This window comes from Peromyscus eremicus, chromosome 15 (assembly GCF_949786415.1).
Source record: "Peromyscus eremicus chromosome 15, PerEre_H2_v1, whole genome shotgun sequence".
Taxonomy (NCBI): Eukaryota; Metazoa; Chordata; class Mammalia; order Rodentia; family Cricetidae; genus Peromyscus; species Peromyscus eremicus.
The window spans coordinates 6,149,627-6,437,984 of NC_081431.1; the positions used below are offsets into that span (position 1 = coordinate 6,149,627).

At 42.6% G+C, this 288,358-nt stretch overlaps 1 protein-coding gene across 1 annotated transcript; it reads left to right on the top strand.

Moving 5' to 3' along the window:
- The first annotated feature begins 38,701 nt into the window (after positions 1 to 38,701).
- Kcnk2 (potassium two pore domain channel subfamily K member 2) lies at positions 38,702 to 173,281 on the top strand. The gene is made up of 7 exons (XM_059281032.1): positions 38,702 to 39,154; positions 42,499 to 42,837; positions 80,038 to 80,155; positions 116,094 to 116,254; positions 119,469 to 119,655; positions 132,942 to 133,081; positions 171,122 to 173,281. Exons 1-7 carry the CDS (start codon positions 38,702 to 38,704, stop codon positions 171,437 to 171,439), a joined length of 1,716 nt encoding a protein of 571 aa, XP_059137015.1. The 3' UTR covers positions 171,440 to 173,281.
- Positions 173,282 to 288,358: the final 115,077 nt, after the last annotated feature.

The following is a 288,358-nucleotide window of genomic DNA, read 5'->3' on the forward strand; positions in this document are numbered from 1 at the left end:
CAAGGTGAGGTTCTTTAACATCTTTTGTGGAAGAACTTTCCATTGATATCTTTTAACAGGGTGGGAAATAAAAGTAGACACTGTGAAGGCAAATTTTTCTTTATCCTCTTTTTGAAAAAGTATAGTAAAAAAAACCACAGTCTTTAAAATGAATCACTATAATAGACCATCCTTTAGATAATACAGAAGGCAAGGGAATTCCAGGCTATAAAGAGCCAATTGGCTAAATCACATCATTAATAACAATTGATCTGTTAACATTCTCCATTTCTGGATTTCCTTTTAATGACAAATATGGGAGAATTCCAAGGACTAGTCCATTCTTCAGTATGCTGAGCATCTAGCTGCTCCTGTACCAGCTGTTCTAATGCCTGTAAATTTTCTGATGTTAAAGGCCATTGTTCCACTCATACAGGTTTGTCAGTTAACCAATTTAAAGATAGGGCTGCCAGGATCCTTGAAAGACCACCAGCTGTTGTGCCCTGCTTATGTACAACCTGAGCAGTCTATGACTGTTCTTAATAATACCTTTTAATATTTCTCTCAGAATCATTCTTTATTTTAGAGTTTATTTCTGAGATTAGTCAACTTCTGCATAGCCTTGGGGGTGCCTATCATCAGTTGGTCATTCTTATATAGTAACTGTATAAACTAAAGTTAGTTTTCTAATATCATTGGTATGCTCTTCAATTTCATAATGCAGTGGTCCAGTAGGTTCTACTTTGAATTCCTCTGTCTGTGTCTGCATATTTTTCTTAGTTTCATTAATAGGTCTTGCTAAGGCTTGTATCTTACCAGTCAAATTTTCATTAATAAGTCTTATCCATCAAATTATCATATTTGGCATAGTTATCAAACCATTTTTAAGGATAAAATATGAAATACTAAACTGATAGTAATTAAAATTGGTATAATGTCAATCCCAGCTAAATGGTTTAATCCCCTCATTTAATTTTTCCATTTGCAAGCCATCCATAGTAGCACTAAACAGGGTCTTAACTCTCTGCATTGTGATATTTATGATTCTTAACATGGGAAAAATCCCCTCCCTCTTTTAAAACCTAATTTCCTCTTTAAAACTTTCCAAGTGTTTTACCAGTTCTGGTGATGCCAACAACATTGCAGTGGAGTGCCCCAAGACTGCATGCCTGGGCCGGGGGCCACTGTGATTGCTTATGTTCCATGCAGAGAGGGAGAGCTGAGCTGTCTGAAGAGCTAATGTAAGGAAACTGGTAGAAGAATCCTGTGCAGCTAGGACACAGCATGGGAGGAGGTTGAGCCACCTGCCTTGAGTAGCAGAAGGCAGCTGCCCAAGGTGTCTATTGCTGTACCTGGGCAGAGAGCACAGGATGAAGCATTGGGGAGAACTGAACCACCTGCCATGAGTGGCAGAGGCTCTGCACCACTTTGGTGTGATCTAAGGCCCCATGTTGGGTGCCTGATATTGCTACTTCTTTTATTGCTTATTAAAAAAATACAACTTGGAAGTTTAATATTAGGGAAATAAACCTGAGAGAGCCATGGAGAAATGATTTCCCCATTCTCCACCTCCCCTGCTCAAAAAAGACCATGCATCTCCTTAGATCCCCCCTCCTTTCTTGTGTATCCCTCTAGCTTCCTCTCAGTCAGTCAGATAACTCTATGGTCCACTCTAGCTAGTTTAGTGTGTACTATGCCATTTGAACCAAGGTCTGACTCCATTGGTAGTCTCAGGGCAGCAGCATAAACAAATCTCCCACAACAAATAATTACCAATAACTCCCTGGATAGGGGTAGAACTTTACATATAACTCCCCACTCCATGCTGGGATTTTGTCTGGCTTGGGGCTGAACAGATCTTCTGTATGCTGTGCCAACCACTATGAGTTCACAGATGTAGCTGCCCTGCTGTATCCAGAGGACATAGTTGAATTGTAATCATCCACCACCTCATGCTCTTACACTCTTTCTACACCTTTTTCTACGGTGATCCCTAAAGCTTTAGAGAGGGGAGTGTTCCATTTAGGGATGGACATTTTTGAAGTCCTTTGTCCTCTGAACTTTGACCCATTGTCTGTGTTGGTCAGCAGATACTGCAAACAGAAGCTTCTCTGATGAAGATTGAAAGGTGCCTTCATCTACAGGTATAATGATGTCATTATGAGTTTTTTTTAGTAGGATGTCCATTCAGCTGAATAATAGTAGTAGGTTCTCTCCTAGGGTCTTGATCTGTCTGACCATAGGTATTTGCTCAATAATGATACCAGGAGTGGGTTTCATCTTATGGAGCAAGACTTAAGTCCAACAGAAAGTGGTTATTCCCATGACATTTATGCCACCATTGCACCAGTGGACCTATTTTTGCCAGGCCGGTTTTTACTGTAGCTCACAGGGTTCACAGGTAGGATTGATGATTACATTTCTCCTCCAGCAGCTTATACCACACTTTCCATCACTATTGATAACCGGTAGGGATGAAGTTTCCAGGTCAGGCACAACCTGATTTCTCCATGTTCTATGAGAAGAGTTTTTTTTTATTTAATTTTTTGCTTTTTAAGAAACTTTGTTATTGAATTTTTGTGAGAACATTGGTGCATGTATGCCATGTTGCCTTTATGGAGGTCAGAGGATAACTTCAAGGGATCATTCTTTCCTGCTACCTTGTTACCTTGAGGCAGAGTATTCTACCTCTCTGTCCCATGACTTTCCAATGCTGGTATAACAGATGCATGTCACTGTATCTGCCTTTTATGGGCTCCAAGAATTTAACTCATGTTGTCAGGCTTGCATAGTAAACACTGACCCGTCCCACCAGCTCAAGAACTTGAGTTTTAAACTAACTTATATAGGTACTTAGAAATGGGATTGCTGGGTTTCTACAGTAAGTATATCCTTTACTTTCTTTGTAGAGCTATATTATTTTCTATCATGATTGTATACTTTGCATTCCTCCTGCTCTATATCCTCATCTGTTTTTGGTATGATGGTTTTGATTGGTCTTCAGGACTCTCTGTGGGTTCCTATGTGTTAACCTTGGTTAGATACGTGTATAGTGAATATTTTCTCCCACATCTACTGATCATCTATTCATTATTTTACCAGTATTACTTAGTAAGTGTTCATCTTCACAAATTCCAATTTATCTACTTTTTATAGTTAATATTCTGTGCATTGTATAAGAGACCTGTCTGCTTCAAGTTTGTGATGGTATTCTTGAAAGTTTTTTTCTACAAAAATATATCGTTTTAGCTTTAGTCTTTAAGTCTGTTTTCAACTTTAAATTGATTTTGGATATCTAGATTTGTTTTCCTGTGGATACCCTGTCCCAGAAGCATTGGCTGAAAAGGTACCCTTCCTCACTGAGATGGTTTGGTTGACTGGTTGGCCATCTATGTGTGTGTAGGATTAAAGGTGGACTTTCTCTTTTGCTCCATTGATCTAGTTTCCACTTTGCATCAGTCTTTCAACTTTGTCCTTCTTTTTTCAAGGTCTTTTCAAATGCATTTTAGAACCAGCTTGTCTGTTTCTTCAAAATGCCCACTTAGATTTTTAACTTTATTGTCATAGCTAAAGATCAATTGGGGGAGAACTTTGTTCTAATAGGATTGACTCCTGTCATGATTGAACATGCTGCAGATCTCTACTTACCAAATCTTCAACTGTGCTCTAAATATTCAATACACAAAGTTGGTAAGCATCTTTATTCAAATGTATCTCATAGCATTTAGTGTGGTTTGATGTAATTGGATGCAGCACAGCTTCCTTAATTTTATTTCCTAGTCATTCGTTGCTAGTACGTAAGAACCAACCTGACTTTGAGCATCAACTCCGTGTCCTGCAGCTTTGGTGAGTTCACTTCTTTGCTTTAATATTTACTTCTGTGCACACCTTGTGATCTTCTGAAAGACCATCTGGAATAAAGAGCTGCTTGCATCTTCTTGTCCTTGATTCCTTACATTATTGTTTCTTGTTTTATTGCCTTTACCAGGTCTTAGGCTTAATATAAAATAATTAATATTATATTAATGAGAATGGATGTCCTGACTTCAGGTGGCAAAGCAGGCTTGAGAGTCAGATTAGCAGGAAAGAATTTCTGTGAAAGGTGTGAGGCCCCAGGTTTAATGCCCAGGACCCCAATGGGCAAAGGCAGCATAGTTAATGCTCACTATTTCAGCATTATTAATTGTGCTAGCCACAGAGTTTTGGTGTTTATTATTTTAATTTTTGTTGGCCAACTTTCATCAGGTCTATAAAGCCATCAGAAGGTTTTCTTCTTAATTATGAATGAACATAGAGTTTTATTAGATGAATCTTCTGTGTCCCAGTAATAATCATGTGGTTTGCATTTTGTCCTTTACTGTTTTAATATAGAGAACATGCTGATCGATTTTCAAATGGGAAGCCCATGTTATGGTTTTGATATCTTTTCCTATACTTCTGCATGTGAATTATTGCTTTAAAGATTTGTATGTCAAAGTTCATGTAGCATATGTTTTCTTTCTTCCTTGTCCCTCCTTCCTTTCCTCCCTCCGTCCTTCCCCCTCCTCCTGTCCTCTTTTTCTCTCTCATTTCTCTCCCTCCTTTCTTCCCTGACTTATTCCTCCCTTCTTTTTGCTTTTTTGTCACACCACTGCCAGGTCTGTGTGTGTGTGTGTGTGTGTGTGTGTGTGTGTGTGTGTGTGTGTGTGTGTTGTACATATACATACACAGGCCAGAGGCCAGCATCACATCTGGTGCCTTTATCAGTTTTCCCTACTTTACCTTTTAGAGACTGAGCCTCTCTTTAATGCTGGAGTTTATCGAGTCATTTAGGCTGGCTGGCCGGTTCGCCCTGAGGACCTCTGTGTCTCTGCCTCACTAGCACTGCATTCATAAGCTCTGGCTGGCACACCTGACTTTCCATGTGTTTTGGTGAGCTGAACTCAGGTTCTTATGCTTGTGGCAAGCCCCTTACTGACTGAGACATCATCTTGACCTTAGACTGACTTCTTCAAATGTATGTTAAACAGTCCTCTTTTCATTATTTCCTCTTATTTAAATCTTTGCTAGACTTTGTCAACAGTATTACTAGCTGAGCTTAAATCTTTTGGTGTATGGGAAAGTTAGGAATTAAAAGTTTAGTTATGTAACAATTAATGTTAATATACTAATGCAATGAACGTAGTAATGCAGTTGTTAAGGTGCACTATTTCCATGATAGTTTTAATAATTTATGTTATTCATGGAATTTATCAGTTTCATCTACATCATTAAACTTATTGACATAACTTCTTAAAAATATGCCCTTGCTATATTTTTACTTGTCGTAGAATCTAAAGTGATCTCTTCTATTACTGATAATGACCATGTTTTTTTTTCTCTTGTCTGCCTGCCTACCTGTCTAACTCAAGGTTCTAAAAGGTAACTGTGTGCTCAGGGATGTAGATTTTTCTTCTTCTAAGATGATCCCAGTTTCCCATCTCCTTATGTTCCCTCAACATGGTGGGACTCCATCTGCTCATCTCCTTGGACCTTCTAAGAGACCATGTCTCCCTGCAGTGACATTAGACATCCACTGACCACACTTGGGATCTAAGTGTCTTGGGAGCCAGTCTTTTCTAGACTCCTTCTCATTCAATCCCTTGCCCTGAGGTTGACAGTGCTGTCCTCTGAGCTTGGGGACGCCAGGGATTGGAGGTTCACAGTCTCATTCTTGTCTCCTCCACATGCCTTACCCACTGCCCCATCAGTCATGGGCCTTCAGATGGATTGTTGTAGTAAGAGCAGAACATGGGTGCAAGTCCCAGCGTTAAGGAGACAACTCTTTCCATGTCAGGACTCAAACTTTATTCTTTTTACTTTATAATATTGCAGGAAAGCTTTGGGATCATTTAACCTATTACAGCTCCTTTGTCTCCAGTGATTTGTGAAGAGACATAAAAACTAAACCAATTGACTGGATCTCTAATACAAGGGACCCTAGACTTAAAACATTGGTTGCTGGCAACAGTTACCAGTCCAAAGGTAAGACCATCTGAAGTTGTCTCCTTATCGTGACCCCTTTAAAACTATCACTGAAAATGATGAGAAACATTTATTCCCACACATCTGCTTCCTCTTATTCTTCTTTCTCTCCTCTTCAAGGTGATTGTTATGGGAATTATATCTAGAGATGCCTTATCAATATGTTATGATCATTCACCAGCACCTTTTGTTGTTGCCATGGGAACAATTATGCTTTCAAAAGAAATGAGTAAGACTTTAGTTAGGGTTGAAATTGGGTTGGGTAGATAATGCTGATGAAATAAAAAGATGCAGGATGTTTGTGCCTGAAGGAGAATGAGACATAAATCAGCATTAGGTGTTTTGTCTTACTACTGTCTATGAGGACATGACATCTAATCTGGACTCGTTTGTGTGAGCTGCTGACACATTGAAGCCAACAAGAGTGTCATTTTGTGTCCTGATTGGTCTTTAATCTTTCTCAACCACATCAGATTTCTCACTCACCCGATTCTAACCTGAAGATACTCATGTTTAACAAATTAGCAAATGACCAGGCTGCAGCCCCTCCAGCAAATATAGACAGTTTCATCTTCCAAATGCTCATCACGGGCTCTGCTGGGTTATATGTCAGTTCCATGAGTTTGGGGAGGTTGCATTGTTCAAGGTTTCCAGGGAGAGATGCTCTACTGTAGGGTATCATGTCATGCCCCCAAGGTGCTGTGTTACTCAGCTCTGCAAGAATGTGACAAAATCCTCAGAAAGGCAACTTGGAAGGAGAAAAAGCACATTAGCCTGTAGTTGCTTTGACCCAAAACTTTGGACCTGTGGTAGCATCAGGATATGTATGCAGGTTGGAGGAGATCTGTTCATCTCATGATTGCTTGAAGGAGGGAGAGAGGAGGAAAGAGAGGGAAGAGAGAGAGAGAGAGAGAGAGAGAGAGAGAGAGAGAGAGAGAGAGAGATTGACCAAGCAGCATAAGGCCAATAGCCCTTCAGCTACGATGTCCTTTTATCTGGGCTCCACCAGAAGATGCTGCCCACATTTGGGGTGGGTCTTCCCACATACATTGAGGCAGTCAAGACAGTTCTTCAATGGATGCTCACTCGTCAGGTGACTCTAAGTATCTCTAAGTTGACATTTAAAACCAACCATCACAGATTATTTGATGAAGTGGCTGATATGTTGATTTAATTAATTGAGTAATCTATTACCATAGGTTGTCAAACTCAGAAAATAAAAAAAAATAATAAACCTTGAAAGAGGAGTACTACAAACAAATGCAATTTGTTGGAGAGATTCAAAAATTAGGCAGTAATTTGGGGTCCCAATTAGTCATAGTGATGTTGTGTTACTTGATATCTGGGCAAGGAATGTGTGTGTGTGTGTGTGTGTGTGTGTGTGTGTGTGTGTGTGTGTGTATTTACATTTACATGCATGTTTCTTGTGAATTGACAAGAATTTCTGTTGTACGTATATGTATGTGGTGTGCATGTTATCCCATCTGTGGGCACAGTATACATTTACTTGTGTGTGTAGATGTGTACATATGCACACAGAAGCAAGTCATTGACAGTAGGTATCTTCTTTGACCTCTCTCCAGTTTGTATATGAACAGTGTCTCTCTGCTTCTGGAACTTCCTGTCTCTGCATCCCTCATGCTGGGAATAGAGGTGCGCTGCCATGCTCACCCAGCTGTGATGTGGGTCTTAAGGACCCACGTCTAAACCCCAGTCCTTACAAGCCACACAGTTTGACTGCTGAGCCACCTCCCGAGGATCAAGAATTTCTTTTTAAAAGATGACATTGAATACAAATTTGGAATCTGCTAAACATGGAGGTAGTAACTTTTTTCTATCAGTAAAACAGCTTTACTGGTCTCATACAAACCCCTGTGCTGGACTGGATGAATTATCTGTCTTGGCCTTTGTATCATTATTAGTGCCCATGTGGGATGCTAAAGTGATCTGATCTCTCTTCTGAACAATACGATTTTCTGTTGCAACCTGAACTTCAAAGATGGCGTTCCTGTTGTTGTTTTTGAGACGGTAGCCTTGAGAGGAACCTGAGATACAGACTTTCAAAGGACGTGTCTCCAATGCTTCCTAAATGAGTGTTAAAACAGCTCAAATTACCCATTTTTTTTTCCTTCCTCAGGTTAGTGGACTGCACCTGAAAGTTCTGTCCTTGGACCCTTTCTGAAAAAACCTCATTTTTGATCTTAATATAGTTTGGCCCTGAATAAAAGGCAAAACAGTGTCCTTGGATAGTTACTCAAAATGATCTGTGTGTTTGCAATAATTCTGGGCTCTTACCTATAAATGAGAATTTCTCTTCAATTGCCCCGATTGTGTCCTGGTGTTGAGTGAATGCTGCTTTAAGAGTGCTGGTGTGATGCCAGGCGGTGGTGGCACACGCCTTTAATCCCAGCACTCGGGAGGCAGAGCCAGGCGGATCTCCGTGAGTTCAAGGCCAGCCTGGGCTACCAAGTGAGTTCCAGGAAAGGCGCAAAGCTACACAGGGAAACCCTGTCTCAAAAAAAAAAAAAAAAAAAAAAAGAGTGCTGGTGTGTGCATGCTGTGGATTCATCTCCTGGTGGACAGTCAATTGTAGTAATCACTCAGTTGAAGGACTTGCTACTAACAGAACACAAACATTCATTATACTGTGAAAGCAACTCTAGAATGCACTTCGAATTCTACAGCTTTCTGTGGAATGAAAATATATATTTAATAATTTAAGCAATCATGTAGAAGCCTTGTCTATCATGAACTGGTTACAATAGAGGAGTAATTCTCCCAGATTCAATTCCCTAACTCCAGTTCCAGGGAATCTGACACACATGCAGACATCAATGCACATAAAAAAAATATTTAAGAAGTTATTAACAGTGATTAAGTGCACTGGCTGATCTTGCAGAGGACCTGGGTTCAATTCTCTAACTCCAGTTCCAGGGAATCTGGTATCCTCACTCTGACACACATGCAGACAAAACACCAATGCACATAAAAAAATAAAAAAGATATTTAAAAATTAAGAGGAGTAATTCACAAATATCAAGCTATACCCCTACTTGTCAATCCAGATCACAGCCAGGAAAATGGAGCCCAATGGAGCTTTCCTCTGCAGTGCCTATAAATGTCTGTTAACAGATACAGATGGTATGAGAAATATAGTTTGAGAACTAGAAAAGCTTTTCATTTTGTAGAAATGAGTCAAGGCATTAAAAAAGCATGTAATGGGGCTGGAGAGATGGCTTGGAAATGAAGAGCACTGGCTACTCTTGCAGAGGACCTGAGGTCAGTTCCTAGCACCACATGGCAGCCCAGAATGATCTGTAACTCCAGTTTCAGGAGGTTAGGTGCCCTCTTCTGGCCCCATGGTACCAGGTGCACATGTGGCACATTTATATACATGCACGCAAACACCCATACACAGGAAATACAAATAAATAAATCTTTTTTTTTAAAAAGAGCATGTGTCATAGTAAAAAAAATCTTTAAAGAGTGAAATATAGATATTATAAATTCATGCATTTAAATTTTAGTGCAATCTCAGTTTAACATTTCCAGGTGTTATGTGAATGTATAAGAATATGGAGCTAGGAGAGACTTTATTTTCTGATATAAATTACTCATCTGATGCTTACGGTTCCAACTTTGAAACCTCATGGACAAATGGTTATTGTAGCCTAGCAAGAAAAAGGCTGCTGTCTGGATAAAGAAATACAGGTCTTGTTAAACGTGACCATAGTCATAGGTTTAGACAAGATTTTTGAGTCTTTTAAAGTCCAGATCAATTTTCTAAAGATCGGGCATGATGTCCTGTTTTATATTATAACATTTAGAAACATATACCTTGTGAAGTAAAATTAAGGTAGTGATATTTACATAAGATACATTTGTAAATTTTAGAAAATTTAAGGAACTCTCAAAGTAGCCAATTTCCTCACTGAATTTTCACAGGTACTTGGTTTTGGTTGCCCCCCTCCATCTCCTCCTCTCCCTGGCTCTCTCCCCTTCCCACTCATGAGCCTTACATTTGTCCCCTCAGTCTCAGTCCCTGAAGTGTTTCTGTAGCTAGAGTTTTCCTGCCTTGCCCACAGTCAGGACAAATCTTTGTCACCCGCCAGTCCCACAGCCGCTCAGACCCAATCAAGTAAACACAGAGACTTATATTGGTTACAAACTGTATGGCCATGGCAGGCTATTTCCTAACTGTTCTTACAGCTTAAATTAATCCATTTCCATAAATCTATACCTTGCCACGTGGCTCGTGGCTTACCAGCGTCTTTACATGCTGCTTGTCATGGCGGTGGCTGACAGTGTCTCCCTCAGCCTTCCGCTTCCCAGAATTCTCCTCTCTCCTTGTCCCACCTATACTTCCTGCCTGGCCACTGGCCAATCAGTGTTTTATTTATACAGAACAATATCCATAGCATGTTTTCTCTCTCCACTTTATGTCGCTTGCATTCCATGGCCCACCCCATCCCCTTTCACCCTGTCATGGACCCCTTTCTAATTTCCCTCTTGCTACACATTTATGTAAAATATGGTTTTGGCTTTATCATATGCCATAAATACAACTGTTAGTATTCTAGCTGCGCCACTCAGCTCCCTATACAGACACCAAAAGCACTCTTGGGGTGGTTGACACCTGTGCAGGCTGATTTGCACACCCACAATTGTCTGTGGCTCTGCCCAGGACAGGAAGGCACTATTATCATAACAGGGAGAAGGACAGAGTCAAGGTAGCCCATGCATCTTCCTGTAAATATCAATGATACCGAAACCCTAAAAACCAGGGGAAGACACGGATATCACCTGGCAGGGGAAACTTCCTGCGCCATCAGAGAGGGGCTTTTGGCTTTTTCCAAAAGTCAACCAAGAGCTATTCTCAGTATGTTGTACTTGAAGATTTTCTTTTTCTAGTATGTTCTTCTCAAATACTTCATTCTTAATTGTCTGTACCAAACATCACATACTTCAAAAAGTACAACACCCTTGAAAACCTGTCTTTAAATCACAAATTTGAATGTGGAACACAGAATTCAAATGTTAGATCACTAATTTGAAAGTAGTGAACATAAAATTAAAATTTGATTTAAACTGAATTGGATAAAATGTTTATTTAAGCTCACCATGTAGCCATCTTAATTTATCATTAATCATGAGGACTCTGAACATTGGCCTTGAATAATAAGTTCATGTAATTTCAGAAATATCTACAACATTGTCCATTTGTTTTATATGTATATATAATTATATAAATATATAGTATTTTGATAGTATATATGTTTTGTGCCATGTGTGTGCCTGATGCCTTTGGAAGCCAGAAGAGGGGATCAGATCCCCTGAAACTAGAATTAAAGATGGTTACCAGCTGCCATGTAGGTGCTGTGAACTGAACTTGGGTTCTCTGCAAAAGCAGCCAGTGCTTTTAACCTCTGAGCCATCTCTCATCCCCAAGAACTTTGTCTCTTAAATTCTTGAACACTGGCAGTACCTAACACTTGACCATACACCTAAGATTCAACGGTATACAGGTGTGCACCACTGTCACTTGGGTGTTTGAAATCTTGCAGTTACTATCTGAGATCAGATCACTCTATATTCTCTCAGTGTTTGGGTTTCAGAGATAAAAGGGCATGTATTAATTTCTTACAAATATAAAATGAGTGGTCTGAGTAGATGGCTCAGTGGGTAAGATTGTTTGCTACATGAAGACTTGAGTTTTAATTACCAATATCAACCTAAAACATCTGGGCATGGCTGTACGTGCCTATATTGCAGGACTGAGTGGGATGTTTGGGGAGCAGGGAGTGAAGACAGGCCGATCTCCAGGAGCTTGCCAGCATCACCCGAATGACAAGCTTTAGGTTAAGTGAGAGACCCTGTCTGAAGGGAAAAAGGCAGCACATGACAGAGGCATGATCCACAGGCATGCTCACACATGCACATGGAACACCAAACAAAGCCTTATAAAAAAAACTATCAAGTTAACATTGTACTGTTCCTTAATTTTAAATAGGATACAATAAAGCATCCTCAAAGCATTGTTCATGTTGGCAGGTGAATTCTTAGGAGCTTGAGTGGGAGCAGAAGACGGGGACACACTCTTGGTGAGTCCTGGGTGAAGAACTTCCCATTTATTGTGTGAAAGTGAAATGTTTGCCTTATTTTCCTAAGAACCTACCTGAGTTCAGTCCCCAGAATCCAGGGAAAGACAAAGTAGAAAGAACTATGACCCCAGCTCTGGGGAGACAGAGACAAATGGACAGACACTTGGGAGTCAATAACCAGCCAGTCTGGTCTAGTTGACAAGCTCCACGCCAAAGACCCTGCCTCAAAGGAGGTGGGTAGTGTTTCTGAGGAAAATACTTGATGTTGTCCTCTGGTCTGCATATGTACATGTACATATGGTCACATACACACGCACACCTGCACACACGTGCACCTGCAGACATATACACAACTGTATCTATTATTAGTGTTACCAGAAACTATGAATAATGATGAAATTCTAGTTTAATGATCTTCCCAAAGTTCATTTAGAAAATGAAAAATGGATTGAAACAATAATGTGATGGTTACCTGTGCTAATGTATGAGAAATCTGTTAACAAGTAGTATCCATGCCATGTTTTCAAGTCAGGGGATGCCGGAGGGGGAACTTCATGACACGATGGAGACAGAAATCAAGTCAGTTGCTGGAAATTGATTACCGTCCCAGAGACTTAACTGCCCATCGGCGGAAGAAGAAGAGCACGTGCCTGAGCTGTTATAAGGACCACGTGTAACACCTCGTGCTGTCCAGTGAGCGCCCATGGGTTTCAACAAGCCCCTGCTGTTGTTACACCTGCCCCCTGGCCATTCCCATCCATATTCATGACATCATTGGATTAAGTCCCATGCTTGAGGCAACCACAAGTAGAGGTTGGAATACTGTTCAGGGAATGAAGTCAGGACATGTCTGTGGTAGCTAATCTTGACTATCAACTGTATCAGATTGAGAAATGCCTAAAAACTAGGGATGCGTACCTCTGGGCATTTCTGGAGAGAATTCATTAAAGAGGTAAAGCCTGTCTTGAATGTGGGTGCCAAGAGCCCACAGGCAGGAGTCAGAATGGAATACAGGGGAGCGGAGAGAAGACGCTTTGGTATAGAATCTCTCTCTCTCTCTCTCTCTCTCTCTCTCTCTCTCTCTCTCTCTCTCTCTCTCTCTCTCCCTTTCTCTTTCTCCCTCTCCCTCCTTCTCATCTCCTCTCCCTCTCTGCTTGCTGGCTTCTGTGAGAAGATGGACTGAAATGTTCAGAACCATGGTTCACTTAGGTTGCTCTCTCAAGGAGATGGAAGGCTGACACAATGTGTGTTTAAGCAGAGAAGAGTTATGAGAAAATCTGTCATATTTTAAAACTGTTCTTGCTTTTACTTTTGGCTCACTGTTACCTTTATTTGAATTATACCTGGGGGTGAGTTTGGAAGATGCAAGATGATCTTGTAAGTACACAGAACCCTTGTTGGGCAGTTGGCAAAGGCTCCACGTACAGAGGAACTAGGTTGGTGGTCAGAGCAGACCTACACCATCTTGACTGTGTAGAATCCATGGGATACTAATGGAAACAAACTCCTTTCCTCGACAGCCTATGGTTATGTGCTAGGAGTGGTGATTTTTGCACAGTGGACCTGGTTTTACATCTTGTTCTGCCACTGAACCCTCCCCCCGCATAATAGTCCACGGGGTCTACTCCCTATTTCTCATAACACAAAATTTCAAATTAATCAAGGCAAACTGGATAGATGGACCAGGAAGGAGCAATCTGCACAAGGTAGAACAGAGAAAAGGGGGCAAAAGGCTGGAGAAGGGAAGCCGAGAGGGAGGCGAGGAGAGGAGGGAGGTGAGTCTGAGGGCGAGTGGGGGAGGGTGATGGAGCCGTGGTGGACGGGTGGAAACAGGAGCTCAGGAAGCAGACAAGCTTGTTCTCACATCTTGGCTCTGGTCCTGCCTGGCCTGGCCTGGACAAGCTGCTTCATCTCTCCAATCTCACAGCTCCCTACTGAGAGAGCTAATCATAGCTTTGGCCCTAGAAAGTTGTAAGATAGTAGTCAGACTGTAAACACCAGGTAAGTACTCTGCAAATGGTTAATGTAATCAGAGCATTCTAGCCAAGGACCTGCACTGCTAAAAGGCTTGGGCTGAGACAGCCTCCCTGTACACCAGTGAAAGAGACAAGGTAGACTGAAAAGCAGAGGGGATTTAATAGACATATTGGAAAGGAGAACTCATAAAGGATCCAGTGAATACCGATGTGAGATCCTGGTATAAAGCGGAAGAACTGGGGTGAGTGACCGGAGCTGGTCACAATCATACAGTTCCTGTCAGCACGTGCTCTCACCCATTGCTGTATTGTGAGATGGTGCAATGAGTCATTAGCCCCTTATCACCTCCCAGGGGACCATTCTGGCTCCTGTAATAGGAACTGCTCCAGACTGCTGCCTCTCCATCATGGATAGCTGGATTCATCTCGGGGTAGTCTCTCTTGACCATGCTGTTCCTAGAATCCAAGGTGACCACAGGTTTAGGACGATGATTCTGTGTCGTTAGGCTTTAAAGAGGGGATCAGAGAGGTTAAGGGTCACCATGTTCTTAGGCAGACACACCTCATGAATCAACATGCTTATGTGCAGAGTCAAAGTAGGACCCTCAAACCCCAGCGCAGGCAGACGTGCCAGGCATCCATCCTGCTTTTGGTTTTCTTGTTGCCCAAATGAAAGGTCAGTGCTTTTGGCAGAACCTGCTTCTAAGAATCTATGCCAGTAGCAAAGAGGGCACCAAGGAAGAAGATGATGATATTGATAAGGGTAAATATAGAAAGATAGCTGTCATAGTTTTTAGCTTGACACAAACCTAGACACACCTTGGAAGAGAGAGTCTTGACTGAGGAATTGCTACCATCATATTAGCCCATCACCACGTTTGTGGGGCATTTTATTAATTGCTAGTTGATGCTAGACCACTGTGGGCAGTGCCATCCCTAGACAAGCAAGACTGGGATGTACAAGAAAGCATAAGCCAAGACAAACCTGTGAGCAACATTCCCCCATGGTCTCTGCTTCAGTTCCTGCCTCCAGGTCCCTGCTTGAATTCCTGCCTTGGTTTTCCTCAGTGATTCACTGTAACTTGTGAGCCAAATAAAACGTTTCTTCCCAGGTTAGTTTTGGTTAGTTTTTTATCACAGCAACAGATCTCCAACTAGGACAATGATGGTGAAAGTCTAAATTAAAATGGTTAAAGAAATAAAAGGAGATTGGGGCTGGGGGATAGTAGAGTAGAATGTGGAGAATAAGGAAGGAAAGGGAGGGCTGGAGAGATGGCTTAGTGGTTAAGAACACTGGCCACTGTTGCAGAAGACCTGTGTTCAATTCCCAGCACCCACATGGCAGCTCTTAACCATTGGTAAAGCCAGTTCCAGGAGATCCAGTGCCTCCATGGGAACCAGGTTCACACGTGGCACACATACATACGTGCAGGCAAAACACTAATACACATGAAACAAAAATTATAAAAAATACGTAATTTTTCCTAAAGGCCGGAAAGGGTTACCTAGAAACATTTGAACACCAAAGCCCCTTGACTGTGGCTTTATCCTCAGCCTCTTCCACAGTCCATCCCTTTCTCTTACCTGTGGCCACACCCATCCACCAGACAAGAATTTGCCATTTACCCACTTACTGTTTTGTCTGGGAGCTTTGTGCCATTCTCTTGATTCCTTCTCCCTTGCAGGAGGGGCAGCTGCACCTCACACTTGGGTCTTTTGTCAGTGGGAACTAAGAGTTCATTGAAGACAAAGTAGAACCATCAGCTCTGAGAATGGAAGGGGATCTAAGCCTACCCCAGTCAAGTACAATGTCCCTGATTCTTCTTTCTCACCCATCAATACGTTCTGTTCTCTTTACCTCCAAAACGTGCATCCGATTCTGCTTGTCACCTGCCCTCTTACTGTCACCTCAGTTTTACCTGCATTCCCATCTCTGCTCCATTGTAGCCCCTTTGAATCTTTCTCCAGAGACAAAGCCACCATCCTCCTGCCTCCGCCCAGCGAACCTCTGCCACCGCCTCCCCATCGCACAGTGGATAAAGTCCAGACGTTCCTCTTGCTCATAAAGCCCCGGATCCCCTCCCCACAGTCTAGCCTTTCCCTCCTCCCTCTGCTTTTCTCTTGCAATCTGCCCTCCAGCCACACTGAATCTGCTTGCTTTTCTCCAAGTTCCTTGCACATCCAAGCTTTGTTCCTTCCCCCTTTAGGACCATTTCTTTCTTTCTTTGTCTGATGATTGTCATCTTTGCCTTGAGTGGTTTCAGCTTAAAAGCTATGCTCAGAGGGGCTTCACATCACTACTCCGTGTAAGAGTCACCCAACATCTTGGATCACACAGCATGTTCTTGTTTCTTTACACAGACATTTGCACTCTTTGTGTGGGGGGAGTATAGGTAAGTGTGCATGTCTATCCATTCCTAGACTATAGTCTCCAGGGGGAGCAGAGATTTTACTCATACTGTTCATAAAATCTTTCCTCATTGGTCAGAAATATGTCCAACACATAATAGGGACTCAGTAATTATTTCAGTGAATGCTGCTAAATAGATGATTCAACCTCTGAAAACAGAATCCTCACCAGCATATATATATATATATATATATATATATATATATATATATATATATATACACACACACACACACACACACACGTACATATATATGTACAAATACTCATGCACATAAAATAGAAATAGAAATTTTAAAGAAGATTGATAGGTAAATACAAAGTATCCGTTTTATTATGGCTGCAAAACTAGGTCATGAAACAGATTAGTGGCACTAAGTGGCAGAAAGACTTGAGAGAGAAAATACTTTCAGAGTCTTTGTAGCTCTCACTGAATAGTTGGAAATGTCAGGTCTGGCCAAACCTCGTCATGGAAGTTAACTAACAGATAATCTGTGACAGAGAAAAAAGATAAGAGACAAATCTGTAGTTTTCAGCTTGAGATAGAGGGAAGAGAGATGGAAGAGGGGGGCAGAGTGCTCTACTCTCTCTGTTCTGAACTCCAACAGTTGATGGGTGGTACCCAAGGTGTGACACCTGCCTTCTCTGCAGCAAGTCCCCTCATACAGAGAGGGTCAAGTCATCATGGCAGCTGGGCTTGAGACCTCCAACAAGATTGACACAGAAGTCAGTGTGGCCAGGCATTCAGTGTCTAAATTAACCCTAGAACTTCACCTCAGCTTCCCGTGACACGATCTCTTAGAAAGAGCCAGCAGGTCTGCCAACTGGGCAGAGACCCTAGGAACCTACAGGAGCAGCCAATAGAAGTAATCGGGCAGGGCCTGGGCTTAGCTCAACACGGAGAAGAGCGTGGGAGAAATGACCAAAGAAGCCAAAAACACTTGCCAGCAGAGTGCTCCAGGATGCTCACCCCTGAGTGTCATCATTCGTGGCTAACAGAGGAAGAGTCTGCCCCCAGCAGGTCCTGTCTTCTACCAGTGCCAAGAGATGCTGCGAACATCCCCTTCCCCTAGGTGCTATCTGAAGGGATCCAGGAAAGACAAGAATGAGAAATGAAGCGTAAATGTTTCCAAAGTACAGTTAACACCAAGGTGTCTGGTATGAATTAGTGGCTTAGACAGACTTTTAAATTCATTAGACTCAATTTCCTTAAAAATAAGAAGGACTATGTCATGTAGCAGGAGAGCTACAAGGAAGACCAGTTTTAGCCAAATCATGAATCTGTATTTATCTACATAGCCGAGGTTTGCTTTGTATCCTATTCTATGGTGTTAAACTGAAAGATATTCTTTCCAACACCTTGGGTATTAAATGAATCACAATTGCTGTCTCTAGAGAACGTGAAATTAATTGTCCTAGCACTTGGGGCTGGGGACACAGCTTGGTGGTTAAAGTGCTGGCTGCATAAATGTAAATGCTGAATGCACAGCACAGATACCCTTGACCTGAGCACTCCTGTGGGACAAGGGAGGTAGGAAGGAGGATTCCTGCAGCTGAGAACAGCACAAGAGACCCTGTCTCAGATGAGGTGTGACTCAAGGTGCTCTCCAACCTCATACACATGGATGCTCAAACACTACACACACACACACACACACACACACACACCACTTCAAATTCCTAAATAGATTGTCTAGTTAAAAAAGATATGACCATTAGGAAAATTTGAATCCATCACTGTGCATTAATAAAAGTAGATACTTCTAGAAACAGTACTAATGTACGTATAATACACAAAATGCATGTGCAGTATCACTTTGTGGCTCTAATAATAGATATAAACTTAGAACTTTGTCTGTGGAAATACTTTTGTTTATACATAAAACTTTGCGTGTTACCCAGCCAGTCAAGAAAAGGTAATATGTTGTCTAGATTACAAGATAATGGAATTTTACTATGGTTAGATTTGTCATAACCACTAATTAAAATATCTCTATTACATTTATTTGTTGAGTGGGATAAGCGCATGCCACAGCACACAAGTGAAAGTCACAGGATGGCCTAGAGTTGACTTTCTGACCCACTCTGTGGGTCCCAGGGATTGAACTCAGGTCCTCAGACTTGGCTCCAAGATACCTTTGCTGAGATATCTCATTGTATCCTTACCACCCATGATCTGCCTCAGATAATATTACTTCTGCTGTCCCCCAAATATTTTTAAGCACTTGCTTTCAGCTTCCATGTAAAAGGATGGAAATGTGGCCTCCTTTAAAATGTGAAATTCATTTTGTATTTTATGAATTTTATGAAATTCAGTGTGAGACATTCTAGAATGTGCACAGCTTATTTTTCCAGATTGAGCTTATGCATACCTGTGAAAAGGTTTCGGCTCTTTTTTGCCTTTGTTTTTGTTCAGAAATAAAGCACAGTGAATGTTTCTATATTTAAAAGTTAAATTTCTTAACCTACAAACAAAGAATGGTTCTAATTGCTTTATTGGTGTGAAGAGTTTGTGGTTCAAAAGTATTTCATACAGCTTTAAGAAAAAAAAACAACTCTAAAACTGTAGTCTTATCCAATGTACGAATAGTCTTAGGGGGTAAAGCCAATCAATGCATCAGCACTCATACTTGGAGCCTTTCTATAAAAATACTTTAAAAGTTCCTGTGGCTCATAGAATAGATTTAAAAAGGAAGTGAGTTCCTTCAAAAGTATTCCAGAGGTATGATTTTTTGCTAATAAAAACAGTTGTCCTTGGAATAAGTTTTAATGACTAAAAATCAGCTGGAACCACTGTGCCTCAGGTTCTGGAGATGATTTGGGAGCTGGTCAAGGGGGATAAAGAATTGTTAGAAGGTGGGGATGTGGCTTGATTGGTACAAAAAACTTGCACAAAGACCTGAATTTAAGTTCCCAGTATCCACAGAAAAAGCTGTGTGTCACCTCAGCACTGAGGAGGAGGACATTGGAGGATCCCTGGAGATTGCTGGCCAGTGTAGCCAGACCAGAGGGTTCCAGGTTTTACAAAAGACGCTTCTCAGTAAGGTAAAGAATGACCGAGGGACACCTGACTTTTACTCCTGTTCTGTGTATATATGCACTCACACATACATGTACAGCCCACATACATGTGCAAGCACACACACTTGCACTCTTGTACACACACACACACACACACACACACACACACACACACACACACCCCAGTAGGAAATAGAAGAATTATTAGTGAATTTAATTTGTTTTATTTTTAAAAGGAACACATCTTGGGGTTGTAGACATTTTAATTAAACACTGACTTCATATAGATTATTAATAAATTATAACATAGTTTTTGAAGAATTGTGCAACCTAATAGTTCATGCCAACAGTCTTCCACACAGTGTGATAATAATAGTAATGTGCTCCCTTCACGAGCTGGCCAGTGCATGGCTTTCATTAAATCCTATACAGGTCTCTGACAGAGTTAATTGCCTAAGTCTGTTCAAAAGGCCAAATTACTCTCTGGGAATAAAAACATTATGCTGGAGACCAGAGATGCAGATAAGCGTCTGGGCTTTAATTTAAAGAGAAGAGATGAGTTCTGTGCAGGAAACAAAGACAGCCAGTCTGAGTTTGAATGGTTACAACTGTTTTTTAAGTGTGCAATGCTGGATCAATTTAAACTCCTTACGATATGAATAAAGCATTGTGAGCTCAGAAGACAGTCCCTGAGCCATTGTACAACACCGGGTGTTGACATGTAGGTGGCACACACTGGAGACTCACATGGTGTCAGTCTCTGAGTTGGTAAAGCTGTCAGCTGGGTACCCATAATAAATAGATAGCATCCTGATATGCATTCATGAGAGTGGTGGACTAAGTTTATCACCACATAAAGGAAGGTGCTTAGGCCATTGTGCAAAAAGTATCAGAGGTCAAAAGTCAACTCCCAAAATATTTCATGTTCTTTTAAACAATTTTATCTCCAATTCATATTCGTCTTTTAAATAATTATCACAATACTCATTTCTAGATTTATTAAGTTATTTTTGTAATTATGTGTATGTGTGCGCACACACACGTTTGTGTCTGGGTGAGTGCAGTTGCCTACAGAAGCCAGAAGAGGGTGTCAGATCCCCCGAGCTGGAGTTATAGGCAGTTGTGAGGCCCAAAGACAGGTCGTCTGCAAGAAAGCAGTATGTATTCTTAACTGCTGTGACTTCCTGCCCCCGCCCCTCCCTGCTCCCCACTCTCACCCACCCCTCACAGTCCTGTGTGTGTGTGTGTGTGTGTGTGTGTGTGTGTGTGTGTGTGGGCTGGCGGTCAGAAGGTTAAAGCTATGAAGTGAAGCATAAAAGGCTCTGACTATAAAGGAGGGTACACGTACTTATTTAAAGAGACAAATGGCAGGTGGCTCAGTAGAGAGAGCACTTGCCACACAGCGTGAAGACCAGAGTCCGGAGAACCCAGGCAAAGGCTGGGTAGGCATGGCAGCCACTGTAGTCCCAGTGCTTGGGAGGAAGAGATGGGATCCACAAGGTAAGCTGGCTCTCTAGCTGAAACCAGCAAGCTCTGGATTCAGAGAGAGGTCCTACCTCAGTGAAATGTGGAGCACAATTTGGAGGACACCAGTGTCAGCACTGGCTCTTCAAATGCATACACATGTGTGAGCAGTCTCCATCTTCCACACGTGAACCTACACACATTCACACGTGCATGCATGTGTGTGCACACACCACAGGCACATGGGCGTGCAGTAAAGAAAAAAGACCAATGCCACGTAGACCAAAGTAAGAATGAAAGCGGATGAAATTGATGGTAGACAGAGTCCAGCAAATTCCTGACCAAAGAGGAGAGATGGGCTACAGCAGGCAGAGCAGGAGAGAGGTTTGAAATGGTGAAGTGTACTCAGACAGGTAGATGTGGGTCAGGACCAGAGCAGAGCTTAGGGAAGGGGCCTGAAGCATCAGCAAGCTACCACCTGGGGAATAGTATATTATTTATTACAAGGCTGGAAACACTGGTCACGTGATAGTGAGATAGACTGTGATGCTCAGGAAATCTTCAAGTCAAGGCTTTCTTGCTAGTAGCTTCTGTTTTCTCCCAAAGCTGTGCAAAGCCACCTAGACGCTATTATCAGATTCATAGTCTGACCACAGCAGGGAGAAAACAGATGTGGTAGAGACAAGGGTCAGTCAGGGGCTGGGTGAAAAATGATAAGATCATCTTGCCTCCCCAGCCCACCTGCATCTCCACGGCTGCCTGTTCAGATAATACTTCTACATTCTCTGCAGAAGGCCTCCTTCAGATGCACCTGCGCTGTGTGAAAGAAACAGCCACCACCAGGAAACCTTTCGTGGCAGCTGGAAGAGTGGTGCGTGGGCCTGCGTACTTCCCAAGGGGTGGAGAATAGCTGAGAAAGACGAGGTGTGGTTTGCTAGCTGGCTCCTCCCAGAGGAAGCCCCATAACCGAGGGAACCGATTGTTAGAACCCCAGAGAGGGGAAGCCAAGTGGACATGGAGAAAGAATACGAAGAGACAGTGCAGGTAGAGTGTGGTGGTGGTGTGTTCCCTAAAATATTGTGCACCCTAATAAGCTTATCTGGGGTCAGAGAACAGACAGCCACTAGATACAAAGGCTAGAAAATGGTGGCACTCACCCCTTTAATCCTAGCACTCCAGAGGTAGAAATCCCTCTGGATCTCTGTGAGTTCAAGGCCACATTGGAAATGGCCAGGCATGGTGACTCAAGCCTTTAATCCCAGAAAGCAAGCCTTTAATCCCAGGGAGTGGTGGTAGAAAGCAGAAAGGTATATAAGGCGTGAGGACCAGGAACTAGAAGCATTTGGCTGGTTAAGCTTTTAGGCTTTGAGCAGCAGTTCAGCTGAGAGCCATTGGGATGAGGACACAGAAGCTTCCAGTCTGAGGAAACAAGATCAGCTGAGGAACTGGCCAGGTGAGGTTAGCTGTGGCTTGTTCTGTCTCTCTGATCTTCCAGCATTCACCCCAATAACTGGCCTCAGGTTTGATTTTATTAATAAGAACTGTTAAGATTTGTGCTACAGTAGAGACGCTTCCCTTCACGGTATCTTCAAAGGAGACTCCAAAGCTCACAGCTGGTTAGTTGTGTAAATGTCAGGCAAGGGCAGTAGGTGCTGGAGTGTCTGCGAAGGTTTGATGGATGGATTTGCTTGAGTAGAGGTTTAAAGCATGAGAAGTAATTTGATGTGTGTATGTGGGGCAAGTGGCGGCCATGCAGGGCAAGACTGAGGAAAGTATCAATCCTGAAAATTTTTGGCCTTTTTCATTTGTGATTGACTTAAGCCATATAGATTAATCTGTGGTCATAGACTGAAAATTAGAGGAATAAGAGGAACCATTCAAACTAAAATATCATTTTTACCTGATTGAGATGATACTGGGTTAATTTTACATTTGTAAAGGCTTATCTGCTGTGAAGAAGAGCTGCTGCAATCAATGTATGAGTGTGTGTACACATGGGTACATGTACATGTGTGTGAAAGTGTGTGTATATGTGTGCATGTGTGAATAGAAGCATGTGTCTGTGAGTGTGTTTGTGAGTATGCATGTGTGGCTGCGTATGTGTATCTATGTGTGTGTATGTGAGTGTGCATATGTGTGTGTGTGTGTACTCAATTTGGATCCAACCAATGACAATAGGTGATTGACTCTCACATGGTTCAGGAACATGAAACTGTTGAAGGCTGGGGCAGAGGGTATGGATGCATTACCTTGGAGCTGAGGCTGCAGAATCCATGTCTAGAACACTGTTTGCCTCCTTGACTGATTGCAGCAGGTTTGGACTTGTTCACGATTCCCTGAGGAGTCAGCACTCAAGCACAGACCTGCTCTAGAGCGGGAGGCAGAAACCCAGTAGTCCCTGACCAGCTGTGGCACAGCTGGAACCCGGCGGGGAAGAAAAGGTCAGTACTACTCAAGAGGACAGACTTCACGGGCTTGAGATAGAGATACTGGGCTTCACCCTCAAGGCCATGCTCCTTGGAGGGCAGTGCTGTTCAATAGTCAAGTCCTGGGACCCCCATTTTGTGTGATGATATCATTTATATTTAAATCCCTCTGTACCTTCAGATGTATAGCATTTCCTCTTCCCGCCCATACCCTTGAAGCACCTCTTTATTTCTGGTTTCTGTGAGATGTTAAGTTTCAAACAACATGATGACTAATCTTGATTGACAACTTGATTGGATTAAAAAACATCCCCCTCTGCTGGGCAGTGGTGGCGCACACCTTTAATCCCAGCACTCAGGAGGCAGAGACAGGCAGATCTCTGTGAGTTCGAGGCCAGCCTGATCTACAGATCGAGATCCAGGACAGGCATCAAAACTACATAGAGAAACCCTGTCTCAAAAACAACAACAACAACAAAAAAAACCCAAACAAAAAAAAGAAACATCCTGAAGATTGATGATGTACACCCCTGCATGTGTCTGATGGGGTTTCCAGGGCCCTTACATATAATAACTCTGACATAGTAATATTAACCCCTTCATGGAGTCACTTTATTGGCTTTATTGGGAGGTGTAGAAAGGGAGATATGGGGTCTATCAGGATAAAATATGTATTTGGGGCATGTCTTTGGGGCTGTACCTTGCCTTGGTTTCTACCTGTTTTCACCATTCTCCATTTCCTGCCTATGTGAGATAAAGAAAGTCCTTGTGTCCCTCTCCACTCACCATGGTATTCTGCCTCTCATGGGCCCAGAAACCTGGAGCCAAGTAGCCACAGACAGAACCCTTCGAAACTATGGCCCACACGGAGACTTCCTCCTCAGGTTGTTCAGGCATTTGTTCACAGAGATAACACAAGTGATTAATAAGGACAGACAAGGTTATTATTTAGTCTGAGGAGTCATTAGAAAGTAAAAATGATACAGGATGTAAAGTTTATGTATTCTAACATACTACTTATTTAAAGGAGATTTAAATTGGGTAATTAGGAGTTACATAATTGGAGCGTTGTTTTCTTGCTCCCACATACTTTACTATTTCCAGCAAGTATTTACATTTTTTTTCTGTAAAGAGAACTTTCAAAACATGTCATGAATTTTTAAGAGCAGTTCTAACCTGTGAAAGTCCTAAGATAGATTCTCTTATTCCTTGAATGGTTTCCATTCATTGTTCTCTCGCTTTAAGCTTGGGTCCTGTTACATCGGAATCTTCAAGTCCACACACTTGTAACCCAGAGGTACAGAAGAACTTGTCCTTTCATTCATTTATTTCAAAGAACCTTTGATTTATATTTAGCTTTAGCCACATTTTTGGGAAGAAAAAAGAAAATCAAGAAAGGAACATCACATAAACCAAGTAATATAAAATGTTATCACTGAATTATTTAAGATCTTAGAGCCAATATTACTTTCTTCATAGTGACCATCTAGTAACTTAGTAGAAGTAAATTATGGCTTGGTGGTTTTTGTTTTTTGTTTGTTTGTTTTGTCAACTTGGCACAAGCTACAGTCATCTGGAGAGAGGAACCTCAAGTGAGAACCTCCTTTGATCAGATTCCCTGAAGGGAAGTCTGGAGTACATTTATTTGACCAATGATTGCTGTGGAGGGACCTGGCCTTCTGAGGGTAGTTCCTCCACTGAGCAAATGGTCCTAAGTTCTATAAGAAAGCAGGCAGAGCCTGCCATGTAGGGCAAATTAGTATACAGCACCCCTCCATGGCCTCTGTGCCAGTTCTTGTCTCAAGGCTCCCGCCCTGCTTGAGTTCCCACCCCAACCCTCAGTAATGGAACGTGACCTGAGAGCTGTGAGCTGAAACAAACCCTTTCCTTCCCAAGCTGCTTTTGGTCATGGTGTTTCATCACAGCAGTAGAAACCCCAACTAAGACATTTGGTAATGTTTTAATTTCACATTCAATGTATATTAATCACCCAAGAGCAAAATAGTAAAAGGAAATTTGTCTAGACAAGTGATTTTTGGAACCTGCTCATAAAACAAATTATCAAGCTTTCCTTTCTAAGCCACTGTCTTGCCTTTATGTTGATGAAGTCTGAACATGTTGTTCCAGCCATCTTTGCATGGTTCAGTCCGCTGTGAACAATGTCAATGCTTTTGCAAGAAAAGTTGAGGAAAAAAAGGAGGGAGAATATCTCCTTGAAATTCTGAAAAGGATTCATCTACCTCTTCTTGCCAGTGCCCAGAGCAAGTACAGATGCTGTTGACTTGGGGCTCCTTAAGATGAAATTCCATGGACCACTGTGGACAGCTCAAGCCTTTCTCTCATTGCCAGCTCTAACCCTAGGTCTCTGGCTTCTGTAGAGAAGTTAGTCTAGAGAGCTCACCAACAGGACCTGATGGCATGTGTCCAGAGACCCTTGATCCCTCTCTTTGCCTTGTGTTCCTACAGATATACTTTATTTTTGTAACTTTAGGGCAAGTTATAGTGTGGGGATTGAATATGAAATGTCCCCCACAGGCTCATGGGTTTGGAAACTTAGTTCCCAGTTGGTGGCATTGCTTGGGGAGGATATGGGAGGGACCATGTCACTCAAGGGATGAGGAAGACATTTGTTTTCTCTCTGCTTCCTGAGCACAGATTTGATGGGCTAGTGTCCTGCTCTTGTGGCCATGTCTTCCCGGGCTCCTATAGTGTCTTTTTGGCCATGGTGAACTCTATCCTTCTGGAACTTCAAACTTAAAGAAACCTGTTCTCCAAGTTGCTTTCTGTCTGTCTGTTTTATCACAATAATGTAAAGAAATTAATAGAAGTAGCTTATAGAAAATAATTTTGCTTCAGTGTTGAACAGGGGAAACTGTATTGTTCTAAGAAAGTTCCATATTCCATAACATGGGTGAATCTTGATGACATAAATGTTTTAATGAGATAGCAAGTTGAAGAGAATTCCTATATTAGAGTGCAATTTATATAAATGTAAAAATACAACTCCATGAGAGGGGTGAGAAAGAAGGGAGGAGCAGGGGAGCTGGGATGAACTGAGACTCTGGTTGTATTTTTTTCCTGCAAGTAAAAACAATCAAACAAACAACAAAACAACAACCACAACAAAACAAAACAAAGAAAATCTGAGACAAATCTGGAAAATGTCTGCAACTTTAAAATCCAAATTTATGGTTACATTCTAGCTCCTTTCTACTTCTGAAATATGAAACAACTAACAACTTGCAAAATTATGTGCTGTTTTCCAATTTCATCCATGCTGCTTCAAACAACTGAACATCATTACTTTTGTATCTGAATAATATTCCATTGTGTCTGGTTGCCACATTTTTTCACCCATTGATTGATATCCCAGTCTTTGGGACTCTTAAAATAGTTGAGTTCATTTCAACAAGAATTTACTGAGATTTTATCACAAGTTAGACACTGAGGATAAAATGTGGGGTACAAGGTCCCTACCCTAAGCAACTCACTCTCCAGAAGGGAAGAGGTTGTGAACAGACCCTCAGTGCATCATGGTAGTGGCAGTCATGTTCTATATGATATTCTCTAAACAGAATAATTGAAGCCATTCTGATGTTTTTCTAGAAGATTTTGAATAAATGTAAGCCAAATCAATGGCTAACATATCATAGTTGTTGATTTAAAAACATAATTTATAGGTGCTGGCAAGATGTCTCTTAGGTAAGGGTGCTTCCCACTGTCTGATGACCTGAGTTTGGGTCCTAGAACCCACATGTTAAGAGGAAAGGACAGGCTCCCACAATTGTCCTCTGACCTCTGTATGTGTAACACACACACACACACACACACACACACACACACACAATTTTTAAATTTACTTTTATATTTAGTCTTTCAACTAACTGCAAACAAAGTAATTTTTAAAGACAGTTCTCCAAAATACAACTGGCTGATGTCCTGTGCCATTTATTTGAATAAAAAAATGTACACTTTAGTAGGCATTTTTTTCATGGTCCCTTCCAAATCCATCCTTGGGTTTCATTATGGGTTTTTCATGGAACTTAGAATGCTCAACTTTGTTGTGGTAGCTGTCTGATTTTGTGAGTTTATTATCCATTCCCTGAAGCATTTAAGATCATGTTACGTAAAAGAAACAATGGTTACATTTTTATCAAATGCCTAAAATGTGCTATGAGATATACTCAAGGCCTTCTGTGGTTGTTTGAGTAAAAATGGCCCCCATAGGCTCATATATTTAAATGCTTAGTCATCAGGGTGTTGCGCTACTTGAGAAGGATTAGGAGGTGTGGTCTTATTGGAGGAAGTGTGTCACTGGGGGTGGACTTTGAGGTTTCAAAAACCAGGCCCCGTGGCTTTCACTTCCTGCTGCCTGTGGATCTGGATGTAGAACTCTCAGCTGCTTCTCCAGCACCATGTCCGCTTGTGTGCTGCTATGCTCCCTGCCATGATGATAATGGATCAAACCTTTGAAACTGTAAGCCAGCCCCAAGTAAATGCTTTCTTTTGTAAGAGTTGATGTGGTCATGGTGTCTCTTCACAGCAAGAGAACACTGACTTACACAGTTTCTTAACTCCAAATGCAATGTTCAGGTCCAGAGAGACCAGGAAAGCTCACTGCCATTAAGATCAATGCTATCTGACATTCAGTTAGTACATGTGCAGAATATAAGGGTATATCCAAAAATGACAACCATGACTCTAGTAAAAAAAAAAAAATCAAAAACAAAAACAGGACAGTTAATTACCAAGAACATTAGGAGTCAGTTTGGAATCTGAGCAATGTGGCATTGGCACCACTTCCTGAGAAAATATCAATGGCAAACGCCAAACAAATTTTTTTTTTTCCACCCAATTTTTATTCAAAGAAAAACCACCACAGAATTTAGCATTCCACTGCTGGTAGTAAATATACAAAAACAGGAAGAAAAAGAAAAAGATCATGAAATTGTACTCATAGCTACCCTTAGTGGCTAACAGATTTCTACCAATTGTTAAAAATAGTTTGGTAAATATTTGGCAACTCTGCATTAATTAAAATGAGCCCAGTGTGGTCCTGTGGTGATAGGGACAGGAGCAATCCCTGGTGAGCCTGTGCAGGGAACTAACACACTGCATGAGTCACAGTGATCCATGCATGGCGCACCTGCTGGCTTGGAGCCCACACCCTCTCCAGGGCTCTTATTGTGTTTACATCTTTTCACATACATTGGTTCTCTTAGCAACCAGCAAACTATAGTTAGAAAAAAATTATTTTAACTAAAACCCCACTTGTGGAAAATATTTTTACCTGTGTCCAGAGGACAACTTTAATAGGAAAAAAATAAAGAGACCATTTGCCCAAGCCAGAGGATGGCAAGCAGCTGTGACCGCCAAGGGGACTGAAGACATGCTGAACACAGTGCAAGGGGCACCTCAGAGAGCTACGGCTCGTTCCCTGGGGCACACAGCCAAGAGAAACTTGACTACGTGCCTGGTAGATGGTAGGGTGGCCATTTCTAGGTCGGTTATGTCAGGTTCTGGGAGCCCCCTGCAGCCCACTCTCACCCTTTCTGACAGTACTGACTGATACCCACCTCCCCTTTGCTGTCTCCTGGGAAGGACTTCATCCCAGGGAGTCTATGAAAGGCTCCCTGCCCAAAGAGGGGACTGCTTAATGGTCCTCTTTTCTCTAGAACAGGGATGGGTTTTGACTTCCTTCCTCCTTTGGGCTATCTGATTACACCCCGACTCAAAATCCCCATTTGGTTCCTAAAAGGCAGCTTCCATGTGTTTTCTGGAGCCTTCTGGAACAGGAGTGGCCTCTTCCTTTCTGTCTCCCCTCTTGTCTCCCAAGTCTCTCTTCTTTCTTGGACCATGGCTGCCAATGACAGTGACAGCAATGGCTAGTGATCACCGAGTTCTTTCAGTGGTTCAGTCACTCTTGGAAACACATTTTCAAGTGTTTCCTCCCTGGGGTTGTGTTGACACACTGGAGATGACAGAATTTTCACCTCCCTTTCTCAGATGGGAAAACTAAGGCACAGGTGACAATTGTCTGGGCCGGGATTGAAATCTAAACATCTCACCGGTGGGCTGTGCTGGTTCACGTGAATCTGTTATCACACTCCCTTGTGATAATGAAGAAAACAGGAGAAACACATAGACACCCCATCTCTCAAAAGAAACGCTTTAAATGTTTGTTGATGATAAACACAGTCATGATGGACTGCATCATTTGGACATTGTAAGAACTGATTTTTGCATATGTCCAGGGTAGTGATGATGTTATCGTTCATTCCATAAATAAAGCATAGGGGCTTGTGGCTAAAAGCAGTGACTGTTCTTGCAGAGGACCCAGGTTCAATTTCTAGCACCCACATAACAGCTCACTACCACCCATAATTCCAGTTTCAGGGGATCTAATACCCTTTTGTGGCCTCTGGACACCACATGCATGTGGTACACGGACATATATGCAGGCAAAATGCCCATACATATACAATAAAATAATAAAAACACAAAAAAAACCAGTTCAAATATCAACTAGGTGTACTTAGAACTAAAAAAGAACTCAGGTGAGGTACTGGCCCTTAGCTGTCCCATTAGCACTTATTTGGGCAGAGGAAGGCAAACATAAAAACGAGTCCCCACAAGGTAAAGTATTCCATAAGTGTGTATCAGCATATAATAAATAGGGTCGAGTTCACTAGAGATGAAGCTTATCGATAACTTCACAGAACAGTTTATTCACAATGTATAGTGAGTTGGATGTCTCAAGAAATCTAAATAACTATTAATCTAACTTAAAGTTTTAAAATGGATTTTTCATCTCTTAACATATAAAGAAGAATATGTCACAGGAACTTGAGGGGTCGAACTAAACTTTCTTCATCAGGGTTGACTCTTGCTTCCATCATGGGTCTGGGATTTTATAATATAGAAATTACTGTGTTGGTCCAAGTAGCTTTTCAATGGGTGTTCTGACACTCCATAAACACATTTGCATAATTAGCTGTGTTAGTTGGAGTGTGGTGTTGACATGTCTTGTGATTCTCACAGAGACTGAGAGAAGCTTATGACTACTACCCAGAATCAACACTCTTGCCTGCTCATTACCAAATTATGCCCATTGTCCCATGGAGGCAAACTGTGTTTTGGACCAATGAGAAGCTTTACATTTTGATTGGCTGCTTAGGAAAGGCCAGAGTGCCCTCTGTATCACGAATACCATTTCCCTCCAGATTGTAGAACGTTCCAGGGTAACCACCCTTCTTTCGGGGGGCTCCTGTGCAGGCTGCTGTAGGGCTGGCTACAGAGCTGCATCACAAACATCAGTGTGGTGGAAGTTCCACAGGCATTAAGAAGGAATTGGGGAGAAAAATTATAATGGAGGCAGTTTCATCAGCCAAGCATCAGCAGCTTCTAGAGGAAGGACTTTTCCTTTCTGAGAGGGGATGAGTGAGGGAATCCACGGAAATGCTAAGTTGGTTCATGACCTTGGCCCTGGAAAGAATACTTAGGCACGTGGTTTCTGGTGGCTTGCTGCTTCTGTTAATTCTGCTCAGTTGGTAGAGTTTCAAGAAGGGGAAACTGATGGGCTAGAAGAAGATTGGTCTCATAGACAATGACTGCTAGTGTTTGGATCTGGAAATTTAAAATTAGATTAATAGCTATTTATACCAGTCCCTCGTCCCACCACGCTCTTGAATAAAAGCCTGGCTCCCTGCTATTTGGAGAGGGTAGAATCTTCATAGGAGGTCTTCTGTCCTTAGGGGATTGCAACACTGCAACCTTCAAGGCTGGTTCTGTCTTCTCACCCCACTGAGAGGTGAATGGCTTTGACCTGCATGTGGTGATACTACAGTGCACTCTCACTAGCCCACAGTTAAAGAGCCCATCTGTAATGGATGGAAACCTCCCCGTGCTGTGAGCCAAAAGTAAACCTTATCTCTTTGTAAGTTGACTTATCTCTGGCATTTGTCACAATCAGAGAAGGCTCCTGACCTCATGACCTAACTGGAAAGGTAACAATGGAAAAGGAGTCAATCAGGGCTAAATGTGAGGTAACAAGAGGGTGGGCTGTCTGTGTTTATTAGGAATTTCTGGATTTAATGTTGATTTTTCTCAAACATTATAATAAAGTATTACTTATTCTGAAGACTTTGTGTTTTACTTGACAATCCTTCAATTTTATGCTAGAGAAGGGAGAGCCTTTTTAGTACTAGCCCCATGTCTCTGAGACACTTCAACACAGACTGTAACTCGGTGAAGAAATCACATTATAACCGTCCCTCCCAGGGTCTCTGAGGCTGTGCTGACATAGCCGTGGTCACGTGGCCTCACAGTCACGTTTAACCTGTGGGGACTTTTGTTGTCGGTCATTCTTCATCTGATTTGACTCAATTTGAAAATTAGAAAATCTCTTCTAAAAATCATCTGAAACTCTGGCTTCTCAGACTCTGGGTCAGTTTCCCTTCTGGAAGGAAGCTGCCTGAAATATTTGTGTCGTTTCTGATACATACTTTATATGCAAATGGGACTTCTGTGAGGCTGTAGGCTTTGAGATTTGGACCCCTGCTTGATGGCCAAGCTCTCAGTCAGGCTATTTCTGGGCTTTGACTCATGGAATAAGCATCGATTTTTGGAATTTTGAACTTACTATATGTTAGCTATTGTGCAGAGGAACAAGATGTCAAGGTCTCTTTGGATTGATTGGAGTCTTACAGGCAATGTTACAGGCTGAATTGTATTTCCCCACAATCAATATTTTAGGGGAAATAAATAAAATCTTAATCCCAGCACCTTAGGATGTGAGCTTACTGAGCAATAAGGTCTTTGCAGAAGCAATGAAGATGAGATCCTTAGAGTGGCCTGGGCAATACTACTGGTCTCTTAAAAAAGGGCAAGTGTGGATATGGAAACTGACCACTCAAAGGGCACACATGCTATGAGGAAAGACAAGGATACAGTGCCCAGGGCACGGGAGAGCTGTCTCCAGGCCAAGACATACCATGGATTTCCAGCCAACTCCAGGAGCTGCCAGTCAACAGAATTGGTCCTGGGGAGTTGTGAGGGAGCATGGCCTTGGGACACATTGATTTCTGACCTTTGGTCTGCAGAATGCAGACCACACATTTCTGTTGTTTTTAGCCACCCACATTTTTTGCTCCATTAGTAATAAAAGACAGTCTGAATAAATATTTAATGACAGCAAAGCTGTAAGGACGCTACACAGGCTGTGCTGTAAGAGCATGTGTGGGGGCAATGGGCTGAACTTGCTTGGGAGGGAGTGGGCTTTTTGGAAGAGGGGTGTTTTAGCTGAGGTCTGATAGGGGAATGTAGCTTATATTCTCCTCAGAAAGGGGGCAGGCACAGTCCAGGATGGAAAAACTGGCAGGCATGAAGGTTCTTAGGGGAGAAGTGGTAAAATGAATCCAGAAACCTGGAATCCAGCTGATGGCTGAACAGCAAACGCAGAGACGTTGAAGCTCTTGGTGAAAGGCCTCTGTCCTCGCAGTACACTCACCGGCCCGCATTGTGCAGGGGCCCGCATTGTGCAGGGGAAGTGAGTTGACTTCGATAAGGCTAAGAACCATGTTGTCTGTCTCATATGGTCCTGACAAGGATCAAACCACAAATGAAGGGTCTTCAATACATCTGGCTCATGGTAAACCTTTGGTACAGGTTGTCTATATTATTCTTCCTCTCCATCTCCTCTCTCCTCTCCTCTCCTCTTCCCCATCTCCCTCTTCCCCCACTCTGTTCCTTCCTTCTCCCTCTTTCCCATGGCCCCTCTTCCCTTTCCTCCTCCTTCATTTTGATAAAGCAAGGAGCTGCTTGGCCCTGGGCCACCTTTCACACTGTGGCCTGAATTCTGAAGGCACCAGGAAAGAAGAGGGTGCACAGGGTTTCAACAACACATTTTACATTCAAAAGTTCTGTGCTGTTGCAGTGTAGAAAGGGGTCGATTCTCAGTGGAGAGGAGGCCATTGGTGAAAAGCCCTGGGGAGAAGTAACCAGGAGGACTTGGGATAGACTACTCAGGGAGTCAAAGTGCCTGGGTCATATTTTAGGAAATGTTGAAAGTCCTTTACCAAATTTTGAATCTAATAGAAAGTCGTTGTCTATATTTTAGGATTTTCATGTAGGGGAAATATGGCCTGGGGTAATCCATGGAGAGTCAATGTTAAATCTTCCATAAGTCTAGCTTATGGCCTTGGGCAGGTTTGACATGCGCTCGCTCAGTCACAGACACAAAAAGTTGTAAGGGGAGGGAAGACCATGGATGGGGACATCAGAAGCTTTGCTTTCTGAGCACAGTAGAACACGTCTTCAGGGAGTCACTCTTCATGTTCTCTGTTTGCCTGTGACAATCTCAGAGGAGATGTTGGGTTGATTGTCTCTTCCCAGCACCAGCAGAAACTGTGCTATCAAGCAAAGGTAAACTTCTGCACAGGCAGAGGTCCTTGATTCCAAGCGTGGGTTTTACCTGAAGCATTGCCTGGGTTGAACAGCCATCAGCTAATGAGAGCCATCAGGGACCAGGCGCAAAGGCTGCTGCGTTTTGAATGGGAGACGTTCCCTATAGATTTGGGTATCTGAACACTAGGTCCCCAATTGGTGGCACTGTTTGAAGAGGTTTAGGTGTGGCTTTGCTGGAGGAAGCATGTCACAGGGGCAGGCTTTGAGAGTCTAGACTCATCAACTACCCTTAGTTCACTCTCTCTACTTGCCCCTGTGGTTGAGGATGTGAGCTCTCAGCTTCCTGCTCCAGCTGCTGTGTCGGCCACTTGCCAGTGTGTTTCCCTGCCTCGGTGAGTGGACTCTAACCCTCTGGAACTTTAAGTGTGAAGAAACTCTTCCTTCTGTAAGTTACGTCTGGTCATGGTGTTTCATCGCAGCAACAGAAAAGTGATCGATACAGAAGTGCTGTGTTGGAAATGGAATAACCAAGTCTTTCAGGTCACACTTTGAAGCTGAGATGTGATATGGACATATGTGGGTATCTACCCTGATCTGCCAATGATTACACTGCTGAAAATTGCCCCAGTGGTCATGCACTATCATGGCAGACTAGGCCTGGATCCCATCCCTTGTCAAATGGTTCCCAGAGTGTAGTCCTTGACCAATAGCATTAGTGTCTCCTTGAGACTTGTTGTGGGTTCCAGTTCTCAAATCTCACCGAAGACAAAAATACCAGAACTCTGGGTGTGGGAGAAGCCTGTGGGTTCTACCGGCCCCTTCAGATGACTCTAACTCAAGTTGCAGACACCCCATCCTACACACAGCTTTCATGGACATCTGGCCTTGAAGGGTTGCCTTCTTAAAGGCATCACACAGCTCAGGTCTTACTGACACTTGATGCATGCTTCTTAGGAGCCTCATCTACTCTCTCCTGCTGCAGAACAAATCCCTCCATCTGTCCCAGCTCCCTAAGTTCCCTGCGTTCTCCCAGCTGTCTCCCACCACAGGCCTTCGGCAAGCCCTTCTGTTGGGGACGATCTTTCCTTACATTTGTTACTTCCTCATACGTATGCTCACTTCCTCAGAGGCCTTTTCTGAGCTTTCAACATAAAATACTGCCACAGTGCCCTGTAACTTTCTCAGTGATGTGTACTGAAATGTTACAGGTGTGTTCACTTATACCTACCCTCTTTAGACCAAATCATTCTGGAGGCAGTGTGCTTGCTATGTCTACAGAACTGCTCAGGGTGAAGTAGCCACTCAGGGAATATTTGACCAGTGTGCTTTATTCCCCCTCATATCTGTAGAATGGTGTTTCCTGGAAGATTAAATACATTACAAAATACATAAGGAGTTGGAATTTGTTGGTGGTCTGGCTTCAGCAGTAGCTTCTGTTTTCATGAGTTTAGGCTAATGGGTAAATTGTCATATTAAACATGTAAATGGTGCCAGTGTTTGGATCTAGAATGTCTCCCAAAGGCTCCAGTGGGGGAGGCTAAGACCTCAGTGTGGCAGTATCTGGAAGTGCCGTGGACTTGTAGGTAGTGGAGCCTGGAGGGAGGTCTTTAGGTCATTGGAGGCTTGGCTTAAAAGAGGATTGTGAGATGCAGGCTGCCCAGGCTTCTCTTTGGCTTCTTTGTTTGTGGTGTAAGTCACGTGGCTATGGCAGCTCTGTCTTCATGATACAGGTCCTATAAAATGGGACCGTGTGATTTTGTACTGGAACCTTCAGGATTATAGGACAATACAAACTTTTTCTCTTTCTAGGTTAGTCACCTCAAGTATTCCATTTTAGTAACATGAAGATGACATTACAAATGATGTCTCACCCTGGCTCTTCCATCCATTTCTTGTGAGCACAGTGAGCACTCCCTGTTTAGTAGATCAAGAACTGACCATCAGATGATTCTATTCACAACTCAGAAGCAGCAGGGAGGTAGGATGCTCACAGAATTCTTTTGATGTATTCAAAATAATGAAAAAAAAAAAGAGGCATGCTCATTTCTTATTTTTTTTTCCTCCACTAGGGCATTTTGAGTAGGCCAGGATAAAAAAAAAAAAAAAAAAAAAAAGCAAAATTAACATGAGAATGAAGTTCTGAGTTCAGGCTGCAAGTTGAATCTCTGTACATATTCTGAAAGGACCAGAAGGAGGCTTTTCTGGAGCCCAATCTTTTCACCATGTATTTTGGATTTTTCTTGTGGATTAAAACATGAGCAAAGCAATTCTCTTTCTCTGCCCTCCCATTACACTTCTGATGAGGTTGGTGTGTACAGAGTAAGTTGTGAACATTGTTAATAGGACAATCCAACCTATTTCTCTCGTTTCAGTGACACACAATCTGGTCTTCCTCTTATTTCAAACACTCTTAGGCATGCCTTTGTCATACAAGTCGCTTAAAGGGGCAGGGATGCTGAAGGAAGGACTGTGGGGCTGCTGTGGAAAGGAGGCTAGAGTCAGCCAGGGCTTTGGGCACTTTCGTGGTCCCTACAGATTATTTGGGGAGATTAGCTTTTAGCTTGTTGGATTAAATCTCCCCGATATGGTTTAGAATCTTCCCTTTTTGACTTTCTTCCTTGTTTTTAGAGATTCATCTTTATTATGTGTGTGAGTGTTTGCATGTATTTGCGTATACCCGGTTTGTACAGTGCTCTTGAAGGTCAGAAGGCGGCGTTGGGAATCCTGGAACTGGAGTTACAGATGGTTGTGAGCCACCGTGTCGGTGCTGGGACCTGAACTTGGGTCCGCTCCTGAAACACCAAATGCTCTTAACTGTTGAGCTAGCTTTCCTGCCCCGACCCCGCTACCCCCACCCTGCACACCAACCACAGCACCCTGCACACATAGGTCGCCAGTGAGCTGACAGGGATTGGTGCTGAGGCTTAAAGCCTGCAAGTGTGGGAGAGCAGAGCCATGGAGGCACGTGTACAGAAATACACAGGGTGCCAACGTCCCAGGGGACTGGGCAGCACTCAGTGGACAGACCAGTCAAGGCAAGGCATGGGTAGATCCAGAGAGGGAAGGTTTGGAATAAATTAGGGAAAGCAAAGACAGAAAGGAAGGGACAAGAGAGAAGTGTAGTGAAAGGAAGGATAGCCTGGGGTTATTTTTTCCTGGGCAGCAAAATGGCTTTGTAGGGCAAAAATGATTTCAAGTTGGAGAGTTTGCCCCATCCCCTATAAAAGTTGGGTATCCTTGCTCTGGCTGCTTGGAGTGAGACCAGGAGAATGATAATGTGTGTGCTTATCAGCACTCCTGAACTCAGCACCCCCCACTAGTCCTGTGTGTTAGGGGACATGGCCAGCCCTCCCAGAGCCCACAAGATAGTGCTGTGACAAACTGACCAGAAAAAAACAAATGGTAAGCCAGCGGACTCTCCGGAAACCGCACCCAGCATGGAAGTTCTTACTGAATGCTAATCTGGAATCTAAGGGCCACTGTGAAGACATTTTATCCCCGGAGTTAGCTCAAGATTATTGTATTCCTATAGGTGGGTGTCACCCATTCAGGAACAAAAGAGACTTCCTGGTGTAGATGAAACTGTGCCTCAAGCTTCCAGTGTGCTGTAGCTGCTCTGGGATTCCAGAGGGATTTGCAAGATTCAGGAATTGTGTGAACTAAGCCCCTAAAAGGAATCCCCTGGGCAAGCACTTTTGCACACAGGAATATTCTGTGTACAGAACTCAGCTGATGCATTCCCTTAGTCCTGTAAGGTGTGAGGAGGGAGTGTGTTGGGAGAAACCGTGAGAGAAGGCCATGGGGCCCAGAAAGGCCTGCAGTGAAGTGAGGAGACAGCATGAGCTATGATGACGTAGCCACTCTGGGAGGGTCCAAGTCTGCTGGTGAGATCAGACTCACTCTCTTTTTAATGACTTCTGTTACTTTTGAGACCAGAAGTCAAGAAAAAGGTGTTTAAATTGAAGCAAGATGGACGCTTTATTATGGTCGAAGAAACAGGTGCTGGGATTATTCTTGAATAAAAAATAAATAAAACAAAAAACCATTGATGTTGGAGAGAGTCTTGTAAACGATTTATGAGGTTCATGTTACAGCCATGGCTGTGTCTGTGACTTGCTACGTGTCCCGGGGAAAACACTGGCTTTGCGTAGCACAGTGACGGGGCCAGAAGGCCAGAAGGTGGTGGCCAGCTGGGAGTTCCTGACGGCAAAGTGAAGTGCCTTTCAGGAGCGCAGTTTTAAAGAACTGAAATTCTTCCACATAGAGTAAAGGCAGCATCCAGTCTCCTTCCCTTCCTTGGCCAGTTCTGTTCCAAATCAATCCTTGTGTTCAAGAGTTCAGCAGCTCAGGCGATGCACTCCAGGAGTCTGGGTAGAACGGCTGCCTACCAGTCTAGGGTTTCCATGGGTGTTGGGGAGGGGGCAGTGAACAAGTTCAGCATCTTGGCGCCCCGCAGCATCCGCCCACACTCAACAACATTCAGCATCCTTGGTCCCAGCCTTGGGGTGGGGGTGGGGTGGCGGGTTGTCCCAGAGAAAGCAGTCCGTTTTTCTCCATTCCCCCTTGACTCTGGCATCCAGTTCCTTTCTGATTCAGGAACCTCAGGCCCAAATAAAAGAAAGTAGCCCTGAGACCTCAATGCTTATTCCTTAACCCTTCCCCTGTGTAGCCTGGAAGACCCCGCGTCCTCATGCAGCCCTCACTCGGAGGCTCCCAGGGCACCAGCGAGATGGTGTCTCTGTGCCACCCTGGTTGGAGGGGCGCTAGTGAGGAAGATACTCACCTGTAGGGATCTGGGGTCTCTTGCGACACCCGGACTCGGGAAGGTATGGCTTGGAGCCCTGTGGAAGACGCATGCTTGACAGCTAGAGCAGGAGGTGGCGGTGGGACGCTGGGTGATGGGTGCAGGTGAGGCTCATGCTGCTCCCGGGCGGGAGGCGGGCCGAGGGCGCCACAGGGAGGACGCATTGGCAGCTGGGGCGACGCATAGGGCTGAGGGGGGGGGGGTGCGGGGAGGCGAGCCCAGGCGGGGACACCGCAGGGGCAGGAGGAGGGAGTTCGGAAAGGAGGGAAGAGCGGCGAGGCGACGGGAGAGTGGAGCTGCGGGGCCGGGCGGGCCACCACGGGCCACACCCCCCCTTGCGGGCGCCCGGCGGGGCTCGGGCCAGGCGGGGCGCCGCACAAAGACATGCGGAGAGGGGCTGCGCGGGGCCGCGGCACAAAGACACCCGGGCGCTCGGCCGCGCGGGCTGCAGTAATCACCCCCACTCCGAGCCCCGGGGCAGCGCGGAGCCACCGGCCGAGCGCGCGGAGCCACGGGCCGAGCGCACTCAGGGCCCGCGCGGGACCCCAGGCGGCAGCGCAGTCGGGGTGACCCAACGCGCGCGGGGGCAGCCGCGTCCGAGCCCAACTTGGCCTCGGCCTCGCCCTCTGCCCAGCCTGCCGCCGCTGGTGTCCCCTCCTTCCCGCGATTTCGTTTCTTCTCACGCTCCCCCTACACCCCTCCCGCCTCCAGCACCGCTCTCCCCACCTTGTAAAACAAAGCCGGGGAAAATGCCTGCCCGTGCAGCTCGGAGTGCGCAGCCCATCTTGGAATAAGGAGTGAGTACAATGGCGTGTTGGTAAAAAAAAAAAAAAAAGAAAAGAAAGAAAGAAAGAAAAAGAAAGAAAAGAAAAAGGAGAGAGAAGGAAAGAAAAAAAATAAAAGCATCAAGTCTGTGTTAAAAAAAAAAAAAACATTTTGAATGCTGCATGCCTCATGCTTGCCAGCGCCTCGCGGGAGAGACCCGGCTATACCGCAGGAGGTGAGACCCCCGGGCACCCACCCCGGCCGCGCGCTCTCTGGGGAGGGCGGCGCAGGTCCCATGGCTCATTTTCCTTTCCATTCCGTGGGTTGGATGTGATCCGGGCTTGGCTACCTAACCCCAGCCGGGATCCTCTCTTGGCGGTGTCTTCTGCTCTTCCGCTGGTGCCTGGGGTTTTTGCATTTGCCTCCCTCGGGTGTGGGTTTGGCGCATCTTAAGACAGTTTCTAGAGAGGAGGGTCAGCCCTGGAGAGTAGCCCGCAGGCAGGTTGCACGGTGGCCTTCATCACACTTGTTGCCCATAGCATGGAGGACACGCAAGGGGGCTGGGGAAATAAAATAAAAAGCTCGCTTCTGCTGCTGTTTCGGGGGGCACCTGAGGCCCGCGCGAGAGACCAGGAGTGCACTGAGGAGGACGCTGGGGGAGGGGAGAGGTAGTGATGGTGTGGAGGGTGTGTGAACAGCCAGCTTCTTGGCCTCTCTGCTATCACCAGTGGAGGCTGGGAATCCACAGCGCCCTGATTAGATTGGGAGGAAAGGCTGCCTTTTGCTTTTTGTTTGTTTTAAATATTTATTTTGTATTCCACCAGCTTCTGTCCATTCTAGTCTGCCAATTGTGCATTATATATTTCTGCTAATTAAATATAAGGCCACAGCTTAAAGGAATTAAACTCCTTCAGGAAATTTATCAGCCTAACACACACACACACACACACACACACACACACACACACACACACACACACGAGAGAGAGAGAGAGAGAGAGAGAGAGAGAGAGAGAGAGAGAGAATAAAATATCTAATATTACCGTATCTGCTCTCTCTCTCTCTCTCTCTCTCTCTCTCTCTCTCTCTCTCTCTCTCTCTCTGTCTCTCTCTGTCTCTCTCTGTCTCTCTGTCTCTGTCTCTGTCTCTCTCTCTGTCTCTCTGTCTCTCTGTCTCTCTGTGCATCATGACAATATTTTGATGGGCTTCCACGCTGGGGCTGGGTAAATGATAGTCGTTTATAATTCTCTCGACAAGAAAGCAGCCCTAGGGTGAAAGTCAGTACCCTGGGGTGGGGGTGGGGGACCTGACTTTATGATTAGATGCCAGGACTCCTCTGTTGTGTTCTGTTTTTTAAGTCAGAAGATGGCTCAATTTTAGATTATTTTATTTTTCAGTCAGATTCTGAGCAGCAGGGAGGGGGTGGGGAGTGCCATAGGCTACAGGTGATAGTGATCACTAACTGTAGTAAGCACACGTCTATTAGATTGTAAAAATCCAAACAGTTAACACCCGCTGAAAGTGCTTATTTTGAGTGGCATCACCCTTGCCAGTATGGTGACGGTGCCTTCTAGTTGGTGACTTGATTCAAAACAGGTGGATGGGTGGAGAAGGAGGCATCCCCACTTGTAGTGGGGGGCTGAGCCTTACTTAGGAAGCTGCTGAAGCTGACCCTGGGGAGTCTCCACGGAAAGCTGCTGCTGCTGCTGGTGGGGGTGGGGGTGGGGAGGGGCTGTATCCTCAGGTCTGCTCTGATGATTTCATCTCTTCAAAGTCAGAACTTCCCGTGAGCTCGGCTGCTCAGGGAGATCCTGTCATCCACCTTCATTTCACAACCCCCTTCGTCTGGTGCATCACATAGCTTTGTTTCGAGAGTGCCTTTTTTTGATGGGCAACTGGAGATGTACTTTATGAACTCACTGTGGTAGCCTACATTTACACCCAGCATTAGGCAAGAGGGCAGGATAGGTAGCTGTGTGTAAATGGATGCTCTTTACAAGTGTCTTCTTGAGTAATTTCTGAGGCTGTAGGGTGCAGTTCCATGGGGATTTGCTACGTGAATATTGAAAAGTAAATTTTAGGTTATGTTACCATTTTTATGAAACCTATATTATACACATGGCAGTAATCTGGCTTGTTTTTGTAAGTGGTGAGCTTTAAACTAATGATTTGTGTTGGTTTTTAAGTCTCCATCTTGACCATCCTGTTAACCCATATCAGTTCGCTCTTGCCTCTCCAATCAAGTGTTCTGTGGCGAATGGCTTGTTTTCCCCTCCACAAGTGGCCATCGAATAGCTTTTCTGTTTTCTAAAATGAAACCCATTAATGATGATTTTGAAGAGTTTGGATAAATAATAGATGGACTTGGAGTCACCCCACAGAATCAGGGAGCTCTAATGGAGCAATTAGCCTTGTGCAGGGCATGGAGGGTCTAAGGTGTAAGCCAATGTGCTGGGTTTCTTTCTTGCTTTTGCTGGAGAAATAGAGGGACTTGGTCCTGTCTTGGCTGGTGTGGTTCAAGAGTTAGCAATAACTTTTGTGTTTTAAGCATGCGAGCGATGGCAGAACCATGTTTCATAATGTGCTTACTTTGGAAGACGGGCTCTAGATAGGACTGCGCTAAGTGGTGTGTTCCCACCAGAAACTAGGAAGCATATCTTGAACTGCACTGATCGCCATCCCTTCGCTGTAAGAATTTGAAAACCCAGACAGCAAACCTTCTTTACTCTGATTGCTTACAGTGTAAAGATCTGATATACAGGAGTCAGCCACGAGCCTTCCTCGTGAGCAGATATCTTGTTTAGTACCATCAGCCCTTGGGAGCTCACAGCATCTTCATTGACACATACATAATCACGAGCAGAAACAAAAATCTAGAAATGAATGAGGAACTCCTCAGGCATTCTTTTGTTTAGTGTTTAACTTCTTGGTCTGACCCCTGTTTTTTTCCATCCACCTGGCACTCCATTGGCAGCAAAGAGCAGAAGCCCAGCCCCCTCCCTTGAGCCTATGTATGGTTCTGGAAATGATTAGAGAAGCTGCGGGGTGAGGTTCCTCAGCTCCCACTAGGAGAGTGCCTGAGTTCAGCCAGCCCTGGCTGACCCCCTAAAGAATCAGCTAGCCCCTTGCTTCCAGACTCCTCTAGCCTAACCCAAATTCTCTGTTGTTGTCAGTGGCGGCCCCTGACTTGCTGGATCCCAAGTCTGCCGCGCAGAACTCCAAACCGAGGCTCTCCTTCTCCGCAAAACCCACCGTGCTTGCTTCCCGGGTGGAGACTGACACGGCCATTAATGTTATGAAATGGAAGACGGTCTCCACGATTTTCCTGGTGGTCGTCCTCTACCTGATCATTGGAGCCACTGTGTTCAAGGCATTGGAGCAGCCTCAGGAGATTTCCCAGAGGACCACCATCGTGATCCAGAAACAGACCTTCATAGCCCAGCACGCCTGCGTCAACTCCACCGAGCTGGACGATCTCATTCAGGTAACAACCCCCAGACGAGCTGGGCTCCATTTCTCCCTAAGGGCACCAGGGTGGACCTCACGGTCCCTGAGAGCATGGACCTCCTTCCCTGGTGTGTTCCTTTCCTCCACTCTTTCCCTCCTACCATCATATCTCTTACTTCTCCTGCTCATTCTCCTCTTTCCTACTCTTTTATACTTCTTCCTCCTCTGTTCTTATTGTCCCTGTCTTAGAACTGAGAGGGCTTTACTTGGCTGCAGGCCCTCATGACTGAGGAGGCCATTGCCCACAGAGAAGTCTTTTAACTGGGCTATGGCCATCACCACTTAGGGAGTCTGGCTTGTACACTCTTGGGATGCACCTTCCACCTTGTGAACAAGTTGTCACCCAGTTCTTTAATCTCCTTGGAGTATAGCTTCATTAAATGGTCGTTTCTTCTTTGAATTCTAACGAAGATCAGCTTACTACTACACAGAAAAATGAAGTTTTTGCGAAAGAAGCACACCAGTTTTAATTTAAAACAGTGGAGCACCATCCTCATGGTGAGCCATGCTTTAAGTATTAACCCCCAAATGATTTCTGAGTTTGGCCTCTTAGACATGACCATATTTTGGTTGTGGGTTTCTTTGGTGTAAAACGTCATAGGTGACAAGAAAAACCTTCAAATTTCCCTACAAGGGGATTTGTTGGCTGTTGAAAACATTCTCATCGTGTACACATCTATTTTCCTAGACAGCTTGCTTTTTCTTGCTTGGTTTAATTCAAATTGGACGGAAAGTGATCCGTGAGTCATCATTTGAGTGTGCTTTTCCTCATTTTGTGTCTGGGTTTTTATATCATTTGAATGAGTTGGGATAACAGATTTAGAGATTTATAATTGGATTAATCCCATGTTTTTGTAGGACCTTTGCCCTGGTTCCATCTCATGATGACTCCCCCTGTTATTCCCAGCCAGCGGAGGAGACATGCCCTTATTCACACACGGCTGACAGTTGTTCAGAGCTGGTGTTATCTGCTCCTGATCCCCACTGGGGTCCTGCCACATTCAGGCATTTCTGTGTCTCTCCCATTTAACTTAAATTTTGTTCAGTTTTGTTTCAGTTTTAAACTAACACAGTCTTGAGTTTTGAAAACGTTCTTCGCATGCTCACACACCAAGCTCTCTGTTGCTGTTAGATAATGGTGGCATGTTCTACAGCGGCAGACAGACAAACATCCAACTAACTAATCCTTTGTGTCAGCTACCCCTTTCCCTGAGCCTATGCAAGCTCATCTTCATTTCATTCTTTCTCCATACCACATAAGCCCACCAGGGAGATGCCTCGGATCTTTAAAGCATCCCTGCCTATTTTGCTTTCTGAAGCACAGCTTCTGGTCATGTCAATGGAGGCCAACTGGAGTGGGGTGCTCAGAGCCTCAGCTCTGGGCTCAGATAGGGTATGTGTGAGCCCTTCACCAAATCTTCATGAGTAAACAACTTTTCCCTGTAAGCCCCAAATGATCTCTCTGGAATGGCAAGAGACTTCCCATCCAGTAGGTGTGAAGAGAGTCAAGGATAACCCACCTGTAGGAGTGAGGGGTAGGAAAAGCATGGGGCTTGTTTGTAGCTCTTATTTCCCTTCCCCATCCTTTTATTGGGCCGTAGTTGTTGATTCAGGTAACTACACCCTCATAGCTGGCGTGAAGTATGATTGGTCTTGGGCAGGAAAAGGAAAATAATCCTTCAGGCTGGAGGAATCTCAGTGTGAATTGGAGAATGATCTCACTGTCTGACTCTACCCAGAACTCTCAAAATAACTTAAAGGCCATGGCAGATGGGGCAGTCTAGTGGTGAATGCAGATTATTTTTTTACACATTGTTTTTTTTTTTTCTGGAATAGACAGAGCTCAAAATATGACCTACTTTTCTCATTTCTCTTCTGCAAGCTCCATCCGTTTTAGCTTTATTACTAAGCACAGCTGGTTGAGTGTCATTGGTCTTTAAACATAATTTTATGTTCCATCATCATTTTCAGTGCAGAAGTTGCCTGTTATTTATTATATCTTATGTTTATTACTCAGTGTTAGTACATTTTCCCCCTTGAATATGTATATGTATATACAAAAAAAGTGTTCAGACTTCAAGGATCAAGAATAGAAAAAGGCAAATGCGCCTGTGGTCATTTATGAGAACAGCATCTCTCCCCTAGAGCTCCAGTGTCTAGTGTCTCCCCGCTCTCATTCCTCCATTACTTTAACCCTTAAAACCCTGCCAGTGGGTCTACTGGACAGCAATATCATAGCGGTACGGATCGAGAAACCAGACAGAGCCAGTCCAGGTGATTTGACCAGTGACATCAGCAGGGTCCAGTCTACAGTCTGGTCTGGCATCAATACTCAGAGGCTCTGCTGTCTAGGGAGCTTTATCTTCCTGCAGTGTGGGAGGCAGAAAGGGTGGGAGTGGGTACTACTGGGTAACAACCTGCTGTTAATGAGAAGGAAGCAGTCAAACAGGACAGTGTCCCATACGATGAAACTGTCCTGGTCCCCAGATTATCACCAGCCACCTGATTCCATGCAGTGTTTATCCGGGTAGGATGAGGGAGATGGAGGAACAGCATGTGACAGCCTCCTCCAGAACTTCTGTGCTGGATACCTGTGCCTCTGTGCAATTCCCGTTAATTTCATAATGATGCATTCAGTCAATCACCACAGCTTTTCAACAAGATTGGTAGAGGTGCTAAAGACAGATTTTTGGGACAAATGTCTTTTCTGGGTCAGGATTTGAAGGCAAAGCAGGTATCTGCTTCTATGGCACTTCAGTTAATGGTGTCACTACAAAAACACACAGGAAAACACTCCTGAGGTTTAGACTCACAAAACCTGTCACCAGACAGAATTCAATGACTAACCACTAAGGGTGTACATTACTCTAACCCTTTGCATTCTCTAGCTTATATAATTTTCATAACTGTTTAACCTAATCATCTATAAATAACTTCTGTACAAACTGAGGCAGGAGAGTGCTAAGTGGGAGAGTGTTAATTGAAACCCAAGTGGGCAGACTCAAGAATGTGTGCACTCACTACCTGTGTTTACTACTCTTTAAAACCCATTAATAAACATTTTCCTGGAAATGCTCTGGTAATCTGTGCATTAGGGTGTAATAAATGTGGAATTGTCATCTCCATGCACAGTGAGGTGTGTTGCATGTCTGTGTTTCTAACCTGATGAGTGCATTGGCGACATTCCAATGTTCTTCCCAGGCAACAGAACTCTTATCCGTGTTCTCTTTGATTGGCATAGACCAGGAGAAGCATGGTTGTGTTAGCACAGCTTACCTTCAGTCTAGCTATTCCCATGCTGATTCATCAGTTTGGGGATTTAAAATATGTTGCAAATATTTAAAATATTTAGTAGCAAAGATATCTTACAGGTGTTTGTCCTCTGTAAAGTGAAAGTCCCCCTGCCTGAGAGCTAGATGGGGAGATATCCTTCTCTGTTATGGGGTAAAGAATCGTCGGATTTCTATGATAGTATCTAGTGACCTCAGTCTAGAATTTTGGTATCTTCATTGGGGCAGTACTGAATTATTTTTTGCATAATTCCTTCCTTGCTGTTTGGTCCTTTCATGGGTATTTATGGAGGATCTTCAGTGGGTTCACTTCTCTGCTCGGTATTTAGCCAAATAAAATGACAGGGGAAAAGCATGGCTTCTCTTAAGGTACTCCTTCCTACATAGTCAAACGGGGGGCGAGGCGGGGGGAGTCACTTTAAATATAGTCACATTAGAAATGCTTGCAGATTGGAGTTAGGAGTGCTTAAAATTGGAATACTACAGAAGAAATTAACCGCTTAATGATGATGGGAGAGACACAGAAGAGGTCAAGAGAGGGTACATGAGGAAGAAAGGAGATCGGAGGGGTAACAGGCAGATATGCTCTAGAAGAAGAGTTATCTAGACTTGAGGCACTGAGTCATGAGCAGGCTCTGGAGCATTGACCAGGCCCTATCATTCCACAGCAGGGAGGTTGGTTCCAGCCTAGGCCTGGCCTCCATCTCTAGTGGATGAGCCCTGCTGGGTACTTGGCTACGTGTGGAAGGATACTAGGAGCTACAGGGTCCCAATGTACTACCCCAAGATACAGCTAAGTCTGGACTTTTTAAATAAGGAAATATTATTTTTTTAATTTGTTGTGTTAAGATTATATGAACTATATATTATCCATCCATTTACAAATACTTTTTGAATGCCTACCATGTAAGGCAAGCTCTGAAATGTAGGGAGATTGGAGCATGAAGATTCTTGCCCCCTCTGAGCCTGTATTTTATTGGGAAGTGGGGTGCTCATCCATAGTGATAGGTTCCAGAAGATTCAAGCAGTGAAGCTCCGCATGGGGGGTTGTTAGAAAATGTTGAGGGTGGGCTGTAAATAAGGTTACTAGTGAACTGTCACTGATATGGTAATTTTTGGATGAAGAGACAAACCAGTGTCAGGTGTGGAGCAGCACTTAGTCAGGGGCCTGAACACATGCACAGGCCCTGGCTGAGGTGGGGGCTTCTGCCAGGGGGCTGAGGGGAACTGGAGAAGATGATGTGGGGCAGGGTATGGGGACTGCCCTAGTTCCATTTCTGTAGTTGTGATAAATTATTCCAACAGTAAGCAAATTAGAGGGGAATGGTTTGTATTTTAGCTGATGACTCCAGATTGCAGTCCATCACTGTGGAGAGGTCACAGTGGCAGAGGCTGAGGTAGCTCCTCACAGCGTGTCTGTGGTCAAGGGCAGAATGCAATAAAGGCACTCGCGCTTTGCACTCAGCCGGCTTTTTCATTCTTACACAGTCTGGGCATTGTGTCTCCCACCTTCAGTCTTCTCACATCAGTTACGCAGGCAGTCTCCTGTAGACGTGCCATAGGCTCATCTGACCTTGATAGTCTCTCACTTAGCCTCTCTTTCCTGGTGACTCTCTGTTGTGCGATGTTGGCAATTAGAACTCACCATCACAGGGACCGTGCCATGTCCCGCTTCCTAAGTTTAAAAATATGGAGTCTGCGTCTTGCTCTGGCTTGTGTTCCAACAGCCCCTCCCCAGCCTTTGCCTTCACACAACTGTACAGTCAGCAGGGGCAGAATAACTAACTCTGCATGGAGATGTTTGCAGGAGGCACCATAAGACATGGTCAGATTCTGGGTAGATTTGGGAGGAGAATGAGGTAGAGCTTACCCATGGACCAGTTAAGTATGCCATGGGCAAGAGACAACCATACCTTGACTAAATTTTTTTTCCCAAGGAATTAAAAGATGATGGGTCCTTTTTATTCAAATGGGGAAGCGTGTGGGATTGCCAGGATGGGGGATATTGTCCTGATAGTGTCAGGCAGGTTTCAGTTATTGAAGGTCTCTGAGGCACCAGATTGCAGCATTTACAGAGCCAGTTTCTTGGAGGAAAACAATGTAATACAGTACAGCACTCAAATAAAACAAAACCCCACATTCTGGAGCTGCTGGCTGCCAGCAACAGTTATCCTCCTATGAGGCCCTGTACCAGACACTTCTGTCATGGATCCTGAGCACTAATGTGCATATGAGCATTTTTGTCAGCTAGAGTTCCTACACACTACTGGCCACATTTTCTTTTATATCACCAGCCACAGAAGCCAAGCCCTCTGTGAGTCTCACTGAGACCAAGTGTGTATCTATGAGAAAAGATGAGAAGGGGATGCCAACCTCCCCGAAAGTTCTCATACCATGGTGTGTTGCTGGTTCCTTTTAATTGTTGACTTGATCCCATACAGAATCACCTTTAGATTAGCTACATTGGGTTGGCCTGTGGGTGTGTCTGTGGGTGATTGTCTCAGTGGCCTTGATTGATGTAGGAAGACCCAGCCCACCATGGGTGGCAACATTCTCTAGAACGGGAGTCCTGAGATGTATTAGTGGAGAAATTAAGCTAAGCACTAGACATGTTGTAACTTACCCTCTCAGTTCTTGGTGGTGGATGTAATTAGAAACTTTCACCCTCTTGTTATTGTGATTTCCCCACAATGACAGACTGTATCCTGGGATTTATTGTAAGCTGACTACAATACTACTACTTTGCCCTCTAAGTTATTATTTATTTATGAATTGTTTTTACTTTATATATGAGTGTTTTGCCTGCATGTATGGATGTCTACTCTCTGTACAGTACCCATGGAGGCCAGAGGGGGGTGTCAGAGCCCATGAAACTGGAGTTACAGATGGTTGTGAGCTGCCCTGTGAGTGCCAGGAACTGAACCTGGGTCCTCTGCAAGAGTAGTCAATGCTCTTAACCACTGAGGCATCTCTCAGCCCGGCTCCCCATGTTCTTTTTGTCCGGGTGTTTTATCACAGCAACAGAAATGACGCTAGATCATTCTCAAGGACAGCTCTTGATGAGCATGTCATCTGACCAGGGGACAGTACCGCAGTGGAACTTCAGTAAACAAGCCCAGGTTGACCACAGGTCAACGTGGCCATGGTGAGTTTGAGAGACCCATTAGGATGCCCATGTAAGGAGTGAAGTAAGAGGTTGAAAACATGAGTTGGAGTGTAGAGAATGGGGTGGTCTGAAGAAGCACATTTGCCAGTCATCATACAGAAAGGATTTAAACCCTGATGCTGGAGGAGACCTCAACAGGATGAGTGAAGGTTGAGGTGAGCAGAGATACAAGAGCCAAGAGGCTTCAAGATCTAGAGGTTGCTGAGGAATATGATTCACAAGGCAAGAGAAATGATCTGCAACAAGAGATCGCAAGAATCTCTGTGTCATTGTAGGAGATCCATATCACCCTAAGTCTCCAGAGCCCTGGTCATTTCATTTGTCATATACGTCCCCAAGGTCCTTTAAATGAAGCCGTTAAGCACACCCCTAATCAAGGGAGTCTTGGGAGGTGTGTGAGTAAGATAGTCACTTTGCTTTGGCTCATGACTAGAAAAGGGGATGGCTGGGTGTGTAAAAAGCAGAGGAAGAGCTAATTGAATGTAGCAGAAAATGTTGCTAACGGATGATGCATAGTGGCTTTACAACAGGCAGCCCATTGCATGTGAGTACCCTGGTAAAAGAACTGCTTGGATTCATTCTTACAGTATAGACGTCTTCTTCTTCTTCTTTTTTTTTTTTATTATTTTACCTCCAGACAAAATAACACACTGTTCCGAAAACTATCTAGATGTCTTCTCTTTTCTTACTGATGGCTTTATTCATTTTGTTTAATGTTTTGGACAAAAGTGTAGGTTTTAATAACATAAAACATGGTCTATAGTGTCTCTAACAGCTGTAAGTCCCTTCTGCTCTTTGGATTGACTTCCAGAAAACCATATCCAACCTCTGCTGTGTGTAAGCCTTCCTGGAAGCAGAAAACCTAGGAGCTCGGGTGGGCTTGCCTGCCTGACAGCTACCACATGAGTATCTGTGCTTCAAAGAGAGGCAATGGAGCACAGAGTCGGAAAGACCACCTCCAGCTTCCACTTTCCCCTGGACTTCATCATGGTCTCTGTTCTTAGTGGAAAACCCCTTCTTGCATCCACTCCTAGCCCATATGTTCATGCTGCCTCAATGTAGAGGACGAAAAGATTCAAACAGAAACAATGTTTTCCTTAGTATCTAAGAACAATTGAGATAGTCCCATGTCTTGTTTCCTAATAGTACTTAAGTTTTGCATATCAAACAGGAAAGTAGTTTGTCAGAAAATGATTTTACCTTTACAGAATTTAAAATGATGGTTCCTTAGGTAATAAGGTTGAAGAGTTGGAAATGTACTATATAAATGTTAGACATTGATAAATTATCATGGAAACAGATGTGGTTAAGAAGACTGTCATCATCAAATAACATTTTAGGAAGTAATTTGATGGGTGGAATAGTTGTTTGGGAATGGAGAAAATGATTCTGCATGTATATTGTAACATATAGTTTTGGTTAACCTTAAAGACACTTGCAAAGTTTAGACACTCTCAGTGATGGCTTTCCAGCGTGGGTCTTTCATGATAATTATGTCAAGAAATCTAGAATTTATAGTTGTACCTTCTACGTTTGCATTCTGTCACCTCCTTACACACCATTTGACACTTGTTCTGGTTAGATTTTTGTCAGCGTGGCACAAGCTTGGGTCATCTGGGTATAGGGAACCTCAGCTGAAAAAATGCCTCCATCATTTTAGCCTTTAGGCAAGTCTGTGGGGCATTTTCTTGATTAGTGATTGGTGTGGGAAGAGCCCAGCTCACCATGGGTAATACCATCCTTGGGAAGGTGATCTAGTGTGGTATAAGCCGTGGAGAGCAAGCCAGTAAGCCGTGTCCCTCCATGGCCTTTGCTTCAGCTCTGCACCCAGCTCCTCCATGAGTTCCTGTCCCCACTTTCCTTCATGATGGACAATAAACTGTAAGCTAAAGAAACCCTTTCTTCTCCATGTTGCTTTTGGTCATGGTTTTTATCACAGCACTGGATGCCACTTTAAGTACATTCTTAGTAATTCCCTTATCCATAGTCATGCACATTGTAAGTCGTGTTTATAAAATGGAGAAATGGAGACAGTGTGCCTTCTATCTCTGAAAGAGGCAAACTGGTCCCTGGGTCAGATTCTCCTTGTGAGCTGTCCCTGGGCTTACCCTCTTAGACAGCGATACTGGGGTGTGGGCTACCCTATGCCTGCTGCATGGGGACCTGTGTTGGTGATTCTCAATGCAAGTCACTCAGAGTCACTCACAGAGGCTGAGTTGCACAGAGCTCTGGAGGCTCAAGACAGCATCTCAGTTCTGGTGAGGCCCTTCCGGGCTGCCTTGCACATTGGCAGAGAGCAGTGATAGGCACATGTGTGTAAGGGAGGGAGGGAGAGGGGGGAAGAAGTGAGGGAGAGAGGGAAGAAGTGAGGGAGAGAGGGAAGAAGTGAGGGAGAGAGGGAAGAAGTGAGGGAGAGAGGGAAGAAGTGAGGGAGAGAGGGAGGGAAGAGACTGAAAGGTAGAAGAAAGCCAGAGAGAAACAGGAAGGGTTAGACTTTTCTTGGGTAACTCCAAAGAGGTCTGTGTGAACTCCGTCAGTCTCTCCCACAGGCAGTGTCCTCAGCCCTAGGTGCTATCCACTGCTCCCTTACCTTCTCAACAGTGAAAATGCAACCTCTCATACAAGGACTCTGGGGCAGAGGGAGAGGGGACCCAAATCCGAACCACAGCAGACTCCACAACTGTTCATCCCAAGACTGCTTCTTTTAAAACATATTTTCAGGTATATTCCTGTAGTATGTCCATCAAATAGGAAGCTTTCCATCATTGTCTTTCCATTTCGGATAAGTAAACTGAGGCACAGAGTGTTTAACGCTAACCCTCCTCCCCGCCACCGCCGCCCTTAGCCCTTTTCATCTGGAGATGTTGCTAGGAAACACTGACCTGCCATTCTGGAGATTGGGAGGCTCCTTCCCCTAGCGGGTACTGTTCATCATTGTCTCGGCTTCTCTTACTGAACCCTGCAGAATAAAGCAGGTTTGTGAGCTGTGTATTTAGGACACGGGCCCTTCACACCAAGTCCTTGGAGGACTGTAAACCCAGAACACAATGCACAAGGCAGCAGCTAATGTAAACTCATGAAATACTGGGCAAGGAGTAAGGCCACAGAAGGGCATGGGGTATTCTCAGAAAGCTTGTAGTTGGGCCCTGGACATGTGGAGGCAGAGCCAAAGGAGGGATCTACAACAGGGAGTGCCCACAAATATATGTGCATACATGCTCTGTGATCTTGTGCATCGCTCTATACAGATGCATTCCATTTTCCTGTCTCCTTTGTCCTTTTTCTATCATAAGGGGGATGATTGTGGGATATTGTAAGTCCTACTCTATTGATCCATTGATGTGCTTCGTATTGGACCTTTGCACATGACGAACACCGGTTTTTCCACTGAGCTACATTCCCAGAAATCACATAGCGGTTGCTTCTAGCAGAGGCCCTCTAAGAAGCCTCGCAGTGGGAACCATTTCCCTGACATGTGTCATGTGTGTGAACACAGAGACCACCTTGGATGTAATTCCTAAGGAGCTGTCCACCTTGTGGTTTGAAACAGGGCCTCTCATTAGCCTGCAACTGTTCACACAGGCCAGCTAGGCTGGCCAGCTAGCCCGGGAAATGCATCCATCTCTGCCACTCCAGCACTGGAATCCCAAGCACTTGCAGCTCTCTGGCTTTTGATGTGTGCTCTGGTGACCAAACCCAGGTCATCACGACTTCTAAGGCAAGCAATTTACCGACTGAGCCATCTCCTCAGCTCCTAAAGTCACGCGCTTTAAGATGTGACATGGTCATCAACAGCATGCTATGTTTCTCAGGATCTATTTGAGCATCAGGACAAAGCAAAGTAGGGATGCAGGGTTTCTTCAAATAGGAAGGAGCTTCCTAGGTCTCCAAGGCTTCGCCTTTGGTTTCACACGGCCCAGTGCCACGTAGGTGGGGCTTATCAGAGCTATCCCAGGTCGTGTTCCTTGTCTGAACACTTAATCTTTGAAGTTTCATCAACACAGCAGTGTGCAGTTACTAAGAATTAGTTACCTCAGCCCATGGGTAATGATGCAGTTTGACCCATTACACATTCATGTACAAGCTGGAGATGTGATTTCACAGAAGAAACTCATGGAAAGGTAGAGAAGGCATCTCCACAGCTTCCTCAGCACCGAGAGCCATTGGCTTTTTTCTCTTGTTAGAAGTTATGGACATGTTCTTTCTCCCTTCCATGCCCTCCTGCCCCCTGCTCCCTTCTCTCCCTTCCCCCTCCCCTTACCTCTCCTGCTCCCTTCCCTTCTCTTACCCCTCCCCTCAGTCTCTTTCAACATTTTAGCAGTTAATTTGCTGGTGGTTATTGCTGTTTTGTAGATGTTTATCAAGAAAACTGTGTGTTTGTATCTGTGATTATGTGTGTGTGCCTGTGTGTGTACATTCCTGTGTGTGTGAGTATATGTGTGTGTGAGTATGTGTGTGTGTGTGTTGCTGTGTGCCTGTGTGTGTACATTCCTGTGTGTGTGTGTGTGTGTGTGTGTGTGTGTGTGTGTGTGTGTGTACATGAGTATGTGTTGGCAGCACCTGGGATAGTGTATCCTTTTTTTCTGATGCCTTGCTGAATTCTTTGCTCTGGTTTCATTGCTGAATGGATTTAAGATCAAGACTGGCTTTGTGTTCATGCCTGACAGTGTTAGCTTATAGATGCTGCCACAGGAACTTAAACATTCCGTGAGAATATTGATTTCTGTGTGAACGTGGCTGGGATTGCGGGGTTACTATTGGAGAACTTAGGTTATCAGGCCTGGTGATGCCGAGCCATCTCTCCAGCTTTCCTTCTTTTTCCAAAACAGTTTTTCTTTCTGTTGTTTCTCTGGTCTCACCTTGTATGTTGCCTATTGGCATTGCTGAATGCTGTCTTCGGGCATTCATGGGGTCTAGATCATTCTTCTAAGGTGGTCAAATGATTTTTCTCTAGGGTAGATGTCTCTCAAGTCTGCAGTTTTCACCCAAGCAGGATGAAGCCTGCTGTCATTTATGTTCCCTTTCCCTTGGCTTGTGAGAGTTTAAAAATTTAACGTAATGTTGGGCACTCCACTGTCTTACAGACCACAGAGGTATCTGTAGACTTCGGTGTTTCTCTTCTCAATTTTAATTGAAAGCATCAAGAGCAGGTGTTCAGACATGCCTCTCCCCTCACATACATGTTTATTATCTCTATTGCATCTCCCTCTGTTGCTTTTTTCCTTTCCTGGGGCTGGACATGGGACTCAGGTTTCATGTAAACTAAGTGTGCCGCCGACCATTGAGCCACACGTTCAGCTCTCCCTTATCTTAACCCGTTTTTGTCAGTTCATAGCCACATGTTCTCATTAGATGCGATCACTCCTGGGATAGGAGGTTGTCTCCCTATGGCCACTCATACTCTGCAGATTGAGCGCTCTCCGTTTCCCAGGTTACCATCTCTTGTCATCCCCTTGGTTGGTGGATGGACTTTTTCCATGCAGAGCTGTCAATCAGATAGACTTCCACGTGTTTGAAGTGTTTGTGATTTCACTGGGTTTAAATTTTCTCAGGAAAGCCCAATTTCCTTATACAATTCGAGTTCCCAACCTAGACAGGTATAGACTGAGGCCAGCACTTACACCCTGCCAGGTGAAAAAGTTCATATTTCTGATTTTTTGAGATACATCTAAGGAGGCAGAATTTACTAGAAGTTTGTATATGTATACCATACGGTGTGTTCTCTGGTGACAAAGTAGTGTGAGAAAGCCATAGGAAGTAGGTAGATACTTGTAACCTCAGTAGATGCCTCTCTCCATGACCACGTGGATTATGTCAGAATACATTGTAGGGGAAAGCATCTTCAATTCTCACACTGTCTGTTTTTAAGTTCCCAATATGGTTTCTTGGCCGCTTTAAACTTCTTTGGTGATGCATCTGTTCTCTCTATTTTGCTGAAGCTCTTGTGGAGGACACAGTGGGATTCATCAATAACTCATAACTGCTAAAACAGGTCGTGTTCCTTTTGGCAGATGAAAACTTCTTTCCTGTTCCCTTTGTTGAGGGACTGGAAGGAGTGATTTGAGAGAGTTGGTGTCACTAACAGTAAAGAGCTTGTCCTTCCCTGGATGTTGTATGGCTTCAGTACCACGTAACCTAGTGGTGCCAGGGAAATGGGTTCTGATTGACAAGTAAAGATGAAGCCAGCTCTCTTCTCCTCCATACTTGTAGCCTGTCCTTCAGGAGCGACAGTCCTGTTAACTCAGGAGTCCCTAGCCAAGATTCAGTCAGAGTATCCCCAGTATAGTGGCATGTTTGGGGTACCCAAATAGATTCCCAGCCCTACCCCCAAATGGACAAGAAAGGAAAACTGTAGTTGTTAGATGCTGTAGCATTCCTGTATTCTTATTTCCCATCAGTAGTAAAAGAAAGATCTTGCCTTCCTCAAACTAAGCCAGGGAGAAGCTTGAAAAACTTGTTCAGGGATGGCAGCAGGTGTCCTTACAGTGGCACTTCAGGTGGCCTTGACTGGGTTGCTTGTTGGAGCCCACCTAGGTTTCCTAGTGGCTTCACCCAACAGGACTGCATAAGTGGATGATTGGACCACCGGCCTGAGTACCAGGTGTTTGAAAGGGTCTACACTTGGCTGTTTCTAGCAAGGGGGAGGTCCTTTGCCCCTCCCCTTGGCATTGTTATAAATAACCCTTTGGAATAATGTTCTGGGCCACTGTGGAGAAGGATCCAGGCCCACCTGAGGCTATCCTGCATTTCTATTTGTTTCTCTCCTCTCTATTTCTATCTAAGTCTCTTATTCCTCACTCCTCAAGAGTCCCTGGGTTAAATAAATGTGGGGGCTGGTCTCCCACAGTTGCTGGTTTTGGAGATTCTCCTTTTTCATGGAAAATAAAAGCTCACATGTGAACTGTAAGGATTCACATGGAAATATAAAGGCTTTAGGGTACAATCCCAACTTCCTGTTCCACTGGAGGCCAGTGATATTTTCTTAGGACATCTGTTTATTCCACCTCTCAGAATGTCAGTGAATGACTGCTGTTTGCAATTTCTCCCAACCAATTCTTAAGCTATCATGTGCACAAGTTAGAGGTAAGTATTTCTGGTTATTGCTAAATAAAATTGTGTAGGCCAAAGTTATAATGAATCATTGCTTAGAAAAACATTCATATGAGATTGAGCATGTCCTCAGTGGCCTGGCTGGCCACAGGTAGACCTTTGGTCTTGTATGAACATCATTCATACAAGAAAGAAGGGGAGTAATTTGTACCATTTTTTTCAAATCTAAATTATTTGGACATTTAAAGACATGTTGAGCATTCTCAATTCTCTTCCTAAACCCTTGTTTCACAACAACTTTGAATTTATGTATCATGTTCAGACAGCAGATTAGCTGTGATGGAGAAACAAGGTAAGATGTTTGCTGTGACCATCTGCTCATAGAAAGCAAGAGGGATACACATTCTTTCATCCATTCATGGAACAGTTCTGAGTTTTCAAAAACTGTCTTCCAGCCATGGAGTGTAATAGCTCAGAGTCAAAACAAAGCAGCCTTTGTGGCTGCTATGCCAGAGAAGAGCTACTAAAAGGCAGCACGTTACCACCCAGATGAGATAATTTCATGACCTGATAGTGTCATGAAGACTAGACAACTGCCTGAAGGGACAGAATGATGGAGGTGGGCTTCATCAGGATAGGTCATCCTCTGAAAACTTCCCTCCAAGGCAGCATTTGAGAAGAAACATGGCTGAGAAAGAGTGAGGTGTGTGAACAGCTGGCGGAGAGGGGCTCAGGAAGGGAGGGTAGCCAGGCTGAATCTGGAGCATCTTTGTCTTGTTCTGGGACCTGGACACATACACTGCTAATGTGGTCAGGCCACCACGGCAACCAGGACAGCCTAGCAAAGGAGAGGAGGGAAGGCAGGCCACATGTCTGTAGACCTTGGTAACATTGGCCCAGGCTTAATGACAATGGGAAGTAAATATAGAGTTACTGTCAGAAAGGAACAGACAATTACATCACAATTGCCCAGTGAGCAAGACGCGGCCCACTGTGGATTGGGTGGAACTAAACTAGAAATATAGCTAAAGGAATTGTAATGAGAGTTGGTTTTGTGGAGAATTTTGAAGGTCTGGGCACGAGAGGGGGACAGATTTTAGTTTAACAGGTAAACAAATTTTCTGGAAGAGATCCTGAGGTAATGGGGATATTTCTGGGGAAAGAATCAGGGAGACAGGCTACACCTGGCTGAAGGGTTTGGAAACTGGTAGGAAATGTTGAGTTTAATATGTCCAGGATTCCTTAAGAACAAGAGCAATGTTTGTGTGTATGATTGCTAGAAATTCTTCTGCTGAGTTCTGTTGGTAGAGTCCTCTCTTCCATTTTTATTTTCTCAGACTAAATTCCAACATCTGTTTGAGATAAAAGATCTATATAGATTTCACTTTTAAAATATTATTGTTTAAATATTCATACAGGATGGATTTTTCTGGGCTTGTTACAGTTGACATGCCACCAAAAAGATTATGTTTAATAGATAGAGATGTGTTTTCTCTGTTGAGCACATTCCAAGGTTTCAGACACCTTGATGTTCATTTCTGGAAGGTGATGTATCAGACAGTAACATTTGGCTCTTGATTTGAGCAGGCCTAAAAATCCATTTCATGAGGGTAATTTTAAATAATTTTGTCTAATTAATGTTGTAAAGGATGTTATTTTGTAATAATGCTATCATTCCCCAGGCCCGTTTTTCTGGGGCAGCTGTTCTACGCCATTATGCTAATCAGTATTTTTCAACAGGACAGGAACTCAGCTGTGTTACCATGTTACTTGGGACTCCTGAATCACCGGCAGCTGCTGTGTGTGTTCCTGTAGGCATGTATGTCTCTTAGTGGCTGCGGTCCTTCCCTGATGTAATGTTAAACGCTTCAGACAGGCTTTACACCAGGAAGGTAATGAGGACTGATCTTACATAGGAGCCACACCGAGACGTGTGCCATTGAGTTGGAAAGAAAATGCAGAATACAAGCAAAAATAGCAGCTGGATCCAAAAGGTAGAGTGTCTAAGGAAAACAGAAAATTTGCCAGCAGACTTTGTTGGAGTCCCTCTTAGGTTAGCTGGATATGACATTTAGGAGGAGTTTTGGGGTTCAGGATCTAAAGAAGCGTTTGTCTTACAAATCCGTCCTTTCAGAATTGAGAAAATGAGCAGTTTGCATTTTCTAAGAGCACACTACCTCAAAATAGATACTGTGTCTGGAACTTTGGGTTTCTCCAACCCCAACCCCACCACTGTCTTCATCCCTCTTTTATAAATAGCACCAGCTCTCTAAACCCAGAGGTGGCCATCCTGACACACACATTGCTTTGAAGAAAGGAATCTATAGATTGTATTCTCCATCCTGAGAGGCAGTCTGCCCTGACCTCTCTTGCTCCTCACTCATTGTTCTGAATTACTCATCCCAGTCTGTTCAGCAGAGTGGCTTACTGTCTTCGAGCCATCACTGAGTAAGAAAAATTCTAAGCATGTAGTATTCTGGGAAAACCTGAACCCAGAGGAGAGTAGCAGAGGGAGTATCTTTGTTAAGGCTCTCATCCCCTCCACCCCCATCACCAAATGAAGTTATAAATAGAATTTTAATCACAAAGATTTAACAAATTAAGCATGGTAAATCCAACTCACATCAGTAGTGAGAAAACTTATACTTTTTTTTGTGTGTTAACATGAGTGAGTCTCCCATGAAGTTAAAAATATTGCTAGCATAGTGGTGCATACTTGTTATCCCAGCGCTTGGGAGGCTGAGGCAGGAGGACAGTCTGGGCTGCACAGAGAGGTCAGGGCAACCTGAGATACACGCTGAGCCCATGTATAAAGATATACAAGATATATATATATATATATATATATATATATATATACACACACCTATATTACACACAATATATAAATATATTATATATAAATATATAGTTAGACATATAAACCTTATATATAGAAAACTTGTATATTGTAAAATATATATATATATATATATATATATATATATATATACACACTTGTATAATGTGCTCAAAGCCTTGGGTTCAGTCAATTCCTAGCACTAGAAGGAAAATTGGTATATATTTATTGACTGCCTACTATGTTCTTAGCTCTGCTTTGTATAGGACAATAAAATTTTCCATTTTTATAAATTATTTTTATTATACATATTATTTCATAACATGATTGGCTCAGCTTGCAATGTTATTGTGAATGTACACCAAATCTTTACCATAGAATTATAGAAATGTTTTAGATGGCTTTGCTATATATCATTTAATAGAGGTACCATAATTTTTTAAATGATTGTCTTGTTTAGACATTTAATGTATTTATAACTTGTGAACCATGTAGGTTTTTCCTGGTTTTACAGAACTCTGCAGGTGGTAACCTGCAGCTTTAAGCACCCGCCAGCCCAGCCAGGGAGGAAGCTGAGGGTGGGAACCACCCAGGCCTTTGGAATTTGCCCCATGTGAGCGCCAGATATTGGTGAAATTATTAAGGCCACTCCACGTAGTTAAAAGGGAGGTTTATTTAGTGGTATAGCTTACAAATGAAGGGATAGGTAGGTTGCAGGGTCTGGGAAAGACATAGCGCAGTCTGGTGGTGTTCTCTGGAGAACTCTGCTCGGTCTACCTCCAGCATCCAGGGGCCAGGAACCAAGAGATCAGGTGCATCTGGATCTCAGGTCTTCAGTGTCCTTTCCTGGCCCTGCCTTGTAGGCGTGACAGTTACCAAAGCCTCAATGGGGGTTGGAACTTCCAGATCAAAGCTGGAATGGCTACCCACTACAATGAAGTCTAACCTGTTCATTGTTGAGTGTATGGTTCAATAGTGTTGATTATGTGGACATTGTTATGTGGGCATTGTTCCATGGCAGATCTCTAGAAATTTCTCATCTCTCATGACTGGAAGTCAGTACTTACCAGTCAGCATGTACTCCACTTTCTCCATGACCTCAGACCCGTGATATTACCACTCAGCTTTCTGCTTGTATGCATTTGACCACGTTAAATGTCTCCTGTATAGAAACACACTTGTCCTGTGTGGCATCCTCCAAGGTCACCCATAGGGTAGCGTATGACAGGCTTTTCTTTTTGTAAAGCTCAGTAAATACTCTCTTTCATGTGTATGCCCCATTTTCTTAATCGGTTTATTAGTGGACGTTTTTGTTTTTTCCACCTAATTGGACAGTTGTGAGTAATGCTGCCATGACCACAATAGTGTATGTAATTCTTGCTTCTTTGAGATTCTAAGTTTTCCAAATCAATGTACAGAGGTGAAGTTGCTCTATCATGTCATTCTCTTTTCCATAGAAGCTGTGCCGTTTATACTCCTACACAGGCTCGGATCCCTTGTCCTCATCAATACTCATATCTGCTTTGATGGCGGCTTTCCCAAGGGGAGTCTGTGAAACAGTCTCATTGTGATTTCCGTTTGTGATTTCCTGAGAGTGACGGTGAACATGTCCATTTTAGCTGGCTTATAGCTCTTGGTACAGTGTTTGCGAAGCATGACAAAGCCCTAGGTTTGAGCCCCAGCATTATATAAAGAGGCTAGCCTGGCCTACATATACAAGATCCTGTCTTAAAATACATAAACAAAACAAAACATCTTGTTCACTTTCGTGTCTGCTCTTGAGTTGTATGAGTTTCTTATCTAGACTGGATATTAACTGTTTATCAAACACATGGTTTGAGAATATTTTCTTTTCTGCTGTAGATTGGTTTTCATTTTGTTGGCTGTTTCCCTCATGGAGAGAGCCCCCTCCTGCTGTGTGTGTGTGTGTGTGTGTGTGTGTGTGTGTGTGTGTGTGTGTGTGTGAGATGTGTATGTGTGGGTACATACATGTACCTGTGCATATGAGTAGAGGCCAGAGGAAAATTTCAAGGGTCCTCTGCCTCCCTCCCTTGAGACAGAGTCTCTGCCTGTACCTGGACCTAGGTTGGCACCAGCAAGCCCCCAAAGATCTCCTGTCTTCATCCCACACTGCACTGGAGTAACAGGCTGGAGCATGGCTGGGCCCAGCTTTTTACTTGGGTACTTGGTTCTGAACTCAGGTCCTCAAACTTGGGCAGCAAACATTCTACCCACTGAACCATCTCTCCAGCTTCTAGAAATAACTTTAATTTGATATTGTCCAATTGTCCAACTTTGATTTGTGTGTGTGTGGGGGGTTCTGCAGATATATATATTAAACTTGTCAAGACTACGTTTTCTTCTAGGAGTGTTATAGTTTCTGGGTTAACTCTTCTGACCAGAGTTGCTGTTTGGGTATAGTGTAGCTTCATTCTGAGCATGTGGACATCTGGTTTTACAAACGCTATTTGTTGAAGAGACTGGCTTCTCCTTTGACAGACATCCTTGTCAAAGATCATTTAACTACATAAGTGTGGGACTATGAGGAGCGTTGGGTCCTGTTTCATTGGTCCATATGTCTGTCTGCCAGTACCATGTGGTATGTTTTATTTAGAAAATGCCTTTTCTGTTTTCTTATTCCCAAATTCTTCTATACTTAACTGTATAATAGACCTGGGCACTTTATTATAAGTTATAAGGCACTTTAGGTTTACAGCAAAACAGAGCAGGAGGCAGAATGTTTCCTCTGTATCCCAGGTTCCTATGTGTAGCTCTCTTCACTGACTGTCTTCTACTTATGTGACACATCCATTAACTGTAGATGAACCTACATCAATACATTCTCATGGTTTATATTAGGGCTGACTCTGGTCTACACATGTACGGCGCCATTTGTGAACCATGGCCATATTAGACAGAGTAGGATCACTACCCTGGAGGTCCTCCATGTTCTGTAGAATCCTCACCTTCTCTGTGTCCCAGAACCCCTGGCAGCCACTGGGATTTGCTGTCACTGTTGTTGCTTGTTTGTTTGGTGTGTGTGTGTGTGTGTGTGTGTGTGTGTGCGCGCGCACGTGTGTGTGCGTATGTACACGTGTGTGCGCGTGTGCGCATGTGTACGTACATGTGCATGTGTGTGTGTCTGGTGGGAGAGGGAGGTCAGAGGTTAACATTCATAGCCTTTTCTATGGCTGCCCACCTTACTTGTGGAGAAAGGTCTCTGACTGAAATGAGTGCTCACCAACTGCCTAGACTGGCTGATGGGCAAGTCCTGTGATGAGGCTGTCTCCACCTCCCGGCTTTTCTGAGGGTGCCTGCAATATGAACGCAGGTCCCCATACTTTCGTGGTCAGCATGGTACCCATTGAACCATCTTTCCCGGCCCTGTTTTAAGGTTTTCAACATCAGAGATAACACGTAACCATGAACAGAGCTGACTTCACCACTTCCTTTCTGAATCGGATGTTTTATTTCTCTTTCTCCCTAATTTCTGTAGCTATTTGAGTACCGTTGGTGAGCATGGGTCTCCTCACCCTGTTCCTTACTTTAGCAGGAAAGCTTTTTTCTATTTTTACTCTTGACTGTATTGTCACATGGTCACATTTTATTGAAGCCCTTTTCTGTTGCATCAGTTCATCCAGTTGATGGTGTCTCACCGAGCTTTGAGCGTTTTGCTTTCTCTCTTCCTCCTCTGGCTGGATAACTGCAGACACACTGTTGTGAGCTCACCCTTGCCCAGCCTCGACCAAGTCTGCCATGGCACATCTCCAGTGAACTTTCTGACTCAATTGTAGTCTAGCCTCTTCCTGTTTATATAGTTTTAAATCTTTTTGTTGATGTCTTCATTTAATTCACATTTTTCTAATCCCATTAAACAGCTTTCTGTCGATGATGATTTTGTATCTTTGTCAAGTGGCTGATATCCCTCTGTTCTTTGAGTATCCATGTCTGATTATTTATATACCCATCGATTTTGATTGGGTCATGTTTTCCACTTTCTTTGTGTAGTTTATAACTTTCATGATGACCCCTACACACTTGAAAAACATAGCCCATGCCCCCACCTCCCAGAGGGGTTTAAAGGCTCAGTTCTTACACACGAAGACTTTCTCTACTGAGCCAGAGCTCCTGAGATCATAGTGGATGCTCTTCACTGGAAGGCTGTAAATTGTTAGCTAGACATGGACCCATCCCCCCAACCCAAGTGTCTAGTCTCTTCCTCCCTCTAGTGTCTGTCTATAGGATCACAAGAGCCTCCTGGGCCAGCAAATGTCAAGAGTTTCCCAGGCCTTTGGACTTATTGCTCTGTATTAGATGTGACAGAAGCCAGCTCTTTGGTTAGGCCCTGGGAAAATCACCAATTCAACATACACATGAATCCCCTCTCTTTCTTCCCATGGAGCAGAAGAGAAATGGGAGTTTTTCTCGTAGGCCAGAACTGGACTAGGGCTTGTGTTTGGTGGGCCATGACAACCAAGCACTGTGAATTTTCTTGCTTTCTTTGGTTTATCAGGTTCCATGGTTTCCCAGGATGCAGGAGACTCTTACATGGCTCCTATTTCCTCACAAAGGGAGTGCATATGTTTGTTAAATCCAGAATCCGTGAGAGGATGAAGAGGCAAATGCTTCCTGTCCCATCGTCTTGCTGGCATCATCTTCCTTGAAGTTTAGGGTTATAAAGGCATGAGCTACTCAGGTCACAATTGTTATTGTTACAGAAAACAGTAAACAAGTACATTTATGAGTAGAAATACATAAACCAATTTCAAATTATTTTAGGTGTCTTAGAAAAATTAATCTGTGATAGTCACTGTCTGTGGTAATTAAAATGACAGGTCAGAAGATCAGGGAATTTAAATATTCTGACACAGACTGACGCCACAGTGGACCCAACCTTCTGTGGTCAGCTCTTGAAGCTCTTGAAACCCAAGCTTTGGGTTTCTGGGTGCAAAGAACTGGAGATAAAGCAGGGCTGTTAAAGGTCACCAAAGTTGTAGATTCTGGAAATTGAAAGGAGAACAGAAAAAGCCAGTCCTTAGCACTTTACCCTCTTAGGAGGGTTTCCATCTATAACTTAGCACCCTGGAGAAATGGTATGCTAAGGGATCCGTTAGGGGCCACAGCCTTGTGATTAGACCAGGGGGTAACTGCTGAGAACCACGGCGAAGCGGAGACAGGTTTGGGCCTCCATGGTTCTCTCATGCAGTTTTAACATCTTCTACTTGTCTCCCATCTCACCAGCAGGAACAGACAGCTAGGTTGTGGGGTGAGTGGGCAGGAAAGGCCAGGGCTGCTGAGACGCCTGCCTGGGGCAGCTGGTGCATCTGGGCTCCGTCAGTGGCTTTAGCAGAGGGATTTCCCATCTCTGCTGCAGAGGGGACTGTCCACCCCCTGCCTGTCATCTTCCCTTCACTGGGTCACTGAGATGCTCTTGAACTTGGCGTCCTTCTGTGAATGAGGATGGACAGTCAGGCAGATGGGAGTGACCTAAGTACCCTGCATGAGCAAAGATGTCAGGCTTATTTGCTGCCCTGGTGGCTGTGGGGTGACATTCCCCTGTCAGCCTGAGTGCTGCCTGAGGGAAGAGTTTAATTGCATGTTTGTGTGACAACTCCTGGACAGGTGACATGGGCAGCTCTGTGACAGTGGCCTTGAGAAAGTGGGAGGAGCTCTGTTCAGTCCTTGTCTCTCCACAAAATAGAGTTCTTATTTTAAAAAAATGTCTTACATTAGCATATGTTAATTATGATAACGACAGGCCTCTTGTAATCCTTTTGTGCATGTGTGTAGTGTGTGTTGGTCATGTTCACCCCTCCCCACCATTGCCTCTCTTGTTCCCTTCCTTCTGCTGATCCTTATCTCAGCGAGGCCCCCTCTACTTTCATACCATGTGTGTGCAGCGTGTGTGTGTGTGTGTGTGTGTGTGTGTGTGTGTGTGTGTGTATGACACACCTATGAGTTTCACTGGGGTCGCTTCAACCAGTGAAGTATTTTCCATGATTGTGGGTGGCTGGGTAAGTCTGGAGAGAAGCTAAGAAGCCGAGATGAGTATGAATTACAATGTTAGAGGATGTTACTTGTGTATTATTTTTGCTGTCTCAATTTTATGACACCGAGCCAGGAAACATAAGCGTAAGAGTTTTCAAGGCTCCCTGTTCTCTGCAGTGTTAGGGGGTTGCTGGGAAAGTCCTCTGCAGTGTGTTAAAGCCGTACCTGGGATCTGAAAGAACCGAGGCTTAGTAACAGAAGTGAGTCAGCCCAGGGTTGGGGACACACAGACATTCTCCCTGGCCTAAAATAAGAGCTGCCAATCAGTACTGGAGTGCTTTTCTTCTTTCTAGGGCAGGGTTGGGCTTTTGCTGATGACTAATTTGGCTTGTAGGAATTTTGTTGATTCAAATATAGATTTTGCTAACAGGTCCCCTGGCTATTTGTCACGTGTGAATATACACACAGCCTGGATTCTCCACCTCTGCTGTGATTTCTTTAGTTATGTGTTCAAGAAGGAGAGGGGGAAAGCCATTTGTTTATGAATTGCAAAAGGTCGCTGTTTAGGCAAAACTTGAATACATTCTTTAAGTATTTTCCCATGATGACCTTTATATGGCCGGAGGACACCCTGTTTGTATAAGCATGGGTCTGTTGTAGATATGCAGGCTAGAAGGTATTTGGAAGTCAAGTGAGTAGGGATCAGTGACTTTCTACTGGAAAAAGCAAATATAATTTTCCTAATTTGAGAAAGGTTGTGCATGTAGTTAGCTGGCTAAGTAAAGCTTCCTTTGGCATATCTCAGATTAATAATTAATCCTCCTCTTTATTTTCTTTTGAGACAGGGGCTCATGGAGCCCAGCAAGTCTGGAATTTACTATGTCGCTGATGTTGGCCTTGAACTGAGAATCCTCCTGTCTCCATTCACTACGCTCTGGGGTTGCAGGCATAGCTTATTTCTTCTCATCAGTTTGGAGAGAAGTTTGGAGCTGTAATGTGAACATCGATGCTGGTTGTTGTGGCACCCTGTAGACAAAATATTGTAAAAATACGTTCTTACCCGCTGTCACCCAGCGTCGCTCTCCGGCCTGCCCAAATCCTGTGCTGCAGGCAGTGTCTCTGAAGGGATCTCCCAGAGCAGCAATGACTGCAGCTTCCCTGTGCCCTCTTCTAGAACCCTTTCCTCCTGGCTGTTCAAGCGGCCTCCGCTGCTTTCCTTCTGCGTGTTCTTCAGTTTTCCATCCCCTTCCTCTGCCTCCTCCTCTCTCCCTCTTTTCTCTTTCCTTGATTAACCCCACCACACACAGAGACAGGGTTGGAAGGAAGGTAAAGTTTAATATTCCATAAGTATTGTTAATCTGCACAGCGCTCTGGCATCTGGGCAGAGTGGAGGAGTGCACATCTGGGCACCTCTGCTTCGTCTGTGTTTCATGTGTGCTCTTCCGGCTCCTTCAGCTTTGCGGAGACTCCTGCGTCTTTATCTCCTTGCTTTATCTTCTCTGGTTACTTTGTGTTCAATTTGTTGAGTGGCTCAAGTTCAGCCCTTGATTTATATACAGCATCTTTTCCATCAACCCCTGGCACTCAGATGCCAATCGCATACATGTATCTGAATATATCCAGTGCAGATATATTTCCTGCAGCTAATTGGGAGATACCAACATTATTAAAAGGAATGGCACACCCTGAGAATCCCAGCTATCCAGAGGCAGAGGCATGTAGAACTCTGTGAGTCAGAGGCCACCCTGGTCTATATAGTGAGTTCCAGGGCAGCCAGAGCTACATAGTGAGATCCTGTCTCAACAAGAGGGCTGGGGGCTGGTGAGAGGATTCAGAGGTTAAGACAAAGACCACTGGCTGCTCTTCCAGAAGATCTGACTTCTGTTCATAGCTCTGCATGGTGATGTGCAACTGTCTCTAACTCCAGTTTTAGGGGATCTGATGTCCCATTCTGGCCTCTCTGGGCATCAAGTACACACGTGTGTGTGGTACACTAATATACATGCAGGCAAATCACTTCTAAAAAGAGAGTAGCTCTGAAGACCTTCAAATGCTTGAGACCATGCTTATGCTGTGTGAGGACAGGCAAAGGGAGATGCAAGGGCTGCAGATGCAAAAAGGCAAATATGTGTATGTTGCAAAAACCATTGTGGTTCAGGGATGAGGAGTTGTCTCTCCTTTCAGCATTCCGTTTCTGAGCATCCAGTCAACTCAATACTATTTCTGTCATTAAAAATCTTAAGTGCACATGCCCAGAGAAGTCAGCTCGAATCCCCAGCAGCGGAACTGTTCTTTTCTGGCCCTTTGATGGCACCCACCCCCAGCCCTGTTGTCTCTGCCTTGGATTTTAAAGTTTTGTTTCTACTAATAGCAACTCAGCTTACACTTCAAAGAGAGCAATACACAAGCTGCGTACCTCACTAGCCTGCATAAAAATAGTTTTGACCTGCAAATGCACGATCCCTAAATAGAGGGGAAGATGTGAGGAGCTGGCCTGAGTGCAGCTTCTGAGTCTGCTGGGCAGAATCTTCCTGTAGCAAAGGCTGTTCTTCTCCAGTTAGAAGAACTAGGCTACATTTTATATACAATGGTGAAATTTGGGTCATTTCTTCCTGAAAAGCCCCTTTTAAAAACAAAATGTGAAATATATTTCAACTCAAATTGTTTCTAATAATGATCAATAAATTAAAAGGCTGTTTATGTTACCCTTCTTACAAAATACGCTCTGGGAAAATCTTAATGCACATTGTTCTAATATCTAAATATAGTATGATTTAATCAACCACGTTTTGTATTTGATTATGGAACATAACACTGGCATTTTTATTTCCTTTTTAAAACTGTGTATATACCTCATCTCGCCCTGGGACTTGAGGTGAGATAGACAGACCAGTGCTAGGCCCCACATGGCTATACAACTTCTAAAAAGCAAAGTTTCAGATGGTGAGCTACAAACCCACTTTTATCATTAGGAGCTAGAATATATATGAATTGGAATGGAATGTTTGATGTCAAGTCATAAACATACAGTTTTAAGACAGGTAATTGTCTTAAATGTCTAATGTATCAAGATTTATCAGATATGTGCAAAAATTGGACACAATTTGAATTTTCAACCAGAATTCAGTGGTCCATCAGAATTTTCAGAAGATAGCTTTCCTAGTGACATGAGATTTAACTTGAATTAGTGTTAATTCTGCAGTAATGGGCATCACACTGCAGTGAAAAAGTATTACGTTACTACACTCTGTCTTGAAACATTGTTCCGTTCTTTGGCATGCCAGTATTAAGTTGCCATCTTGCATGCCACAAATTTTCAGATATTGTATTATATTTTATATCTTTCAACCCAATTATTGTTGTATCAATGCAAAGCTCAGCTCTCACCTCAAAGGGAATGAGAGAGAGCTTATTCTAGAATCATATATGAGTGATCACTGACAGGAACCCAGTTCAGGTTCCTCAGATAACATATTCTAAAGTGGAAGTGGTTTCGTGATTTTTTAAATAGTTATAGATAAAGGAAAGTCATGGGACCACCAGGTAGGCAGTTTAAAACAAAGCAGGAACATTAAGTTCGAGGTCTCGGGTATTGTCTGAGGGTTTTTAGGTTTTGGGTTGGTGGGAGGGAACTAGAGCTCTGATAAATGAATATTCATAGGCTTTTGATCAGAAATGTTGTGGGATCAGACACAGAGGTTAGCAATGAATGGCTGTCAAAGGGACCAAAGGCACCAGGTGGTGGTGGCACACGCCTTTAATCCCAGCACTCGGGAGGCAGAACCAGGCAGATCTCTGTGAGTTCGAGGCCAGCCTGGTCTACAGAGCGAGATCCAGGACAGGCACCAAAACTATTCAGAGAAACCCTCTCTTGAAAAAAAAGGGACCAAAGGTTGATTCTAGACCTGCAACATTCTAACTGTTCATGGTCCAGAACTCTAATCCACTAGTCAGAATCTTTTGCACAGATGTAGCTTCATTTCTGGGACCTTCAGTTCACAGCTAAGCTATTTTAAAGAGCGTGTTGCTGGTGCCGTGTGGTGTCAAGTGGCTGTCTGCTCCCCGATGGATCTTCAGGGTGCTCAGGACTTGGGTGCTGTCAAGATCACCCCACTCAGGGACACCATGCTTTACATGAAGTATCAGACTATCATGAAAGGACAAAAGAGGACTATAGGTCTGGCTCCTGAGCTGATTCTCAGTGGTGTGATGGGTGTGGCTTTGCCAGCAGCAATGGGATGGAGCCTTGGCTCCACCAGGAGTTCCCTGGCTCTTTAGGGACCTCAGCGCTAGTAAAACCTGATCTTTGGCTTTCACGTACAGAGGAATCAGGATGAGCCAGTGTGAGGAAGAGATGATGGGGTCTATTAAAGACATTTTGATATGTGGGGCTGAGAGATGGCTCAGTGGTTAAGATCGCTTGCTCCTTTTGCAGAGGACCCAGGTTTAGTGTTCAGCACCCACCTATGGTGGCTTACAACCTTCCTTAATTCCAGTTCTAGGAGGTCCTCTTCTGGTCCCCGTGGGCACCAGAGCTCCATACGATACACTTGAATATAAACAGGCAAAAAGACTCATACTCATAAAAAATAAATCTTAAAGAAGGTATTTGATATAAATTTTAAGCATGACAGTTAGCAGAAAGGGACACGCAGGGAAGGCTGGACATGCTCAGGCGTGGGTGTGGACTCTCCCCAAGGGAGAGTTGCAGATTGTGTTAATGTTTACATCTCAAAGGTTCTTACTTCTAAGAACCCCTTCTTTCTCCACATGTCTGTCTTTTGCTGAGTTGAGATTACCACATGGCTCTGAGATGCCTTGGGTGGGATTACCATCTGATAAAGTAAAACCGGTACCCACTAGGGATGCATGGGGGATTCCGGTGAGAGTCCTAGAGATTGCAGATTTTAATCTGGGAAGGGAGAAAGGCTTTGAGCCTTGTTGACTGCTCTGGAGTTCTTGCTGCTCATCTGTCAAGGGGCGAGGGGCTCCCTTCCATTCCTGTCTCCGTAGTTTTCCCCACCTTTCTATTCCATCTGAGTTCTGTAAAGTGACTGTAAAACCATATACTGCTGCCCACTGGAGGAATCTCACTCCGATCTGTATGTAACGGCCAGAGAAGTAGCTGCTGTGATGGAGATTGCCACTGACATCGGAGGAGGTACTTCCTCCATCACTGTGATCTATAAATAACATTCTAGACAAGTCCATTTAGCAAACTTAGGAAGTGGATAATCCAATGAAGCAGTTCTTCAATGATTCAGACACGCCGTTCAGGACGCGCTGTTCAGGGTTTCCCAGGGCCCATCAGAGCTGTGGGAGTCCAAGCCTGCAAGAGCAAGGCCCATCCTGAGATACTCTCTTGTGATGCAGGACCTTTCCAAGTCATTCCCTTTTTGATAATAGTAATTCACACAGAGACCTGCAACTGGACAGTGTGCAGAGGTTAGAGATTTGGGAGCACTCAGCCCTAAGTGAGATGGCTTTACCAACCTCCCCTCAAGGCTCAGAGGTCTTTGAGGAAGAGGAGGCAGAAATAGGGGAAGAGCCAGGGGTGGAGGATGACTCCAAGGAAATAGTGTCTTCCAGGCACACCAGAACTCAGACTGTGACATCATGCACAAGGCCTTCACAGGTTCAAAACAGACACAGTGCCAGCATGGGGAAGGCAGAAGGGAATGCATGAGGCCACACCCCTAATCAAGAAGTTATTCGCAATTGATACCTGCTGGGAAAGGGAAAACCACTCTCTCCAATGGAGTGTCACTGGGTACATAAATCACTCTCCAAGGCAGACCCCACCCAGTGATAGCCACCAACACAAACAGACTCCATGTTGCTCTGTTGTTTTTTGTGTGGTTTTTGTTTCATCTTGTTTTGTTATTTTCTTTTTGTCTTATTGGGGTTTTTTGTTTTGTTTTGTTCATTTGTTTTTCTTTTCCTTTTTTAAGGGAGGGAAAAAACCCATGAAGTTGAGTGGATAGGGAGTCGGGGAAGGTCTGAGGGGAGTCGGAAAAGGAGAGAGAATATGATCGAAATATGTTGTATGAAATAACTTCTTTAATGAAAAACTTAGAAATCATCTAGAATCAGGCTATCATTATGTTGACTTGTAGCCAGAGGTGAAGGACTCGGTCCTTAAGCCTGCAGCCTCCGACTGTAGCGTCTCCATGTGACTGTGTGGCGCTGAGGAATTGTGATTGTTTTTATGCTGCAACAAAGAAAAATCACAGTGGCACCCACTGTTACCTTCTCGCTAAGTCATGGACAATGCAGGTGTCATTATTTTGGTTTCCTTCAAGGTTTGCAATGGAGCCTTGCTTGTGTGGCTGAAGTGGTCATATGTGGAACTCTAAGTGTGTAACTTGATTCCTTTTTTTAACCTCTAAGGTAGAAATGGTTTCCCTAAGAGCAGCTGGCTGCAGATAAAATCCTATCATCATGCATCACAGAAATCTGGCAGCAGAATGCTTGTGTTCAAGGAAATGTATAACCATGCACTTGCCAGTATAAATGACTTTACCATTGTTAGCAATTTATTAGAAATACTATCCTTTTTAAAAAGGAGCAAAGAGACCATTCCTGAATTCTCAGTTAAGAGAAGTTTCTGTTGAACCTATTCTCTGTGCATCATTGAGGCAATCTAAGAAATAGTTACCATCTTACTAACAAACAACTAGGGTACAGACTTTTTCATTAAAGAGTCCCAAATCGGGGTTAGAGAGATGGCTCAGTAGTTAACTGTGCTTACAGCTCTTGCAGAGGACCTGGGTTCTCAGCACCCACATTAGGTGGCTCACAACTGCTTGTGATTCCAGTTCCAGGAGATCCAACACTTTCTTCTGGCCTCTGTGGGCACCAGCACACAAATGACCTACATAGACTTACACAAGCACACATATATGTAAATAAAACTTTAAAAAAAGTCTTTTAAAATATTAATACAGGCCTGCTTTTAAGATTTTAGGTGTTGTTCTATTTAAGTGAAATACTAGTTATGATGCTTACAGGAGGAATTTGTAGAAAGCATTCAGGACATTCTGTATTGTTCTGAGGGATATGAGCACCTGTGTGTTGGAAGAAAAGGTGAAATTGGGGAAATGGCTCAGTGGGTAAGAACACCTGTTGAGCGAGCATGTGAACTTGAGTTTGGATCCCCAGTACTCATGTAAAAGCTGAGTCCAGCTATGCAGCCTGAAACCCCAGAGCTGTTCGGGGCAGAGATGGGAGGATCACTGGGTCTAGCCAAACAGTGATGAGCTCCAGGTTCAGTGAGAGGCCCCGTCTCAAGAGAAAGAGGCGAAAAATGATGGGGCAGGACCCCCAGGCCCTTCTCTGACCCAGCATGTGTAAGCATAGTGGGGCACACCTACAACACAGAAAAGTATAACCAGATTTGGGGAGCACTTTCATTTTTAAATTTATAGTAAGACTAATTTAAAGGCAATACATTCTTCCGGTCTTTTCAAAGAGTAGCCACTTGAGGAACTCGTGACATGGAAGTCTCTGCTTGCCATTGCCCTAGGGGAAACACACTTCTGACTTCCAGTTCCCCCTGGATTCTAAGGATGTGTCAACCTGTGGGCACAGAGCAGAGATGTGTCTCTCACCAGTGTCTGATGCCAAAGCCAGGCAGAGTTCTGATATGGCAGATGGCATTGCCCATTAATTTTTCACAGCTCAAGAGTGGATACATCACAGTCTAACTCGGGCACGTTGATTCTAAAGCTAGCATTGGCCCAGAGACCCAGCTTTCCTGTCATTGCCTCTATGACCCTCGTCATTCCTTAAACTAAGTGAAATGTTCTACTTCATCTTCATGGAATACACTCAGTTTTTTTCTTATTATTTGTTTTGTTGAGTTAATCTCATGTATAGCAGCTAGTTGAGGTTAGCCTTGAATTTCTGATCCTCGTGCCTCTACCTCCTCAGTGTTGTGATAACAGGTGCACACCACCATACCCCAGTCCTCACACTCCATTCATGAGGTGTCAGGGATGGAATCCTGAGCTTCATGCATGCTAGGCAGTTGCTCTGCCAGCTGACCCACATCCCTATCTTCCTTGGTGCCCATTCTGGCTGTGAACTGAGTAGCAAATATAAGTATAAATTCATGGTGATGATCATTGTTTTGTTTGTGCGGCTTAAACTTGGAAGCCTGTTCTTAATTAACATTGCACAGAATTGTTTTAGGGTAGATATGTGTGATGTTATGTTCTCTTCATCTTAATCCAGACAGTTCAGTGTGGTGATACTTTCTTTGTGTACCTCAATAAAGCTTATCTGAGGATCAGAGGAAAAAGCCAGCCACTATATTAAACATAGAAGTTAGGCAAAGGTAGTACATGCCTTTAATCCTAGCATTCGGAGGCAGAGATGCACTCAGATCTCTGTGAGTTCAAGGCCACACTGGGGAACAGAGCCAGGCATGGTGGCACATGTCTTTAATCCCAGCAGTAACCATGGAGGTCTCAGGTGTGTACAGACAGACAGGAAGTGATGTAGCTGGGTGGAGCGAGGAAGTGAGATTGCAGGGATAGAAAGGCATGAGTATACAGGAAGAAGGTCTTTCTTTGGAGGCTGAGGAGTCAGTAAGGTGAGGTTGGCTGTGGCTTGTCCTATTCCTCAGATCTCTCAGTTTTCACCCCAACATCTGGCTCCGGGTTTTTTATTAATAAGACTGTTTAGCAATTCGTCTTACAGTTCAGCCCACTTATAAATTACCCATGTAATGTCATTTGTTCTTTGTGACTTAGTCTTGGTAGAAAAGTGAGAGTTTTTAACTTATATGTTCATTTGTGTGTACATATGTGTGTGTGAATGTATGCACACGTGTGTGTGTGTGTGTGTGTGTGTGTGTGTGTGTGTGTATGCATGCATGTGGAGACTAGAGGTCAACATTGGTGTCTGGCCTTCGTCACTGTTCATCTTGTGTTTTGCAACAGAGTCTCTCAGTGAACCTGGAGTTCACTAATTCAGCAGAACAGCAGGGCAGTGAGTCCCTGGGATCTTTCTGTCTCCCCAGATCTGAGATTAAGGGAGTCTGCTGCCATGCCTAGCTGTCTATGTGAGTGCTGGGATCTAAACTCCTGTTCCTCTTATGTTCACTCCACAAGCTCTTTAACTACTGAGCCTTCACTCCAGCACCTGGAAAGGGAATTTTTGTCATCCATCAAGCAATCCTATCACTTTAGTCACGTACATGCACAACTAGAGAGCTCTTCTGAAGGTATTTATTGAGGATCTTTTGACCTAAGCTGAGAATGTAGTCACAGGCCCAGAGATTTGCGTTGGTGCCTAGGAGAGGGCACCAGCCTCCTGGGGCTGTTGGCCAAGAGGCTTGTAGCCCTCATGTAGAGTACGTTTACAGAGCTGTGGGGAAGTCTTCCTGGTAAACTCATCTGCTGGGTTTTTAGTTTGCTCATGAGCCTCTACTTCAGATCACAGCCCTGTGGTGCCTAGTTACAGTCCCCCCACTACACACACACACACACACACACACACACACACACACACACACACACACGCTGCTGGCTATAGCTCCACCTTTGACTCTTTGAATTTAAATGATCTGTGGCCTTCCTCCAAGAGTCAGACTGACATTTCACCTCATCATAGGCACCGAACAGAACAAGAAGAAATAGTAGGGTGGGCTCCAGAGCCTCTGCTCAGTCAACCACTGCAGGGATTGGCTTGCCATGGTCTCCTGGTGAAGTCTAAAGTTGCTTGGCCTTCCTCACCTCTGTTGTCTTGTGTGTGTTTACATGGCTGATGCTTCCTCGTTGATTTGCATGGCAAACTGACACTTGTTCTCGGAATAAAAGGACATGTTGAAGAAATGTCTATAAAATATAAAAAATATAACTTGGTCTCAGCTGTATTCTTTTTAAATCTTCTTTCCTGAGTTCTCACTGGAAGTGTTTTTTTTGCGGGGAGGTGAGGGTGCAGGGCACACAGTTCCTGTGCCTGTGCCTACAGTGCTGTGAGCTCAGGAATCAGTGTGGCCCCCATGGTAAATAACAGTGAAGTTGTTCCCTCCCGGGTAACCTGCTAGGAGCTGGGACATCCTGAAATGCCACTGTACTATAATCCCAGAACTTGGGGGTGGGGGAGGTGGGAGAATCAAAGGTTCAAGGCCAGTCTCACCTGCATAGGGAGTGCCCTCTGGGCTAAAGAGACCTGTCACAAAACAACAGTAGCAGCAACAATCTGTTCATATCTATGATGCCTTGATGTTTTAAAAATTATTGTATTTTATGTGTTTGGGTATTTGTTTTCATGTTTATCTGTGTACCACATGTGTGCCCAGTGCTGGGGGAGGCCAGAAGAGGGTGTTGGGTACACTGGGGCTGGAATGACAGATTGTTGTGAGACATCATGTGGGTGCTGGGAATTGAAACCAGGTCCTCTGGAAGAGCAGCCAGTGCCCTTAACCACTGAGTCAACTCTTCAGTTTAGTGTCTTGGTATTTTGAAGCCATATGGCCTATGAATTCACTAGAATCAAGGGCATAGGAAGTAACAACTTTTTGTTTGATTTGTGTTTAATTGGACTCATATCTCTTTACTTATACACACCTTCTGTTGTTATTCCTGTCTGAAACATTTTCAAAGACCTGTTTAGCTCAGCTGAGGAGGAAATGGTATCCCCAGAGGAGGATCCGTGACAAGTGTCGGTTGCCACCATGGGTTCAGATTCTGAAAATGACTCCCAGGATTGGTGCAGAGCAGGGTCACCTATGTTTCACCCCATTTGTAGCGCCTGAGAGATATGCCTGAAATGTCCTGGGACAGGCACATTTGTGACATTAATTGACTTGATCAGCAGGAGCTTTATGTCTGCTATTAAGATTTGTTTACAAAACACTTTCTCTTATTTTTACTTTTTGGGTGTGTGTGTATATGTGAGTGCAGGTGCCTGTGAAATCCAGAAGAGGGCATCAGATGGCCTGGAACTGGAGTTACAGACAGTTGGGAGCCACTGGACCTGGGTGCTGGGAACTGAACCAGTATCTTCGGGAAGAGTAGCAAATACTCAAAACCACTGGGTCATCTCTCCAGTCCTTGTTTACCAAAAAAAAATATTCTTTAAAGTTTTATTTAAGTTTTTTTAACCTGCTCTCATAAAATATTTAAATGAAATTTGCTTACCAATATTCAATACATTTAATGACACAATACTCTATTTGTTAAGAATTTTAGGTGAGAGAAACACTGCTTTCATTGTTCTTATTCAGCCTTGTTGTGGAAATTCTGATGAAAAGATGAAAAGCAATAAAGCATGGCTATGGAAAAACATGAGATAAAAGGCCATAATATAGAAGCAAGCTTTTCACCAGATAGAAAACAAATTTGAACAAACAAAGAAATACTGAGTTCAAGCAATGGTCCTCCAACTTGGTCCCCAGAAGCTTCTTGTTCATTTTTAAAGGATTTATTTGATTGTATGTCTTGTGTGGGTATGTGCATGTGAGTGTAGGTGTCTGAGGAGGCCAGAAGGGGGTGCTGGATCCCCTGGACAGGAGTAACAGGAAGTTGTGAGCCCTCCACCCTATGTGGCTCAAACCAAACCCAGTCCTCTGCAAGAGACTTACATGCTCTTAACTGCTGGGCCATCTCTCCAGTCCCCAAAGCAGTTTTCTTAGTATCGTGAAGGTGCTTTTGTCTTTTATGCTCTGCTTTATTCGTGTGCACTACGGTTTCCTGGAGATTATGGGATGGGTTGCCCCAGCAGATTGACCGCAAAAGTGTGTACTAGGATACATCTGTCCTTTATTAGGCCAAGCATTAAAAATATTTATAAAATCGTAAAGCTGCCTCGCTTCTCACTGCATATTTCAGTAAACATCAATATTTATAATTTAAACATACAAAATAAAAACATTGATTTCTTCAGTGAGTAATGAGGCTATAAAATGGTTCTAAGACTAAAACTTCCAAGCACTGAAAAACTCAAAAGATGAGAAATATGCTTTTGTGTATTCAACATTAGTAAATAAATTTTAATTTAAAACAGAAAAAAAGTAAATTCTTTAAAAGTAATCATATAGGTCTGTATGGCATATGGAACAACATCCCAGCTATGTTGCCTGGGATGAAGTAAAGATTTAAGCTGTGGCCTTGGTAGGAAGTTTAGACTGCTATGGGGCTGTTCATTTTCCTTTTTATAGATTTCATGTATTTTAAATATGCAAATGTTTGGTTTGTGTGTGCTGAGAGTCTGTGCAAAAGAGAGGGAGAGGGGAAAGGGAGGGAGGGAGGGAGGGAGAGAGAGAGAAAGAGAGAGAGAGAGAGAGAGAGAGAGAGAGAGAGAGAGAGAGAGAGAGAGAGAGAGGAGAGAGAGAGGCATACTGCAGCATGAACGACTATGCATAGAGGTCTTTCTATATAGCCTAGCCTTGAGTTCGCAATCCTCCTGCTTCTGCTTGGAGTTACAGATGTGCATCACTGTGCCTGGCTAGCATTTAAAGTATGCTGGATCTGTGGAAGCAAAATTTGCATAGAACTACACAGAGCATGATTTTTATTTTTAATTTTGCCTGTGCTTGCTGCTGGGGCTAGAACCCAGGCTTAGTGTATGCCTCGTAAGTGCTGTATTACCAAGCTACAGCCCTCGTCTGTCTCCCTCCCTCCCTGCCCTCCTTCTCTGCCTTCTTTCTTTTAGTTTTGAGACAATGTCTTGCTAATTTACCCAGGCTGGCTTTGAACTCACTCTGTAGCTAAGGCAAGCCTTGAATTCCACAACCCTCCGGGTTTAGCCCTTGGAGTAGCCAGGATTATAGGCCTGCTCCACCAGGCTCAACAGAGTGCATTTCAAAAGATGGACAGTGAAGGGAAACCTTCATTATCTGGAACTAAGAACACAGAGTCAGAGAAGCAGAGTTAACTTTTTCAGAACTAGCTTCATTGCATGCTGGGCACATGTTTGCATGTGAACATTTGTTCATTCATGAAATGTAATATAAAACACTAGTATCCAGTATTACTTACAATAAAGAATATATAATCTAAACATTTGTTATCAGTCCAGTGAAGATAAAGTGTTATTAGTATTAGAATGATTGCTAAGCCTTTGTCTATTGTTGGGAGACAGTTGTAAACAGAGTTTTCTGGGTAGATAATGTCTATTTTCCCATCCAGCATTATAAAATATTAATAGTCTTTAATGTGGCTAATTGATTTCTAGCAATGTCTCCAAGGAAATGTTAAGACATAGGGGAATATTTATACACAAATATATTTACGAAAGAGTATTTTATGATACAGTACATTTTATAACAGCACATAAATGATGTTTATATGCTTTGACAAATGTGTGAATAGCAAATAGAAACAATTGGAATAATATTACTAGTCAGGACACTATTAAATAAGTTATTGAAAGTTAGCATTAGTCAATACACAGTTCTTTCTTGGTCATTAGCAAGTTATTATAATTAAATAAGAATGGATAATTCAGCATTTAACATAGTTTATGAATCTAACTATATAAAACATATATTGAACCAGATGTGGTGGTACATGTCTGTAATGACAACAGCTTGAGAGGCTGAGACAGAAAGACTGAAAGTGTAAGGCCAGCCTGGGCTACATAGCAAAATCCCATCTCAAAGAAAATATAATGAAAAGGCTATCAGGAGTATTCACCTTACTACGTTAACAGTAGTTGTGTCTATGCTCTGGAATGGTAAATGTTTTTATCTTTTTATCGTCTTTCCTCTCTTCCTTATTTTGTTTTTACAGTGAACATGCCCTGTGAAATAAAGAAAAGCAATATGCTTCTGCTGACTTTGCACACCAGTAATGTCGTTTTAGTCTGTAGACTGGCTGTGAGCCGCTGTGAAATGAGATTTGAAACCTCACAGTCTTGGCTGCTTGCTCTCTCCATCAGCCAGTGGCCAGGGGAATGAGCGCCCTCACATTTCTAGAGCATGCTTCGTTCTGCCTTTGCTGGTAACCACGGTGCCACTGTAAACAAGCCCTGCTGTCTTGACCTTTTCCTCCTCATCAAATGATACTCTTCCAAATTCTAAAGTCTGAAAGTGAAGTGATAAAGCTTTCTCTAAGTGCAGCAGAAACATGTCCTCTGGCCATTGTAGTGCTTCTCTTTGACTACACATTGTCTTCTGATGTAATCCACACCCATCATTTACACTTCCAGAGGGGATTGTCTTGTTGTCTTCCAGTGTACCTCTCATGGGGCATACACAAGGAGCATTCAGATCCCGTGGTACCCATGAGCACTGCTTATGATGACCATGGGTGATTCTCCTTGAAGAATTTACTAGAATCTGCAGAAATTCAAGGCATCTAGATCTAACCAGATGGACATAATTTACTCACAGGTCACATGGTCTTCTTGTTCTCACCTCGGTGTCTCATTAGATCTTTGGAAATATGCTTTTAGCTCTTATAGACAGGCCAGTCTTGGTATGACCATAAACATCTGAAGTCATGAACATGTTAATGAAGACTTATGCATTATTTAAATGTAGTATGCAATCTGATATTTAAATATATAACCAATCCGTGTTGCTTACTAGAGAACACTGATATACTTAGGTGTTGATTCAAATGTTACCGAACATACCAATGGAGATGCTATAAATGTCCACTATTAGACGCTCCATGTCAATCCATTCACTTGCTATAAAATGTAAAATTTTCATGATTTAAGTGATATTACATTTTCAGAATAAAGTTTCAATCCTTTAACACTTTTCATATAGAAAAATCAAAAGTTGATCCCTTTTGTGTAATTTGTCATTACCTGGGGTGGGAGTTGAGATGTTTGATGCCTCTGTATGATTGACATGTACTGATAAGTTTCTTTTTAAACTTGCAGCAAATAGTGGCAGCAATAAATGCAGGGATTATCCCCTTAGGAAACAGCTCCAATCAAGTTAGTCACTGGGACCTCGGAAGCTCTTTCTTCTTTGCTGGTACTGTTATCACAACCATAGGTAGGAGACGACTCGCTTTCTGTTTTCTGTTTTGGTATAGTGTGTGATCTGACGTTCATCTGTTAAATTTCCTTTATATAGTTGGTCAAAGTAGTCTGAGATAGAAAACTAGGTTATAATACATAGAATTTTGAATTAAGAGTTTGAATTAAAGGAATTAGCAAACTATTCATCAGTTCAGAATGTAAAGTTAAGTTTAAAATATATACTGTAAAACTCGGGAGCAATATGGTGGAGACATTTGATAAGGGATAATATATTGTACTATATCAAGATTGGTTTGAGATGATGGTTTGTTTGTTTGTTTGTTTGTTTGTTTTGTATAAGCAGTTTTTTTCCCACGGCCTCTTGTCTTCAGTGTAATAGACAGGATTTGAATCTGACTTAAGCTTCATGTGTTTATTAGATGTTACCTGTCTCAGTTTATAAATCTCAACCTTCTTTTGACTGGTTACCTGTTGTTATATTGATTGCTCCTGTATTAGGATTACTTCAGGGTTGTCTACATGTTGTATTTTGACAATAGCATAGACATATAATGCGTTAACTGTGACAGGAGGATGGACTCTGGATGTCTTGGCTAATCTCACTTTTTTGCCGTGACATTGGAAATGTCATTGCAATGGAAATTCATGCTGCTTTTGAGCTTGCCTTATGTGCGTTGAGCACTTTTGTGACAGCCGAGTGAACGCACACGGAAGCCCTCTCTCTAGTATCCAGACCTTCAGTGCTGCAGAACTTTCCAGAAGATTTCTGTGTGTATCCCATAGTGGGGGCCACCTTCCCCATTCTTGCTTTCTGGTTTATTAACGGAAGTGCGTTTAAACCATGATTTTTTGAGAATAAGAAGGACATGGATTCATCACAGTCATGAATGCATTTCAAAAGGAGATAATACACATGTGAGTTTGTCTCCCATGGGGCAGGATCTCTGCTTATGGGATGGTCAGAGACTGTGAAGGTTTCAGTTTTATTGTTTATTGCCATCAGCAAATTATAATAATTCATGTGAAAATTTCACATCAGCATGTTATACTAAAGTTCTTGGTAAGACAGCATGAAAGTTTGTGGATGAACATTTCCTTGAAATCCTTTCTTTGCCCGGAGTGGGTGGTGCCTGCTGCACGGTTGCAGTGTAGAGGTTATACCTTGGGGGTCACTTTCCTCCGAGATGACTACCTTTCCATGCTGATGCGCCTTTGTCAGGAAGTCCAGAAGTGATGCTGATGCTGACATTTCCATCAGTGGGGTCAAAAGTTGTGGCTGTGAAAATCTGGAGGAATGGCAACCCTCATTGCTAACCATAATAACAGGTTCTGTTGGAGACTTAGACATGTTGGCCATTTCTACTGTGGAAATAACTATTTATTGTGTAAACTACTTAGAGTCTGTGAGCAAGGGCAGAAGAAAAAAAGAGACTCACAGACTGAGTGAGAATGGTTTGTTCCTGTCCAAGGATAACTCTGAAGCTCACATTACAACTCCCTGGGACTGCCACTAAATTATTTTGCAAGAGACACAGTCATTATATGCCCTTAGTGTGTGCTGTATGTTTATGAACAGTCTCATTTTTTTCTGAATCCCCAAATTCAGTAAGTTTCACAGACATATACTTCAGTGCATGAAAAGAAACAAACCATTGTTACCAGCTTTACCCCCAAATTATAGCCATTAAGCGCAGTGGCTGCTTATTTGGCCTACTTAGGGAGCTGCCCAGAAGCCTCACCTCTAACTCATCTTCTCAGTTTGTAGCCTTAGGTGCTTCAAGTCATTCTGAGTCAGCTCTCTGGGATCTTTCACTCCAGGGCCTTTCTTATTCCTGTGGCTAGGCCATTTCCCCTGACCTTGGACTAGATTATGAGTTAGAATGGGGTAAAAACACTGTTTTCGTTTTTTTTTTTATGTGTCCATATGACACTTGATTGGCACAGACTTTGAATCTGTGCAATTAGAAGCCTGTCAGCATTGCTAATGCAACTGCTCTTGTGGCCATGATGTTTTTCCCCACTGCGTGGCCTGTACCAGACTGCACAGTGCACTGGTCCTTCTGCAACTCGAACTTGAGAGTTTGGGCAGGTAGCTTGCAGTATCTTTTGTAGAGTGTCATGTGACTGTGGTGCTTCATGGAGTCATGTGGGCTGCAGATGTCCACAGCTTTTCTATTTCGCTTTATCAGTTTAAGATGTGAACATGAGCTAGGCAGCTTATACATTGGAACCGTGTTCAAGGGAAGGTTAATTATACACAGTGCCGTATTAAACTTTAAGATCCAAATTTAAGGAATTGCTTCCAAATTACTCACCCTTTCTAAAATCGGATCCTTCCACCACCTTCCCCAAATTCCACTCCACAGCTGCACCCATTGAAGTCTCCGATAATTCTCCCTCCACCCCAGACCCTCCTTCTAGTGCATCAACCCACAGAGTTGGCTCTGCTTTTAAAACAAACCCAGCCTTGGCTGCTCACCTTTCTAGCTGCTACTTATTTGGTCCAAACAGGATCTCTCCACATCCCTTTCACTGAAGAGGCCTGACTCATCACTTTGTTTCCAACCCAAAAACCAAAACAACAACAACAAACAAACAAACGAAAATAAACAAAAGAAACCTGCCGCAGCCCCTGTACCTATCTCTGCCTGTTTTGTTTTTTTCCCCAAGAATCTCCCAATTTCTGAGATATAGTAGTAGGTGCTTAAGGAATAATTTTGGGGAGTCTGGGAAGATGGCTCAGTGGCTCAGGACACTTGCTTCTCTTGCCAGAGGATGCAGGTCAGCAAAGATTGGACACCTCACAACTCCTGTAACTGGTTTCAGGAGATCCACGGCCTTCTTCTGGACTCCACAGGCACCTACACACATGTGCTGCATATAAAATCCCACAGACATACTCATGTACACATAAATTACAAAATCTTTTAAAAGAATCTTAAAGTTGAAAACAAATAGGCATATAGGTGGTGTGAGCTGTAGATGTTACTAGATACTAAATTGATAGCTTTTATACTAAATTCTGAGCTTGTTTAACACATCTCATCAACAGTTTGCTTGTTTGTGCATTTATTTATTTAATAGGTGGTGTACACTCTTTCCCTGCTGACATAAATATAAGAGTCAAAGTCTTTGACCCTGACTTGCGCAGCAGTGAGTCAGGGAGGGTGGTGGGTAGATAAACACAATAGGCAGACACAAGGTGCCATGTGTAGACACTAAGAGCATTTAATGGGAACCCTTGGTGTACGTTACAGGAGATTAAGGTAAGTGGGTGGGGAAGAGGGGGCAAAGGATGATTGCCTCTGGTTATTAGAGGCAAGACTGTCTGTCCCAAGACTGGAAAAAGAGTTAGTGGTTTTCAAGGCAAACTCATATGGATGAGAGAATTCCAGACACAGCGAGCTGGGGAAGAGATGAAGGTGAAATCCACAGGGGCCTGCAGGTCATCTGGAATGGTTGCTGATGTTAGAGAGCCTCATCCTGAGGCTCCTGGGACTTGGTGCCAGTCTACGTGGCTCGGATTGGATCATTGCCACTTTTGCCTCCCTTGGGCAAGAAGCAAGGACACAGTCTTACTGTGGAGACACCATTTGCATATAAAAAGCAGCTGCAGGTGTCACGTGATGAAATGTGCCCTGGAACTGGGGTTGCAATGTGGTTGGAAGTGGGAATGGAGAGAGTGTGGGTCAGAGCTTAAGGCACATGAACCCAAGTTGGATGTGAACTGTGAACTGGAGCTGTGTCTTGAAGAAAACATGCTGTTTCTGTCTGTGGGAGGGAAAAGCTGGGCAGTCTGTGGTAGGAACAAGCCAAAGCCCAGACAGAGCATGAACTTGACTTGGTTTGGGGATGGACAGGTAAACATTTGTGTAGACCAGAGGCTCATGTAAGGGGGTATCAGGAAATGCTGCCTGCTGGAAGTCGGGGGAAAAGCAGTTCAATTGAAATTGATAGTCAGGGGTTTTGTACTTATTAAATAAGATAAAACATTGATTTTTTTTTAAAGTAAAATGAGAGATAACAGTGACATTGGGATGTATCTTTCAAGAAGAGGGTAAGTGGAAACAGCTCAGTGGATGGAACGATTAGGAAGTTCGGGTAGTGACCCACAGAAGCCACGTGAGCATGGCCTGGGATGGCAGGAGTTGGTGTGGAAGGAAGAGACGGAGACAGGGTATTGGCAGAATGAGATAAGGGAGGCCGGCAGTCTTGGTGACTAACAGATGAGGAGAAGATCATGCCGAAAGTGAAGTGAGTATTAGACAGTAGACTTGTAATTCATCGAGAGCTTGCGTTGATCCTATTCAGAAAACCGAGTTAAAAAATAGCCAAGGTTTTAAATGCTGTGTTATTTTAGGAAGCTTCATTTTAGTACTTTATCCCCACCCCTGCCCCTCCATCGGCTTTTATTTCTTTATTTTGTCTATTCTATAATTGTACTGGCTCAGTTATGTTACTTCCTGGTCATTGCCTTGGGGTCAAAAAGACTGGTGACCAATCATCAGGACATTAGTAAACAAGACGGGAAATGCTGCAAGGGACCCGATGTGCAATAACAGAGAGAAACCAGAGCCGGGAGTGGGAGGCTTTCCCAAAGAGGCTGCCTGCCGCAGGAACTCTGAGGGGGCGACATCCATCTGAAACCTGAGGGATGAAAAGAAGTCAGCTGTGGAAAGACAAGTGGAAAGACGAGTTCAGTCAGAGGGCACAAGCCACAGCCCAGATCCTGAGTAGGACGGGGTCTGGCACATTCAAGGAACTCAGATGAGCCATGGAGCAGACCCTGGAGGTCTAGAAGGAGGGATAGCAAGGGGAAGCCATGGGGGCAGAGGTCACAAATTAGCAGGAGTCAAAGCATGAAGGACTCAGAGTCATGGTGAGGATGTCTGTGGAGTGGGGAGCCACTGTTAGATGTCATCAGAAGATTAGGGGTGGAGCTGAGGAGATAACTCGGTCGGTAAAGTGCTTCCTCTGCTAACATGAGTCCAGGTCCTCTTTAGTTTGCCATCCCGGGCATTCCTTTAGGTCTGAACAGAGAACCTTTCCTTTTTAGAGACACTGTTCCCCTTCACAGAGAACACTCAACTTCTACCATCAGAGTGTTGAGCTTGAGTCCTATGGTTTGTATGGTTTCTGTATGTTTGAACCAATTAATTAGAATAACACTTCAATTTTACATGGCTGGAATTGCTAAAGATATTATGATATTGATGCCTGGCTTCCTGCAAACCTGCATTCCATCAGACATCACACCTGATGAGAAAAAAATTATGACAAAAAAAAAAGAAGAAAATGAAAGAAAAGTTTGGAGTAATTTTACCAAGCAGTCCTAGATTTAAAAAAAAAAAAAAAGAAAAGAAAGAAAGAAAAAGAAGAAAAGGAGGAGGAAAAACATGTTTTGGAAAGAGAGTGTGTGTTGGAAACTGTAAAACCCTGTGCTGGCTTTTGGCTGATTACCTTCTCCTGCATGGAGTGGACAAATATAAACTTGTAACTCTGAGGAAAAATTCCCATCATTCTGTGTTCCCTGTGGTGAAGACAGAAGTCTTATGTGCACATGGAGACGAAGGGTCCTGAAGCAGTGGTGTAGAATTTGCCACAAAGCCTCCCCAGGAGATGAGGTCCCTGCAGCTCTGAGTGGTGAGTGCTAATTTACTCTTTGAGCACAGGCGTGTATCTGTGGCATTTCACCAGCCTCTGAGAGAGCCGCCTGCTGGATTCTGAAAGTCCATTTTAAATGAAAGTTAAGGTTCTTTCAGGCAACTTAAAGATGAGTCATTTTGCAAAGTGACTTTTAACTTGGACTCATTATATTTAAAAAAAGCTTATTAAAGAAGATGATTATTAAAAAAACAAACAAACCTGAAATTCTAGTATTGTCCTACTGAAATTCAGAAGTACAAATGAAATGGTTTTGTGTCTTTGACTCTGTGGCTCTTCCCTACACTAAATTAATGAAAGTAAAACTCATACCAAGATGTTAACATATGTTCTTTATATTCAAAAACTGCATGCAAGCTTATGTATAATTTAAGCAAGAAAAAGAAGAGGAGGAGGAAGAGGAGGAAGAAGGAGAAGCAGCAGCAGCTGTCAGAGATGATGCCCAGTGGGTAGAGCTTGGTTTGCAGAGTCCAAAGCTGTGCTGGATTCCAGTGACCAGTGCTGCAGACTCCTAAGTAGATGAGCTAATTAGTCATGCTGTGTCCTCATTGCATATGTATGCAGGCAAGAGGAGGCCTGCAGAGGAACACCAAGTACCTCATGCAGCTTGAAAAGGGATTTGGAACCCTCTGGGAGGTAGTTTTCCTAAGCATTCGCCTTTTTCTTCAGTCACAGGAGAATGCAGAGTGGTCTAGTCCAGCTCTGGTTTCAGTGTACACAGTAGGAAGAGAGGTCTCCACTGGGTGTCAAGGTTACTTATCAGAACAAAAACATAGTCTCTTGTTTTGTAATAATTTGAACAGTTTTCAGTAATGCACTTTTAATCTTCTGGAAATAAATGGCAGTTGGCTTCTATGACCTTGAAATTGCTCCAGAAAGGGGCTGAAGAGAAGACTCATCAATTAAAGGCACTGGCTGCCCTTCCAGAGGACCAAGGTTCAGTTCCTAGCACCAACATGGTGGCTTATAACTCCAGTTCCAGGGGATCCAACACTGGCCTTAGTGAGCACCAGGCATGCACACAGTAGGTACACACGTATTCATGGAAAACATTCATACATACAAAATAAAATAAATAAGCCATAAAAGGAAAAAATTACCCCCTAAGTGCCCTGAATTAGCACCTCACCTGCTTCTTCTCATCACTGCCCTCCTCACTCTGGTCCACAGTGCTGTTGGTCCTGGGGTTAAATTGTATAGTGCATAGCCAGGCTTGGCTCTGAGTGTGATTAAAGCAGGACCGGACACTTAGAACACTGGTCTCGCAAGTGTCTCATTTAATAAGGAAGGTCTGGGGTAATGTCTGGTCAGGCTTCTCTACTTTCAGCTGGTAATTATGCTACACCTTTGCTTCCATCCATCTTTTTACTTGTGGTTTTTTTCTTGAGGTTTTTAGAATAGTGCAGTCTGACTCTCAGAAAGCTAGCGTGGTTGTGTCATTCTTAAGTCATGGCCTGATGTTGACAGAGGAACTCCTGCCAGGTGACGCTCATGCTTAGCCATTGTGGCTTACGTGCAGCAGCTTGGACTCATTGTAGAAGAAAGGAATTCTGGGGAACTCTTGGTTCTAAACCACGGTCAGGAGAAATACTGCCAGTGAGAACAGTTGAAAGCTCAGGTCATCAGAAATGCCCTTTACCTCCTGGCCCTAAGTTACTCTCACCTCCAATACTCCTTTGAAATAAAAAACAAGAGTGTCCAGGGTTGGTGGATGCATCTATCATACTGTCTGAAGATGCTAACAAGGAAAACAATTGCTGGGCTCCAGAGATGGCTCGGTGGGTAAAAGTGCTGTCATGGGAGCCTGAGGACCCAAGTTCAAGTCCTTTGAACCCACAAAAACTACACTCAGCATTAGTAACCATCTGTAGCTCTAGTCCTCCTATGGGGGATGGGAGGCAGAGGCAGGGGAGTTCCCAGCCTGGTGTACCCAGCAAAAACAAAAAACAACAAACGAAAAACTAAAAACAGAGACCCACATTGTCTCAAACAAAGTGGAAGGCAAGAACTGAGGCCTGAGATTGTCTTTTGACCTCTATGCACATGCCTCTGCATACATGTGTCTGCATCCACATGATCAAATATGCACACCATGCATACATTGTACACACACAGAGAGAGAGAGAGAGAGAGAGAGAGAGAGAGAGAGAGAGAGAGAGAGAGAGAGAGAGAGAATTGCCAAAGGCTAGCAGCAAGGTAGGACAAAGGACAGAAGGGTATAAAGAAAAACTGAACAAACTCTCTCCCCTGAGCTCTCACTCCAACACCACACATTCCCTCCTCCCCCATACTAAGCAATCTCCAGCAGACACCAATTCAGTCTAGTTCTGATGCCGTCTACCTGGGTTAGCATCAGAATCTGCAGGTGAAGGACTCAGACCCACAATTGTCCCCGTTCGAGTCCAGACTCCTATACTGTTGGCTCTGAACTCAGGCCCCTCCCTGGGTTTGATCTGGAGCTTCTCACTAACTCAGGGAAACAATTTATATTTTTCAGCTTGTCATAAAGGGCAATATAAAAGATAACATCTGCATTCAGATATACACAGGGCAAGCTGTTTGAGAAGAGGCCTGAAGCCTCCATATCCTGTGTGGAGTCACATCTTCCAGGCATATGCGGAAGTGGAAGCCACCTGAAGCTTCCTGAGCCCTCCTCACCCACGTGTTTCGGGGATTTCTACAGTGGCGTCTTTAGATATGCATTGGCCATGCCAGTTTCTGGTTCCTCCCACCTTCCTAGAGGATGGGAGAGATGGCTCCTAGAGTTTCCTGTCCATCCATGATGGGGAGCTGTGGTGGAAGCTGAGGCAGTTGGCCACATTACATCACATCCAGTCAAGAGCTAAGTGAAGAATGTGTGTCTGCCTGCTAGTGCTCAACAGAGTTCTCCTTTACATCTTGTCCAGGGCCCAGTCTATGATATGGTGCCATTCACATTCAGGGTGTGTTTTCCCAATTTAATGGCTATAATCAAGATAATTCCCCACAAACCTTCTCAAAGGCCCTCCTCCAAGGTCATCCTAGACTATGTCAAGTTGACAGTTAAAACTAGCCACCATACTGGCCAAAGTCATTTAATAGAATCACAGATTCTTCTGGACACCTCTATGGTTCAAGAAGTTACAGAGGTCTTTAGAAGGGTTACATGGGTGGAGACCTAAGTCAACATGTATTGGTTATAACTCACAGTGCTGTGAAAGTCAGGAAATAAGTTGTAATCAATTAAGTAGGTACTATACAAAGAGCGGGTGTTTAAAAATATTTACGTGTGTGAGTGCTTTGCTTGCATGTATGTTTGCATGATGTGCATGCAGTGCCTATAGAGGCCGGAAGAGGGTGGCAGGTGCCCTGGAACTGGAATTACAGATGGTTATGAGCTACTCTGTGGATGCTGGGAATCTTGCAGTTCTTCTGCAAGAGCAGTAAGTACTCTTAACTGCTGAGCCATCTCTCCATACAGCCATTCCTAAAGAGCAAATGTTTTAAGTGGAAACTTAGATGGGCAACTTAATGAATCTATACTTTAACATTATTTGATTCCACAGAAAGTTGGAAACGTGAGCTTCTAAGTAACAACAACCAAAGAATGTGTTGTACATACTCATAGACTAGTCTGTGCTTCTGCATTAGTTAACATTAGCTAAGTTACTTCCAGGGCCAATCTGGTGGCTTTTCGTAATAAAAGTGCATTGCTGCTTCACAGTGTGGGTCCAGGATGTGTAGGCAGGAGGCGTCTTCTCGCCACACTTGAGACCTTTGCAAATCACGTTCTTCACCTCCAGATCCTTCTGCTGTCCCCCTACACTCTGGCTACTAGGCTTCACATGTGCACACATGTTATTTTCACTGGCAGAACACTGGCGTAGATAAGTTCAAGAATGTACTGTGTGCCAGAAGATCCAAATATTTGGTGACAGCTCCGGTCGCTATGATAATTTCTTGTAAGATAAATCCACTAGGGTAGACCTGGCATAATGACACATTTCTTTAATCTCAGTGCTCAGGAAGCTGGGGCATTCAGGATTGCTATATGCACTGTGTACATAACAAGTTCCATGCTAGCCAATCTCAATAAAACCAAAATAATGAAAAGAAAGTAGAATAATGCCACCAGAGACTGAGTGGAAATTGCCCATTTTGGAAGGTGCCATTTTTAGAAGCCAATAATTTGGTATTTAAAGCTTGTCTTGAGAGAATAACATGTAATATAATTTGAAATAAAGGTATAGTAACCTTGAGAACATTATAGCAAAAACATGGATGGGTGGGGTGAATTTGTAAAATGAATGACTTTGATAAAGTTTTATGCACAGGCAAATGTATTCATTAGATTCTGTGTAGTGATCTGCTTTTTCTGTGTAATTTGTAGTCCTAAATTTTTTTAAAAAAAAATAAAGTCCATTCTTACAAAAAAAACCAAAATAATGAATAAATTAATAAGTAAGTAAATAAATAGTTCTCACTAGGGAACCATGCAACTGAGTTAAAAAAAAAATCATGAAAGAAGTCTCATAATATTTTAAGTAGATAAACACCCAAAGTCCCAGTGTCCAAAGGTTGGACATGCCCATTTGAGTGACATCATGGTGTCAGATGTTTTGTCTCTCCAACACCAAGATTCTGAGTTGAATTCTTTAAACATGATTAGCAATGTTATGCTTCAGAAAGTCAGAGTTCTACCAATATCAAGCCATGACATTCTGGGTTTAAAATAAAATAGGAATTTGAGAGGGGAAAAATGAAATCTAATTGCCAGAAAAAGAAGCCAATATATTTCTTTGGAGTTATGTAGGCTTATCATCATAAAAAAAAAAAAAAAAAAAAAAAAAGATTGGTATGAAAAGGTGTTAAGTTATAGAAAGGAAAAGTCTCCTGGGCCCAATGATCATAAATCACACATTGTCTTTTTACAGAGTCTTTTAGTTGACTTTCATAAATGTTTGTGAAGGTTTGAAAATGGGCTGTGTTAATTGCTTTTTAAAATTCACAGAAATGCTAAGAAGCATAAATCAAGGCAGCTAAGATAAATGTTTGCCTCTGTCAGTACAGAGAGGGGGTCGTTTGTGCGACAGCTCTGGGAAAATAGTGAGAAATAAATGGTGTACTCACTTTAAATGAAATTCTTTGTGTTTACAAATGCATGAACACTTCCCTGTGTTGGCCCTGCCATAGTTACCGACACTCCATAACCATTGAATTACTGATGAATCGTATGATGGCTTTTGTCCTTTGAGTATGAAATGTCCCCTGGAGACTAATGTGGTTGGGCAGTTGGTTCTAGGCTGGTGGTGGTGTTGGAGAAGGTTGTGGAGGTGGGGCCTTGTTGGAGGAAGTGCCTTACTGAGAACAAGGCTTAGTAGCTGGTACCCACTTCCTGCTTGCTCTCTGCTTCCTGAAGGAAGCTGCAGTGAGATCAGCAGCTGTCTTCTGCTGCCCAGCCTCCTCCTCCTGCTGCTCTGGTTCCCTGCCATGATGGAGTGTGTCCCTTTAAACCATAAGCCAGGACACACCCTTCTTCCTTTAAATTGCTTCTTTTTAGGTCAAAGACGTGGGACAAGTAATGAATATAGCCCTACATAGTCTTTAGGGATGTTGTGTAAACTTGATCTGGTTGACATATCTGTCCTAGAATGACTAGTGGTCTTTCAATTAGAAAATAAAACAATGACTTAATTTTTTCAATGTGAGTTTCCAAGATACAAAAAGCCATACTTGATTGTTTTTTTTTTTTTAATTTTTAAATTTATTCTTCTCTCATGTATTAAATCCCTATGGCAGTTTCCCCTCCTCCACTCCCCGTCCCTCCCTCCCATTCCCCTGCCCCATCCACTCCTCCTTTGTTTCCCTTCAGAAAAGGGCAGGCCTCCCAGAGATAGCAAACAAACGTGTCATATCAAGTTTCAGTAAGACTAGGCGACTCTGCTTGTATTAAGACTGGACGAAGCAACCCAGTAGGAGGAAAAGGGTCCCCAAAGTAGGCAAAAGAGTCAGAGACAGTCTCTGCTCCCACTCTTAGGAGTCTCACAAGAAGACCAGGCTATACAACCATAATATATATGCAGAGATCCAAGGTCAGACCCATGAAGGCTCCCAGATTGCTGGTTCAGTCTCTGTGAGCCCCTATGAGCTCCGGTTAGTTGATTCTGTGGATCATTGTCTTGCAGTGTCCTTGACCCCTTTGGCTCCACTAATCATTCCTCCCTCTCTTTTACCTAATGTTTGGCCCTAGACATCTGCACCTGTTACTATCAGTTGTTGGAAGAAGCCTCTCTGATAACGGTTATGCTAGGCTCCTGTCTAGAGTACAGCAGAATATCATTAGGAATCATTTCAATGACTTTTTTTTTTATCCAGTTGTATTTGATTCTATCCTAAGTCTCTCTCTGGGCTATGCAGCCTCTGGGTCCTGGTGCTCCAGTCACTGTCAGGGGTGGGCTCCGTCTCATGGCATGGGTCTCAAGCTGGATCAAACATTGGTTGGACACTCCCACAATTTCTGTACCACCTTTACCCAAGCACATCTTGCAGGCAGGACAAATTGTGGACTGAAGGTTTTGTGGCTGGTTTGGTGTCCCAATCCCTGCACTGGAAGTCTTGCCTGATTGGAGGAGATGGCCTGTTCAGGCTCCATATCCCCCATTACTAGGAGTCTTAGCTAGGATCACCCTTGTGGATTCCTGGGAGTTTCCATTGCACTAGATTTCTAGCTCATCCCCAAAATACGCACCCCCTCCCAAATTCCAGTTGTCTTTCCCAGTACTTTCTCCCTCCATCCTCCCCCAACCTGATCCCATCTGCCCCCAGTCTATTCTTGATATTTATTCTATTTCTCCTTCCCAGGCAGATTCATTACTATGCACCCTCCCCCGCACCCTGCTTGAGACCTCCTTGTTACTTAGCTTCTCTGGGTCTGTGGATTGTAGTGTGATTATCATTTATTTTACAGCTAATATCTGTTTATAATTGAGTACATACCATGTTTGTCTTTCTGTGTCTGGGTTGCCTCATTCAGTATGATTTTTTTCTAGTTCCATCCATTTGCCTGCAAATTTCATGATGTTATTAATTTTTTTAACAGCTGAGTAATACTCCATTGTGTAAATGGAGCACATTTTCTTTATCCATTCTTCTGTTGAGGGGCCTCTAGATTGTTTCCAGTTTCTGGTTATTATGAATAAAGCTGCTATGAACATAGTGAAGCAAGTGTTCTTGTGGTAGAATGGAGCCTCCTTTGGGTATAATGCCCAGGAGTGGTATAGCTGTGTCTTGAGGTAGGTAAATTGTTGATTTTCTGAGAAGCCACCATATTGATTTCCAAAGTGGCTGTACAAGTTTGCACCCCCACCAGCAATGGAGGAGTGTTCCCCTTGCTCTACATTCTCACCAGCACTTGTGGTTTTGATCTTAGCCATTCTGACAGGTGTAAGAGGGAATCTCAGAGTCATTTTAATGTGTATTTCCCTGATGGCTAAGGATATTGAACATTTCTTTAGGTGCTACTCAGCCATTTGAGATTCTTCTGTTGAAAATTCTCTGTTTAGATCAGCACCCCATTTTTAAATTGGATTATTTGGTTTTTGTGTCTAGTTTCTTTTCTTATATGTAGATTAAGTTGTGGGGTGTGTGTGTGTGTGTGTGTGTGTGTGTGTGTGTAGGTGCACTTGTGGGTATGCATGTATATATATGTATATGCATGCAGGCTGACCAGCAAGCCCCAGGGATCCTCTTGTTTCTGCCTACCCAATGATGGGATTATAGGTGTAGACAGTCACACCCAGGTTTTACATGGTTCCTGGGGGTTAACTCACATCTCCCTACTTTAAGACAAGCCCCTTGCTGAAACAACCATCTCCCCAGCCCTGATATTTTTCTGAAAATTCACCTTTTCATATTCTGCTTTACAGATTTCCTTTTAATCTTTCACTTGCTTCATTTATTTAGTTATTTTTTAGGAAAAGAAATCTTAATTGTAGCTTCGTTGATTCTGTTCTGATTTTGATTTTCTATACTCAGTGCCATTGGCAATTTTTATGTTTCTTTTCTAGTCTCTGTTCTCTCATTTGCTTCTTAAAATTCTTTCCGTATTTATTTTCCTATAATTCTGGGGAACCTTTTGTGTCTATGCATTGATTAGAATTTCTGCTGTTTCTGGTCTGCCCTCTTAACTTTTTATTATCTAAAATGCCGATTTTAATTTTTACATTTGCACACTAAGTTTCCTATTGGCTTTGAACTCATGATCTTTCTGCATCAGCCTCCAGCCATGGTGAGAGGAGAAATGGTTTTTTTTTGGTTTTTTTTTTTTTTGGTTTTTCGAGACAGGGTTTCTCTGTGTAGCTTTGTGCCTTTCCTGGAACTCACTTGGTAGCCCAGGCTGGCCTCGAACTCACAGAGATCCGCCTGGCTCTGCCTTCCAAGTGCTGGGATTAAAGGCGTGCACCACCACCGCCCGGCGAGAAATGGTTTTAATAGAATCCGACACTTGATGTTTCTTTTCCAGTTTTCTATAGCAGCCATTTTTATCTTTGATTGTTTGTTTCTAAACTGTGTACCCAGACAAGGATGAGGGTCTCCAAAATCTCCTACTTTCTGTAGTTTGAACGTGCTAGCTGATGGAATAGCATAGGTTAATTGGTTCCTGACTGGTGCATATGCCAGCCCAACACCTTCTGTTGAGTGGGAAATCTTCCTGCATTCTTTCCCTATAGGCTCCAAATGGTTGTGGAAACAAGCAAATGGTGTTTTCTGGCCATTGTTCTGTACATTCTTTGGGATCTCTCTCTCTCTCTCTCTCTCTCTCTCTCTCTCTCTCTCTCTCTCTCTCTCTCTGATTTTTTCTCTGAAGTCCTTGGTGTCAGGATTTGGCTTTTGAAGAGAATAAATTTAGGGTAAAGCATTTAATCTGAGCAGCCTCCCCCATTGTGGGTGTGTTACAGTCAGAGTTGGAGTGCACATTCAATGTAAACGGAGTCTACATTCTCCGTTTTGTGCATGTACTTTAGGGCTGAGTGAGAAGTGTGCAAGGGATCACAGTGTGGAAACGTGGTGTGACAGAGCAGTCTTGATGCTCCTCCCAGTCTCTATCTCTCCAGGATATTTCCAGAAATTAAAACTTCCAAGTTTCTAATACATTTTAAAAAGTGGAGGAGTGGACATTTGTATATGCTTACACAGTCCCTTCTCCACATGTGTGTAGGATTGTATGTGAGTATGTGGTATGAGTGAGTGTGTTTGTGTGAGTGTGTATGCATGTGTGTGTGATAGGTGCAGATGGGTGGACTCTGTTCCCACAGGTCACACTTTGTTCTCAGGCAGGGCTGCTGTTAGACACTGGCTGTCCCTGAGCATTGGTAGACTTATGTTATGACATACTTTCTTCTGTACTTTGACAAGTAACTGGGAAAATACACTCAAGAAGTGCAGCAGATCACCATGCCCTGTTCACAGGAGGTTCTCAGTTCAGTGCTGAGTTCCTTCTACACGTTTCTCCAAATTAGAATTTTTCCTGAAAGAGAGTATGGGGTGGATTTGCCTCCCCTCATCTCTTAACCCCAATGCTTAGAGCATGCTCTCTACCCTCTTTTGGAAATTGAGGCAAATCAACTCTAGATGAAAACAAATCCATCACATGGAAATTATATCACTTAGAATAGGCAGAACTAATCAAAAGAGTAATGACACATGGTCACCAGTAGTCACCAACAGCTATCGGATAATTTGTGCTTTTTGATAGCTCTTTGCTTAGAAAAGACAAATATAGTACGCAGATTTCTTTGTAGCCCACAGAATCCAGGAGACTCTGAAAGGACAGGAAAGTCACAGCAGACTGAGAGTTCCTTTTGCTGTGGCTTTTATAATGATATGTAATGTGACAGGGAATGTGTCTAGTATGTAGTGTATACCATGTTCCCTCTTTATATATAATTTTGCTTTCTGCAGCCTCTACAGTCAACTGTGATATAAAAAATGAAATGGAACCTTCCAGATAGTAGACATAAGTTTTGCACAGCTGTTATCACAGCACATTGTTAAAAATAGTTGGGTTTTGTTATTAGTTACTGTTGTTAATGCCTTATTATACCCAACATAAAATTCAACTAGCACAGTTCTGTCTGAATGCATCAAGATCTAATCTCATAGCAGAGATGCCTCTTAAAGGTGCCATAGGCTACCACACTTAATCTGGGTATAGAGTTTACCCTTTATGGCTTTAGTGGTGCATACTTTCACCTGAACAACCCAACTGCTATCACTTCAAGTCAGTGTCTGGTTAGTTATCAATACAGGTAGGTTCCTTTGCCATTGTGATCACATTCCTCACAGAAGCATCTTAATGGAGGCAAGGTGTATTTTGGCTCTCAACTTCGGTCTTCCTGGTAGGAAGCCATGGTGGCTGGGGTGACTCTGTCTATGGTGAGAGATTTTAAGGTGCCTTCGATTCACATTTTGTTAGATTAAGAAGCAGGACCAGGACCAGAAGCAGGGTTCAGCTCTAACCCTCAAGGCCTGTCCCCAGTGACTGGTGTCACCCAACCAAACCCTATGTTCCCAATTTCTCAAAACAGCCCTACTGGCTGGGGCCGAATATTCTAACAGGAGCCTGTAGGGGACATTTCAACACCTTTCATCCCTTTGTCTGAGACTGACAGGAGTTGATAAGATCAGAATTATTGCCCAAAAATAATAGCTATGGCAAGGACTGATGCTCACACCTGGATTTCAAGTGAAATTGTTTCAAATGTCAGCAATCAGTACTTGAAAGTTTGCATTTTACCTCTTCAAGCCGTGATATCTAACTACCATCTGTACTTCAATTTTCTTAAGTCTGACTTTGGTATTTATGCAGTGATGGGGTTAAAACTCTACTGGCCATCTCAGTGGTTATGTTTTATGATGTAAAACTTTTAATTTTTTTTATTTAATGCTTTCCACCTTGGCTTGTACTTTCTTCTGTGGAGAAATGTAGCAATGTAATAAGGCATCTCACACAAGAGTCTACCTGGCTATCCTATGTTTGTGAGAGATGCCAGTTAGAGTGGCCCTATCAACATAGCAGTTACGTTTACCACTTGGCTAATGATGAGATGTTCTGGAAGCTGATATTGCTTATTGGTCTCTGGAATGAAATTTGAACCACACTTACTTGATTATTTGACTTAGTCTGCAAGAATATAGAAAGAGAATGTTTCCTCAAGTCTCAAACATCCTTACGGAGGAAAGCTCTGCTGTCACTAACATCTCCGTTGTCCCCATTGTTATTTTCATCCATAGTTAACATATGCTCTGAGTGTTGGGGAAGGACTTGAGTCAAGACAAGAACTCAAGCAACTTCATGCCACATCCATAGTCAAGTGCGGAGAGAAACAAGCAAACCTACTCTGTCAGCTTGATGCCACAGCTAGCTCTCTGTACTCTTAGGCAGCTCAGGGTACAGCCTAGGGATAGTGCTGCCCTCAGCAGGGGTGAGAGGGGAGAGCAGGAAAAGGGTAGAGGGACTGGGTCAATTAGCAATCAAGATAAGTTCCCAAATACCCACAGTCCAGCCTGATCTAGATTATTCTTTAAGTGATAGCTCTCTTCTTAGATATGTTTCTAGGATGAGGCAAACTGCATTTAAAACTAATCATATTAGATACTCTCTGCCATGCTCCTTGCAAATCTCTTCATGCATGCTGTTTCTGCAATGCATAGGGTTCTTTTAAAGCAACTTTCTCAGTGATAACCATCTCGTAAAATAGCAAGGCAGCCAACCTGTGAAATAGCAAGGAGGTCATCTTGTGAAATACTGTTCCAACTGCAGACATCTGGCTCCTGGACTAAGAGGAAGTTTGCTGATGATGGAGTTCACACATGGTATAAATCAGGTTCTGAGTTTGTTACTATGATCCACAAATTTTGACATGTTTATATTCCTTTCCATTTGGAAAGGTTTGTTGTATGGCATGTCTTGGTATGGATCTAAATCCAGTCATTATGTAAGTGAAGAAAACCTCTACAGTAGCTTTGATTCCAAACCCTTGCTCTAGGCAGATGGGTGAGTAGTTTAATAAATCTGAGCCTTAATGTTTAGTAACTAATCTTCAGTATGCTATTGGGCATCAGCAAACCTCAGTTTCCATATTCAGAAAATGGGGGTAATTCATTGTAAAACTTCATAAGGTCATCTTAAAAGTTAAGGCTATAGATGAATTAGCACCACGAGTGTTACACAAGAGGGAGTACATATTCGATAAGTAATGCCGTTTTTCCATGACTTCTCTTTGGGGGATGGAATTATTTTATTATTTTATCATGGGGAATGAGCATATAGCTAGCATAGTGATGGCTTTGATGGGGTACTATCATTCAGATAATTCAGGGACCAGAGATCCCCACCAATGAGAATTTGCCTTGAGGTTAAGGGTAAAGGTAAAAGTCAGACTTAGGACCTAGACCTCCTCTCATCTCTTCCAAAGGCCTCTTCCGTCATGTTTTACAAACCCTGAGCCTGTAATAAGACCATAACCAACCTCACTTGTGAGATACTAAGAATGCACAGTACAGTAATTTAGCTGTTGTGGGGTAGATAGTTTAAGGTCTCATGTGTGATTCTTGGCTGAAAATCAGCAATATGAGAACAGCGGTCAAAAAGTGAAGAAATAAGTGCATTCTTTTATGAAAACATGATTTCTTATTTTGAATCATATATCCTACAACTGCGTTTGTTCTTTGGTGTTTGGTTGAGTTCTTTCCTCATTTGGTACAATTCTGGATTTAACTAGCTTTTTTGTTTTTGTTTTTGTTTTTGCTTTTCAGAAAGACGAGATGTAGGTGGGCTTGGAGGCACATACTTATAATTCCAGCACTTGTGAGGCAGAGAGGGGAGGGGCTTGAGTTCAAGGTCAGCCTGGGTCACACAGTGAGATCCTGTCCCTGAAGAATATACACACACACACACACACACACACACACACACATACATACATACATACATACATACATACGACAGCTGCGTTTCACTTGGATGCCCAAGAGGCTGGCTTTTCCTACACTGCTTACGAAGCATCTTTTGGATTTTTCTGACCTCTCACTTCACTGCCAAATTGTCACAATTTTTGCTCTATAATATCAAAATTGACTTTCTGTATCTAGAATTACTTACATTGCTGAGTGTTAGAATAGTGTTTTGATTATTACATTTGGGGTGATATCTATAATTTAGATTTACCAAAATTGCCTTTTCTGTGAAAAAGCAATTCTTTTATTCTCTTGAATAAAATTAAAAGCAACATAAACAACTAGAGCAGCAGAACTATCTGGATGTAAGCATGTCCATGTGATCAAAGCATGTAACAGGAATTTCTGTAGATGGGTCAATCCAACTCAGTGTTTTCTTGAAACTCTGCAATGAGTTCATACTCACACAGACATGGAAAAGTGAATGAATGCAGCAGGGTTCCTACTCCCAGGAAGTATGTGAACTAGAAGAAAGCCAAGAACTTATACTAAAACCACAAGAATCCACACTGAATTAAACAAACAGTTCCTTGAGGAATTAGATAAAAGTCTGTGTTACAGCTTGCATGTGAAATGCTCCCATAGGCCCAAGTGTATGAACACATGACTTGAACATTTGCTGGCATGGTTTTGGGAGATCATGGAACCTTTAAGAGGTAGAGTCCCACAGGAGCAGGTGGATCCCCGAGGGGGTGGCCTTGAAGGTTATATCCTGGCCTGGGTGACAGCTTGATCTCTTTCTGACTGCAGAGGTCATGTACTCAGCCACCTCCTACTTCCATGGCCAGAGCCATGAGCCCTTCTCATGGCCCGGCCTTTCTTGAGATTATGGATTATATTCCTTCAAACTGTGAGCCCAAATAAACCTTGCCAGGTGTTTGCCTACAGTGATAAGGAAAATGAATGATACAGTGTGTTTATTGAAAGAATCTAAGGGCCCAGCTGGTTAAAAGGGGGAGCATAGCTGTGCATTGGAAGTTACTGTGTGTGAGGAAGGCAGAAAGGACAGAGGACACTTCATCACAATAGAAAGGCCACTGGGAGAAGCGAATGCCGTAAAAGACTAAGGAACTGGGAGAGTTCAGTGTATTTCTCCCAGGGAATAATGGTGGCTTAGTGTTACTGAAAAGCAGAATAATTACCCATCTGGAAACGCTGGGATGTAAAGAGTGGGAATTTGTACTAAAAGATCTTGGGATATTTCGGGGCTTTAAAAACTCCAAACTAACAAAACAGAAGCTGTGCTTTCAAGAGTGTTAGCTCTTGTGAGATGGACTCAAGGAGAGAGGACCAAGGCAGCCTGTTCTGGTACCTTGCAGTATGGGAACAGGGAGGTGAGTTGTGAAGCTGGGATGGAAGGTTGTGATGGAAAGGGTCCAGCCATGCTGCCTACAAAGCCACTGTGGCTTGTGACTTGGGGGATGGAAGAGTTAGATGATCCTGGTCACTGGAGACTAGTTTGACTGTGTCACAGTCATGTTGGTGAGCATGTGAGGGACATGTAGGGTGTTGTCTAGCATGTCATAGAATTTGGGGTCTGCTTTCCATGAATGTCAGGTTGGAGAAGAGGAAGTCTCTATGAAAGAGTGAGCTATACAAATGTGCTTGTAGTGGAATCTATGGGGCTTTAATGAAGGCCACTGCAGAGAAATATCAAGATAAAGTAAACTACGGTACTTCCTGCTGTCACTGAGGACAAACCACTGAAAGCTGAAGAGAAGAGGAGAAAATAAGCCAGTTGGACTTTTCAGATTTTCGTTTTCTTGAGACCAGTCCCCATTTAGTCCAGACTGGCCTTGAAATTGCTGTGTGGGCGAGGACGATGCTGAACTCCTGATCCTTCTGCCCCTACCTCCCAAATCTGTGATTACGGGCCTGAATCCTCACTGCCACACCCAGCTGTAGTCTAGTTATTGTTAAAGGAGAAGCAGAAGTCTGAAGCACGAATCTTAGAAGGTCTTATTAATAAAAAACAAACCTGGAGCCAGGTATTGGGGTGAATGCTGGAAGATTAGAGAAGCAGAACAAGCCACAGCTTCCTCACCTCACCAGTTCCTCAGCTGATCCTGTTTCCTCAAACTGGATGCCTCTGTGTCCTCATCCAGAATGAATCTCAGCTGAACTGCTGCTAAAAGCCTAAAAGCTTAACCAGACTCTAGTTCCTGGTCCTCATGCCTTATATACCTTTCTGCTTTCTGCCATCACTTCCTAGGATTAAAGGCATGAGTCACCATGCCTGGCTCTTTCCAGTGTGGCTTTAAACTCACAGAGACACAGACGGATTTCTGCCTCTGGAATGCTAGGATTAAAGGCCATGTGCTATCATGGCCTAACATCTGTGTTTAATATTGTGGCTTTTCTGTTCTCTGACCCCAGGTAAGTTTATTAGGGTGCACAATATTTTGAGGAACACAATACCACCACAGAAGTCAAGAAGTTCAGACAATAAACTGGAAGTGCAAGTAAAACCTGTGCGCAGAGTAGATGTTGAGAGTCATAAACACGTGATGGTGGTGAGGTAGCTTCGTGTGACATCTTTCCCCACGTCCACTATTTCCCTGGCAGGACGGCTGTGCAGCAGCTATGGCAGGATGGCTGTGTGACAACATTTTGGGTCAAAGTTCTCTTGAAAATATCACACTCAGAAGGGAGGCCAGTAGAAGGAAGAGAGCGTGCCAGTGAGGCAGAGATGACAGCCGGTAGCTGTGAGAAGTAGGGAGTGTGTTTTGTTAGGGCCAGAGTGGTAGCCAAAACGGGGCCCTTGTCCGCACACAACTTCTAATTCTTCTAGTGAGAAGGATCTTAGAGAGGAGATAGTGAGCTCAGTCTGGTCTTGGGAGTGTGTGTAGCATGATTTATAGAGAAATTGATGTCAAACACAATAATGGGTGATTCTCAGTCACAAGCCCGGTGAGGAGCAGTAGGGTGGTGTGCATCTAAGGCAAACAGGGGAAACCAGGAGGGGACCAGTATGGAAAATTGGATTTGTTAATGGTTTTTCACCCTGGTACTGTGAAGATACACAGGTTGAGTATTTTTTCTCTGGAATTGTAACCAATTGCCCCAGGATTACTAATGAATAATTATGCAATTTCCAACTGATGTGTCCTGCTTGTTTTAATGATACCTTTAGAAACTGATGACTGCCACCCCAGCCTTGTTCTGTTCTTTTCCCTTCTGTTCCCTCCCAGCCTCCCCTAGATCAAGCTGTGCCCTGAAGTTCTTGTACAAGTCTTCATAGGCATTTGATGCTTCTTTTCATTTTAAAGAAGTATTTTTCCATCTTACTTCATGTATAAGAAAATGTTCAAATATTAAAATGCTGTTGGTTCATCTTGTGTTTTTCATATACTCAGCTTTTCACCAAGTTTTTCTAATTTAACAATTTTGAATATTCTCCTTTATTTACAGGATATTTAATTCCACCCATAACTAATCTGGTTGTCATCTTTTTTATAACAATTATTCCTCTTAATATTTTTTGTCACTATATCTGCTAGAACATTCAGCCTAATAAATAATTGTTGGGAAATGGCTATTGTTTTCCCAGACTTTAAGGGAATTCCTCAAGTTACACTTTAATCTTCTATATAATATTAAGTGTTTTGATATGGATAGCCCTTGTCATGATAAGGCAATCATTTTCTATTTCTAGTTTTTATTTATTTATTTGTTTTTAGGAATTCATATGTGAGTACTGTATTTACACCATAACCACCCCTCCCTCTTCCTCCTCCAACTGCTCTCATGCCCCCTCTCAAATTCACGACCTCTTCTTTAACTGTTATTATTTAATATATGCATACATATACATATATGTGTATATGTATATGCACACATATGCCTGATAAATCCACTTAGTGTCAGTCATTATGTATATGTGTTTAGAGCTGACCACTTAGGATTATAGTCTACCAGGAAGCTTGTCTCTGGATAAAACTGATTCTCCCTCTCTCAGCACCCATTGACTGTCTGTAGCTCTCTCTTTGGGAGTGGGACCTTGTGAGATTCCCCCCCACCCCCATCATGTTGTCAACTCAACTGGTGTTGTCACTGTGCAGGTCTTACTTAGTGACCCCGGTGTTGAGATTTCATGAGTGTGATGTTCCTTGTCACGCCGTCCCTTACAGCATGGTCAGATGCTGTGCTCTGGCTCTTAGAGTCTTTCCACCCCTCTTCTGTGATTTTCCCCTGAGCCTTGGGTACAGGCACACTGTAGATGTGTCACTTAGTCTCTGTATTTTGACCAGCTGTGGAACTTTGCAGTGGTCTCCATCTGCTGATGAGCAGCAAGAGCTGCACTCCCCAGGCTGGGGACAGGGCATGAGCTCTAGTTTTCATAGAATTTTAAGGACTGGTACACAGTATTGCTTAGGATCTTCTTGATCTATAAACTACCTTGCCTTTTTTCTTTGTAACTATTCTGGAATGCTCTAAATAAGCAGGCGTGTCTGAAGAGAGCAAAGGTGTACGGCAACTTTATCCAGTCTTACCAGTTCCTCCTGCCATTTCTGTCACTGCTGTTGAATGAGACACATGACAGAAAGTGAGAAGCCCTTGCCCATCTTGGTGCAGGGCTACTGTCACCCTCGTTCATTTGTTTACTAGTTGATAGCTGCTCATACTTCTAGATGTTTGGGTCTGTTTCTGAGATCTCTGTTATTTCTTATTACCTTCCATTTCCATGACTAATTTGCCATTCAGGACTGCATCATATAAATCACACTGCTTTTTGATAGTTAATAGTTAAGTCCTGGTACTATGTAGGAGGAATCTTTCTACCTCATTCATTTTGTTTTCCAAATATTTCTTAGCTATTACTGTACTTTTAAGTTTTAAAATGGCTCCCATATGTAATGCAATTACATTATATCTGCACATAAATTTTGTAGACATTAATAGAAACTGATACTTGAATATTTGTTTCTTTGAGTCTTCTCTTATGTCAGGGTTGACACACTATGATCGACAGTAGGGAAATGTGAAACACATTTTCCTCTCTGCTTACAAGTTAGCTTGCATTTCAGAAATTAAAATAAAATGGACCTAAACATGGCATTACAGCTATTTAATCATGGTGTTTCAATGGGGAGATTTTTTTCATGTGCAGATGAACATCCTTGATTTTCAATGTAAGAAGTCTTCATTGATTCGCCTATCTTCATTAAGGCTTTAAGGAAGAATTTGGAGGGCATATGTAGTTTGCTGATTTTTGAAAAATAATTTGGAAATGCTCAGAAGAATATTTTCTTTATCTTTGTGTCTTCAGTATGTAGCATTATTATGAGAGTTCCCCCAGTAAGTCTCAGTGGATCATTCCAGTAAGGCAATTAAAGCTGAGGAACTGTTAAAAGCAGAGGGGAGATTTAATGACTACATCTCAGGGCTAGGATCAGATAAAGAGGCCCAGTGACCCCAAGTTCATCTTTACAGTTCTAATGTGGGCTTTACATTTATATGGAGGAAGGCTTGAGCAAGGAGCAACAGATATGCTTGATTAAGCAGCCTGGTGAAGGTATGGTCTGGGTTATCACAATCTAGGCTCTTCTAAATGGTAAGGAGAAAAACAGTTAGACCTGTTTGTTGATGGAACTTTTCCTGTGTCCCACCTGATCCCGTAGCCACTCAGTCCCAAGTAAACACACAGAGACTTATATTAATTACAAACTGTATGGACTATGGCTCAGGCTCATTATTAACTAGCTCTTATAACTTAACTCAATGCATTCCTATTAATCTATGTTTTGCCACGTGGCTTTGTGGCATTTCCTGTTCTCTCACATCTTGCTTCTCCTAGCTACGGCTTGCAGTGTCTGCTCTAACTCCATCCTTTTTTCTCTCCATCTTCAGTTTGAATGTACTGCCTAACCTTATTCTTCCTTGCCATTGGCCAGACAGCTTTATTTATCAACCAATGAGAGCAACACATATTCACAGCATACAGAAAGACATCCCACAGCACTTCCCCTTTTCTGTCTAATCAAAAAGGAAGGTTTTAACTTTAACATACTAAAATTATATATAATAAAAACAGTTATCAAGCAAGAATTACAGTTACAATGTCTAGTCTATTTGTATTTGGTAAAATTAAAGAAAATATTCTATCATCTATCCTATATTTAGGAGTCTAAAGTTTTATATCTAATTTACCTTTTATCATAATTAAGGAAAATTATAATTATAACTAGTCTTCAACTCCATCAAAGACCCAAGAAGGATATAATATTGCCTAAGTGTAGCTAGAGTTTTCCTGTCTGGCCCATGGTCAGGGCAAATCTCTCTCACCTGCCAGTCCCACAGCTGCTCGGACTCAACCAAGTAAACACAGAGACTTATATTGTTAAACTGTTTGGCCTAATGGTGGTACTGTGTTCCCCAAAATATTGTGTACCTTAATAAACTTATCTGGGGTCAGAGAACAGAAAAGCCACAAGATACTTAGGCTAGAAAATGTTAGCACACGCCTTTAATCCTAGCATTCCAGAGACAGAAATCCCTCTGGATCTCTGTGAGTTCAAGGCCGCATTGGAAACAGCCAGGCATGGTGACTCACGCCTTTAATCCCAGAAAGCAGCCTTTAATCCCAGGGAGTGGTGGTAGAAAACAGAAAGGTTTATAAGGCATGAGGACCAGAAACTAGCAGCATTTGGCTGGTTAAGCATTTGGCTGGTTAAGCTTTCAGGCTTTGGAGTAACACAGTTCAGCTGAGATTCATTCTGGATGAGGACTCAGAGGCTTCCAGTTTGAGGAAACAGGACCAGCTGAGGAACTGGCAAGGTGAGATAGCTGTGGCTTGTTCTGTCTCTCTGATCTACCAGCATTGACCCCAATAACTGGCCTCGGGTTTGATTTTATTAATAAGAACTTTTAAGACTCATGCTACACCTAAGTAAACAGGAAGTACATTGCAAGCAACTTCCATAATTCTAGAAATAACAGAGACATCTGGCTGCCTGCACAGTCACTCAAAGTTCCTCTGTAATGTTAGGACATCCATCTTCAGCCTACAGGCCAAGAGTCTCTGGCAGAAGTTTTAGTGAAGCAGGAAATTTGAAGGATTGTCTTGCCTATTGGCAAAGTTCATCAGTTGCTTTCTTCTGTGTCCTACAGAATGTCTGGCAGTTTCTTCTGTGAAGCAGGAACCTGAAGGACCATCTTGCCTTGTTTTGGCAAAGTTCCTATGGGTCCTGCATGTCTATTTATACAACATATTGTCAAGCAGTCCAGGCAAGAACATTTTCTTACCCAAATGGCTAGTTTTGCCATAAAGAAAGCAAACTCCTATGGAGTGTCTTTGATGCCCATCATCTTCTTTGAAGTAGATTGGTGCTGCCAGGAACAGATGTGTCTCAATGTCTAGAAAAGTCTAAGTTCTTAAAACATTTTAAATGCCATATTCTATAGGTCTTTGAAGTGTTTGAAGATTACCTACCTAAGTGAAATATACCTATGTATATCTAGAAAACTTAACTAACGTGACAATAAATTTGACTATTAATTTTTATTTCTTAATTATACATTACATTTTTAAATGAGTTGCATAAACATAATACCTTAAACAAGAGTAGAAATATACATACAGTATAACAAAATTAACTTTTAATTTGTATCAATAATATAAAAGCCATAGCAGTGTAAAATATATCAAACAAATTGTTGCTCTTTAAAAGTAGATTCAATAATGTACTCTTTTATCTTATCATATCTATATAACCTTTTCTTCTTTTGAAAGAGATTGCATTTATAACCAACCCACTTTAAATAAAAATAACCATTCATAAACAATATTTTAGGAATTTGGGCATAGCTTCCTGTACTACTTCCTGCTGATTGGGGGCATTGGAAATCTTATGGGGATCCTGAGATCCCCATAAGAATTATAGTTAAATTTTGGATGTAGTAGTCTGTGAAACTGTATCAACCTTTCAGAGTATCTTGACTGATCAAATCATATTAGCCTGGAAGCAATCCACAGGTTCTCATCTTCTGTAGAAACAAAAGCAGAACCTCTTTTCCAAAGTAACATATCCTTAGACACAAATTTTGAAGTCAAGATACCTTTAAAGTATACATATTGGTTTAGCTCAGCAGCCTTTACAGTCAAATGTCTCTCTCTAGTTAAAAATCCCAAAGACATAATAATTCAGACTCTCTGTGTAATTTCCATCTTTACGTGGCTTATTATATATTTTTTATTTTTAATAATATTTTTATTTTATAATTAACTTAATTTCACATATCAGCCATGGATTCCCCTGTCCTCCCTCCTCCCACTCCCCAGCCCTCCCCCCCCAATCCATCCCCCACTCCCACCACCTCCAAGGCAAGGTCTCCCCTGGGGAGTCAGCCCAGCCTGGTAGATTCAGTTGAGGCAGGTCCAGTCCCCTCCTCCCTACACCAAGGCTGAGCAAAGTGTCCCAGCATAGGCCCCAGGCTCCAAAAAGCCAGCCCATGCACCAAGAACAGGTACTGGCTCCACTGCCTGGTATATAGTATTTTGTGTTTTAAGATTTATTTTATTTTTATGACTATATCCTTTCTCTTCTCTCTTTCAAGCCTACATACTTTTTACATACATTGTAAACTGTTTAAAGTTTATTCTGTCTGAATCTGTCTTATTGTGTATCTACAATCCTTTTCTGGCTGGGAGAGAATTTAAATTGTTAAACTGCATGGCCAGAATGAAAGCAGAAGCCCTGGCCGCTGACTCCACCCCACTCCGCTTCCCAACACAGGGAAGGTACGATTACCAACAAGTCTGGGAGCCATGCTCACCGCCAGCTCTGGGAAGCAGTAGGTCTATGCCTCCATCCAGCCCTATGGAGCCCAGAAACCATTTTTTTTTTTTTTTTTGTCTATACTAGCAAAAGCTAAATCCATCATGCAGCATGCTGTGTGGCTTAGAGACGCCTCTGTATACTGTGGTGGGAATCTGCCATACTGTAGGTCAAGCCCATTGGCCTGGAACCCGCCATGCTGGCGTTTCTGTATCAGGGCTCACATGAGAGACACAGCTAGGAAGCTGCTCTTGGCTCTGTTTTAGAACCCTTTTTTTAAAGCTTTCTCGGGTTTAAGTGGAAATTCTTGCCCCAAGTTGAAATCTCAGATGTTGATGGAACTTTTTCTGTGTCCCGCCTGGTCCCATAGCGACTCGGTCATAAGTAAACACACAGAGGCTTATATTAATTACAAATTGTATGGTCTATGGCTCAGGCTCATTATTAACTAGCTTTTATAACTTAATCCAGCCCATTCCTAGTAATCTATGTTTGCCACGTGTCTTTGTGGCATTCCCTGTTCTCTCACATCTTGCTTCTCGTAGCAGCGGCTCACAGCATCTGCTCTTACCCCACCCTTCTGCCTCTCAGTATTCAGTTTGAATGTGCTGCCTAATCTTATTCTGCCTCGCCAAAGAGTTTTATCAACCAATGAGAGCAGCACATATTCACAACACACAGAAAGACGCCCCACAGCACCTGTTACTGACTGCCTGAGGGGAACCTGGTTTATGTGAGAAGGTTAGTCCTGTCTAGTCATTTTGGTTGACTGTGTCGAGTGAGGTTCTGCTGTTCCTGGAATACAAGGAGACTGAAGGTGACTGCAAGACTGTCACCCTCATCTCTGACCTTCAGCCTTGAAGAAAGGGGGATGAGAGAAGTCAAAACAGACTCTCCTTGGGTGAGTGACAAACCTGTACAGAGTGAAGCAGGTGTCTGGCCCAAAGTGACAAGAGATAGCCACAAAACGAAAGCAGAGATGCCAGGCTTCCAATCTTCCATCCTTTCAGTTACCTGGTGGGCACAAGTGAGGAATTGGTGTTATGAGCAGATGCAGCTTCCAGGTGGCTAATCTGTTGTGGCGACTAGCAATGGCATTCTTTGAAACAGTTTTTACTGTGCATTGTAATGGTGATATTGAACCCTTCTGTGTTTCTCTTGGGTTTATAATAAGTGATTCTTAGAGTAAGGTAATGGCACACATTTTGGTCTTGTCCTTACTTTTGATTTTGAGACAAGATCTCCCCATATAACTCAAGCCTATAGTTCCCAACCCTCCTGCTTCCACCTCAGAGTACTGGAATCACAGGTGCCATGCTTTGCTATTTCTTTTTTCTGATCTAATATTCTCCTCTAATATTGCAATTAGAATAAAAGAGTCGAAACTCCTAAATTTTGGGTCAGAATGATTTGGATCGTTTAAAATGGGGTTAGCGTTGGAGCAGTTTATGTGGGTAGAGTGTCCATTGCTGCTGTCTTTGTCCTCCCTGCTGGGAAGAAGGGCACACTGTCCACACTGGAAGTTGGGAAAGAGACACGAGACTCCCAGGATCTGCCCTTCAGTCAAGCAGGCCTGGCCGAGCCAGAGTCTGTGAATTCCAGCCACTGAGTCTAAGCACTTTGTTTCTTAATTTCAGCAAATCATTCACAGAAGGTGGGAAAGTGATCTGAGGATGTTTCCAATGGCCAGACAGCCAGGTACCTTGCCATGGAGGTGAACTTGTTTGCAAAAGTTGGCCATTTGAGGGATTTTCATTAATTTTCTCAAATACACAGGACTAGTAATGGATGTGAGGTTTATCAGCTTATCATGCTAGGCGGTTGGAATTTCTGAGGTCCTAGGTCTATAAGGACTCAGGGTTTCAGTCTCTGTGGTGATCAGGGAACTAAGTTTTCAGCTCATTTCTGAACTGAAGACTACCTTTGTGCCTATCCTAGTGGTGGGAGATGTTTTCTGAAGACTCAGCCTTCCATCACAGTTATTATAACCTTGGGTCCATAGATACCTAATATTTTTGAAATTTGACCTATAGCAATTAGGTTTTTTTATATATAGTCATGAATCTTTTATGGTTCTGCCCTGGTAGTGATACTTAAAAAATTACTCCATTGCCTCATCATAGTCTTGTATGATTGTTTTATTAATACTTGATGATTTAATCCATCTGATAGTTTTATTTATCATGTGAGTTAAGGGCATTGTTTATTACTTTGTGTGTTTGTGAAAATGTATGTGTTTGTGTGTGCCACGTATGCATACCCCTGAGCACATGAAGATGACAGAGGAGGAGGTGAGGTGGTCCCTTCCTACTATTCTCTACTTTACTCCCAGAGACGGTGTCTCTTAACGAATCTGCACTTGGCAGGCAGTCAGCTAGCCCTAGAGTTAGTGCCTCCTGTTTCCACTCCCCACAGCCCTGGGGCTGGGCATGAGTGTAGCCACGCCCAGCTTTGCATGAGTGCTATGGATTTTAACTTCTGTCTTCATGCTAGTGTAGCAAGCACAGTCATCTCCACAGTCCTGGCACAATTCATTTCTTAGTAGCTACTCACTGCATCCCTACTTAGTGAGCACCAATTACTGTTAAATGCATTTATTAACTACCTAGTCCATGTACATGCTGGAGGCATTTTCAGATTTTTTTTTTTTTTTGCTGGTTTCATTCATTAATTTCCCATATGGTCTTAATTATCCAAGCTATAGATAACCTTTTTAATTTGAGAGTAAATTTTATATCCCTTTAATCTTCTTTAAAATACTTATTGATAATTACTTTTTATTCCAACAAACCATAAAATGCTATCATTAACTTATAAAATGCTTTAAAACCAAATAATTTTTATTAGAAAGTAAGTTTATTAATTACTCAGAGAGTTTGTTTTTTACATTTTTACATGGTGTTTCTTTATACACATTCCTTTCTTTTTAAATACTATTTTTATTATTTGAAAATTTCCTACAGTATATTTTGATCATATTCATACCCTCCTTAAACTCCGCCAAGATAGTCCCACCTCCCTACCCACCCAAGGTCATATACATTCTTGCATGCCTGTTCTCTCCCCCCGCAACACATATGCTATCACTCTTTTCTTTTAAACCCACCCAGTCTAATTTGTGTTGGCCAAAACTCCTGGCTATGGGGCCTGATTTGTATTGTGGTTGATGTACCAGGGGTCACAGCACTAAGGAAAATGGACCTAGCCTCTCCTAGCAGCAATCTAATGCCGATAGCTCCTAAGCTAGGGGTAGGACTTGATGCCCACTTCTCCCCCTCCGTGCTGGGACTTTGTCTGGCTTGAACTTGTGCAGGTCCTGCATGTGCTGCCACAATCCCTGGGAGTTCATATGTACATTTGCCCTGTTATGTCCAGAAGAGCACTGTTTCCTTGAAGTCATCCACCACATCTGGCTTGCAATTTTTCTGCCTCCTCTTTCCTGTGGATCCCAGATGTGATAGAGATGTACCATTTAGGGCTGAGCACTCTGAAGTCTCTTATTCTTTATAAGTTGACCATTTGTGGGTCTCTGGGTTAATTGTCATCTACTATAAGAAGAAGCTTTTCTAATGAGAATTGAGTGATGCACTAGTCTACGTTATAGCATTATCTCATGCTCTGTCCATTTAACCGAATAATAGCGGTAGATTCTTCACTATTCCACATAACCTATCGAGCTACAGGTTCTTGGCCTCATTGACACTTTTGGGTATGAATTCCATCTCCTGGGGCTTGACTTAAATCCAACCAAAAAAAAAAAATGGTTGGTTACTCTCATAAAATTTATGGCACTGTTGCCCCAGTGGACTTGTCTAGCTAGGCAGGTCATTATTAGAGCTTGTGAGGGTCATTCTAGGGTAAGGCTGATGATTAATTCTCTCCTCCAGGAGTGTACATAGCATCTTCTAGTGCAGTGAAAGCTAGCCCGTAGGGATGGAGCTTCCCAGTGAGTACCAGTTTTATATCTCCATGCTCTATGACTCAAGTATGTGATGTCTTCAGCAATGGGGTTTTACCAAGTTTGGGGGATAATCAATAGCATTGGCAATAGCCTGTTGTGTTTGAGGGTCTATGGGACCCCATTGGCTAACAATTCAAGAAGAGAACTAATTCTAGTACTGGATTTTTGTTTGGCAGTGTGTGGTGTCTAGTTGAGTTATTGCATCCCCTTCCCCTATTACAGGGTAACTCCATTTAAGCTCTTTTATATATGTATAATATAAATATATTCATATATAAGCTTCTACAGTAGTAGGTTTCAACATGGCTCTTTGGAAAGGCTTTGGTGTTAGCTGTCCCTCTGCATAGTCTCCTCTCCCCCACCCTCCCAGTTTCATTTTTTCCCCTTTCCCCATTTCTAATACCATATTCTACTTTCTCTTCCTTGAAGCACAGGGGCATCTACTTCCCTTTTCTTTCCTTTCTCTCTTCTCTCCTTGGTGTTTCTAACTTCACATCTCAGCCTCTCTTCCTGCTGCCATAATAAAACCCTGACAAGAACAACTGAAGGAAGAAAGGTTTATTCTGGTTCACAGTTCAAGGTATAGTCCATCATGGTGGCAGAGTCAAGACTGCAGGATCTTGAAGGAGCTGGTTACATCACACCCACAGTCAGAAAGCCAGGGGATGAATGGACACATGCTGTCACTCATGTCCCTTTTTCCATTTTATATGACCCAGGATCCTCTGCCCAGGGAATGGTTCCACCCACAATTAAGATGCCACTTCTCGCATCAATTAACATAAAATAATCCTCCACAGGCATGCCCAGAGGCCTGTGCCCCAGGTAAGCCTAGAGTCAAGTTGACAGCTGACACTGGCCATCAGAGGTCTTCTCTAAGAGCTGAGATTGGGCATGTATGGGTCACCTGTCAGCTGGTTTTCAGTTATGTCTCAGTTGAGCCAATGGCCCTCTAGTAAGGGTTTGAAGCTCTAATTGTTCTCTCCTTCTTTCTTAGCTCATTTCCTTCTCCTTCTATTCCTCCATCAATCCATCTCCTTCTCTCTGTGATAATTGAGTCTATGCTCTTATTAAATAGGAAGTCAGATGATAGAAGATGGACTGAGGCTGCAAATAGTTATATGATTACAGCCCTGCAGTGCTGGAAGAGGGGTTATTTATTTTTAGTACATATAACTGCTAATGAGAAAAATGGCCCAAGCCTCAGCGAGGGTGGCATACATGGGCCTCATACTAGACGATCCAGGTAAGGTGGACTTCCCTTTCCAGGAAGGCCCTGCTTCTGAATGCAGCATGGAGAAGAAAGAACAGTTCCGATAGACCCCAAGGTGACTGACAGCTAGCTTGGCTTCCATCTCACTCTCTGCATGGGATGATCCACAAGCCCCTTGAGTGTTTTTGTGTCTTCTTCAGTGCTGGGATGATGTCCTGGCTTCACTTCGGTTGCTGTGATAAAATATCCTTACAAAAGCAGTTTGGGGAGAAAAAGTTTATTTTATCTCACAGGTTCAGGTTACAGTCCATCACTGGAGGGACTTGAAACTGTCATAACACATCAGTAGAGAGTAGAGCAGAGAGACATGAATGCCTGCATGCCTATTGCTCGTCTCACCCTCTCGACACTTACCTAGTTCTGGATGTAAGCCCAGGGAGTGGTGCCTCCCACCATGGGTTCGGTCTTCCCACCCCATTTAACCATATGAAGACAAATCCCCACAGAGATACCCACATGCCAGCCCGATCTTAAAAAAAAAATAAAAGTCCCTCATTAAGAGTCTCTTCTCAGGTGATTCCAGATCGTATTAGGTTGACAGATGTAAATAGTACCTACCAGAGAAAAGGAAAAAAGACGTAAGTTACAGTGTTTGCCAACTTCTCTGATGAAAATATTCCCACTAGAGATGGTTTCAAGCTGTTAAGGTGAATTCACCCGACTTGGGAAATTCCTAAAAATTTAATAGTTCTCATGTCAAGCCTGTTCAGTGTACCACAGAACCCATACTCCCCACCTTCCAAGGTCCGGTGCCACCACCTTTGAGAGAGCTTGACTCATGGGTAGTTCTCTTGTTCTTTGACCATTTTGAGGCTGGATTGACTGTCTTCTCTATCAGTCTTGTTAACCAAGTCTAAGCCATACCAAAATCCTTCATTTCCTCAAGGGGACACTTTGAGTATGAACTTTTCATTTTAGGTGAAAAGGTAGGAGATAATTGAAGAGAATGACCAAGATGTGTCAATCAAATGCAGTATGTGCTCTTGAGTTGACACTAACGTGGGGTGGGAGTGGGGTGGGGTTGTGGTAAAGAATGTTAGTACGATAATTGATGAAATCTCAGTGTAGACTATAAAATTTAGTGATAATCCTGTGTCTATGTTAATTTATCCAAGCTTGAAAATTGTGCTGCAGTTATTTAAGAGAGTAGTTTTTTTATGAAAGGAAAGAAAAAAGAATACGGGGGTAAATGGGCTGGGAGGTAGCTCAGGTGGTACCATCCATGCTTAGCATACTGAAGGCCTGGGTTTGCTCCCAGGTGCTGTGTAAACAGCACTCACAGATGAGGCAGGAAGATCAGATCAACACCCTCCTGGGCGATCTAGTTTGAAGGCAGCTTGAGATACAGGAGCTCTCATTTCAAACAACAACCCAAACAAACAAAAACCATGTCAGTAGCTTGCTACATGATGATGCAGAAAGAATGTATTTAAGGAGAGAGAGAGAGAGAGAGAGAGAGAGAGAGAGAGAGAGAGAGAGAGAGAGAGAGAGAGAGAGGAGGGCGAAGTGGGAAATGGTTGACAGATACGGGAAACATTTCAAGGAATTCTGTGTGGCATTCCTGACTTTCCCATGACTCTAAAATTATTTACAAATCAAAGGTAGAAGGAGAAGGAAGAGAGAAGAGGGATGGGAGGGAGGAGGGACTGGAAGGGAAGCACAGAAGGAAAGAAGGGGATAAAATAGGCTACAGAGCAGTCTGTGGTTGGATTCTCATGGCACTCTGCCATTGAAATACCCTTTCTGATGTCTCTTGTGACAACGTATAGCTAAATCCTCGGCACTCCTTGGGAGTTATCTCTTTAGCCCTTTGGGGTGATTTGGTAATGTTTGTTATCTCCTTTCTTTGAGACTGGCTTATCCTGGTCTGTCCTGTCACAGCCAGGCTCTGAGTGCCCCCTTCTCCATCTTAATTGTTGATATTCTATGAAGTTGCATCCTTGATTTCTCTTCTTTAGAGTTTATACATTTTTTTCAGATTATTTAATCTACTTCATAATCTGTACCAGTTCAGGGGTCTGTCTCTGTCTCCCGAGTTTTACGTTTATGAACGTAACATGCAATGTCCCCTTTGTTATTACACTAGAGGGTCCAAAGCTCTGTGGTCTTTCTTGTCACCTTTGTGTTACTCTAACAAATGACCTTTCACGTGGTACTTTATTTCTTACACCTCGAGGAAGTGTGTAATAACAACATGCCCTTTTAACAGCCAAGGAAATAATCTGTGCAGGGTCCCCTGTCTGACAAATGGCTGTCCTGTATTGACACTTTACTGCGTTCTTTAATCTTATGATGTTCAGAGCTGTGTTCCCATTCTTCATAACATCTACCAGTTCGTAGCTGCCCCACTTCTTCTCGGTTCCCAGCACCTGCTGTGGAGTTAGCTGCACAGAACTCTTGGGAAAGCTTGAACTCACGGCTTTCTTCTGACACAAAGACGGGAGAGACTTCTGTAGATGTTCCCATTAGTGGTTCCACAGAATGTTAGTAGATTTAAAAAAAAAAAACAAAACCCTAACAAACAAACAAAACAAAACCTAGCCACTATCATCTTAAAACAGGTAGAGAGCAGCAAAAACAGGAGAACAAATCTCAATATGTCATCTATTTATTTATATTTTTGAGTAAGAGAAACTTTGAACAAAACTCTAGGTTAGTTTACTATCTATCAGAGATGTGTTCCCTGTGCTTCCGGGATTGTGGTGATTCACCCCACACAGATATCAGTGGTTAACTCCAGTGGTTATGAAGTCAGCGAAGTGCAGCTGCCTGGGTCATGACCAGTACACATCTTTGAACCTTCAAATTCTTCAGAACTTCAGTTATTTTGCATTTATCTGTTTTTTTGGAATGTAATTGAGTAAAAAGACATAAACTGTGACACAGCTTTATTCTTTAGATAATTTAAACACATTGGGATATTCTCAGTGTATCTTTCAAAGTACATTATAAATGGTAATGAAAGTTTCATCAGTCAATAGCTTTATCAATGCCCAGGAGACAGAAAATACTGAAAATATTGACTTGGTTGGGTACATTAGCATCTCATTTTTCATCATCTGATCAAAGTGTCATCAAAACATTAGCTGTATGTTGTATTTTTGGAATAATTGCTTTAATAGCTTTTAATTTTAGAGTTATAAAGGGAGTCTTCTCCAGTTGAAATAAACAATCCATGTCTTGCAATAAATAGCTGGTGATTTCTCGCTAAGCTTGAGATGAGTGTTTTAAACTATGACTCATTTGTGAACAACTGAATTTTTCCATTTTTGTTTTTTAGGATTTGGAAACATCTCCCCACGAACTGAAGGTGGAAAAATATTCTGTATCATCTATGCCTTGCTGGGAATTCCTCTCTTTGGTTTTCTGTTGGCTGGGGTTGGTGATCAGCTCGGGACCATATTTGGAAAAGGAATTGCCAAAGTGGAAGACACGTTTATTGTGGGTACCACAAACTTCTTACTACATCTGTTTACTGGTTTGGTTTGTTCGTTTTGCTTTGTTTTTTTAGTGCGTTACCTCTTCTAGCACCTTAGATGAGTTAGAAATTCAGTTGTCATTTATATAACAATTTCTATGCCTCTCAGCATGCCACTCACTCTATTTAACTTATTCACATACTTAACTGAGAGAAACTAAAAAATTATGTACAAGAAAGCAGAATTATATCCTTCCTGGGTTCCACTTGAAATTGTATGGTGTCCTAATTTTATATATATATATATATATATATATATATATATATAGTGTGTGTGTGTGTGTGTGTGTGTGTGTGTGTGTGTATAAGGCAAAGGGTAATCTTGGATGTCACCTCAAGTATCATTCAATTTATTTTTTATACAAGGTCTTTAAATGACCCAGATTCTCACTGGCTGATTGGCCATGGAGCACCTCAGGAACTGTCTGCCTCTGCCTCTCTAGCACCGGGATTACAAGCCTGTGCCATCACACCTGGCTTTGTTTTGTGGGTTCTGTAGGTGGAACAGACGTCCTTGTATTTGTAAGGCAAACACTTTACATAACTGCGCTATCTTTCCAGGTCCCACCTATATCCTTTAAAGTAGTTAATTTTCCTTCAAACCCCTGTTTTATTTCTTTTATGTGTATGAGTGTTTTGCCTGCATCCTTGTCTGTGTACCATGTACATGCTTGGTGTCCATAGAGGTCAGGAGAGGGTATCAGATCTCCTGGAACTAGAGTTACAGATGGTCGTGAGCGGTGTGTAGATGCTGGGAACTAAACACAGGTTCTCCGCAAGAGCAACAAGTGCTCTTAACTGCTGAGACGCCTCTCCAGCTTCAAATCTTGGTTTTCTTATTTGAGCCACATTAACAATGCCTTCCCATTGTTCTAAGCAGTCAATGTTAAAACTGGAAGCAAATAGCTGGCAGTACTTTTATTTTCAAAAATTGCTTTGGTGTTTGTCTTGATTGCTGTTGGCGTTGATATGTTATGTGGTCCTTTTGGGCAAGCTGTAATAATAAATAGTAAACACAAACTACCTTGATGGTAGAACACAGTCAAATGAAACTTATCTACAAAGTGCAGCAGTTCAGAAGAATCCAGGATAGTAAACACGAGGGGTTGGGGAGAGTGTTATATTTAGAAGGTCTGTGGATAAAATTAGGATGCTGTTATTGAAGCTGAGGGAGTGGGGAGGTGGTGGTGGTGGTGGTGGTGCTGGTGCTTGTTTATAATCCGAGCTCTCAGCTCTTGGGAGGCAGAGGCAGGGTCCAAGGCCAGCATGGTCTACAGATTGGCTGATTTCCAGGGTAGGCAGGGCTGTACAAAGAAAAACCAACCAACCAACCAACCAAAAACAACAACAACAACAAAAAAAAACCAAAAACATGTTATTATTGAATTTTAAGTGAAAAATAAGAATCTATGATTGAAAGTTTGTGTCCTTGAAGAAAATCATGGAAGGATACAATGGTTGCATTTGCACATGGTGTTAAGAACCTTCTCTCACAGGTACTGCAAAGCATTGCATTTATCATTCAATTATTATTTTGTCATTTCATATAAGCTTCAGTGAAACACATATTCATGGTTCCACCAGTGAAATAAAACTATTGACTCACCATTTCAATTTTAGCACTAGAGATTTTTCCTACTTAAGATTGAAGCTAGCTCTTGAGCATTTTTACTACTGGAGTGGATGAGAGCATTTTTACTACTGGAGTGGATGAGACATGGTTATTTCAAAGTAGGACTTGCCCTTTCCTTCTCCATGCTAGACTCTCTAGCTATTCACACTCATCGGGAAGGCAGAGACATTGCATCAACTTGGTAATAATGAGTCATTCATTCCCTCATTCAGCAAACCTTTGACTGCCACTCCACCCTGCACAGTGTTGGCCACACCAGGTATCTACAGGTCATTTACAAACCTTCACACCTTCATGATGATACCCTTCCCATTGTCATGATGTTTGATGTTAAGCACATTGGAACAACTTTCAAGATATGAATTTACTCAAGTCTCTCCCATAAGATGAAGATGGTAGAAGAGAGAGCTCCCTGTGGTCATTTCCACTCTGTGATTTTATGCATGTTGATCTCTAGAAAGATCTCAGCCTCTTATTATTAAATGGTTTTCCTTTTAAAAAATAAATTACACTTATTTATTTGTATATGTATAATACCATGTTGCTCATGTAGAGGTCAGAGGACAATTTGCAGGAGTTGGCTCATCTTCCACCATGTGGGTCCTGAGCTTGAACTCAAGTCTTCTGGCTTGGTGGCAAGCACCTTTATTGTCTGAGCCATCTCATCACCCCATTCAGTTGTTTGCACAGGGCATGGACTCTAATCTACAGCTATTGCAGTGCATAAGACAGAGTCAGTCAGTAAATAAAAATGCAAGACAACTGTGCCAGCCTGGCGATATTGTATTGCAGGATACACCTGCAATCCCAGCACTCTGGAGACTGAGTTGGGAGCTCTAGGCAAGTTTACAACATAGGGACACTTTGCTTTAAAAGCGAACAAGAAAATGACTAATCTCAAATAGAGAGCTGGAGACAAACCCATTCCATACTTTACATTGTAGGGACTTCTTACTGAAGATGCAGGTGAAGAACTAGACTAAACAGGGGCTGTGGTGACAGGTGTGTCAGGCCTGTGAAGTCGCACCTTTGCTTACAGCTCCAATGGTGCTGTAGTCCCACAGGCAGCTGGTGGAACTGAAAGGAAGACTTCTTAGCATCATGTCCTAGTCAACTGAGTATCCTTGTCCACGTTTCCCAGTTCCCAGCTATGACTCTGTACTGCTTGCCCAGGCTTCTCAGTTGTCACATGTTCCTCAGCTGTACCTGGTCCACAGTCAGCCTTGCGTCCACAGCATAGACAGATTTCATGAAGTGGCTCAGGTGAGTGACTGTTGATGCTCTCCCAGCAAATGAGCAAATGTGCTATAATTCTGAGAAAAAAAATTTTACCCTTGGCAAAGCTATGCATCTGTGAAATAGCATTACTTATTGACACTGGTTGTTTTGAATTATTTATATTGTACTCAATTCTAAAGAGTAAAGACAGTTGAATAGGAAGGACAGAAGGGCAGGAAGCAAGGTACTCACGAGATAGCACTGTGTCGCTTGCTCTTGTGGGCGTGTCTGTAACCTCTGTCTCCCCCCTGACTCTGTCTCTACAGAAATGGAATGTTAGTCAGACCAAGATTCGCATCATTTCCACCATCATCTTCATACTGTTCGGCTGTGTCCTCTTTGTGGCTCTTCCTGCCGTCATATTCAAGCACATAGAAGGCTGGAGCGCTCTGGACGCCATCTACTTTGTGGTTATCACCCTGACAACCATTGGATTTGGTGACTATGTGGCAGGTAAGGTTTTCCTGCACTGCAGCTGCTCTCCAAGCCCAAGTCCATTAGTTAAGGCTCGTGTGGGTTTAAATTGGAACACAAGGCTGTGTGAGACTGCGCTGCCATGCCAAAGGCTCACAGCTAGGTGCCTTTAAACAGAGGGAGTTCCTGGACCCCTCTGGGACTCTGGGTACAATTCCTTGTCCCTCACTAGTGACTGAGGGAAGCTGCCAGGCCTCCTGTGACCTGCCAGTACGTGGCAGCCCCCTTGCCTGTGTTTCTAGGTGCCAACTCTCCCCTTCCTCTAAGGACTCAGTCACTGAGTTAAGGACCACCCTGCTCCCCTTTGAGCTCATTTTTGCTAAGGATACCTGCAAGGACCATGTTTCCAATACAATCACATTCTGTGGTATGTGGGGGTTGGAGCCTCAACATGTCTTTGGGGAGGACTTGATCCAACCCCTAACAGTGGCAGCCCAGTGAATAGTGATTCCTTTACTCTGGAGGCAACAGAAGGATTAAGCTGAACTCACTTACGTTGTATTTTGTGAAATAAGTCTAAACGGTTGGTTGTATAGAATTTCACATTTCTAGGTTAATTCTGAAAACCAAATATCTACCTCTTATTTATGTGGTATAAGAAAGCTCAGCCCTCTTTGTCCTTTTTACTTTCTTTTGCCTTAGTTTGTAAAACTTTGTCAACTTCAGATGGTGATTTTATTCTTGGCCACTGAAGATTCTCTTTTGCCTATGACACTGGAAGGTTTAATTCTCAGTACAGGGCAGTAGCTCCTTCTCCAGCTGAAGTGGGTCTCATGGTATCTACATCATTTGTGTGACCTGATTTGTCCTTTTTTATATGTAGTGACTGCTCTTTGTTCTCTTCTTGTTTCTGTCTTACTTGTTCAGACCTCACTCTCCTCAGTGGTGTTATTCCAACTCAAGTCTTTATATGTGTTGGTGTGTATGTGGACAAATCTGTGTGTGTACGTGTGCAGGTCAGTGTGTCTTCCTTGGTTGCTCTCCACTGTGTTGTTTGAGACAGAATCATCCACTGAACCAGGAGTTCCTGGAGTCAGCCAGAGCAGCAAGGGCTGAGACCTCCTGTGTCTGCTTTGCCAGCTCTGAGAGATTACAGGAGCATCAGTCATACTTAGATTTTTTTTTTATTATTACATGGATGCTGAGGATCTCACTCATTTCCCCATGCTCTTCACTGATTGAATGATCTTCCAGCACCAATCTTAAATAGTGGTAGTAAAAATAAATGCAGGGATGACCCTCTGGGGATCATTTTAATGAGATTCCCCCAAATTCAAACCACTAATGAATTTATAACTCCAGTTTGATGTGATAGAAAATACAATAGGCATACTATATTACCATAAAATAGCAACATGTTATCAAATTCTCAGAATAAGCTCATCAGAATGATTTAGATTTCTTAAAAAAAATCTTACATTTTTTTTATTTATGGTGTGTGTGTGTGTGTGTGTGTGTGTGTGTGTGTGTGTGTGTGCAAACACACTGTATGGAGGTCAGAGGACAACCTGTGGGAGTTGGCTCTCCATGGCTCTGGTAATTGAATGCAGGTTGCCAGGCTTGTGTGGCAAGCACCTTTGCCCACCGAGCCATCTTTCTGGCCTGACCTCAGTCTCTTCTTTAACTATTTCCAGAGGAGAGACTATTGCTCTGGTCAGGAAAACATCAAAAAGGGCTGGAGTTCGTTAGTTTGTGCTGGCATTAAGGTTGATGTTGGCAAAGCCTCCTTGTGAGGAATGTGCAGTGTCTTTGAAGAAGTGTGACATCCTCATGAGTGAGGCTCTCCCTTTGCTCAGAAGCAGCATGCCACTTCTCTGTACCAGGTGGAGGAGCTGGGAGGGATGGTACAGAGGCCTAAAGGGTACCCTTTTACTTGGACAATTATCAAAATGACATGAGGAGTCTTGAACATTTGTGGTACCATGTAAGCAGACAGGGTTCTGTCCTAAAATGTCTAATTTCTTACCTGCCTTAAAGTTGTATATAGTCAGTGTAAACAGAACTGAGAAATGTGTTTCTACAGGGGAAAGTGAGGTAGCAGGATGAAAACAAAAAGACCCTTGCAATTCATTAGTCTCCCCAAGTGACATAAACATAAGTACAAAGTCTTGTGAAACATGTTGGCTGTACGGGCGAAGGTCTTACACTTCAGGCCAACAGCTGGACATGGCATGGGGCATTTTAAACAACCCACAGACTGTCCAACTGGCTTGTGACCTTCATGGTCTGAGACTCCTTAAATATGAAAAAATTATAAAATTTATGAAAGTGAAGAAAAATATGAGTGGAATCTTAAAATAATAGTTTCTATGACCACCACCGAGATTGACTTGGAGTGAGTAAAACCCCAAATATTTTACTTTATGGTTTTGGAAAACATGTTTTTTTTTTTTAAAGTACTTTAAGTTCACCTGAAGAGGTCAAGGTTCTTAAACTGAAGAGTCTGTCTGTGGCTGTGGTCTTCTGCACAAGGAAGGGTATTCAGTGGGAACATCCCATGGGTCCCAGTGGGGTCCCTGAGTCCAGAGTCACGGTCCCATGTCATAGAAGGATAGGGTGACAAGAATGATCCTTCTGGAGCTAGAGAGATGGCTCAGCAGCTGAGTCCTTACTATACTTACAGAAGGCCTGGGTTATGTCCCCAGCACTCACACAGTAGCTCACAACTGCCTCTAAGTCTGGCTTCAGAGGACCTGATGCCCTCTTCTGGCCTCTGTGGACACCTGTACAGGAGTGCACATGAACTCACACAGACATAAATAAAATAGATATCTTAAAAGGAATGATACTTTGTATAATCGATAATGGGAAAAACAGCTTTTCTTACCACTAGTATTTGGTTATATCGAGCCCCTCATCAAAAGCATTACTTTCATCCCATTTTCATTTTGTAAAGGACTTTTTTTTAAAAGATAGAAGTCTACCTTGCTAATTACTAGAGCACAAGTTTGCTTTGATTAAAATGATTAATGGTGGCTAGAGAGATGGCTGAGCAGTTGAACACCTGCATGGTGGTAACTCCAGTTCCACAGGACCCATCGTCCTCTTCTGGCCTCTTCGGCCATTGCACTCATGTGATACACAGACATGCAGACACACACTCATGCACACACTCATACACGCACTCATGCACATGGAGTTTTAAAAAATGACAAAAAGAGGGAGAAGAGAAGAACAGTGCACTTTGAGGACTCGTCTGCCTCCTTCGTCTATGTTGGCATTTGTGAGACCACAGAGCTGTGTTCTAGAGCTGCAGGCATGTGTGCCTGGTCCTCACACTCAGGAAGCATTTTTGGACAGATGTAGAGAAGACAAGGCAGGAAACATGTGCCCTTTTAAAAAATCTTCGGAAAACAGAAACTGTTTGTCTTTGGAGCTTCTTGTGAAGGGATCGCCATGTGTAACTCAACAGAGTCAACACAGTCAACCTTTGCTCTTGGGGACCTTATGACTCCAGTGAGCTGCTGAACTAAGGCAGGGCTCCTCTGGGGAGAGGCCAGCTGTCTGCTTTGTAGAGCTTTCCCTCTTGCTGTCCAATGTCCTGACCCATAATGCAAGAGGCAGCACTCTACCTTCCAGATACTCCCGAAAATCTTAATTTTTTTTATTTCTGTTTTTGTGTGTGTCAGGGCGTGATGCAGTGGCTGGCTGGTTACCTTGGTAATTGACATTGGATCTTTTCCACTGATCTGCTGATTCATTCTGCCCCCCCCCTTCCTCTTTACCCATGCTCAGTGTCCTAAGGCTGAGGAGTATTGGGGAGGAGCTAGGTGTTGGCCTTGTGTTATACTAACAACTCCAGAGCTTAGAGGAATGTGGGCTGTAGTTCTTGCCCAAAAATGAAAAGGGAAGAATGAGATGACTTAGCCAGTGTCATGTACCTGGTTTTGAAAGTATAGTCAGAGTTAAAATGAACTGTAAAATCATCCCTGGGAGTTAATGTTGATGTGCTTATTCCTGCCATTGGATTTTTCATTTCTTTAAATACCTAGAATGACATGTTCTTAAGTCGCACTCACCTTATAGACTGAAGACTACACCTACCTTTCTTTCTTAAAATTTAGTCTTGATCATATGTGAATGTGTAAAAAAAAAAATGGCTACCTTTTTGGGCTTGCTTCCACAACTGATCTGCTTGGTCCATGAATGTGCAAGAGAAGATGATGGAGAACCATTAGATGATGGTTCTAGAATACTGGAGAAAAGCCTCGTGATACCGTTTAACACAAAACACATTTTCAAAACTGATGGCTTTTTAAATATATAGCATCAGTCAGAGCGATGACATGTAACCCCCAAGTATGCTTCTCAATGAAATCCTTTAAGACACTTCTTCTCCCAAGTCAGCTTAGCTTGGTTCAGAAGAGGTATGGATGAGGAAGAGCCTGGTGTGATCCTCAACTTCCCTATGTTAAGAAAACCCAAACATTTTAGTCCTCAAATTTAAGCATTGTAAGTAACTATCATGGCCAACACCACAAAGACACCCATTTCCCAGCTGGCTCATTAGGTATGAGTGCTTACTGCTCATCCTGAGAGGGGGTGTTAGGGTCCAAGCACCACATGGCAGCTCATACACATGTAACTCCAGCTCTAGAGAATTCAGTGCCCTCTTCCTTCTTGGAGACTGTACTCTGGTACACAAACTCATTCAGACACACACACAATATACACTTGATTAAAACATAAAGATATCTTTTCTGTGATATCTATGGACTATGTAATACACACACACACACAAAATGTTTGTTGTTTGTATATCAGATATATATCAGGATATGATATATATCAGATTATCAGAATAATATGTTAAGGCTTCTGAATGTATTCTATGGAATTTTCATCACTGAAAGTATGCTCTGTTAAATGCTGGGAGCTTATTCATGCCACAGGGAGGCAGAGCACCTCCCTGGCTGGTCAGGCTTCACACATGGTGCCTTTGCCCTGGCATGTAACCTATACCACTTCCTAAAAGTAACTCCAACTTCTATTGTCTTTTGTTGTATTTTTGACTTAGGGAAAGACATATTTCTATGTCTTCTAATAACATTTCCTGGAATTATATGTTATAAGTCATCATTGGAAGTGAAGCTTTTCATAACCAAATGTTTCCCTTCCTGTATCACCCTGAAGGTGACTCATGGAGTGAGTGCTCACTTAATTCATGGGGATTTCATAGTAAAACATCTCAGTTTTCAAAAGCCATGGCGATGTTTTTGCTGCTGGGAACAAAATCCTCTAGGATACAGTGCCTGATACAACCTAAGATTTGTGCAGTTATCTCTGAGGCCAGTTACCAAAATTGCTGCCATTAAGCTGATTGCTGAGGAAGATGTTGCTGGAGATCCAATAGATACCGAAGAATGTACTTGATGAGGACAGAGGACTGCTCAGATCACAAGGGCTGCTCAGAAAGAAACAAAAACAAAACACGTTAATCAAAAAGAGGAAGTTTATGTGACTGCTAAAGAGATGTGTTATAGTGTGTGTGTGTGTATGTGTATGTGTGTGTGTGTGTGTGTGTGTGTGAGAGAGAGAGAGAGAGAGAGAGAGAGAGAGAGAGAGAGAGAGAGAGAGAGAGAGAAGAGAGAGAGAGAGAGAGGTATATATGAGTATGGTCACAAGTGTGCCACTATGTAAGTGTGCCAGTCCAGGGACAACTTTTGAGGATCAGTTCTCTCTGTCCATGGTATCGAGCGAGGTAGGTCACTGTTCTGCCTCTGCATACCGGAGGTCAGTCGGCCCATAAGCTTCCCAGAGAGCTGCTTGCCTGCATCCTCCATCTCTCTGGATTGCATATGCATCTAGCTTGTCTCGTAGATAGTCCGAATCTGAACTCGGGCCGCCAGGCTCCTCGGCAAGAGCCCCCTCCCTGGCTCTCTGCACTGTAACCCTCACCTTTCCTTAATGCATACTCATTTACTCTGGTGTTTATGAACTACTGTGCTCAGCACTCAGTAATAACGATGATGGCTGTGGTTCCTGCTCCTCTGGATGGAATGTATGAAATTAAAGAGCAACCGCTAAACAGGTATCCATCCGTGTTCTGTGGAACAGGAGAAATCTGCTCATCCCGTTTCAGCCAGTAATGAGAGAATTGATAGCTCTGCTGATGACTAATTAGCAGAGTTGAACTGAGGGTCTGGGGCAAGCCAAGGGATGAGCTTGCAGGGGTCCTCAGGCATCTAGAAGCATTGTAGAAACACAGGGCGAGACAGCAAAGGAGGGAGCATCGGTGGGTGACGGTTATGATGGTGCTGGTGCTTAATGGAGACCCCAAACTGCTCTCCATGGAGACCTAGAGATCATTCCCAGGGAAGATGATCATTTAGCTCCTGCACACTGCAGAGTTTCACTGTTGCAAAGATGAATAAGGGAAAGGACTCGTGGATCTCCCTTCTCTACACTCAGGAGGTTCCTGTTCTTGCAGCAGCTTTTATATGAAGAAGAGAAATGGGCTGGTTTCTAAATCTCTAAAATCCAAAGATATAACTTCAAATGCTAGGCCTTCATTTTAAAATAATTTTAAGTTTTTAATTTCACTTCATGTGTATGGATGTTTTGCGTGTATGTATATCTCTACACAACATATGTGCCTGCTCTCCTCAGAAACCAGAAGAGGGCATTGGATCCCCTGGAATTGGAGCCGTAGATCATTGTGAGATGTTATATGGGTGTTGGGAACTGAACCCTGGTTCTCAGGAAGAGCATTGAGTTTTCTTAACTGCTGAGCCATCTCTCCAGCCCTATAATAACATTTTTGTTTTGTTTTTGTTTTTGAGACAGGATTTCTCTGTATAGACCAGGCTGTCCTGAAACTCACAGAGATCCTCCTGCCTCTGCTTCCCAACCCCTATGCTGGGATTAAAGATATATGCCAACACCACCCATCTAATTATCTTCTTTAGCTTTACATTTTCCTGTCTCAGTGACATAATTCTGTTTTAATAGGTCAATTATTATTGAAGGTTGAAGTCACCAGATTGACTATGCCCCTGTAAGAATGTTTCTGTTCCTTATGCAATTTGCTGTCACAGAAGAAAGATACACAAAGCAGAAATGATGCCTCATCATAATCATAGTAAAGCATCATTAATAAAATTATGGTCAAAGCCAAAAGTTAAGATCATTATTTGATATCTAAACTAGAATAGGTATATGATACCCCTTTTCTGTGGTTTAAATGAGTATCCCCCAACAGGTTATGCATGCTGTGACCCCCAAGAGGTAGAGCTTCAGAGGGTGCCCTCAGGTCACTGAAGGCATGCTTTCACAGGGTACTGTAGGACCCGGTCTCTTATTTCTAAGCTTCTTGGCCCATAGCACACTCTCATCATCATTGCTCCTCTGTGTTCCTTACCAGAGAGCAGAATCAATGCGGCACCTCACCCCAAACTGGAGCTTCCAAAGTCGTGGGCTGAGTGAACAGTTTGGGGTAGTTGTATCGTATCGCATCAAGTGTTTTTGTGATAGCAATGTGAAGCTGAAACACTCATTGCTTTAGAGTGACACTGTGTTTATGTTCTGCATGTTTATGTAATACATGTATCACATTAGAAAATAGGAGGAAGGTCCTGGAATTGATAATCTCAGTCAAGAATGACTAGTCTTTTAAACGAGGATATGTAGGTTTTTCATCATTAATATTTTGTGATTCAGAGAAAAAAATCAGAAGTCAAGAAAATTAAGCAGACAGAACATTGCATTGCATTTTTGAGTTCTTATTTTTAAAACCGCTTTTTTGTAATGAAATTACAAATACACACACACACACACACACACACACACACACACACGCGCGCGCGCGCGCGCATCACACAGCTAGATTGTGGTAGCTATGCAAATACTCACTTGATCCCAAACTCAAGTTCTGTGGAGTAGAATAGCACCACCTTCTAGAAACTCCTGGAGTCAGGAGAGGTAAATACAGAGGGTCTGTCTGCTGATGCACAGGGCTTCTACACTGAGCCAAAGAGAGATGGGTATCTTGCCAAGCTTAGAGTCTTTCCCCTTAGCTAAGCACCTTCCATACTGCATGGGTAGAGTAGTTTTGTTGATGGTGTAGTCTGATTATGGCCCTCTCCTAAATTTCCATCACCCCTTTAATTACACTAAGAGGTGACACTTTTATGGGTTAATATGTCACAACGGCTTTGCCTTCTTGAAGGGGTTGATGCTGTGAGTACTGACGGTCCTCCTCTCTCTTACCTTTCCTCCTCCTGTCATGGATGACACAGCATGAAGGCCCTACCAGGACCCTTCCTTATTACCTCCCCAGCCCACGGGAGCAGTGAGTGCTGTAGAACACTGCCTACAAGTCTAAAAGCTACCATCCTTGGCAGAGCAGCTGCCACTACTTGCGAAAGACCCCCGAGATCTAGCTTGTTGATGTTCCCTCCTAGAAGGAGGGGATGGAGGGTCATTAGATTCGTGCCACTCCCTCAAGTACTTCTTGGCCAGCTATATGTCATTCTGTCCTAATTGTCCCTGGACTCATGGTCTCAGGAAGTACTAGAGTATACAGACTGGGGAAGGTTAATTGATGGGAGAATGCCATCCATGCAGCTATGGGAGGTCATCGTCATCTGGGCTGGGATGAGATGTTTTGGCGTTGTGGCTACTTTGAGTTCTCTACACTTTTTTAAGTAACCCCTCATTCATGATGTGTAAGTAGGCCCAGGAAACTCATTAGTTCTCCACACTGGACCTTGGTTTGTTGTCGGCATCCTGTACAGAGAGCATCTCCACAACACTAGGCTGTAGGATTGCTGTATGGGCTGAGGTGCAGGGTAATGAGACAGCAGCGAGCAGCTGAGCACGTGGGTGATGAACAACTCCATCCAGTGAAAGAAGCCCTGATTTGGAGCCACACGACTCGGTTTGCATTTGAGGCTCTGTAGCTCATGTCCTTGTGTGACTTGTTGTGGGTTATTTTCCCTACCCTGATATCTCTGTTTTGAGACACTGGGACTTGAGAGAAGCTGTGTGGACCTGGCAGTCACTCTTGCGTTCTGAGCAGACTGAACTTGATGGCACTTGAATCATCAGTTTTATTTCTGAGAAGGCAGACGGAGATGAAGCTTAAACCTACACCCAAAGGCCTGAGTGATGTTCTGGTGTAAATATAGGGGGCTCAGCTCTCTCAGCACCCACCTGCAGGGCTTCAGGGTGGGTTGGCTCCCCTCGGCATCACCTGCAGTCCTTTAGGATGGAATAGTTCCAGTCATGGAAGCTAATCAAGGAGGATAAGTTCTCTCATCTCCCTCAGTAAGATGTTTGAATATTCCATAAATGAGTTGAAATGAACACATCGATTGAGCAATGTGGCATTGGGAGTTAGGAGGTCCCTTCCATGTCCCCTCAGCCATGATTCTTGGGGAGCAGACAGGAAGGTTCTCTCAGTACTTGATACAGGGGAGGTTTCCAGCTACTATTCGTAGGGAACCCACTCTGTGGAGAGAATCACTTCCCATCGTTGTGAACAGCATGAACCTTCCTGCGTTACATTTTTAGTAGTTTAATCCGCTATATTGGATCAAACTCTGGCTGAGTTCCTCTTGGAAATGTCAAGGAAAAGGGATCTAGTGAGAGAGTAAAAGCGGGAAGGGGAGAGGGAGGAGGGGGGGATGGAGAGGGAGAAAGAGACAGAGGAAGGGAGGTGGGGGACCAAAAGGAGACTGTCACACGTCCCGGAAGAGACTCAGCAAGCTTAGACTTCCTGTAACTATTTGGAAAAGTTGATGAGGTTCCTGAAGCTGTCTGCCTCCACCCCTCTTGGGTATTTTTATTGCTATCTGTATGTTCTCTTATAATGAGTCAGAAAGCTCCTAAAATGGAAAGAGCTTATGTGCACATTTTCTATGGCAACAAGGAGAAAATGAAATGGAGAAACTGATCTGCCAAGTCAGTGGAGAACCCAGGAGGGGAGGGAGGGCGGAGCACCCAGCAGTCCACAACACAGTGAGGGGAGGGAGGGTGGAGCACCCTGCAGTCCACAACACAGTGAGGGGAGGGAGGGTGGAGCACCCTGCAGTCCACAACACAGTGAGGGGAGGGAGGGTGGAGCACCCTGCAGTCCACAACACAGTGAGGGGAGGGAGGGTGGAGCACCCTGCAGTCCACAACACAGTGAGGGGAGGGAGGGTGGAGCACCCTGCAGTCCACAACACCAACAGTGAGGGGAAGAGAAGAAATGGTACAGGCATTCAAGTGAGGGCAGAGAAATCACTCTACATCCCTTATTGTTTATGGTTTGACAGCATCTTACTGTGTCCTCTAGACTGCTCTAAGCTTGCAATCCTGTCTCAGCATCCATGTGCTAGATTACAGATGTGAGCTGCCACACCCAGCTATATCACTGTCTTAGTAAGAGACACCTGGACACATTCCTAAACACTAGGTAGAAAATTATTATTCCTGACAGTCAAGAATAAAAAAAGCACTTTCAGTGATTAAAAACACTTGCTGTTTTTGCAGAGGTTCCCAGTATCTACAGTAGCTCACAACTGCTGTTAACTCCAGCTCCAGGGAATCTGACATCCTTTTCTGGCCTCAGCAGACACCTGCACACATGTGCACATACATGTACACTCTAACATACTTGCAACTAAAAATAAAAAGATTAAGATCATTTCCTCATTTTAAAATACCCCGTCCCAAATTAAATTATCTCAACATTACAGATCTACTAACTTAGGGATGATTTTTACATCAAATGAGCTGATTAATGTGCAAATCAACTCATGGTTCTCAGATTTGGGAAGTGAATAGCATGCATAATTGTCTGACAAAGCTTTCTTTCTTGGGGTTTGTCTTCTTAGATCACCTAACTGCCAGTATTTCATTTTAAGCGTGGTAATTAAGAAAGGGGAAAAAACTTTTTCCATGGCTTTGAATCACTAAAACTTTTGGGGTAAACATTTTACCCAAATATAGGCCTTTTGGCGATTAAGCTAACTTACCCCTTTCCAACTGTAACATCCCATTTATAAAAAAAGACATAAAATGTCATCTTCAGCCTGCAGGCTGTGCTAAAATCAGAGTGTCTGTGAGCCCGTGTGTTAGAAGAGTCCTAAGCATTCTGATGAAGTTTAAGTTTTTGTTTCTTTTTTTTTTTTTTTTTTTCCCCAGTGGTCCTATCTTAGAGGGCATCTTACTGTGTCTAGGCCTCTGGGCCGTCCTCAGGCTGTGTGCTTATTTACCATGTTTACCTGCTAGAGCCCTCTCTGCCCATTTGTCTTATTCCTTTCACATTCAGAAGCATCTTTGTGGGATCTCCAAAGTCCAGCTTGTCTAGAGGAATGTTCCATTAATATTTTACATTTGAATGCAGTACGCATTTGTTTTCTAGCCATGGATTGAATTTTTGCATATCCTCACTGTCTATGCAGTTGGCTTTAAGATGCTGTCCCCTGCTCTGCCTCACAATGCCTTAGGCCTGCATATGGGAATTCTGCTGGGTGATTTCACATGTTGGTCTCTAAACATATCTAGCCTGTCAAGTCCCAACTTAAACCATTTGTGTTGGTTTTAGTCGATGATTTTCTTATCCCTTATGCAGTTACTGGTCATCTCCCAAGTAAGGGACTGTGGTCTCAGAGACAGGCCTGTCACCATTGTCTCATCAGCCCTTGCTCCACTTCTTGCAAGCCTCTCCTTCCCAGGCTTGCCCTCACTCAACACAGCAACTTCCCAGTTGCTCCCAAATTGGAGCATCTCTTGGGGCTTCTCCCCACCCCATCCCCTTCAGCCATTAAGATCCTTTTGATCATACAGTCAACCACAAACAGGCCATTTCCCCTATAAACATAATCCAGTCCCCACTGAGTTAGGATCCAGGTTTTTATCATCCGGCATACCCTATTTCTCTATACTCCTCATTTGGCCTTGACCATTCTCTGGCCCTCATTCATACTCTGGCTGGTCCTCTACAAGAATCCTTTGAAGAGAGTGTGGCTTCTCACAGTGTCTTGATACTCATCACTTAAAAGTTCCCTCTTCCTTCCCACTCTCTTCCTTCCTCTGTGTTCTTCCACAGAACTATGTAACCTTTGTCCTGCTACACCACACACTCTGCTGTGAGCAACTGTCTATGTGAGGCTTTCTTTCCTGTTCAGATTGTGTGTGTGTGTGAGTGTGTGTGTGTGTGTGTGTGTGTGTGTGTGTGTGTGTGTGTGCAGGGAACAGGTATATCAGAAGTCAGAGGACAAACTCAGGGGTCAGTTCTCACCTTCTACCTTTTCTTGAGACAGAGTCTCTAGATCACTACTGTGTACTCCAGGCTAACTGACCTAGGAACTTCTAAGAATTTTCTTGTCCCCATGACACATATCTCTGGGTAGGAGCCCTGGAGTTACAGAGGTGAGCTCTGACATCTAGCTTTTGCATGGGTTCTGAGGATCTGAACTCAATGGCAATCACTTTACACACCAAGGCATCCATTCTCAATGTGAAGATTTTCTCAGGTTAAAGTTGGATTTCATAAGACACAGCCTTGACTACTTATTTGGATAAATCAGTCAGGATTTCAGTGTTTGACACTTCATAACTACCTCTGTTAGTTGTGCTGAGTGGATGGATGTTTGGAAATGTGCACAGCAGATTCCCACAGTACAGTGATGGCTGCACACTGATTCCCTTAAAAAAAAAAAAAGTGCTCTTCTGCTTATTCTTTCTGGAGATGTAGGGCTTAAATTGATGACATCATGGGAATTCCTCAGAGATAATGATGGTAGCCTTGCCTGTAAAGACCTCTGATTCTCCACAGACCCATGGCTGCCCTGCCTCAAGCTTGTTACCAGACCACACTACTTAAGACGTCACCCACTTCCGGTTCAGTTTGGCAGATCCGCTGGATGGCACAGGTTGATAGGCAGTGGGCTGATGTACGCGGTCCTCTGCATGGTGTGGAAACAGCCTCTAACGTGTACTTTTTCAGTGGGAATGGAGAGAGATTAGGTGCACATGGAGCAGTTGAGTTCTGAGAGACAGATGGTCATAAAAAGAATCAGGAAACACAGACAGTTAGCATGACCTGGAAAGGGAAGGAAGCATCCTCCAGAAGCACCTTTTGAACTGGTCCTTGAAAATCTGAGAATTGTGTAAGTGAACAGGAGAAATTCAGTGTAAAGGAAGAGCCTGGGTTGGCGGGAAAGGCCAATAAATCTGCCCTTGAGCCGCAGTTCAGCCAATGAGCATGTGGGAGATCTCAGTTATTGACTCCTGAGATGACGACTGTTGTGTCCGACTTTGCTTTTCTCTTGCAGGTGGATCAGACATTGAGTATCTGGACTTCTACAAGCCTGTTGTGTGGTTCTGGATCCTCGTCGGGCTTGCTTACTTTGCTGCCGTTCTGAGCATGATTGGAGACTGGCTGCGGGTGATATCCAAGAAAACGAAGGAAGAGGTGAGGGTGAGGGTGTGTGGAAGCAGCATCTGGTAAAGGGTTGGTATATGTTCTTTTAAAAATACTTAGAAGTTTAAACTGCATATCTGCGTTAGTGTAAATTTACTGTGTGAAATAATAAATACAGGAGTTATAGTTTGGTCAGTTTCAGTATTTGTTGAATACTTATTGGGTCAGTGCCTATGTGGGAATTCGGGTTTATTTGTAACGAAAAAAGGCATAATTTAAAACATTTTGTTAATTACATATTTTTCTTTTGTGTTCTTTCTTTTGTGCAATGGCACAAAAATACAGTTTAAAATATTTTGTTAATTATATATATTTTTCTTTTGTTTTCTTTTTCTTTGGTGCAATGGTACAAAGTGAAGTCTATTCCATAAAAAGAAAAGAAAACATTTGGGACTGTAATATACCTCCATGGTAGAGCACTTGCCTAACATACGTGAAACCCTATGATCAATTCACAGCAATGGGAAAAAAATATATCAGCGTATCATAGAATGAATAGTGACTGCTTTATATAATAGTGATTTTTTTTTTACCATTTCCAGTTATTTTCTTTTTCCTTATGTCTGTATAAATGTGTACATGTTCACACTTAAACATACACATATATATTGGAAAGCTGTGTACACTGTGGCTCTTTTAGTCAGAACTTGCAAGTACTCATAATTTTACATATTTTATACAAAACATATAGTAATGATCTTGAGAATTTTGATACATGAAGTTTTTGGAATTTTAAAATGTAAGTGTTCATATGAAAATTTTATTCTTGGACATTCAGTTTTGATTTTGTATTTATATCTCCAGAAGTACTATTGGTTCCTGGAGGGTGATTGAGTTGTGGGTTGGTTTGTTTGTTTTTGTTTGTTTGTTTGTTTGTTTATTATTGAACATTGTATTTTTTTTCTGATGGGACTTGCCAACTTTGCTAATTGTTTAGGGGAGTCACAGGTCTGTCTGATCTGCACCCGTGGCACTCAGATGCCTTCCTCTGGTTATCCTGTTCATTTCATTGTCTGTTGTTCATAGGCCAAAATGCACCTGTGTCAAATCTTTGGTTGTTAAAAGCACCCCTTCTTTAATTGTGTACTCAAATGAAAGGGAATAAAATAAGAAATAGTGAATTTGATTTATTTTTATGAATTTTGTCTTACTGTTTTTGGAACATGTCAAGTCATACAGTTTTTATTGATACCTTAGGTGCTCATGGTAACAAGCAAGAGTGTGAGGTACCTAATGCTTCATCCCGTGGGTACCACATTACCCAGTTGGGGTTTTGTGTATTTAGTCTAGATGTGTTCATCTGTGTCTCAGTTATACCATATGTCAAAAATCTTTTTATTGTGAGAAAATCAGTAAGACAGAATGCTCCATATGTTAAATTGGGTCAAAGTCCTCTTTTCAGTGGGACCAGAAAGGATCTAAGTCATGGGCTTGGGATGTGTGGAGTTGGGAACTTTATGTATACTTTTCTGAACCTTGAAATTCTCAGAGATAAAAAGATGTTGTAGTAAGAAAACATTTGGATAACAGTTAAAAAGAGAGCCACTTAGGTGTTCATCTAAATGACTTTCAAGAGCATTGAAATATTGGCTCATATGTGTGCATGCACACTCCATCATTTCTGAAAGCCTGAACTTTTACAGTTAGGAAAATATTATTGTGTGACACACATTATATGCTGTAGATTAAATACTTATGTACACTAATACTACCGTGATCGCAGACAGAAGTTCTAGATGCCACTGAGGCACAATGAGGGGGAGAGAAGATTTTATATCTTTGAACAATTCATGGAGTTGCTGCAGGGTATATGTTGAAGTTTGAAAACTTTGCCATGGTGGTTTTGCAATGAGACAAGCTGGCAGTGCACCAGCTCACATAGCAACTATATCAGTGTTTGGGCTAGTAGAGCAAGGTCAGTGAGAGCTCTCTTCCTCCCTGCTCTGCAAGCCATTAACTCTAAGAAGGTGCTGGCGGGTGTGGGCCATGGTGAGGCCTGGCTGCCTGGCTTGCATGGGTCCTAGCTGGCATGGGCCATGGTGAGGCTTCTCCCCCTGGCTTGCATGTCGATCTCTCTTGCTGTGCCTTCACTTGGCCTTTTCTCTGGGCCCACTCATGGAGAGACAGGCAGGTCAGCATCCCTTCTTTTCTGTAGAAGAACACCACTATTACTGGATTTGGGCATCAGCACTTTTATTTATTTACCCTTTAATCAAACACCTTTGAAAAGCCCTGTCTCCAGATCCAGTTACCGTGAAGGTTTTGGCTCCCACACAGGAATTTATGGAGGATAGAGTACAGGTTATGACGTTCTCTTTTCAAATAAATTTACATTTTTACAAAATGGGTTTGCTATATGTGGACAGTGAGATCATGTGCCCATTTATGAAGGAGTTCCCTGACTCTCAGCTAAAAGTGTGAGTGTATTTCCAGGCTAACTCTCTATGGAAAAGATTAAAGAAGAAGCTAATTTTTTTTCCTTACCACAGACCTTTTGACTGCTACCCAGTGTTCTGAGTGCCATATGCTTTCTGGAAAGAGCGTCTGTAGAGAGTCATGTGAGGGAAGTTGTGGCTAGAAACAGTGTTAGCCCCGAGCTGCAGCAGCTCCAATTGAACCCATGGAAAATGAATTTAATTTGTATTAAGATGTTTATTTTCTGATTTATGATGCAATTTAGCTAAGTGCAGAATAGGGCCTCAAATTCAGCAAAGAATGGTGGGCGAGGGGAAGAAGGCATTGTGTAACTAATTTGGGCATTAGGAATCAAGTGTTTAATAAATGACATAATGCTTAGTTATCTAGCACAGTGGAAGACAATAGATAATTAAACTTTGAAATGGCTCAGTGAAGGGCATGACCATAGCAAAACCAAAGTGTGGACTCAGGATCCAGAGTGATAATCCTAGGACTCACACACTCCCCAACTAGAACAAACAAATTTTATTTAACAAGTCCAAGTATTACATTACTTTTTGAAATATGGCTGAGCCATAGTGATAAAATACAAATATATATATATATATATATATATATATATATATATATATATATATATATAGAGAGAGAGAGAGAGAGAGAGAGAGAGAGAGAGAGAGAGAGAAAGAGAGAGAGAGAGAGAGAGAGAGATAATTATATGAAGGGTTTTTATCGTTTCAAATGTTAAACCACATGCTGTTTCTATCAGGGAATCATTTTAATGGAATTAAGAGTTTGAAAGTAAAGAAAACCATTGTTTTCCCTTAGCATGTTGAAATGACCATTGTTGGTCTAGCAAATCCATCCAGGGCGCTAGAGGAGGAAACTACTGGATGGAAGAATTTCACGTTGACCCAGAAGCACCACACATTGATGCAGTTGGTCTGCCTTTCTCAAGGAAGGCAATAAGGAGCTTAACCATTTCTTTCTGGAGACATATGCATGTCTGAAGAATGAGCTTTTTTGTTATTTTTTAAGTTCCCATAGAAAGTAGATCGAGTTTAACAGTAAATATTAATAGAACTAATTATTTTCCCTATTAACCCATGTACCCTCTTTTGTGAGGAGATCATGTTTCCAGTTAGGAAGCAAGCATTATTTCATTACAGGGTGTAATATATTACCGATACCCAATTCAGGTGTAACAAAAATAAGATGTGTTCACAACACCCAGGAAATAAAATCTGCCCTTGCTTAGGAACGAAGTAGGGAAGAATGAACCCTGACCCAGACATTGCTTAGTTTACATCTGAGTGTGGAAGCTGTGACTTCTGTGTACACCCTAGGTTGTAGTCCATGTGATGTAGGCAGCAGCAGCAGTATCCCAACATCGAATGACAGTCCTGTCAAGTCTTGCAGAAGAGGAACACTGTGAATGGATGGATGGCCAAGCAACGGGTTTTTTTTTTTTTGCAAATACTATTTCTTTAGTCTCTGAAAATGTTGATGCAGATTTGAGATGACAGTTTTGCTGAGTTGGTCTTCTGTTATTTAAGAAAATAACCAGTTTCTGGGGCCTCTAGTGCTCTGGCCCTCCAAAAGATTGGGAACTGGCCCCAGGATCATGAAGTGACCCAAGAATATGACGGGAGAAATGTTTCTTCCTCTGGACACATAGTGGCGTCACTGATCTCTGTACTTAGCTCAGCATGATAGAATCCCTTCCAATGAAAGAACTTAGGGGATTGATGTCATGTCCCAAAAATGGGCAACTGAAGAAGAGATCTGGGTTGAGCCCTGGGAGTTTTGCAAAATAGGAGCTGATCACCATCTCTTATGTGAGAACTGCTTTCTCACACTCGAGGCATTAACTTAGGTCTCATTTACAACAGCTTCAACTGTCTCCTAAAAGCCTCGGGAGTCACTGAAGGATTTTAGGGAAGTGAAATAAATGCTTTGACAAGAACGAGAAAGATGAGTTTGAAGATGCAGATGAGAGCACTCAGCTAGGAGAGATCGGCCCAGGGATTCTTTGGTAATAATGAGGTAGAGATCCAAGTATTTATTCTAAAAATACTTGGTGGCTTTGGCTGGAAGGAATGGACTTTGGTTACATCTTGCTTTGTATGCTGAGAAAACAAAAACAATACAAAATACAGTGTCAATGACTCTAACTTCAGTAGGGTGTCTACCACAGGAAAGAAGATAGGAAATTAAGAAATACTGAACAGATAGGAGGGATAGGGTCATTTCATTTTGACATATATTGATTTGTGGATAATTTGTACAGTCAAGTGATTAATTCAAGTGTAAAAAACAGGCCTGCATGCCTAGGTAGATGGAAAAATGGAGGCTGGGAAGATAGTTTGGGGATCATAACTATATAAATGACAATGGAGTCTGTGAGTATAGGTAAATATGTCTTCATTAATATTTGTACAGTGAGGCAAGAACAGAGATAAAAACGAAACCTGGGGCAAAATGTTCATGGAAGGAGCTGAAGCTGAGGGTGGAGACTCATGCAGCTAAATGAATCCTGTGGTGGCAGATGCTGTTGAAGAGGCAAGGGAGTGAAGTTTTGGAGGATAATGGTGGATTGCATTGGCTAAAGACAGTGGAGAGGAAAATGAATTACAGGAAAAGTCAACACCCATGAACAGATTAATGAAGTGTTTCATGTCCCTCTGGGGCGCTGCCACTTGGATACGTGGGTACCACTCCTCTGGAGAGCTGTGGAGACATTGTTCTGCGGGGTTTGCAGAACACGGTGGCTACATCCCAAGATGGTCCTCTGGGCTCATCACACACAATTCCTAATATAGGCGTTTTCCCCTTTTGTATTTCTCCTCACCCCTGCCTGCCTCCCTTCCCCATCTCTTCTCTGCTCCCTATCTCGTTTCCATCTCCAGATTATATAGTTGACATTGTAGGTTTTCACTTTAATTTCTAACATATTGCAGGGAAGGACAATATGAGTTAGTATAATTTTTAAATCTTTTTGACATCCTCTCCTATTGAGATAATAAAGAAGTTAAAGATGGCCAGCTGAAGTTAGACTATAGACATGCTATACACAATCCTAAGACTTCTCCGATGTATATTTAGTGTGTATATGCATTAAAGATATTTCTTTTACCCTTACTGAAGTGTTATATGAATGAAACTACATGCCTCAAGTTTATTCTTAATCTTATTAAAAGTCTTATATTAAAAATAGAATAGAGGCAGGCGGTGTCATCATGTGCTATTAAAATCCAGGCTTTCACATCCCATGAAGATAGGGAAGCCTCTCTCTCATTATGCCACAGGGTTAGGCTTTGATAGACCTCTGCTGGTTGGTATTTGATGCCAACCCATCCGACCAACAACAGTTTCTTCACTGTTGTTTCAGCCTCAGCTTTGTGAGTAAAGAAGACACTGAGTTAGGAGTCACAAGAAAAGAGCAGAGGGATTGGGAAAATGGCTCAGTGGATAGAATGCTTGGTGAACAAGTGTGAGGACCAGAGTTCAAATCCCTAAACCCACGTAAGTGCAGGGCAGGCATGGCTGCCCTCTGTAATTCCAGCACTGTGGAGGCAGAGAGACGGGGGCTCCTCAGAGCAAGCTGGCTATCTAGATCAGCTGGAGACTCATGCAGCTAAATGAACAACAAGTTCAGGTTCAGACTCAGCCTCATTAAATAAAGTCGGTAGTGATAGAGGAAGACATCCATTGTCAGCTTTTGCATACATGTGCACCTGCAAGTGTGTGTCTATAGACATGTGAGCATCCATATCCACAAGCATGCATACCATACACATACTCATTAAAAAGTAAATAGATAAAAATTAAAAAATAATATTATTAACATGACTGCAGTTACCCCTGAAGGCAATAGTAATTGGCAGGCACCAGTAGGTGTTAAATTTCTAAGTGGATTTTTTTCTTTTGTCTACAAAAAAATGATTCTATAATCATCTGTATGATTTCTGAAAAGCTCATGAGATTTGAAGCCCACAGAACTGTGAGTTAGAATTTGGAAAGATTGATAACTTGGAGTCTCCATCTTCTTATAAAACGGGGTGATAATACTTTCTTTATGACTGAAGAAGCATGCTGTGAGTACATTGTGTTGTGGCCAAATGCTTCCTTAAGTGTTTGTTTGATTTCTTCTTTGATTTTAAAGACAATGATATCAAATTATTATGGGCTGGAGTGTTGGCTCAAGATTATTTGCTGCTCCCATAGAGGACCTAGTTCTGGCTCTTGGTGCCCACATCAGGCGGCTTACAATGGCTTGTACCTCTAGATCCCAGAGATCCAACATTTTCTGGCCTCCATGGACACACACACACACACACACACACACACACACACACACACTGTAAAGTAAATGTAAAATCTTCTTTAAATTTTTTGTAAAGTTCCGTGGCTGCCAACTATGTAGCACCACACGCTGTTTTGCGCACAGCTCCAGCCCATTTCTTTGTGTTCTGAGGACCTGTGCTTACACACCAACCACTTAAGTGGCTGATATAATAAGCAAATACAAAATAAAAGAGAAACAAGAAGTCATCGTTCCTATATATATTGGCAGAATTCCATCATAAAATCAAATTCCAGAGTATTTTAAGGGAAATAAGTCTATAAAATTTCAAATTTCTTAGCTACACTGTGAATCTTACATTAGTTTTTACATTAAATGTTGTTTAAATCTACTCAGAAAGCTGTTTTCTTAATTCCTTTCTTGAATTCAACCCACAGATTTTCAGGGTCTTGCTGTCTCAATGGAGGAAGAATCCATATGGATTCTTTCCTTTGCTAAAGCAAGTGACAATGTCTTAATTGCCACCTTAAAAATATTCTGATTATTCTTTTCTTTTTTTTCTTTGATATGTTAGGTCAGACACTGTTGATAAGCTTTGTCATCATTCTGTGTCATGAATTTCAGACTGCTGTCTGCCAGGAGAAACCTGGAGTGATTCTTGCTGTTGGTTCATAGGCAATATAACAGGAAGTTAGTTATAACCTCCACCTCCAGACAGTTTATAAGTAATCTTATTTACCTTAGAGATTATATTATAGAGATTGAGTGCACAGGAGGTTATAACGTTGTCTACCTCATTTAACTGTTTGGAAGCCATCATCTCTGAGACTTCGTGTTCAGAAAGGTGGCCACCATTAATTTACCTTTCAAAATTGTTTCTGAACTCTCTCATCGAATCCCAAAGTAGCGTGCTTTCTCATTCTTTTTTTTTTTTTTCTTTTTTTGGTTTTTTGAGACAGGGTTTCTCTGTGTAGCTTTGCGCCTTTCCTGGGTCTCACTTGGTAGCCCAGGCTGGCCTCGAACTCACAGAGATCCGCCTGGCTCTGCCTCCCGAGTGCTGGGATTAAAGGTGTGTGCCACCACCGCCCGGCTATGCTTTCTCATTCTTAGAGCTGAAATAAAGCATCTTTCATACACTCCCACACCCATATGTTCACATACATAACCTCAAGTGGTGTGTAGTGTGTGGTGTGTGTGTGTGTTCTGTGTAGTGTGTGTGGTGTATACAAGGATTGACATCTGATGTCTTCCTTAATCTCTCTCCACCTTATCTGGGGGGACAAGGTCTCTCACCAACTCTGGAGCTCACTGATTTAGCTAGACTGGATGGCCAGCAAGCCCGTGAATCCCTCTGTCTCTACCTCTGCAGTGCTGGGGTTATAATTGGGCACCCGACTCCTGGCTGTTGGTGTGAGTGCTGGGATCAAACTCAAGGCATCATGCATGTACAGTAAGCACTCCGCTCACTGCTCCTGCTTCCCAGACACTGAGAAGAGTCCAAGCGAGTGTTTGTGCTTCTTTGAGTCCAAGAGTAGGAGGCACTCTGGAGTTTAAAGTTCTAGCTCATCTTTCTCACCAAAGTGTGGTGGTTTGTCTAGTGGTCAGTGGGTGCTATCCTGACTGCAGAGAGGAAGGTTAGCTCCTCCTGCTTCACATTTGATTTGAGCCCAACAAACCAGCTTCCAGTTAATGATTGAGTTTGCAGGCATGTGTGCACACCATGAGCATGTGCACACAATCGCATATCTCAGAGAAAAGAGACACCGTTGTTCTTTCCCCAACCAAAGTGGCAGGTGTCAGTACCATGATCAGTGAGGTACTGTCCTGTGTCTCCCCTTCCCAGACACACTTTAAGGTCACATCTGTTTCCCTTGTGGTTGGTGAGTCACAGAAACAGAGCTGGCCAGCAAGTAGAGGCAGAACTGATATGAGCAAATTGGATGAATTAATTGTTCCTGTGGCCTCCTGAGGTCTTAACTTGTTCTTGGTACAGTCACCTCAGGGAGAGAGAGGCTGTGTCAACCCACTCTCTGTGTGACCACAGGGGACAGAGTCCCTGCTGACTTTTGGGTGTCCAGAAAGAACCAGAAATGAGCCTTCCCTGCATGAAGCCACTGAGACTGAGGCAAGGGCTTATTTGGTAGGAGCCCCTCCCCATCATGACTGTTCTAGAAATTTCTAGCTGTTATTTCTCTAGCTCAAAGAAAGAGTTAAACTAGTAACCAGAGTTTGGAATATTGTGAGTGTATGTGCTATATTCATATCTATGTTTCTCCTTTGTTTCCAGCTCTCTGACAAGCTGAGGTACAGTTATCAGTATTTATCTTCTTAAGGTTCCCTGGTGAGAGTGACTGAGGCAGGAAGGCTGCCTTGAGTGAGTTTAGGTTAGCCTAGTCTACATAGTGAATTCCAGGACATCCTGGGCTGCAGGGTGAGATCTTGTCTCAAAAAAGCCAGATTAAACCAAACCAAAACTGCAGATGGTTTTATTAAAATAGAAGCATCAAGCTAAGAGTTGAAGTGAGCAGCGTGGCTAGCTTGTGAGGGCGAGAGCGGCTATGGGCGTGGTGAGGAATGGTGAGTGCTCCTGCCTTCTCGCACCTGTGGCTCTGGCTTCTCATTCTGGATGTTTGCTCATTCCGGATGGACCCTGTGATTTTGAACTCCTTTACTCCTAGATGCTCTCTATATACTGAAGACCTTAGTTCTCACTGTCTCAGGGATTGTTAATTCATCAGGTGGATCGTGAGCGTTCGTGCTGTGTTTAGCTTTTGAACAAGTCCTGAGAGAACCTGCTAAAATATAGAAAGGTCATAGTATTTGCCTTTAAGGAGGAAGTTATAGGAGAGTAGAGATCTGTAGGATCAGCTGATGACTGTCACAGGGTAGACACTGTGTTGGAGATGAAAGAGGGTGCGGGTGGAGCCATGCAAGCAGACACAGGGGTGACAAAATGATTAAGGGACACTCTGCTGTGTTGAAGTATCCTGTCTCCACCCATGTGAAATGTCACATATGATTGCATCAGCTTTAAACGTGAGGAACATTCTCCACAAAGTTGCTTCTTTTAAATGTATCCTTTCACAATTCCATTATAAATATGCTATACATAACTCCACCTTCTTCCCAGGAAGTCCCCTCCGAGTTTCATGTCTCATTTGCTTCTGACTTGCTGTATTTAACCAGGTTGTCTATTTGTGTGTGAGGGAGAGTTCATTGTTTTGAGCAAGGCAATGTCTCTAGCTACACCACTGAGGAACCATGCTCTTTCTCCTAGCAACTGTCAAGTGCCTATGGCTCCTCACTGAGGGGCAGGGCCTTATGAGCCTCTCCCTGCTCTGGGATGGGATGTTGATAGGCTCAGTCTTGTGCACACCCTGTAGACACCTACTGATGCTGTGAGTTTATAGGTAGAACATCCATGTCATGTGCAGAAGATACCTTGTGGTCACCTACTGTTGCTGTGAGTTGATGGGTAGAACATCCGTGTCATATGCAGAAGACATCATGTCACAGCATCTCTCCCCATCCTTGACTCTGAGAGTCTTTCTACCCATTCTTCTCTCATGTTCTCTGAGCCTCTGAGGGGACAACAGAAATGTCCCCCTTAGGGTGAGTGTTCAACAGTCACTTATTCCCAGCATGTTCACCAGTTAGGGATCTATGCAGTAATCCCTGCTCATTTCAAGCCAAAAGCTTCCCTGACCAAGACTGAAATGAACACTAATCTATGTTATAAACATAAATATTTAAAAAGCAGTTTGAGCCGGGTGGTGGTAGCACATGTCTTTAATCCCAGCACTTGGGAAGCAGAGCCAGGCAGATCTCTGTGAGTTTGAGGCTAGCCTGGTCTACAGAGTGAGATCCAGGATAGGCACCAAAACAACACAGAGAAACCTTGTCTCAAAAAACAAAGCAAAACAAACAAACAAACAAGTTTGATGTAGTGTCAACATAGCAAAACAGCAATAGTAGGCCTTTTCCACAGCCTATGGCTTCCCCAGCCAAATACTATGACCAAATTTACAGTACAAAGTATGAATTCCTCCTGAGTCCTCAAATCCAACCAGACAGTGGTTGGTTACCACCGTAACAGTCATGCTACCATTACACTGGTGAGCACATCTTGCCTGGCAGATTGGTATGGTACCTTGCAGGTCTCACAGCTGGGTAAAACTGTTAACTTTCACCCCCCAGTAGCCTGCATAGCACATCCTGGCATTATGAAAACTAGCCAGCAGAAAGGAAGCTTCAGCTAAGTACCAGCTTACTTCTATGTCCTGTAGTTAAAGTGTGTGATGTCTTTAGCAATGGGGTCTTATCATGTAGTTTAGGTGGGTAAATGTGATGATATAAATTGTGTACCCTAATAAAATTTGCCTGAAGATCAGAGAACGGGACAAGCCACTAGATTAAACATAGAGGCCAGGCAGTGGTGGCACACACCTTTAATCTTAGCACTTGAGAGGCAGAGATCTGTCTGGATCTCTGTGAGTTCAAAACCATACTAGGACTACATGAGATTGACTCAATCTAGGAGAGAAACAGAGCCAGGCAGTGGTGGCACACACCTTTAATCCCAGTACTTGGGACTCACATGTCTTTAATCCCAGCACTTGAGATCTCACACCTTTAATCCCAGTATTTGGGAAGCACACATGCCATTAATCCCAGCACTAGGAAGAAAGTGATGGCTGGGTAGAGAAAGTTATATATGGCGTGAGGAGACAGGAACTGAAGGCTCTTCAGCTGAAGGGTTTTGGCTGGAGAGCTTCAGAGATGTTCAGTCAGAGGATCTATGAAGTTGGTGAGATGTGGCAGTGGCTTGTTCCTTTGTCTCTCTGATCTTTCAGCATTTACCCCAATATCTGACTCCCAGGTTTTTTATTATAAGACCAATTTAGATTTTGTGTTACAGGTAGCCAAGGGCAAGGGCAACTGCAGACAGCAGCTCTGATCACCACAGGCGAGGGAGGGCCCATTATTCCAGCCAGGCTGTCTTCCAGATACTGGGAGCCACAGCGTCAGAAATCTTTGATTCTTTCTTTCTTCTTACATTCAGAATCACTGCTTTCCATATGTTCTGGACTCACAAGTCAGCAGGGGTGCAGCCAGGGAGATGGAATCCCTTGTACATCTGGTTCAGGTGCATGCAATTCTACTCTTCTACAGGGAGCCGCTAGCCATCCCCACAGCCCTGCCCCCATTGCCTCTTCTGTTATTCTCTCCCTTTTCTTCCTGTGTCTCTGACACGGTAATGAGAATACAGCCCATGCTTGTCAGACAGAGCGGTCCCGGCAGCAGGCAGTATTTCTGAGGACTAATTTCTCAGTGCTATATTTGGCTTGTGAATGGCAGCTGGGAGCGCTTGCACAGTGTACAGGAACACTCTGCCTTATTAGACCCTCTCTGCTGCCTTCCCTCATTAAAATAGGGTGGGAGACACTGCTGGTTTTAGAAAGTGCATATCCACTTTGACTATTCCTTTGTATCCCTGATTGTCTCTGAAAGCTTTTGACTTGTTCACAAGAAGACAAAAGTGTGAATCATCACTGTCCCAAATCAAGGTCCTGACAAAAGGGCATCTCTAGGCCAGTGCTTCATAATGTAACCACAATACACAAGATATATTACATATCAACATAGGTCATAATATAATATAGATTATTATATGTAAAACCACTGTATATAATAATATAAATTATATATAACATGTCTAATAATTCATGTTATTAATATAATATTACATTTAATACTTTTTTATCATATAGTACATAAATTATATATTGCTCTATATAATAAACATGAGCTATATTAACTTTATATTCCCAATGGTAATGAATAATATACAAGCCACAAACACAAATCATCTAAGTATAAAAAATTTCTAAACACTATCATCTAAACTGTTCATGGAAAAGTGAAGTTAATTTTATGCATATGTATTAATAGCAAGCACACATTTATTTACTATATTGGGGTATTTTTTCCTCCGTGTATAACTGTGCACCATGTGCATACAGTGCCTCCAGAGGCCAAAAGAGAGCATCAAATCCTCCAGAAATGGATGGTTGTGAGCCTCCCTGTGGGTGCTGAGAACAGAACTCTGAAAGAGCAGCCAGTGCTCTGAACCTCTGAGCCATCTTCAGTCCCTGGAAAGTTTACTTTTAAAAGAAATTTCTGGAAGCAATTTCTCCTTTGAAAAAGAAGTTGGAAAAATTCTTCTTCCTGGGTCTCATGAATATTTTCTTCAGCATGCCACTGTGCAGTTAGAACACAGCAAAAATATTTCAGAACCAATAAAGCATCAATTTGGAGATGAATGCCTAAGCCTCTACAGGCAGCAGCAGGAAAGCAGCAGAGTGGAGAGCGATCTTCCAGCACCCATTACCCTGTACGTCCTGTCCTGCATTTCACACTATTAAGTGCCCCAGCTGCAGTTTACAGCCACACTATTCTGGTAATGTGCTTTATCAGAGACTAGTTTAGCCAGGAAAGCAGAAATAATTTTTCTTGTGACTTCTATAGAAAAAAGAAAATATATCTACTTTGCCTGGAATAGAGTTTCCAGCATGCTGATGCATAGTGAATACAGGCTCCACATAATGGCTTTCAGATGTCAAATAATCCCTATAATACCTCCATTGTGTCTCAAACATTAGTAGATGTATTAGTTGCTTTTTTTCTGCTATAATATATGAGAGAAACATCTTAGGGAAAAAAGGATTTGTTCTTACCTGTGGTTCAGGGGATCAAGTCCATTCTGGAGGGAAGGGAAGGGGATGAAAGGAAGAAAGGAAGGGAGGAAAAAAGGAAGGAAGGAAAAAAGGAAAGAAGGATGGAAGGAAGGAAGGATGAACACATTCCTTTCTGTGGCACTGGGAGGCTACATGCTCATAACTTGGATGAGGAGTCAGAGAAGGAGATGCATGTTCTTAGGTACTCTGCTGGTTCCCTGCCCCCCTTTTACACATGGGATGGTGCTGCTCACATTCAGTGTCAGTTTTTTTCTTCCCTCAATTAATTCTTTATGGAAACTCCTTCACATATACAGTCAAAGCTGTGTCTCCCAGATTATTCCACATTGAATCAAGTTGATAATGAATATTGTACAATCAATCAGAGTGAATAGTTTAAAGACAAATTAATTCATTTGTGTGGTGATAATTCAGATTTTTAACCACTCTATTTCAGACACTGAGATCAATGCTAGTGATTAAAAGATAATATGTGGGGTCAGCCCACAGTGACTAGAGTCCAGTGAGGAGCATGGCAGACTATTCCAGAGCTGAGATACATGCCTCAGTAGAGTTTAACACACCAATAATACTTGAGGAAAGGGAAATTTTATAGGATGCTAGGAAGATGAAGGAATGCATGTCAGCAGGACCACATGACTAAGATCGTAACTTAGTGTAGCTCATAGTGTTGGGTAATATGGTAAGGAGACAGAATTGGGCTTTGGTGAGGGATTCAGTCCAGGATGTCAACATCCAAGTGAATGTTGACCTACAGCAAAGGTCACAATGCTGAAGATGCTGAGGGAGATTTTGGGGAGGCTGTACACTCCTGCAGTCATCCCACTTGGGGAACACAGTACAGATGAAGTAGTCACTTATTATCTCAGTTTTATCATCACTCACATGAGATGCTGATGTCCTATCTACATAGCATCCAGTGATGTTCTGGATTTTTGGAAACATCACCCAACATCCATCCATTAGCTCGTGACAAAAGACATTTTGTCATTTGTTTATTTTGTTCTTCCTCACCCACTTGGCTCATGTGTCACAGATTTTCCTGATGCCATGGCCACAACACATCGAATTTCTTGTCTCACACTGTGTGTCCATACCATCACTGAGATCCATGAACCCTATGACCACTTCGGTCCATTTGATCCATCACTCCAACACCCACACAGCATAGCCTGCTTTGCTCTGTAACTCTCATCAATCCACTTCTCTTCTCCAGTAATCTCCAAGTTTTTAGTGTGACAAGTTACCAGTGAAAAAGAATTGACCATGTGCACGTCTACATATTTATCTGCATATTACATAAACATGTTACTGTGTCCCTGTTCTAAAAGGAAAGATGTTATTTAAAATACATGCAAATAAATAAATGTTAACAAAATGAATGTGAGCTAGCTTTTACATATTTTAATCGTACTTTTTCATAATATAGAAGCTTTGTTTTTCTTGGTAAAAGTTGGTAATAACAGCATGATAATAACAGTGTGATTCATATGCTTTGTTAATTTTTAGACAGAGATTTAACACGGTTATACCAAGCCCCAATTTTGCTTTATAGGGCTATTTTGATTTTTAACTTAATGGCTATCATGTCTGAAAATGGAGAGTTCCATAGATACACAGATTCCAATGAAAACAGGACATCTTTGATTTCATCTTTTGCTAAATGTGCAAATGGAGCTGGAAAACGCCATCTCCACCCATATCAAACTGTTGCTTTTAGGGTTGGTTCTGTTCAAATTTGTTGAAAACCTTCCTTTGAGGAATTTTTAAACAGTCTAAAACCCTTCTTCCAAGTTTCCTAAATATGATTTCAAAAGAGTTATGCTCTTTATTGGGACATATATAGTAGTAACATTTCTAAGTGTGCATTTAAAAATATTCTCCTTCCATGTACACATAGAAAAAAACAATTGAAGAACAGCCTGTGTTTCATGGATCTCATGTCTCTTAAGAGAGTAAATGTGCTGGAGTTTTTTCTTGCAAAATATCTGCCATGTGGCATCTTGCAAATTTGTCATTGTAGAGCAGAGCATAAATTTTAAAGAAAAAATGCATAGTTGATCTTTAAGTATTCTGCCCCTAGAGAGCCATTATATTGGAATGTAAGATGCCCATGGCCAAGTCTTTCCAATCAATATGACAGGAATTCTATTTAGAATTATCAGCATAACTCATAGGCTATAACACATCACTGTATGATGGGAACAGTGAAGGGAGGGTTCGTGTCCGTCTTCCCACCTAGGACATCTGCCCTGCCCTCTGCATTTCTCTCAGATCAGAGGACTCTGAGGTCATAGAAGTCCACCTTTGTCATTCTGTGTAGTGAGTATTTGTAGCTAGAGTTTTCCTGCCTGGCCCACAGTCAGGATATATCTCTTTCACCTGCCAGTCCCACAGCCTCTCAGACCCTACCAAGTAAACACAGAGACTTATGTTGCTTTCAAACTGTATGGCCGTGGCAGGCTTCTTGCTAACTGTTCTTATAGCTTAAATTAATCCATTTCCTTTAATCTATACCTTGCCACATGGCTCGTGGCTTACCGGCATCTTCACAAGCTGTTTCTCATCATGGCGGCTGGCAGTGTCTCTCTGACTCAGCCTTCCACTTCCCAGCTTTATTCTCCTCCTTGCCCCGCCTATACTTCCTGCCTAGCCAACGGCCAATCAGTGTTTTATTGATTAATTAGCAACACATTTGCCATACATCCCACAGCACTTCCCCCTTTTTTTTTTCAAAAAGGAAGGTTTTAACCTTAACAAAGTAAAATTACATATAATTTGGGAATTTGGGCGTAGCTTCTCTTACTACTTCCTGCTGGAAGGGGGCGCTGTATCTTATGGGGAAACAAAGAAAATTTTAGAATTATGGAATAGTCCATGAGGCTGTATCGTCTGAGCCAGATGCCTTCAAACCATTCTGGATGTTGGATCATCTGGGCCATGGTGTCATCGGAGACCTTCAGGGGGTCTTGGCTGGTCAAACCTGATGTATCTTAATCTTGAACAAATCCATAGCCTCTGGCTTTCTGTGGGAACAAAAGCAGAGTCTCCTTTCCAAAGTAACATATCCTTACATCCAAATTTTGAAGTCAAGATATCTTTAAAATATGCATATTGGTTTAACTCAGCTTCCTTTACAATCAAATATCTCTCTGCAGTTAAGAATCCCAAAGACAACACAATCCAGATTCTCTGTGTAATATTCATCTTTACGTGGCTTATTTTTATACTACCTTTACTGTCTCTTTAAAGACTTTATTTTTTAAAACTATGTATTTGTTTCTATAACTCTATATATCACCTTTTTTGTCTCTTTCAAGCCTACGTATCTTTTACACACATTGTAAACTATTACATCTGAATCTGTCTTATTGTGAATCTCTTGCCTTAAACTGCAGCAGCTGTGGCTGCTGGCTCCGCCCACCTCAGCTTCCCAACATGGCTACGTTTACCGCCAGCTCTGGGAGCTATCATGGGTCTATGCTTTTATCCAAGCAGCGTGTAGCCCAAAAACCTCTTTTTTTTGTTTTGTACCTGCAAAGTCTAAATCCACCACGCAGCTTAATGTGCCACTTGCAGAGGCCTGATTCCCGCCATACTGCAGGTTGAGCACGCACGCCAGGAACCCACCAGTAGCTGAAACCAGCAGCTGCCGCTCATTTGAGAGAGACAATTAGGAACTGTTTTTAGCTCCGTTTTAGAATCTTTTTTTCTCAGTTTTTAGGTGGAAACTCTTGCCACCACGTTGGACGCCATTTGTAGCTTAAGTTTTCCTGCCTGGCCCATAGTCAGGATATATCTCTTTCACCTGCCAGTCCCACAGCCTCTCAGACCCTACCAAGTAAACACAGAGACTTATGTTGCTTTCAAACTGTATGGCCGTGGCAGGCTTCTTGCTAACTGTTCTTATAGCTTAAATTAATCCATTTCCTTTAATCTATACCTTGCCACATGGCTCGTGGCTTACCGGCATCTTCACAAGCTGTTTCTCATCATGGCGGCTGGCAGTGTCTCTCTGACTCAGCCTTCCACTTCCCAGCTTTATTCTCCTCCTTGCCCCGCCTATACTTCCTGCCTAGCCAACGGCCAATCAGTGTTTTATTGATTAATTAGCAACACATTTGCCATACATCCCACAGCAAGTATTAGAACAATGTGATAATAAATTACAGTAGATGTCCCACTCCTTCCCATGACATTTTGTCAGCTCAAGTAGAACTTTTTTTTTTTAAATCCAGATCTGATAGTGTTACTCTGTATTTTAAAATTCTCTGTGTGACTCTGAGAATCAAGTTGAAAATCTTTTACATGACTGGTAATCTCGTGTACTTTACATTCTATTTACTTCTTGGGCCCATCTTGTAGGTTTATCTGGTGGATTCTCTGGGACCTTCTGTCAGTGTTCTGGATGTACCAGGCTCCATTACACATCAGTTCCATCCCTTCCCAGTGGGGAGCCATGGCCTCAAGCCTACATGTCAACACCTATCCCCTTGCTGACTGTGGGTCATTCAGATCTGTGATCTGGTGCCACATCTCTGCCGATAGCCAATAGTCTCTGGCACTCGGCCTAAACTATCCCTCCTTTCAGGATCTCATTGGAAGTCTACATCTTGTCTTACTTTTTTTTGAGACAGGATATGGTAGTTTGAATAGAAATGTCTCCCAAAGACCCATGTGTTTGAATGCTTGGCCCATAGGAAGTAGCACTATTGAAAGATCTGGCCTTGTTGGAGTACATGTGACCTTGTTGAAGGAAGTGTGTCACTGTGGAGGTGGGCTTTGAGCTTTCAGATGCTTAAGCCCAGGCTCAGTGGCACACAGTTCTTTTCCTGCTGCCTATGGATCCAGATGTAGAACTCTGGGCTCCTTCTCCAATACTATGTCTGCCTGTATGCTGCTGTGATAATAATGGACTAAACCTCTGAAACTGTGAGCCGGCCCCAATTAAATGTTTTCCTTTATAAGAGTTGCCGTGGTCATGCTGTCTCTTCACAGCAATAGAAACCCTAACTAAGACACAGGGTCTTCTATGCCCCTGGTGAGCTTTACCCTCAATTTTGTAGCCCAGGCTGATTTCAAATTGATTATTCTCCTGCCTCCACTTCCCAAGTGCTGAGATTTCAGGTGTGTGGCATCATGCCTGACTTTACTTTTGTCTTAATCTTACTTCACCACAGTTTGTATTATTTTGTGTGATTATTTGTCCTGCATGTGGTGAACTCTGTAGGGCAGGGCTCTTCCTTGCAATCTATTCCAGTAGGTTTCTGAATTGCAAACTCAACACTCACATCATTCTACCCAGGACTCTATATTGTTCATGCCCTCCTTTCTGACATCATCATTCAATCTCCCTGTAGCACTCCAAAGTCCATTTCAATCCATGGACATTGCTTTGACACATTTTATTAAGCATCTACAATGTATACATAGTATGCATAGCATAGTATATAAAATCACACTTTCAAAATAGATTGTTTTGTGTAGCCTTCCTCTTTTAAAAATGAAGACTGCACACACACACACACACACACACACACACACACACACACACACACTGATATTGAATTTACTTCATGTGGCAGGGGTTCATAACATTTACTGAGTCGCATATTCTTTGGGAATTTATTATATAATTCTATGGTCTTTTTTCTCCAATTAAACACACACACACACACACACACACACACACACACACACACACACACACACAAGAAAAAAAAAAACAAACCCATAAATCCTAATAGCAAATATCTACTGTAAGATGTCCTTGTAGGTTTCTGACTGGGTGACCCTTCCCACATCAATTATGTCTAAGGTAAACAAAATATTTACATTTTCTTCTCAGAACTTTGAAGTAGAGGATAATAAAGGAGTGAGTCACAGAGGCTGAGGAGATAGTTCAGCCAGTAAAAGTGAGGACCTGAGTTTGGATCCTCAGCAGCCACATAAAAGCCTGCCATGGTGGTAGCATGCATCTGTAATGCCAGCACTAGGGAAGTAGAGTCAGTGGAGTTCCAACCAGCCCAGGCAAATTGGTGAGCTCCAGGGTTAGAGAGAAACCATGCACCTTAACTAGGTTTCTCTTGCTATGATAGAGATCATGGTGAGAGACCCTGCACCTTAACTAGGTTTCTCTTGCTATGATAGAGATCATGGTGAGAGACCCTGCACCTTAACTAGGTTTATCTTGCTGTGATAGAGACCATGGTGTGAGACCCTGCACCTTAACTAGGTTTCTCTTGCTATGATAGAGACCATGGTGAGAGACCCTGCACCTTAACTAGGTTTCTCTTGTGTGATAGAGATCATGGTGAGAGACCCTGCACCTTAACTAGGTTTCTCTTGCTGTGATAGAGACCATGGTGAGAGACCCTGCACCTTAACTAGGTTTTTCTTGCTGTGATAGAGACCATGACCAAAAGCATTTTGAGGAGGAATGTATTTAGTTGGCTTATCCATCCTCATCACAGTCCATCAACAAGGGAAGCAAGGCATGAACTCCAACAGGGTAGGACCCTGGAGGCAGAAACTGAAGCATCAACCATGGAGGAACACCACTTCCTAGCTTTTCCTTTCCATGGATTGCTCAGCTTGCTTTTTTATACAACCCAAGACCACATGCCCCTGAGTAGTACCTCTCATAAAGGGATGAACCCTTCAACATCAATCATTTGTCAAAAAAAAATGCTCCACAAATTTGCCTACAGGCCAGTCTGGTGGAAACATTTTCTCAATTGAGGTTCCCTCTTTCCAGATGACTCTTGCTTGTGTCATGTTGACATAAAAGTAACCAGTACACCCTGCCTCAGTTAGTGACTGAGGAAGACACTGATTCTGACTTCTGGCCTCCACTCATCTGCACACACATAAGCTCATGCACCTGCACACACACACACACACACACACACACACACACACACACACACATCCACATCAAACACATATATACAACACACACACACACACACACACACACACACACACACACACACACACAGAGAGAGAGAGAGAGAGAGAGAGAGAGAGAGAGCGAGAGAGAGTGCCTGGTTTCTCTCTATGGACCAAGGGCAAGGAGTGGGTAGGGTGAAAGAAATATTTTCTTGTACTTGTTCAAGCCCTGTATTTGACCAGCAGTCATCCTGAACCTTAATCTCTTTCTTTCTTTCTTTCTTTCTTTCTTTCTTTCTTTCTTTCTTTCTTTCTTTCTTTCTTTCTTTCTTTCTTTCTTTCTTTCTTTCTTTTTCCTGAGAGGAAAGGGTTTATTTCAGCTTACAGTTGTAGTTCATCATAAAGGGAAGTCAGGGCAGGAACTGAAGCAGAGGCCATGGAGGAATGCCACATACTAGGTTTCTTCTCCTGGCTTGCTCAGCCTACTTCTTTCTACTACCCTGGATCACCTGTCCAGTGGAAGCACTGTTCACAGTGAGCTAGACCCTTCCATATCAGTCATCAATCAAGAAAATGCTTTCGCTCACTTGTCTATAGCAATCTGATGGAGGCATTCTCAGTTGAGGGTCTCTCTTCCCATGTCCAAGCTTGTGTCAAGTTGGTAAAACAAACAAACAAAACCCTAACTGCCACAAGGATCTTGCTGAACCTTCATCTTAATCTTAACATTTTTTGCTTATGAAATCCCAAAATATTTTCTTGAAACACTTCTGTTCGTATACATTTTAAGTTAAATTCTAATATTGTTCCTTTTGCTTGAATAGTTGCAAAGGCTACAGTGACAGTGTAAGATTTAACCTAGTGGCATTTCTCTGTGTCTTCTCGGCTCCTCCTTGCATTTCCCAATAAAATACAAGTATCACAGTAACTAGCCCTAAATGCCTAGCGTGCATCTAACAAAGATAACTCTCTTTGCTTCCTCTTTCAGAAGCCCTGATGCTGGGTTGTATAAATCACTGCTCAACTTCTTCACTGAAATCATTCTTTTCCCTGTATAATTGATGATAAATCTTGTGTGGAGGTTACCAAATTACAAATTTGTTTATTTGTATTATTTTTTTTAAAGATTGTGTGTGTGTGTGTGTGTGTGTGTGTGTGTGTGTGTGTGTATGTGTGTGTGTACATGTACAAGAGTGCAGGTACATTCAGAAGACAGAGGGTATCAGATCCTGGAGCTGGAGTTACAAATGCTTATACTGGGAACTAAACACAGTCCTCTGCAAGACCAGTACATGCTCTCAACCACTGAGGTGTCTTTCTAGCCATTCTCTGATGTTTTGAAACTAGCTCTTGCTCTGTAGCCAAGGCTAGCTTGATGTTCTCTTCATTGCCCTGGTTGCCCTTGAAAACTCATGGCAGTCTTCCTGTCTTAGCCTCCTTAGTGCTTGGAATACAGGCATGAACCACATACAGGACTTTTTGTTGGTTATGCCAATACAGATACAGAGGTTTCTTCTCCCATCTATGAACATATGGAGTGCACATTGCCCATGTGTCACTTCCATTATTTAGGATGATGCTCAAGTTGCTGAGGCTTTGCCAATGAGAGCCCCTCCCTACACTTTTGTGTCTCCTGGCATAGCCCCATTACTGTGAGACCAGTCCTTTTTTTCTAGATCTTTCAGACTCCATTGGAGTTTCTCTGCCTAGCTCTTGAGTCACACCTTTCCCTAAGCACTGTACTTTGTCCTGAGACAAAGATGTGGATATTGTTGCTAATGGGAGTGTTTCTGCTCTCACATACTCTGAGTCTCAGCTTTGCTGGCTGAGCTAGCTGGGCATTGCCCAGGTGTTCTGTGTAGACAAAGGTAAAGGATATTTTTATGCATGCAACATAGTATTTCCCTATGTTTTTTGATTACCCATATATCATTTACCAACTACTTATCTATTGTCTGCCTATCTACCATCTATCTATTATGTATCTATCATGTATCTACTAGCTATTGGTCTATCTCAGAAGCCATGGGTTGATATTAATATCTCCAATTCTAATCTAATACAAGAGAGTTGCTTCTAGTTTTGTTTCCACCCTGTCTTAGTCAGGGTTACTATTGCTGCAACAAAACACCATGGTCAGAGAAAGCTGGGGACAAAAGGGTTTATTGGCTTACACTTCCACAGCACTGTTAATTGTTGAAGGAAGTCAGGACAGGAACTCAAGTGGGTCAGGAACTTGGAAGCAGGAGCTAATAATACAGAGGCCATGGTACCCGTGGCTTGCTCAGCCTGCTTTTTTATAGACTCCAGGACCACCAGCCCAGGGATAACATCCCCCACAATGGGCTGGACCCTTTCTCATCAATCACTAAGTAAGAAAATGCCCTACATGTTTGCCTACAGCCCAATCTTATGGAAGCATTTTCTTAACTGAGGCTCCCTCTCTCAGATGACTTTAGCTCGTGTCAGTAGCTTGTGTCAAGTTGACATGAAACCATCCAGAAGACATCTTTCCAGTATCTGCAACTTGTTTCTTGTCTAAGGTAAAACACCCAGTGCCTGTGACTCTCCACTTCTTACTGCAGCAGCCTCTCTGTAGGTAGCTGATTTTGAATTGTCCCCAGTGCCACCTCCCCACAGGGGTGCCCACCTGCTGCTTGGTCTCTAGTCCTTTCTGCTGGCTCCTTCTGGAGTCGCCCTCCTCTCCTATCTTAGGCTGAACCCCAGCACTGGGTAGCCTCTTGGGTAGAAGTTCCCTTCATGCAGTGGAGTCAGGGTGCCTCTCCAAACCCACTTCTCTTCCACTTCACTGTTGGGGACACAGTGTGTAGGAAGGGAAGAGGAAGAAAAAAGAAAGAAAATTGTTTAATGGCTGCTCCCATGTCCTTGTGGTGAATATAAAACACTCTTTATAGAGGAGGGGTAAACTGTTATTAAGTCTAGGTTTTCTGAATGTATCTTCAGATGGCATTAAATGTTCAGTTTCATGCAAATTAAATGGATACATTTCAGGATGAATGCCTGTAAGTTTGAATCAACTCCCTCATTGGGTCATTATTTTTGATTTAGTATTTTCTGCAAGCCTTTAAGAATGTAGACAATGAAGAGAGCCATATTTCTTACCCCTCATCCCCACCCCCACCCATTCACCATGATACTGACATAGTTTCTGCATTGATTCACAGTTAAGCAAATATCTAATGTCTACAACTCAATCGTGTAACTGTGCAGAATTTTTATAATGGTACACAATTGCTTTCAACTGTTTTATATATTTCAGTATCCTAATTTGTACAATGTAGTAAGGTGTTGTGTAAGTTGGATGACTCCCTAAAACAGGCTGCTACTGAAACCCCAATTATAGAGCATTGGGGAGAATTTCAGTACTAAAAACAAAAACTCATGCTATTGTTCTTAATCTTTATGCATCATATTCATATGTTTGCTGTTGAGAAGCTCAAGAATTATTAAGTATAACAGGTAGTTTAGGGTAAGGAGACTTTATGAGAATTACATAAACTCTCCTGAACCAGTGGGGGCAAAATTACATACCATTCTGTCAGAATAATGTGACACTTAAGCACTCCTTTTGGGTTTGTGAGGGCTTTTTAACCTGGTTGGTAAAGAGACAATTTAAATTGCTCTTTTTAACAGTGCTGTTCAGCAATAAAATGAAATGTCAATACTTCAGAAACTGAATAAAGCTAATTGTTAGGAATTACATCTTGGCAGTCTCTGAAAATGGAACGCAAAGTAGGCTTCCGATTATTTTTACACATTGAACTAGAGGGATGTTTTCAGCCCAGCTGGCTGCTTTTAATACTTAACTTTCCTCGATGCATTAAGGCCTGCAAACAGCTGAGTGCCGAGAAAAGTACATTCCTTTATGATCTCACCATCTAAGGGAACAGGAAGATTTCTGGTCAAGGCCTGGGATGGCCTGCTTAACTCTGTTCCTAAAGATGAAGGTTCTTCCAGTTCGTTAGGCCTAAGTGTTGGGCTTTGGGGACAGGCCATAGGAAAGAGGCTCTGTGTTACTGTGCCTCCATGGACAGCAGGGGCTAGCGCCTGCAGTACCACCCAGTATTTGAATTAGGTGCTGGTAACTGAACAGACTTCAGACTTCCAGGGAGAAACTGCTCATCAACTGATGGTCCAGGAGAAGAACTGGCTGACCTGACATGCTGGTTGCTACTCAAAAAGACATTTGGGAAGTGAAAGCAAAACCAATTAGGATAAAATTTAGATAAGGCAGGAAAGGCTATGCAGGAAAAGACGACTAGGGAAACATAAAGAGTGGAAAGGAAGAAAGAAAGAGAGAGAAGGGGGATGGAGGAAGGAAAGGAGGTAAGAAGGAAGGATGAAAAGAGGGGAGGGAGGAAGAGAAGGAAGGAAGGAAATGGCTTTGTACCTGGAGTAAGCGTGGGAAGGCAGTGCGTGAGTCAGTAAAACATTGATGGAAGGGACTTTGTGGGAAAGAAAGTATGACTGCTTTCTGATCCGGAGCTACCATAGATGCTTGCCATGTTCCCAAACACCACAGATTCCATCTGAAGTGGCTACAGGTGAGGGCAGTCCTGTAAATGGGGTACTCAATTTTTGAAGAGAGCCTGTTTAGAATATTAGCAGATTTGAATTTCCCTCTTTATGACTGGAGCCCAGAAGATGGTTGACTCTGAAAGGGGCAGATGGCTGGGGGAGTGTGCTGCATGGGGAACGCTGAAGCGGAGAACTCCAAGGGGTTTAGGAGGACAAAGGTTTGGAGTGTTTTGAGGTTGAGTGACATAGTTAAGAGAGCCACTGAAAATACGATGTGATATTGGCTCCGAAATACTCAATTGTTTGTTACTTGATCAAGGTGAATAAACAATTTTGTTTGGAACTATTCTAAATTTCCTGCTAGTATAGAGGAAATAGCATGACTAAAATGAAGTGCTGCCCGGTTGCTTGGTGACTAGTTGCTAAATTGTGTCAAAAACAGGACTCATGAGACAGCTCTATTTAGTACCGAAGAGGGTTTTTTTTTTTTGTTTTGTTTTTGTTTTTGTTTTTTTTTTTGGGGGGGGGGGGGTTTCAAGACAGAGTTTCTCTGTGTTAACAGTCCTGGCTGTCCTGGATCTTGCTTTGTAGACCAGGCTGACCTCGAACTCACAAAGTCCACCTGCCTCTGCCTCCCAAGTGCTTGGATTAAAGGTGTGCTCCACCACCGCCCAGCCAATACTGAGGAGTTTATGTGAAGCAACCTGGGTTGAGATTCAGCAATGTAATACTGGTCGGAAGACCACAACTATTGTTTTGTAGGGAAGATGGTTTTCCATTTACCCTGGAAGTGAGTCTCTTACCAAAAATGAGTAGTGTAGCTATGTTAGAGCAATTGCTTCCCATGAGCAAGTCCTGGCCCAGCAATGGGGAAGCAGAAAGAAGAGGAAGTAAAAGGCAGGATGGGAAATTTTCTTTTCATAGAAACATGGCTAAAAAATTGGATTAGAAGGCAAAGAAAGCATAGACGCATTGCCTTTCAGAAATGGACTCAACTTTCTACCTCTCAAAAGTGGATTCTCCTTTCTACCTCTCAGAAAAGGGTTCTACTTTCTTGGGAAAGTATGCAGCTGGTATTTTGTATAGCTGTATGGTAGAAAAATAATCTCTTTATATAAGCACCTAAAAAGACCATACTTTTCGACAGTTTAATTTAAAAATCATTTCCAAAACTGGAAAGTTCACTGAAACCGTGTTGGGCTTTCTGCCTTCCGGTGAAGACTGGCAGAGGAGAGAAGAGACGCTGAGAAGTCTCATTCATTTAGACAGCCACAAAAATAAACTAGACCAAGGAGTCTACTCACAGTACAGAGTAAAGGGCAATACACTGCACATTAGTAAACAAGGCTGAGTTCCAGTTCAGAAATCTCAACTCAAACAGATTCAGTCTTTTTTTTTTTTTTTCTGGCTTTATAACATTAAAAACTAAAGATTCACCAAGCCATGGCTTTGTGTCATGATGTCCTGATCAGATAGATTCCCAGGGACTACTGCATCCAATTTTGGAGCTTTGGCTGTCCTGAGCAAATGAAAAGCATCCGAGGACTCTGCTTCCAGGGTTTGCTTAAAGCCAGCTCTGCAGTATATTTCATCTGACAGATATTGGCACCAAGGGGCAATTGAAAAGAAAACAGCACTACACCAGAAATTTCATACCTTCCAGGGAGCAACATGAATCCCAGCACTCCGTACATTAACAGGTGCCCAATCGTTAGAAGCCACTTACCATTTTATATACTTTCAATATTTTTGCTTATATTGTTTCATTATTGTATATGGCAATATTTAGTTATAAAACAATCCTACCATTTAACCTCACCATAGCAGTAGAAAATAGTTCCTACAGGCAATAGACTTCTCAAAAAGCAGTGACATCCCATATGATGTTTACTGCAACTGTGTTCAGACCATGACTTTTGATCAGAATATGTTTCTTTGTATTACTGGCCTTTGTCACAGGATATGAACATTGTGTACTGTTAAAATCAGTTCTGATGACTAGGTTGGACTGAGCAAAGAGCAGAACCCAGATTCTGGGTTGCCTTGTGGGGTTGTACCAGTGCACACTTACTCAGAAATCATGCAAATAGCAACCTCATGATGGAGGACCCGATATCCTCACAGGAGGATGTCTGTGTCTGACGGCACCTGGCAGCTTCTCACTGGTTCTGAAGTGGGCATGATTTCTGATGCATTCCCGTCAAGTTGGGGAATGATTGTATTTCTCTGAGTTACTACTTTCCAAGCACAAATTGTGGAAGTTGCCTTATAGAGTGGGGAGACAGAAGGCTATACCTTCGGCTTTCAAGGCGTCTGCCTCATCCATGATGGGGCCAATGGAGTGATAAATACTCCTGTGGATACTGACAAGCCTCCTATAAAAATTTTAAATTGTAAACATCCAAAAGAGTTGTAGTGTTGTTCTTCTTAGTACAGTCTGTCAATCTGGCAATTTAGAAAACTTACCCTAAAAATGATAAAATATTGCAAGTGCTTGTATTTTAAATACATTGTCGCAGTTCTACAGGCCTTCCTAGTGTTATTCGCGATGATGCAGAGAAGCAGAGGATGTGGGCTTTGGACCACTGCTGCAGAGACAAGCAGCCAGGACTCGCTCTTGTGCTGCTTTGCTGCCTGGAAAGGCCTCCGATTCTAAGCAAATGTCTGTAGCTGCCAAGGAAGATGTTTGGTTTTTCTGATGTGAAAGTGGTTCATCTTCCTTTTAGAGGATGCACCCCATAAGGACAGCGTATTAGTTACTTTTCTTGTTGATGTAACAAAAATCCCTGACCAGAAGCAATTAAAGGAGGAACCGGTTTTTCTTTGATCTCAGTTTGAGGGTGGGAAGGTGCCGCAGCAGGCCTGTGTGAGGCGGCTAGTCACATTGCTCCCACAGTCAGGAAGCCCAGAGTGATGCATGATGGAGCCCATCCGGCTTTGTCCTTTTACCTTGTATTTAGTCTGTCCCCAAAGTCCCTGCCCCAGTCAGAGTGGCTCTTCTTGCCTTCAGTTAATCCTCTCTGGGAAAGCCCTAGGAGACCCATCACTAGCCAACCCAGAGGGGGGATCCTCAGACAGAGTCTGGGACTGCTTACAAGGTATTGTCATGCAAAGTAGTTGGAGCTGTGGAAGTGGAGAGGGGACTGGTAAGCAGAGGAGATCTAGGGTAGAATAGTCCACACAGGCCTGGCATTCCTCAGCTCAGCTCCATGACTAGAAACTTAGTAGGTTTGAGGAAACACATGATGGACCTTAACTATGCAGACCTGGCTAGACATGAACACTTCTCACAGGCTGCCTCTCACTGCAGAGAAGAACAAGATGTCTTGTCAGATTGAGGAAACAGACACCCTTTGACCCAATTATATATAAAGAATTTGATGATTAGTTTGCCATTCATTCACCTGATTCGTCCAGCTGACACTGGCTGGATTCTCAGTGCATAGACTCTTCTGGAACATGGAAATGCCCAACAGGACACAGCACTCAGAACCTGTCTCTCGTCATGAAGCCAGATAAGCAAATTAAAGCAACAATTGTAACAAGTTGTACCGAGAGCGCTGGGAGAGGAGGACTGAGTGTACAGAAAAGCTCAGGAACAAACAGATGATGATCAAAATGTATTCCAGGGGATTGGGAAATGGCTTCGTGAGGATATTCAGTTCCCTGTGAACAGGAACTATCCCAGAGGGACGGGAAACGTTATTCTCTGGACTGAGGGATTGGCAAGTCTAGGAGACAAAAAGCCTGTTCAGGGAACTGAAAGAAATATGCAGAGGGATCCTGGGAGCAGAGCTGGTGAGGGCAGCTGGTTAGAGTTGACTCTGGAGGGGTAGGAAAGCCCCAGATTGCATGAGATCTTTGCAAGGGTGGAGATTGTGTTGTGGGGGGAGGGGATGCTGGGAGATTATGGGGTGGGACAGCACAGTGGGTAGACTGATGTGAAGGAGCTGAGAGGAGAAAGAGTGATCTGCAGGAACTTCAGGTGTTTTTATATGAGAGCAAGTACAAGGAATGGGGGAGGGGTGATGATAACATCTGCCTTGGGCAGCTCAGGGCCTGCAAGTGCTGTGATGGTGTGGAGCTTCAAACATCAGCTTGAGAAGTTCAGCAGTGTCATCGGAAGACATGAATTTGCGATGCCTTCGTGTCATCCAGAGTGAGACACTGAGCAGTCATGTGTCCAGGGGAGAGCTGACCTGCAAAATATGGATCAAAGTGCTATCGTAAAACATGATCATTGTCAAATGGAAAGACATGATCATCCAGTGAGAGAGAAAAGACCAGAGCCCTGAGGAACAAAGGCAAGTCAGGGGAAGATGCAATGAACGCAAAGTACGTTGAGAAGCACTGATCTGACTGTTAGTACACAAGGAGAAGGCTCTTCAGTGAATGCCCACACTGAGGAACGTCCGCAGTGACCATTCAGACCACTGTGCGGCCTTCGGCTCCATCACTAAATGGTGTATACTGCTATATCAAAAGGAGAGGAAGTACTATTTAAGCTACTTTAAAATTTAAAGAAAAAATCCAACAAAACCAAACAAATTTAATGCATAAGAATTTGTTTTAATTTTCCAGAATATCATCAAGAGTATCAACATTTCAGACAACAAAATTTTTTTCTAATGCAATTAATATTCTAGGGAACTTCTTTTGAAAATTTTAAGAGATTTTATTTTTTTATGTGCATGGGTATTTTGCCTGCATGCATGTATGTGCACCATGTAAGTACAGTACCCACAGAGGTCAGAAGAGGGCATCAGATGCCCTGGAACTGGCATTAAGGATGGTTGTGGGAACAACCATGTATGCTAAGAACCAAACCTGGCTCCTTTGCAAGAGCAACAAGTGCTCTTAACTGCTGAGCCGTCTCTCCAGCCCCAAAGTTAGTTAGTTAGTTAGTTAGTTAGTTAGTTAGTTAGTTAGTTTCTGTCTTTCTCTCTCTCTCTCTTTTAACATAGCACCTTCACTTCTTGGATACATGATTAGATCAGTGTTAAAATGATTCTGTACTTTAGGACACTGTTATTTGATGGTTAAGGAATATGTTGTGATACAATTGTATAACATCACCATTTATTTTTTCTTTCTTTAGAAATAGGAACAAATTAATCTTTTTCTTAAGGAATGGGAATAATTTTTCTTTCATATGCATGCTTTGATTTGGTTTTTGAGGGACTTTTTTCCTCCATATTTTCAAAGCTTAGGCAGGTATGTTCCCTAAGTCCAGTATCATAAAAAATAGTGAAGACAGACACAATTAGGAAAGAACATTTTAGTTGGTTTTGATGAATAGACCAAGGGTGTGTTTTTATGAGGTGATTCATTGTTTCCTATAGGAGATTCAGCCATACACATCCACCCTAGTAGCATCACCAGTTGTTGGGTGGATTTCCATCTAGCATGGATTCTTTGCATTTCTCAAGATGATTTTTAGTCTTAGAATTAATAAACAATGAAGATACCCTTGGGCATCATATCAGCACTGACTTCATTATATTTATCAACCATAGGGTTCTTTGTATTTTAAGAACAGACTCACATGAGTGCATATGTGCACACTCATCTCACATGTTTTCTCTTGTGTAGCAACTGATCTCTCTTGTTTTATACTAACGAACGTGATGCTCAGTAGTGGATGCCAAATGGCTGCCTACAGGTACACAGGATGTGACTGCACACTGAGTCAAACTCCCGTTTCCCTGCCTATTTCCAACTCTTCTCCCTTAAACTATGACGCCCTCCAGAGGCTGTTTGTCCACCACTGGGGATTCTATCAAAATTAGGAAAGTCCCATTCCCCAAAGTGAGCAGAAATACATACCCATGGCGGAGATCAAGAACAACTAAGGATGAGAGACAAGCAGGCTGAGGACACAGCAAGCCAAAGCCTTCTTGCAGTTGCCATTTTCCAGTTTGGCAGAGATGTGCACATGCAGGATTTCTTGGCTTTGCAGAGAACTCTCTCTGTCATGAGCAGCCTGTGAGGTCCTGGTGACTTTGTGAAATTTGCTTCTTGAGAAAATTCAGGTGAAGGCCAAGGAAAGATTTGTGCTTTCTCCAGATCTTCAGGACCCCTTTACTTTCAAGCTGCAATGAAGACAGAGCTGAGATGTTCAGCTTTCTGTGGAGTGCCAATAATCAGGTCCTATTTCTGACGTGGAAAGGCAGAGTTTATGTATGTATGTATGGCAAAAAAAGATAGTAGGGCTATGAAGAACACTGCCTGAAAATAATTCTCGATTAGAACTTCATACAAAGAGCTGTTCTCATTAACACAGATCTGGGTAGGATTGTGTCGTATCCTGGGTGTTTATGTAGTGTCTGTGTGCTTGCTGTTGCTCTTTTAGGAATCCTGCTTTATTGGATTGTTATAACACTATATAGGGGAAGTTCCACAGAGAATATTAGACTGAAGCAGAGAGGTTGAGAAACACAGATCTGTAGTGACCAAGTGGTAGAGTGAGGATTTGTACTTGGGGTTTGGTTCCCTAGGAAAATCAGACAAAAAAAATTTCCATGTCTGAAGGAGTGAAAAATTGTCTGTCTCTGTGCTTCTAGCTGCAGCAACCACAGGGAAAATTTAACAAAGATATGGCCCATCTGGGTTCACTGTTGCTTCTAACAGTACTCAAATGTGGAAGGAAGAAAAGGTCACCCTGGTACCTTCAATAACACATCACACACCACCATCCTATTTGTTACTTCACAACTTGCTGTGGCCTCTGTGACAGAACGTCTGATAGAGCAATGGAAGGAAGGAGGAAAGAAAAAGGAAGGAAGGATGAAAGAAGGAAGAAGGAAGGAAGAGAGGATGGGACGAAGGAAGGGAGGGAGAGAGGGTGGGAGGGAGAAAGGGAGAAACGGAGGAACGGAGGAAGGGAGGAAATGTAACGGGAAGTTTTCCTGTGTCCTGCCTAGCCCTGCAGTAGGGACAAATCTCTCCCACCCACCATCCCATAGCTGCTTAATATTAATTACAAACCATATGGCTTATGGCTAAGAATTCTTTCTAGCTAGCTCTTTCATCCTAATTAATCCATTTCTACTAATCTATGTTTTGCCATATGGCCATGGTATTATTGGTCTGCTGGCATATTGCTCCTTTGGTGGCAGGCTGGTGTCTCCTCCACCTCCTCCCCCTTTCTTCTTCCTGTCTATCTCTTGGATTTCCTGCCTGGCTATAACCTGACTTGCCATAGGCCAGAGCAACTTCTTTACTAAGCAATAATAGCAACACATAGTCACAGCATACAGAAAGATATACCACAGCAAGGAAGGAAGAAGAAAGGAAGGAAGGTGTGAACAAATTTCTAAACAGTCTTATTAAATAAGAATCACAGAGAAAATTTAGAGCTGGAAGCCGTAGAGATCAGAGAAATAGGAATAGCCACCAGCTAACCCTAGCTCACCATGCTACCATAGCTTCCCAAGAAAATGAGCTTCTTCCTGTCCAACCTGTGCCTTTATTGCCTTGCTGTTCTGCCTTCTCATTGGCTCTTAGCCTAGCCACCTCACTTCCTTGTCACTGCCTGTCTGTATAGACCTCCAGGTCTCTATGGTTGGTATTGGGATTAAAGGTGTGTGTCACCAGGCTTGGCTGTGACCTTGAACACACAGAGACTCTGCCTGCCATGTGATCAGATTAAGGATGTGTGCCACCACTGCCTGACTTCTGTTTATGTCTGGCTATGACCTTTGATCTCCAGGCAAATTTTATTTATTAACATATAAATAAAATATCACCACAAGAAGAAAAGGAAGGAGGGAAGGGAAGGGGAGGGGAGGGGAGGGAAGGGAGGGTGGGTTTGCTTGGGGGCCACAGTTCAAGGGGAATACATATCTTGGCGGGGCAGGCATGACAGCAGACAGGAAGCAGACTAGAGCAGGAAGCAGAGAGCAGACAGGAAGCAGGGCCCAGGCTATAAGGGATTGAGTCCACCCTAGCTCCATCTCTTAAGGTTCCACAAACTTCCCAGTGTCACTCTCTGGGGACCAAGTCTTCAAAGCCATGAGCCTGTGGGAGACACAGCACATGCAAGCCTTGATGCACCCACCATGCTGAGAACTGCTTGGCTGCTGACTGACCACAAGGGACAAGTGAGCACTAACAAAGGTAGAGCCCGGACTGCTTGGAAATACAGCCATTCACAAAACAGTCCACTAACTAAGGACTTTTTTATTTCACAAAATATGGAAGGGGAAGAAAATAAGATTAGCATATACAGAGAAAGAAAAAACAGTAGCAGCGTGTAGGCTTTGCAACATTAGCTTTTATCACCAATGTGTCAGGTTGAGAGGATGTGATTTTAGTGATGTGTTTATTCATCCCATAGGCGTTTATCGAATGTCTGTTACATACCAGCTACCTAATGTCGAGGGTATACAGACAGCTTATATTCGAGCTAGAGATAACAGAATGTCAACCAACGACAAGATTAGCAGTTGACTTTTGATAAGCAAAGTGTGACTTTTATAGTAAAAATTCCTTTTGTAAGATTGGGGGTGGGGAAACATTACCAAAGAAAAGGGAGGGGGTCTTTTAGTAGAGTAGTGGCCTTCTGGGGTATGGAAATAAATTAGATGTCAGATCTGATTCTTTCATTCGTGGACAGCCATTTAAACAGAAAATGTACATTAGTTTGTTTTCTCTCTGTATTGAAGTTGATACTAAACTCTTGCTCGGAGAAGCTCATCAAAGAGCAGACTAATACTGACTGTTTTTACTCTTGGATAATTATGAATTGTAAAATAGATCAGGCAAATTCCTACATAAACTCATCAGCAATAGAAGCAATGATCACGTGGAATCATCTTAGTTTATTAATAATTATTCTCATTTTGTAATACATCTCAAATTTTACAGCAGGCCCAGCCAGGAGGCATGCCTGTAATCAAACAAATACTTGGAGCTGAAGGAGACACTGAATCCCAGGCCAGGATGAGGCTGTGTACTGAGATCTTGTTGCAAACATTTTTTTTTTAATTCTGTTAGGATTGTTGGCTATGAAGTAAACTAGGATAATTACCACATTAGAAAACAAACTATTTCATCTAGAGACCTTACTAATGGAGACATTTCATCTTTAATCTATGATTTGCCTTTAAAATTCAGTTGAAGTTGCTGAGAAACCAGATCTCTTAACTGTTCATGTTAAATGTGTTATTTCAAAACCTCAGGACAGTGTGTGTTCACGAAACGCTCTTCACTGTGTCTGACAGCAGGTGCTCTAGACATGAGGGTGATGTGGACTGTGATTTAATGCAGTCAGCCTGAGCAGAGAGACAGCTGGTTCAGAAATAGGAGCATCAATCAGCCTTGATGCAGGGGAGGAGCTTGGCCCTGCCTTAACTTGGTAGGCTATGCTTTGTTGACTCCTATGGGAGGCCTTACCCTTCCTAAGAGTGGATGAGGGGAGGTAGAAGGAGGTGGAGGGAGGGAACAGGATGATAGGAGGGAGGGGAAACTGTGGTTGATATGTAAAATAAATTTAAAAATTTAAGAAGGAAATAAGAGCATAGTAGGAACCATGGATGGTGATTTACCACTGCGTGTAGGATTCATAGAAAAGCAAATCTGAGTGATTGAGTTTCTCACCAACAGATATGGCCTGTGCTTTGCTCGCCCAAGAGCACCCTGTCTTAGCTTGCTTTCTAATACTGTGATAAGCACCAAGACCAAAAGCAATTTGGGGAGGAAAGGATTTACTTTCCTTTTAGTCTACCAGGAAGGGAAGCCGAGGCAGGAACCTGGAGGCAGGAGCTGATGCACAGGCCATGGAGGAGTGCTGCTTACTGGCTTGCTCCCATGGCTTGCTCAGCCTGCTTTCTTACAGCATCCAGGACCACCTGCCCAGGGGTGGCACCATCCACAGTGGTCTGGGCCCTTTCTCATCAATCATTAATCAAGAAAATGCCCTATAGGTTTGCCTACAGGCTAATCTAATAAAGGCATTTTCTCAAACGAAGTGTCCTCTACTCAGGTAATGGTAACTTCTATCAAGCTGACAAAACCCAACAGCTCTCTCCCCTGAAATCAGGGTGCAATTTAACCATCTCTTCTTAGTTGAGGGGGAAGTATGTGTGACATTCCCCACCTGCAGGCTCAACTGCACTCTTAGCTTACCTTGGGAGCACCAAGCTGCCTCAGGGGTAACCATACATTTGATCCCTCTTGGTGTGCCACAGAGTTCTCACCTTGCCAGCTGAGCCTTTTCCCTCACCAGGAGCAGACGAAGATAGTGAACAATCACTTACTTTCTAAAACATTTTATTTCATAATCATTCATGGATATATTATGTTTTGATCAAGCCCACTCTCTGTTTTCTCCCCATCCATCCCACTACTCCCCACCCCGAATATCATGTGCTCTTTCGTTTAAACACACCAAGTCCATTTAGTGTTGCTTGTATGTACATGGGCGTAGGACCCATCTATTGGAGCATGGATAGCCTCTGGGCGGTAGGGAGGAGGGACACATCCATGGAGAAAGTTGACTCTCCCCCTATTCACCCAGCAGCCACCAATCGCTAATAGCTCTGAATTAAGAACAGAACTCTATGAACTCCTCCCTGCTCCATGCTGGGACTTGGGCTGCCTTGATCATGTGCTGTGGGTCTTGTGCAGGCAGTCACAGCTGCTGAGTTCTACATGAAAAGGCCCCGCCATACTCTGCGCATACTATTATGCTCTAGGTACCCACTCCCCCAGCTCTTACAGTCTTTCCACCCTTCTCATGCCTTGGAGGGCAGGGATGTGCTGTAGATGCTAGAACAACACAAGTTGGAAATTAAAGACCTCTTAAAGTTTGTGAAGAGTCCACCTACCATTTGCCACACAGAGGACATTTGATGTTCCTGTGATGTTTGTGCCCACCTATACATTATTATCTATGGCCAGGTACACACACCTGTCAGATTCTAAAAAAAATGTCTATATCCATCTGTAATGTGAATTCTAATTGGTCTTAATAATAAAAACCTGGAGTCAGATATCAGGATAAATGCTGAAATATCAGAGAAGGAGCCAGCCACTAGAGAGACTTCTTACCTCTACTGAATCCTCAGACCAAAAGGGGCCAAGCTCCTGTCTCCACCCTGCCTTATCACTTCTTCTCTCCACTGAGTCATATTACTTCCTGTTTCCTCCTCCCAAATGCTGGGATTAAAGGTGTGTGCCACCACTGCCTGGCCTCTATGGTTAACTAGTGGTTAGTTCCGCACTCTGATCTCCAGGCAAACTTTATTTGTTAGAGCACAACCAAAATTTCACCACACCATCCTTGTTCAGAAGTGCATGGAAATTTAGAAACCATTAATTACTTTTCCCATGTCAGTGTTGAAAATACAAATCAACAGCTCAAGACAGAGCAAACCAGAACTGTTACTTGTTTGCCAAGCAAGAGAACCGAAGTCTCACAAGGCCTAAGTGACCATTCAGGAAGGTGAGGCTAGATGCAGAAACAGCTTCCTGTCAGGGCCTCCCACCACACACACACACACACACACACACACACACACACACACACACACAAAATCCCTATGATAAAATTTGGCTAGTTCAGGAGGAGATCGCAGAGTCCCTGAAAGATTGGTCCTTTCTCTATTTTAGGACACAAGCATGCACATATAGTTTTCAAAGACTTGTAAGTGGCTTAGGTTATGTAGTGGGTTCTTTGGTTTGTAGGTGCTTAGAACTTAGGAAGGCATTTCACCATCAAAAGAGAACAGTTCACCCTTAAGGTAGGGTCTTTGTGGTTGGTGACATTCACAGCCTCAGCCGTGCTGCTAGGTTGACACCTGTGTCACTGCTGGCCAGTGGGTCAGACAGGTCAGATGGCTTCTACAGTCACCCATTGAAGAAACTGCCCTGAGTCTTACAGTTCTTCAAGCCAATCTCAGGGTAGACATGCTGGTTTTCACCTCTTTGCTCTCCGCAGTGCAGAAATGATGTATCTGCTTGCTCATTTCGGCACCACCGAGGATTCCTAAGTGACAAAACAAGGTTGGATACAAAGGCTGTTCTGAGCTCTAAACGCTAGCTTGCATCCTGAGCTAACAGCAGCACTGCTATCCGATGCCACCCAAGTCACCTGGGCTAACGTTCCAGACTCTTCCTCAGCACGGCTGCCTCTATAGTGACCTATTCTACATCCAAGTCCTTGAAGCTACAGGCAGATGACAGTAATAGACAGTGCCCCAAAGATTTGGGGAGATGTTAAGAGATTTTCTTTTTATAACATTTGAAATGTCTTTGTATGTGTGTGTACACACAGGTGTGGAGGTCTGAGGTGAACCTCAGATGTTCCTCAGGTGGTGTCTCATTCATTCATTCATTAATTTTTGAAACAATGTCTCACTGGCCCAGAGCTGTCAAACTAGATTAGGCTGGCTAGTAAGCCTTAAGGATCCACCTGTCTCAGACTCCCCAGTTCTGGGAATACAAGTCACATGTTCCCTACTGCACCTGACTTAGCATTTGATATTTCTATGGCATTAAAAAATAAGTATGTCTAGAGCCTTAGAAATATAATTTTATTTCTCATGTTTATGTTCATAATATTTTAGAGCCCTCTCTGTAAGAATTTGACTCTTGTCTGTTTGTATGGCTGCTACTCACAGTCACTATCAGAATACAGACACCTTCTCAGTAAACCCCTGTAGCTGGAGAGTTTTCTCTCCGGGGCCCGCCAAGCCCCGGAAGTCCGACAGCCCACTTATAAAATAAACACACAGATGCTTATATTATTTAAACTGTTTGGCCTAATGGCTCAGGCTTCTAGCTATCTAGTTCTTACATCTTAAATTAATCCATTTCTATAAATCTATACCTTGCCACGTGGCTCGTGGCTTACCGGCATCTTCACATGCTGCTTGTCATGGCGACGGCTGGCAGTGTCTCCCTCTGCCTTCCTGTTCTCTCAGTTCTCCTCTCTGTTAGTCCCACCTATACTTCCTGCCTGGCCACTGGCCAATCAGTGTTTTATTTATTGACCAATCAGAGCATTTGACATACAGACCATCCCACAGCAAACCCCCCCAAATAAAACAAGAACTACACAAGATGTAGCTCCCCATGTTGATGGCTTCCTCTCTCTTCTTGGTCCCTATGCTCCAGGTGGGAGAGTTCAGAGCACATGCCGCTGAATGGACAGCCAATGTCACAGCTGAGTTCAAGGAAACAAGGAGGCGGCTGAGCGTGGAGATCTATGACAAGTTCCAGCGTGCCACATCTGTGAAACGGAAGCTCTCTGCAGAGCTGGCGGGGAACCACAGCCAGGAACTGACTCCTTGTAGGAGAACCCTGTCCGTGAACCACCTGACCAGTGAGAGGGAAGTCTTGCCTCCCTTGCTGAAGGCTGAGAGCATCTATCTGAATGGCCTGACCCCTCGGTGTGCTGGTGAAGAGATAGCTGTCATTGAGAACATGAAGTAGCTCCCTTCTGGAAGAGTCTGAGGTGTAGCCATAGGGGAGGGCTTCTCTAGGCTCTTTGTGACTATTGCTGGTAGCATTTAAACATTGTGCATGACGAGCTGAAAGGAAAAGCAAATAGATACACCCAACTGGTCACCTTACATCCAGGGAGTGTGGAGTCCTGAGGCAGCACTCTGGGGAGGCTTGTGAGCTGTCCACTGAGTGGCGAGTGATGGACAGGCAGTGTCCGATGCCTTTTTGTGCCCAGACTGTTTCCCTCCCCCTTTTTCCTAACGTGCCATAAGGCCTCTGAATGAATTGGAATGCTTTGGTAGTCATGTAGCTTGGAGGGATCAGCCCTTGATTTTTCAGGGTTCACCTAACTGAGCCTGGATATGGACCACTTAGGGATGACAACATTTCTTTTTGTAAATGGCAAGAAATTCTTATGCAGCCTTTTACCTAAGAAATTTTCTGTCAGTGCCTTAACTTACGAAGAAGCAGGACCCTCTCTAGTGGGCTTGTGGTTTCCCCTCCCTGCCCCCACCCTAGGCTGACCTCTGCTGATTCTTATTCTCACCCCCCCCCTTGCATACCATACCCTGCTGGAAGCGATGTGTAGCTTGACAGGAGAAGGAGATGCCAACCGCAGGCACAGCAGCAACACTCAGGAGCTCTGGCGTCACAGGGCACCACAGAGAAGGGAGGTCAGAGAAGGCCCTCTGAGTATTTATTTGACTGGGGTACCAATGGTACATCTATATATATGTACAGAGTAATAATTACCAGGCCGGTAACATCGGCTGCTTCTACACAGCCCCCTTTTTCCTGGCAGTATTTGGAGTTTATCATTTATTAATAACTAGTCATTTTTAAAGGCAGAAGTGAGCACATACATCTATAATCTGAGTGATCTAATAGGAGAAAGCTGCCCCAACTGATATCACAAGGTGATTTCAAACAGTTGGTATGAATTCATTCTGATGAAAAGAAAATAACGAAGCCATGGATGTGTATTTGCTAGTAAATAGCTCACTGCCAGCTTGGAATAGCCCATGAGGTACAGAAGGCTTACACCCTTTTCTTTTCTTGAGTGGTTCTTGCCAAATTGTAGGGTGGGGTGGTGCCCAGGAAGAGGGGGTGCAGCCCCAGCCACCCTAGGGTCCCTGTGCCGAGGTGACTTGGTGTGAGCACAGATGCCGGACTGGGGATCACTGTGACTTTTGCACATGGAATGATGTTGACTGCCGACCTACATCATCTCTAACAGTAGAGGAAATGCTGAGGAGCACAATTTAAGTCCCCAGAGTTATTTTTTTTTTAAGATAAGAGAAGGCTGATAATCCATTTAATTTAAGTTTATATCCTATAATTCTTTTGGCTGTTTCAAGATTCAGAAAAATTTTAGTATCTGCATCTTGTAAACTGCTCCCCTTTCCTTTATTTTCATACTTACATCTACTGTACACTGTATATATAATTTTTAAAGTGAAGAAGGAAAATGATTCCTCTACATGTAATTGCAAAACTGATTTCTTTTCCTTTTGGGGGAGGGATGGGCATATGTGAACAGGTGGCATTCAGATTAAAGTCTTAAGAAATAAACCCAGGATCTTAAAAAAAAATCAAAGATTCATATTTTCCAAAATTTGAATTTAAGCTAGAAATGTAAATATCCAGTTAGCTTGCAGAGAGTACTTTTATAAATCCACAAAAGTTCTAACCAAAATTTTAGCAAGTTGGGCTCCTTTACAAAGAAAGCTACACCACCCATTTCCTCAATCACCGTTCTGAAAGCTGATATGGTGGGATGTGCCACGTAAAAACTGTGAACTGGGCGGACAAATAAAGTTTGTAATTAAAGTCTGAGTTTCCTGTTTGCTGTGAGAACTTCAGTCTATTCCAAGCCTGATGGAACTGGGGGTGTCGGGTTTCCTGCTGGGTTGTTGCCATTTCTTCATTCACAATAGCTAAGAAATGGTTTGGGTCGGCCTTGGTGGTGGTTGAACCCAGGCTCTTGCACGTGTACACATGGTAGACAAAGGACTACATGGCTAATGTTTGCTTGGTTTTTAAGACAGAGTATCCCAGACTGGTTCCCAATGTGTGATTCTTTCGTCCTACCCTCCAGAGCACTGGAGCTAAAGCTATAGGCTACCACCTCTGTTCTTCTTATGATGCGTAATACTGCCCTTATAAATACATGCACAGTTGTCTTTGGAGGGTGTTGGCCCAAAGCAAATGACTGCAGTTTTGGAAGATGATACTTGTAGTATCATCAAATTCCAGGGGGTTTCTACCATATTTTGTCACATGCTTAAGTCATTTTATTATTGTTAGAACTTGCCTTGACGCTGACGTGGTCTGAAAAATGAACACCAGCAAGCAGCTGCTGTTTGTAGAAAATAATAAAATATCTGGGTAGTAGTGAAGCATAAGGGAGGCAGCTGCCAGCCAGTCTTCTAGACTTGATGCCCCAAATATTGACTATTTACCATTTTTCCTTTTCCCTTTTTTCATTTTTGCAGTACTGGGGATTAAGCCTAGGGCCTTGAGCATGCTAGGTAAGTGCTCTACCTTGAACTAGAACCCCAGCTCTCTGTCTGTTTTCTTATGAGCAAGCTACAGATGTGCAACACCATGCACAGATGTGCAGATTCATGCTGTATACATATCTGGAAACTGGTCCCTGCACCTGTGGTTTGAATATAAAATGCCTCCTACAGATGCATGTTGTGAACACCTGGTCCCCACCTGGTGACCCTGCTTGTGAAGGTTGTGGAACTTTTAGGAGGTTGAGGTACATCTCTGGGGACTGGGGTTGGGCTTCGGGGCTTTATAGTCTGGGCCCACTTCTTTCTTTCTCTGTTTCCTGAGTGAGGATGAAATGTGACCAGCTGTCTCCCTGTGCCTGCCCATGCCTTCCCTACTTGTCGCCAGGGCTTCCTGCCGTGACGGAATCCACCACTCTGGAACTGTAAGCCAAACAAACCCTTTCTCCCTTAAATTGCCTTTCATCAGAGTATTTTACAATCAAGTAAAAGAAGCAAGTACATGGCATAGATTGGGGGAGATTTTACCACAGCTTGAGTATCGCACAAGCTGAGATTGCTTTTATCTCCCCCAAGATTTGCTCTGTTTATGCTCCTATGAAGACTACTGATTAGGATTTGGAGGTAACATTATATTTTCTAGTGAGGTGGTTTTCTCCTGGATCAGTAACCAGAGAAAGAGTTCTAGCTTGGAGGATATTTGGAAAAAGAAATTAAGTCCTGAAATAAAGGTCAGAAATTCCCAGTTCCTTATTCTTAGGCCCAGGTGGCAGGTGATGTCCCTTGTCTGAGGCTTCAGCTGCTAAATGAGAAAGTGATTCCTGTGAAGTCCTTTCAGTTTTGCTGCCCATATTTTTAATCATTGCTCCATAGTCTAGGCCACAAGTGCTTTTTTTATACTTCTTTTTAATACAGTAAAATGTGAAAGGGACTCAAACATGTTTTTTGGCCTCTGGGAAAAAGGGTGAGGGGTGATGTCTATAGCTTTACCTCTTTCTCGAATTCTGAGAAACAGTTAGGAGAGAAAGGAGATCAAATCCCACCAAATTCCGTGTCACAGATTAATAGAATGATTTGATTCTTGAGGCTGGATGTTTAAAACAATTTCAGGAAGTTTGAGATAAAATGCCCGAACTCAAATCTGGACACTCTGGAGGCTTGGGCCAGCTGTTTGTTGTTTAGACTTTGGTTTTATTTTTCACATTTCTGTAAATTTTTGCTGTTCTCATAAAATTCATAATACATTTACAGTTTTCATTTCTTATTAAAGTGAGAGTATAAATTTGTGGGGGTTTTATATAAGGATGTCTATTTGAGTGCCCAAATTAATTAAAATCAACATTGGTTTGTGCTAACATGTGTTCGCTGAAATATTTATAGTGACATTACTGACCTGAATGTTCTCAGGCATTACTTCCAGTGTAGTGTGGCAGTGTCTGTCTACTTGGTAGGGACTTTGGAGGGCGACACCCTTTGCTGTTTTACAATGGGAGCTGTCATGAGACCTGCCTGCCTCTGTTACCCACACCCCGGCTCAAACATTTATACCTCTTTAGTAGATCTCCACATAAAACACAACTATTCCCTCCTGAAAGATGGGAATTTTAAGAATATAATGTTAGAATCCAGCTGATGTCTGTTAGTCCCAACACAACTGAGAGACTTGTCATTTGCTTGTTATTACATGTTTATTCCTATCAATAAGGGCTTTATTATTTTCATGTCCTACGTTTGATTCATGGTGCTTGCTATCACAACTTTTCAACTATTATTTAATTTTGTAAATCTGTCTAGGAATTAGCTTTTGAACGTATTTTCTAATAAGTGGATGCCTTTTATTGGCATTAGCTAAATGCACACTTAATACCCTTGCCAAACAAAATTTGATTTTTTTTTCATGCTTAAATAACTGTATAAGCCATCTGGAAGTGATTCCAGTATTTGGCACATTTGGGCTATTTCCAATATGGAGTATTAGTCACTTGCAAGGTATAATTTTTAAATTAGCTCAGAATAAGTATTTCTCACTCAGTACATGGCTGACTGTTGTAGGTGGTGTTCCTCTTTTGCATCATACACTGAGATGGTAATATGTCAGTCTTTTTGTACTGTCTACTTTGATTAAACACCAAGTTAGACCTTTAAATCATATTAACATTAGACATATGTTTCTGGAGTTTATTAAACATTTTTAAACAAGCATCAGTAAGTGGCATTTCCTGGTCTAGATTAAAATATAATCAGTAACCAAGTGTTTCATATTTGGGACAATGTTACATGAAGATTCTGTCCATGCATCTGATGAAGCCACCTTGCTTCTTTGTCAGGTAGGAGTTTGCTCACACATGAACAAAGTTGATTCTGACATTACCAAAGTCTCCAAGCAGGTTAGCCAAATGCATAAATCTCCCTTATGATGACAATGTATGTGCAAAGTAACTCGGATCTTGTTTCTGTCCGTATTGATCAATAGTCTTCAATGTGTTAATCACTAAAGATATAAAACCACTCAGAAGACAGAGAGATGCATGGTGCGAAGTTAGAGAAGCCCCCAGTGGTCCCTGAGAGACAGATCTGAGTTGAACTATGCAAACAGACTGGCAAGATGGCTTGGTAGGTACAGTTGCTTGCCTGATCACCAAATTCTAAGCCTGTAACCCACATGGTGGCAGGAGAGAACTCACTTCAGAAGTTGTCCTCTGACCTTCACATGTTCATCACAGCATATGCTCACTTGAACGTATACACACACACACACACACACACCACACCACACACACATACACACACACACTACACACACACCACATCACACACACACCACACACACACACACACACACACATACACACCACACCACACTACACACACACACCACACCACACACACACACACACACCACACCACACCACATACACATACTACACAGACACACAGACACACAGACACACAGACACACACACACACACTACACATACACACACACCACATACACACACACACACACACACACACACACACACACACACTAAATGTAAAACTGGAATTGAACCTTGGGAGGGAGACTGGGGGATTCCAGTGCCTTCAATTGAGGATAGGAACATAAAGAGGAGAGAACGTTTCAGAGACTGACAGGTGGACATGAGGAGTTACCACAGTAAAAACCCTCTTGCGATGCTGTGTTAATTTCTTTGCTCACACATGGACAAATGGCTGACAAGGAAAACTGAGAAGAGGGATTTGCTTTCTGTTTTGCTCACCATAGAGAGTAGAGACCATCATGGCGGAGAAAGCGTACCGTCACAAACAGCTTTGGGCTATGGCAGCCAGAGCAAGGGGCTGCTTGCTCACAGCTCCGTGGACAGGAAGTAGGACCAAGCTACAGCCTTCCAGGCCTGCCTCCTCTGTGACCCACTTCCTCCAGTGGGGTTCTACTTCCTAACCCTCCTCAAACAGCGCTGCCATCTGGTGATTGGGTTTTCAAAAACACGTGAGCCAGTGGAGGGCATTTCACATCCAAACACTCACAGCAGCTAAAGTCCTCATGTGAGTACAAGCCGGGAAGAGAATGGCAACATGAATCACAGAGTTGAGAAGTTCTTTGTGTTAAGGAGTTCATACTGTTTAAAACAAGATGATGAGGAGCTGGGAGTTGGTTTCAGTAGTAGAGTGCTTGCCGGGCACATACAAGGCCCTGGGTTTAATGACCAGAACATATAGACAGACAGACAATTTATTTTTGAATGGACTGGTGAAATGGCTCAGCAGGTAAGAGCGCTTGCAGCCAAGCCTGACAGGCCGCGTGTTCAATTCCCAGGATGTGTGGTAGTAGAAGGAGAGGACCAGCTCCTGCTAACTGTCTTCCCCTCCATACACATGCTGTGACAAGTCCATACCCACACATACACGACATAAATAACTACATGTAATAAAAGTGAAACAATGAATTAAATGGACATTCTAAATATGAACCCACTATTGAATAATATGTGTGGCCCGGCATAGGTCTATGTCATAGCCAGTCCAAAACCCTCTCTTAAGGATTAATGGAAAAAATCATAGAACATGCTCAACTCTTAACCAAGCATCATGCATGGTCTGGCATGGTGGTACGTGTTACTGTGAAGAGTCTTTATGATCAGCAATTTTGAGCAGCAAAGTGACTGCATGCACATGTACATTGGTTTTTGCATGTGTGTGTTTGTGTGTATGTGTGAAGTTTCACTGGCCCTGTCTATTGTATTTGGTGATTGATCTATCTATCTATCTATTTATCTATCTATCTATCTATCTATCTATCTATCTATCTATCTATCTATCTCTATATCTATCTATCTATCTATCTATCTATCTATCTATCTATCTATCTATCTATTCATTCAGGACATCTTTTCTTGTTGAAAGATGGAACTCTAGTACACCCAGTGCATGGAACTAGAAAACTAGAAATGACAAAGTAACAGAGTGCACACTCTGTTGCTTCTTGAACAAAATTGCCATGGATGGACCATCAGCCCAGTCACTAGCTGCTCTGAGTGACACATGGGAACAGTCAGAGCCACCCTACCTAAGACAGCCCTACAAATGGGGAAAGTACCCTTATGGGAGTTTAACCAGCTCCATTCCCCACCCCGCAGTGTGGATGCTCCAAAGACAGGAACTGACACAGGCTAATGGAAGGCAGAGATCTTCCCCTTCCCGTGGGTAGGTCCCACTACACCACATCCTTTCCTATATATAGTCTTCCTCTTCCTCTTCTTGTCTCCTCAAACCCCTTTTCCTAGTACACATCCTTAAACCTCACATTTGCCCAAATCCTGGCCTTGGGTTCTGTCTTGAAGATGGCTGTAGACACTACTGGGACTGAAATGGCATTTTTCAATACTTTTTAATTAGGGAGCTGATGATCCTGATGTGACTGTCAGTTCTGGACAGTGGCTTAGAGCTACACGGGTAGAAAGTGTATGCAGGTTCTAAGAACGAAGCCAAGTAGAAGACAGTGTTCCAGGAACACAGGCATTAGCAGGGCTCATAAAGATACCAGTCATGGCTGGGAATTGCCCCCAATAGCCCTTGAAAAATACTTCAGTGGGTTACATTAAAGTGCTTATGTTCATGTTATAGATATAGAACTTAAGCTGAGCAGAGGCATTTCTTCTCATTTGTCAATAAAGTTCAAGTCCACATGTTCATGGTCTCTGCCTTTGTAAAGGTCTGAATTTCCATAGTTGTGGGATTTTCATTATCGTTTGATAGATTTTAAATAATTTAAAATAATAATATATTTTTATTTTTTGAGAATATCATACAAGCATATACAATATTTTGATCATATTCCCCCATCACCTCCCCTTTTCACCTTCCACCCACTCCTAACTTCATATCCCCATTAAAAAAAATAACCCATTGAGTCCAATTTATTCTGCTTGTATACACCTGGGGAGAGGGTATCCACCAGAGCATGCGTGACCTGCCAGGATCTACTCTGCTTAAATTAAACCCTAAATAATAAAACCCCAAATCCTTGGATTTTATTTGTCGTTAGCTCTTCAGGTGAGGATTAGAATGTTGACTGGCTTCATCCTGTTCAGGCAACAATATTACTGTGAATTCACAAGTGTATTGTCCTGCTAAGTTAAGCTACAGTTTGCACTGGTCCTTCCTGACCACAAGCTCTTACAGCCTTCCACTTCCTTGTCTACAAGAGCCCTGAGCCTCGTGGGGAGCAGTGTAATATATTTGTGTTTTATAAGTGTTTCTATGGATAAAACCACAAATTTTTGAGCCTGTCACTAGAGAAGCATCCCCCATCTTTCCAGCTCTAGGATGTTGAAAAGTAGTCAAGGTGTGGAGGTAGAAATGGCTCCCTAAGTGTTCATCCATAGTGTGTGTATATGTATGGGGGTATTAAAAACAGAGAGCAGAAGCTGCATGGTGTTTTTCTTTGATATCTGAACAAGATACAAAGAGGTACTACAATAAACTGAAAACAGATTGATCAAATTTCTAGTCTGAGCTCAAAGACGAGAGGTACACACTTTCTTATTGACATTGAGGTCAATCAAGTTAAGATATAGCCAATGTGCTTTTTCCGTGAGTTGAATGTAGGCTGGAAGATTGAAGTTTCTCCTTAGCTTACACATTTCAGAGGTAGTTGGGAAGTGAAGGAACCTGGGTAAAGCATTCACAAATAGTCAAGTCAATGAAGCTCAGAAACAAGTTTCCTGTGATTGGAGGAAGAGTGATTAACAGCTAAATACAGACAACTGTAGGAGACTGTAAATTGGCTTTTAACTAAGTCACTTTCTAAGCCCGGGTGTTCTCTTGTGTCTTGTAGGGTATTTGGCACCATCAGAGGCTCCTGCCTACTAACTACCTATTAGTAGTACTCCCAATTGTCAAAAGCAAAAATGCCTCCAGATGTTGCTGAATGTCTCCAGTGGGGCAAAACCAATTGTGTATTCTGTAGTAAGGACTTTAGTACCACCACAAGGAAATTGCATACTCCTGGAAAAGAAATACTGAATACCTAATTCTACATAAATGATTGAGAGATCCTCACAAAACACAGACCATTGCTTGAGTTCTGGTTCACAGGCAAGACTTGATGAACCAGGAGGGGGAAATTGATACACAAGGGATGTTGGCTCAGCTGCCTGTGGTTCCCTTAGAGTTGAGCTAAAAGTGCTGCTACACCAGAGTTCCCTTGAGCAGGACTGTGGCTTTGGAACCAGCTGAATGAGAGCCCCGCTTCAAGTCATCATGGTTTGAAATCTATACACTGCCTTTCCCGTGGGCAACTTTAATAAGCAAGAGATGTGGTCAGATGGTAACATGGGGCTGTGTTGTGAGTTCTGAATTTGAGAGGCAAGTGTCTAGGAACACACTTTCTCAAGGACCTTTATACCCGCTGGGTGGTGTAAATATTCTCTGAGCCTTTCCCAACATGGCTCTCTGAGGAAGTCAGCTGCAATGGTCGACTATCCTTGAAAAAGTATTAAATGCATCTAAATTCAAGTAGCGATTTCTTCCAGCAAAATGAGGCCCTTGAAGTTTTAGCAGAGGGAGAGAGAACCCATTTCCTATTAATTTATGGATGCTTTCCCCATGATAGGGCTGGGTGTGTAAAGGCTGAAATATTACAGCCATTGCTTTTATGGCCGAGCTACAGAACATGATCAACATCACAATAAGGGACACTCATTTTCGTGAATTATTTTAGTAAAGTCTTTTTAGCAGGAAGATATTTTATTTCACCAGATTCTGATAAACTATTCCATCAGTTTGGTGTAGTCATTGCCTCTGCACACCACACAGACTGCACAAAGGATCAAAGTGTGGGGCAGCTTTTTACCTAGGCACCCACGTTGCCCGGGAGGGCTATAAGGAATGTCTGCTGGGTGGCTGCTTTGGAATTGTTCATAAGGAACAGATCCATTTCCTCACTGATGTGACTGTAAAGTACCCAAGCTCCATGTCAGCTGTTCCCAAAGATGTTTAATGAATCATCACCTTCAAGATGCTTTGTGATTTGATTTTTAAAATGTGTTCTTACTTCTTAAATGCCATAAATAGTTCAGTGTCTTACAGCTCACTGCTGGAATAAAACACCATGACCAAAGGAACTTACAGAAGGGAGAGTTTATTTTGGCAAAGAGTCCCAGATGGAGAGTCCATAATGATGGAGTGGCGCAGCAGCAGGTGTTCAGGGCAGGAAGCTGAGGGAGTAGATCTCCAACTTCAAACACAGAGCAGAAGAGGGCGAGCCAGAAGTGGAGTGAGGCTATGAATTCTCAAAGCCCACCCACTGTGACATACTTCTGCAAGGCTCCACCTCCTAAAGGTCCCATGATCTCCACAAGCAGAACACACCACTCTGCAGGAACCAAGTGTTCAAATCCATGGGACTGTGGGGACATTTTTCATTTAAAGCACCCCACTGAGCAAGCTAACAATTAGAAACAGTGTGAAGAATATTAGTTAATTCACCCCAAGATGAAGTTAGCTTAAAAAAGATCTTCTGGGGATCAGAAGACTTGGCTGTGTGACTCTGATATTTAATGGGTTTGTGGAGAAGCTCTTGGCCACCATATTAAAGCTAGACTGAGCACAAGAATATTCGTCAAAGATGATGTTCCATGTGGCTATGGAAAGGAGACCTGAGTGAACCTACCTCTTCACATGTCTGAGGAACCTCATAGCAGGGCAACTAGCTTCCTGACAAATGATCTGGGAAAGAGCAAACAGGGAGTCACAGAGCTTTCTATGATTTATAGTTATTATCACACATAGCCAATTTCACTTAAGTTGTATTCATCAAAAGTGAACCATGAGGTAATGTTATATTCAAAGGGTAGAGAAGCTGACATTATACACAAATTGTTAAATACTTGCACTGTATAAAATAGCACCTAGGCTTTTTCCATATCTAAGAAAAATCACATTTGATTTCAGATGTTGATACAAATAAAATTATTTTGATAGATCACTACTCAGATAACTCATAACCCTCCTCCATTTTTTATTTTTATTTATTTATTTTTATTATCAGCTTGATACAATACAAATCTTATCCTAATAGTGAAATGTTTCACTGAGGCTTGCCCAGTGATTGAGGAAAACCAAAACTTATTAGAAGCCACAGTCATCCTAGGGTCTCCCCTGCTATGTAGCCTCCCTGGTTCTGTGGGTTGCAGTCTGATTGTTCTTTGCTTTATATCTAGTATCCACTTATGAGTGAGTACATACCATGTTTGTCCTTCTGGGTTTGGGTTACCTCACTCAGGATGATATTTTCTAGTTCCATCCATTTGCCTGCAAATTTCACGCTGTCATTGTTTTTCTCTGCTGAGTAGTACTCCATTGTATATATGTACCACATTTTCTTCATCCATTCTTCAGTTGATGGACATCTAGGTTGTTTCCAGGTTCTGGCTATTACAAATAATGCTGCCATGAATATAGTTGAGCATGTATCTTTGTGGTATGATTGAGCATTCCTTGGATATATGCCCAAGAGTGGTATGGCTGGGTCTTGAGGTAGATTGATTGCCAATTTTCTAAGAAACCACCATACTGATTTCCACAGTGGTTGTACAAGTTTGCATTCCCACCAACAGTGGAGGAGTGTTCCCTTTGTTCTGCATTCTCTCCAACATAGACTGTCATTAGTATTGCCATTTTAGGCAAATAGATGGAACTAGAAAGTATCATCCTGAGCGAGGTAACCCAAACCCAGAAGGACAAACATGGTATGTACTCACTCATAAGTGGATACTAGATATAAAGCAAAGAAAAATCAGACTGCAATCCTAGCCATTCTGACAGGTGTAAGGTGGTATCTCAGAGTCTTTTGATTTGCATTTCTCTGATGACTAAGGATGTTCATCATTTCCTTAAATATCTTTCAGCCATTTGAGATTCTTCTGTTGAGAATTCTCTGTTTAGCTCTTTAGCCCATTTTTTAATTGGATTGTTCAGTATTTTGATGTCTAGTTTCTTGAGTTCTTTATATACTTTGGAGATCAGTCCTCTGTCAGATATGGGGTTGGTGAAGGTTTCCCATTCTGTAGGCATCTTTTTTTCTTATTGACCATGTCTTTTGCCCTACAAAAGCTTCTCAGTTTCTAGAGGTCCCATTTATTAATTGTTGTTCTCAGTGTCTGTGTTACTGGTGCTATATTTAGGAAGTGATCTGTGCATAGACTGGTGTTATATTTAGGAGATTATTCAGTAACCTAAAGAATCCTGAATAATAAAGCAACCTCTGGAGGCATCACTATCTCTGACCTCAAGCTCTGCTATAGAGATATAGTAATAAAAACAGCTTGGTACTGGCATAAAAACCAACATACAGACCAATAGAATCGAATTGAAGACTGTGGCATTAATCCACACACATATGAACACCTGATTTTTGACAAGAAGCCAAAACTATACAATGGAAAAAAGAAAGTATCTTCATAAAATGGTGCTGGCATAACTGGATGTCAACATGTAAAAGATTACAAATAGATCCATATCTGTCACCATGCACAAAATTTAAGTCCAAGTGGATGAAAGACCTCAACATAAATCCAGTTACACTGAACTTGATAGAAGAGAAAGTAGGAAGTACTCGAGTGCATTGGCACAGGAGATCCTCCATTTTTTTTCTTTTTTTTTTTTTTTGGTTTTTTGAGACAGGGTTTCTTTCTGTGTAGTTTTGTGCCTTTCCTGGATCTCGCTCTGTAGACCAGGCTGGCCTCGAACTCACAAAGATCTGCCTGCCTCTGCCTCCCGAGTGCTGGGATTAAAAGCGTGTGCCACCACTGCCCGGCCTGATCCTCCATTTTTTAAAAATGTAAATCTTGCAAAAAAAAAAAAACAGACTATCAGATAAATAGGATATGTTTGTTCCTTATAAATAAAATACATTCCACCAAGCTAAATTCTCAAAATGTGTCTGTATTACCTACCATATTTTCTTACCAGGAAGTATGTTTGCAGAGGAATACTATTTTTAACTTCTATAATCACATTTTTCAATATAAAAAAGAAGACTGTATTCTCAGTCTTACAGGAGCTGGAAGATACTGCTGCACACCTGCAGCTTAAATGATAACAAATCCCTTGTCAATCCAAATAGCTGGTGCCACTCTTCCATTTCTAGGGGAGCGTGTAATTCAGAAAGAATAAGAACAGCTGGCTGAGCCCTGATTGGATGGGGTTGCTCGCTTGGTTAGGGCACAATGGAGGTGACAGAAAAAAAAATGCCCCTGTTTGTAAAGAGCAATCACAACTCCATGGGCACAGGGTGGAGATTTTGAAATTCATTTCACATTTTTGCTATAAATAATTAACAAAGGTGTGGGAGAAAATGGATAGCTCAGCAAAAAGCACATGTCGACAAGTCATGACATTACAGAAGACAGAAGCATCAATTTTGTTCTTTTTTTGAGACAGGGTTTATCTGTGTAGCTTTGGAGCCTTTCCTGGAACTCACTCTGTAGCCCAGGGTGGCCTCGAACTCACAGAGATCCACCCACTTCTGCCTCCCAGTGCTGGGATTAAAGGTGTGCACCACCACTGCCCAGCTGCATCAATTTTTATACATAGTACTTAGACCTTTAATATTCCTTTTTGTCTACTTTTTAAAAATTTTACAATGTTTGGGTTAAGTGCAGAGCCTAATGCATGGCAAGCATGCTACCACTAAGCCTTTCCCCCAGACACTATACATTATTTTAAAGACTATAAATTTCTTGCTGGACAATCCAATGAACCTAACATACCATGTCACATTAAAGACTTTAACTTATAACTTATTAGTCCCCAAATCCCTCAGTCTCATTTATTTGAAATACAAAGTGAAAATGTTGTTTTGCTGGAGGGACAAAGCATTAAGTACAAAGATAAATTACATTTAAAACATCTACTATTGGGCTAGAGAGATGGCTCAGCAGTTAAGAATATTTGCTGCTCTTGCAGAGGACCTGAGTTCTGTACTTAACACCCTCTTTAGCGGACTCACAAGCACCTGTAACTCCTGCTCCAAGGGATCCAGTAATCCAGTACTCTCTTCTGGACTCCATGGGCACCTGTACTCACACATGCATAACTCCCCCTCCACACATAAACATAATCAAAAATAATATCTATCAAAATATAATAATATCAAAAATAATAAAGAATCTACTATCCGTTTTGAAATAACAATTACTGGTTTTTAAATGGACTTTCATTCAGAGACATACCATAAGAGCACAGATTATTGGCAGTATATGTCAGCCAGTGGAGCAGCAAAGACCCTGCCTGAAGGGCTCAGCGGCCTTAAGGCTCACAGAAGATCCAGGGAAGAGACAGTGGGTGTGACGTAATCAGTAAGGACCGTGTTGGACATCTGGAGACAGTCAGCCTTGTTTGAGTTCTTGATTCCTTCCCTCTTTTCCTGCATATCCATGGTCATGTCACCTGGGGTATCACTGAACTAGATAGTGTGCCACTGACTGCATTCACCAAGACACAGTGTTTAAAAAGATGGGTAAGAGACTTACTTGGGGGCCATACTTGAATTAGCTTCACAGACCTCCCCAAAATACCACAAGATGATTGGCCTCAAGCAAGTCCTCTCTCATTGTTCTGAAATCTTCTGGCCTGATCAAGGTGGCAGGGCTACAGTGGTAGTCGGTGTTGATTGTCAACTGAACAGAATCTAGATTCACCTGGAAGGACTTCCGGACATGCTTGTGAAGGATTATACTGGTTACGTTCATAGAGATGAGAAGACCCTTCCGCTGTGGGTGGGACCATAGTGGCTAGACTCTTTACAGATGATGGAAATGCAGAAAGGAAACCGAGCAGCAGCATGCGTTCATTGCTCCTGCTTCTTGAGTGTAGATGTAACGTGAACAATGGCTACAAGCTTCTGCTGCCTGACTCCCCTGCCATGATGACCTGCACCTTCAACTGTGAGCCAGGGTAAACCCTTTCTCCATTAGCTTGCCTTATCCAGGGTATTTTACTACAGTAGAGGAAAAGGAACTCAGGCAGTGATACTTCCTGCACAGCCTCTGTGAATGGTCTTTTCTCATACCTTCCAGTTCCAGAAGCCTCAGGCATTCTATCAGAACTCTGATATCTGATTCTCTCTTCATATAGCTTTCTTCTAGCACTGTTCCCGAATTTCCCTCTTACTATAAGGACAGGAATTACAGTGGATTATGGTCCCAAACTAATGTAGTCATTTTAATTTTGATTATATCTGTCAAGACCCAATTTCCAAATAAGATCACATTTGCAGGTAACTGACATTTACAATGTCAACATATATTTCTGTAAGACACAATTCAGTTGATCACAAGGCTTATGATGTAGAAAGCAAGAGAAGAGTTTCCACAGAGAGTCCTTACATTGCAGTGTGAGTTAGAAACCTAGAAAGGAGAAAATGAAAGAAGAGGTAGAAAGAACTGCAGATGATAACAGTTCTGAGAGTTGTGTCCAGGCTGACTGTGGAAGTCTGTAGGAGTCCAGCTCTGACCTGCTCCCACCTTTTGAAGGGTTCTTGGGTGGAGGAGAGAGGAATGAGGAAATATTAGGTAGAAAGATAGACCTAGATGATAAAGAGAAAGACATAGGATAGCTTTGGGAGGGCCCTGGATCAATATCCAGTCACCCAGAGGTTTATTCAAAAGGGCTTTTTATAATATGCTGATTAGAGAGGCAAAAGATCTCTCCCCTTACAAGATCAAAGCACACTGTACAGCCAAGTGTAGACCCTTCTAAACACCTGGTAAACACTCCCGTGACCAAATCATCTTATGCAGCCCTGCTGGATAAAGCAAGCTCAGATTCTCCGACCCTGCGTATGGTCTCACTAGATAGCCTCTGTGGGCTCCCACAACTTAAGAGGACTCTGAAGCCAGAGTTTACCAATAAAGGAACTGTAGGTGAAGCATAGAAGGAATGACCTAGCTCTACTAGTCCTACTTCATCCAGTGTTAGCTTGTAGAAGCATGACCTGAGTGGGAACAGGGATGCTGAAAGCAGAGACTGTCAATCAGCTCCCTAGAGAAGTCTGTAAGAGGGTCATCTGAGCAGGACATGGTCTACCCTCCACACATCCAGACAGTAACTCCCTGTGGTTCCTGTGGTTATATCTTCCTGAGAGGAAACTTGGCAATCGCATAGTAAGACAATCTATAGCCCCCATAGCTACAGATGGTCTTGGGAACTGCAACTACCGCTTGTCTCTTTAATCCACTATTCATCTCAGATTCCCCTCAAGGAGGCCCATACCTTTCTTGAAGAAATGGTTCTAACATTTATTTCTGCAGGCACTAAACTCTTGCTAATCTGACTGGATTGTTGTTTGTGTCCAGCCCCAGTTAGGTTTGTAACAGGGTCAGGTGACATAGTCTTTCATTACTCCATTATATAAAAGTGATCCCACAATTCTCTTGCTTATTAGAGTCAGTTACCATTGCCAAAATGCTGTCTCCTGTTTTTTCCATGCTGGACGTTGAAACCACAAAGTTAAAAGTGCTCTAATGTTGAGCAAAGATCAATGGGATGCTTTCAGTATACATGTAAAAGCATATGCTACCTCTGCTGTGGGAGCTGGGGTGTACAACGTACAGAAGGCTTTCCAATGAGTCATGTGGCATGATAGAAAATAGAGCCATGTTTCCCATATTTTGGTTCCTAGACTCATATATCCTTCTGATTAGGGCACATTGCCATGCAGAGGTCTTGATTAAATGCATATCCTCCATCCAGTTGGATAACATCTCATTCTTGAAAAATAATACACCCAAAGTCGCTATATTTTCAATAATTGTTTAAACATGTATAAAGTCAGCTGTGTCTGAATTTTAGGGCATGTCAGTAAGTGGGTCCCAGTGTAAGTATTGCAGCTTGGATGGACTGGTATGCTGTTAGTCAGGAGCCAAGGAATAGGACAAAGTCAATGTAAGCATAGCAGTTTACAATTTTGCTCCAGGGAAAGGTTTCCCCAATATAACAACTCTGCTCCAGCAGGGAAGGGTTTCCCCAGTGAAGCTGTTACAGCTCTGTTCTTCTCTGAAGAAGTGTTATAGCTCTGCTCAGGTCTGGCAAAGTGTTACAACTCTGTTCTGCTAGGGGGAGGCTTTCTCCAGTGAAAGTGTTACAGTTCTCCACTCCTCTCTGGCAAAAGTTGTTACACCTGGGCTCTGCTCAAGGTACAGTGCCACACCATACAACAAACCTCACTCAAGAGATTTATCTGGAAGGAAAAAATCCAGGGGTGAGGGCAGGGGTGGTGGTGGCTGCCTCTAGGTTGAAGCAGTAGCAAACCGAACACGGTACAGAGCTTATATAGGGTTTCTGTGGCAGAGCTTTCCAGTTGGCTTGGGATTGGTGGGGTTTTGTAGCCTGATTCTGGGGCAAGCTCAGGTATTGGTGGGATTTTTGTACTCAGGGATCTCAGGGATTGGTGGGATTCTGCAGCCTCTGAGACATGCTCAAGGAGTGGTGGGGTTTCAAGCCCTGGTCCCGGAGTCAAGTCAGGGTCAGGGTGCTTTTTCCTTGACCTTTTTTTACCCTATGCCCAGAGTCATGAGCACAGGCCACACCCACATCCCCTTCCCTGTGAGGTGGATCCTTTGGTTGATAGCATGGTATTGAACATTCCATTTGTGTCAATCTGGAGTTCCTTGAATCCCTGAAGAATGGTACTTGTTGAGGTTTTGGATGTATCAAAGCCAAATCCATACTCAGAAGACATGCTCATCTCTAGTTGGACACAATTCTGGTGTTTGGGAAATGATGTGGAAGGATCTGAATCTAATCAACCTGAATCCAAGTGAGTAGCTGGATTTCATGGAGGACACTGCCAGGTCTTACTGCAAGCAGTTTTATCATGCCAAAGCAGATATAGTTATATAGGCTACTTAAAAGTGAGAATACATTCATTTAAAACTGGGGAGAGGGGCTCAAAAAGTTATTGCTCATGCAGAGGATCTGGGTTTGATTCCCAGCATCCCATTAGGCAGCTCACAATTACCTATAACTCGTTATGGGTGGATCTTACTTCCTAGGGCACTTGTACATGTGTGGTCCACATAAACACATGCAGGAATGCATACATGCACATAACCAATACAACTTTAACAGTGAGGAGACCTCAGTCAAGTTGTCTGACTCCTCCATACTCACAGCCTAATAGACTCATGACATGGAAGGAAAGGTATGGATACGAAGATTCTTCAGCTAAAAGTGTCCCCATTAGTAAATTTAGTTCTATTGGTCACTTGTGCCCTTGTTCTGAGACAACCCCCAACTCACCCACTCTTATTTTGACTGCACCTTAATCCTAATGCCAGATAGGTTCATGGCTGACCGCTGTAACTAGAAGTGAATTTGTGTCAAAAGGGATACTTTGTTATGACCTGAGGGGAAAATAGTGGTAAAAACTGAAAACTTCACTGCAGCTAGTTTGGAGACACCCTGAGGCTATGGTTCTTTGATTTTCATTCTATGTACAAGTTGTCGTGAAATATTAATTATGACTTCAATGAAAGAATCATTGTACCACAGGCAAGAGGTCATCGCTGTGGTGTGATGTAGAGATGAAAGAAGAAAGCACGTCTCCTCCGCCTCCTTAAAGCAATATTACATATAAAAGAAAAACCAGCACAGGTGATTCACTTTCTTCTGGGGTTTTTTTGTTGCATTTGAGAGAGAGAGAGAGACAGAGACAGAGACAGAGAGACAGACAGAGACAGAGACAGAGACAGAGACAGAGACACAGAGAGAGACAGAGACAGAGACACAGAGAGACACAGAGAGAGAGAGAGAGCACATGGCCACATTGCGTGTGGGAGGCCAGAGAACAACTGAACCAGAGTCGGTTTTCTTCCACACCATGGACCCCTGAGGTCAAGCACCTTTACCTGCTGAGCTGTCTCTCCCAACCTAACCACACCCACTTTCTTCAAGTCCTTTCCTGGGATGTCTTTGCAATTCCTTGTAGGGTTTTGCTCATGCTACGAAGAATCATTTCTTCATGTAGACCAATTCTACTTGTTCCTCATTTTCTGAGATGGGGGAAAATTCTAGAGGCTAAATTGCTAAATAAGAAATAAAAACCTAAACATTATAGAAGTGACAGAGATAAGGAAGATCTGAAATAGCCTGAGGGTGCTGGTGAATGTGAGCCGAATAAACCAGGCAATCTTCCATTGCTTTTTAAGTGTATGTACCTCCCTAATATCTCTTCAATGAGATTAGATACAATCATCTTCATAAATAAGCTTGTAGGATTGCACTGTGTCCATTCACATCTACCTAGAAGCTATGCTTCTTTCTCTGGTCAGTTAAAAGGAGGGAAAAGAGGTGCTAATTAACATCTCCCTGGGAATGAGTGAAGTCTGTGCAGAGCAGCACAGCCTAGAAGACTAGTAATTGCATTTTTACTGCCACAGTTAATGTTTTTCCTAGAGGAATTGACTTGTCAAAGTGTCTTCAGAAGTACAATGTATTTTCAAAAGACTCATAAATATTACCTAACAGTTGGTAGCCTCCTCACTTGTATGTGACTATCTCCAAGGAACAAGTAATTGGAAAAGGGGACAAAGAAAATGTTCAAATACAAAATGTTTTCAGTGTGTGTGATGCTTAGCTTTAACTGCCAGTTTGCCACAAGCTAGGCTCACTGGAGAAGAGACTCAGTGAAGGACTGCCTAGACCAGTGGTTCTCAACCTTCCTAACACTGTGACCCTTTAATACAGTTCCTCAAGTTTTGGTGACCCCCAACCATAAAATGATTTTTGATGCTGCTTCATAGCAATAATTAGGCTACTGTTAGAATCATAATGTACATATCTGATATGCAGGATATCTAATATGTGACCCTGAAGGGGGTTGAGACCCACAGGTTGAGAACTACTGGCTTATATTGTGTTAGCCTGGGAGTGCATCTGTGGGAGAGTAACGTGTTGATGTTAATTGATATGGAAGACCCAGAAGCATTCCTCAGGCAGGGTATCCCAAACTGTACAGGAGCAGACAGTGAGCTGAACACACGTGGTAAGGCATACATTTATTCTGTCTCTGCTCTTGGAGGCCTCAAGTTCCTGTCTTGACTTCCCTTGCAATGATGGGCTGTAACTGGAAATTCTAAGCCAGATAAATCCTTTTCTCTCCCAAGTTGCTTTTGGTTGGGGTATGTTATCACAGCAACAGAAAGGAAATTAGAAAACGTGTTAATTATGTCCCTGACTTTCCCAGTGATGATGAGATAGCTGGGACCAGCGGAGTCATGTGATTAGCAAGAACATGAATTTCTAGGGATTTTCCTCACTTCTGGAAGATGGTTGTAGCTAGAGTTTTCCTGCCTGGCCCACAGTCAGGACAAATCTGTCACCCGCCAGTCCCACAGCTGCTCAGACCCAACCAAGTAAACACAGAGACTTATATTGCTTACAAATTGTATGGCCATGGCAGGCTTCTTACTAACTGTTCTTATAGCTTAAATTAATCCATTTCCATAAATCTATACCTTGCCACGTGGCTTGTAGCTTACTGGCATCTTCACATGCTGTTTGTCATCATGGTGGCTGGCAGTGTCTCTGACTCAGCCTTCCACTTCCCAGCTTTATTCTCCTCCTTGTCCCGCCTATACTCCCTCCTGCCTGACTACTGGCCAATCAGTGTTTTATTTACTAACCAATCAGAGAAACACATTTGCCATACAGAACATCCCACAGCACTTCCCCTTTTCTTTCTTTCTTTCTTTTTTTTTTTTTTTAAAAGGAAGGTTTTAACCTTAACAAAGTAAAATTACATATAATTTGGGAAATTGGGCGTAGCTTCTCTTACTACTTCCTGCTGGAGGGGGGTGCTGTATCTTATGGGGACACAAAGAAAACTTTAGGATTATGGAATAGTCCATGAGGGTGTATCATCTGAGCCAGTTGCCTTCAAACTGTTCTGGATGTTGGATCGTCTGGGCCTTGGTGTCATCAGAGACCTTTCAGGGGGTCTTGGCTGGTCAAACCTGATGTATCTTAATCTGGAACAAATCCATAGCCTCTTGCTTTTTGTGGAAACAAAAGTAGAGACTCTTTTCAAAAGCAGCATATCCTTATATCCAAATTTTGAAGTCAAGGTACCTTTAAAATATACATTTTTGCATAACTCAACAGCTTTTACAATCAAATGTTTTTCTGCAGTTAAAAATCCCAAAGACAACACAATCCAGATTCTCTGTGTAATATTCATCTTTACATGGGTTATTTTTTATATTAATTTTACTGTCTCTTTAAAGACTTTATTTTTTAAAACTATGTATTTGTTTATATAACTGTACATATCACCTTTTTTGTCTCTTTCAAGCCTACGTATATTTTACACACATTGTAAACTAGTACATCTGAATCTGTCTTATTGTGAATCTATTGCTTTAAACTGCAGCATTTGTAAGACTGAAAGGGCACTATGGCTGCTGGCTCCGCCCGCCTCAGCTTCCCAACATGGCGGTGGTACGTTTACCACCAGCTCTGGGAGCTATTGTGGGTCTATGCTTTTATCCAAGCAGCATGTAGCCCAGAAACCTCTTTTTTTGTTTTGTACTAGCAAAGGCTAAATTCACCACGCAGCTTAACGTGCCACTTGCAGAGGCCTCATTCCCGCCATACTGCAGAATGAGTGCGCACGCTAGGAACCCGCCAGTAGCTCAAACCGGCAGGCTGCCACTCATTTGAGAGAGACAATTAGGAAGCTGTTTTTAGCTCCATTTTAGAATCTTTTTTTTAGGTTTTAGGTGGAAACTCTTGCCCCATGTTGGGCGCCATTTATGTAAGAACAGTTAGCAAGAAGCCTGGTACGGCCATACAGTTTGTAAGCAATATAAGTCTCTGTGTTTACTTGGTTGGGTCTGAGCAGCTGTGGGACTGGCGGGTGACAGATTTGTCCTGACTGTGGGCCAGGCAGGAAAACTCTAGCTACAGATGGTCTTCACTCAAGTGAGTATAAGTAGTTGCATACATGTCCCTGAGTGTCCATAAATAAATTTCCTGGTATGCTTGACCATACTAATTAGTGCCCTCTCCCACCTTCTGTTGCTGTCCCTGCTCTTAGGTGACAAGCCATCCCCAGTATCTGTGTATCTTCACAGGCCACCATTAGTGGCAAAATGGCATGAATGAAGGCAACTTTACTGTGTGTCCCAATACCAGGATGTTAACAGTTTTGCAGTTCTTTGCCCCAGATACAGAAATGAGTCTCCATGGGTGACCTATGTGTTTGAAGGGGCAGTCACCAGGCTGTACCAACATTCACTGCCCCTTTCTCATCCCAGCACTTCATTGCTGGGCCTCTAGTACAGCCTTGCTTCTGTCTAGCAAGATGCCCAGACTTAATGTGTTTCCAGGAAGGTTCAAATCTGAATTTCCATTACATTTTTATTAGCATCATTATAAATAATTGGCATTCTCAGTAAATTATAACAGAAAAATATAATGGAATATGATTTGAGTATTTAAAACATTGCAGTTTTAAATGTTGCAAATATATAAACACAGAAATGAGTATAGGCTCATTCTAATGTTAATGATCATGGTATATTGTGTATGTTTTTGCGGGTGCTGCTGATTACAGAGTCATTGTTAGGAAGAATAATGCTCTGCTAAAAAGGTTTTAAATTGTTGCATGGCATACTTTAAAGGCATCATTTAGTAATTATTTAGTAATAATATACACATAGCTATGATAAGTGTATGTGAAAAACAATAAAATATTGGGATATCCATTTCTACAAAATTATGGTATGAAGAGAAACATGTATAGTAATATACTGACACTTTGAAAATGCTTAGCTTTTTATTTATTTTTAAATTAATTTTGTGTGTGGGTGTGCATATGTGTGCCCCTGCACAAGTGTAGAGGTCTGAGAACAAGCTGCAGGGTTGTTTCTCTCCCACACCACATGGGTTCCAGGGATAAAGGACCACCTCCAACACGGCTACTACTTCATTACCATTTGTTTCATATTGCCCTGTATCAGCAAGAGCCTCTCTCCATGTTTCTATTACTGTGAGAAAAATGCCACAATTAAAAGCAACTTGGGGAGCAATGATTTCATTTATCTCATCTTAGAGCTTTCAGACTCAGTGTTGAACTCTGAGACCATCCTTTCCTCTCCCTCCAGTGCCAGCTCTTCACTGTCAATCACATTGATGTTTACAGTAGCTGGGTCCTGCTGTAGCCAGAGCATATGCCAAAATGCAGTCCTATGCTCCTGGATCTCACTGTTACCTCATCCCAATCCCCCACACTCAGACACATCTTGGCTGCAGTTACAAGGAAGAGATGAAATCATTCCTGGATTCTGATATGTTAGAGGCCGGAATATGTAGGTACTCGGGCTGCTACAAAATCTGAATGTATTAATTTCACAATTGAAAAGTTCATTGATAAAACATCTAAGTGAATTACTCGTTTCTTCTAAACTCTTTATGTGTACATGTACAAGGCTTACCCATGATGACTTAGCAAACTAAGGCCATACCAATTTTTTGACTGATGAATACTTCTGAACCCTAATAGGCTAGAAGAGGTTTTATCTAATATATATATTCTATTTAAAGGATTGAATCATAATTACACATCAACACAATTTGAGGACACAGGATTCATGTCAGAAAAAGTTCAGTGTCTTTACATACAATAAAATAACATCCACACCCTCCAACTGGCAAGAGCAAACCATTTCCTGAATCAGAACATATATATCATGCCTGAAATGCTAACATTTGAACAATGTGCATTGAATGAAATTGAGCTACAGGCCCTTTGGAAACTATTTCCTTCTTTAATGGAAGAAATGGTCCTGGTGATATAATCTTTGCTGAAATTTCTCACACTGGATACTGCATGGAAAATAGGTTCCTTGGTTAACTCTTGAACTCATAATGGAAGAGTGCGCGGCCTTATCTGGCTTCTAGTTCTTATCCTGTCATGACTAGATGTTTGATGACAACTTTCCCCAGCTTGTGATTGTAGCCCTGGGACAGAACAGTCTAAGTGACAAGCTTCTGCTCCTATTAGGCCTTCAAAGCCAATGCGTCTTCTTTTGTAATCTCCCGATTCCTGGGCAGCCATCACCTGCGGTGGAAAGTGGAATCGGACGTGGATGAGACCAAGGGGAGAGCAGCTGCCACAGTCAGAGGTCACAAGGAACCGTGGCTCCTGCCACCGGCTGAAGGGACAATGCTCAGTTGACTCCAGACCAGTCAGTCAGTTACCACAGTCGTTGCCACAGCAGCAGGATCCCTCCTTTCAAGGCTGTGAGGAGAAAAGCCAGCGTATCCTGGCCGTTCACATATGAGACAACAGGTGCGGAGGCCTCCACTTCATGTTGAAGAGTGTTTCGCTCCGTGGAGATTGTAAACTCTTTGGCACATCTTAATTGTCACTTTTCTCCAGAAGGGCTTTAGGCCAGCACGCCGGCACACTGACAAGCGGAGTGTTTGTTCCTCTGGTTTCCCATGCAGTAGCTATTTATGTATCTCCAAGGCAATTCAAACCGCAATGCCTCACAAGCACATTAGAAGCACAGAATGAGGAAAGAATGACGGCCCTGTTGGACTCAAGTGACCAATGAACTGAGAATAAACTTGAGCGAGGACAAGGCCGACTAGAGACTTTAACATCCACTGAATGAAGGTGAAAGACAATTCAGGTTTGCTTATTAAAATATAACTTGCCCAAATATATACATATCACAGTAAACTGTTTAGTCTCCATAGTGAGTACAGTAGTTATTAAGGGAAAGAAAGCTTGAATTTGAAACCCTGTGCTTCTAGCAGAGACTAGCCTGGCCACTTGTACCAACGTAGGTTGAAAACTCTATAGAAAATGTATTTTAATTGTTATTTTTCTAATAGTTTAATTTATAATCCAAATTTAAATTATATTCTAGGATGTTGATGCTCGTCATCCAAGATTCATGTAGTGGACAGTGAATTCCCAAAATTCAACATTCTTTCCAAAATTTTTTGAACTAATTTTACAGCAGTTTCAGACAAGGTTCCTGGCTTCCACAGTCTCACTCTTTTGACCAGTTTTATAAATGTGTGATATCTAGGAAGTGCCTGGGGGGCCTGGGATGTGCCTGTTTGTGTCTGTCTGTATACAGGGGGAAGCTGGAAGTTTTATTGGGCACTTATGTATTAGGTACCACCAGGAGCTTTATAAATGCTGACATTTAACCACTCCAAGAATCCAAGGAGGTAGGTTCATTAATTTCCTCTTACATATAGGGAAACTGTCTCTCAGGCATGCCAAGTAATGCACTGACTGTGGCATTTGTCATAAGTGAGAGTGGTCTATAAAGTTCACCCACCTTTCACTGCTGTCCCAACCAAATGTAAAACCTGAGGATTGTCTGAACTAGGACTTAGCTTGCCGTTTAAGTGCTAGTTGGCTAATCCGAATTTTACTTCTCTCCTTCTTATGCCTCATTAATTGCACATGTATATTTTATCAATTTATCTGAAATGTAGACCTTTCAATGTCACAGCTTGGCATAAGGTGGTCACATCTCCACAGCCCAGGTTTATTTAAGGTCTTCCTGTGCGTCTCTGTTGACCAAATGAGGTCCATTTGGTGGTTTTCTGTGGTGTTTACTATAGATGATCTATGAAGGCTCACAGGCAGTCAGTCAATCTTCAAGGTCTTCTCATGCTGAGATTGGCTACTTCAGGCTCACCCTGGACTCAGTCTGGTTTTCATATTTACATCTGAGTTAGAGTCCAACAATGTACTGGGAATGACCTAGTCTAAATGACTAAGACGAGTCTGGGGAATTGGAGCAGTATCTAGAAATGCTCTGTGCCTAGGGATACTGTGTACAGTTGGTAACTTGGGGGAACTCTTGGGACTGGGGAGTGGGTTACCAGATCCTCTGAGTTTAAGAGAAGCCATCACAGTGTTTTTCCTCGGGTTTGTCCTGAGTAAACATTGTTGGTGGTAACTATAGTAACCCTAAATGAAATACAGTGTTTTTAAAGAATATACTCTTTTTAAATTATTCTATTTGATTTCATTTTATGTGTATAGATTTTTTTGTCTGCATGTGTGTCTATGTACCTTGTGTATGCCTTGTGCCCACAGAGAACAAAAGAGAGCATCAGATTTCCCAGGACTGGAGTTACAAGTTATGAGGCTTCATGTGGGTGATAGAAATTGAACCCAGGTCCTCTGAAAAATAGCCACTGCTCTTAACTCCTGATATCTCTCTAACCTGGAAGTACAGTTTTAGGCCAAGTGTATAGTGTGTTTGGAATAGGAAAATGTGTATAAAATTCCCCTTTTGATTTTTTTTTACTCTTTACTAATAAGATATTTGTTAAGGGAAAATATGAGGAAATCTTTACTGAAGAGAATTAATAATTAATAAATATCAATTTCTTTCCTGGACTCCCTCGACAGCATGTAATTTCCTAAGAGCTTAAAGACTACCATAGCTGGGTCCCCCTCAAGGGAAGTCCCCAGTTTGGGCTCCATGGACAATGTTAAAAATACAGCATTGCTATTACCATTATTGTTTTCTTAAAATACCACTTCAAAGAGAAAGGAAATTGATTGTATATATTTATCTCGTGTTTGAATGCATGATTATAACGTAATCTAAAATCATTCGAAGTTAGACATTAAATAGACACTTTAAATGAACTATTATGCTCTGTCCTAGCAATCACAGCGTCTCCTTAATTGAACGCATTCACAAATAATCACTCATTTGCAGCATTTTGGTGGCCCTCAGCAGTTTTATTGTTGGAGTCTTCTCAGACATCCAGATTTCCAGACACATTCTCTTTGGCTAACTGTGTTTAGCCTGAACGTGAGTCTGGAAAATGAGCTAGCTGTTGCCTGCTTCCTTCATCTTTAATTTGTTTATGTTTACTGTCGCCAGAGGCATCTGGGTCTTTAAGGCTTGCCACTCTCTGCTGGTTACTTTCTGCAGCACCAGGTGCCCTGCAGTGCTACCCAGCATGGAGGGACGGAAAACAACCCAGTCTTCACTGCAGCCTTGCTTGAAAGGCTGTGGCAAGGATTGCACACTATGCGGGCGCAGCAAAGCTCTGCAAGTAAGTCCTTCCCAGACAGAGTTCCTCAAATCTCTGTCTATTGTAGACAGCTTCTCCACCGCCACTCCCTCCTGGTGTCAGCTGGATGGTATCTCCGCTTCTCTGATGTTTCCCTCCTAGAAGTTCCCTGCCAGTCCTAATGGTACACAATGCAGGCTTCCAAAGGCTTTTTGCATGGATGGACATCTTCAGGAAACAAAGAGAGAAGCCAATGTAAGTAATAAGCTAAGAAAGTCGGAAGGTAAAAGGAAACCAGAGGTAGAGAGTACAGAAAGCATCTACTACCCCAAGAAAGTCGGGTGTCACATGCATGGTGATGAAGAGCAGCACCGCCTTGTCTCTTTTCCTGAGGAGAAGTCAACAGCCATCCATGTGGCCCAGAAGGGGCAATGGCCGCAGACCAAAGAAATGATTCCATCCAAGTCTAGTTTAGTGAACCTGAGTTGGCTGTGGCTATTTACACGTGGTCAGTTTCCTCTAACAGCATGGTGACTCTAAGGCGCCTGTGTCACTGAGCCACCCCTGTGTGGGTGGGGACTCTCAGAGGCTGCTGCATCTCCAGAACTCTCTGCACAGTTTGTGGGCAGCTCTGCTACTCAGAGAGGCCCCTCCTCCTAGAGGTCTGTGGTGGTTTGAATGTAACTGGCCCCCATAAGCTCATAGGGAGTGGCACTACTAGGAGATATGGCCTTGGTGGAAGAAGTATGTCACTGTGGGGGTGGGCTTTGAGGTCATACATGTGCTCAAGCCATGCCCAGTGTCTCAGTTCAGTTCTTGTTGCCTGCACAAGATGTAGGACTCTCAGCTGTCTCTCCAGTACCATGTCTGCTGGCACACGGCCACGTTCTGCCATGATGACAAGGACCGAACCTCTGAACTGTAAGCCAGCCCCAGTTATATGTTTTCCTTTATAAGAGTTACTGTGGTCATGGTGTCTCCTCGCAGCAGTAGAAAACCCTAAGACAGAAGTTGGTACCAGGGACTGGGGTATTTCTGTGATAGGCCTGACCATGCTTTCCTTTGAAGGAATATGGACCTTGGGGCTGTGGATTAGAAAAGCAGTGGAATGCTTTAAGTGCTGCTTAATGGGGCATACTAGTAGAAGCACGGAAGACAGTGGTTCTGAGTGTGATTTGAACTGTGGGGGCCGGGCTCAAGAAGTTTCAAAGGAGAAGAATATTATTATGTGGCTTAGAAATCATTCTTGTGATGTTTTGGTGAAGAATGTGGCTGCTTTTTGTCTTTGTCTGAAGAGTCTGCCTGAGGCTAACATGAAGAGTTTTGGATTAATTCCATTGGTAGAGGGAATCTCAAAACAGCCTAGTAATAACCTCTGTCCTGTGGTTATTAGTGGTAACTCTAATGAAGATCTATAAGGAAAAGGAGCAAGCTAAGCATAGTAAAACACAAAATGTAAAATTTGAGGAGAAAAGGAGCACCAGAAAGTGGAATGGAGCTAAGTCCTATGTTCAAGGAGATAAACAGATTAAGATATGGAATAAAGGGTGTGGTGATCCCAGGGCAAGATCTCACCCAGCCAAGTTTCTAATTTGTGAAAAGGAATTAAAGAAAAACTTAGACTCGGGTGTGGTGGTGCATGCCTTTAATCCTAGCACTCAGAAGACAGAGACTGGTGGATCTCTGAGTTTGAGGCCAGCCTGGTCTACAGACCAAGTTCAAGGACAGCAAAGCTTAGACAGTGAAAGTAACCATTGAAAACAGAAAGCTGGTAAAGATGTAATTGAAAGAGGGGTCCATGTTCCAGCTCCAGCAAGCAGTAGAACTTGGCAGCTTTGGCCACATGTTTCTGGCTTTAGAGTCAAAGACAGAAGAAAGGGGTTATAGAATATTCCTCCATGACTAAAGAAAGCTGATGAGGCCAGGCATGTGTCAGGAGTGTCCCTGAATGGAGGCACAGAGAGGCAATTGTGTGAGACTCTGAAGGAGAAGCCTGGATTGCCTTGAAGATCCCAAGATGTTGGAGATGCCTGAGTCGTGGAATACCTGCCAAGGAAAGCTGCTAACAGGGAGTAGAACCAGCCCAAGAGAAAGTAGTATGTTTCAGTCAACAAAGCTGAAAGGAGTTGGAGATCTGAAGGGCATTTTGTCATCAGACATGAAAATGAAGAGTTTGGAGTTTGCCCAGCTGATTTTAGGTCTTGCTTTGGTCCAGTATTTTCTTCCCTAAGTTTTGGAATGACATTGTATATCCTGTATCATTATATGTTGGAAGTATGTGATCTGATTTTTTAATTTGAGTTTATAGGAGATTACAGTTAAGAGATTGCATGAATCTCAAAAGAAATTGCAAAAACCCTATGAACATTGGGCTTTTAAACATTGTTGAGACTGTGATAGACTATGGGGACTTTTTAAGTTGGACTAAATGCATTTTGCAATTTATGATATTGTTATAAGCTTATGGGGACCAGGAAGTGGAATGTTGTGGTTTGAGTGTAATTGGGCCCCATAAGGTTATATGGGGCACTGGAGTGGCACTATTAGGAGCTGTGGCTTTGTTGGAGGAAGTGCGTCATTGTGAGGGTGGGCTTTGAGGTTTCATATGTGCTCAAACTATGCCCAGTATCTCAGTTCACTTCCTGTTGCCTGCACAAGATGTAGAACTCTCAGCTACCTCTGCAGCACCATGTCTGCCTGCATGCCTCTGTGTCCCACCATGATGAGAGTAGAAAATGTCTGAAACTGTAAGCCACCCCAATTAAATGTTTTCCTTATAAGATTTGCCGTGGTCATGGCATCTCTCCACAGCTATAGACACCCTAGCTAAGACAATGTCCTTACTATTCTATAATTTGGGGGAGGGGCCTTTTGAATCTTGTAACTTTTAAGAGCTTCCTGAGTTGTCTACCTTTGAGCCTTAGGTCTCTCCCCTCCCTTCTGGAGGGAATCCCTCATCAATAAACAGGAAACCCTTCCCAACTCTGTTGCCCTTTCAGAACATCCTTTGGGACATTAATACAGCATGTTCAAATTTGGTATGCATTGCCTCAGAAACAAATGGATAAACAAAACCTTTCAGAATTGTATGTTTTCACTTTCAGTGATTATTAATGGTTAATCTTGGTTGTCACCTTAACAGGATTTAGTGTCTTCTAGGAGATAAGTCTGGGTGAGTCTGTGAGAGTGTTTCCATACTAGTTTAACTGAGGTAAAATGACCCACCTTGAATGTGGGTGCTTTCATCCCATGGGCTGGGATCCTGAACTGAATAAAAAGAAGAAAGATAGTGGAGCATCAAAAACCACTCTCTCTACTTCCTGACTGCAGACCTGATGTGACAACTGCCTCATGTACCTGTTGCTGTAATTAGACCCATTCTTTCTCACTCTCATGCCTTCCTGGTCATTATAGATTGTACCCTTAATCTAGCCAAAGTAAATGCTTCCTTCCTTAACTTGATTTTGTCAGGTATGTTGTCCCAGCAACACAAAAAGTGACTAGTGTGATGGGGTATGGTCAGATTCTCCAAACTCCAAGACCATGAATTGTACTTTACCCAATTGGTCCTGAATTTCCACATCAGAAAGTATCCACAATCCTATTGCTTCACGCAGATGCACTCTGTTTAGCAAAACATGCTCCACATAATAAACCTGTGTGGCAGAATGTGGAATTGTCAAGGCCACCCAAACCTCTGTGAGGTGCTCATCCACACAGGACTGGAGATGGGCACAGTTCCGAGGAAAGAGTGCAAAGGTATACTGCTGGCCTTGTTGAGGAGGAAGCAAGTCACTAACAGTCCTTGCAAATCACTATGAAGGAAACAGCACATGTCCTGCTAATGACTGCTGTCTTATGCCCAGGGTCATGTGTGCATATGCATATAAGCTAGATGTGGTTACATACTGCTAAAATTCCAGTAATTGGGAGGCTGAGGCAGGGGGAATCACCAGTTTGAGGCCACTGGGCTGTATTATGAGTTTCAAGGAAGCCAGAGACAAAAATACTAACACTCTCTGTCAAAAACAAGCAAGCAAACATACAAAACTTGTAGAAGTAACCAACTGTCTTATTAAATAAGAAACACAGAGCCAATAAAGAAATAAAAACCAAGAAGTCAGAGCAATAGCTAAGAGCTAAAAACCTTACCCTTCACTATCTCGGTGGTCCTACCTCTCCGAAAGAGACCTACTTCCTGTGTGTCTGTCTTTATAAAGACTTTCTGTTCTGCCTTCTCATTGGTTGTAAACCCAACCACATGACCACCTCATCACTGTCTGTCTGTACAGACCTCCAGGTCTTCTATGGTTGGTATTGAGATAAAAGGCCTGTGTCTCCAATGCTGGCTGTGTCCTTGAACACACAGAGATCTACCTAGCTCTGCCTACCAAGTGCTGGGATTAAAGGCATGCACCACCACCACCCAGCTTTCGCTATGGCTTGCTATTAGTTCTGACCCTCAGGCAACTTTATTTATTAACATACAAATCACATTTCAGTACAAATAAAATATCACTATATTTCCCTTTTTCTATTTTAATAAAAAGAAAAAAGGAAAAAGGTTATAACTAACATAAGAAAAACTATATACAAAAGTACAATAACTATATACAATATATACAAGCAGTAAATACCTAAACAATGTCTAGTCCATTTGTATTTGACAAATTCAGAGAAAATAATTCCATTATCTATCCTATTTTGGTAAGTCCAAAATGTACCTATCTATCCTAACTAATCTTCAACTATAACTAACTAATCTTCAACTATAACTAACTAGTCTTCAACTATAACTAACTAATCTTCAACTCCCTCAGAGACCCAAGAAGGAAATAATATTACCTAACAAAAATAAAAACAAGAAGTACATGCAAGCAACTTCCAAAAAAATTGTGAGCTGACAGAAACAGCCAGCTGCCTGGACAGTCACCTGAGGTTTCTCCACAGTGTTGGGGCATCATCTTCAGCCTATAGGCTGAGCGTATCTGACAGACTCATTTGTGAAGTAGAATGTACACAAGGTCAACAGTTCAACCTCACATTGAGTGAGAGCAGTCCATGTACCAGAAACACCTGAATTCCACTAATGTCCTATCATGATTCAGGATTTTAAATTCTGGAAATTATTGATGTTTTTTTTAATTCAACTGTCCATTCTTCTTGGCTATGTGTGTGTGTGGCTTCATCTCAGCATCCTGTTTTTCTCCATATTCTTCTACTAAATGCCAGTCTACCATTCAGAGGTGTGAGCTTAGTTACTCTTCAAAAACGTATGTCTACAAAGCCACTGTAATGGTAGCCACAATCTCATTCATTTCATGATTTCAAATTGTTCTCCCAGATCCATAAACATTGTATCCAGGCTGCATGTACAGCCTACATGGGACCATATAGACATCACCCTGTTACAGAAATCAGAAGCATTTTTGTTTATTGATCTTATGATAGGAAATTTCATTTTAGTTGACTATTGATACATTTCATTCCCAGGGAATACTGATCAATCAGCAATTACCCAGGAACTATGAAGTATAAGCATGTCAACTCTTACTATTCAGTCTTATGAAAAATGAGGACTTCTGGTATGTACAAAAAAAATGGATGGAGCTGGAGAATATACCAACAGAAATAAACCAAACACAAAAAATATACTGTGTGATCTGACTTGAACTAGACTCTCAGAACATCTAAATTCATAGAGATGGAATAGCATTCTTTTCCCAAGAGCCTATGGGACACCCCCTCCCCATGGTGATATTGGTGAAAGGAAACTGACATTATATTAAGAAACACATAAAGGGCTAGAAAGATGGCTCATTGGCAAAGAGGCTTTCTGTGTAAGCTTGATGACCTGAGTTTCATACCTAGAAAGAACCAAATCCGGAAAGTTGTCCTCTGACATCTACATGCATACCAAAGCACATGTGCAACTGACACACACACACACACACACACACACACACACACACACACACACTTTTTAAAAATCACCTAGGGTATTAGAGAATATACCTCTTGGTTTGTCTGGGAGCTATTTGTAGAGAGAATCAATTCATGCAAGTTCCAATATAATCAATGGGTCAATTCTTTGATGGAGTCATAATATCAAGGCATTTTTGGAAGGGATCAAAAAGTAGGAGACAGGTTTTTGGAGGAAGTCCCTTATGCTAGCTTCTTATTGCATCCATTGCTTGCTTCCTTGGCAGTCATGATTTGAACAGCTTTTCTCTGTCGCACAATGTTGTACTGAAGTTTTTGAGCCAAGCTTGAGCATGGGTGGAGCCATCTGCATCTGTGAACCTAAATAAATCTTCCCTCCTCAAACTGTTTATGTCAGGGATTTGGTAATAGCCACAACAAGCAAATGCAAGACTTAACGTACAGCTTGGTGACACTACAACAGATAATAATATACAATATACTTGAAGTTTTATCATTGAGAAGACTCAAGCATTTCTAGCCCACACATTAAAATCTAAAGCATGAGATGACATAAGCAGTCTTATTTGTGGAGTTTTCCTGTAGAATTAACCGTCATATTCAATAAGAAACACAGAACCAATGCAAAGATGAAAGCCAAGAGGTCAGAGCTAAGATCCTTACCCTTCACTCTGCAGCTATCCTCTTCAGCCAAGAGACCTACTTCCTGTGTGTTTGTCTTTATAAAGACTTTCTGTTCTACCTTCTCATTGGTTGTAAACCCAACCACATGACCGCCTCATCACTGCCTGTCTGTACAGACCTCCAGGTCTTCTATGGTTGGTATTGAGATTAAAGGTGTGTGTCTCCATGCTGGCTGTATCCTTGAACACACAGAGATCCACCTAGCTCTGCCTCCCGAGAGCAGGGATTAAAGGCATGCACCACCACCGCCCAGCTTCTGCAATGGCTTGCTATTAGCTCTAACCCCCAGGTAACTTTATTTATTAACACACAAATAAAATCACATTTCAGTACAAATAAAATATCGCCATATTTTCCTGCTGACATTCTTCTTTCTAGGGCTTCTTATTCCTTCTGTTTCATCTTGCCATCATAGGAGTCTTGCCACTTCCATAGAAGATTTGAGACACAGATGGAGTCCAAATTCAGTCAACACAAAAGAAAAATGCTAGAAGCAGTGCCAACTTTATGACCTGATGCTTTCAATGTAGAATTCTCCAAAATTGCACTTATATCAATAAAGTAACATGATGCTGTAGACAAAATTCTAAACAGTCTTAGTAAATAAGAAACACAGAGCCAAATACAGAGGTAACAGCCAAAGAGATCAGAGAGCTATAACTAGCTTTAACTTACCACCAGCAGTAGCATCCTCAGAGAGAGTTTTTTCCTGCCTGACTTGTATTTTTATTGCCTTTCTGTCCTTCTTTCTCATTGGCTCTAAGCCCAGCCACATGACTTCCTCATCACTGTCTGTCTATACAGACCTCCAGGTCTCTATGGTTGGTACTGGAATTAAAGCCTAGTGTCACCATGCTTGGCTGTGTCCTTGACCACACAGAGACTCTGCCTGTCATGTGATCAGATTAAGGGCATGTGCTACCACTGCTGGACTTATGCTTAATGGCTATTTGACCTCTGATCGCCAGGAAACTTTATTTATTAACACACAAATAAAATATCACATTTCATAACAAATATCACCACATTTTCCCCTTTTATTCTAATAAAAGCTATAACTAATATAAGAAAAACTATATACAATATATACAAGCAATAAAAAACTCAACAATGTCTAGTCTATGTGACATTCACATTTGACAAACTCAGAGAAAATATTTCATTATCTATCCTATTTTGGTAAGTCCAAAATGTACCTGATTCACTTTTTATCCTAACTTATATTATTAACAGAGAACTATCTTATAATGTCTTTCAGGTTTATACACTTACATCTCTTTAGTAAGTTTCTTTTCTTAAATTCTTAACAAGGAAAATGATAACTATAACTACCTAATCTTCACCTATAATTATAACTATCTAATCTTCAACTTACTATAACTATCTAATCTTCAACTCCCTCAGAGACCCAAGAAGGAAATAATATTACCTAATAAAACAGGAAGTGCACACAAGTGGCTTCCAAAAAAAAAAAAAAAAAAAAAAAACGTGAGTTGACAGAAACAGCCAGCTGCCTGGACAGTCAACTGAGGTTTCTCCACAATGCTGGGGCATCATCTTCAGCCTATAGGCTTAGCATATCTGACAGACTCATTTGTGAAGTAGGATGTACACAAGGCCTACAGTTTGACCTCACACTCGATGAGAGTAGTCCATGTACCAGAAACACCTGAATTCCACCAGTGTCCTGTCATGATTCAGGATTTTAAATTCTGGAAATTGTTGGTGTTTTTGGAATTCAGCTGTCCATTTTTCTTGGCTTGTGGGTGGCTTCATCTCAGCATCCTGTTCTTCTTCACATCCCATTCTTCTCGGCTTGTGGGTGGCTTCATCTCTTTCATTAAGTGCCAGTCTACCATTGAGAGGTTAGACTCTGTCAGCCTAGTTACTCTTTCAAGAATAACTGTTTCAGCTACTGTGCCACTGTACATCAGAAGCCATCAGTCCACTGCCTGTTCAGATGCCTTTGAAGAAAGGGGCACTGTACCTTTTCCGGATTGCAAATCACTTCAGCAATGGTGCCATATTGTCCTGGCCTCAGAGGATGCCTGTTGCTGAAGACACAACCACACTTGTCTTGACAAGGATCAGTAGTCCTTTGTTTCGTGTCCTGTCTGTCCATTTTGTCCTGTTTGTCAGCAGTTGATTCTAGGATACTTTGTTGTCCAGTGGCTAACTTTTGCCACAATGAAAATTAACTCCATATGCAGTTTCTTCAATGCCCATATTTTCTCTGAAGTAGATAGGTGCTGCCGGGAGCCAACATGTCTCATAGTCATAAAAAAAAAAAGAAAAAAATTCTAAGTTATTAAAACATTTTAAATGCCGTATTCTGTAGATCTCTGAAAGGTTTGAAGATGACCTATCTATCTAAAATATATCTGCTTGAAAACATACCTAATATGACTACAAGTTCAATTGTAATGTCTAACTATTAACTTTCATTTCTTTATATCCTAATAGTTGGTATAATAACATTCAAGGATTAGCAAATTCCATTACATTGTTAAATGGACTGTATAAGTACAATATCCTGAACAAGACTAGAAATATATGTACAGCATTTTCTAACAATATCAATCTCAATATATATAATTTGTATACAATATACAAAAATCCAATCCAATGTAAAGTATTTAAAACTAGTAATTGTCTTTTAAAAGTAGATTCAATAATCTATCTTTTTACCTATATCATATCTATATATTCTCTTTACTTTTCAGAGTCGATTCAATAATCTACCCTCTATCATTTTTATATATCTTTTATTTTACAAGAGCCTTAAATCTAATCTCCTTTGCTTAGCCCTTTTCTTAACCATTAACAACAACAACTTGTAACCAACCCTTCTAAACAATGAAAATTATTCCAAACCCAAAACCCATTAAAAGACCAAAAACCACATGCCCCACACCACCTCTTTGGGAATGTGGGCATTGTGTTCTTAAAATTGCTTCCTGCTGGTTATGGGCAAAGGCATCTTTATTCTGAAAAGAAAAATTTTGGGTTAATTGTCAAATTATAGGAAAGGTAGCTATATCATTTGTTGTCCAGTCTCTGCATAATGCCAAAGTGGCTTATCTCAAGTCCTTGTTCAAGTAGTCTGTGAAACTGGGTCATCTCAGCTAGCCATCTCAAAATTGCTCTGAGCAGTTTGTAGTCCAAAGCTGATCTGTAGGTGATGTTTGTCAGCTTAGTGGTATTATTATTGTCCATGTGAAATTGTTGTTGTGGGTCCTCATCATCTTTCTGGAGACTTCAAATTTGATGTTAGGCCTGGTCGTGATTCCCTGCAGAAAACTGATAGAGACTGGAACACAAAAACATGTATAGGCAGCTAAAAGAATTATTGCTAAAAGAAAAGTTTGAGAGATTCTTTTGTCCCATATCAGAAGAGCCCTCTGGTGTGGGACAGAGAAAAAACAATATTTTTATTTAAACCAGGTTGATTATAAATGCAATCTCTTTCTAAAGAAGAAAGGGGGATATAATATGGAAATATAAGATATAGATATAATAGGATAAAAGGGTAGATTATTGAACCTACTTTTAAAGAGCAACACATTCACAGCATACAGATATCCACAGCAGGATGCTGTTTGATAACCCATTCTTCTCATTCTAAATTCCCATTAGAATGGACTCTAAGACAATGTCTAGGAGCAAAGGGAAGGCTCATCTTTGTAGTTTCTATTTACAGAGGAGGCTTGGAGTCACTTAGAGCTAAGACTCTCAGCTTCACTTGAATCCACACTGATGTGCTATTTCAAGTCCCTGAGTCCTACTCCTTCTGATCTGGTCCTTAATTTTCTGGTCAGAACATGAGGCTGTGAACTCAATGAATATTGTAATTCTATGACCTGAACACTGGAGATTTTGAGTATGCCTTCTTTTTGTGGTTGTAAAAAATAAAAGATTCATTTAGAGTTGTTCTGAAAGTTCTGTGGATTCAACATCATGACTAGATCATAGACTTTAAAGACCTGTGCTTACCATTTCCATTCTATAGGCACTCCAGCGCACTTGACAAAGATCATCTAATGTAAGTATGTGAATTACCATTGTATAACTTTATCTAGGCTGTGATGGTACCTCCTTGTGTGGATGCTGTGGAAAGTGCACAAGGAATTGCTTTTAGGAATATATCCATGATTAGGGTTGTAGCTCAATTGATAGAAAGATTGCTTATCTTGCACAAAACACAGGATTCAATCTCCTGCACCACATAAAAATGGGTATGGTGGTATACATTTGTAATCCCCACACTTGGGAGGTGAAGGAAGGAGGGTCACATGAGACACTGTCCACACTACCAAATAAAAGAATCCATTCCAACCCTCAGTGGTATGGACTTCCTTGCTTCCATTAACTGTCAAGTAAAATAGTCACTGGGCTCAGGAATCCTGCTTCCGTGGACTCTTCATTAAATCTGAAGTGGTGATTTGATTAATTATAATGCAACTATAATGCAACTACATACCATGTGTGATTAGCATCATGTTCCCAGTTGGCAAGGAGCTCAATACTGTGTTCAACCTCAAGAATGACCATACAAATCCCTAAATGGCACTGAAAATTTGTTCCCTTAAACAACTCCCCTAAACCAGTTACTGAGGTAAAAGTTTATTCCAGCAAGACAGATTCAACACCAGCCAGCCAGACTCAACACCAGCAAGACAGACTCAACACCAGTGAGACGGACTCAACACCAGACAGACAGACTCAACACCAACTATTTGAACCAAGGAAAATAAACATAATGAACTATAAACTGGTTATAAAGTTCTTAAGTAGGATTGGAAAGCATAGCAAAGATCCATGTGACATCTGAGACAGCAACATAGGGGGAAGCTACTTTCTGTGGGGCTGAGGGAACCAAAGAGACAGGAATTTAAAAAGAAAAAAATAGGAATGTAGAATCCCTGAGTTGTAGAAAGTAAGGCATGACAGGAAGAGTGAGGGATGCTGTCTCAGAGAGTTCTGATAGATCTAAGCTTAGAAAGAGCAGCCCTGTGACTTGTGGGCTACACCTCTGGAGAGGGTATACCAGACCATTGTTACTGGTGGTGTTGGGTGGAGGCACAATGCAATTGATTGTATCAGTGTGGGAAAGATTACAAACTAGTTACATACTAGTTATATGACACATGTATGAATATGTACACCCAGGTGCACACACACACACACACACACACACACACACACACACACACACACAATGTGCTAGAGGTTGTTGCAGACAACCGCCATGAAGTGTTGGCCTTGGATGGACTCTCAGAAGACTGTAGTAAGGAGAGATTGCTTCTCTCGCTAGCAGCTCCACAGCCTCCTTTATTGGCAGAGCTGAACCTGGCCTTACAGGAGTTCTGTCTGCAGTGTTCAGTTCTTGCATCATGAAGCAGAGACCAAAGGATGAGTCTGAACCTGGAGACTGAGACTGAATAACTGGTACAGGTTTTTTCTGGTTCTCCTCTTACCATCTTTACTTCTGGAAAAGTCCCACATTGGACAGCCCTGAGGATCCCATTGTCTCAGACACAGGGCACTTGACTTATATTCCTTATTTTCCTTCCTCATAAATTAGGGGCAAAGCAGGTCTTTTTCAGGAAACACATTATTCATTTTTGCACACAAACTTAACCTAGTAGCCAGCACATCACAGGGACCAAATATTTGCTGATGAATATGGAAAGTGACCATCCTGAACCTTTCAGATTATGTTCACAGGGATGATCAGAGAGTTGCCTTTCTCTGTCCTGTAGCTAGAGTTTTCCTGCCTGGCCCACAGTCAGGACAAATTTCTCTCACCTGCCAGTCCCACAGCCTCAGACCCGACCAAGTAAACACAGAGACTTATATTGGTTACAAACTGTATGACCATGGCAGGCTTCTTGCTAACTGTTTTTACAGCTTAAATTAATCCATTTCCATTAATCTATACCTTGCCACGTAGCTCGTGGCTTACTGGCATCTTCACAAGCTGTTTCTCATCGTGGCGGCTGGCAGTGTCTCTCTGACTCAGCCTTCCACTTCCCAGCTTTATTCTCCTCCTTGTCCCGCCTACACTTCCTGCCTAGCCAATGGCCAATCAGTGTTTTATTTATTGACTAATTAGCAACACATTTGCCATACAGAACATCCCACAGCACTGTCCTTTATTCTTTGATCTCTTTTTGGATTGTACAATAAGTGGTTTATGCAGATACCATGAGCTCCCTCTTCTTTTGTGTTTTGATTTCAAGACAGGAGCTTGCTTACTTTGTAGCTCAGACTAGTCTTGAACTCATGATAAATCTTCTGTATCAGCCTTCCCAATACTGGAATCACAAGTGTGAACTACCCACACCTAGCTTCATGAACCTTTTTAATTGTCTTCTAGATAGTAGGTGACACAGCACAAAAGATTCTCTTTCACTCATAAATTCACCAATCTGAGATCCTACCTGGACCTAGTATAATCATTTAAAATCATCAGTTTTTCAGTAGTGCATGAAGAGACTAATAGGCACCAGGAATGGAGTTCTGAACTTTGGCTCTGGCCCATCCTGGCCCATCCCACATTCAGTACCATAGAAGGATCAATGAAGGATGGATAGGATGGAGAAAAGACAACCATAGCTAATCCATTTTATAAATGTCCTCTTTATCCTAACTAGTATTTTCAGAGAAAATACAATCTTACCCTCACCCACCTGGACCTAGGCCTTTCAGATGCCAGCTTCCTCTAAAGCATCAGTGATCCTCAAGTTGAAATGAATCATTTTCCAGGTGTGGTGGTTTAAGTGAGAATGGCTCCCATAGGCTCACATGTTTGAATGCTTAGTCACCAAGGAGTGGAACTGTTGAGAAGGATTAGAAGAATAAGGAGTCGAGGACTTTTTGGACAAAGTGTGTCCCTGGGAGTGGGCTTTGGGCTCTCAAAAGCCATGCCAGACCAAGCATTTTACTTTCTCTGTCTGCTGCCTGTGGATAAAGATGTAAAGCTCTTAGTTACTGGTCCAGCACCCAGCCTGCCTGCTTCCCACTATGATGATCATGGACTAACCCTCTGAAGCTATAAGCAAATGCCCAATTAAATGTTTTCTTTTAGTTTTTTTGAAATTATTATGGTCCAGCCTTAATAGTCTTCTTGCCCAGAAGAGAATCTACGAATGGCACAAATTATTTTTGGAAAAAAGAATCTAAGTGCATTAGCTCTTTAGTTCATTGATTTTACTCTTCTGAGTCAGTTCTCTCTCTCTACACAGCTTCTATTCTGCTCTCATGCCTAGCTCCTTTCTTGCCTAATTGCTCTCTACATTTATCTGCTGACCCCTCTGTGTACTATTTTAATTCTTTCATCTTAGTTCTGCCCCATCTAGGTTCTCGTCCATCTAGTTCTTTTCCATCTTAGCTCCTCTCCCATCTCCTTCTTTCTCATCTTGTTCTTCCCAATCTGGCTTTTCCTCTTCTTCCATCTCATTCCTCTAATACTCTCTTCTAGCCTTTCAGTCTAGTTCTTCCCTATCTCAGTTCATTCCTCTCCAGTTCTTACCCATCTAGTTCTTCCATTCTCTTTTCTCTTCTCCATCTAGTCCACCCAAGTCTCTGAGGGCTACAGAGATATATATAGCAATGCTTTGGTTAAAGCAAGGTCACAGGGCTTGAATTCCCTCAGAGTCAAAAGGAGGGGCAATAAGATCCACACAAAAGAGCAGTAATTGCCAGACATCATCTGCAACCCAAAAGGGAAGTGAATAATGGGAAATAGAATCAACTGAGAGCTAAATTCAGTTAATATCTGAGCAAGGGGGATTTTATGTGCTCAACTATATTCTTAGAAGTGATTAGTTAAAGTGTTAGGAATCTATCAGTGATGAGTGAAAATAAAACTAAGCCAAAAGTTGGTACCAGGAATGTGGTATTTCTGTGACAGGCCTGACCATGTTGCTTGTTCACGGAATGTGGACTTTTAGACTTTGTATTAGAAAAGCAGTTGAAAGCTTTAGGTGGGGCCTAATGGATCATACTAAGACTAGTGCTGAGGGTGATGTGGACTGTGAGGACCCAGTCAAGAGTTTTCAGGGGGAAAGAATATTATTTACTGGCCTAGGAACCATTCTTATAATATTTTGGTGAAGAATGTGACTACTTTTTGCCCTTGCTCTAAAAATCTGCCTAAGGCTAAATTGAAGAGTGTTGGACTAATGTCATTGGCAGAGGAGAGTTCAAGACAACCTAGTATTGACTGTGCCGCATGGTTGTTAGTTACACTCTTAGTCAGGATCAAACTGGACAAGGAAAAATACAAAATGTACATTGTGAAGAGAAAAGGAGCATCAGGAAAGGTGGTGTTGGAGGCAAGTCTTGTGTTCAAGAAGATAAAAAATTGAAAGAAAACCCTGATGTTAAATGGAAAAAAAGGAGTGGTAACCTCAAGGGATGATCCCACACTCCTAATACTGTGACTTGTAAAATAAAAAGGCCAGAGTGATTGCTGGGGCCTAAACAGCAAAAAAAAAAAAAAAAAAAAAAAAGTTTATACAATTGTAATTAAAGTTGGGGGTGCAAATTACAGTCCTCGTAAGCAGAACTTGGCAGCTTCAGCCACGTGGTTCTGGCTTCAGAGTCATGAATGATACAGGAAGGGGATTGTGAAATCTTCCTTCATGGTTAAAGAAAGCCACTGAGGCCAAGTATGTGGCAGAGGAGCCCCTGCATGGAGGCCCACAGAGACCTCTGGATGAAGCTCTGAAAGAGAAGCCTGGGTTGCTTTGGAGGCCCCAAGATATTGGAGATGCTAGAGTCAAGGAATACCTGACCAAAAAAAAAAAATGCTGCAGAATGGGTGTAGAACCAGCCCAGAGAGAGACAAGTGTGCTGCAGTCAGAAAAGCTGGAAGGAAAGAGCCATCTAATAATCCCTTTAACATCAGACATAGAGATGCAGAATTTGAAGTTTGCCCTGCTGGTTTTCAGTCTTGCTCTGGTCCAGTGTTTCCCCACTGTACTCCCTTTCTTCCCTATTAGAATGGCAATATATAGTCTGTACCTCTGCATATTAAAAACATATGATCTGCTCTTTGATTGATTTTATAGGGGGTTACAGTTAAGAGATTGCCATGAGTCTCAGAAGAGATTTTGAACTTTTAGTGTTGACACTGTGAAAGACTATGGGGACTTTTGAAGTTGAACTGAATACATTTTGCATTATGATATGGCTATAGGTCTATGGGGGCCAGGGAGTGGAATGTTGTATTTGAATGAAAATGGCACCCATAGGCTCATAGATTTGAATGCTTAGTCACCAGGGAGTGGAACTGCTTGAGAAAGATTAGGAAGTATGGCCTTCTTGAAGGACGTGTGTCACTGGAAGGGGGATTTGAGGTTTAAAAAGCCCATGCCAGGCCCACTGTCTCACCCTTTCTGCCCCTGCAGATCAGGGTGTAAAGCTCTCAGCTACTGCTCCAGCACCAAGCCTGTCTGCTTCCCACTATGATGATCATGGACTAACCCTCTGGAACTGTCAACAAGCCCCCAATCAAATGCTTTCTTTTGTAAGAGTTGCCTTGGACATGGTGTCTCTTCACAGCAGTAGAACAGTGACACCAACAAATGCAGGGCACTGTGCCTGTGTCTGCCTCGCACCTCCTCCTTCACCTGCTGTGGAGATACTGGTCTGCCTCTGGCTCCTCCAGTAGTATGCACTATTCAAGGCAGGGCAACTCCAGATGGTATCACACTCCTCCTGATACAAAGCATCCCTCAGTATATGTTGGTTATCTAACCACTGTTTTACTTAACTACAGTTTTCTTTATTATTTATAGTGTTTTTACATCACTCTCTCCTTTTCTCATATCCAGTTACTAGAACAGCTGAACCATCATCTGCAGAATCATGTGCTCTTTATTGTCTCATGGGAATAAATATTACCGTGACTACAGAAGTTGTTAAAAAAAATGGGGAAAGTGAGTTTGTCCTCTCAAATTTAATGAGGAAAAATACAACCCCAAAGACACTTGTTTCTGAAACTTTTGCAGTAAAGATAGAGAAATGCCATAAAAACTGCAATGTAGTTCTGAAGCATCATTTCCCTTGAGTCTTTCTGGGGGAAAATACACTGTGAAAGGAGCCGCCCAGGATCAGGTGAGGAGACTCCTTGAACCACCTCAGTGCATCAGAAGGTGGTCCTCTGAAGGAGGTCCTCTGAATCCAACTACTCTGGTTCAATATTCCATTCCACACTAGTCTGGATAAATGCCTTTCTGCCCCCTGCCCCCACTTCCTGCCCCCACCCCCAATCTCAAATGATCACTGTACATTTGCCTAATGAAGGAGGATTTTTGAAGTTTGCATAAGTCACTAGCTTGAATCAGGAATTGGGGGACAGTCTTCCTCTTTTACTCAGTGAGTCTATTATATGCTACCAACAGGAAGCAACCCATAGAGCTGATGGTAGCTCAGATGGTCCAGTACTGCCTGGCATGCACAAAGCCCTGGATCCCATCCTCAGCACCACATGCACCAGGTGTGGTGGTACATAACGGAATCCCAGGACTTGGAAGCAGGGGAGTGGGAGGGTAAGAAAGTCAAGTTTATCTCTAGCTACATATCAAATCTGGGGTCATCCTAGAATATGTGAGAAACTCAGAAAAGTGCAATCACAGACCAAAGAGATGGCTCAGCAGTTAAGAGCATTTGCTGCTCTTGCAGAGGACCTGGGTTCAGTTCCCAGCACCCACAAGGCAGCTCACAACTGCCTGTAACTCCAGTGCCCAACGATCTGGCATCCTCTTCTGGCTTCCACAGACACCAGGAACATATGTGCTGCACAAACGTAAGCACAGACACAATACTCATACATATAAAATAAAAGCAAATATCTTTGAAAAGGAGGAATCGGTCACAGTGATTAAAGAACAAGATTGGTTTAAATGGTAAATCAATGTGAGGTAATACAGAGTGGGAAACCTTGACAGAGACTGTGGTGTCTTTGTATTCTTACAGTTGAAAGTAAAATTTGATATAAACTAGTACATTTCATTCATGCTACTTGGGTAATTGTGGTGGTTTGGCCAAGTTTTCAAATTTTAAAAGTCAAATTTCTCGTCTATTTCTAACCTTAAATTGTGTGTTGGTTTTACTCAGACTTCCAAGACCATTATCTGGAGCTGAGGTTAATAGTGCATTTCAGCCATTCATATGTAAATAGACAGCTCTTTGGTCAGAGATGCTGGGACAGAATCCTGGAATGAGCTTGACAGCTGAGGCCTTAGGGAGCACAGGACTCTTGTGTCTGGTGGGAATTGGGGCTTAACAGACTTCAGTGGTGGTCCACACTGTGGAGGAAAGCCATCAAGCATCACTGCGGCAGCTGGACAGAAGGCAGCTGTGTCCTGACACTGACTGTGGCTGGTGTAGGGAGAAGTGGGAGGAGGCTCTGGATGTGCTGCACTGTGTATGCCGCCCGCTGCCCTCTCCACACTCATGTACTCGCCACTGGTGTTTTGCTTGTCTTTCACTTGCAAACCACAGGAATGGGAAGGGGTGTTGGGTTTTCTGATGGCATCGCTTGGGGACAGTGAGTTTCAATAGGCTTCATAATGCCAGGTACAAGGGAAGGATTAAATGTCGGCACACGTTAAATGCCACAAATATTCTGAGCAAGTGAAGGTGCTGAAAGACCATGACTATTTAGATAATGGTTCTGGGTCTTTGGTGTATGTGTATATGTGTACATAGGGGGTAAGTGGTACAGGTGCACACACATGTCTCTGCATGTGCATATGTATGTTTGCATGTTATATGGGTGTACATGCACAGGGAGTAAGTATGTACAGGTGCACACATACATATGTGTGCATGTATATGTGTGCATTTGCATGTATGGGGGTAAATGTCTACAGGTGCACACATGTGTATGCATGTTTGTGGAGGACAGGGGTTGACACTGTCTTCCTCGATCATTTTCTACCTTATATATTAAGGCAAACTCTCTCATCTGAGCTCACAGATCACTGCTTCAGCCTGTCTAGCTGGCCAGCTTGCCTCAGAGATCCCTTGCCTCCATTTGCCTAGGTCTGAGATTTCAGGCATGCTACCATGCTTTCCCAGATTTTATGTGCGTGTTGGGGATCTAAACTCTGGTCCTCATACTTGTGTGGCAAGAGTTTTTATTCATTGTGCCATCTACTGGCCCTCTTGGTCCTTTTAAGAGTGTAAAGCTCAGCATGATGCACTGAACACTGGAGAATACTCAACATTCCTTAAAGAGAGATAGCATCAACCATTTGGTAGCAGCCAATCTAAATTTTATGTAATAAAATAATAACATTTAGCTACAATGGATCTGAGTCCCAGGTTTGCAGTGTGATAGTGAGTGTCTCAGCTGCTTGAGACAATCCTTTTAGACTCTCCTAGACTTCTCTGTGTTATACATACCAGCATCTTTTATGTTTGACAGCTCCTACATCATTCCACGCATCCATAGAAAAATTAGGAATGATCATAGTGTGATTCTTCCCCTGATCAAAATTCCATTCAAATTAAAACCAGGGATGTAGCTTTTTCCTAACCAAAATTAACTTTGCAACTGTGTTATCCAGATGTAGGATGTCTTTGACAGTTGTTTATGGATTGTACACAAGTACGGCTTTGGAAAACAGACTTGCTTTGGCAGCTGATCGTCAGTGCACTTGGGTAGATGTTTCTGCAACATTTACTGGAAATCTGGACATAAGACTGACTAAGAGGATGGATGTGGTTGGTTCCCGGCCAGTCATTGTCCTGCTAATCACCACCCCCCAGACACACACACACACACACACACACACACACACACACACACAGAAGCGGGGAGGTGGGGGGGGGAGAGAACAGTATTTCTAATATCTTGGCTTTGTATTATGTTTAACTAAGATGCAGCCATTGCTCAGGGAAGTATTGTGGAATTTCAAGTCAGGCACCCTAAGAATGGTGTGTTTAGGGGAGGTAATTACCAGTCTTTGCATGATTCTGAAGTTCCCATGATCACCTTGCAGGAAAGAGGGAAAATGTATGTTTCCCGTGATTGCTTTTGCATTGATGAGTTTGTAGACCACATCAATGGTCATTAAAGTCTTCTTTAGTTTATACCTCCAATGATATATGATACAAATTAATAATCAAATAGGACTCCGTACTCTCCAAATCCAGCTTCAGAAAGCCAGACTGAGCCTGCATCACCTGAAGAGAAATTCTAAGAGTGCAATGAATGGAGATGTTAATATATTGATGTTTTATTTCAGTTCCTGTGTCTTAGATGAAATAGCCCTTACAAAGGATCATATGTAGAGTAACTGAGAGAACATAACGATTTTCCCTCCTGGCTCTGGGCAATAGAGATCCAAGAGCAAACTGTCAGCAGGCTCTGATCTTATGACAGCTTCCTTCATGGCTTACAGATGTCTGTCACACTGTGGGGCTGAGGTCTTCAGAGTGACAGCGAACAGGACAAGTTGCCACCTTTCTGTTTTTTCTTGTAGTGGCAGAATCCCCAGGCAGAGAGCCCCATCTCTAGACCCATCATGCTCAGGGTCAAGGTTTCATTTTGTGGGTTCATTGGGGGGGGGCAGTGACTGAGAACAGAACAGCTTTGTCACTGTCTAAGAACCAATGTTTTTCTCCCCTGCTTGTACACGTGGTCCAGACGTGCTCTCTAGCTGTAAGTGCTCTGACTTCTGGTGACTCACGTATGTCTGGGATATGGCTACAAATGCTTTAGATATGAGCTCTTGATTGTCTCACACAGTGTCTCCATTCCTTTGGGAATATTTGAACTTCAGATCATGCTGCTTGTCTGTGGGCCATTCCTTTGAAAATCACGTCTGCTTCTCACTGATTCATTCTTTCCTAGGTATGTTAGCACACTAGAAGTTTACTGGGGCCTGAAAGGAGTCTGGGATAAATAAGAGTTGATCTAATGTATTAGTTACTATTTTTAAATCACTCATGTAGCAAAAAAATATCACTCTAGCAACTTCAAGTATTATATTAAATGTTTGGTTTCAACTGAATCAATTACTTAATTCAACAGTTTTATTTTCTGTTAATATGCCCTCCCCCATATAGTAAATGATCTCTTTTGCCATAACAAGTAAGTCAATCTATTTTTTGCTATATTTAGAAATAAAACTTAGAATATTTTGTTAGCAAGATTGTGTCCTCAGTCCTGTGACCCCATATTCACTTACAATGAACCCCTTAGTGTTTAAACATATGTTTACTCTTAGAGCAGATGCTCTGTTTCTGTGTTCAGTGCCTGAGCAGCAGCAGCAGGGTAGATGGAAACACAGGGTGGTGCACACAGCTCAGAGGCTAAGGGTGCTGCTGCAGGCCAGAAAACCTGGCTCTGGTTCCGGGGATCCTCATGATAGAAGGAGAGAGCCAACACCCACAGGTTGTCCTCCTACCAAACCACACCCCGCAAAAATCCCAACTAAGTCATAAACTTTCCTCCCATGCGCTTTAATGGTGGTAGTGGTAATGATAATTGAGTTTTATCTATCCTTCCAGGTTTTTCTTATAAATTCTAATATCAGAATACCATGATTCTGGAGTATGAGCTTCGTGGGGGCTCTTGCTCACCAACGAATTCCCAACACCTAGAAAAAGTGCTTGTATTTTAAATGATCATTGGACAAATGAATAAATGTATATTTTGTCACACATTATAGAAAGAACTTATGAGGGGATCCTCTGAATTTGCAAAGAACAGAAGTGAGAGAGAGAGCAGCTCTGAGGTGAGGTTTCTCCAACCGGAGATGGCATAAAAAGAATAGTTTTGTAAATAAAGCAAGAATAAATAACATGATTAAACATCAGTTCTAAGACATAGAAATAGCCCTTTCATATGTGCTAGGGAGATGTGGTCTGGGTGTTTTCTATGAAGACAAATTGGCTTTTATTTTAAAATTTATCTATGTGTGTGAGTCAAGGATAGGAGCAGTTGGCAAAAACAAAAGATTGTAATTTAGTGACAGGCTACATTTTCAGAAGTATGATGGTCGATCTTGAGGAAGGCAGACTCCAGTCATCCCATTCCAGTTGGATTTTTACTTGAACTTTTGATTCATTTTGGAAAGAAAAAGACACACTTCAGGCATTAAGAGTGGACTGTGAATACATAGTATCTGTGTGTGTATTTTCTGTTCGGAAGTACAAATGGCAGTGTTGGAAGCTGGAACAAGGCTCTGGGCTTAGAGGGCCTACACCACTGATTGTGAGAAGCAACATAAAAGCAGAGGACCAGAGCTAAGACAAGACAGGTAGCCCCAGACAGCCATGCAGGCGCCTAGGGGATGGAAGGAATATGGATGACAGGCCATGGGAGAAAGGAAAGCAAGGAGCTTTAACAATATGTTCTTTCACTGGAAATGTCCAGCTTACAGAAAAGTAGACAAGGTAATAGCCACCATAAAATAGCCGAAATACTGCCACAAAGAGAGAAATTGAGATTTTATTGTCGAAGGCCCTGTGAGTGGATGGGGCAATTGACCTAACTCTGAGGAGATAGAGTTTCATATGAGAAAGAACATTCTGGAAGTGAAAACTGTCACGAGCTGTGAAGTACTTCTTAGGAAAGGAGATTAAGAGGTGAAGATGGCTTTGAAGGGCACCTGGGCTTTGGAAGGGAGAGCTAACTTTAATGTCCTTTCTTACTTGGAACTGGTTAGGACAGAGTAAATAGTTTAGTTTGGGCCCTTCCCCATTTTATCTTAAAGATGAAAATCATTTAGATACATGTTGACTATATTTCTCCTTAAGACCCACATGCCCCAGGCAGATGACAGGAGACATGTGAAATAGCCTTCTGGGTAACAGAATAGAGAAGGAAAACACAGGAACTAGAGACCATAGAAAAGTTCATGCAGAATTGATAGACTTACTTAGGAACAAAGCTAGAATGTGGGAATCAACAACAAACAAACAAACAAATCAATCAAAACAGCATGGAGACAAACAGCAGACCACAGCAGAAGGTTCTGGGGTACACCTGGAATCTGAGGGGAATTCCACTGTCAATAATATGTGTGTTCAGCTGTTAGACAGCACCCAGGGACTGGGAATAACGGTTCAGCTAGTGAGAGCACCTACTGCTTTCCCAGAGGATGTGATTTCGGCTCCTAGCTTTCATGTCAGAAGGCTCACAACCACCTGCATAACTCCGGTTCTGGGGGAGGTGCTCCAACATCTCCTGCCTCGGCAGGCACTTGCGCTCACATGTACAAACCTACACACAGACACACATATATACACAATTAAAAATAAACAAACAAAACCAGAGCCCAGGCATGAGATTTGAAAAGAAAAGGCAGTGGAAAGAGAGAGCAATGTAGGACACACTGTCAAACAAGGTCCCCAGGGCATGGACCTTGATCGGATCACTGACCTGATGCCAAGTCTGTGGGACTATGCTGGGATGTTGTTGATTGATAGAGGAGCCACTTGGGAACTCTAAAGTCCTAGATGGAAATATCCTGGAAGTGTATGACGGGTGTCCAGCCCACTTCCTAACTAGTTCTGGCATTTCAGCAAGCAGCTTTGGTGAGAGGGAATGATTCAGAGCTGTGGAGAGCTGGCGTGGAACGCTTTCAGGCTATGACAGTGCTGCCTATCAATAATCGCCGTCTCTCCATTACCTTTATTTTGCTGACTCTCTGTGGATTCCCTTATGAGTCTCTTAATATATGTTAGTCTTTAGGTGTCTCCACCATTTTCTTCTTCTAGTCTCTGTGGAAGACACTGTGTTTTCTCCTGTTGTTTCAAGGACCCCAGCTGTCATCTTGTCTGGGTTTCTTTACTCTGCATTTCATGTAAGTTCTTAGATGGATGGACTCTAACAGACTGGCTTCATCGATGTTAGACTCGATTTTCTTTGTGGTGGAGTGCTGTATAGGTAGCATTTTGTTTTTCTAGAAGATACAAGTATGCAGATGCCTCTCTGTGCTTGATGTTAGCAACCAACTGTGACTGTTGTTGAGTATAAGTTCTTATGGAATATGTAACTTAGCAGAAATTGCTAGAATTTTCTAGCACATAAATTGTTGCCAGGAGCTTTGAAAGCTTCAGTAGTCCTCTATTCTTGAGGACAAACATTTGCCTCCATGAGTATTTATTGAACAAATGATTTAAGAGTAACAATTTATGAAAATAATCTGAGAGCAACATGATAACAGTGGGTTGTGTGAATTTATATTATGTATAATAATTTTATATGTAATAGGGACAGTTACGTAGACTTTGCCTTAAGCATTTTGTTTCTTAAATATTTGCTTTTTCTGTATCATAAATTATACTTCCTAACGATCTGCCATTTTTTCTAGCCCCTACCACTAACATAACAAGGATAAATATTCACTACTATTATAAATGGTAAGTGTTTGTATTTAGCTAAATGCACAGTTTCAGGCTCATGTTCTATTCAGAAGTGGAGGTTTCGGGGCAAAGACATTCACCCCTTTTCTATGGTTATACTGTTGTCACTATTCATAGGGAAAACATGATTTGTATGATAAACTCTGGAAAAACAAAGCTATTGTTTCTTCATCATTTGAGAAGTGGCCAGGGTTTCTAAGATTAAGGAAGCTAATAAATCAAACCCCAGCAACTTCATTGGGAAGCAATTTCATTAAAAGAGAGTGATGCATCATTGCTGCATTTTAATGTCGACCCTTGTCTCTCACCAGGGTTCAGTTAGCAAAAGACAAAGATGAAAATGTAAGAGTCAGGCCATTTGGTGACCTTTTGGAAAGGTCTCTCCACTTCCTGTAACCATTTTGATTCAATTTCTGTTTAAGAAAAACAAAATAAAAACAACTTTGGTTCCATGAAGTGTGAAAGAAGGAAAAGCTCTCTCTGAAGAAATCAAGCAAATTAAAGATCGTAAATTACCATGTCGGGTGAAAGCCCAAATAAGAATCACCCTGCTAGAATGGCCATATGGTCTGGGTAATGCAGCCTATATGCCCAAGGAAGGTCACAGCTGTTTATACATGCGTCTGATGACAGATGTTCATTTCCAACAGAAACCTCCTCCAGTGAACCAGTGAGACTATTTAATTGAAGTTTAATATGAGAGAAACAGAAATTTAATAATAGAACAGAGCTTTAAAGGACTATGAGCCCTCTGCTCGGCACGCACCCTCGCTCTCCAAATGTATTTTTACTGTATACTAGTTGGGGCTAATCATCACCAAATGTGCAAGTATGAATTCCACATACTTGGTCTCACCATCTTCATTGAGACCCAATGTGGCCGAGAACTTTCCACTCAAAATTTAATTGCCCCTATGCATGTATGTGAGTAGACAAGGGAGATAGAAGGAGATATAGACATGAGACACAATGTGGCTCCGGGTTATATTCATATTTCTGAGAAATAACTGATACCCACAGGAAACTTTCAACTTTTGCTTTCTCTTGGAAATAATAAAACCCTCTCATCTGCTTGTAGAAGCTGGGCCACATGTTCTTCCTTGGAATTCACAAAATTCTTCACAACCTAGAGCTGTTCTGATGTGACAAATGAGGACTCTGTTCCCATGAAGCCTGGTCCTGTCCTGCACATAAATCCCAGGGAAGCTGTCAGATCTCAACTGAAATTGGGGCATTCTAGAGCTGAGAGGACATCTGAAGAGCTTTCCATGCAGGCCTCTCATCTCTAGCCAGATAAATTCTAAGAGATACAAGACTCACGTAGCGGCACTTACAGTTTGTGCAAGCTCACAGTGCTGCATTTACTTGATCAGTTTCATACCTGGGCAATGGATTTATTCATTTAGATGCCATATTTATGTGGTGTTTCTATACAATCCAACAGGAGACACCATTGGTAGACGAGAAGAAAAGTAACAAGCTATCACTTTTCTACGCAGATCTACTCTTGAGATGCGTCTTCATTGTGTTGTCAGTGATGATCTCTGTAACATAGGCTCCTGTGCTTCTATTTGCTAGTCTACCTTATTGTGTACATTGCTAACCACCTACAGTGAAAATATTCCTATTATTTTTCTGCTCATTGAAAAATATTTTCTCCATAAGCTTCAATTAAACTGGTGATAGATGTTGCAGGGAAGCTCTACACGTTGGGTAATTACACACACATTGTCTGGCAAGCACACAGGTAGAGCAGCAGTCCTTTTAACCAATGTTCTCCAAATCACATATAGTTACAGCTGACTGTTTAACAGGAAGTGTTTGCCTGTAGATGATTAAACCATGAGCAAATATCTCTGAACACTGGAGGCTTTCAGTCATGAATTGTCCCAGCTTGGTTTTTTTAATCAACTGTATTTCCAGTGGATTCAGACATACAGCCTACAAAGTACGTTCACAAGTTCTTTTTGACTGCTCACAGTTGACTTCTCAGTTCTGAGTTTCTCATGCAGCACAGCATAGCTGCAATCTTTAATCTCTTCTCTACAACACTCATGAATTTTTTTTATTTCCTATAAATCTAATAGATAAGCCAAATAATTGTTTATTTTTCCTCTTTGGCTTGCTTAAAACCAACATTATTACCGTTGTCACTGAATGTTCACTTCTAGCTTTTATTGTGTTTGGAGAGAATACCTGTCATTGGGCCTGTCTGGTCTCAGCTCTTTGGCTTATCTTTGCTCTGAGGTTCAAGTCCAGCAATGTAGGCTTCAAATTCTTACCATAATGGTGGAGCTTCCAGGTCGCTGGATTGGCTTGTACACAAGAGACACCCAATTTATGGCAGAGCAGTTTATGTGGACTTCTGCCTAACACAGGTCACAGTAGGAAGATTCTACACATGGAAGACATTGCCATAGTTAATGCTGGGATAACCAACCAACAAGAAGGCTAATTATTACCAACAGTTTGCCATAATTCCAGCAACTTTATTACAATCAAAGTCCTGCACATCCAATGATAATGGTCTTTCTTCTTACTTAGTACTTTGGTATTTCTAGTTTCACCTGGAAGTCATTTTCTCCAGAAAGCCACTTGGGAATATTTATTGCTCTAATGACTTCTAGACACCAAAACACATTCACACACACTGAAAGAGTGAAAATTTCTTTCCCAATCATCTTGATGTTTTGTCAACAGGATGTCAAACATCTGCATCCTTAAGATGCCTGCAGATGATTGACTTGACTTTTCATTTTCAATTGGCGTGGTTTCTGGCACCATGGGAACATGCATCAAGTTTGTTTACACAGTAGCCCCAAACCACTTACAGAGCAGTAATCTAGTGTCTGTCCACGTGAGCTGCCTGTCTGATAGGAGGAAAGGGACATCTGCTATTGGTTGTATCTCTGTTTTGTACCCAGAATAAAGTGTGGAAGATTAGAAGGGATAGCAAGAGATGTGAACAGATATAAAAGGAGAGAGAACCTAGATCTTGAAAGGCCTTTGAAACGATACTAAGAAATGTAGAGACCCATTAGGTAGCTAATGTGTCCACACTTGATTCTGAAACCACCAGCTCTGGTCATAGATGAGCACCTTGACTGGAGTCAGGGCCACTAATGGCAGTAAGGAGACAATGAAAGGTCTACTGTGTGACCAGGTGACAGTCAAAGGAGCACTGGCAGTGTCAGCAGAGACAGTGATCACTTTTAAAGTCGTCAGAAATACACTTACAATGGAAAGGCGGGTCCACTAAGACAGAGGAGAAAGGGGAGTCAGTGGAAGCAGAAGACAAATTCAGAGAAAACAATTGAACTATGTCAGATGTAAGGACCTAAACCACAGGCAATGACTGTGAGAATGGAGGAAGACATGGACGTGAGAGCTGGAAGAGGGAGAATGCCTAGGACTGCACAGCACCTTCCATGAAGATCGAAGAGAAAAGAATTCCCCAAGACTACAGCATGTCAAGTCAGGGTGACAGACACAGCACTGCCAACCAAAGAAAGAAGGCTGTAGGAACTTAGACTCCAATGGAGGACAGGAGCCTTTGCCACGGTAGTGACATCTAGAAGCTGATCATGGGAGTTGTTTGGCAGTGGATTTAACATTGCAGAACTGGACCTTAGCTGGTAGGCTGTCCTGGAAAGTGAGTGCACATGTCAAAGAAAGAAGAGTGCTAAGTGTGTCCTTGTAGATATTGCATGACCAGGAGGATGGTACCATCCAAACTCTCAGCTCAAAATGTATTCTGATCTTGAGTTTGTGACTTATCAGTTTCCCTTACAGTCAACTACTTAAAACATGATTCCCACTGATATCAAATCTTCCCCAGCTAGGTCCCTCCAGTCTTATATTAGAAAGATGAACATCTAACACAGATAGGAGAAAAATAAAATGTGTTTGTGGCTGTATCCAGCAAATCCAGGATGTAATGGCTTCCTTTCCCTGTCAGAAGTACAGAAATGTCATTGCAAGCCAGGAAGGACAAACTTGAAAGGAAATTCTCTCTCCTACCTTGGCCATTTCACATTCTGCTGGTGTCCTAGAGGGTGAGAATTTGGTTCCAGAGTAAAATCCAGCTCAACTCAATGGACTATGAGGAAGTCCCTCTCCCAGAACACTCAGATTATTAATGGAGGGGGCCAGTCTTGGCAATTTTCAGTTCTCTTTGAGTACTTAAAAACACGGGGTTGTTTTATAAATATATAAAGATTGGAAACCCCCACAGGACCACTGCCCAAATCAACAGTGTGCAAAACCAATAAAAATGAGACCCCAGTATGTGTATGTTTGGAGCAAGATGTGAGTCTTTTTGCACAGCTTGAGTGGTCCCCACAGTCTACGCCGTTTGTGGTTGGCCCCTCATACTACTGTTCTTTCTTCCTTGAGCTTGTGTCTCAGGTTTTGTTCCTGCATTTTCTACCTTTTATTTTAATTTTACTTTATTTTTCCACATATCCTACCTTTTATTCACAGAACTTGGTAGAGGAAAGCATACCCTAAGGTAAATCTTGGTTCCGTTCCCATTGCTGTGAATGCTTTTATGGGAGAATGTGTGACTCAGATCTGACCAAAGAGAAGCAAAGAAAGTTGAGGCTGCTGAGACAGATTTTACAGCTCTTCTTTTGCTCTGGACACTGTTGGATCTAGGTACGACTCCTTGCCGAGCATAAGGATGTATGGTTGGGAGATGAATGTGGTGCACACTCGAGCTGAGCTGTTGAGACAATTGATCTTGAAACACACTTTCCTTGTGAATGGCAATTTCTGGAGTGTCATGTTTTTCCTTTCTTATTTATTTTGTGTTTGCTTTTTAGATTAGAGTCTCACTCTTTATCCTAGGTTGGCCAATGGTTTGAGATCCTTCTTTCTCAGCCTCCTGAGTAGACAGCTATGCATGTCACATGCATGCATAGAACACAGGGCAAAAACCAACCTAGGATAATCCTATTCACTTTGTCCTGCCACAGGTCTTCTTCTAAAGTCCTTTACTGTGTAGTTGACTGTTTATCCTTTTATTTCTTCACTCAACAAACACTATGAAGCCAACTAAGTTTTGTTCTGTGGGACTGAAAGAATGCTTCTGTGAACATCCTTGAAATCATCTCTGAGGCTAATCCAGACCCAAGTCCTTTATTTGGTCAAAAAACAAACAGAACAGCAAAAAAATAGGCTCTCACCCGTATTATATCCTTGATCTCATTTCTTAACACTTTTGTCCTTGCTTGCTTGGCTGAACCTACATGGCTCCTCTGAAGAGGTTGAACAAGCTTTGACATTTGATGTCACAGCATTACTCTACACAGTTCCTCTTAGCCTGAAAGTGCTTCTCTCCAATATTTGTTTGGCTGGCTCACTGGCTCATTTGATTCAGACTGTTGTTACGCTGCCGTCTTATCTGTCACTCTCCTCTCCCTCTTATTTGTTTTGGTTCACATTATGTAATACTCTTCATTTAAAAGACTTATTCCTAGCCATCTTGGCTCATTGTCTGTATGGGCTTTGCTTTGTCATTGATATGTCCTTAATGCTATAGCAACCGACACACTTAAAATGTGAACAGAAGTTGACACCAATGGCAAAGGCTGGACCCCTAATGTGTAGCAGAAACTCCTTTCCAGAGACTTCCAGTTCAGCCATGAACAATAAGCCCAAATGTTTAACTCTATTAGAATTTAAGTGAGAAATCTTCTGTTATGTTGCTACTTGTCCTAGTCAGGGTTATTATTGTTGTGATGAAACATCATGACCAAAAGCAAGTTGGGGAGGAAAGAGTTTATTAGGCTTATACTTCCACATCACGTTCGTCATAAAGGAAGTCAGGACAGGAACTCAAGCAGGCCAGGAACCTGGAGGCAGGAGCTGATGCAGAGGCCACAGAGGAGTGCTGCTTACTGGCTTGCTCAGTCTGCTATCTTATAGAACCCAGGACCACCAGCCCATGGAGGCAGCACTCACAATGGACTGGGTACTTCTCTATTGATCACTCATTAAGAAAATGCCCTACAGGTATGCCACAGCCTGATCTTATGGAGGCATTTTCTCTGTTGAGGGCCCCTCTTCCCTGATGTCTCGAGCTTGTGTCAAGCTGACATAAAACTGTCCAGCACACTAGTAGAGGTAAGCATGGACCCCAAATTGTCCTTCCCATTTTGACATCAGAACACAGTCTAATAATAACAAAACCACTGAGTTCAGCTGCTGCTACATTCAAAGTATTTGCTAATAATTCTCCTGATTATCAATGTGGAAAATTCCAGCTAGTCCTTATTTGACACCATTGGTAAATTAATTAGTTCTTGGTAACACAGAAAGTTGTGAGGCAGTGATGGCTATGGGATGGTAGTTCTAGCAAACACCAAGAGCAGGAAGAATAGGGATTGTTCTTTATATAATATCCCCTTGGCATTCGGAAATGTGGGTTGCGTGAGCAGCTTCTACGCAAGCAAATCTAGTACATTCTATCTTTGTGCTGTGCATGAGGCTGGCCTGAAAATTGGTGCCAAAACCATATGTTTGACTCTGGAAAAAAAAAGCATTCCTCATATTCATCAAGAGCTCTTCCTGGCAATCTAAGCTAATAGTTTTGGACACATATGTGTCTGCGTGGTCGATAGTGCAGAAACCACATTGGTTATAAATAGAAAGTATTGTAACGCTGGATATATTTTTAGAAATGTCTGTGGAACATGCAGTTATTTTTAACAAGAAAGACTTGAAGTTGTTTAGTGCAGATGCATAATTGTATTACAAATAAAGTGACTGATCCTAATACAATCCACATTTGCAGATATCATGCAGTCGTTTCAGAGTCAAGTGCATACCGGGCATGGCAGAAGGCTAAGGATTATGCAGGATGGTCTGATAAGCAAAGACCTTAATCTAAAAAAAGGCCTGCTGGCAAGAAGGCAAGAGGGTCTGGTGCTCGTGGAGGATGTGCTCAAAAGCTATCTGCCTCAATTCCGTGCTCAGTAGCACACAGAAGACAACCTGCTGAGTCGAATTCTTCTCTTCGTAGATGCTAGCTACAGGGACTGAATTCTTTGGCATTTTAAAACACTTTGCATTGATAAATGAACAAGAAATGAGATGACCAGCTGCATGCACCCTGCTCTGGTACAAACTATGTGTTTGTGATGACAAGTGATGTCAACTTGACAGGAGGTAGAGTCACCTGGGAGTTGGTCGCTGAGGGATTTTCTTAATTAGGTTGATTGAGGTGACAAGTCCCAGTGTAAGAGTTGGTGACACTGTTGCCTGGGCTTGGGGTCCTGGATTGAATAACCAGCTAAGCCCATTGGCTCCTCACTCTCTGCTTTTTGGTGTGGACAAGGTGTGAGCAGCTCCTTGAAGTTCCTCTTGCCACACCTGCCTCATGATGGACAATGAGCTGGAATCACCCTGTTCTTCCCCAGGTTGCTTTATCATGGGAGCAGAACACTGAGACACACGAGTTTTCATGCATCATGTTTTTTAAAATGTCTTCCAATTAGAGGTCTTGTATTTTTAAGCCACAATCAGACATCCTTCCATATTCCCCTCTACAAAAGACAGAAAGTGATAAGCATCCAGAGGACAGACAGTCACTGGAGACTCAAGACTCTTTTTGAAGAAGGTAAACTTTAATTGGGTCCAAAACCCAGGCCGGATGTGGAAAATACAGGAAAGAAACCCTACAGTGGACAGAGACGATAGATTTAGGACATTATAGACAAGTCTAAATTTGAAGGAGCAGGTAGGAACAAGGCTCTAAGCCCCCAATACGAGTGTGACCACTCATGCTTGTGTGTGTGTGTGTGTGTGTGTGTGTGTGTGTCCATCATATGAATCTCCAACTGAGACAAGGACAAGCACTGGAATGGAAAAAAATCAGCTGGAGATTCATATAAAATGAAACTTCGTGAAGCATCAGATGAGGGATATGAAATAACTATGATTGACGTGTCATAGTTTAAATGGAAAAAGCATATAAAATTACTTTCCACTTAGAGAGATGGAAACTTTAAGATTGAAGAGGAAAACCTAGAAATGAAAAACACTGTAGCTGAAATGAAGACTACATTTGATGGAGGAAACAAAAGCAGAGCCTATGGATTTGTTCCAGATTAAAATACATCAGGGTTGACCAGCCAAGACCCTCTGAAAGGTCTCCGATGACACCATGGCCCAGATGATCCAACATCCAGAATGGTTTGAAGGCAACTGGCTCAGACGATACACCCTCATGGACTATTCCATAATTCTAAAATTTTCTTTGTGTCCCCATAAGATACAGTGCCCCCCTGTAGCAGGAAGTAGTAAGAGAAGCCACGCCCAAATTCCCAAATTATATGTAATTTTACTTTGTTAAGGTTAAAACCTTCCTTTTTAAAAAAAAAAGAAAAGAAAAGGGGAAGTGCTGTGGGATGTTCTATATGGCAAATGTGTTGCTCTGATTGGTTAGTAAATAAAACATTGATTGGCCAGTAGTCAGGCAGAGGAAGTATAGGCAGGACAAGGAGGAGAAGAATTCTGGGAAGTGGAAGGCTGAATGAGAGACACTGCCAGCCGCAGCCATGACAAGCAGCATGTGAAGATGCCGGTAAGCCATGAGCTACGTGGCAAGGTATAGATTTATAGAAATGGATTAATTTAAGATATAAGAACAGTTAGCAAGAAGCCTGCCACGGCCATACAGTTTGTAAGCAATATAAGTCTCTGTGTTTACTTGGTTGGGTCTGAGCGGCTGTGAGACTGGCTGGTGAGAGAGATTTGTCCTGACTGTGGGCCAGGCAGGAAAACTCTAACTACAGAGTCCCCGGTCAATTAGACCAGTCCAAGAAGACAATGAGTTTGGAGACATGCTACTAAAAGTTTCCCAGAGTTAACTGCAAAGAAAAAAATAATACCCACACCCCCAAATATCCAAGTAGCAAGGACTTTACTTAAAAAATAGAGATGTACATATGTGTATATTTATCATAAATGTATATATACACATATTATTTTATAAATTTCTGTAGACTTTATGTGTACATAATATACAGCAGTCTCCAGAAGGCAAATTTTTAATGCTTTAACATATATGGACTTAAATACTCCCCAGAACAACTATATAGGATAGATACAAATATAGATACAAATGTTCTCATTTTACAGCTATGAAATTTCCCATGATACTCAGAGGACTGCTGAAATAGAAACTGATGGACAGGGAATAAAATCACAAATCCAAATGTAAAAGAAGTTGGGGAATTTACACATTGCAAAACTCAAGTCAAGTGGATGAAAAGTGTTCTGTCGGGTTGGAAGGGCTGAGATTATGAAATGCTTCTGCTGTGACCTGCCCAGTGGGCTGGAGAACACAACACAGAGGCTTGGTGGAACCACTGAGTCACAGACATAATTGTGAACTAGGTCTATGCTGAGCACTGAAGGAGACAAAGGATCTTTGCCACTTGAAGATGATGCTTCCCACAGGTTGAGCCCTAGGAGAGAAGAGCACACAGGAGAGAAAATAGTCAGCCAGCCACACAGCCTATCCGAGTCCTCAGCTGTAAGCCCAAGAACCAAGGACCACACAACCTGCCATGACCATCTATCGGTATGGATTGGAAACCCATTATATTCTGGGTCAAACCCTAGGCACCATGGGAATTCCCACAGTACGGAGATGGCCTGACCTTGCCTTCATGGAAAACACATACCTAAGAAAGTATTTCCTTTTGGTTTAGGGCCAGTTGCTAAAGTTGTAGGCTTGAATACATGAACGGCTCTTTTCTGTCAGGCAAAGCACAAAACCAGAAACTGAGCAACATTTTCGGAAGCACAAAATCTGTGATCTTTAGCTTTCCAGAAACATCTGGAATGTGAGTTCCTGTTTTCATTGTTCGGGAAAGCACTCAGCTTCCTCCTGAGATTAACCTTCAGCAAGCCCTATTGCAACAGGTTTCAGAGGAACCCAGATGCCTAAGAAGTCTTAATTTCTTGTGAGCCTGAGTCCAGGGGCACAGTGTCTTGGGAGTGGGAAGGAATTACCAGGATGACATTGTAACATTTCACTATTTTAAGTCTTTTCTTTCACTTGCTTTCTGTCCTGATATTTAAGTTATTTTTTCCTAACATAAAGCTCATGAAGGTTTCCAGATAAATCATAAATTTTAATTTTAAATACTATTTGATTCCATTACTGCCATCAGCTAGTTTAGGGTTAAAAGCATAAAGATTTTCTAAACAGGTCAACTTTCTGTATTTGGTTTTGATTAGTTTTTTAAATTGTGTGTGTGTGTGTGTGTGTGTGTGTGTGTGTGTGTGTGTGTGTGTATAGCACCTGTATGTGAGTACCCAAAGGACCAGCAGAGATTATAGTCCAGACCGTTGTAAGCACCCTAATGTGGGTGCTAAAACCAAACTCTAGAAAAATAGCAAGGGTCCAGACCTCTGAACTGTCTTCAGCCCTTCTTTAAATTCTTTGAGAACTCTGATTTCTGCAATGACCCCCTTGACCAAAGGTACATCTTTAAAGGTAGCTAGATTAAACCATTATTCTAGTAAGTTTATCAGAATATGTTGGCTGCCAGCCAGGTTTCTCAATTACTCAAATTATATTAATGCAACATGAAAGGAGATCCAGGAGAGGAACAGCACAAGAAAAACAATGTTTGTGGCATGTACCTTCTGTGGTAACCAACTCTGGAGCCTGTCTTCCTCATGAAGCACAGACATGTGTGGCGATATTTTATCTGTGTCCCCAGTAGAGTTTGTCTGAGCCAGAGGAAAAAGCCAGCCACTATATTGAACATGGAGGTCAGGCAGTGTTGGCACATGCCTCTGGTCCTATCACTCAGGAGGCAGGGATCCGTCTGGATCTCTGTGGATTCGGGGCCACGCTGGGAGCGGAGCCAGGCTTGGTGCACACACCTTAAATTCCAACACTAGATAACCATAAAAATCTGAAGGTCTGTACAAACAGACAGGAAGTGACAGAGCTGGGCTGGAAGAGGAGTGATGTAGCTGCGTGGAGATGAGGTGAGTTGGCAGAACAGAAAGGCATATAGGCATGGGTATACAGGAAGTAGGTCTCTTTGGAAGCTGCGGGGTTGGTGAGGTGAGGTTAGCTGTGGCTTTTCCTATTCCTCTGATCTCTCAGGTCTTAACACCAATATCTGGCTCTGGGTTGTTTTTTTTTTTTTTTTTTTTTTTTAACCAATAAGACCGTTTAGCAAATTGCGTTATCGACATGCTTTCCAAAATCTGCTCCTCCACCCTTCCCACCCCTCAGGAAGCAATTCCCATGCTCACAATTGCACTGCATCCTTTCTATGCACTAAAACTCAGCCTCTTCCTCTACAAAATTTGAGGCAAGGTCTCACTCTGTAGCCCAGTTTGGCCTGGAATTTCTGGTGATCCCTCTGCTTCAGCCTCTTATGTGCTGGAATTACAGACACATGCCCAGATCTTTAATGCTTCAGCTTATCACAACTTCCCTGCTTATTTTCCTTCTTCCTACCTCTCAGGACATGTGAACAAGTCTTGTTCTTCTCTGCTTCATCAGAGAGAAAGAGAGAGAGAGAGAGAGAGAGAGAGAGAGAGAGAGAGAGAGAGAAGGAAAGAAGGAAAGAAGGAAGGAAGAACGAAGGAAAGAAAGAAAGAAAGAAAGAGAAAGAAAGAGAGAAAGAAAGAAAAGAGGATAGCCGGGCGGTGGTGGCGCACGCCTTTAATCCCAGCACTCGGGAGGCAGAGGCAGGCGGATCTCTGTGAGTTCAAGGCCAGCCTGGGCTACCAAGTGAGTTCCAGGAAAGGCGCAAAGCTACACAGAGAAACCCTGTCTTGAAAAACCAAAAAAAAAAAAAAAAAAGAAAGAAAGAAAGAAAGAAAGAAAAGAGGAGAGAGGGAGAAAAAGAGAAGAGGGAGAGATTGATTGATTGATTGAGATTCAGTTCTGATCCAGCCAGCAAACCATGTCTGAATATCTTTGTCCATCCAGTCTATTTTTCACTAATGAACAAACACAACAATCAGCTTGAAGAATTATTTGGCAAAACAAAACTTACCCAATAGGTAAAGGAAAGTGAAAGGCAAAACTACCCTTTGACCTGTCTAGTCTCCTTCTCATGGGAGGCTCTGAAGAATGTCTAAATGTAGCAAAAAAAAACATAAATATTAACAATTTTTTATTTATTTAATTTTTTTTTGGTTTTTCAAGACAGGGTTTCTCTGTTGTTTTGGTGCCTGTCCTGGATCTCTCTCTGTAGACCAGGCTGGCCTTGAACTCACAGAGATCCATCTCGCTCTGCCTCCTGAGTGCTGGGATTAAAGGTGTGCGCCAATGCCGCCTGGCCAATATTAGCAATTTTTAAACCTCATAGTAAATGAAGAAAACACATCTGCCACCTTGGCATCACTGAAATTAAGGGTTCAAACATGAAACCTGCATAAGAAGAATTTTTCCATAGCCTGTGCTCTGCATTATATAGCCTTATAATTTTCCCATCACACTAGCCCCCATTCACACAGTTTCTTGATTATTTAATGATATCTCGTCACACTTACTCTCCACCCAGTCTGTGTCTGCAGTTGAAGCACAGAGGCTCCGGAGTCCATCGACATTCACCTGTGCCTTACTCTGCAGCTGCTGCTGCAGCCCTTCCTGCTACCGCAGCCCTTCCTGCTACCGCAGCCCTTCCTGCTACCGCAGCCCTTCCTGCTACCATCCTCTCTTGCCAGCACATGCTTCCGAGCTATCCAAGAACACTGGTCACTCCTAGATTATCCATAAATACCGTGCTAAATGTGCCAGACACAGACTCTCGTGTCTCCGAGGGATGGGACTCCCCTAGATGAATTAAAAAGCCACTTAACACTTTCTATTTAATTTTGCAGAAATATTGCATTGTCAGTTGTGTTTAGTTAGTCCATAGTGCTTTCTCTGGGTGGTTGCTCTCCCTATACAGGATTTCTTTACACGGAGATATGGCTTCCAGCCAGCAGTCCTTCCTCCACTGTGGCATTAGAAAGTGTCCTTCACGGTATGTGACATTTCAGGGAGGCAGAAAAGCTTACTTATGAATCTTATAACCTAATACATACCTTGTTAGATTTAAAAATAAAAAAAGGTGGTCCTTGGGAAACATAGCAGCACATTGTAAGCTCCAATTGAATATTTTGTTTTCTGGGGGACACCATCTCAGTAATCTGGTGTGGGGTCTCCAGAGAGTCTTTTCTAGTGCTGCTATGGAAAATATGCCACAGAGAATTAGACTCCAGCAGAAAGAGCCTTGGTGTAAATAGTCTCTGACTGAACTTCAAAGGGACAATGGCCCTGAGTTTAAAGGAACACTGTCACCAACCCAGCTTCTTTGCATAGACATGGTCAGTGGGATGCTTAGGGAGTAGTTATATGGGAGGGTTCACAGCAGTGCCCAAGAATTTAAGACCAGTCGGGCTGTGGTGGTTCATGCCTTTAATCCCAGCACTTGGGAGGCAGAGGCAGACAGATCTCTGTGAGTTTAAGGTCAGCCTGGTCTACAGAGCAAGTTCCAGTACAGCAAGGACTGTTAGACAGAGAAACCCTGCCTTGAAAAAGCAAAGAAAAAAAAGAATTTAAGACTAAAAAACTAAAAACTAAGACCATTACTGCAATCAGATCACCACAGTGAGTTTTGCCTACTGCCTCCAACAAGGATGTCTCCTAGATGATGAACTGCCCATACCTGGTACTCTTACCAACCTTACAAAGGAACTAGTCTGAGACATTAGACCATCATGTCCTCTACTACATGATATAATCGACTGTCTTTGAAGCTGTGCTGCAGGAAGTCAGTCAGAGCCCAGATGTCTAGGTGCCTCCATCAGTACTAGTAGAACACAACAGGAAACATTTAGTCAGCCTCACAGACTTTGCCATTTGCATTCCCCAGCAACATACAAGCAGGGATGTGCTAGCTGGATGGTGTCTCTATTCTTTCCTGTCTCCTTCCTCCCCAACTGAGCTTCTTATTGCTCAAATGAAATTACCTGCTATTTTGATCAAATCAAACTCTGAAGAATTTGGCATAAAATGAGAATGGGAAGTCAATGGCCACCTACACTCCCTAACTTGGGAGCTGCGCAAGGTGGGCTTTTTCAAATCCATGGTTTTGGAGCAAGAACTGTTTTCAGTGGTAGTAATACAGTTCCCACCACCTCATGGCCCATTCTTTCCCAAATCCCCGAAAAGACAGCAGTTACCTCACATAACCCCAAACTGCTATTCATACACATTTCAAAAGCCATTTCAGAATGTCTCCTAATGTCTTGAATTCCACCTAATGGCTTTGGTTTCACTTTGTATAATTTTATGTCTGCAGGAATGAGTTCTTTCTATGCTATAGATGAGTAACCCTTCAAAGGAAATGCTTATCTTCGAATGCCCCTTCACCTCTCAATATTGTTCGTCTATTCAACAGTCTTTTCTTCTATAAGATGTATCAGAGAAAACTTCATCTTAAGTCACTTGTGTTTGAGAATAAGCAACCATAGCTTTTTGCTTAGGGCCCTGGTGATAGAAGAGGGTTAAAAATGACCACAAATGTAACTGTTGTGATTTAACATCCCCTTCCTTAATTACAACATGTCTATAACTGTGTAAATTTTCCTTCCCCTTGATTGATTGTTGTTCATGAAATTTTTAAGTGAACAAGTATATCAAATACATAAGTATATCAAATGTGTCCAAATCAAACATCCATTGATAATAAATTATAAAGAAATTTACTTTAAGGACAATTCTCTGACATACAAATTTTTTTTACCATTTATTAAAGATGAAAGAAAATTACATTTTAATGAGATCAATGTGAATGTTGGGTTTTTACAAAAGAATTAACTGGGGACTGGGAAGAAGGCTCAGTAGACAAAGTGCCTTGCTAGTTGGGCATGATGGCCTGAGTCAGATACCAGCACCTGTTTAAGAAGCCAGGCATGGGAGCAGGAGCTTCTTGTCCCAGCTCTGAAAAGACTGGGATGGGTGGGTATCAGCAGGTTCCTGTCCAGCCATTTTCCACTGAGAGACCTTGTCTCAAAACAAAAAGCTGATGGGTACTAAGGAATGACACCCAAGGCTGATCTCTGACCTCCACACGCATGCACACTCATGCACCTGTACACAAAGACACACACACACACACACACACACACACACACACAGAGTATAAAAATACATTGGCTGAACCTCTGACACTGCAGCATGTATAGAATCTTCAATGGTTTTCAGAGTTGACTAATATTTTGATTTTATAACCCTCCATGCTGACACATTGCTTCACCTAAATACATAATGCAAAATGAATGTCAGGCATATGTTTAAGGATATTTCAGAAATTGTTGGATATTCTTCTCTAATCTCAAACCAAAATTCATTGAAATACTATTTAAATGAAACTCAGGTCAGCATTGCAAACAGCAGTTTTGAAAACCAAACATCAGAGCACATTATACAATCCAAAGAGATGCCAATTAATACTCTCATTCTGAAGAATGATGCAGGAAAGTAGTAGAAATCTTTCTTTTCCATGATTGTACTATCGTGTTTTGATAAGGGCAGGGAATGCTGTATGTACTGTAAAAACACTGTGATTAATAACTCCCAATTGTGGCAATATTTTATTTGTGCTCTAACAAGTAGAGCTTGCCTGGAGATCAGAGGACAAAGCCAGCCACTGTATTAAACACAGAGGTCAGACAATGATAGCACACACCTTTAATCCTAGCTTTGGGGGGCAGAGATTCATCCCGATCTCTGTGAGTTCAAGGCCACACTGGGAACAGAGCCAGGGGTGGTGGCACATACCTTTAATCCCAGCACTAGTTAACCATAGAAGTCTGGAGGTCTGTACAGACAGACAGGAAGTGATAGAGCTGGGTGGAAAGAGGAAGTGATGTAGCTGGGCGGAGAGAGGAAGTAAGATGGCAGGGCATAGAAAGGTATATAAGGCATGAGTATACAGGAAGTAGCTCTCTTGGGCTAAGGATTTCCTAGTGGTAAGAACTTGTGGCTGGCTTGTTCTATTCTCTGATCTCTCAGCTTTTACCCCAATATCTGGCTCCAGGTTTTTTATTAATGAGACCATTTAGCAATTTATGTTACAACCAATACTCTGGACTCTGAGCTGAAGTGTTTCGGTCAACATTCAACTGCATTGCATGCGTGGCGGCATGTGCAGTACAGTGTGCATGCTGCATATGCAGCATTGAGGCTTGAGTAAAGTCACTCAACAGGACATGCATGAGTGCTGCCGAAACATGCTGAGTCTGGCATGCAGTTGATTTTGAATTCAGTCTTGGTTGTCAAACATTCAGAAATCTTTCATCACTGCCAAGTTTTTCATGACCCTCTACTTAGTTACACACTCCTAGGGTCTTGTGACCCATACTTTAAGAAGCCGGGGTCTAAGTAATAGGAGTTGTCACTCACGGAGCTTGCAGGAACTTCCTGCTCAGGGTAAGGGTGTGATTGCACCATGGCCCTGTCCTCCTGGGAGGCAGGCGCACTAAGCTGCAGGCTTAGCCTGATGTGTTGAAATGCCCTCATGCTATTATTTCTTTCTTATTTCATCCCTTCTGCCTGCTCTCCTTTCTTTGTATGCCCTGCCTGTCTTCCGCTGCTACACTTGAATATATTATTCTTTTTTTATTGGATTCTCAGAGTACGTTTTTAAAATGGTGGTTGGCAAGGGGTTTTATAACAGCCTTACATTAATCTGACATTAAATAATATTTTTCTCCCCATGTTCTCTACTATGGAACAAAATTGGAAGCCTAAAGTTTTCAAACTCAACAAATGGACTTGGAGAGCGTGCAAATTTCTTGGACTTGTTTCTCTTTTCTTCAGTGTAATAATTTTTGTTTTGTGTTTCAGTTTTCATGCATTTTCTGCTTGACTGACACTTCCCATTTCTATGAGGTCACTTCAAGTTAAGCCCTTAGCAGCCCACAGAGGCCATGCTATAAAGGAGAGTGCTGTGCAGGTGAGCTGCTGCCCCTGCTCATTAACTAGAGCTGCAGGGTAGAGAACGTGATGCAATTGTCACATGGAAAGAATTCTGTGAACGTTGTTTCACCATTTCAGAAGTAAAACATAAATGCCCTGGGTACACTAAAGACTTTATCAAATTAATTCAGTATATAAAAGGAACTGGCATGCAGATGCAAGAGGAGCAAGACAAGTGAAGAGAATTTGTCTAGACACAATTGGTTTCTCTGGATATGTTGTTGCCGTAAGAGTGAGCTCTGCTCTCTGATGAAGATTTAGTTACAAGGAGGATTATAAATCAACTTTAGTCTCCTTAGAGCGGTTACTCCACAATGCTAACTACTTGGTGTCACAGTAAGCTTCACCTGTCAACTTGGCACAAACCCAGAGTTATCTAGAAAGGGGGACGTTAACTGAAGAATTGTCCCCATCAGATTGGTCTGTGAGCATGTCTGTGAGGTAGTGTTTTGATTGTTCATTGATGGAGGAGCACCAACCATTACCAGGGCAGGAGTATCACCCCTAGCTACGTGAGCCTGGGCTATATAAGAAACCTGGCTGAGCAAGCCAGAAGGAACCATCTAGTAAGGAGCTAATCCACAGTCTTTAGTTCAGGTCCTACCTTCAGGTTCCTGCTCATCGACGGACTATGGCATGGACATGTAAACCAAATAAATCCTTTCCTTCTACTACTTTCTTTTGGTCATGGTGTTTATCACAGCAACAGGGAACAAATAATCATTTATTGTTATCATAAGAATGAGGGAGAGAGGGAGGGAGGGAGGGAGGGAGGGAGGGAGGGAGAGAGAGAGAGAGAGAGAGAGAGAGAGAGAGAGAGAGAGAGAGAATATTTTCTTGCTATTCAGCAACATAAAAGGAGTAAAGTACTGTTTGCTTCAGCAACATGCATGAGCATCAAAAGTGTTATGGGAGCAAACAGTCTTCCAGGAAGGGTGGCGCATGACTTTGTCCCAGTACTCAGGAGGCAGAGGCAAGAAGGTCTCTGACTTTGGAGCTGCTCTGTTCTAAGTAGCGAGTTCCAGATCAGCCAGGGCCACATTATGAGACCCTGCTTAAGAAAGGGCAATGTCCTGGGTGGTGGTGATGGTGATGATGGTGGTGGTGGCGGCGGCGGCGGCGGCGGCGGCGGCGGCGGCGGCGGCGGCGGCGGCGGCGGCACACGCCTTTAATCCCAGCACTCAGGAGGCAGAGGCAGGCGAATATCTGTGAGTTCAAGGCTAGCCTGGTCTACAAAGCGAATTCCAGGAAAGGAGCAAAGCTACACAGAGAAACCCTGTCTCGGAAAACCAAAAAAAAAAAAAAAAAAAAAAAAAGGGCAGTGGGGGACGGGAGGGACAAGGAGGGAGAGGGAGGGTAATGAGGACAAGTGGGTGTCCAACAACCTTTTGTCTGACTGTGGAAACAGTTACATATAAAAATCATCCAAGTATATATTTAGAATTTATAAATCTTATTATCTTAAACACACGAGACTGATCTAAAAGTTAAAAATGAACAACAAAAATCTAGCATCAAATTATTACTAAAACAAATACCATTTTCTAAGTAATAATCCAATTCTCATTAGAACAAAGGCTAAGCCAGGAGTGGTAATCCTACCCATGGGAGGGGGAGGGGAGGATGGGGGAGTTCCAGGTCCTCCTTGACTATACTTGACTACATGGGGGATTCAAGACCAGTGTAGGCTGAAGACCCTGCCTTAAAAGATTAATTTTAAATAATGAAAAGAAGTTTAAGTAAATTTTAATTCTGTTTGTATTGTCAGAATCCAGGCTGAAGGTTCCGTGTATTCTGGATACGTATTTGAGATATTTACCACAAGGAATTAAATGAAAATGAAAAAGGAAGAGAGAAGACTCTGAGCTTGAGAAAGCTCAGTTGTGTTCCCCCATTATCAAGGCCTCTCTCAACCTGTGGACTAGGTGGCGTAGCTTAGCACATTTTGCAAACATACTGTGGAGTGAATCAAAATGTTCATGTATTTCAAGAGGATTGCTCTTAATCTTCCTGTTCTTAGGACAGGTGTACATACTTTTTTCTTTTAATACCAGACCCTCATTCCTCATGTGAAGATGAGCAGAAACCCAAGTTGCTACCTGGAGGATCCCCTGTGGAGTTCACCATTGTTACCGATGTCCTCAATGTTTGAAATAGTTTGGCTGCTCTTTAAAAATATTTATTTTATAAATTTAAATTATGTGTGTGTTGGGGGATGGCAGTATGTGTGAGTGTAGGTACCTGCAGAGGCCAGAGACGTTGATCTCCTGGAGCTGGAGTTACAGGCAGTTGTGAGCTGCCTGATAGGGATGCTGGGAACTGAACTCAGTTCCTCTGCAAGAGCAGTACATGATCGTGACTGAGGCACCATTTCTCCATCTCTGGTTTGATTTCTTTCTTTCTTTCTTTCTTTCTTTCTTTCTTTCTTTCTTTCTTTTTCTTTTCTTTTTTTTTTTTTTGAGACAGGGTTTCTCTATGTCATTTTGGTGCCTGTCCTTGATCTCACTCTGTAGACCAGGCTGGCCTCGAACTCACAGAGATCCAGCTGCCTCTGCCTCCCGAGTGCTGGGATTAAAGGCGTGTGCCACCACCGCCCGGCAGTTTGATTCTTAAGTGTTTTCTCTGAGCCAGTGTATAATCTAGACAGGCTCATAGACTTATGTAAGTTTTCCCAGGCAATTCCACATTTACTGATATTTTTCTACTCCTTGCATGTCTATGGGAAACAGGATTCCACTGCTTGGGGTAGCACTTGACTCTGCAGTGTCTTTGTGTGGGTAGTGATTAGAGAAATGAACGCTGAGGAGCTAGGCTAGCGGTAACATTTATAGAAGAGTCATACTGGGTGCTTTGCAGCAAAGACCGAGAAGAGAGAAAAGGCTGGGCAAGGAATTTCCAGCTGAGGGCTTTGAAGCGTTCCTTCCATCAGGTGCTCCAGAGGAGAAGAGGTACTGGGACAATACATCTTGGTCAGGGTGTTCTGCTCCTCTGGAGTGCAGAGGCAGTCATGAGCAGTATGGATGGTTCTAATATTCCCCAATTAGCTATGCTCAATTTGGGAGTTCAATAACAACAATTAAAAACTAACTAGGATTATTCTACACCAAGTAGCCAAGCACCCCGTATCCTCATTGTTGTCTTATCTAGGGTCAGCATCACACGCTTATTAATTCATACCTGTGCAGAGCTGTCCGTTTGTTGTGTGCATGAGTAGTTGGCCTATATGTGTACCCATGTACTCTGTGTGTGCCTGGTGCTCCGTGTAGGCCAGAAGACATCATCAGACCTCCAGGAACTCAAGTTATAGACTGTTGTGAAGGGCCATGTGGGTGCTGAGAATCAAACACAAGTCCTCTGGAAAAGCAGCCAGCAACTTTAACTACAGATCCATCTCTCTATCCCCTGCATCGTTGTTATTATCATCACTATTTCTTTTTCTTTTCCAAACAAAGTCTCACTCTGTGGTCCAAGTTGGCCTCAGACTCATCCTCTGACTCAGCTACTTGAGTGCTTACTTTACAACTGTGTGCCACCACATTAGGCCTGCATTAGGTATTATTATTATATCTCAGCTATTATTATACCTCTACTGAAAACAGTTTTGGATTCAAAGTATACCCAGAACCATTTGCATTGCCATAATATCTTGACCATGTTAGACATCCAACAGTTCTCAATATTATTAATAGAGACACCACAGAAGAAGGACCTCTTGCTCCTTCCTCTGTGTGGGTTTCATGACTGACAAGGTAGGTATAGAAGCTGCCAACTGGGGCATTTTGATGCATATCGTTTCTAAACGTGTTGAAGGGGTGTATACTGCTATTTGGTTGCTAAGAACAATAAAAAAAATCACATCCAAATCAACTCATAGAGAAGAGGCTTAGTCACCTGCTTGAGAACACATCTGTATGCTAGCTAACATTCAGCCAGTAACATGGGTCAAATGGGGACTAGATGCAGGCTGTGAACAGCTCTCTATGTACCACATTATTTATATGTGAGCTTAATAACTGTGTGCTCTTCCAAAAGAGACCTAAGGCATCATCTTTATAAATTGTTATTGTTGAGATGAAAATTTCAATCTGTGATATGAAAAAAAAAAAAAACACCCTTTCCATGTCCATCCATCTCTGAGATAGCCGAGAGGGTAGCAGCTGCTATGAGTATGAAAATCATTTGGATTCAGGATCAGCTATTATGTTTCAGGGCCTACATTATCCTCTCTCAATGGCTGCAGCAAAATTAGTTTTATTAGTAAGATAATGAGCACAGAGGCAGACACTGGAACAGTCCCTGGGCTGGTGCACCTCTGCTTTGAGGACGATTGCTACTGATTTTTGTCCCAGGGCGAGGTCAACATGAGGCAGAAAACAGCTTCCTGTCTGTTCTTTTCTCAAAAGCAGAGAAGTCCAAGTCCATAACCAGGCTGGCTCAGTGTGTAAAGTTATCAAGGGAAAAATCTAGAAGGGTATGTTCAAAGAAGTTATTTTTTAAAAAGCACTTGGACTGCTGTTAAGTTAGGAGAATAATTCCAACTTCACCTTTTGAATTCATTACTGTGAGTAATTTTAATTGTATAGTAATTACTTTGGGGGCATCAGAAAACTATGATTGGGTAAGTCAATATCTCACTGTTATTCCCAAGGGCCTTTCTCACCTGGGTTATTGGTAGGATCAAAACTGCATGAAATATGCACAGAGACTAACTGGAAGATGAGTAAATAAAATTAATGACCAGCTTTACAGAAATTCAACTTTTAAATAAAGCATGCCTTTTATCTTAATTGTGCTGAAATGTAGAACTCTACAATTAATGTACTGATTGAGCCACAGTATGAGGACTTGCATCCTAAGTATAGTGGGTGTCTCTATTTTGTTGTAAATTTTATCCTTTTGACAGAAATGTGACACCTATTTGCTGTGGATATCATTCTGTATAAACAAAACACTGATTGGCCAGTGGCCAGGCAGGAAGTATAGGCGGGACAAGGAGAGAGGAGAATTCTGGGAAGTGGAAGGCTGAGTCAGGGAGTCACTGCCAGCCGCCACCATGACAAGCAGCATGCGAAGACGCCGGTAAGCCACGAGCCATGTGGCAAAGTATAGATTTATGGAAATGGATTAATTTAAGCTGTAAGAACAGTTAGCAAGAAGCCTGCCACGGCCATACAGTTTGTAAGCAATATAAGTCTCTGTGTTTACTTGGTTGGGTCTGAGCGGCTGTGGGACTGGCGGGTGGTAGAGATTTGTCCTGACTGTGGGCCAGGCAGGAAAACTCTAGCTACACCTACTGAAAACTGTGCTCATAGAATCTTGTGATAAAAAGTTATTTAATAATCAATATCCACACGTAATAAAGAGATTGATAATCAGAAGGTAACATGTTGGGGTGAAGTTACAATACAGCTCATTTAACTCCCACTCAGCTCATACCATTTGTCCTCATTGGCCACTGACTCCTATAAGTGTTAAACAGTACTGTTTTTTAATGAGATACATACAGGGAATACAATTAGAAATAGAGATTTTTATATTCGATTGGAATAGCATACTGTGAGATTTTTAAATAAGCAAGTAAAACAAACTAAAAGAAGTTGTTTGTTTTTTAGGGGGTACTTGAGAGATGGCTCAGTGGTTAAAGGCACTTGTTGCTCTTATAGAGGACCAGGGTTCAATTCTCAGTACCCAAATGGTGGCTCACCATCATCTGTAACTCCAGCCGCAGGGTATCTGACTCCCTCTTCTGACCTCCATTGGTACTAGGCACACAAATTGTGCACATACCTAATTTCAGACAAACTACTCAAATACATAAAATGATAAAATAAATTTTAAAATTAAAAAAGATACACAAGACAATAAAAACCATAGTAAAGTATTTTAAAGATAATTTTATTTATTTTTGAAAGCAGACAATTTTAGAGGAGTGTAACTAAAGGAAAGAAAATACAGAAAGCCAGTGGGCTGGGAAATGTCTTACACAAATGGTTATTGAGTGATCTGTGTCAACTTTTAAATAGTTAAGAACAAGGAAGCCTTCCTTGAAGAAATGTTTGTATGACTGAATTTGTGGCCAGGTCTGTTTATACGTATTGAATTCACTGTTTGAAAATGTGCTTTGTGTATATAGACATGATAGAATGGCAGGCCAGAGAGAAAGGAACGAGGCGAATCCATGGGTGTTTGTCATGGCCTGATTCTTAACTCCTGCTGAAGGCTTGATTCCTCAGAGCTCCAGTGTTCTGAGCTGGAGACTCTGAGAGGCAGTTGTCTCTTGAGGGATGTGACTTCATCCTCTAGTCCAGAGCTGAATGGTTATCAGGGTGTAGAGGAACCTTTGAAGGTGGTCCCTAGTTGACGGATGTAGGTCACTGGGCCATGCCTTGAAGGGTGCATTGTGTTCCTAGATTTCTTGAAGGATGTATTTTGTATAATTTTTCCCTAGTCAAATATTCTCCCTCCCTCCCTTTTCCTCCCCTTTCTCTCCCTCCCTCCCCACACACTGCGCCCACTTTCTGGCCAACCTAAGGTGAAAGAAAACACAATCCAGAGCTTACCCTCCTCCTTCATGGGACACTTCTCAGGTACTTTGTCAGGATGACTGAAAGCTGACTAACACAGAATCCCCTTTAGAAACAGTTATCTTTCGTCTTACAGCATGTTAAAGGCTCCATCTTCAGAGGAAAGAGTGTGAACAGCGACTGAAAGGAATGCACACATACATACACAGAGATCCAACTGCTCTCCAGACTGAATAGTGAAAATATGTTTGTCTGCCACTTCCACAATTACATCTAATGGGAACTCCAAGGACAGGCCTAGAACATTCTACCAAAGTGCTTCTCCTTAAAACAGAATGAAGATGAACTTTTCTTCGTCATGGGCTTTTCAAGTGAAGAGCCAGAGTTCTACAAAGAAATTGTTTCTCTTGTTTCTACTTAGCTCATTTCTGAGAGGCAAAAGTCTTGTGAAAGCAAATCAGAGGAGGGCAGAGTTAGTGAAGGCCATCATTTCTTCCAGAAATTTCTTCTAACTTTGATTAGCATGACAAAGCAAAGTCCAGTTAGAATTTTCAAGAGACCCCTACCTGAACCTGTTCTGGAAGCTTTGATTGGAAAAATAAAGACATCTGACATTTCCCATCCCCATTTAACCAACACTAGAGCAGAAAGAATTTGCATTAGTGTTCCTTAATTCAATTGTCAAACACACACACTAATTGTTTTCCAAATGAGTCATTCCTAGACTAAGATTTTTAGACACCAGAACTTTTTCCATTGGGAATGTCAATTAGAGACTTCCAGATTTAAATTTTGATAAAAGAGTATTTTTAAAGGATTTTATTGATTTGTATTTTATGGATATTTTGCTTGCATGTATGTCTGTGCGCCACATACACGCTGAGTTCCTGCAGAGGCCAGAAGTGGGTATTAGAATTCTTGGAACTAGAGTTAGGGATAGCTATGACCTGCCATGTGGGTGCTGGGAAATGAATCCAGGTCCTCTGCAAAAGCAGACCTTGCCCTTAATGATAGAGCCATCTCCTCAGCCACACGAGTGCATTTCAAAAAACTCTATTACCACTATGTATTTAAAACTGCCAAAAATAAGAGGGACATGGTGTAGCAAAGTCCAGTAAACATCCTGAAGAAGACTTCATTGAACAAGGTAAAATGCAGCTGTAGAACTAAATGCTAGGGACTATACATTACTAAAAAGATGTGACATTTAGTATCAAAGGACAGAGTCGGGCACCAGAAAGCCCTTAAGAAGCATTCCTTGTTTAATAGAATCCAAGACTTTTTTCTTTTTTTTTTCTTTGAGACAGAGTCTCAGGTAGCCTAGGCTGGCTTTAAACTCCTATATAGTGGAAGGTGACCTTGAACTCCTGATCTTCCTGCCTCTATCTCCCAAGTGCTGGGATGATGGGTGTGTATATTGTCACACCCGGCTAGGATTCTGGTCCTTTAATGGATTTCTTTAATGGCTATACATAGTGTGCAAAGACATTCAGAATATAGTTTTGTTTTCCTGTTGTGTCTACAACTTGCCCTTTGACCCTTGCTGTGTTTTGTCTCTGACTCCACAGACACACAGACACACACACACACACACACACACACACACACACACACACACACACTGCCCCAGCCCAGTGTTGAGGTTTCCCACTTATCTTTGTGAGACCAGGGAGACGTTGAGCTTCACACACTTATGCTGGGGGTTTTCATTCCCGGTTGTCCTCCTGATTGCCTGGGAGCTTCACAAAGTACAAAAGCCTGACTCTTATTCCCAGAGACTTTGATATAATAATTTCTCTAGGGAGGATACTTGACATTGGTATTTTTAAAACTCTCTAGGATATTCTAATTAAAGCACCGCAAGTCTGAGATGCGATCTTTAAAATAACTGTGATGCCTTCAATGCATGTCTCTTAGTTCTTACTTTCTTATATAAAACCTGATATCACAGCAGTGACACAAAATGCATAACCCTGTTTGATGCTGTTTGTCTTGGCTTAAAGATCTAAAACACAAATGTATGCAAAGAGTCTGAGACCTCATAAAGAGGCCCTGTTTCAGTTTGGAGAGCTTGAATGTAATCGGCCCCCATAATCTCACAGGGAGTGGCACTAGAGGAGGTGTAGTCCTTTTGGAGGAAGTACGTCACTGGGAGGGCGGGCTTTGAGGTCTTCTTTGCTCAAGTTACTCCCAGTGTCACAGGCCACTTCCTGTTGCCTGCAAGATGTGGGACACTCGGCTATTTCTCCAGCACCATGCCTGCCTGCAGGCCACCATGCTCCCTATCATGATAATGGACTGAACCTCTGAAACTGTAAGCTAGTCACCCCAATTAAATGTTTTCTTTATAAGAGTTGCTGTGGTCATGGTGTCTCTTCACAGCAATAAAAACCCAAACCAAGACAGATTATTTAAGAATGACTTTGACCATGTGTTTTAGTGTTAGACCAAGGTTAAAGGCTCAGTGTGATGAAGCCAGGATTCTGCGGCGCCTTGCAGGATGCTCTGACTACTGGGTTAATCAGTAAAGGGAAAATCCTATTACTGGACCATCTGCACTCAGAAGTACTAGGGAAATAATTGATACCTTCCATCTGCAGGACATTGGTCCAAACATTAGTCACCAGATTTCCAGACAGCGTTAGAGAGAAGAGAAAAGTAAACTCTTTTCTCCAAGTGTGGGGGAAAGTAAGGCTTAGATTCACACTTCAGTGAGCCCTACCAGCACGCCCACCAGTGAGGCTGATATCCAGTTGTAACACATTGAGTAGTCATACTAAGTGCTAAAACATTGACTAAAATAAACATCTTGACTAAACAAAAGCAAATCAAAAATCTACTCTACTGAGGGTGGGCAGGGGGAGACTCAATATTCTTAAAATGTTTACGAATGCCTCCAGATAACCGGGTGGTGATGGCACACGCCTTTAATCCCAGCATGTGGGAGGCAGAGGAAGGAGGATCTCTGTGAGTTCAAGGCCAGCCCAGTCTACAGAGTGCGTTCCAGGAAAGGCTCCAAAGCTACACAGAAAAACCCTGTCTCAAAATAAACCAAAAAAAAAAAAGAATACCTGCAGATAACTCAGCCCAAGAGCTCTTTCTTCTCCATCGCTTTGCTATTTCAGTTTGCCTGACAAGAGTGGCCTTTGTCTGTCTCCATGACTGCAGCCAGTCCCCTCCACCAACCAAGCAAACACAAAATGAAACAAGGGACACCCCAAAATGAACTACAAGGAGGTTAAACAGCAATGGATTTAGGAAAAACTATTCAGGGACAAAGAGAGAAACTGTCATCACCCACATAAAGTCCTGCTCGCGTGCCAGTGGATGCATGTGGTCCTCAACCTGCAAGGCTGGCCAGTCTGTGCTGCACTCGAGATCCTACCTGAAAGCCAACAGAAGAACCGAGTCAGTTGCCCTGGGCCACTCATGACAAAAACTTTGGCTCTGACTCGTATCCTGCCTATGTGTCAGGAGATTTTTATTTTTTGTTTTTATCAGTCCAGCAGTAGACAGTTCAGTATACAAAACCCCTCAAACTGAGAAATAAACAAGGAAGGTGGGGTAACAAGGACCCCCTAAAAATGGACCATGAAGAATTAAAACTGTCCCAGTTAACACTCCGGGGAGAGGAGGGGTTGAAGTCCTGTTGCCAGAGGAGCACGGACCAGAGGTACTCTGTCATCTGATTTCACAGCAGAAGCCGCATTCCCATAGCCCCAGTTTCCTTCCATGTTTTTATAAAACCATTGCAATGCTGCAGGAAAGCCCCAGAGAGACTAAGAACTCCCCGTTCCACCCCACTTCTGGCTCTAATTTTAAATGAATATATTTTTATTTGCTAAAATAAATAAGGTCTTAAGGCAGCATTACCAGGAAAGCACTCCCAGAAGATGTAAGTAAATATAATTAGTATAAAAGCCATAATAATCACTGGTAACATCATTAGGGTCAGTGTTTTTAAGGCTCTAGAAATCAATCAAAAGTTAATGTGACCTTGAATGCATGTCTTCTCACCAACACATACACGAGAATAAATAGAAATATAAAGTTGCTGAACTGACCCTCACACTGGTCACAAGCCGAATAGGCCTGAATCCGGGAAGCCAGAGCACTCTCAGCCACTGAGGGTCAGAATGAGGGCAGAGCTCCCTGGAGGCCCATTTCCAGGTAATTGCCATTATCTAACTTTCCTTCCATTCCCCAGAAGAGCCCCCTCCTGGGCGCTCTCTGTTTTTGATCTGTCTTAGAGGCTCCTGGTTGGAAGGGCTTTGTCCCTGGAGCATTTGTGGAAAGAGGCCAGTTTAACATCGCTGCCTGCTGGCCTGGCAGGTAAACAGTGAAAAAGGAAAAGCTGTATGAAGGAAGGCATAACAAGCTGCCCACAGGGGGCTCCCAAAGATTTGTCACAGTCCCAGGAATCTAAAGGGCCTTGATTCTCCCTGACATTCCATCTGAGGCTTCCATTGGCAGGAAGCGAAGACTGCAGAATTCCAGGGGTTATTTTGTTGTGGTGGTGGTGTGGGGTTTTTGTTTTGTTTTGTTTTTGAGGGGGATCAGATTTCATTTTACTTTAGGTTTTCTAAATTTGTGTGTGTGTGTGTGTGTGTGTGTGTGTGTGTGTGCGTGCGCGCGCGCGTGTTTGCGTGAGTGCGTGCACGCGTGCACACTCACACTCGGGCAAGCACACACATGAGTGCATTATAAACTGTATTGATAGCTGTAGAAAATGTCCATATCCCCTACTGTTAGCATCCAGGACTCCAGGTTTCCTCATTTCTTACCTCACTTTCTTTTGGGGACCCCTTGGTAAACTTCGTCAGCGTGTAACCTTGGTGCCTCTCCCTTATGGGCAGCACTGCCTGACTTCTCATGACTTGATAATTTTAGGGATGTTAGAGAAGCTGTATAATGGGCCCCACCTCATGTGAGCTTTCTTGAAGTTAGTTTAGAGGAGGAAAGTCCTGGAGACAAAAGGCTATATCATCATGTCCTGGCAATATACCGTCAATATAGATAATATGCTGTGATATTCACTGCTAGAGCTTATTACTGACTGAAGAGTCTTCAGACATTTCAGCTGTGGGGTCCCTGTCTCCCCCTTTTCCACACTGATCCCCAGGAAAGGAAGCAACACTATGCTTAGCACACATTATTTCAGGAGGATCATTTCTTGTCCCCCACAGGAATTGTGTGACATTCGTCTGCAGAGAAGACATGTCCACTGCTCCCCATGTATTTACTCATAACTATTTGTTGGTATTAGCATACTCCATGTATATTTTATTTTATACTCTGTTTTATGTTCCAGTACTACTTACTGTTCTGAATCATTCCAACTTTTAATATTGATAACTCTTTGTGTTGGTTTTCACCCTTTGAGGAGCCTCGATATTGTGCTTTTGTTTGTTCGTAGTATTTCCTGCCTTCTGGCACCATCACGTGCTCCAGGGACCATCTCACCCACTCCAGTCTAGAATCAGCCGTTTCTCCCCAGAAGCAGTGTTCAAAGCTTCAAATACTCCCCGCGCGTGGAGCTCCCCCTCTGCATCCACTTGCTTCTCCCTCCTCAGCGTAGTACTCTGCCCTTGGTGCTCTTACAGTTAAAGCTGAAGGCTGCACACAGAAGGAGGTCCTGACATTGAACATGGAGCAGAAACCAGCATCCATGCTTCCCATCCACACCAGCTCCAGATCTGCTCTGGAGAGTGTTTACTTTTCATATTTGTTCTTCTTAGTTTGTGCTGTTGAGAAGAACTGAGATGAGAGAAATGACTTGGTGCTGTTTGCTAAAATGTGTTTTGTAGTCTAGATGCATTTTTGTATAGTATGTGTTGGGTTGCTTCTATGTATTGTCCACTGTAAACAAAGTCAATCTAAGGTACCCCAATGGGGGAAAAAGATTAATGTCATTACAGGCATCCCTCAAGTGGACGTTACTTGGGAGGACATATTTCACGTGGTTCCTTGTTCCAGACTCTGACTCCTGGATAGACCACAGGTGCAGTTTCCTGGGAGGACATACTTCACGTGGTTCCCTGTTCCAGACTCTGACTCCTGGATAGACCACAGGTGCAGTTTCCTTGCCTCAGCCACATGCAGCCTGACCTCATGCGACAGCATCGTCTACCCTCTCCTGCTCTTACGTTGGCTTCTGTTTGGGAGTCATCTTGTTCCCACAAGGCCACTGGCATGAAGAACACTGACCACCGCATCCCAGGGCATCTTGCCCATGGGCAGGGGAGTCACCCTATGCTGGCAAAGGTGCCAGCCCTCTTTCTGAATAAGGATTCTAGAAGCTGCATAAAGGATTCCATTTCCCTTTCTCCTAGTGCTTGTGTGGACTCTGAGCCACACTCTGAGCCTCCATGCTCCCGTACCCAGTTTTATAGGACCAAATATTAATGTGGTCTTCCACCCTGGGGCCATTTTCTCTTTCATCAATTATATAAAATGTACTATACTTTATATAAGGAGAGCCTACTGGTTAATGTGTGTTCTGAAGTATGGTCCAAGCATTAAATAAATATTGTCAGATGGCCTCGGAGTTATTTGAAAATATATTAAATCCAGCATAATGGCCTGCCATGCCTTCCTTTCTCGAGCTTTATTACATCACATTTCTCTTAGCTAATCCTCCTCATTCTTGGTTATTATTATGCTCTGACAAGGAATCATGGGAAGTCTGGTAGTCAGTGGTGGATACATTTAGAACTCATTTTCTTTCTTTGTTTTTGTTCATCAGGGCTCTGAAAAGCAGGAACTGCATTCTCTCAAGCAGTGAAACATTTTCCTCGCTCCCACTAACCCAGGGGTGCCATCAATTTCTCTGTTAAGTGTATTTCCTTGAGTTTCATTTCAAGCCAATTTAAAATCTCTCTTGTATTTCAATGGGGATAAATGACTGGAAAGCCCAGAATCCAAGGGTCAGTAGATAGAGGTTTACTTCTAACTTTGAGCCAATATCACGGTATGTGGCAATATGTCCTGTTTTCGCCTATGGGTACCATTCTTTCCATTGCTAGCCATAATCCATACTAATCATTGGCTCCTGTCCCCAGCTCCAAATGTTGTAAATTTCTAAATCAATTAATTTAGTTTCATAAGTAGATATTGAATATTCTTGTCATTCTTTGTTGGGACCATATAAAGTAAATAGATCGTATCTTAGATAGCTTTAAAACATAAGGTGGCCATATACAGTATAGCTTTGTCTTTTATTTATTGAAATCTCTGACATCAGGGTTTTAAGCTATCTTCACAGGGTTGACAAGCTGCTTGATAAGCTTATTTATTTATTTTGTTTGTTTTCTTTTATTTTCCATAGCTTATTACAAAATTTTCTAACTCATTTTTCCTGTCTACTATATATAAATAAAAGCATTTGGCTTCTGCATGTTAATTCAATTGGTAGATTCTCTTAGGCTTTATATTTATAAAAAATACCAAAAAATGTGTTTCTTCTGTTAAAAATTAAAAGGCATCTAGTGTGGGGAGTTCCCCATCAGGAGGTCTGTGGTGGGGGATTGGCAGGTGGTAGAGGAAGCATCGTGTATGCCCTTTACAGTTTGGTTGTCGTGGTCCAATCGTTACAGTAAGCTAACTATTTTCAATCATTTAAATTCAGTAAAGTAGTCTGTTTTCAGGTCCTGCATTTGTCAAATGTGATAAGGAAAGCCTATAATCCCAGCACCTGGGAAACAGAGGCAGCAGGATCGGGTGTTCATCCTTGGCGACATAATGAGTTTGAGGTCAGCCTGGGCTACATGAGACCTGTCTCAACAACTGAAAACATAAAAAGAAGTTTGAAATTTCCTTTCCCCCCCCCCCCGAAATGTAGTAGCAAAGACACAGTAAAGGGAGGGGACCAGGACACATCAGCCATGGGCTGAGGAGCCAGAAGCTCAGTGTCACCACAGAACCCCCTAGCCTCACCCTCCACGAGTACCAACTGTGGACGTGGACACCAGATGGCACTTGGCTTCATCCAACAAAGCATGGAGGAATTGACCTATGGATGGGACTCAACTTTCTCATGAAGTTTTGTTCTTTCTTGTAAATGATTTGATATTTCAGCTTTTCTTTTTATCAATTATTATTGGCACATTTTATAATTGTCTTTCTGTGTGGACAGTATGAAGTATACAGACACTCTGCTCCTATTTTATGGACAGGTATGATACAGATAGCTGAGGACCTTTGGCTGCATTTACAGGAAAAAAATCAAACTAATTCAGGTTTATGGTGAAGATGGAAGTGTTTCCTAATGTTTCGTGGCATCTAGCTGAAAACCAGGAAGAACAGGTATCTTTACAACCAAATTTTAGTGTGTTTTTAAATTCCCATTTTTAAAACAAAAAGACCTCCCATAGATGCAGAGCGACATCTCTTTTCCTTTCCCACTGTGACTAGTCCCGGTTCCTTGTATTACATTTTGTAAACACGCTCATGTTAAATTACCACCAAACACAAAGGAAGGCAGAAAGGGAGGAGAAGCAGGAAGCTTGTTTCCCAGGCCGCCATAAGTAGTGATACCATTTGTAGTGAGCTCAGCTGCTGTTTAACTAAACAAATGTTTCTCCTTAAATATTTGACAATGTTTTCTAAAAAGCTGCTACTTTTGTTGAAGTTCATAGTGACTCAGCTGTCAGGTAAAGTGTGTGATTCTGGTGGAGACATTGAAAACAACGGTGTCCCTTGAGGAATACAATTTTTTGTTTTGTTTTGTTTTGTTTTTTCGAGACAGGGTTTCTCTGTGTAGCTTTGTGCCTTTCCTGGATCTCGCTCTGTAGACCAGGCTGGCCTCGAACTCACAAAGATCTGCCTGGCTCTGCCTCCCCAGTGCTAGAATTAAAGGCATGGGCCACCACCGCAGGGCAGGAATACATTATTTGAAACTCCCGTAAATTTGTTTCTTTGGAGAGCACAGCAAATTGATCCTTTTTCAAGAAATTTCTTCAGAGCCTGGGCCCCCACTTTCTGCCCTTTCCTGTATGAGTCACAGCTGGGAAGTCACAGGTGAGGTCCTGGTGGGCGGTTTTCTGGTTAATAAGGCCGCAGCATTTAAAAACGATAATGTAATACTTTTTTAGAACTACATGGTCCAAGTCTCTGGTTTACAGGTTATACTGGAAGCCGGAGAGGTGAATGGAGTCCTGTGGTGGCTGCTTACCAGCCCTGAGAGATGCAGTCAGCCAGCACTGGCTTTGGTTGATCCTCTTCCAAGGCTCTCTAAATTCAGTTCCAGGTCTTCTGCTCTCTGCTTTCCCCTTCCTGTTGGTGTGAAGACGAGATCTCTGTCACTGCAGCCCTGCAGTAAAGAGAATGACCCAATTCCCAGCAGTACTGAAGCCCAGGACTTGATTAATCTCTGCTGTAGGAATCCACCCGAGAACGGAGCCACTGCCTGGTAGAGGCCTCACACCCAAGGAGCCCTGCCTCCGGCTCATCCCTACAGAAGCAGACGGGACTAGCTCCATTGACCTTCTAGTGATAACAGATGGTGTCTTGGAAACGTTTGCCATGAGCTAGCTAGCTGGGAAGGAAGGGAAGGAAATAAAAGGCTAGTTATGATGACAAACAGTCCTGAAGTAGTGTCAGAATCCGGAATCAATTCCCTGCTAAGTAAGGGGAATACCTGCCAGAGAAGCAAGAGGGCAGTTGATGGCAGTCTATCCTTGCCGGGAGTCTGTTTCAAAAGAACTCGCTCACTTACTTGCTTATTTGGCAGACTGTGATGGCAGGGAGGAGTGGCAGGGCAATCACAGCATGGACGGTGGACCCTGCCTACTGGGGCACACGGTCAAGATCATTACGGTGGTTTGGATAGAGTAAGGCAATCCAAACTTGGGGTGAGGGCTGTGAAATGAGTTGTGAGCCGCACATGACAGTCAGGAGTGACCTAGGGACTAAGGACACCTTTTCTGGCTTAAGACTCTTTTCCTTTCCCAAAACATACATCAATATCTGGAATTTACCTCAACCTGCGTATGGACCCAGCAGTAATGGAATGTAGGACCCAGGACTGCAGTTACATCTACTTAACCCAATACATTACAGCTCTTCAGGGATCATTGTGTTCCACCCTCAACACTCCTCCAAATCCACAGGGATCTGCTGTGTCTTTGCATACAGATGTCCCTCTTGTTGCCTAACTCATGCCTCTTGACCTCGGTCAAAGTAAGAGCCACAGGTTATCTTTTTCTCACTAATTTTTTTTTTTTTTCAAGACAGGGTTTCAATGTGTAGCTTTGCGCCTTTCCTGGAACTCACTCTGTAGTCCAGGCTGGCCTCGAACTCACAGAGATCCGCCTGCCTCTGGCTCCCGAGGTGCTGGGATTAAAGGCGTGCGCCACCACTGCCCAGCAAATCTTTTTTATTTCAGACAGCTTGTTTACCCAAAGACCCTTCAAGGACATGCATTGGCTTATATGGCAATATTTTTCATTTATACATATTTTGTTGTATAAAGTCCTTAAACTACCGTAGCACATTTTAAATGCATTATCCCAAAAGAGTGAAACGTGTTTGGAAGGTATGTTTCTTGGCTTTGTATTTTAACTCAAGACTTAGCAGGTAGCTTTGCGTTCATTGAACACCCAACCCTGGGTGGTGAGCAACTCGGCCCTCTAGGCACTCCAGGGATGTTGCTGTCTCTTCAACTCCCAGCAGCTGTGATTATTCACAAGACACCAGCACAGGACTGGGCCCTTTAACTCTACTTTAACTCAAAGCAGAGGGGGCTTATGAGGCCCCACCCCTTTTGGGATTTATTGGTGTTTTCTGGAGGGAGGTGAAGGTGCTTTGTTCATGCTCTGGTGAGTAACCCCACTTAGACTCAACTGGTTTCCCAGGCTGGACTTGGGTGGACTCATTTCTTCCATCTTTCATTGGTGTGCTGGCAGGGGTGAAGAGATATGGCATATGGCCTCAGAAAGGACACTTACAACCCTAGGCTTTGGGGCCACCTGTTTGTTTTTGTCACACCTTTTCTTCTGTGGGCAGACTGACAAGTAGTTTTGAGACACAATATCAAAAACAATACAATTTTTTTGTTTTATTACTTTTGTCTTATTGGGTTGTTTCTTTTGATCTTCACTGGGTTTTGTTTGTTTGTTTTGAAGGGGTTTGAGGGAAAAAACGTGAAGTTAGGTAGGCAGGGAGATGGGGAGAATTAGAAAAGTTGGTATAGGAAAAAGAAAATGGTTAAAATATACTGGACAAAAAAATAAAAACAAAACAGTATCCTTTATCAAATTGATTTTAGAAGCAGCATCCCAACTCTTCAGAAACATGATAGCTGTACAGATTAACTGCCTCCACTTGACTTAGACAGAAAACTGACATAATAAACAAGAGAAAAATCTCTTCTGTGCATGATGTCGTGTTTCAGGCCATCCATCCTCAAGATAAACCAGCACACATCTCTCTCTCTCAAGCTTTCTGCTGCAGATCAAGTAGGACTATGCTACATAGGAAAACAGTGGTTAGTGAATCTGTTCAGAAGCTCAGGGTCCGGACCAGGTGTTTCCAGGTTCTTCACATCATAGTCAATGAATTGAAGTACACTCACATGAATTGCAAAGTAGGAAGACTCGATTAAAAGATAAAACAGTTTGGATGCAGAGTCACAAGTGACCGTGGGCCACAGTCACGGAAGTCCTCAAGGGCCCCAATTATTTTCTGGGGCTTCCTTTTATGGAGTTAAAGAGAAGGAGTTTGGTTAGGAGCATAGTTTGGGTGGTTCTCTGTTTTACAGGCTTGGATTACATAAGCCTTTGCCTCACTCTACATGTCCTTGCCCATAATGCATCTGTGCGTGCATCCCAACGACCCTAGGCTAGATGGGCCTACCTCTCAGTTTCAGGATATTCCTGGATATGACTATCATTTGCGTTGTTGAGTGATGCTAAGGGGAGTAATTTATTTTTATTGCTCAGTGCAGGTGTGCATATAGCCTGAAAGACCTGGAAGCCCTAGGCTGCCAGGTGCATTGTTAGGGAAGGGGTGTGTGCATAGCTCAAGCGAAGCAGATTGTCTGTGAGCTTGCCTGCCTCCGATCCTTAAACTGTGGTTAACCTGCAGCTTAACAATTGCTCCTCTGAAGAGAGCCAGCCCCTTGGAGTAAGGGAGGGGTCCAAGGAGGGAGATCTCAAGTCCTGTCTGTCCCTCACGGCTTCTGTCTTTGAGCCTATAGAAGACTAAACTTTCCATACTATTCACTTTTTATAGCTGAATTTATCAAATGGGAGTCTCATCAAGTGAATGCAACTGGGGATAAGGCCAAGATTCTTCTGACTCCTTTAAAATTCGTTTCTGTGCCTGACCACAGCTGCCTCCCACTCTCCGGTTCTCGTTCTTTCTCCATTTCTTTCCTCCTCCTATCGTGTTGCAGGGACCTGCCGTTCACTGGGTCCAGTGTGAGCTGTAGGCATGTCATCTTGAATCTAGCCCATCCCGGACACTTATGTTTCACTACGGTGGTGGCTGCCACTCTTCATAGTGAGTGGCCTGCTTTTCAGTCTGTTTTCTTCTCATCTCTTTCTGCTTTTCATAGTTTGAATCTTGTATCACTCTGAGCTCAGCCTCCTCTTCATGCCATGAAGGTAGCCCCTCACTGTACAGAGCCTGTTTGGGGTCCAGATCCTAGGTCACAGAGCCTTCTGAGTTCAGAAGGAGGTGGTAGGATGGGGCATGTTTCATCCTTCCTGCCTACCTGGGTCTCCACTCTGCCTGTGACTATGAGTACTGCTCTGTCTCATTTGGGAGCGCTCCATGCATGGCTGTCTTGCGCAGAAGTGTCTGTTACCACGCAGCTGGAGTAGATCAGGATGAGCTTCCTATCCACACAGGAGGCTTAAATACACTCTATGTCTGATGCTTAATCTTCCCCATTTCTACTCAGCTTATCTCCACTCCTGGAACTGAAATGCATACACGCTGTGCTTTGGAAGATATCTGCTCATTTTTAACAGCAATAGTTCCATGAATTTAAAACCAAAGCCTTTGGGCTGTTTATATGCTCTTGTTTGCTGCTTACTGTAAAGTCACAGGGTGATTTAGAACAACATCCTTCTTTAGAAAATCCTCTTCGGGGTAGCCATTGATCCTGAGAGAGGTCTCTGGAGAGTTAAAATGACATCTGTCTCTGTAAGGGGACTCAACCTGATCCACAGACACAATCCTCTTGTGTCAGCTAGGCAAAGTCTGACAGTCACTCTTGCTGGGACCTCATCCAGTGAACTCCTCTTGATCAAACACACAAGTTAAAATTTTTCAGATTTTAGAAAGCTGTTGTAGCCCACTAGGTCTCCTCGTGGCTGTTCCCAGCAGGACTGCATAAGAGGTTGATTGGACCACGGGCCTGAGTACCAGGTGTTTGTAAGGGTCTACACTTGACTGTAACTAGCCAGGGGGAGGTCTTTTGCTCCACCCCTTGGCATTGTTATAAATAGACCTTTGGACTAAAGTTCTGGGCTGGTGGATAAGGATCCAGGCCCACTGGAGTCTACACTGCGTTTCTCTCTCCTCTTTATTTCTAACTAAGTCTCTTATCCCTCCCTCATTCCTCAGGAATCCCTGGGGTAAATAAATGTGAGGGCTGGTCCACTAGAGAAAGAAAAGCCACAAACTCTGAGACCCACTTGCCAAGGGAGTTTTCTCAAGGTAATTGTAAACTATGCAAACCTGTTTAAAAGCTTTCAGGGTGTCAGTCAAATTGCTGAAATAAATACAATGTGAGTGACAATGTAATGATTTTTGCCTCCTGTCTTCACTGCTGTGGCTGTCATGTCTAGGACAATGCCTGGCCCTAGCCAAGAACCTCTCCACATAAGTTTACAAATGAGTGGGCCTTTTCTTCAGGTGAGGCTGGAGCTGGCCAAACACAAAGCAGTTTGTGGATGAGGTTCTTTATGAGGAAGTAGTAGAATATAGCTGTTGCCTTTTGTGGGAAAATGGTTAAAGAAGGGAAATCTAGAAAGGAAGATGAGCCGTGATACTGTGAGGGAATGAGAAGGCAGGATTTCTACAAGTGATGAAGAATCCAATGTCCCTTCGTAACCGCAGGACGCCTGTTCAGATGCTGGCAGCTCTGGCTTTACTGCTCCGTGGAGAAGAATAACACTTCCTATAAAATCAAGAAAGAAATTCCATCCTTTAAGTGGGAGGCTCATTTTACCCTCCAGTCTGAGGAGGGAGTCGTGCTTTTATCCCACGCTCTTTCATTTTTCTGCTCCGTTTATTGCTCAGATCTGGTAGCTCTCATTCCGGCAGCTCATCTGGATCACCTGTGGAATTAAAACAAAACAAAAAAAAATACCGATGTCCTTGTGCCCATGTCCTACCTCTACTTTGATTTATTTGGGAAATGATGTAGTCCAGACTCTAGTGGGTTTTATTTTTCTGTTTTGTTGTTGTTTTGTTTTTAAGATCTCAGATGGTTTAGTATTTGTCTAAAGCTGAGAAATTTTTGTCCAGTCCCACATTGCAGGAGTCTGTGTCTACTTTACTGGAAAGACATTTGGTCATTTTTTTTCTGGCTTTACCCATGCTCTGTATTGTCTGTCCCTGTCATCCTGCTCTCCACGCCCCTTGGTGTTTCCGAAGGCACCACCTGATTACCTTGAGTGCTTGCACAACATTTGAAAACAGCCCTTTGCAAAGGACTCCACAATGTTACTTACACACATAAGTATATGCAATGTAGATGTCCAATTTTATTCTATTTTGGTTCAGAAAATGACTATCTCAACCTAGAAAATATGTCAACAAGTGGTGCCCTAAACAGCAGACAGGCCGAGGTCACTGCATTGGAACGTCAGCATGTGGAAGAGGAGGGAGTCCTCACTGTGTCCTCAAACATCTTTTTTTTTTTTAACTCTGTTTTTAGAAATCATCTCTTTAGACTCAAAAACAAAGGTTCAAAAGCCATGGCACAGTAGGACTCTCTTAACTATGAGGGAAAATGTTTCTGTGAAAAAGCATACATGATGATTTAGCCTCTCTGTAGCTCACTGTTTCTATCTAGGAAACGGATATAGAATATTCTGGCCCTAATATCTCATGAGATGTCATGAACTTTAGCATCCCATCAGTTTGTTTTTCCTAAGCAGATGAAGAATGAAATTGGAATTTTCAAAGTCCAAAGTTGCTTCTGGCCCAGCTCCTCAGACTAAAATAAAAACCCACCTCCTGGCTCTACTCAGAACTCAACAGCTGGCCTCAGCACGCCACCCAGCAGCCCTTTGATCCTCGGCTCCCCGTCATGGGCTGTCATTCACAGTGACTGTTTAGAGGGTGCACACTGGTGAGCTATAAACCACGTCGGCCTTCATATTTTGAAGAAATACATGATTTGAAATAAATGGTGATGACAAATTTGAGGGACAGAACAGCCCACAAATTATTTTAAGAAATAAGTTTCTGCCAATCAGGAAAGTACAAAAAAAGAAAGAAACAACAAGACTCTAAGGGAGAAAGAAAACTGCTGGCACTGTTACTGGGACTTGAGACGGAATCATTAAGGGTTCTTGTGAAGAGGAGAAACTGTCCAAAGCAACAGTGGAAATCCAGTGACATAAAAACCAGGTTCTGGCAGGAAACTGCTTCCATTTTCAAGACACAACAAATGCTTTTATGGCATGCGTTGGCGCCGCACTCCAGGACTTGGGAATAAAACCATTCCTCCCTTGGTTTTATTTATAAGAATTTTTCATATATATGAGAAAAGGAGGAGGAAGTCAGAAGAATGCACCGAAGAATATATTTACACTCTTTTGCCTCAGGAATGCTACAATGACCAATATATATGCACTCATTACATGTCTAAAGCACAGGGTTCTAACGTCATTGCTAAGAATGAGTCCTGCAAGGAAAATGCTATGGATGAGTCATACATAGTACCTGTGAGGACCAACTGGGTGAGCTGGATTTAGCATAATTAAGATTGAAGATGCTCCACCAAAAGTAAATTAGAATTTAAATGTGTTTATTTGTAGATTAGTAAAGAAAATAAAGGTTGATAAAAGCTAGCGATCCTAAGACAAAAGTGCGGCATTTGAAATTCTTTATTACCATGTATTATTTATTACCATGACTTTGAATTCCTGCTTAGCATTTTCACTGGCTTAACTAACAGGCATCTCAAAACCAACATGTTCTGGATCTTGGCTCCATCTCACCAAGTGTTATTCCAGGTTCCTTAAGTCTTTCTCAGGGACATCTTCCCAGTTGCTCAGGTCAGAAATTTAACAGTCACTGGTGTCTTTTCTCTTTGTCCCCTCACAGCCAGTTAGAGGGTCAATTTCATTTAATTTGCTGGCATTACCACCTCTCACCACCTGCACTGTGGACACAAATGTCCCGGCCACTAGCTCTTTTGGTGCTCTGCATGATTCTCCTGGCCCAGTCCCTCATTATCACCTACTCCCAACACAATTGCCAGGGGACCCTATTAAAGACTTGGGCAGATAGTTACTTCTCCTTTCCTTAGTGTAAGTGGCTCCCCACTGCTCTGAGAATCAAAACTAAAGCCCCACATGGGGTCAGAAGGCACCCACAAAATCTAGGTCTCGCCGCTCTCTCATGCGTCTCCACTCTTTCTCTCCCCTCAGCTGTCCAGGTCCCTGGAGTTTCTGGAATGGCAGGCCCCAGCTGCAGAGGCTTCTGGGCTACTGTCGCCTCCAGCAGGTAAGTGCTTTTTCCTGTTGTCCACAAGCCTTGTCCTCTGCCTCCTTCAGACTCGTGTTCTGAAGGGGTCCTCACATGAAGACCTCCCCCAACCACCCTACACTAACACTTATCAACATGGGACACATGACAATTCCTTGATAATCACGTGTTGCGAGGACAAACACAGATCTTCATGAATTGGTTGGATTTCATTTGAGACTTTTTATGATGATTTATTTCTGAGCAATATCAGCTCCCACTTCATTTTCCTTTGTTTTCATACTATTTATTCTTCTAAACCTTATACCTGAGCCTTAAATTCTGGATTTTTAGGTGTATTATTTATATTGCATTTGATTGCTTTATGTTCATAGTGATATATTCAGTCCATTTTTCTTCTGTTTTGTGTTACACCGTCTCCCATATGATCTACCAAGTTTGACATTCTACCTTTTACTGGCGGTAATGTACATCCTATACCATATCAATGTGTTTTGGGGGAACTAAGAGTACCAAAGCATATACTCTGTTCTCACTATTGCTTCCATGTAACAGATGCTAACATAGATGTTTGAGACTTCATCTTTAACAGAACTAAAGAAACATGAGCCTTCAAGTCCTAGGCTAAATATAATGTGGACCATGTTTAATGAAGCCTTCTTCTAGCCTTTGAAGATATCCACATGTATATGATACATACACACACACACACACACACACACACACACACACACACACACACAAATAATAAAATATTTTAAATTGAGAGCATGGTGAGCGTTAGGCTAGGAAGCCAACAGAGATGCCATGAGGACTGGTTGGCTAAATGTCAAAACCATTGTACTTCTGCTACAGCGAGTTCTTCTTTGCCCTGTGAAAACTCTTTGAGAATTCCTCACGATCCCAGCCTCAATTCTAAAGCTGAAAGCAGGAAATACACAAAAGAAAGTTTTCTCCCCTCCTTTTAGAACACTGCTCCAGATGCCCTCTATAAATTATAGTGTGAATATGTTACTGATTCAGACAATAATCCTCAATCACATTAAGACAACATTAATACCGCATCACCATATGCATTACTCACACGGCAAGTCAGCTTTATCACGCTTCCCTAGTTGTGTTCATAACAGTCTAGGCTTTTGCTTACTTGAAATCAAATGTTCTCTTTTATAGTTTCTTGTATCATTATTTAATATTTATTAATTTCTCATTAGCTTGATGAATTAGCATACTGTGTCAATTTGTAACAGAGTAATTAAGAGAAGTAATTTCACTGAATAGAGGAGCTCAATATTCAATGTAAAGCATATGGAATTTTCATCTACTGAAAATTACATCTTAAAAATAGCATTAAATTACAAAACCCAGCCAATTTAATCTTGAGAGAATATTAAGCCATACTCATAGCCTTAAGTGCCTCATTTTAGATGATTTTAATGGTTATATTCCAATGTTCTTTTAGTGAGGATCAGATTTTATGTCAAGAGCTAACTTTTAGAACTCTACAAGTTTCAAAGGTTCTTGTCTGACTAGAGTGGCAGAGTCCTAGCCATGGGATGGATCCCCTCAGCCATCCTGCAAGTTTCCGGGCTGCATTAGCAACTTTTATCTTTGCTGTGACAAAATGTCTGAGAAAACCAGCTTAAGGAAGGGAGGTTCACTTTGGCTCTGTCATGGCAACTGGAACATGAGGCAGCTGGTGGCATTGTGTCCATGGTCAGGAAGCTGAGCGAGGTTACCACTGGTGTTCAGCTGGCTTCCCTTTCTTATTCAGGATGGTTCTTCCCAACCCAGTTCTTCTCTGGAAATACCCTTACGGGCATGCCCAGAGGTGTGTCTCCTGACTCTCAAACAGTCAGGCTGACTGTCAGAACACGGTCTACAAATGCAGTTGTGTGAGGAGAATTCTGAGTGGTTGTGAGGAAACTTCAAGAAAACAAGACATGAGTCTTATGACCTCAGTGCCTTCAGAACATGGAATTGTTCTTGGATTGTGCTTTTGTGCCCCTCCCAGGTGTAGCAGACAGGAGTGAGTTTATTTCAGGTTATTCATTACAACCGGCTATTATTACTTGTTTATATGCCTCTATGGAAAAACATATTTTTGCCATGAGTGGCTTGTCCATGTGATTGGGTACTTTACTCTTCTTAACCCTCAGAGTATAAATTGTTTGATGCTCTGAATAAAGTTGGTTTTCGCATGAGACTTTAGTCTGCCTCATTTTAGGCCCCACTCTCCCAGGTTCACACGGCCAACTAGGGTAGTAAACAGTTGGCGATCAGGATTAACCATCACAGGGACCTTTGTCTGGTAGGGGAGCCTTCCTTACAGGGGCACAGAGGTTTCTCTAGTAGGTTAATGTCTCCCAGGCACTCTACTAGAACATGTGAAGCCAGCTTGAAAAAAAAAAATCACAGAAGCCCCAGTCTTCAGTGTAAGAACCCTTGGTCTTGGTGATTCAGGAGCTTCCTAAGGTCAGTCCTCAGCAGCACATTTGGACATTTGGGACATGTCTGTTTACTTCTTCTGCAAGTTACCACCATGTTTTCTATAAAACACATTTACTTCTGCTTGTATATAGTCACACCTAGATTCTGGTCACAGCTCTCTGTTTTAAAAGGTTTAACTGAGACTGCTTAAACTTCCTCACCCACACATATATCAGAATTATAAATGTGTGTATGTGTGTCTATGTGCTCATGTGTCCACATAGGTGTGCATGCACATGAGTGTATATAAACACCAGAGATTGATGACAGATGTCCTCCTTAGTGGCTCTCCTCTTTACTTTTTGAGACGGGGACACTCATTGAATCTGGAGCTTCCACATCTGCCAGGCTGGCTGACTACTGAGCCCCAGGGATCTGCTTCTCTCTGCCTTCCCAGTGCTGGGCTTGTTGACAGGCACCACTGCATCCAGATATTATCATGGGTCTGGGGATTGAACTTGGTTCTCAAGTGTGCAAAGCACTTTATTAACTGAGCCCTCCCCTCAGTCCCCAGGACTATAAAAATTTGTACTACAATTTAAATATTGTTGTTCCATTAAACAGCAACATCCTTTTCAGAATCAGACTCTTTTTTTATATGAAACTGTTTTGTTTATTATAAACCCTCCATCCAGTACATTGAGACTGAGAGAGTAATTACAATTAACTGAGAATTATAATTGGGAATAGGCTTGAAACTTAGAGCCATACATCAACGTCAATATGGTAAAGCTACAGTTCTCAAGAGCAAAGCCTGACTTCTTCCATCATGAGCTGGTAAGAGGGCAGTCCATAGATGTTCAGGAGGACTCCACCATATCTTCCATCATGAGCTGGTAAGAGGGCAGTCCATAGATGTTCAGGAGGACTCCACCTTATCTTCCATCATGAGCTGGTAAGAGGGCAGTCCATAGATGTTCAGGAGGACTCCACCATATCTTCCATCATGAGCTGGTAAGAGGGCAGTCCATAGATGTTCAGGAGGACTCCACCATACCTTCCATCATGAGCTGGTAAGAGGGTAGTCCATAGATGTTCAGGAGGACTCCACCATACCTTCCATCATGAGCTGGTAAGAGGGCAGTCCATAGATGTTCAGGAGGACTCCACCTTATCTTCCATCATGAGCTGGTAAGAGGGCAGTCCATAGATGTTCAGGAGGACTCCACCTTATCTTCCATCATGAGCTGGTAAGAGGGCAGTCCATAGATGTTCAGGAGGACTCCACCTTATCTTCCATCATGAGCTGGTAAGAGGGTAGTCCATAGATGTTCATGAGGACTCCACCATATCTTCCATCATGAGCTGGTAAGAAGGCAGTCCATAGATGTTCAGGAGGACTCCACCATACCTTCCATCATGAGCTGGTAAGAGGGCAGTCCATAGATGTTCAGGAGGACTCCACCATATCTTCCATCATGAGCTGGTAAGAGGGCAGTCCATAGATGTTCAGGAGGACTCCACCTTATCTTCCATCATGAGCTGGTAAGAGGGTAGTCCATAGATGTTCAGGAGGACTCCACCATATCTTCCATCATGAGCTGGTAAGAAGGCAGTCCATAGATGTTCAGGAGGACTCCACCATATCTTCCATCATGAGCTGGTAAGAGGGTAGTCCATAGATGTTCAGGAGGACTCCACCATACCTTCCATCATGAGCTGGTAAGAGGGTAGTCCATAGATGTTCAGGAGGACTCCACCATACCTTCCATCATGAGCTGGTAAGAGGGCAGTCCATAGATGTTCAGGAGGACTCCACCTTATCTTCCATCATGAGCTGGTAAGAGGGCAGTCCATAGATGTTCAGGAGGACTCCACCTTATCTTCCATCATGAGCTGGTAAGAGGGCAGTCCATAGATGTTCAGGAGGACTCCACCTTATCTTCCATTATGAGCTGGTAAGAGGGCAGTCCATAGATGTTCAGGAGGACTCCACCTTATCTTCCATCATGAGCTGGTAAGAGGGTAGTCCATAGATGTTCAGGAGGACTCCACCATATCTTCCATCATGAGCTGGTAAGAGGGCAGTCCATAGATGTTCAGGAGGACTCCACCTTATCTTCCATCATGAGCTGGTAAGAGGGCAGTCCATAGATGTTCAGGAGGACTCCACCTTATCTTCCATCATGAGCTGGTAAGAGGGCAGTCCATAGATGTTCAGGAGGACTCCACCTTATCTTCCATTATGAGCTGGTAAGAGGGTAGTCTATACATGTTCAGGAGGACTCCACCTTATCTTCCATCATGAGCTGGTAAGAGGGCAGTCCATAGATGTTCAGGAGGACTCCACCTTATCTTCCATCATGAGCTGGTAAGAGGGCAGTCCATAGATGTTCAGGAGGACTCCACCTTATCTTCCATCATGAGCTGGTAAGAGGGCAGTCCATAGATGTTCAGGAGGACTCCACCTTATCTTCCATCATGAGCTGGTAAGAGGGTAGTCCATAGATGTTCAGGAGGACTCCACCATATCTTCCATCATGAGCTGGTAAGAGGGTAGTACATAGATGTTCAGGAGGACTCCACCATACCTTCCATCATGAGCTGGTAAGAGGGCAGTCCATAGATGTTCAGGAGGACTCCACCATATCTTCCATCATGAGCTGGTAAGAGGGTAGTCTGTAGATGTTCAGGAGGACTCCACCATATCTTCTGCTACTGCTGTAGTCTAATTCATCAACACATGTTGCCTTAGACAGCTGCATGCAGTTGCTAGTGTGAATTACTTTGAAAATCAAACCCGATCATGTCATTTTCCTCCTTAAACCATTTCATTAAACCTTAGCTTTGGCGTACAGCTTGTTGCATTTTCCACTTTAACGATGGGGGAATTAAGAATGGGGTGATGTAACGTCCCCAAGAGCAAGGAGCTAAGCAAAGTCTCCGAGCCAAGATTTCAACTGGGCTCTGACAGTGTTGACAAGAACTGGTCAAGGGATCTGAGTGGCAGAGGAACGGGAAGTGCCAGGACTTAATCAGTGGCCACCACATAGCTGTTCATTTCTGTTGCTGTGAACACAGGCATGTGCGAGAGCTGGAGAGGTGGCTCAGTGGGTAGGGGTGCTTGTGATGGCTTCCCTTGCAGGGGACCCGAGGTGGCTCAGTGGGTAGGGGTGCTTGTGATGGCTGCCCTTGCAGAGGACCTGAGTTCAGAGTTCAGCTCCCAGCACTATCATCAAGGGGCTCACAACCACCTGTACTTCCAGATCTGGGAGATCCAACTGGCACCTATACACTGCTGTGCATTCTCTCCCTCCCTCCCTCCCTCCCTCCCTCCCTCCCTCCCTCCCTCCCTCCCTTCCATCTCCTCCCTACCCCTCTTTCTCCCTCTCACACATGCACAATATCAGATCCCAGTGCAGCATGAGGAAGGAAGCATTGGCCATGCATTACCTAGTTACTAGGAGGCTGTGCCATGAGTAATTAACAAGGTTTCCTGCTGTGGGATGGTCTGTATGTCAAGTGTGTTGCTGATTGGTCAATAAATAAATCACTGATTGGCCGGTGGCCAGGCAGGAAGTAGAGGTGGGACAAGGAGAAGAATAAAGCTGGGAAGTGGAAGGCTGAGAGAGAGACACTGCCAGCCGCCACGATGACAAACAGCATGTGAAGATGCTGGTAAGCCACGAGCCATGTGGCAAGGTATAGATTAATGGAAATGGATTAATTTAAGCTGTAAGAAAAGTTAGCAAGAAGCCTGCCACGGCCATACAGTTTGTAAGCAATATAAGTCTCTGTGTTTACTTGGTCGGGTTTGAGCGGCTGTGGGACTGGCAGGTGAGAGAGATTTGTCCTGACTGTTGGCCAGGCAGGAAAACTCTAGCTACAGTTTCCTATGACCGATTGTGATTCCTCTCAATTATCTCACCACTGAAGCAGAAGGCACCCAGCGGCTCATGGCATGAGCTCTAGATTCCAATGACCTAGATGCCACCTCTGCAGCTTGTGGTGTGGTTGTAAAGATCCAGTGTATAATCCATGAAAGTTCTTAGTCCAGTTCTGGCAAATACCAAATTATCAGTCCAAAGAAGGTATTGTTGGATGAGATTTTACTTGTCACTCTTCCTGCTAGATTGTTAGGTTCAAAAGAAGAGGAACTGTCATTTTAATAGCAGGTCCATAGTGTCTCAACTGCCTGGCCTATATAATATCAGCTCAAAGAAACTTGACAAATGACATTGTGTCGGCTAAGGGCATGCAGAAGCGAAGCATCACAAGGAAATGGCACTGTTTGAGTCAGCTGTTCAGTATAGAGGGGGCAGGGGAAGAAGTCTGGGCCCTAAAGGTAGGCAGGCAATAGGCCTTAACCACTTTGTAAGCCCTGTTAAGAATTTGAACTTCATCCTGAATAAGGGAGAACATGGCACAACAACCCTGCAGATTTGAAGCCCAAACACTGACCACAATGAGGAAGCCATATCAGGAGGGTTCCTGATGGGAGGCCTGGGAGATGGGTAAGATACCAGCAAGAAGCAAGGAGAAAAGAGAGGAGAAACTCCCTCGGAGCAAAGAACGCAGGGACCTTGTTGGAGCAAAGAAGAAAAATGCTCTGAGCTCTTAATGTGCCTGCATATAGTAACTACTGAGTACCAGTGTTCAGATTCATAAAATAAAAATCACCTGTAGAGCTTGGTTAAAAAATGGGGTTTAGGGCTGAGAAGGCAGCTCAGTAGAATGAAGTGCTTGCTTCACAAGTCTGAGGATCTGATGGCCTGAGTTCAGATCCCCCAAACCCATGTCAAAGCTGGGCCTGGCATGTGTCTATAACCTCAACGCTTGGGAGTTAGAAGGGAGCGGATCCCAGGGGCTAGGTGGCCAGCTCCTATGGTTCAGTGTACTCCAGGTTCATCTAGAGAATCTATCTTGAGGTGCTCCAATCCCCGTAATGCTTTGACCTTTAATACAGTTCCTCGTGTCATGGTGACCCCAACCATAAAATCATTTTGTTGCTACTTCATAACTGTAATTTTGCTACTGTTATGAATTGTAATGTAAATATACAATGTGCAGGATGTCTGATATGAGACCCCCCCCCAAAGGGTTTGTGACCCACAGGTTGAGAACTTCTCATCCATCTTGACAAACACGATTAGAGTAATAGAGGAAGATGTAGGACATTGACCTTTGGCCTCTACACACACAGGCAAGCCCACCCACACTGCACTCAAATCCACATGTACAAGAAGCGCCTGGGGCTTCCAAAGCCTCGATAGATGGAGTTCCCGGTGAGGTGGCCTGCTTGTTGCATGGCTCCCCTCAGGGTTTCTGCTCCAGTTGGGTAAAGGCAAGTCTGGGGTGCTGAATTTTACTCATACAATTTGTATGTATCATTTAAATTTGAGTTGCAAAATGTCTTAGGACATTTGTTTGGCTTTTCTTATTAGATTTGAAACAAGGTCTTGCTGTGTAGCTCAGACAGACTCTGAATTCCTAATCCTATGACCAAATCTGTCCTTCCTGTAGCCACTGGCTAACACTGTTCCTATATCCAGTGCCTTGTAATTGGACTGAGATGATAAAGTTAACCTTCATGAAACAAATAGAGATAAAATAATTGCACCTGATGATCGATGGTGTAAATACTGTGGAAATGTCAGCTCATTGTTGGAAATTGGCATAGATGTAACCTGAATGGGTCTATAATGGGGAGAGAATTAGATTAAGAAGAATGCTTATATCCCAGCTATGATGTGAGCAGCAGAGTGCGCTGGTCATGTGGGAAAGCTCAGCAGCATGAGGGCACAGTGAAAGAGGAGCTGGACGATCTGCTCAGCGTCATGCAGAAGGGATTTTAGGACTTTGGGAATCCCTGATGTAGAGGTGAACTGAGGGATAGATAGCCCTTGAGGACAGGGGTGAGCTGTCTGTTTTAATCAATCATTTTTAGCATGAGCGATGAGATTTCGGGTTCATACTTTGCTGCTGAAATGGAAGCGACAGTGACTAGTTTTATGAATCAGTTTTTCAAGGCTGTTCCCAGTGGCTCAGACTAGCATCCTCTAAAGGTCATGGGAAAGGTATTTTCTGATGTGATTTTGAACAAATGTAAGTACTCCCCATCTTGTTGGACAGATTCATTCGATTAGTTTGAGAGACTGGCAAAAACTGAGTTTTCCTAGAGAAAGACTTCTCAAGACCATCACATAAAACCCTTCCCTGACTTTTTAGCTTGGTGACATGTGGAATTTCTCCCAAGCCTGCAGCATTGGCTCTCACTTGTATTTCTGTCCTGAAGAACTGGGTTACAGATTCTGGATTTGCCAATCTACTCCTCAAATCAAAGAATCATCAATCAATCGATTATTGGTTGATCTATTGATCTCCCTCCCGCCCCCTTCTCCATTTCCCTCACCCTCCCTCCCTTCCACCTCTCTCATTCTTCCAGCATATATATGTGTGTAGTCATTATAGAAAGCACAAATACCAAAGATTTTATAAATGGCTAAGAGTTGACAATAAAAGGAAAGGATTTTTTTTTAAGCAAAAGGCACCTTCAATATTTACTGAAAGCCAGAAGAAGCTGCAGCTCCTGAAGCTGCCTTGGTCTCCTCTCTTCACCTACCTTCCCTAAAGGAGCAATCCCCCTGCCACCCATGGTTCCTGGTGCCTGAAGACAGGCTATGCTGTATGCCATCCACTGACCTTCTAATGATCTAGTTTCTTGTATTGCCAGTATGATATAATATGGATTCTCTTCTAATAGCTTAATGCCTTCTAATAATAGCATGTTTCAAATATCAGCTTAAAAGGAACTTAATGATAGCCTTGAAACTTCAGTGTTGGCATCATCCTTGTAGCACCTAAAGGAGCCAGGGAGAGGGATTCCCACAGCTTGTAGAACTGGAAGGTAGATGCAGAAGTCGAAATACTTTGTCTGCCTTGCTGCCGGTGAAGGGGTGAATACAAGCATTACCTTGGAGTGGGCAATTATTCTCCCCAATCCAGGTCTTCTCTAAGAGCATTCTGCCTTTGAACCCTATGCATATTTTCAGTCCACTCTCAGCTCAGGGTGACCTCTGAGGAAGATACTTCCTGTGATGCAACGCCAAAGCAAAAGTCTCAAAAGGCCTGCATGGTGTCGTCAGCTCCTTTCAAAACAGAACTCTGTGCCCACGGGGGACTCTCTAGAGTGCTTGCTTCTATTCCCTCAGCAACTGCGCCAGCTTGAACTTCAGCTGAACACTTTGCTGTTCTCAGTTGTGTCCAGAGAATTCAACACAATTCCATGCATTGTTTATACTCTCCACACTAATAATGCCAAAGAAGTTACCCCTAAGCACTAACAATAAAATGCTAACTTCTGCAACTTAAGGATAAAGACAGCAGAGAATTGCACGGAATTTACTTGCAAAGTTAAAGTTGTTCATACTTGTTGACTAAGCAATACTCTAGATTTACCATTAAAAGATTTGTCCACATATCCATATCTTCACAAAAAATAGTTTAGTAGCATGGTACATAATTGCAAAAACTTTGAAATAACCACATTAGCTATAAAATAACTAGATGAGGGAAGCTGTGAAATACTATGTATCAGTAAACAATTGACTAAATTATCAACAGAGATAAATCTTGAATCATTTATAGTTTTGGGAAAAAATTCAGATGGCTATATTATCACAATAGGTTTTCGTTTTAGAAAGTAAGAAAAACTAAATTATCAATTTAAGGATGTATTCATATGTAGCAAAATTTTAAAAAGAAATTTGTATGTATCTCAAAATCACCAAAGGGGCTAGGAACTCATAGGTGTGAGGCCCGGATAGAGTGTACAGCAGGTTCAATAGGGAAAGGCTGTTTTGCAAAAGGTATTACCGAGTCATAGTTGACGGTTGATACACATCTTTGCTGCCTGTAAAATCCTTCTCACCTAAAAGAAAGAGGGAGGCAGGTAAGGCACAGCTGTTTTCTGCATTAGAAACCAACCAAAGAAATAAGAATGTGGATAATATATAGTTTCTAAAATCTCCAGATTTTAATGGAATTCATGACAGAAGAAATGAGATAATGTGGTCAAGACTCAAAAAAAAAAAAAACAAGAAAATTGGAGAGATGAGAAGGGATTCTATGAGAGGCTAGATGGTGGGTGGAGCAGTGACTTGAAAGCAGTTCTTCTAGCTACAGTCAAAGAATGAGCAAAGCTGTGTTCAAAGGATTAAAGGGAAGTATGATGAGACAATAACTCATGGAAGGGTCTCAGTAAAGAAGTGCAAACTACCAGTGAACACGCTGCACTTCTACAGTGGAGAAGTGTAGTCATCGTCCTTAGCACATGGGAACCGGAAAATAAATCAGTGGTTAATTGAACATAGGAACCAGAAGATAAATTAGTGGTTAATTGAATGAACAGAAAAATAAAATGAACAGAGCTTCAGAGGTTTTAACAGAACACAGCAAACCATGAGTTCAGTGGAGCTTCAGATATCTAACCACAAGAGAAAAGCAACTGAAGCTTAAGTCTTCCCTGGAACAAAAGTCACTCAAGGTGCAGAGCAAGAGGTGGCTTCTGCGCATAGCATGGCATTTCTCAGAAGTCTAAGGAGACGGCCAATATCCGGCCCATCAATTCTGGTTACTTAACTCTGAAAAATAAAAATGTGTCCACACTGACTGCAGCAGTGTTTACACTACTCACGAATGTACAAGCAAGCAGAATGTTCATCAGTGGACACACACATAAAGACAATGTGATCTAGCCCAGTAGTGGACTATTACTGAGCTATCCAAAGAAATGAATATTAATGAAGTATATCTGTTATTAGGGTAAAAATAGAGGCTAACAGACAGGCTAGACGAACCTTTTTGCATGATAGAAATGTTATAAAGTTATCTTTTGATGATTACAAAACTATAAATTTGCTCAGTATTGAATTGAATACTCACTAAAGGTTTGTCAGTTCTTACCCTAATTGAACCTTTTGAAGCATGCATTCAAATATGTTTATCTAAATTCAGTGTTTCTACCGCTTTAGTTTTGATTATAAGTTGCTAATTGAAAAATTATCTTAAAATTCAGCAAACTGATGAGGGAGCTCAACCACCAAAAGAAGCTGGTTGCCTAAAAACATGATTAATAATTAGATAATTATTCACTTTTGACTCGGGTTTCCTGTTGACAACAAATTCTTTGAAAGATCCGTCATTGCTGGCATATTGTCTTAACATGAAATTACTTCATTATGGCTCCTTTCTATCAACCTACATAGAGAGCATGTAGTTTCCTGGATTTGTCCTTAAAGAGTCTACATAAAGAACGCCACGGGAAGCTGCAGTCAGAACACCAGACATCCCCTACCTGCCTCACCCACAGCGTCACTTCAGAGTCCCTGCTTCTGCATCCAATGTCTGCACTCTGTGGGAAATTTCACCTTAATTGCTTTTTCTAAAATGAACTCTCCTTAGTGAGTGCTAATGGCTAATTGTTCTAACATGAAGTCAGCCTTTCCAGATTCAAAAGACAGTAAAACTCAGATGGAATCAGAAATTTGCTTCTTCCTTTGAGCTTGAAATTTGTAGTTGAAATTGTTTGTATGTAATGGCCAACTCATACTCTTAAGATTCACAACTAAGGATATGCTTGCATCAGCTGGTAAGATAATTTAGTGGGTTAAAGTGCTTGCCAGAGGAGCCTACTGACCTGAGTTCGGGCTCTGGGACCCACATAAAGTGGAGGGAGACAGATGATTACCAAAATTTTTGCTCTGACCTCCTTAGGAGTGCTATGGAATGCTTATGCACACATTCACACACTAATCATCATCACTATCATCACCATCACCACTATCATTATCATCATCATCATCATCTTTTTAAATTTGAAAGAAGGCATGCTTTTGGGCATGCATGATGAGACACAATAAAGAATGTTCTTAGAAACATTGTTCATAGTTAACAAAAAAATAGATATCCTAGAATACAGAATACAATGACTTGCTGAAAATATTTAGCAACTATTTTTTTATTTATGCTGGAGATCAATTATAGGGCCTTTTGCACAGCCATATCCCTTACCCAGAAAACAGATCTTTAAAGAAAAAAAAAAGTTATGGTCTGCAGTCATCTCCAGTTTCTACTACACAGACACACTGCAGTGACCAGGTAAGTTTGTGACGTCATTCAGATAAAAAAAGATTCCTTCATACTCAGTATTGAGATATCAGGAGTAGGTGCAAGGGACCTTGAGCACATACATCCTGAAGATGCTTTACTGCTTTACTCAAACATGCAGTGTATGGACATTTGCTCTGTCTTGATTCAGGACACTATCCTGTTTTTTCATTAGAGGGCAGGCTCACTGAGGGAGATTCACTGAAAATTCATCCCAAAGAGCGTGCTGCTTCCCATTCATAGTAGGCACAGTCAAAGATGGAGCTGTGGGTTGATGCAGATAATCAAGGGCTCTGGTTCAGTTCTTACAGTCAGGGTCACTGTCCCAGCTTTCAGCTAAGACTAGCTTTTGAGATTGAAAAGTTGTCATTTACAAGAATCTGAAAGACCCTGATTGGTGGTATTGTGTTCCCCAAAATATTGTGTACCTTAATAAACTTATCTGGGGTCAGAGAACAGAAAAGCCACAAGATACTTAGGCTAGAAAATGTTAGCACACGCCTTTAATCCTAGCATTCCAGAGACAGAAATCCCTCTGGATCTCTGTGAGTTCAAGGCCGCATTGGAAACAGCTAGGCATGGTGACTCACGCCTTTAATCCCAGAAAGCAGCCTTTAATCCCAGGGAGTGGTGGTAGAAGGCAGAAAGGTATATAAGGCATGAGGACCAGAAACTAGAAGCATTTGCCTGGTTAAGCATTTGGCTGGTTAAGCACTCAGGCTTCTAGCAGCAGTTCAGCTGAGAGCCATTGGGATGAGGACACAGAGGCTTCCAGTCTGAGGAAACAGGACCAGCTGAGGAACTGGCAAGGTGAGATAGCTGTGGCTTGTTCTGTCTCTCTGACCATCCAGCATTTCACCCCAATAACTTGCCTCGGGTTTGATTTTATTAATAAGAACTTTTAAGACTCATGCTACACCCTGATATATTTCTACACAGATATGTTCTATTCTTAGGGTTGATTTGTGGTCTTAACAGTGGTGCTGTCGCTTCTTCTCCCTGTGCTGTCAATTTGCCAAAAGACAGCACTTCACAGTTCTCCCAATCATCTGGCTTTCATTCTTCCCTTCCTCTATACGTGATTTCAAATTATACCATAGCGTATAGTAATAAAAACAGCATGGTACTGATGCAAAAACAGAAGAATAGATTTGAGGATTTAGACAGAAGTCCATGCAACTACAGTTACAGGATTTTTGACAATGATGCCAAAACTGCACATTGAAGAAAAAGAACACAGCATTTTCAACAGATAGTGCTGGGAAAACTGGATTTCAATAGGCAGAAAAAAATGAAACTAGACCCATATCTCTCACTCTGCACAAAACTCAATTCAAGAAGGATCAAGGACATCCCAAGACCTGATACTCTGAAAGTGCTACGGGGTAAGTAGGGAATGTGCTTCAGTTTACACTGAACTTTCTGGATATGGTTTGGCTCAGGAAACATGATCAATGAACAAATGAGATATTATGAAACTAAGAAGCTTCTGCACAGCAAGGCGTCAGATTGGAATGTTAAGACAATGGGGCTCCTGGGTCCAGAAACAAGTTCTCATGTTTTGTATCTGAATGCCAAGCTATCAAGATATTTTTTTCCTGAGAATGTGTGTGTGTGTGTGTGTGTGTGTGTGTGTTCATTCATTATGCACATGTGGAGGTCAGAGGACCATCCTTGCCTTCTGCCTTGATTGAGGCAGAGTCTTTTCTGCACAGTGTATGTGTGTGCTAAGTTAGCTGGCCTGAAGGCCTCTGGGGATTCTCTGGTGTGCATCTCTCACCTCGCTGTAGGAACACTGGAATTTTAGAGGTGTTCTATCATGCCCAGCATTATGTGAATGTGGGGGGATTTGAACTCAGGTCCTCACACTCAGTAATTGAGAGTATTGCCATATGGGTTCATTACCAATAGACTGGACTTATGTAGTAGGAAGGTTATGTGGAAAACAGTGAGACTACCTCTTACTGCCATGTGTAATTTTCTTTCTGATTTTTAAATCTTTTGCTTCTTTTCTGCTTATTTTTCTGTCTTCCTTTGTTTTTGTGTGGTAGTCTTTTTTGAATCATTTTCTATATTTTATGCATCTACTATAGAGTTTTGCTTTGTGGTTACCATGAGGTTTATATATAACACCTTGAATTTAAAATATGAAGTTTTAATAACAACTTTAATTACAAACTATATTCACATCCTCTCCTGTCTTTTGTGCATATGTGTATGTCTGTCTGTCCAAGTTTATCATTTTTGTAATTCTTACATCACAAAAATCATTGTAGCTACAGTTATTTTAAATGTTTGGTATTTAAAACATAGTAGGCAGAAACTTGTATAGGTAGGCATCTTGAAAACAACCATAAGATTCCATAGGGTATTACATTTATCCAGCATGGTGGGAATACTGTACAAATAGGACCCAGTCTACAGGATTCAGCAAGATTATGGGGCAGGGAGGGACGCAAAACTGTCATGGTTAGTGCCTAGTGAAATTTCTATAGTGGCCTGGAATAGATCAAGACTTATCTCCTAAGGCTAAAGACAAACTAATGCATCCAACATCCTCTTACTAAATTCTCCCCATGATAAATCCAATGAGTCTTTTGGATGCAGAGAGTGCCATAATCCTGATGAGTGTCCTGCCAGGTTTGAGGGTAGCTTGGCACAGCAGAGCTGCTCCAGATGGCCAGTCTGACTGCTTGGCCACTATGGCCTTATAGCTCAGCAAAGCTAATGGTTCTCTAAAAGTTTGTAGCAGAAAGACAAGTTACAGAGATTCTGAGTGGATTCCTAAAGACAAGTCTAAGCTTAAACTCCAGGGAGTTTGGAATAATCTGACAAGTTGATCCAGATATTTTATGATCCTCCATGTTCTGAAGGGATTCATAGAGAAAAATCCATCAGCAGATATGCACTATGCATATGAGACTGGGCACAGGCAGGTCATAAAAGCTATTTGGATGAACAGCTGGTTCAAACTATGAAGGTTTCTCTTCCCACTGCATTGCCTCTTCTCCCTTAATGCACACCAGGAAGTTCCCTATCACCGGATTGATTGGAATACATAGTTTTGTTCTTGTACCCCACAATAGATTAGCACTGTCCAGTATGGATAGCTACAACATTACAAGCTCCTCCAGGTATCCTTGCAGAAATGCATGATGGGAAACCCTTTCAGTGGACAGAATTTGATGCGTGCCCTTGGTTGCTCGGTTTGCTCCATGAGAGAGGTGCCTAGAGACAAGAGCTGATCAAGGTGGATTCAGAGTAAATCACTTCAATGAATTGGAAGGATGGTCAAGAGCTGGAAGAAACAAGATTAGAAAGTGGAGAAAAGATGGAGTTAAAAAATCCTGTGGTTTACTCCTCAGAAAAAAAACAGTAGTCCGTTTCAGTAGATTGTTCTCAATAATCAGGTTTTTGATCTTCAGGGCTGGGATGCAGCTCAAGGTGCAGGACTTGCTTAGCTTGTTCAGGACCTTGGGCTTGATCCCAGGGACTGCAAACAATAACAACAAAACAAAATTAAAGCAAAACGTGCAAGACTGATCACTCATGGAAGTCACTATACTCTTCAACTTGTAACCACAAAGTAGCATCAATAACCATGAGACTAGGTCCTAGGTGAGAGACAGTTACCTAGCAACCATGTGCCAATATCGTAGTGGATGAAATGATGGCACTCCTGCCATAAAAAGGCAGCCATTCTTCATACTTGACACAGTAAACATATACTTTCCTTTCCTGTCCATGCTGTTGACACCAAACCTAATTTGGGGATGTACAGTTTATCTCACCCACCATAGAGTTTCCCCAGAGTACTGAATCTGACCAAAATATGCATTTGCTTTATTTAGATTTTCACAGCTTTGAAAACCGTGAAATAATATTTTTGTTGTTAGGTTTTCCATTTTAAAGTTTTTAAATTAAAAAAATTAAAGAATTTTATACATGTGTACTATATTTACATCATTTCCATTCCCTCTCAACCACCATATCACCCCCACTTTCTTTCAACTATATAACTGCTTTAGTTATATACATATACAAAGTATATCCATACATACATGCATAGACATATATATGTATATATAAATGCAGCCTGCTGAATCCATTTACTGTTGCGCATATGTGTATGTTTATATCTGACCACTTGGGACTGGCTAACCTATTGGGGGCTTGTAGCTGGACGAAACTGATTTCTCCTTTCTCAGTAGCCATTAATTGCTTGTAGTTCTTCACCTATTGGGTGGGGCCCTGTGAAATTCCCCCATCCATATTGTGATGTCACAGATTGTGATTGTTCAGGTCTTACTTAGGCATCCGTATTTTTGAGATCTTGTGGGTGTGGGTTCCCTGTCGTATGTAGTAGACACTATTTTACAGCACACTTTCTGGTCCTCTGGCACTTACAGTGTTTCCACCCCACACTTCCGTAGTGTCCCTGAGATTTGAGATTGTGTTGCAGATGTATTAGTTGAGATTGGGCACCAATGGTCAGTTCTTTGCATTTTCACTGGAATATTGGCAAATAATTTTTTTAAATATTAATTATGTGTTATCTCTTCTGTAAATTGTGTGGTCCTTATTTTTATTAAAAAAAACCTCAAGTATTTGATTAACTTTTGTTAGTTTATAAGAACTCTGGGACTGGAAGAAATTAATAGTGTGTAGTTCAGTTAACGTCTTTATGTCTTGGGAATATCAGCTGTCAGTGATTTTGTCCCAAAAATGCTCCTCCTTTGCTGCAAATGGCTGGTGATGTGCAGTTAACCACCTACTCCACATTCAGTGAGTTCCCTGCATGCATTTCCAATATTTATGTGTTGACTATGACAGGAAGCAAGAAACATCTGTAAACTCTTTTTGCTCAATAATAAAATTAAATATCTGGTAGGTAACTCAACAGTACCTTCCAGCATTTTCTAAAACACAGTGAGCTGTTCGCGTGTTCAGCCCACCACGTAGGAAACTCTGATGTATGCACCACATTCTAATAACTTTACTTACATTCTGCAACTCTCTCCCCTCTCTAGAACACTGGAAAGCTGTAAGAACCTTAGAACTCATATTCCTCCAGGGATCTAATCTAATCTAATCTAAAAAAACAAAACAAAACAAAACAAAAAAACTGAACTGGATTCTCAGGGCCATCCAGCGGTGGCATCTGATTGGATGAGTCCAGCCATGCTGGCTAATTCTGTGCTTGCTTCCCCATGCCCCCATGGCTCTGCCCTGCTGCCTATCTTTCTCTGCTTACTGTAACTACCTCTAATATTTTAACCAAATGCTAGAATGGTTCAGTGTATGCTTCTATGTGTTTTCTAAGTTCCAGGCTGTGTCTGTTTTTGCAGACCTGACCTATGTATTTATGAAGCATACACATGGGAAACTGGTGGGTTCTTTGCTTGTTAAAGGATGTTTGAGAGCAGCTGTTACAACATTTGAGAGCTAGCTTGAGTTCATGGAAAACCAAAAGCGAGACTTACTCTTTCCGGGTAGGTACTCTCAGGCAGGCGAGCTACACTATGCTCTTGGTTGCTTCTCCACAGTTCCTGGGGTGGGAACAGCCTTTTGATGAGGCAGGCTAGAGAGGCTGGGCCTGCCATGAGTCTAGCAGGAGGGCTTCACCAAAAACCAAATAGAGGCTGGTATCCTGCTCTTGAAATTCCCAATTTCCAGAGCAGTCAGACAAAAGTAAGGTGTTTATGTTTACAGTTACAGTCTTAAATGTTCTGGTATAGCAATGGAAAATGAATTAAGATAACCCGAAATTCGCGGGGTAGTGGTGGCACATGCCTTTAATTCCAGCACTCGGGAGGCAGAGCCAGGCTGATCTCTGTGAGTTCAAGGCCAGCCTGGTCTACAGAGCAAGATCTAGGACAGTCACCAAAACTACACAGAGAAACCCTGTCTCAAAAAAGCCAAAACAGAGAGAGAGAGAGAGAGAGAGAGAGAGAGAGAGAGACAGAGACAGAGAGAGACACAGAGACAGAGACACAGAGACAGAGACACAGAGAGAGAACCAGAAATTCTAGAATCATCTAGAATCTAGATGACTATGGCAATCTATAGATGTAGATATGCACAGCCAAGGGGCTTATCTGCTGCTGTGTCTGGTCACAGTTAAACTCCAGTAATATAAGGAGATTAACAGAGCAGACCAGGGCAACATACTATCTCAATGATAAATTGTTGCAAAGGGACCATTGTAATAAGAATGCCTACAGGATGTCAAGTTCTGTGCTGGAAGTTGAAAATATGGAGATAAAAGATGTATTTCCATCCCACTGAGAAATCAATTTGGTGGAAAAACCCACATAATGAAACTATAATGGAATAATAATGTGATTATTCTCTGATAGAATAATGCATAACAACAACATCGTAGGGGGCTGGAGAAATGGCTCAGCAGTTAAGAGCACTTGCTTGCTCTTGCAGAAGACCCACGTTCGGTTACCCACAAGCCCATCTGTAACTCCAGTTCTATGGGTTCTGATGTCCCCTCTGCCCTCTGTGGTAAGTATATGCATGTTGTGCACTTATAACGTACATGTAGGCAGAACACTCATACCCATGCAGTTTTTAAAATCTAAAAAAAAAAGTCCCTCAAAAATTGTAACACAGTAATATGTTAAACGGTTTAGATGCTGCAGTCTGTATAATAATAGGAAAATTGAACTGGGGTTACCATTGCATCTCTGTGAGCAGAGGCCTGCATACACACAGCTAGAGGAAAGGCTTTAGGGGAAGAATTGGGGGAGAGTGAAGGAAGAGAACAGCCTGGATTTGGTGTGTGTGTGTGTGTGTGTGTGTGTGTTTTCTGCTTTGAGATGTTTGTTTTGTTGGAAACTGAGTTTTGCTATATAACCCAGGCTAGCCTAAAACTTACTGTGTGAACAAAGCTGGCCTTAAACTCATGATCTTCTTGCATTTACCTCCCAAATGCTGGGACCATAGCCATAGGCCATCCTGCTTGGTGAGGGCACCATATTTAAGACAGGATTACTTGGTTGACTGGGGTCCATTTTTGAAGAAAACCCTTGGAAGTGAAGTAGCTAGCTGCTAAGGTCATGGGACTCCTGCCAATAATGAGGTTGCCTACCTACAGGAACAAAAACTGACCCAACCTTGTTCAGTGTTTACACAGTGGCACAGACTTACACATTGTGGAGCAGACTTTGCCATCTGTGGCTGTCATTTATCTTGGAATAATACTCTTAAGATTTGGTGTTCCTCAAAACCTCTGAAGTAAAGCCAAAATACACAAGTTGGGCTTTGATAAATTTATTAACAACTGAGCAAGGATTCTATGAGCTCACAGAGCCTGTAGCAGAAAGTCCAGGCTGACACGGGGCTGCACCATGTCTTCTGGGGATATACTACAGTTTTCAGTTTAGGATGAGACTCCTGAATGCATGAACAAGTGGATCTCTAATTCTTTTGAATTCTCTTGGGGCTCTTCTGATGGTTTGCCTTGTCTAACTTCAGTGTGAGGGGTTTTGTTATCCTATATTTTATTTTGTTAGGTTTGGTCATTATCTTTTAGAAGCCTGTGTTTTTCTAATGAGAAACAAAAGGGGAATGGATCCGGATAGGAGGGAAGGTGGGAGGAGCTGGAAAGGGTAGAGGGAGGGGAACTGTAATCGGGAGTATTTTTAAAGATAAAGGAAAAAAGAAAAGAAAATGTTTCCAGGGCTGGGGAGATGGTTAAATGGTGAAGAGCACTTGGCTGCTCTTCCAAAAGACCAGAGTTTGGGTTCCTAGGACCCATATGAATGCTCACAATCACTTATAGCTCCAATTCCAGGGTATCTGATGCCCCCTTCTGGCTTCTTTGGGCTCTGCATGCACATGGTACACATACAATCAGGTACATGTGTATACACACATATATAAAAATAAATATGATTTTCACAAAGAAAAAATGTTACCCTTGAGAGGTTTCTTTGTCTCAGAAATAATTCACTTGGCATAATAATCTAGACAATTAAACTTTTTTTTTTTTTTTTTTTTTTTTGGTTTTTCGAGACAGGGTTTCTCTGTGTAGTTTTGCGCCTTTCCTAGGACTCACTTGGTAGCCCAGACTGGCCTCGAACTCACAGAGATCCGCCTGCCTCTGCCTCCCAAGTGCTGGGATTAAAGGCATGCGCCACCACCGCCCGGCGACAATTAAACTTTTTAAGTGGCTTGAAAAAATTATTATTATGAAGTATTTTTTTGAAACTTCACTATTTTATTCAAGATAGCTTTCCCAAACTGCCAGTTTTCCTTGTCCTGCCAACTTCATGGTGACCTCAAGGGACTCACTGTGCTGACAGGAGAGGCCAGAAAGCTTCCTGGGTCGTTACAAGATGCATTTTTGACATCTTATTGCTGATACTTAGTGTTCTGCTCATAGAGATGAGACAATTATGAAACTCTTGGCACAAATATGTAGGTCTCTGAGCAAAGCTGACATATGTTTATGTGTGCATATATGTACACCAAATGGTGGGAAGCAGAAAGTAGCGAAATCATCTATGTGCACGGTCAGTGAAATGCATTTGTTAGAACCCACCGCAGACTGTTTGATCACGCATCCATGGTTTCCTTGTTTTCTGTTACAATATTTAGAGTGCTATTTTCCTGACAAGATTGTCCTAAGTTTCCTGTCACTTGTCTCAGAATCCCTCAGCCTCTCGTTCTCACCCTGAGCATCAGCTATATCTTCCACTCCACGGTCTCACGGTGTCTTCTTCACCTCCAAGCCCTGTTGCTGTTTCAACAAGCTGAACTTCACTCTTGGCTCACCCAACTCTCCAGGTTCTTTCGCGTTTCTATTTCCAGGAACCTTTACTGCTGGTCTACTGGATACTGGTGGAAATCTGTGGGCCATGCTGTGATCCCTCTTGTTGACTGACAGTGTTTGGGTCCATAGTCTTCACTGCAGACTCTTCAATACATCATCCAATCCCAGCACTTCTCTGTTCTCCTGTGAATATTTTGGAGAGTTTGGGAAGGTGGGGAGGACGTAGTCACTTGGTACTTCTGTGCCCTCTTGTCTTCATTTTTCATTCTTGCTCAGCTGATATTAGTTAATGTCTCATTATTTACAAGTGTCTTAGCCCTTTGCTGGAGTATCCCATAATTCTGTCATAAAAACTCTAAAGTCTGTGGACTAGGCCCTCTGTATAATGAGACCATCATGTAGCTTGATCTGCTTAAGGGGCCTCCTGCCAGTAGGATCAGAATCCATCCCTGGTGCATGAGCAGGCTTTTTGGAGCCCATTACCTATGATGTGATTCCTCACACAGCCTTGAGGCAGGGGGAGGCTTGGACCTGCCTCTACTAATTGTACCTCCCCCATGGGAGGCCTTACCTTCTTGTAGGAGGGAATGGGGGGTAAGTTGGGAGTGGGAGGCTAGAGGGGCAGGAGGAAGGAAGAGGAAGAAGAGGATCTTTGATTGGTATATAAAATGAATAAAAATTTTTCTTAATAAAAATAAAAAATAAAATGCAAAAAAAAAACCTCAAAAGTCTGAAGGAACCAGTCTTTTTCAGTCTTTCTGAGCCTAGTGTGTGGCTAGCATGCTCAGTACCAACCAGAAACACATAAGCTGGTACTGCCTTAGCTGACGGCATTTAGCCCAAACAGTGTTTATTAATGCTCTTCCACATCTAGCTTTCCAGTTTTAGGTATTATTCTCCAGTATGCTGCATAGTTTTATGTCAACTTGACACAAGCTAAAGTCATCTGAGAGGAGGGAACTACAATTGAGAAAATGCTTCCATAAAATTCAGCTGTAAGGCATTTTCTTAATTATTGATTGATAGGGGAGGGCTTGTCCCATGGTGAGTAGTGCCATCCCTGGGCTGGTTGGTGGTCCTCGGTTCTATAAGAAAGCAGGCTGAACAAATTACGGGAAGCAAGCCAGTAAGCAGCATCCCTCCATGACCCCTGCATCAGTTCCTACCTTCAGGTTCCTGCCCTATTTGAGTTCCTGTTCTGACTTCCTTTGGTGATGAACAGTGATATGGAAGCATAAGCCAAATAAACCCTTTCCTCGCCAAGTTTCTTTGATCATGGTGTTTTATTACAGCAATAGTCAGTCACCTTGACTAAGACACCCAATAAGTCCCAGATCCAACGGCTTTCCTCTTTCCTCTTAGCCAACAGAATTGTCTCCTTTCCAAAGAAAACAGAAGCCAATTCAGCCAACAACTACAGTTTAATGTTCTAAGATCAGCAGACACCATCCTATGATTTAGACAGCACCACTCTATGCTTTAGTAAAAGTGGTCCTTTGTGGTTATCCATATGAAATATACATAATTAAGAGCCATTCTCTCTTAAAAACTCTTCTCTGGTCCTTACCAGCCCAGAGGTCATCCTTGCCTCACAATGGCTGTGGTCACTGCCGGAGGCTCCCCGGAACTGTACCAGGCCTACATCCTTTCCCACCTCCTCCAAGCCAGGCCACTCTTCCCCATGTCTCTGGACACGGAATGCACATAGGCACAGAGACCCAGGCCAAGGGACAGTGATGAAGTGGGACCCCAAGACTGATTGTAGCCCAGGCTGATGCCACCATCCAAAACAGTTCAGCTGGCATCCTGAGAGTGGGGCTCAGGTCTGGCCTCCTTCCTGGTACAGGAAATGGGTCTCTGACCCTCTGGCCAGAGCCCAGGTACATAGCATTCTAGGGTAGCCTGACCCAAATGTATTGACTCATCTTTTAACCTATTCTTCAATCACTGTGTGTGATTAACGTCTTTATAAAAAGAGCCATTCTCTCATAGGTGTGAGGAAGAAGCAAGAAGGGGTTTATAGAAAATAAAACCCCGTTTTCAGTTACCTCCAAACTGACTTTAATCCATACTCACCCTGTGTGCTAAATTGCAATTGTCTGTAGTCCTGTCTAAAGCTGGACTTGATGCCTCACTCTCTACATACACTGTCATCAAATCCAGTTAACTTTGTGTCCTAAGTGTTGCCCCAAACCACCACACCCATGGTGGCCCACTGTACCCTACATGGCCCTTCCCTCCAGCATCGCTCCCTCTGTCTCAGATCCAGTCCTCTCACTCTAGTCAAAAGCTTCCTCCGCTGATCTCCACAGTGCAACAAACCAGCCTTAGCCGAATCACACAGCGTCTCCTGAAACTACTCAGTGGCTTCTAACTACTTTGCTAGAATTCTGACTCCTCAATGATTCCTCAAAGTGTTTGACTACCCACATATGATCATTCCTCTGACCTTAACTTTCAATCCAAGTGCCTTCCTCAGATTTAACCAATCTCTCTCACTGCATGTTATTTTTTTTAGATAAATAGCTTTTCTTTTAAATGTATTCTTATTTATGAATACGGATGTTAGTTACTAGCAGGGACATGCATGCGGGTTCCCGAGGGGGCCAGAAGAGGCTGTCAGATCCTGATGAGCTGAACTTAAAGGCAGTGACTGGAACCAAACTCAGATCGTCTGCAAGAATGGCAAATGCTCTCAACTGCTGAGCCATCTCTCCAGCCATCACATATTGTTTATGCCAGGAAAATTTGTCCACTAGACTTTTTGACTATCTGCAAGCTATTCTTCCCAGGATCATCTTGGTGGCATTCTGTGTGGCACCGAATCTGCAGTGTGCTTATGGGAGGCCTTGGCTTCCCTGCTCTGCCTGTAGGCTTCAGAGCACATCATGATGCATTTATTATAACTTGTCAGGAATGCATTTATTGTGTTCTATTGTGAGTGTTATTTATCTGTGCGGTTATCAGACTCCAGGCTTTTTAAAACTAGGGATGATGGCATCTGTTCCCCTCCCGTCTAACAGCTACACAGTATAACCGTTGACTGAATAGATAAGCAAACAGTTGACTGAATAGATAAGCAAATGCATCAGTTTCTTAAAATGCACTATACCTCCTTGTAGAATCACCAGGGTTCCATTGAAGAGGAAAGCTGTAAACATTCATGCTAATGTATAGTATGGAAACTAACTGTGGTGAACTGGTGGTCACATGGAAAACAAAGAATGAATTCTCTGGCTAAAAATGGCAGTTACTACTGGGCCAAAGTTAAGTGTAATGTTGCTAAACTCTGGTACTATTGGGTAAACTAAGAAATCAGATCATTAGGGAAAATCTTTGTTTGAGTAGTACTGATTTAAAATGTGTGTGGGTGTGTAGCACAGAATCATACCTGGGCTTTGATGACTGTTTGAAACAACAACAATCCAGAGAGGATAGTTATTACAAATCTCTTCCTAGGCATCTTTTAGATAGAGAAGAACTTGAAAATGATCGTATTGGTGGTATACTTGTGTAGTGCCTGTATTCGGGAGGCTGAGTCAACAGGATGGGTATGAAGTCTTTGCCAGCTTGGGTTATTACAGTAAGTGACAACCCAGCTGAGGCTGTGTAGAGAGACCCTGTCTCAACCTCTTCCACAACACACACACACACACACACACACACACACACACACACACACACACACACACACACCCCGAAGTATAGTGACGTACACATGATAGTTTTAATCTTTGGAAGTCTTTCCTTTTCTGTTTTGCCCTGTTTTTTCCTTGCTAAGCTGCTAATTGCTGCTGGTTTTACTGTTTATTTGTTGGTCCTGTTTCTCTTATCTTCTTCTAACATCATTGCCTGTTGCTTTTTTATAGCATGATGGCATAAGTTACGAATTGTGGTAGAGTCCACGCATGTGAGCACACAGGCGTGTGTACACAGAACAGACAGAGCAGTCAGGGCCTGGGTTACTAGAATAATTTAATAGTAACGCTTCCTTGTAGCATCTGAGTCCCAGGGTCTTCCAGTCCAACCACTCCCATGCCATCATACCACAGTACAGTTCTGGGGGCAAAACTCACCTCATTTTAGATGTTAGAGTCAAAAGAAAAAAATATAAAGAAGAGAAATCTTGCTTTTCTCTGCAGGTTCTCTTTAAGTAAAGTTCATCTGAGATTTCAGAATAACGTGTGTTCCAGTTACTCCTGGCAC

Coding starts and splice junctions, on each gene's coding strand:
- Kcnk2 (XM_059281032.1), top strand. CDS start 38,702: ATGCTGCTCCCGGGCGGGAGGCGGGCCGAGGGCGCCACAGGGAGGACG. Junction 80,156..116,093: donor TACTGTTATCACAACCATAG/GTAGGAGACGAC, acceptor TTTGTTTTTTAG/GATTTGGAAACATCTCCCCA. Junction 119,656..132,941: donor ATTTGGTGACTATGTGGCAG/GTAAGGTTTTCC, acceptor TTTCTCTTGCAG/GTGGATCAGACATTGAGTAT.